The sequence below is a fragment of the Ornithorhynchus anatinus genome, chromosome 3 (assembly GCF_004115215.2).
Source record: "Ornithorhynchus anatinus isolate Pmale09 chromosome 3, mOrnAna1.pri.v4, whole genome shotgun sequence".
Lineage (NCBI taxonomy): Eukaryota > Metazoa > Chordata > Mammalia > Monotremata > Ornithorhynchidae > Ornithorhynchus > Ornithorhynchus anatinus.
Window position 1 is genome coordinate 21,261,344 of NC_041730.1, and position 243,793 is coordinate 21,505,136.

A 243,793-nucleotide genomic window follows, 5' to 3' on the forward strand; every position below is an offset into this window, starting at 1 on the left:
TGCATATTTGCCTATATTATTTATTACTCTCTTTATTTTGTTATGATGTGTATATAGCTATGATTCTATTTATCTTGATGGTATTGATGCCTATCTACTTGCGTGGCTCAGCGGAAAGAGCATGGGTTTGGGAGTCAGAGGTCATGGGTTTTAATCCCGGCTCCACCACTTGTCAGCTGCGTGACTTTGGGCGTCACTTCACTTCTCTGGGCCTCAGTTATCTTATCTGTAAAAGGGGGATTAATAATAACAATAATTTGGTATTTGTTAAGTGCTTACTATGTGCCAAACACTATTCTAAGCGCTAGGTAGAAACAAGGTAATCAGGTTGTCCCACATAGGGCTCACTGTCTTCATCCCCATTTTCCTGTGGTGAAGACTGTGAGTCTCACGTGGGACGACCCGATCACCTTGTATCCCCTCCAGCGCTTAGAACAGTGCTTGGCACATAGTCAGCACTTAATAAATGCCACTATTATTATTATTATTATTATTGTTTTGTTTTGCTGTCTCCCCCTTTTAGACTTTGAGCCCATTGTTGGGATTGCCTCTATCTGTTGCCGAATTGTACATTCCAACTGATCAGTACAGTGCTCTACACATAGTCAGTGCTCAATAAATATGAATGAATGGATGAATGAATGTATGGATGAATGAATGGATGGATGGATTGATGAATGAAAGAATGGATGGGTGGGTGGATGGATGGATAGATGGATGGATGGATGAAATGATGAATGAATGAATGGATGAATGACTGGATGGATGAATGAATGGATGGATGGATGGATGGATGGATGGATGGATGGATGGATGGATGGATGGATGGATGGATGGATGGATGGATGGATGGATGGATGGATGGATGGGTGGATGGGTGGTTGGATGGATGGATGGATGGATGGATGGATGGGTGGTTGGGTGGATGGATGGATGGATGGATGGGTGGGTGGGTGGATGGATGGATGGATGGATGGATGGATGGATGGATGGATGGATGGATGGATGGATGGATGGATGGATGGATGGATGGATGGATGGGTGGTTGGATGGATGGGTGGGTGGGTGGTTGGATGGATGGATGGATGGATGGATGGATGGATGGATGGATGGATGGATGGATGGATGGTTGGATGGATGGGTGGGTGGTTGGCTGGCTGGCTGGATGGATGCGTGTGCCTCAGTTACCTCATCTGTAAAATGGGGATTAACTGTGAGACTCACGTGGGACAACCTAATTACCCTCTATCTACCCCAGCGTTTAGAACAGTGCTCTGCACATAGTAAGTGTTTAACAAATACCAACATCATCATCATCATCATGGATGGATGGATGGATGAATGGATGAATGAATGAATGGATGGATGAATGAATGGATGGATGGATGGAGGGAGGAATGAATAGATGAATGAATGAACGAACGAAGGACCGAACGGCCCGCCCCACCCGCCAATAGCCGCTTCCGGTTCTGTCGAAGGGGGAAAAGACTACAACTCCCAGAGGCCTTCGCGGCCCCCCATGACTAAAAGCCCGGCCGGGGCCCGGCGTCTCGGGGTCACGTGACGGACGCCGAGCCCGAGATTCGAAGCGGCAGATTCGCCGCGGGCAAATCCGGCGGGAAAATGGGGAGGGGAGAGGTCGCTGGCGGAGGAGCGGGAAGGGAAACAATTCCCTTGTGGAGGGAGGGACGTTAGGAGGCGTCGGGATGGGAGGGGGTCCCGAGGGGCCGGGCCCGGCCGGCGGCCGGTGTTGAATCTGCTGCCGGAAGTGGGGGGGGGGCGGCGGGGGAGTGAGTCGGCAGGACAAGATGGCGTCGGTGTGGGATGAGGCGGAGGTGAGGCCCGGGACCCGGGGGGACCCCCAAAAGCCTCACGGACGCGCCCAGGGACCCGAACACGACGCTGCCCAGCTCCCCGTAACTATGATGGCATCGCTTAAGCGCCTGCCGTGTGCCAAGCACTGTTCTAAGCGCTGGGGGGAGGGACACCAGCTCAGGTTGCCCCCCCCCCCCCCGTGGGACAGTCGCCATCCCCATTTTGCAGATGAGGCCACTGAGGCCCAGGGAATAATAGTCATATGATGGTGTTAAGCGCTTATGAGGTGCCAAGCCCTGGTCTGAGCCCTGGGGCGGATGCAGGGCAATCAGGTTGTCCCCCGTGGGACAGTCTCCATCCCCATTTTGCAGATGAGGTCACTGAGGCCCAGGGAATAGTAATAGTATGATGGTGTTTGTTAAGCGTTTACTAGGTGCCAAGCACTGGTCTAAGCGCTGGGGTAGATACAAGCTCATCAGGGTGCCCCCCGTGGGACAGTCTCCATCCCCATTTTGCAGATGAGCTCACTGAGGCCCAGGGAATGATAGTAGTATGATGGTGTTTGTTAAGCGTTTACTAGGTGCCAAGCACTGGTCTAAGCGCTGGGGTAGATACAAGCTCATCAGGGTGCCCCCCGTGGGACAGTCTCCATCCCCATTTTGCAGATGAGGTCACTGAGGCCCAGGGAATAATAATAGTATGATGGTGTTTGTTAAGGGCTTACTAGGTGCCAAGCACTGGTCTAAGATACAAGCTCATCAGGGTGCCCCCCGTGGGACAGTCTCCATCCCCATTTTGCAGACGAGGTCACCGAGGCCCAGGGAATAATAATAGTATGATGGTGTTTGTTAAGGGCTTACTAGGTGCCAAGCACTGGTCTAAGCGCTGGGGGAGATACAAGGTGAACAGGTGGTCCCCCGTGGGGCTCACAGTCTGAATCCCCATTTGACAGATGAGCTCACCGAGGCCCAGAGAAGAATAATAGTAATTGTGGTATTTCTTAAGCACTTACTGTGTGCCAAGCATTGTTCTAAGCGCTGGGGGGGGGATACAAGCTGCTCAGGTTGTCCCCCGTGGGACAGTCTCCATCCCCATTTGACAGATGAGGTCCCTGAGGCCCGAAGAATAATAGTAGTAATTGTTTTTGTTAAGTGCTTACTGTGTGCCAAGCACTGGTCTAAGCCCTGGGGTGGATACAGGCTGCTTAGGATGCCCCCCGTGGGAGAGTCTCCATCCCCCTTTGACAGATGAGGTCACTGAGGCACAGAGAATAATAATAGTAATTGTGGTATTTCTTAAGCTCTTACTATGTGCCAAGCACTGGGGTGGATACAGGCTGCTCAGGTTGTCCCCCGTGGGACAGTCTCCATCCCCGCTTTGCAGATGAGGTCCCCGAGGCCCAGGGAATAATAATAATAGTAATTGCGTTTGTTAACCACCTACTCTGTGCCAAGCACTGGTCTAAGCCCTGGGGTAGCTACAGGGTAATCGGGTATTTATGCATAGTTGCATATGGTGAGGTCACTGAGGCCCAGAGGGTAATAATAGTAATTGTGGTATCTGTTAAGCGCTTACTGTGTGCTAAGCACTGGGGTAGATGCAAGGGAATCAGGTTGTCCCCCGCGAGACAGTCTCCATCTCTGTTTTACAGATGAGGTCACTGAGACCCAGGGAATAATAATAATAATGAAGGTTAAACACATAAGCAGCGTGGCTCAGCGGAAAGAGCCCGGGCTTTGGAGTCAGAGGTAATGGGTTCGAAACCTGGCTCTATAGAGAAGCAGCGTGGCTCAGTGGAAAGAGCACGGGCTTTGGAGTCAGGGCTCATGAGTTCGAATCCCAGCTCTGCCACTTGTCGGCTGTGTGACTGTGGGCGAGTCACTTCACTTCTCTGGGCCTCAGTTCCCTCATCTGTAAAATGGGGATGAAGACTGTGAGCCCCATGTGGGACAACGTGATTCCCCTACGTCTCCCCCAGCGCTTAGAACAGTGCTCGGCACATAGTAAGCGCTTAACAAATACCAACATCTGTCAGCTGTGTGACTGTGGGCAAGTCACTTCACTTCTCTGGGCCTCCGTCACCTCTGTAAAACGGGGATGAAGACCGTGAGCCTCATGTGGGACAACCTGATGATCCTGTACCTGCCCCAGTGCTTAGAACAGTGCTCCGCACATAGTAAACAACAAATACCAACATTATTATAAGTGGAAAGAGAGTTTAGGGAGGGCAGTGGAAAGAGATCGGGGCTGGAGGAGCGGAGGTCCATTTGGGGACAGACTGGGGAGGCCGGAGAGGAGGCCGGACCGTCCCGAGGCTGTCGGGGCCCGCACCGCTGACTTGGGCTTGGGCTTTCTTCACAGCAAGATGGAATCGGGGAGGAGGTACTCAAAATGTCCACAGAGGAAATTATCCAACGGACCCGGCTGCTGGACAGCGAGATTAAGGTGAGGAGAGCTGCTTTCCCATCCCTTCCCCACCGGAGGCAAGGTTCGTTCATTCCGTCGTATTTATGGAGCGCTTCCTGTGTGCAGAGCTCCGTACCGAGCGCTCGGAAAGAACGGTTCGGCAACAGATAGAGGCAGTCCCTACCCACCAGCCGGCTCGCAGTCTGGAAAAAAGTAATCAGGTCGGACACAGTCCATGGTGTCCCATGGGGTGTTTGCAGTCTTAATCCCCATTTTACAGATGAGGGGATTGAGGCCCAGAGAAGTGGAGTGACTGGTCCAAGGTCACACAACAGACAAGTGGCCAAACCTGCCAAGCTGTATGGTTTGAGGGCGCAGAAGAATGAATAGTACTAGTTTCCCTGTAAGGTGATGTTGACACTTTTTCCTCTGCTCCCCCTCCTCTCCCCATCGCCCCGACTCTCTCCCTTTGCTGTGCCCTCCCTCCCCCCGGGCCACAGCACTTGTGTATATGTGTGCGCATTTATACTTAGAATTCTGTTTGTTTTTTATTAATGAATTGTATGTATCTATAATTTATTGATAATGATGCTACTGATGCCTGTTTACTTGTTTTGATGTCTGTCACCCCCCCTTCTCGACTGTGAGCCCGTTGTGGGCGGGGATTGTCTCTATTGCTGAATTGTACTTCCCAAGCGCTTAGTACAGTGCTGTGCACACAGTAAGCGCTCAATGAATATGACTGGGGATTTTTTTATTAATGAATTGTATGTATCTATAATTCTCTTTGTTGATAATGATGCTACTGATGCCTGTTTACTTGCTTTGATGTCTGTCACCCCCCTTCTCGACTGTGAGCCCGTTGTAGGCGGGGATTGTCTCTGTTGCTGAATTGTACTTCCCAAGTGCTTAATACAGTGCTCTGCACACAATAAGCGCTCAATAAATACGACAGTGGATGGACGGTTGAGTGACAGTTGTCTCTCTGTGCAGTGGGCAGGATCCCTTCCAGCCCTGCAAATCGCTCAGCCCTGGGGGGGTGGTGTCTCTTTTTCTTATGGTATTTGTTAGGCATTCATTCAGTCGTGTTTATTGAGCGCTTGCTGTGTGCAGAGCACTGTACTAAGCGCTTGGGAAAGTACGGTACAAGTGCAATACAGCACTCACTACGTGTCACACATTGTTCTAAGCACTAGGGTAGATCCGAGTTAATTGGGTCCCCACTCCGCGTGTAAATAGGAAGGAGAACAGGAGAACCGCGGCACAGAGAAATGACTTGCCCAAGGTCCAACCGCAGCTATTTGGCAGAGCCAGGGGTAGAGCCAGGATCTTAGGCCGTGCTGCTCTTGCCTACTCTTCTGTTAGGAACTCTATTGATCGGTGGTTTCAGACATAATAAACGTTCACTCTGTGTAGGCACGCTAGTGTCAGACCAATTTCGGCTCTCCAGGAGTTTCGGCCATAAAGTCGACCGATCTGCAGTGATTTTTCTACATTGCTGAGGGATAGGAAGGCTGCTGGCACGATGCCACTTGCTCCTCTCCGGTTGCAGAGATCCAGGGGCTTGGGGAAATCTGACTTTTTTGGGCCGGGGGGGACGTGACTCCTCGTTGCCTTTTCTCGCAGATCATGAAGAGCGAAGTGCTTCGAGTCACCCACGAGCTGCAGGCCATGAAGGACAAGATCAAAGAGAACAGCGAGAAGATTAAAGTCAACAAAACCCTGCCCTACCTGGTCTCCAACGTCATCGAGGTGTGTGTATGAGTGGGGGGAAAGATGGGAGCTTCCAGGGGCCCAAAGACGGCTTGGGGTGTTTGGGAACATGTTTCGATGGGATAATTAACCAATCAGTCCAACCGTGGTATTGATTGAGCGCTTACTGTGTGCAGAGCATTGCACTAAGCACTGGGGAGGCTAAGGTATAACAGCGTTTGGAGATGTGCTCTGCCCACGGCGGTCGAACGGGTGGGGACGTCTGCAACCGACTCACGTTGTCGGACTTTTAGCGGTTTTTTATTTTCCTTTGCCATGGTATACTCACGTGGGAGGTGGAATTTGTGTTTCCTTGCGGACGTCAGGCTCCGGCAGATAAAGAACTCCGGCGTAAGTCGGTCACCTCCCCCCCCAGAGAGAATTGGTGGGTTGAGCCCTCGATCCCATCGTGGTGGCCGCTTGGAGAAGCGGAGGTGGAACCCTTCTGCCTAGAGAGCGGAGGGAAGCATCTCCCGCCGTGACTCTCGGGGCCAGGGTGGCTTTGGCGGAAGGGCAGCGAGTGTCACTGCCTGGGAGTCGGCCCCTCACGGAGCCCCCTCCTCTCCCAGCTCCTGGATGTTGACCCCAACGACCAAGAAGAGGATGGGGCGAACATTGACCTCGACTCCCAGCGGAAGGGCAAGTGTGCCGTCATCAAAACTTCCACACGCCAGGTGAGGGGGCCGGGGGATCGCGTCATACCGAGAATCGGAAAGGGAGGACGCCAGGTATCTGGGGAGGCGAGGGGAGGCTTTGGGACAGACGTGGAGCCGTGTCTTCAAACCCCTTTCCTAGACATACTTCCTGCCGGTGATTGGGTTGGTGGATGCAGAGAAACTAAAGCCCGGGGATCTGGTGGTGAGTATTTCTAGTTCTTGCCAGGGGTTCAGTCCTGCTTGAATCCCCCAACGTTCCCCCCCGGGGACTGACGTGATCGACTGTTGCCCATTCGTTGTCGTCATCGTCCCCACCCCAGATGCAGTAAAATGCCTTTTGGTTCAGTGTCCCGACCGCCTCCCTGCAGCCGCACCCCAGGACACCCGGATGGGCTTCCGAGGGTGTCCACGCAGTCCCTTTTAACCGGCTTCATTTCATCCCCCCTCTCCAAATGAATGTCACTCCATCAAATGTCGCCCGGACCGGGTCGTGACCGCTCTCCGTCCAGCCGAGATGTGGGTCTGTGTTCTCGCTGCTTGGTGTCCTTTCCTTGGCCTGCTGCTGCTCCCTGTTCCAAACCTGCTCTGGGTGGAGGCTGAGGATTCAGATCTGTGTGCCCTCAGGGAGTGAACAAGGACTCTTACCTGATCCTGGAGACCCTGCCCACCGAGTACGACTCGCGGGTGAAGGCCATGGAGGTGGACGAGAGGCCCACAGAGCAGTACAGTGACATCGGGGGGCTGGACAAGCAAATCCAGGAGGTGAGTGGGAAGAGGCGGGGTAGGGGGCGGAGGGGCCGGCGGAGGAGCGGGGTCCTAGACTCACTTCGGGAGTGAGTGATAAGGAGAGCAGACCGGCCGGTTGGACTGGTGGGATTTATCGGCGGCGACTCGGCACGGGGGACTGTGGAGAGAGTAAATCCCGGGAAGGTTTGGCGGGGAGCTGGGCCTGAGGAGCACAGAGACGGGCCCCACCCACCTGTTCCTCTCCTTTGGCAGCTGGTGGAAGCTATCGTGCTGCCCATGAACCACAAGGAGAAGTTTGAGAACCTGGGGATCCAACCCCCTAAAGGAGTGCTGATGTACGGCCCCCCCGGCACGGGGAAGACCCTGTTAGCCCGCGCCTGTGCCGCCCAGACCAAGGTGAGCGGCCCGGCGGCCCGGCCCGCGGACGGGGAGGGCCGGTGAAGGGGGAGCCTGGTCCGGGGCAGAGCGGGACGCCGGCCCGCCGACTCCCCCCGCGTTCCCCCTTTTCCCACCAGGCTACGTTCCTGAAGCTGGCCGGTCCCCAGTTGGTTCAGATGTTCATCGGCGACGGAGCCAAGCTAGTTCGAGACGCCTTCGCTCTGGCCAAGGAGAAGGCCCCCTCCATCATCTTCATCGATGAGCTGGACGCCATCGGCACCAAGCGGTGAGCCCCGGGCCGGGATGGGCCAGCGTGGGCCGGGCCGCGGGGCTCTCTCGGAGACCCCGACGGCGGGGGTCCGGCGGGGGCGGGGCCGAAAAATAAACCCCCCGGCCTCCGTCGGCACCGTCTCTCCACCCAGGCGGGCCTGGGGAAGAGCAGGTTTGAGTGGAGGGCTTCGGGTTTTGTTCTTTTTTAAATGGTGCTCGTTGAGCGCTTACTATGCACCAGGTACCGAAGTAAGCGCTGGGGTAGACAGAAGGTAGTCACGTTGGACCCAGTCCGTGTCCCACGTGGGGCAGATGAGGTACCTGAGGCACAGAGAAGTGAAATGACCCGTCCGAGGTCACCGGACGGACCACGGGCGGAGCCGGGATTAGAGCCCAGGTCCTCTCCCTCCCGGGCCCGTGCTCCCTATCCCGGGGTAGGGTTCCTCTCCGGTGCCAAGATGTGGCTCGCTGGAGGACTTCACTCCCGGGGCTTGGCTTCACCCCGGGGGGAAGGTCGAGCAGCGACCCAAGTAAGAGTTGCCGCCTCCCCCTCCCACCCCGTCTCGGGCCGGGAGGGAGAGGAGCCGTGGCCCTGGGCGGCGCCGGCTTTGACCCAAGCCGGGCCCCGGGGCCGTCCGCACGGCAGGTTCGACAGTGAGAAGGCTGGTGACCGAGAGGTGCAGAGGACTATGCTGGAGCTCCTCAACCAGCTGGACGGATTCCAGCCCAACACACAGGTCAAGGTACGGGGCCACCGTCCCCGGCGGCCAGCGGGAGGCCGGGGCAGGGGAACGGCGGCGGGGTCCGGGGGAGGGGCCGTAGCGAGGCCGTAGAGGAGGACCCGGGCGGGCCCGGCACGGGGGCGCGGGGCCCGGAGCATCGGAGGGGGCCCGCTTGTACGGACGAGCCCGGGGCCGAGCGCCAGGGAGAAGGGAGGCGTTGGAAACGGCCTCGGCCGGGCGCGTCGGGCCGGCCCGGAGCCGGTCTCCCGTCGGTCAGAAGAGCGGCTTTCCCCTCTCCCCACTCGTCACCCGGACTCGCCGACGGGGCCCCCTGGCCCCCTGCGGCCCGCCCTCAGGCGGGGGCCGAGTCCGCCCCTCGATGCCGGGGAGGGGGCCGTCCGGCCCCCGCGTTCCAGCAGAGCCCGAGGGAAAAGAGAAGCGTCCGCGCCGAGAGCGTCGAAGCCGGAACGAAGCGGTGCCCCCCTTCCGGGTGGCTTCAGCCGTCCGCCTCTCCCGGCAAGGAGGGAGAGGTGGCGGCCTGGGGCTTCCGCCCGGGGGCCGGGTGGGGAACCGGCAGCCCGCGGGGCCGTCTCGGGGCGGCCCCCGCACGGGCTCAGTCCGGTGATCGTGTCCCCGTCAGGTAATAGCCGCAACGAACAGGGTGGACATCCTGGACCCTGCCCTGTTACGCTCTGGCCGCCTGGACCGCAAAATTGAGTTCCCAATGCCCAACGAGGAGGCCAGGGCTCGGATCATGCAGATTCACTCTCGGAAAATGAACGTCAGGTGAGTGGGGGCCCCCGGAGCCGAATCTATTTCCGCCTGGCCCCCTTTCTGAAGTGGAATTATTTTGTTCCTCTCAACGTTTTGGGGGTGGTGGTTAGTAGTAGTAGTCTATCTGGTAAGCACTTGGTATGTGTCAAGCGCTGTTCTGAGCACTGGGGTAGGTAGGTTGATCAGGTAGCACAGGGATGGAATCCCCATTGTAAGATGAGGAAATTGAGGCACAGAGCAGGCCCAAGGTCATACAGCCATCCGGCGGGGGCGGGATTAGAACCCAGGTCCTCCGACTCCCAGGCGAGAGCCCGGACTTGGGAGTCCGAGGCCGTGGGTTCTAATCCCGGCTCTGCCACCTGTCAGCTGTGACTTTGGGCCAGTCACCTCACTTCTCGGTGCCTCAGTTCTCTCGTCTGTAAAATGGGGATTAAGACTGAGCCTCACTTGGGACAACCTGATGACCCTGCATCTCCCCCAGCGCTCAGAACAGTGCTCTGCACCTAGTAAGCGCTTAACAAATACCAACATTATTATTATTATTATTTCTTTTTCTCCTAGGCCACGATGCTCCCTGTGGGGAGAAAAATACTTTACCCTGTTTTTGTAAAGAACTCATCACCCCATTTTTTCCTCACTGCTTCCAGTGGCAGCCCGATGTAAACATCGATCCCGCTCGGGGCCCTGTTCTGCCTACCTACGGCATTTCATTCACTCAGTCGTATCTATTGAGCACTTACAGTGGGCGGAGCACCGGACTAAGCGCTTGGAAAGTACAGTTGGGTTTCCCGCGTAGAAACTACAGCTCAGGGTGCCCCGGCCAATCCCGAGCACGCGCGTGCGCGCTTTCACACGCGCCGTCTCTCCCTCTTTCCCTCTCCAGAACTACGTCTCGATCCGGACGTCAGCCAGATCTTCCGCTTGGCCCCCGGGGGGTTGTCGGGGGTGGGATTCCACCCCGAGGCCCTGGACCTTTGCTCCAGGGCAGGGACGGTAACGCGGCCCCTCCTCTCTTCTGCTCCTCTCCCCCCCCAGCCCTGACGTAAACTACGAGGAACTGGCCCGCTGCACCGACGACTTCAACGGGGCCCAGTGTAAGGCCGTGTGCGTGGAAGCGGTGAGTCTCCCGGGCCGCCGCGGCCCCCGGGGCTTTAGGGGTCGTTTCCACGTGGGGCCGGGGGCGGGCGGGGGGGCCCGGTCCTAACAGCTGCAACGGGGAAGGGGCGGAGGGAGAAGCCCGGGAGTCCTCCAAGCTTCCCGTCCCTGAGGGGTGCGGTGAGCGGGCCCCCCGGCCCCGCCGGGATGGCGCTCGGCACCCCGGCGCTTCTCCCCGCCCCCAGGGCATGATCGCGCTGCGGAGAGGAGCCACAGAGCTGACCCACGAGGACTACATGGAGGGGATCCTGGAGGTCCAGGCGAAGAAGAAAGCCAACTTACAGTACTACGCCTAGCCCGGGCCGGGCCCCGGGGTCCCTCTCCCCCGGCCCCCGCCCTCCCCCCCCCCCCCCCACGGGCTCTTCCCAATAAAGGTGGTTTGGTTTCTTTCCTCCCTCTCCCCACCTCGGTGGATCTCCTCTTCTCGGTGGGCTGAGCCTGTTATCGAGGCCGGGGTGGGAGGGGTGCCACTGCCCTAGAACCAGCGGGCACGGGGGGGGAGCGGTCGCCCCGAGGGGATTCGGCCCTCCGTGCCCCTCGCTGCCTACGCCACCCGGGCCCCGAGGCTTTCTACCCGTTCCGTCACGCTCCTGCCGGCAGCGGTCACCCCTCAGCGCCCCGCTCCGGGAGAGCGGGCGGGGGGGTGTCGAGGAGATGGGGATTCCGGAGGGGGCGGTGGGGCCCGAGAGACCGGAATTAGGTCGCGTACGTTCAAGCCGCTCTCACCTGCCCGAGAGGGCCTCTCCTTACAGCTCTGCCTCTTAGAGGTGGAACCCGAAAACACGAACAGATGAGCTCTTATCGCAACGGCCTGCTGCGTTAGCGCACCGCCCCCGGCCCCCCCCAGGTTGCCACAGACCGAGCCCCCTTCCCGACACTGGAGGACAGGAGGTTGGGCTACTATTTTCTTTCTCCCATCCTCTCCCCTGTCCTTTGCAGAACTCGGGGTGCTCCTTAGGAGCGGAGAAAGAGCTCCAGCCGTGGCGAAGTGTGAAGGCCAGGGTGTGGGGCCTGAAGAAAGTAGTGTCTGGGGGCGGGGGAGAGATGATAACGAGAGAAGCAGCGTGGCTCAGTGGAAAGAGCCGGGCTTGGGCGTCGGAGGTCACGGGTTTGAATCCTGGCTCTGCCACTTGTCAGCTGTGACTGTGGGCAGGTCACTTCTCTGTGCCTCAGTGACCTCATCTGTAAAAGGCGGATTAAATGTGAGCCTCACGGGGGACAACCGGATCACCCGGTATCTCCCCCAGCGCTTAGCACATAATAAGCGCTTAAATACCAACATTATTATGGCATTTAAATGCTTACTGTGTGCCAAGCACTGTTCTAAGCACTCAGGCAGATACCAGGTTGTCCCCCGTGGGGCTCACGGTCTTAGTCCCCATTTCCCAGACGAGGTGACTGAGGCACATAGAAGTGACTTGCGCACACCTGACAAGTGGCAGAGAGGGAATTCGAACCCACGACCGCCGACTCCCAAGCCCACGGGCCGGGGAGCGAACCAGAAGGAACTGCCTTGCCCTCACCCGGCCCCCCGCCCACCACGGAACGCTGCAAGCCCACAGCGGGCCGTGCCCCGCAGCTGCAGAGGACGCCGATTTCTGGATAAAATTTATTTGCGTCTGGTTTGGAGAACGGGTATTTACGGATCCCGACGGGGCACCGCAGTAGTAAGCTGTAGTAAAACCTAACAGAAAACATCTCCGCCGCCACTCCTCCAACGGGCCGGGCCAACGGGGCCGCCGGCCACCTCTCCCAGACTTCGGAGCCGGACGCCAGCCAACGGAAACAAGCAGGAGCCGGTCTCGCCCCCAGAACATTCTTCGGGGCCGAGCGCGTTCTTCGAGGCGCTGGAACTACTGGAATTTCGCTCCGGGCACCTCTGCCGGGGGCGAGGGGGCCGCCGGGGGAGGGCAGAGAGCGGCGGGGAGGGGGCCGGACCCCACCCGCCCCGCCGCTACCGTGGAGGGGACCCGCTCCGGTCCCTGAGCCGGACCGAGGCGACGTCGTCGGGGACCGGGAATCCCGCCCCGGCTGCCCGTAGCTCGGGCTGCCGTTTGGCCGGCGGCGAGCGAGCCGTGCGCCACGGGGACGGAAGCTGCGCCGCGGCCCGGCTCTCCCCCGGCAGCACCGCGGTCGAGGGAGGTGATTGTCAAGCGGCGAGCGCGAGGTTAAGGGAGGGGGCGGGGGAGCCTCGACCGCGTCACCCCCCTTCCTCTCGCAGCCGTCCTCTCCAAGGCGACTGGGGAGAGGAGCTCGAAGAGCGGAGCTCCCGGTCCCTCGGGAGCCGTTGCCCGCCGGATAGCCTCCGGGTCCCGGCGGTCCCGTGTCACCGGGCGTCGCGCCGGCCCGGGGCCTCCCACGGACCGCGAGGCTCCGCCAGCGAAACCGGTCCCCTCGGCTCCGGACGACGGGGCCCGGCCCGGTGGGGTTGGCGGACCGGAGGCGACGGCGAGGGAGCGGCATCCGGCAGGGGCGGGGGAGGCCGGTGCACGCAGAGGCCCGGGGAGCTCGCTCGCGCGCGCCCGGACGCCACCCCCTCCCAGAGCTCCCCGGGCTCTCGCGCTCACGCACGGCTGCCTGGCGCAGGGTCGAAATGAGTCTCTTATTGCTGGGTAGTCCTGCGGGCAGCGGAGGCAACGTCACTCGAAGAGGAGCGAGAACAGCACCATGACCACGATGCCCAGACAAAGGAGTAGCACTTGCTGCAGAGAGTTCCTGGGAGGAGGAGGAGGAGGAGCCGGGGCTCAGACCGGCAGTCCCGCCCTCGACCCAGGCCTGTCTGGGCCTTGGAGTCATGGAAGGGAGAGGGAAGAAACGGCGCCCGCCCCGGAAGCCCAGGATGGGACCGGCCGCTAACCCACCCCCCCCCCGGCTGCCGGGGCGGTGACGGCCTCCACTCACCAGGGATCCTCCTCCTCCAGGAGGTCGGGCAGCACGTTCACCAGGGCGACGTACAGGAAGCCTCCGGAGGTGAACGGGAGAACCCAGGCCACCGTCTCCCCTGCACAGGGAGAAGGGAGAAGCCCCCGCTGACCGGGACCGGCTGGATGAAGGCGGAGAGCGGGGCCTGCCCCCCGGGGAGGGGAAGATCCTGGGCTACGCTAACGTGTCGCCCGGGGACTCTACCGTTGCCAGAGCCCTCAACTGCCCCCCGAGACCAGCCCTGCCTCGGCCAGGCGGCCGGAGAGGGAGTAAGGGGCGGGCGCTGGGGTGGCCCCATCTTCCTCGGGGCTCGCCCAACCCCGCTCCTTACCTACGCCCTTGGGAGACTGCGTGCAGATGGCGAAGCAGGAGCCCAGGACGCCCCCCAGGGCCGTCGACAGCTGCAGCTTGGCGGCGCTCCGCCGGTCGAAGCCAGCCCGGAGGAGGATGGCGAAGTCGCCCACCTGCGGAGACAACCGGAGGGAGCCTGAGCCCCCGCAGCCCCGCTCTCCTCCCCGACCCCCGCCTGCTGCGGCCCTGGCGCCCGGAGGACTCGGCGAATCCACCGTCGGGCCTCAAGGCCGCACCGGGGTCAGGGCGGCGGCCTGGGTCGAGTGGCCGCTGGGCGCGGGGCGCCGGGCTGGGCCCGGGGAACGGACCCAAGGAGGGGGAGACGCGCACGATCCCTCCCTTCCAACAGCGCTCACAGTCTAAGGCGGGAGGCAAACCCGAAGGGACAGCCCGGAGGGAGAAGAGATGGTGCTTGGAAAAAGACGATTTAGGGGACAGGCGCGGCTGCCTTCATCCAGGGCAGGGAGAACAGGATGATGATGGGGTCCCGGTGGGGGTAACTAGTGGAGCTAGGAAGGGGGCTGTCTCCATAATCCGCTCCCCCATTGCGGGGGGGTTAACTGTAATATTATCATCATCACTGCATTAGGCACCTACTATCTGTCAAGGACTGTTCTGAGCACCGGGGTAGATACAAATCGGTCGGATCGGACCCGGTCCCCGTCCGACGTGGGGCTCCCGGTCCAAGTGGGAGAAAGAACAGGTACTGAATCTCCATTTTACACATGAGAAAACTGAGGCGCAGAAAAGTGAAGTGACTTGCCCAAGGGTACACAGCAGACACCTGGCAGAGCCAGGATTAGAACCCGGGTCCTCTGATTCCCAGGTTGTGCTCTTCCCACTAGGCCAAGCTGCTTCTCAGTAGGCCATGCTGTAAGTAGGGAGAAGAAAAGTACGATCCGTGAAACAGCACAGAGGAAGAACCGGCGGGACACAGACCGAATGCGGGGCGTGACCGAGAGGAGGTGCGGAGGCCACCCCAAGGTGGTGAGCGGGGGGGGACGGGAAGAAGGGTTGGGTCCCGTCGCCAGAGACGGGGAAAGTTAGGAAGGAAGATGAATTCAGGGTCAGACCGTTTTCAGTTTCGGGTGCCACTGGGTCACCCAGAGGGGGCCGTCCCAGAGGCAAAAGGAAATTCAAGGCAGTAAAACAGGAAAGAGGTCAGCAGGAGACGCACATCTGGGAGCGATGGGCAAGCGGATGAGCTCTCCGGGGCTGTTCGGGGAAACCCTCCGTCAGCTGGCTCCCTCTTACCGGTCCGCCCGCCTCTCCCGCTGCTTCCCGCCCCACTTAGCTTCTCCCAAGGCGCCCTCCTAACTGAACCACGTTCTCGACGCTCCCACCTCTGACTCGCTGCTCACCCCTTCCCCTCGCCTAGAATGCCCTCCCGGCTCAGTTCCGGCAAACCGAATCTCCCCTTCCTCAAAGCCCTCCTAAATGGCGTCCTCCTCCAGAAGGCCTTCCTGACAAATCTCCACCGTGTCCCGGTTACGCCATCTCGTTAACCACCCGGGCACACGTGCATCTGTTTTTAATTTCTTGTGTTTACTGCTCACCTCTATCTTTTCTACTCCTGTCTATGGCGTTAGAGGGTAAGCTACTTGAGGGCAGGAATCACCTCTTCTGTACCTCAAGCGCCTCGTACAGCGCCCCGCGGCCAGTACCGACGCTCGGTCGATCCCACGGATACCGATACGTCCCTGCTGCTCATCTGTGAGGGAGTGAACCTCTCCTCTGCACTTACCGTTAATCAGCCCAGCGGGGAAAGGAACACGGGATTTCTTTCAGCCCGGGAACGCCAGGTGCCTGCCGTACGCCCCCCGCCACCCCCCGGAGAAGCAGTGTGCCCTCGTGGATAGAGCCCCGGGCCTGGGAGTCAGAAGCACCTGGGTTCTAATCCCGGCTCTGCCACGTGACCACAGGCAAGTCACTTCACTTCTCTGTGCCTCAGTGACCTCACCTGTAAAATGGGGACTAAGACTGCGAGCCCAGTGCGGGGCAGGGACCGTGTCCGACCCGATCTGCTCGTATCTACCCCGGTGCTCAGTACCGCGCCCGGCACAGAGTCGGTGCTTAAATGCCGTTATTACGATTATGATATTCTTTCCCCAGGGATGCCCCCCGGGGCTCTCTTTCCCGAAACCGCATCCACGTCCCGCTCACCTCATGGGGAATTTCGTGGAGAAGGATGGCTACAGTGGTCAGGAGCCCGATCTGCAGAAAGAGCGGGAGAGAAATTGGAGATGTCAAGTTGCGGAGGGAGGGACACCTGGGCCTGAATGGGCACAGATGCATTGGCCTTCTCCAGGAAAATGGAGCCCAGGACTTCCTGGACAGCAGCCAGCTCTGTCTAGTTAGACCCAGAAATTTGCTGCCCCCGAATTAGATTTCTGCATGGGCTGGACCCGGCCCAGGGGTCCCACGGGCCAGGCCGGTGGGTTTGTTTAACCGGCCCTGGTAATCAGCTGCGTTTCAGAGGTTTGGGGCTGCGGGGTGGCGGCTGAAAAACTAGCACGCCTGAGGAGTCGTTCTGCGGGTGAGCAGCTGTCCTCCGGTCTAGTGAGGCTGCAGTCCTTAAGCCCCCCGTGGAAAAATCCCGCCCTCCACCGAACTGCAGGGCCCACCCGAAACACAGTCCCAAGTCTATCTCCAGCTGGAGCCGGGCTCGCTTCTGGGCCGGGACGGACCCGGGCCCAGCGGGTTTCCTTTCCTGCGTCGGGAACCCACCCACCTGACCCTCGCTCACCTTCTTGCTCACCAGGAAGCTGGCGGCCACCGCCAGCCCGTGGGTGAAGTTGTCGATGGTGTTGGCCAACAGATTGAGATAGCCGCTGACCTGCCGAGGGAGAGGAGAGGCGCTGAGCGAGGGAAGGGGGAGCCGGGGCGCCTGAGGCAGGAGGGCGAGGGGCCCGGGGGCCGGGGGCCGGGCGCGGGCCACTCACTTTGATATTCCGGGCCTCGGCTCTCAGGCCTGGAACTGCAGCCGGCGGGGCCGGGCAAAGGCCTCCATTGCGCACGGCAGCAGCAAGGTCTTTGGTGGGGGCCTGGGTCCAGAAGAGCGAGGGAGAAGTGACGGTTACAATTCCCCCCATCCCGAGAGAGAGAGAGAGAGAAAGAGAGAGGAGAGAGAGCAGAGTACGCCCCCTACTTTAACCCAAGAGGCAGCCCACCTCTTGCCTCCCCGGCTCCTGAGAGACTCCTGAGAGACCCGGGAGTCTACAGGCCAGGGCCGGCCCGGCGGCCCTCCGGAAAAGCCGGCGGAGGTGGCCCAGCGCCCCAGATCGGGGGCCCAGAGATAGAGGGGCTGCCCCTCCTGGACGTGCCACCCCAGCCCCTCCCCTGGCTTCTGAGCTCTGCTGCCAAGTCCCGGGAAAGGAGGAGCTCCGGGGAAGGGGAGGAATTCGGGGTCGGGGAGGAGGAGGGGCCCGCCGCTCCAACCGGCTGATATTCCGGACCTTGGCTCGATGGGTCGATCCGGGCCCCACCTCACCTGGCTGGGCTGCTCCTCCTCCTTGCCATCCAGGAACATCTTCTCCAGGCCCAGGAAGGTAAAGAAGCCAGCAATGACCCACAGCCCCAGGAGCTGCTGCTGCTGCAAGCTCTGTCCCTCACCCCCTGGGAAGTCCAGAGCCAGTCAGCCCCCGGCTCACCGGGGAGGGGGCCCTTGCCCATCCCCACCGCCCGACCCGCGCCGCTCGGCATCCGACACGGTGTCCGCGGCCCCTGGGGACCCACCCGCTCGCCCTCGGGGGCAGGGAGCGGGGCGGCTCTCCCCCGAACCCGCTCCCGGCCCCGGCCAGCCCGCTCCCCGGCGGGACGGTCGGGAGCCGTGCGTGCGGGGGTGTGGGCGGGGAGGAGAGACAGGAAGAGCGGCGAGGGTGGCGCCGCTCGGGGAGAAGCGGGTGGGTCCCGGGGGTCGGCCGGGCCCCGTCCTTACCCTGGGCGGCGCTGCGGGTGTAGGCCCAGGCCTCGGGGAGCAGGTGCAGGAACACGTTCCCCAGGAGCCCCCCCAGGGCAAAGCTCAGCAGCTGCTTCAGGCGGTGAGCCCCGGCTACGAGGCAAAAGGGAGAGGGCACATTAGGGCCGGGAGCCCTTCCGGGGAGGCCCGGGCCTCGGCGTTTATTATCGTTACGCATCCAGCACCGTACTACATGCTGGTGGGGATAAGAAACCTACCCCTCGGCAGGCGGCCCGGCAGGGCCAGCGCGGAGAAGAGGCCCGGACCCACCCCGTCTCCCTAGCGCGGGTCCGAAAGATCCCGAGACCAGACCGGACGACCCCGGCGGACCACTTCGGGCCCGGGCTGGGCCCTGGGTGGCCCTCGCTCAGCCAGACAACGGTATGACAGCTCTGAGCGGAGTGGAAGCTGTGAGGCCCGTCCTCGAGGGGTTTGCAGACCAACGGAGACAGGGCAGACGCGCAGATGTCGTAAACAGAAAACTCAAAAAACAGGATCACGTAAACAGAAGGAAAAAAACAGCCCAGAAGGCAGCACGGTCTGGTGGAAAGACCAAGGAGCGGAGAGCCGGAAAATCCGGGACCTAGTTGCCGCCACGGGCCTGCTAGGTGGCCTTGGGCGGGTCCCTTCGCTTCTCTGGGCTGCTATATCACCTCATCTGGAAAACGGGGAGGATTCCCCGCTCTCCTTATCTCTTAGGCTGAGAACCCAGTGACACAAGGATGGTAACCGGTAGGATTAACCTGTAACTACCCCACCCTTGGTCCGACACACAAGCAGACGCTTAATAATCCGATCGGATTCCTTTGGACCTATCCTAATCCCCCGCCCGGTGCCGGGCACAAAGTAAGTGCTTAAAGAAATCGCCTGATAGAAAAACGCGAGCATGTACACGGTAGAAGAGAGGGCTCTGTCACTGGCGAATGCTTCCATCCGCTACCCAGTCTGGGCCGGCCAGAAATGAAGGGGCTGGCCCCCGGGGCAGCGTGGCCCAGTGGAACGAACACAGGCCTGGGAGTCGGAGGACCCGGGTTCTAATCCCGGCTCCGCCACGTGTCGGCCGGCTGACCTCGGGCAAGTCACGTGGCGTCTCCGGGCCTCAGTTTCCCCATCCACGAAAGGAGGATTATAATCCTACTCCCGCCTACTGGGATTGTGAACCCGGGGTGGGACAGGGACCGTGTCCACCACGATCATCACGTCTCTACACCGGTGCTCAGTACAGTGCTGGGCACACGGCAAGAGTTTAAACACCGTCGTGACTGCTGTTACTATTTGTGTAGAATAAGGTCAGTCTGGGTTGGGCGGGGGGGGGGGTATCCGCCCCTTCCAGTCTGCTCGAGCCGCAGTTTGGGTTTCCTTCACAGGGAAGAAAGAGGCTCTCCGCTCAGATAATAATAATAATGATGATGATATCTGTCAAACGCTTACTCAGATCTCTCGTGATTAAGTTGTCTTGTTTTTTGTCCGTCTCCCCCAGTTAGACTGTAAGCCTGTCACTGGGCAGGGAATGTCTCTATCTGTTGCCCAATTGTTCATTCCAAGCGCTCAGTACAGTGCTCTGCCCACAGTTATTAAGCGCTCAGTGAATACTATTGAATGAATGCATCTCTGCCCAGACCCGCGATCCTCCGCCGGTCCCAGCCCAGAGACGGGAAGGCAAGCACGGTGGGCCGGGGGGCCCGGGGAGGGCCCGGGGAGGGGGCCCGGAGGGCCGGGGACTGGAGCCCACCTTCCGAGCGGAGCGCAGCACCCGTTTCCAGAGGAATGACCAGCAGCGGGAAGACCCCGCTGAGCCCCACCATGAGCGAGCCGAGGAGGGAGCAGATCCAGGCGTCCAGCCGCTCGGCGCTCAGCAGGGACCCCCAGGACTCGCTCTCCTTGTCATCCAGACGACAGGCCGCGGCCACCCCCCGCCGGGCGCCCCCGGCCCCGCCGAGGAGCCCCAGGGCCAGGGGAGCGAGAAGGAGCAGCCTCCGCCCAGCCATGCCGCTGCCGGGGCAGGGGCATCCAGGCGTGCCGGGTGCTGAAAGAGACAGGACGGGAGACTGCTGAGTTCCGCCTCCCTCCAGCCCTGCCCCCCGCCACGACCGGTCACCCCAGAGCAGATGGCCGCAGTCTGCTCCCGGGGATGGGACCGCCGAGATGGGGGTCCACTTCCCCAACCTAGGAGGCTTCAAGGCTCCAAGCACTTAATCTAGTGCTCTGCACCCAGTAAGCGCTCAATAAATGCGACCGGATGAATCTCTGGACCCTCCGGACGGTGCGGTCTCCACTCCCCGCTGCCTTCCCTGCCCTCGCGGCTCAGTTACTCCTTCCTTCCACCCCAGCCCGGGCAGGAACTGCCCGGGGCCAAACTTTCCCTAATGACAGGGTGAGGTCCGGGCGGCGGCTCCTCGCCCAGGCCGCTGCCAAGGGACGGGGAGATCGGATGGCTCCTGGGCAGGGAGAGACCGCTAAGCCCAGACCCAGCCGCCCGCCTAAAGGAGTCTCCGTCCTGAGATGCCCGGGCGGTGCGGCTGCAGGAGGGAGGCTCTGGCTGCGGCCCCAGGGGCAGAGGAGACTCCCTGGGCAGAAAGGCAGCGTGGCTTAGCGGCAAGAGCCCGAGGGCTCTGATCCCGACTCCGCCACTTATCAGCCGTGTGACCCTGGGCGAGCCACTCGGCTTCTCGGCGCCTCCGTGACCTCCTCCGTAAAAACGGGGATGAAGGCTGCGGGCGCCCCGTGGGACCATCCCGTGACCTTGTATCCTCCCCAGCGTTTGGGACACAGTAAGCGCCGAACGAATACGGTTATTATTATTAAAGGCAGGGCGGGGGAGAGGAGAGGCTGAGGCCCAAGCCGAGGCTTTGCGGTCACCAGGGGAGCGGCGGGCCGGGGAAGGGGATGAAGGAAAGGTCTGGGCAGGTCCCGGGAGCGCACGGAAAACGTGAGGTGGCCCGGGGCGGCGGGACCGGCCGCTTCCCAGAGCGTGGAAATGAGTCACCCACGGGAGCGGGGCGAGGAATGGCCTGGAAACTCAAGTTTAAAGCTGGGTGACCTCGGCCGGACCCGCTCTCTTTGGGCGCAAAGACCTCGAGGGCCACCGGTGGGGCGATGGACCCCCAAGAGGGTGATGGGTGGTGACGGACCTCCAAGAGGGGTCCATCTGGGGGGCGATGGACCCCCCCCCAGAGGCCTCCAAATGTGCGGGAGGGAAGGGGGGGGGGGCGAGGACCGTTTTCCAAGGGAGAAAAAGGACCGGTTCCCTAAGCAAACCGGGGACCGTGGTGGAAAACATCTCATCGCAGACACCCGGGCTGTAAACCAGAGGGGCCCCGGCCAAGCCAAGTTGCACGGGAGGGAGGGACCCCCCCCCCCCCAAAGATGGGGGGCGGGGGGGGGCCCAGGCTGGGGGTCAGAGGTCATCCCGGCCATCCCCCGGCCTCCCGTCCAAGATGCCCTATTGGCAAGCCTCCCTTCCCTCACCCCCGAAAGGGCCGGTCCCCCCTAATCTCTGGATCTCCCTGAATGCCCACCCCAGGGGTCAGGGGTCACGGGGGGCACCCGACCCTCTGCGGACGTTGGGGCTGAGGGGAGGCCCCAGTTCACGCGAGAAGTGGGCGGAGGGGGGGGGGTTGCTTTTCCCGGCATCCCCCGGGGGCGGCCGGGGCCACTCACCGTGCGGCGCGGGCGGCGGAGCTCCGGGCGGCCCCTGCCATCCAGCCGCGGCGCCTCCGCGGCCCGCGCCCCGCCCTCCGGCCCGCCGCGCCCCGCCCCCCGGTCCGTCGCGGCCCGCCCCCCGGCCCCGGGCCCCGCCGCCCGGCCACGTCAAACTCCGCCCGGGGCCGGAACCTTCGCGCCCGAGCGCCGCCCAGCCGGGGGACCGGCGGCCCAGGGCACGCTTCCGGTCTGCTCCCCCCCCCCCCCCCGGGCGAGCCGGACCCTGGAGGGCGGCGCACACTTCCGGGCTTCTCCCGGCAGCCCCCGGGGCCTCTCCCTCAGACTCCTAGTATTCATTCATTCATTCATTCATTCATTCATTCATTCATTCGATAGTATCGAGCGCTGACTATGTGCAGAGCGCTGGACTGAGCGCTTGGAATGGACACATGGGTAACAGAGACAGGCCCTGCCCTTTGACGGGCGCACAGTCCCATCGGGGGACAGACGAGAGGGATGGCAATAAATAGACTCGAGGCCATAAATCGAATCAAGAGGGTGGCATCTGTGAAGCGCTTCCTCTGGGCAGAGCAGTGTTCGCAGCGCTGGGGGAGATCCAGGGTCATCAGGGTTGGCCCACGTGAGGCTCACAGTCTTAATCCCCATTTTACACATGAGGGAACTGAGGCCCAGTGAACTGACTTGCCCACGGTCACCCAGCTGACAAGTGGCGGAGCCTGGGTTCGAACCCATGACCTCTGACTCCCAAGCCCAGCCTCTTTTCGCCGAGCCTCGCTGCTTCTGAGACTCAATAATAAATAATGTTGGTGCTTGTTAAGCGCTTACTATGTGCCGAGCACTGTTCTAAGCGCTGGGGGAGATCCAGGGTCATCAGGTTGCCCCACGTGAGGCTCCCAGTTAATCCCCATTTTACAGATGAGGTCACTGAGGCCCGGAGAAGTGAAGCGACTTGCCCACAGTCACACAGCTGACAAGTGGCAGAGCCGGGAGTCGAACCCATGACCTCTGACTCCGAAGCCCAGGCTCTTTCCACTGAGCCACGCTGCTTCCGAGACTAATAATAATGTTGGTATTTGTTAAGCGCTTATTATGTGCAGAGCACTGTTCTAAGCACTGGGGGAGATACAGGGTCATCAGGTTGTCCCACGTGAGGCTCCCGGTCTTCATCCCCATTTTACAGATGAGGGAACTGAGGCCCAGTGAAGTGACTTGCCCACAGTCACCCAGCTGACAAGTGGCAAAGCTGGGGCGCGAACCCATGACCTCTGATTCCCAAGCCCAGGCTCTTTCCACTGAGACACACTGCTTCTGGGACTAATAATAATAATGTTGGTATTTGTTAAGCGCTTACTATGTGCTGAGCACCGTTCTAAAGGCTGGGGGAGATACAGGGTCATCAGGCTGTCCCACGTGAGGCTCCCAGTCTTCACCCCCATTTTACAGATGAGGTCACTGAGGCCCAGAGAAGTGAAGTAGTAATGATGATAATATTTGTCAAGTGCTTACTATGTGCAGAGCACTGTTCTAAGCACTGGGAGAGATACAGGATAATCAGATGGTCCCATGTGGGGCTCACGTTTTTTAATCCCCATTTTTGCAGATGAGGTAACTGAGGCCCAGAGAAGTGAAGTGACCTGCACACAGTCACCCAGCTGACAAGTGGCAGAGCCGGAACTCGAACCCACGACCTCTGACTCCCAAGCCCGGGCTCTTTCCATCGAGCCATGCTGCTTCTGAGACTAATAATAATAATGATGGTGGTATTTGTTAAGCGCTCTGTGCCGAGCACGGTTCTAAGCGCTGGGGGGGGGGGGGGGATCCAAGGTAGTCAGTTGTCCCATGTGGGTCTCACAGTTTTAATCCCCATTTTACAGACGAGGGAACTGAGGCCCAGAGAAGTGAAGTGACTGGCCCCAAGTCACACAGCCGGCAAGCGACGGAGCTGGGATCAGAACCCATGACCTCTGACTCCCAAGCCCGGGCTCTTTCCACTGAGCCACGCTGCTGAATGAGCATCACGGTCTCCGTCAAGTGCTAGGCACTGGGCCCTCATTCGCGGCTGCCAAACTTCCCCTCATTCATTCAGTCGTATCTGTGGAGCGATCACTACGTGCAGAGCACTGGACTAAACGCTGGGGAAGTACAGTTTGGCCACAGACAGAGACAATCCCTGCCCATTAACGGGCTTACAGTCTAAAAGCGGGGGGTGTTCCCCCCACCTGCCCCTTAGAGAGGCATCATTAGCATCAAAATAGATCAACAGAATCATAGATATATATCATTAATAAAATAGAGTAATAAATATGTACAAATATACACCAAGGAGGGGAAGGGGGTAGAGCAGAGGATGGGAGAAGGGAGGATGGGGAGGAGGGGCAGAAGGAAAGGGAGGGCTGGGTCCGGGAAGGCCTCCTGGAGGAGGTGAGCTCTCAGCAGGGCTCTGAAGAGGGAAAGAGAGTTAGTTTGGCGGCTGTGAGGAGGGAGGGCCCGGAGCCTGGCACCTAATAAGCACTTAACAAATGCCATCATTATCATTATTACTCTTAGATAAAAATCATGTTGGTATTTGTTAAGCGCTTACTATGTTACGAGCACCGTTCAATGCGCCAGGGTAGATACAAGGTAATCAGGTTGTCCCACGTAGGGCTCACAGTCTTCATCCCTATTTTACAGATGAGGGAACTGAGGCACCGAGAAGTGAAGTGCCTTGTCCAAAGTCTGACAGGTGGTGGAGTCGGAATTAGAACCCAGGACCCCTGACTCCTAAGCCTCTGCTCTTTCCACTGAGCCACACTGCTTACATTCATTCGATCGTAATTATTGAGCTCAGGTGAAAAGAGACAAGAGACAACTGTTGCTTTGTTGTCGTCTGTCTCCCCCATTAGACTGTAAGCCCATCAGTGGGCAGGGATTGTCTCCATCTGTGGCCGAATTGTCCATTCCGAGCGCTTAGTACAGTGCTCTGCACAGAGTAAGCGCTGAATAAATACGATCGAATGAATGAGTGAATTTGTTACTCTATTTAATTAATGATGTGAATAGAATGTGATTCTACTGATCTTGACGGTATTGACGCCTGGCTTCTTGTTTTGTCGTCCATCTCCCGCTTTTAATAATAATAATAATAATGTTGGTATTTTTTAAGCGCTTACTATGTGCCGAGCACTGTTCTAAGCGCTGGGGTAGACACAGGGGAATCAGGATGTCCCACGTGGGGCTCACAGTCTTCATCCCCATTTTACAGATGAGGTAACTGAGGCACAGAGAGGTTAAGTGACTTGCCCACAGTCACACAGCTGACAAGTGGCCGAGCTGGGATTCGAACTCATGACCTCTGACTCCAAAGCCCATGCTCTTTCCACTGAGCCACGCTGCTCCCTTTGTTGGGCAGGGATGGTCTCTATCAGTTGCCGAGCTGTACATGCCAAGCGCTTAGTCCAGTGCTCTGCACACAGCGCTCAATAAATACGACTGAATGAATGAATAAATGAATGAATGTCCTAAACACTGGAGACGAGCAGGTTGGGTTGGATCCGATCTCCTTGTTGACTGTGAACTCGTTGTGGGCAGGGATTGTCTCTTTCCTCCTGAGTTGTACTCAACAAATATGATGGAATGAATGAATGAAAATACGATTGAATGAATGAATAAAATACGAATGAACGAATGAATGAAAAGACGATTGCTTGAAGGAATGAAAAGACGATTGCTTGAATGAATGAATGAATGAAAATATTGAATGAATGACTGAAAATACGATTGATTGAATGAATGAAAATATGATTGATAGGACGAAAATACGATCGATTGAATGAATGAATGAAAATACGATTGAGTGAATGAAAATATGATTGATAGAACGAAAATACGATCGATTGAATGAATGAATGAAAATACGATTGAGTGAATGAAAATATGATTGATAGAACGAAAATACGATCGATTGAATGAATGAATGAATGAATGAATGAATGAAAATACGATTGATTGAACAAATGAAAATACGATTGAGTGAATGAAAATATGATAGAATGAAAATACGATCTATTGAATGAATGAATGAATAAAAATACGATCGATTGAGTGAATGAAAATACGATTGAGTGAATGAAAATACAAATGATTGAATGAATGAAAATATGATTGAGTGAATGAATGAATAAAAATACTATTGAATGAAACAATAATGAAAATCCGATTGATTGGATGAATGAAAATATTGATTGAATGAATGAATGAATAAAAATACTATTGAATGAATGAACGATTGAATAAAAATACTATTGAATGAGTGAATAATGAAAATCCGATTGATTGATTGATTGAATGAATGAATGAATAAAAATACTATTGAATGAATGAATAATGAAAATCCGATTGATTGGATGAATGAAAATATGATTGATTGAAAATATGATTGAATGAATGAATAAAAATACTATTGAATGAATGAATAATGAAAATCCGATTGGATGCATGAAAATATGATTGAATGAATGAAAATGAATGAATGAATAAAATACTATCGAATGAATGAATAATGAAAATCCGATTGATTGGATGAATGAAAATATGATTGATTGAAAATATGATTGATTGAATGAATGAATAAAAATACTATTGAATGAATGAATAATGAAAATCTGATTGATTGGATGAATGAAAAAATGATTGAATGAATGAAAATATGATTGATTGATTGAATGAATGAATGAATAAAAATACTATCGAATGAATGAATAATGAAAATCCGATGGATTGGATGAATGAAAATATGATTGAATGAATGAAAATTTGAATGAAGGAAGGAAGGAAACGGGGCCGGGGGGGGGGGGGGGGACACGGAGGGGCAGGGTTGCAGTTTCTCCGTCCGCCACGGGGAGGCGCCGTTTGCCTCCCCCCCGACAGGCGCGGCCCGGACCGCAGGAGGCCGGAGAGGCCCCCGGGCCTCCCCCTTTCCTTCCCTCCCTCCCTCCCTCCCTCTCTCTTCTGTCCCTCCCTCCGTCCCTCCGTCCGTCAGGGCGCCCTCAGGGGGACACCGAGGGGGCCCGGAGCCCGGGGGTCCTCAAGACGAGGGGAGGGGAGGGGAGCGGGGCGGCCCTGACCGGTCCTCTCCTGTCCTGACCCGTCCTGTCCCGTCCCTGACCCATCCTGTCCTGAACCATCCTATCCCATCCCTAACCGGTCGTCTCCTGACCCTGACCCGTCCTGTCCTGTCCCGACCGGTCCTCTCCTGTCCCTGACCAGTCCTGTCCCATCCCTGACCAGTCCCGTCCTGACCGGCCCTGTCCTGTCCCTGACCGGTCCTCTCCTGTCCTGACTGGTCCTGTCCCATCCTGACCCGTCCCTGACCGGTCCTGTCCCATCCCTGACCAGTCCTGTCCCATCCTGACCGGTCCTGTCCCATCCCTGATAGGTCCTGTCCCGTCCTGACCCGGGCCGGCCCCACAGTGAGGGAAAGGGGACGTGCCCATCACCCCGGGGAAGGGCCGCTGACCCCCCGGGACCCTCTCAGACAGAATCTTCTTCTTACTCATCCCCTTCTTTTGAGGTTTTGGTTTTTGCCCGGGAACCTCAGGCTTCTGTCCCAGGCCCGCTGACCCCTTCGAAGCCAGACCCGGCCGCCCTCCCCAGGGACCGCCTCGGGGCCCAGCCCGGGGAATGAGAACAACAATCATCATCATAATAATAAATAACGATGGCATTTGTGAAGCGCTTACATGTGCCAAGTACTGTTCTAAGCGCTGGTGAGGATACAAGGTCATCACGTTGTCCCCCGTGGGGCTCACAGTCTTCATCCCCATTTTACAGATGAGGTCACTGAGGCTCAGAAGAGTCAAGTGACTCACCCAAGGTCACACAGCTGCCAAGTGGCGGAGTGAGGATTAGAACCCACGACCTCCGACTCCCAAGCCTGGGATTTTGCCACCAAGCCACGTTGCTTCTCTTCCATGCCTTCCAACTCTGTTATATTGCATTCTCCCAAGCCTACAATAGTTCAGTGCTGTGCACCCATTTAAGCAGTTAATAAATACAATTGATTGATTGATTGATTAATCACACAGAGGAGCTCGGGATCGTTTGGTCAGGAGTTGGAATTTCAAGGCTCCCTCTCCGCGGTCTCAGCAGCCTCCGATCTGATCTAAGAACAATCACTGTGGTCTTTAGGCACTTACTACGCACCCAGCACTGTGGCAGATGTAAGATAACGGAGTCAGCCGCAATCCCTGCCCCACCTGGGCCTCGCTGTCTCCGTAGGAGGGAGAGCGGGTATTGAATCCCCATTTTACAGATGAGGAAAGTGAGGCAGGGGAAGGTTAGGCGACTTGCCCAGTGGCGCACGGAAGGCAAGCGGTGGAGCCAGGATTAGAATCTAGGTCCGCTGCCTCCCGGGTTGATGCTCTTGCCACTAGGCCATGCTGCTTCCCCACCTCCAACCTCTCCTCTGTCCAGTTCAGAATTTAGCCCGCTGACCAGATGGCGTTTCATTCATTCATTCAATCAATCGTGTTTATTGAGCGCTTACTATGTGCAGAGCACTGGACTAAGCGCTTGGAGTGAACAATTCGGCAACAGATAGAGACAATCCCCGCCCAAGGACGGGCTCACAGTCTAAAATGTCCTTCCGCACCTATCTTGCCACTCCTCAAGGGTCGCCCGTTTCTATCTGCGTCAAGGGTAAACTCCTGACTACTGGCTTGAAGGCAGTGGTCTCTCTCCTCACTTCTTATCCACTCTCTCCTCCCACGACACCCCAGCTCGCACTCTTCATCCCTCTCAGATGAAGCTACTCACCTCGCCTTGTCACGCCTCCCACCGCTGACCTCTTCCTCACCCCGCCTCCTCCCACCTGGAACTTCCTCTTCTTTGACGTCCAACAGATGGCTGCGCCGTCCCCATCTTCAAAGGTCTTCTGAAATCCCACCTCCTCCGGGAGGCCTTCCCGGGTGAACGTCTAATCTTCCTGCCTCAACTGCCACTTCTGCCCCTCTGGCACCCTCTAAACGCTTAGGGTTCCACAACCCGCTCCCCACCCCCGGTTCCCTTCAGGCTCGCGTCTCCTCCCGCCTCCGGGACGTCTCCACCTGGATGTCGGCCCGCCACCTAAAACTCGACGTGAGCGAGACCGAGCTCCTCGTCTTTCCTCCCAAACCCGGTCCTCTCCCAGACTTCCCTATCACCGTGGATGGCACGACCATCCTTCCCGTCTCTCGGGCCCGCGATCTCGGTGTCATCCTTGACTCGTCTCTCTCGTTCACCCCACGCGTCCTATCCGTCACCGAGACCTGCCGGTTTCACCTCTACGATATCGCCGAGATCCGCCCTCTCCTCTCCACCCAGACGGCTACCTTACCGCTACGGGCTCTCGTTATATCCCGGCTAGACTACCGTGTCGGCCTTCTCTCCGACCTCCCTTCCTCCTCTCTCGCCCCGCTCCGGTCTATTCTTCACTCCGCCGCCCGGCTCATCTTCCCGCAGAAACGATCTGGGCATGTCACTCCCCTTCTTAAACACTTCCAGTGGTTGTCTATCGACCTCCGCTCCAAACAAAAACTCCTCACTCTAGGCTTCGAGGCTCTCCATCACCTCGCCCCCTCCTACCTCTCCTCCCTTCTCTCTTTCCACCGCCCACCCCGCACGCTCCGCTCCTCCGCCGCCCGCCTCCTCGCCGTCCCTCGGTCTCGCCCGTCCCGCCGTCGACCCCCGGGCCGCGTCCTCCCGCGGTCCCGGAACGCCCTCCCTCCTCACCTCCGCCAAACTGATTCTCTTCCCCTCTTCAAAACCCTACTTAAAACTCACCTCCTCCGAGAGGCCTTCCCAGACCGAGCTCCTCTTCTCCCTCTACTCCCTCTGCCACCCCCCCTTCACCTCTCCGCAGCTAAACCCTCTTTTTCCCCTTTTCCCTCTGCTCCTCCACCTCTCCCGTCCCATCCCCACAGCACCGTACTCGTCCGCTCGACTGTATATATTTTCATCACCCTATTTATTTTGTTAATGAATTGTACATCGCCTCGATTCTATTTAGTCGCCATCGGTTTTTACGAGACGTTCTTCCCCTGGACTCTATTTATCGCCATCGTTCTCGTCGGTCCGTCTCCCCCGATCAGACCGTGAGCCCGTCAGACGGCAGGGACCGTCTCTATCTGTTGCCGACTTGTTCGTTCCAAGCGCTTAGTACAGTGCTCTGCACATAGTAAGCACTCAATAAATAGCACTCAACAAGTGGCTTGGCCACTTGTCAGCTGTGTGACTTTGGGCAAGTCACTTAACTTCTCTGTGCCTCAGTTACCTCATCTGTAAAAGGGGAAGTAAGACTGTGAGCCCACGTGGGACAAGCTGATTCCCCTGTGTCTACCCCAGCGCTTAGAACAGTGCTTGGCACATAGTAAGCACTTAACAAATACCAACATTATTATTAAATACTATTGAATGTACAGAGCTTATCTATTCATCACTTCCACCCATCTGAAATCATTTTAGTGCCTGATTCCCTCGCTAGACTGTAAGCTCCTGGAGGGCAAGAGTCAAGCAGAGTCAAGCTCCTGGAGGGCAGAGAAGCGGCGCGGCTCAGTGGAAAGAGCTCGGGCTTGGGAGTCAGAGGTCATGGGTTCGAATCCCGGCTCCGCCGCTTGTCAGCTGGGTGACTTTGCGCAAGCTTCTCTGGGCCTCATCTGTAAAGAGCCCCACGTGGGACAGACTGATTACCTTGTATTCCCCAGCTCCCCCTTCCCCCCAGCGCTTAGAGCAGTGCTTGGCACATAGTAAGTGCTCAACAAACGCCACCGTTATCGTGATAATGTTGTTTTTGTTTCTTTTTGTTTTGCTCTGCCCTCTGTCTCCGCCGATTAGACTGTGACCCCGTCACTGGGCAGGGATCGTCTCTGTTGCCGAATTGTACATTCCAAGCGCTTAGTACAGTGCTCTGCACACAGCAGTGGCTCAATAAATACTATTGAATGAATCGATGAATGATTTATCATGTCTAGTATTTCTGCTGTGCTCTCTTAGTTCAGTTCCCTCCAACTTGTATCCAACCCCGCTGCTTAGTATAGTGCCTGGCACATAGTAAGTGCTTAACAAATATCATTATTATTATGAGAAGCATTGTGGCTGAGTGGAAAGAGCCCGGGCTTGGGAGTCAGAGGTCATGGGTTCTAATCCCCCTCCGCCGCTTATCAGCGGTGTGACTTGGGGCAAGTCACTTCACTTCTCTCGGTTCCCTCATCTGTCAAATAGGGATAAAGACCGTGAGCCTCACGTGGGACAGCCCGATTACCTTGTATCAACCCCAGCGCTTAGAACGGTGCTTGGCACATAGTAAGCGTTTAACAAATACCATCATTATTATTATTATTAATTCACTGCACAGAGGCGCTCTGCAGCTGCTACTGATGGAACAGAGAACAGTCTTGGAAAGAGGGAGATAATTAATCAGCACACCCTCCGGAATCAGAGAGCCAAGTAAATGAAATTACTGACAATCACACCTGTCCCCTTCAGATTGTGATTTGAGAGAGTAGGTGTGAGGGGCTGTTTCGAAGGCTACTCTATTTAATAGACAGGGTTGGAATGTTGCATTGGTGGGTTTTTGGGTTTTCTTTATTTTTTATTTTTTGATTTCCTTCTCTCCCATCACCTTTCAGCAGGTTCCCTAAAATCTCTCCCTCTGCTGGGTGTTTCCCAAATTTACACTTTTCATAGACTGCCCTGTATTCATTCATTCAGTCAGCCAGTCATTCATTCAATCGTATTTATTGAGGCCTTACTGGGTGCAGACCACTGTACTAAGCGCTTGGGTGAGTACAATATAACAATAAACGGACGAATTCCCTGCCCACAATGAGCCTGCGGTCTAGGAGGGGAGACAGACATGAATACTAAATAATCCTTAATTAATGCATGCATTCATTCATTCATTCAATAGTATTTACTGAGGGCTTACTCTGTGCAGAGCGCTGTACTAAGCACTTAGAATGGACAATTTGGCAACAGACAGAGACAATCCCTGCCCATTGACGGGCTTGAGCGCTTACAGTGTGCAGAGCGCTGTACTAAGCGCTTGGAATGGACAATTCGGCAACAGATAGAGACAATCCCTGCCCATTGACGGGCTCACAGTCTAATCGGGGGAGACAGACGGACAAAAACAAGACAACCTAATGACAATAAATAGAATCGAGGGGATGTACACCTCATTAACACAATAAATAGAGTAATAAAAATATATACAAATGAGCACAGTGCTGAGGGGAGGGGAAGGTGCAGAGGGAAAGGGGGGAAAGGGGGCTTAGCTGAGGGGAGGTGAAGGGGAGGCAGAGAGGGAGCAGAGGGAGCAGAGGGAAAAGGGGAAGCTCAGTCTGGGAAGGCCTCTTGGAGGAGGTGAGCTCTCAATAGGAGAAGAGAAGCAGAGAAGCAGCGTGGCTCAGTGGAAAGAACCCGGGCCTGGGAGTCAGAGGTCACGGCTTGGCAGCTGTGTGACCTTGGGTAAGTCACTTCACTTCTCTGTGCCTCAGTGACCTCATCTGAAAATGGGGATGAAGACCGTGAGCCCTACGTGGGACAACCTGATTACCTTGAATCTACCCCAGCACTTAGAACAGTGCTTGGCAGATAGTAAGTGCTTAACAAATACTAACATTATTATTATTACTTCTGCAGTTCCCGGCCTCCTTAAAAGCTGCTCTGCCACCAGGCTTCAGCTTCTTAATCCTCTCCTTCTGACTCACCCTAAGAGCCCCCGCCTCTTCACCAAACTCCTTCCCACCGCCCCTTCTCTCTGGGACAGCGGGGCTTAGAGCGGACAACACCATTTTGGCCCTCACGAGGTTTTGCTCGGACCGTTGAGCGAGAGGAGGGACCGGAAACCTTCTTCCTCATCCAAATAAAATGCGAATCCCGCCACAGGAGAGAAATGATTTTATTAGAGTCAGCCTTCCCAAATCACTGTTATCGTTTCTGTCTGTAGCCCTGCCCTCTGACGACACCCACCCCTTCTCTCAGATCCTGCAGCGTCCGGGCCCGTAGAGAGGTCTGGGTGACTCCTTCTTTCTCAGCGCCCTCGGTGCCCTCACAGGGAGGGTCCGACACCAGGTCATTGCCGTTCTTGACCGGGTATCCCAAGCGTCTTGTGCCGTACTAAATCCTGGTTTTCTAACGACATCGAGGTGAAAACCAAAAAATCACACCAATGCCAATACAGCGTAGCTCAGTGGAACGATCCCGGGCTTGGGAGTCAGAGGTCATGGGTTCTAATCCCCGCTCAGCCGCTCGGCAGCTGTGTGACTTTGGGCCAGTCACTTAACTCCTCTGGGCCTCTGTTCCCTCATCTACAAAATGGGGATGAAGACCGTGAGCCCCACCTGGGACAACCCGATCACCTTGTTTCCCCCCCCCCCCGCGCTTAGAACAGTGCTTTGCATATAATAAGCTCTTAACAAATACCATCATCATCATCATTATTATTACCAGCCCACTGGCATCCATGTAGTCGGAGAAGGAATGGGGGAGATAGCGATAGTAGAAATACTGATTGATAATCAAAATGATGAGCTTTATTAAGTGCTTATCGTTACCAGGCATCATCTGTGGGCAGAGGAAGACAGGATAATTAATCGATCAGTGGTATTTATGGAGTGTTTCCTGTGCGCAAAGCACTTGGGAGAGTACAACACCACCGAGTTGTTCTCATGGTCCCTGCCCACAACCAGCTTACGGTACAGGCCCTCACTGACTAAGGGGGAGAGAGAAGAGGGGTCGAATCTCCATTTTACCAATGAGGAAACTGAGGCTCAGAGAATAATGATGGTATTTATTAAGCGCTTACTATGTGCCTGGCACTGTTCTAAGAGCTGGGATAGATACAAGATCATCAGGTTAGACCTAGTCCCACGTGAGGTTCACAGCCTTAATCTCCATTTTGCGGGTGAGGTAACCGAGGCCCAGAGAAGTGAAGCGACTTGCCCAAGGTCACACAGCGGACAAGTGGATTAGAACCCACGACCTCTGACTCCCGCGCCCGTCCCCGTATCCTAGGTGACGGTGTCCAAGTGCACACATTAGTAATGGTGTTTATCGGGCAGATCCCGAGAGCAGCGTCCTCTACTAAGATCATGGAATACAGAAGAGAATCACACGACACGGTCCCCGCCTGCCATCAAGGTGCTCCCACTCCAGCTGGAGAATCAATCAGTGGCATCTGTTGAGAGTTTACTATGTGCAGGGCACTGTACTAAGCGCTTGGGAGACTTCAATACAACAGAATTAGCAGACACGTTCCCTGCCGTAATGAGCTCACAGGATTAGAGAAGCAAAGTGAACCTGCTGGGTTGCATTTGTCAACTGCTTACTATGCTCTGCCAAGCACTGTAAGTGCCGGGGTAGACGCAAGATAATGAGACCCTACGTGGGGCTCACAGTCTAAGTAAGAGGAGCCACGGGTATCGAATCCCCATTTTGCAGATGAGGGAACTGAGGTACAGAGACAGTGATCTCCCATCCTCCTGTCTCTCCTCGCTTCAGTCTGTACTTCGCTCCTCTGCCCGGATTATCTTTCTACAGAAACGCTCTGGGCAAGTCACTCCCCTCCTCAAAAACCTCCAGTGGTTGCCTATCAACCTCCGTATCAAACAAAAACTCCTCACTCTTGGCTTCAAAGCTCTCCATCACTTTGCCCCCTCCTACCCTCACCTCCTTTCTCTCCTTCTCCAGCCCAGCCCACACACTCCGCTCCTCTGCCGCTCACCTCCTCACGATGTCTCGTTCTCATCTGTCCCACGTCCTCCCGCTGTCCAAACTAATGCTCTTCCCCCCTTCAGAGCCCTACTGAGAGCTCACCTCCTCCAGGAAGCCTTCCCACACCGAGCCCCCCTTTCCCTCTGTCCCTCCTCCCCTCCCCTTCCCCCCTACTCCCTCCCTCTGCTCTACCCCCTTCCCCTCCCCACAGCACTGGTGTATATTTGTACATATTTATTATTTTATTTTATTAACGTTGTGCATATATCTATGATTCTATTTATCTATTTTGTTGCTATCGATGCCTGTCATTTTGTTTCGTTTTGTGGTCCGTCTCCCCCTTCTAGACTGTGAGCCCGTTGTTGGGTAGGGATTGTCTCTAGCTGTTGCCGAATTGTACTTTCCAAGCACTGTAGTATAGTGCTCTGCACACAGTAAGTGCTCAACAGTGGAAAGAGCACGGGTTTGGGAGTCAGAGGTCACGGGTTCGCATCCCGGCTCTGCCACTTGTCAGCTGTGTGACTGTGGGCAAGTCACTTAACTTCTCTGTCCCTCAGTTACCTCATCTGGAAAAATGGGGATTAAGGCTGTGAGCCTCACGTGGGACAACCCGATTACCCTGTATCTACCCCAGCGCTTAGAACAGTGCTCTGCACATAGTAAGTGCTTAACAGATACCAACATTATTACAATAGAATGAATGAATGCTGGGCACACAGTAGATAAGTGGAGGAGCTGGGATTAGAACCCAGGGCCACGCCCTTTCCCCTAGGCACGCTGCTTCTTGACCGCATATATCCACGGGTGCTGAGGGCGGATAGCATTGCGGACATGAGGGTAGAGGGTGGGTAGAATCAGGGTCCGGGGACTTCGTTGGGGAAGCCTTGCTAAGGAAGTGGGATTTTGTTCATTCATTCACTCGGTCGTATTTATTGAGAGCTTACCGGGTGCAAAGTACTGTGCTAAGTGCTCGGGAGAGCGTATTATAACATCAGACAGACACATTCCCTGCCCACAATGACTTAGGAGGGCTTGGAGGAGGGGAAAGCTGAGATCTGGAGGATTTGTGGGGATGGCGGTTCCAGGCTCTGGAGACGACGCGAGCAACGGATCGGAGGGGAATAACAGCGTAAACCGGGGGACCTGCGTTCTAATCCCAGGTCAGTCATTAGCCTGCTTTGTGACCTTGGCTGGGCAAGTCACTTCCCTTCCCTGGACTTCAGCTTCCTCAACTTGTAAAATGGGAATTCGATACCTGTTCTCTCTCCTACCTAGACCGCGAGCCCCTTGTGGGACAGGGACTGCGTCCAGCCTGATGATCTTGTATCTACCCCAGCGCTGAGTCCAGCGCTTGGCACGTAGTAAGCGCTTAACCGTTATTGCTATTATCAGGCGGACAAGACGAGAGCGGGGCCGGCCGGGAGGTGGGCTTGGGAGGAGCAAAGAGCGCCAGCAGGGAAGAAGGGGGTGAGAAGAGTCGATACGTCTGGCGGAGAGCCCCGAAAGATAGTCTGCGTGAGATGTGGAGGAAGGTGGGCAGCCATTGCAGTGGTCGGAGGGTGTAGAGGAGAGGGGATTCGGGTGCAGAGCGACGTTTTGGGAGGTTAAACTGGGCAGCGGCAAGGACGAAGGGGCGGAATGGGGAGAGGCGGGAGGCCGGGAGGCCAGCGAGGAGGCCGCTACGACCACCCGGTAAACAGAGTTACGCCGAGCAAAGGAAGAGGAGCAGCATGGTCTTCTGGAAAGACCCCAGGACTTGGAGTCAGAAGCACCTGGATCCTAACCCAGCTCCGCCACTTGTCTGCTGTGTGACCTTGGGTGAGTCACTTCACTTCTCTGCGCCTCAGTTTCCTCAACTGTAGAAGGGAGATTAAATACCCATTCTCCCTCCTACTTAGACTGGGAACCCCGTGTGGAACAGGGACTGGGTCCGAACTAATTAACCTTTACCTTCCTCAGCACTCAGAACAGTGTTTGACACAGAGGAGGCGCTTAACAAACACCACGAAATAAATAAATAAATGGCCTCGGGCAAATCGCTCAACTTCTCTAGGCCTCAACCACCTCATTTGTAAAATGGAGATGAAGACTGTGAGCCCCATGGGGGACGGGGACTGGGTCCAACCTGATCAGCTTGTATTTACCCCAGTGCTTAGGGCAGTGCCCGATACATGGTAAGCATTTTAACACACACCGTACAAAAAGCAAACAAAAAAAAACCCAGAGGAGGGGCTGTGTGGGTGGAGAGGAAGGGCCAGGCCTGCAGCCGGTGATGCCAGTTTGCCGGGGTCTGAGCGGGGCACGGCTGCTCTCGGTGGCGGAGGGGGGCCCGGTGGGCCTTCGTAGCCTAGGAGCGGACGTTCCCAAGAGAAAGGATCTTGCCTTCTTCGTACATCCTCTAGCGCTAGGCCTCCCTCCGCCCAACGTTAGTGAAAATCCCTGTTGAATGCTGCCCCACCCCTCACCCCGTGTCTTCCTGATGGTTATTTGTGGCCCTCCTCTGACGCACTCCTTAGACTGGAAGCTCACTGTGGGCAGAGATTGTGTGAGAGGTGGCGTGGCCTAGTGGGTAGGGCACGGGCCTGAGAGTCACAAGGTAGTGGGTTCTAATCCCAGCTCTGCCACTTGCCTGCTGGATGATCTTGGGCAAGTCACATAACTTCTCCCGGCTTCATTTCCCTCATCCGTAACACGGGGATTAAGATCGTGAGCCCTAGGTGGGACAGGGCACTGTGTCCTACCGGACTCTCTTGTATCTATCCCAGTATTTAGAACAGAGCCTGACACATAGTATGTGCTTAACAAATACCATTATTATTATTATTACTCTCCCAAGTGCTTAGTCCAATGCCCTGCAAACGGTAAGCGATCGATTAGATGTCAGTGATGGGCCGATTTTTTAATTCCCCATCCCTGCTCCGCCTAATCTTCCCCTCTTTCGGCCTCGGCCTTGGGTTTCCACGTGCTTCCATTTTTAATGGCTCAGTTTACCTGGCCAAGGACAGTGGCCTTCCCGCTGGCCGGTTCCTCCCCCGATTACGCACTGTGGTGTAGTGGGAGAGGAGACAGATTAGGTAGGAGAGATTAAGTGGGTGAGAAACCAAGATTTTGATTGACTCAGACCCCTCGCTGCTCACTTTAGACCCCTCACCGCCAACCCCTCATGGCCTCCCCTCACCCTCCCGATCCTCCCCGCCCCTCCACGATTCCCCATCCTCCATCTCGCTCTTGGCGGATGCCCTCGCCCTCCCTGTGAGCCCCATGTGAGACATGGACTGTGTCCAACCTTTTACCTATTCCCGCACAGCACGGCGGGAACTGGACGTCCCCTCCCAAGGGAACAGAGAGGGCTGAGGGTCTGTGGGGGGGCTTGGGGTGTCCTGAAAATCCCTCCTATCTAGAGAGTGAGAGGGCAAAGGGGGTCCTGAGGCCCGAGCGATGGTATTGGAGGCAGTGAGGCCAGCCCACAGCAGAGAGAAGTTATTTATCACATCCGGACCCTCCACCTGGGGGGCTGGGCCCCCTGTTCGCTTCACTGGGCAGCAACTCCGGCTCCCCAGGGAGAGGAGGATGGGGCGGGGGCGGGGGGAGGGGAGTCTCCAGCCCAGCGCCCTGCACCGTGGGGGCCAGGAGGCTGAGCTGGGGACTGCGGTGAGGGGCGGAAACTGCTGCAAGCGATAAGGGCCGCAGTGGAGCCGTGCGGTGAGACGATGCGGGGATGGCTCTGCCCCCCTCCTCCCTCTTCTTCTGCCCTCCTCCCCTTCTCCACCCTCCTCCTTTCCCTCCTCCCACCTCCGTCACTTCCTCTCCTTTCTCCACACAACTCCTCGTCCTCCTCCTTCCCCTTTTTCCCTCCTCCTCCACCTATTCTTCTTCCTCCTCCCTCTCCTCGTTCATAAAAACGTACTTATTGAGCGCTTACCGTGTGCGGAGCACTGTACTCACTCATCCCCATCCTCCTCCCTCTCTCTTCCCTCCTCCTCCCTCCTCTTCCTGGTCCTCATCCTCCCTACACCACCGCTTCTTCTTCTTCCTCCTCCCCTTCCTTCACCTCTGTCCTCGTCTCTTGTTTTAAGGCATTAGTTAAGTGCTTGCTACATGCCAGGCGCCGTGCTGTGCGGGAATAGGTAAAAGGTTGGACACAGTCCGTGTCTCACATGGGGCTCACAGTCTTAAACCCCATATTTCACAGGTGAGGTGACTGAGGCACAAAGAAGTGAAGCGTCTTGCCCAAGGTCACCCAGCAGACAAAGGGCGGAGCCAGAATTAGAACCCGGATCCCCTGACTCCCAGGCCCATGCTCTTTTCGCTAGGCCCCGCTGCTTCTCGTCCTCGTCCTCGTCCTTCTTCTCCTCCTCCTCCGCCCTGCACCAACAGCCAGGGCCCAGTGAATCGCTCTCCCAGATTCCCACCTCAGCCACCCCCATCCATCCTCCCCCATCCAGGATGGGTCCCCACCCAACCCACCCTCATCCCATTCCCGCTTGCTTTCCCCCAAACAGGCACGGGATGGTCTGGGCTGGGCATGCTCAGGAGAGATCTTAGAGATCCCTTTTTTTCGTGTATGCGCTTTTTATGGGTCAGGCACTGTACTGAATGCTGGGGTAGATACAAGCTAATCAGGTTGGACCCAGTCCCCGTCGCAAATAAGGCTTGCAGCCTTAACCCCCTGTGGAAAGGTGCTACATAAAGGGTGGGAGGATGGGAGGGAGAGGATACAGTCTCCCCAAGGAAGCCTGGGCCCCACTGGCATTAGTGCCCAGATCTCCCCCCTACCCCTGTAACCCGGGCTGGTCAATAGAATAATGGTTTGGCCGGGTTAGGTTGAACAGTCAGTCGATAAATCAGTCAATCATATTTATTGAGCGCTTACTGTGTGCAGAGTACTGTACTCAGGAGAGTAATAATAACAATGCTGATGGTATTTTTTAGGCGCTTACTACGTGCCAAGCACTCTTCTAAGCGCTGGGGGAGATGCAAGGTTATCGGGTTGTCCCAGGTGGGGCTCACAGTCTTCATTCTCCATTTTACAGATGAGGTACTTGAGGCACAGAGAAGTGAAGTGACATGCCCAAAGTCACCCAGCTGACAAGCGGCAGAGCCGGGTTTAGAACCCACGACCTCTGACTCCCAAGCCCAGGGTCTTTCCACTAGGCCACGCTGCTTCTCAATACAGTACAACAACGCGATATAGTACAATACAACAATAACACATTCCCTGCCCGTGATGAGCTTACAGTACACATTCACATACCATACACATTCCCCGCTCCTGATGACCTAACAGTCTTGAGGGAGAGACAGACACTAATTACAAATGCCATGGGTCTGGGGAGGGATTTAAGACAGAGGGAGCAGGGGATGGAAGGGGCAACTGTCTAACGTAGCGAGAAATCATCCCTGAGTTAGCGTAGGGCCCCTCTCTGCCTCAAATCACCTCCACCGACCCGGCATAATAATGATAATAATAATAATAGCTCAGGTGCCAGCCCGGCAGGGTGATGCATTCGATCGTACTCACTGAGCGCTTACCGTGTGGATAATAGTGCAACTCTAGAAAGGCTCCGGGGAGCAGCTGAGGAGCTGGCCTGGGGAGAGGCCCGGCTGAGGGAACCGAGCCCAGGAAGGGCCGACGGGCGAGGGACTGAGAGAGGCTCCCCACCTCACCCAGGGGAGTAGCCAAGCAGGGGGCTGGGGGGACTAGAGACTTGGGGCGAAGCCAGCTGGGACGGTGAGAACCGGGGTCCCCTTCTCACAGTCGGAGGAGAGCGAGGCCCTGAAAGCCGGGGATGGGACGGGCTGACTCCTGACCCTCCCCCACAGACTCAAGGCCCCACTGGGGTCAGAGCAGGGCCTGGAGTTCATTCCTTTCTCAGGAACCCCATGACCAACTGGGGAGGAAGCAGAGGGATGCAGCAACGGGGTGATGTGAGCCGAGGGGAGCGGGGACTGGAGACTCCCTCCCGGCCTGTGACTTCGGGGGGGTCGGGAGAGGGCGGACGGAAACGCGAGGGGACGAGGCGGGGAGGGGCTGGCTGCTGGGAGGGTCAGTCTGGGACGACTGCCGCTCTAGGGAGGGATAAGGAGCCTAAGGCCTCCCCCCACCCTGGGAGAGTCAGCTTTGGGGGTGCCGGCTGGGGCCCCGTCCCCTCTGGGTCACTTGCTCCAGGAAACTCCCCCACCCCCAGACTTCACCACAGGGAAGATAGTGAAAGAGAAAAACCCCAAGGAATTTCCACACCAGGGGCCGAGGCACCCGAAGCCAAGTCGTCCTCTTTCCAGAGCACGAGGAGGGGCCGGGGCTCGGGAGGGTCCGGGGAGGAGGTGAGGAGGGCGGGCGGCCCCGATCCTCGGGGTGATCTCAGGGCTCTCCCAGAGAGCCAGCGTGCCCTGGGGTGGCCGAGCGGGCCGGGCCTCACCGAGGCAGGAAGTCTGGAGCCACGGGGTCGGGGGAAACGTCCTCTCTGGTCCCGCCTGGTGCTTCCCCCCGAGTGAACTGGGACAAAATTGTGTCACCCCGGCCAGGGCTTCCTGCCTGTCCCTCTCGCTCCCAAGGGAGCTCCCCACCGGGGGTCTGGCCAGGTTACCCTTCCCTCCTTGGGTTTCTCCTCTTTCCCTCGCCGACATCCCGAATTTTCCCTTGCGTCAGCCCAGTCGGTCCCATTGGGAATTCTTCTCCGGGAGCCTGTGGCCCTCCGCCCCAAGTGCCGGAACCCCCTCCGGTGACTGGCACTGTCCTCAGCCCCGATGGGGAAGAGGGTGGCCTGCCGTGAGGGGGAAGAGCGGCGGGGACCGGCGGGTGGCGGGGCGGGGGGGGGGGGGGGGTGGGGGTTAGGGCAGTGATGGTCTGGGCTCCCACCCCTCCAGCTGGCAGGTCCCAGTGCCCGGGGGCAGGAGGGAAGTTTCTTTTCTCCTGCTGCTCCGACTTCCCTCTTTGATTTATAACGGCCATGAAATGCTCTGTCCTCTTCTTCTTTCCTCACTGCCTCTCCGGGCCCTCGGAGAGCACGGGGGCTGCCTCTCGGGGCCCGTGTGTCCCCCCACCCGCCCCCCAGCCCCCACCGTCGCCCCCGAGGCTGCAGCAGGGCCCAGCTCAGCCCCCCGGGGAGCCATTTCCGCTGAGCACCGGCACCAGGGGCACCAGGCAGGAAATGGACGGTGAGTATGGTGGGGGAGGGGGAGAGGGCCGGACCCCTCTGATGCCCAGAGTGTGCCCGGGACCCCGAGTCCAGCCAGCGGCCTGCCATTCCGGGCTGGCGAGAGGGCCATGTGGGCCGCGGGGGGAGCAGGCCGGAGCCTCTTGCTTCGGCCCTGGCCCGGGAGAGCCCGGCTCAGAGGCGGAGCTGAGCTCAGGAGGAGGTGGAAGGAGACTGGGCCCGTTGTGGCCCTGAGCCCGCTCCCTCTGGACCGAGGCGAGGGGAGGCCCGGCCCTGGCTGGGCGAGCCGGGTCTCCGCCGGGAGTCAGGGCCGGGCGAAAAGGGCGGCCACGGGGTCGATGCCGAGCCCCGAGGCCCAGCCAGGCCTCTCTCTCTCCAGCCTCGGGGCTGGAAGGAGCAGTGGGTGCTGCTCCAAACTCTCCACCTCCTAGAAGGGAGAGGCGTGGGAGGGAGAGCGGGGCTTGGGATGGGGGGTAGGTGGGTGGCTCGGGCGCCCTGCAGGCCTCCGGGGCCTTGAGCGTTTTCCCTGGCCACAGTCGGCAGCCTGTAGCAATGTTCTGTTGGCGTTTTGCAATGGGCCGGGCCGGGCTGGGTGGGGGAGGGGGAACGCACACTTCCTGTGGTAACTGCGCGCTTCCTGTTTTCTCAGGCTGCAGGGGGTGGCCGGCGGGCTCTCTGTTTGGAAACGGGGCAGCTGCGGGGGTGACTGCTGAGAGCTGGACTGAATCGGCCATCCCCGGGCCCCCAGTGCCCGCTCGCGGCCCCGCCGCCAAACCCCTCTTTCCTCTGGCTCGGCCGAAGGACGGAAGGGCCGGGCCTTTGGCCGGTGGACGGGCCGAGGACCCCTGGACGATGCGCGGGGAAGCCTAGAGCCGTCCCCCCCACCGACGTTGAGCGGGAAGCCCCATTATTCCCGTGAGCCCCAGGGCATCCTGGGAAGACCTGAGAGAGCAAAGGCTGAATGACTGTCTCACACCCGACCCCCGGCTTCTGTCCCAGGCCCCTGGCCCCAGCCCTCGGCCCCAACCGGGGCCTCCAGACCTAGGCCTCTGGGGCTCTAACTCTCACTAGGCCCCACCTGGTCCGTGGAAGCTGAGGAATGGCCCTGCCGTTCATTCATGCCGTTCCTGTGGGCAAACAGCGGGTCCTCCCGCCAAAAGTTGAGGAGGAAATGCCCCCTGGCGAGCAAGGAGGAAGAAAGCCCAGGCGGGGCTCCTTGGAGTGGTGGGGCGGGGAAAGGGGACAACTGCTGGAGGACTCGAGGGTGGGCTGAGCCTCAGGGAGCATCTTTTCTGGGGTAGGGGTCTCTGCTGGCTTGTGACTGTACGTGAGTCACAAACCGGCAGGATGTGTGGGGGAGGAATGAAGCCTTCACCCGACTAGATACGGGTGGCCACCGGGTCCCCGTCAGACTGCCCCGTCGCCGCCCTCCCGCCCCCCAGCCACCCCCTCCCAGCGGACAGCGGCCGCCGGCCCGCCGGACTCGGCCGAGGGGCTGCTCTGGCTCCGTCATCCTTTCCCTGGTTCCCCGCAGCACCGGGAGCACCCCCGGCCCTCGGGGGGGCGGCCCGGACCGTGCTGCGGGGATGGAAAGGCAGACCGCGCACGATGTAGGTTGCGGGGATGGACTGACGGACGGCGTGCGCTGCAGGCCATGGGGATGGATGGACAGACAGACCACGGGAGATGCAGGCCACGGGGATGAAGAGACACACTGCATATGCTGTGGACCCTCGGGATGGATGCACAGACCACGCCTGCTGCAGGCTCCCGGATTGGATGGACAGACTGAGCGCGCCGTGGGACCTGCGGATGGATGGACAGACCATGCACGCTGTGGGCCCCAGGGTTGAATGGACAGACCGAATAATAATAATAGTAATAATAATAATAACGATTGCGGTATTTGTTTAAGGGCTTACTCTGTGCCAGGCACTTCACTAAGCTCTAGGGTGGATACAAGCAGATTGGGTTGGACACAGAACCTGTCCCTCATGAGGGTCACAGTCTTAATCCCCATCTAACAGAGGAGGGAACCGAGGCACAGAGAAGTGAAGTGACTTGCCCAAGGCCACACAGCAGGCAAGTCTTGGAGCTGGGGTTAGAAGCCGGGTCCTTCCGGCTCCCAGGCCCGGGCTCTATCCGCTGGTCCGTGCTGTGCTGCGGGCCCCGGGGATGGATGGACAGACCACGCACGCGGCGGGTCCCAGGGTTGGATGGACAGATCTCACACGCTGCGGTCCATGGGGATGGATGGGCAGACTGTGAGTTCTACAGGCCACAGAGATAAATGGACAGGCCGCACATGCTGTGGGCCAGAGAGATGGATGGACAGACCAAGTGTGCTGTGAGCCTCAAGGTTGGATGGACAGACCACACTTGCTGCATGGGCCACAGGGATGGACAGACAGACCACGCACGTGGCAGACCCCAGAGATGGACAGACCTCACATGCTGTGGACCCCAGGGATGGACGGACAGATCTCGCACGCTGTGGGTCACGGGGATGGACGAACAGGCCGCGCGTGCGCTGCTGCCCGTTGGGATGGATGGCTAGACCATTGTGCTGTGGACTGTGGGGATGGATGGACAGACAGACCCCATGTGCTGTGGGTCCTGGGGATGGACGGACAGACCGCATTAGCTACAGTCCCTGGGGTGGACAGACAGGACACACTCTCTCTGGGCCCTGGGGATGAACAGATAGACGCGCTCGCTGCGGGCCCTCGGGACGGACAGACAGACCGCACTCGCTGCAGGGACCGGGGGTGGACGGACAGACCGCACTGGCTGCGGGCCCCGGGGTGCTGAGTCGGCGACCGCGCAGCTGCACTCGGGCCCGCAGGGCGTTTATAAATAAGCTGCTGATGTAGAGAGTCATCAAGTTTTTCATCTTCCCTGGGCCCAGCTGCAGCTCCCGGTGACCGCAGGACCCCGCACGGCCCGGGGCCCACCGAGCCGGGGCCCACGATCTGTCCGACTCCGCCCGCTCGGAAGCCGGGGGTCGGGTTGAAGCCCGACCCCAACGGGCCGACGGCGGGGAGACGGCGGGATCCCGCCCGGACCCCGCGGCCGCTCCTCGAGGCCGGGGCTGGTCCGGCTGGGATCGCCCGGGCTCTGCCAGAAATAGGGGTTCGAGATTCCCCCTCCTCCCGGTCCCCCACCTCCCGGGGTGGGGAGGCCGATGGGGGACAGAGCGGGGGAGGAGGGGGGGGGGCTGTGGTCCAGAGGAGTCGTCATTCCGCCCAGCCTGGAGCGGAGCAGCTATTTAAAAACCGAAACCGGGAGAAGTGAAGTGACTGTGGCCGGCCCTGCTCCCCTAACCCCCTCCGCCATCCCACACTGCTTCCTCTTTCCCTTCCCAGCACAGCCCCCCGCCCAGAGCGGTTTCTGCACCGTGAACCCTCCGCTTGACGGGGCCTTTGGGAATGCAGAGAGTGGCTTTCGTCACGTGGCCTGGAGGCGGCCCTCAGGGCAGGGTGGCGGGGTGACAGGGTGGGACCTTCCTCCCGTCCCCCCCGGAACGCTCCTGCCGGGGTCCGCTCTCTTCCCCGGGCTCCTCGGAGCCTGCCTCCCCTCTGACGGAGGCAACGGGCCAGAGATCCAGCTGGCCGGGCACCCAGAGAAAGGCAGACTGGAGTGAGGAGCTTCATCGTGCCGCTGATCCGGGCCCTCTCTCGGCATAGGGTTGGGGCCTCGGCCTCCTTGGCTAAGGGCCTGTGGGTGGGAACCGGCCACGGAGATGCTAAATTCTGCCCAGGTGAAGTGGGAGGAGCAAAATAATAACAACGAGACTTTAACGTTTCGTAACTCCCTCTTGGATTTCCACAGCACCGTTCTTCATTAAAACTTGGAAGTTATGTACTCTTTCCTATGGTATTTGTTAAACGCTTTCTACGTGCCGGGCACTGTACTAAACGCCCGGGTAGATACAAACAAATCAGGTTGGACGCAGTCTATGTCTCACATAGTGCTCACAGCCTTCATCCCCATTTTACAGATGAGGTAACGGAGGCAGAGAGAAGCGAAATGACTTGCCCAAGGCCACACAGCAGAAAGGCGACCGAGCCGGGATCAGAACCTAGACCCTTCTGACTCCCAGGCCCGTGCTGCCCGGAAGGCAGCCCACGACCCTCCTCCTCGGTCTTCCAGGGTCTTGCCGCCTCAGCGGACGGTCCCCGGCCACCAGTTATCCCCTGCGTCATCGCCCACACCGTCTCAGATCGCCTTCCTGGTCGCCCCTCCCTCTCATCTTGATTCGGCCACAGACGCGGCCTGATACCGGGAGCTTTCCTGGTCTCCGGAAAGTGCTTGCCTTCTACAGTGGGAACATCACCCTGCCAGCTTCCAGGGCAGCTGCGTGGGGTAAGCGGGAGAAAAAAAAAAACAACCCGACAAAATTAATGGAGAGAAGACCTGGAACTGTGGGGCCACTGGATGGCTCAGACACAGGAAGTGAAAAGGCCCTTGACCCAGGAGCCTGGGGTGGGCATGCAGGCCCCCTCTGTATCAGTGGGACAGAGAGGAGGCCACGGGGAGACCCTGCCCCGTGCTCGGCTTTGAGCAGGTTTCCTCCCCGATGAAGGACACACCCTGGTTCGGCCCCTCGCTGCCAACCACAGGCTCAGGTCTCCACAAACAATTTCTCCCAGCCCCCATCCTCTTCCACCTCCTCCTCCTCCTCCTCCTCCTCCTCCTATTTCTCCCCCTGCTCCTCCCCACCCCTCCTCCTCGGACCAGGTCTGCGGCCTGACCAGCAGACCCTTGGGTATGACCGGCCTGACTGGGAGGGAATCGGTCGCTTATAAATACCCGCTGAGGTCCAGGGCCGGGGTGTCTGCTCCTCTCCGGCCCCCACCAGTCCCACTCCAAAAGCACCATTTCCCTTTTCTCAGTGACCACACGCCGAGCACAGGGAATTTCCAGTGCTTCGTGGAGCTTCTGATTCACTCTAGCCCCAGAGATGGTTAACTCCTTCTGGGAATGGGACCTGGTCCCGGATCCTCACCCACACCAGGCCGCCCCGACCTGCTAGGCCTCTCGGCCCCGTTCTGCTCCCATTAGAGTGGAAACCCCTCTTGAGCAGGAGATGTCAGAGGCTGGTGTTGTACTCGCCAAGCTGCTGGGACAGAATACCGTACCCACTGGGTGTTCAACAAATACTATTACGAACACTCAGCCAAGCCGAGACTCCGTCCCTGAAGGAGGCCCCACTGCTCTCCGTCCTCCAGCTGCCCTGGACTCCTCTGGCCTTTCAGGGGTCTCCACCTCCCTTCAAGGCTTCACCTTGCCCCCCAGCTTCCCCATCCAGGCCGGCTGAGGCCGGGGAGGCAGAGCGAAGGGAGGAGGCTGAGGGGAGGAGATTAGCAGAGGTGGGGGAGGTGGCGGAGGCTGGCTGAGATGGGGGAGGCCGGCCGAGGCAGAGGAAGTTAGCTGAGGCGGGGGAGGCTGGCTGAGGCGGGGGAGGCGGCTGGCTGAGTCCAGGGAAGCTTGAGGAAAGTTGGGAAAGGCTCAGACTGGAAGGCTCGTTAGAGCTCTGGAGGTTTAGGACTGGGGAGAAGGGGAGAAAAGATGGCTGGGGAATGAATAAGGACACTCTGCCCTAAAGGAGAATCTCTTCCGGAAGGGTTTGATTGCCTGGAGAGCTGAACCAAGGTCAACAGCCAATCCAGTCCCTGACACCACCTCTAACCCTCCTCTAACTTTTCAGTGCTGGGATGATGGGGAGGGGAGGGAGAGGGGAAGGAGATAAACCTTACCCCGGGCAGGGTTGTCAGAGGCTGAGAAGGATGGCAGAGACCATCCACAGCTGTGAAACGGAGGCGAGGCTGACGGGAGCAGCTTCTCTTCCTGGTTCAGGAGAGACCCAACCTTGTTACGGCCAGATTTCAGTTCTGTGACTCCAAGTCTCTGCTGCAGTTACTTTCACCCAGAAACAGCAGCACAATCAATCAGTCGGTCACTTCATCCATAAATTAGTGGTGCCTAGTGAGCGCTTGTGCCGAACACCCAGCTCTCCTGGAGAAGTGGGGCTTGGGCCACTCAAAAAAGGGGGAAAACCTGAGCCCCCCTCTTAACGGACCTTTCCAGGAAAATGGGACTGGCAAGTGAAGTCAGGGATAAACCCGTGAGGGTGGGTGCCAGGCGAGGTGGGTGCCAGGCGATCACCCCAGGGACCCCCGTTTTACACCATTCCCTGTTCCTCCTTTTTCCTTCTTTCCCCATTTCACTTGGTGAGATGAACTAGGTTGTTTCCCCTCATCACTCTGCTTGTAGTGAGCTCAGAGGTAGTAAAATAATAATAATAATAATGATGATGATGATGATGGTACCTGTTAAGTGCTTACTTGTATCAAGCACCCTGCTAAACCCTGGAGTAGATTTGAGATCATCAGATTGGACACAGTCCAGGCCCCCATGGGGCTTACAGTCAAGGAGTAAGGCCATTTGAGAGATGAGGACACCGAGGCCCAGTGAAGTGACTTGCCCAAGGTCACACAGAGGCAAGTGGTGGAGCAGAGACTACGACCCCGGGCTCTTGACTCCCAGTGCCGCGCTCTTTCCATTAGGCTAGACTCTGAGCCCGTTGTTGGGTAGGGATTGTCTCTATGTGTTGCCCAACTGTACTTTCCAAGCTCACAGTACAGCGCTCTGCACACAGTAAGCGCTCAACAAATAGGAATGAATGATTGAATTAGGCTATGATGCCTCCCCGAGGGAGGAGGGAGGGGAGAGAGAGGGTTCGAGGCAAAATTTTATTTGAGGGGGGCTGTTGGGGAGGCAGTGGCCTGGGCTGAGCCCCTGAGGGAGCAGCTCTCAGTACAGCTCAAGGTGAGCGCTGGTTGCTGGGATGCTGCCCGTGGTGAGAGGGGAGGAGGAAGTCACCATGGGTGTTGGGTGGGTTTGAGGTGAAGGCTCCTCTGTGATGTGGTGAGGAGGTGAGCTCACCGGCTACAGAGGCTCTGGTCTGGCCGGGGCGGAAGGCTACGGGGGAACCCCAGTTGAGGACTCCCGCTCTAGACCGTAAGCTCACTGTGGGCAGGGTACCTGTCTACCAAGTCCCTTCCGTTGCCCTCTCCCAAGCGCTTAGTACAGTGCTCTGCCCACAGTGAGCACTCCATAATAAGAAGAAGAACGGTATTATGTGCAAAGCACTGTTCTAAGCTCTGGGAGGGAAGCAAGGTGATCAGGTTGTCCCACTTGGGGCTCACAGTCTTAATCTCCATTTTACAGATGAGGTAACTGGGGCACAGAGAAGTTAAGTGACTTGCCAAAGTCAAAGAGGTGCCCAGCGGTGGAGCCGGGATTAGAACCCATGACCTCTGACTCCCAAGCCCGTGCTCTTTCCACTGAGCCACGCCGCTTCCCCTAATGGTAGTATTTGTTAAGTGCTTACTATGTGCCAAGGACTGTTCTAAGCGCTAGGGGGGATACAAGGTGATCAGGCTGTCCCTCGTGGGGCTCACAGTCTTAATCCCCATTTTACAGATGAGGGAATTGAGGCCCAAAGAAGTGAAGAGACTTACCCCAAGTCACCCAGCTGACAAGCGGCGGAGCCGGGATTAAAACCCATGACTTCTGACTCCCAAGACCGGCTCTTTCCACTGAGCCACGCTGCTTCTTTAAATAAATATCATCGATTAATTGACTGACTGCCTGGGGAAAAGAAAAGGAGCTCAGGCTGGAAGAGGGCGGAGGCCAAGATGAATGAGAGACAGACGGGAGCAGGTCCGGGCAGGTCTGGGAGGGGGCTCGGGCTTAGGGGGCTGCACTTAGAGGTCGTGGGCCGGGGTTACGGGAATGGAGGCTGGGGCCGCAGAGTGTGAGTCGGTGAGGCAGAGAGACCGGCCTCTTGGGGAGAAAAGAACTCTAACCCTAACCCTGGTCCCAGCCCCGGGAGCTTCTGAAGTGTTTCAACAGCGAGAGGAAGTTGCATGAAGGACAAGCTCTGTCGTTTGGCTCATTTCTAGGGTAAACTTTTCCAGCTTTCAAGTCGGGGCACGAGTTTCCCCTCAGGCTCCACCCGCCCTCCAGAGCTGCAGGCTGCCAGCAGTCAGTCCTCGGGGTGAAGCGGGCCCGGAGGCCGGGGTGGAGGGGGGGAGTCGGTTGCTGCAGCCGGGCCCGGCCCTCTCTCGCTCTCCCCAGCCCAGATAGGTCTTGACGAAAAGGGGACGGGGAGCATCCGCCACGGCCTCCCCCCTTCCTCCCCGGCGGCTGTGGACGGGGCCCCAGCTGCGAAAGAGCACCCACGTTTCCTGTGGCCAGCAGAACCCCAGATTGCATTAGAGCCGCTTACTGGCCCGCCCCAGAGCTGGCAGCTGGGCCGGAGTGGGCTGGGGATGGGTGGGGTAGGGAAGGCCGGGGTTGTGTGCGTGCATGTGTGTGTGGGGGGGAGCTGCCTCCCCTCATCTTGGGGTGAGAGGCAGGGGGTCAAAGAGAAGCCACCTCCAAGCAGCCAACACCGCCAACCCAGTTCCCAAATCTGGTGCTGCAGGAAGCCCAAGAAGAGGTCACCCAGCCCAGCTTAAGCCTCGGGGCTGGTGAAACCTGGACCGGCCGAGGCCGCTGGGGACCTCACCATCCGCCACAGGAGAGGCTGAGGTCTACGAGCTGCAGAACTCCGTACAAAGGGGACACACAGAAGACGCAAAAACAAGCCCCGTCCTCAGGAGCTTAAAATCTGGCTCCTCCTCTGCCCCCTGCCCCCTAACTTTGGGGTTCGCTAAATTTCTGGATCCCCTTCTATTCTTCATCTTCAACCACCTCCCCCCACCCCCGCAGAACTCACTGGCTCCCATGGCTTCATCTACCATCTCTAGGAGGAGGATTCCCAAATCTACCCCTCCCAGCCCTGATCTCTCTCCCTCTCTGCAGTCTTGTACTTCCCCCTGCCTTCAGAACACCTCTACTTGGACGTCGTGCCGACGCCTCAAACTTAACATGTCTAAAAAAGAACTCCTCATCTTCCTATCCAAACCCTGTCCTTCCCTAACTTCCCCATTACTGTAGACGCCATCATTCACCCTGTCTCACAAACAAGTAACCCTGTCTCTCATTCAACTCACATATTCAGTCTGTCACCAAAACCTGTGGGTTCTACCTTCACATCATCTCCAGAATCCACCCCTTCCTCTCCATGCAAATTACTAGCCCGCCGATCCAAGCAATTATCATAACCCACCCTGACTACTTTATCAGCCTAGTAGATCTCCCTGCCTCCTGTCCATAGTTCACTCTGTCGCCCGGATCATTTTTCTTCAAAAACCACTCAGTCTACCTCACTCCATTCCTCAAAGGACTTTGATAATAATAATAATGTTGGTATTTGTTAAGCGCTTACTATGTGCCGAGCACTGTTCTAAGCGCTGGGGTAGACACAGGGGAATCAGGTTGTCCCACGTGGGGCTCACAGTCTTAATCCCCATTTTACAGATGAGGGAACTGAGGCACCGAGAAGTTAAGTGACTTGCCCAAAGTCACACAGCTGGCAAGTGGCAGAGCCGGGGCTTGAACCCATGACCTCTGACTCCAAAGCCCGTGCTCTTTCCACTGAGCCACGCTGCTTCTCGATGTGTACTTATGTACATATCCTTAACTTCTAGGATATCCATATCCTTAAACTTGGCCATTTTTCTTATCTATAATTAATTGTAATGTCTGTCTCGCCCTCTAAACCGTAAGCTCCTTGTGGGAGCTGCACTGTACTCTCCCAAGCACTCAGGACAGTGCTCGGCACACATTAAGCACTCAATAAATACCATTGTCTGATTGCTTAAAGTCAGACGGGGCAGACAAGCCAGGACAGTTTGACAAATACTGTGATCCAGCTCCTAGAGGCCTCCAAGCTGGAGATTCCCCATCCTTCCCCTACAGGGTTCTCAACACCTCTTTCTTTATGTAGCACAGTGCTCCGCACGTCGTCCGCACTCAATAAACACCACTGATGATTGACGGTGGTGTGTCCAGCTGAATCTGTCCGGCTGCAGGAAAAGCCATTTCTGTTGATTCTTCTCTCTGGGGCGGGAGACCATTCGCCTATGAAATGGATCGAGACTGGAGAGTTTGGGCTAGTCCTGGTCAAGGCCACCGCCTCTGGGAGCCCTTCCAGCGCTGATCACCCGATCAGCCGAGGAGGAGGAGGTTGTAGTCAGCAACGGTGCTGTCTCATCTGTTCTAGGTCATTAGTAATCTTATGGTTTGGTGACTCTCTGCCAGGCGTGAGACTGTATCCAAGAACAGATGGCTCTCCGCGGACTGTATTGTGAGCCAGGGGACTCCAGGCCTCTGTCCCCTCTATGATAATAATAATAAGGTGTCAAGTGCTTACTATGTGCTGAGCATTGTACCAAGCACTTGACTAGGTACAAGGTCATTCACTCATTCAGCAGTCTTTATTGAGTGCTTACTGTGTGCAGAATACTGTTTTAAGTGCTTGGGAGAGTACAATACAGCAGTGAGCACACACATTCCCTGCCCATGACGAGCTTACAGTCTAAAGGTTCCATATGAGGTTCACGGTCCTAAGTAGGAGGAAGACCAGGTTTAGAATCCCCATTTTGTAGATGGGGGGACCGAGGCACAGAGAAGTTAAGTAGCTTGCCCAAGGTCACCCAGCAGGTAAGTGGAGGAGCCAGGATTAATAATAACAATAATAATAATAATGCTGGTATTTGTTAAATGCTTACTATGTGCAGAGCACTGTTCTAAGCGCTGGGGGAGATACAGCGTAATCAGGTTGTCCCACGTGGGGCTCACAGTTAATCCCCATTTTACAGATGAGGTAACTGAGGCACAGAGAAGTGAAGTGACTTGCCCACAGTCCCACAGCTGACAAGTGGCAGAGCCGGGATTCGAACTCATGACCTCTGACTCCCAAGCCCAGACTCTTTCCACTGATCCACGCTGCTCCTGGATTAGAATCCAGGGGCTCTGACTCCCAGCTCCAGGTTCTTTCCACTAGGCCACGCTGCTTCTCTCTGAGCCCATGTGAGGATTCCAGAGAAAGACCACTTGTAACAAGAAGTCTAAGGGGGAGAGAAGACAGACCGTAAGCTCCCTGTGGGCAGGGATTATGTCTGCCAACTCTGTTGTTTCATGTTTTCCCAAGAGCTTAATAACAGTGCTCTGCACACGGTAAGTGCTCGGTAAATGCCATTTTGTGATTTATCCTCATTTAAAGACAGGGAAACTGAGATACGGAGAAGTTAAGTTATTCACCCGAGGTCACAGAGCAGGCAAGCTGGCATTAGGATAATAATAATAATAACTCCTGCATTTGTTAAATACTTACTACGTGCCAGGCACTGTACTAAGCACTGGGTTGGATACAAACATCCACAAGAGATAAACATCTTCATAAGAGAAGCAGCGTGGCTTAGTGGAAAGAGCACGGGCTGGGGAGTCAGAGTACTGTGTGTACTCTGCACGTAGTAAGCACTCAAGGAATACGATTGACTGATTGATTGACTGATGGATGGAAGGGTTTCCGATGAATTCAGCCCAGGGTGGAATTGTCCTCACACCAGATTCAAGGATTTTGGTCCTCTTTCCCTTCTTCCCCTCCTTCTTCCTTCTTCCCTCTTCTTCTCGTTTCCTCTCCTTTCCTCCCTCCTCCTTTCCTTCCCTTCTCGACTTCCCATTCTTTCCCTTCCCAAGCCCCGTTGTGGCCCCGGAGCCAAAGTCCAGTTTGGGGCTGCCAAGTCAGAAGCCTCCCACAGACTCAGACTTTTGCCCTTCTTTCTGCTTTTCCTTTCCCCTCCCTCTTCTCCTCTCCTTTCTTCTTTCCCCTCATAGGTTCTCCTTTCTCCCTATCTCATCTTGTCCAAACGTCGATTCTGTTCAGAAGCCATAGGAACCCAGGCTGTTGATCAATTATTCCTCATTGTTCCTCCCAGAAATGAAATTTGGCCCCTCTCTAACCCAGCACAGCCTCGTGAAAAGTGCACAGGCCTGTGACTCAGGAGATCCACATTCTAGTAATAATAATCATGATGATGATGATATTTGTTAAGAGCTTACTATGAGCCAAGCACTGTTCTAAACGGTGAGGTGAGGCAAGAGAAGTTAAGTGACTTGCCCAAAGTCAGCTGACAAGTGGCCGGAATTAGAACCCACGACCCCTGACTCCCAAGCCCAAGCTCTTTCCACTAAGCCACACTCCCGGCCACTTTCCTGTGGTGTGACTTTGGGCAAATCCCTAAACTTCTCTGTGCCTGTGCCTCAGTTTCCTTCTCTGTCAAATAGGAATAAAATATCTGTCCTCCCTCCCTCTTAGATCGCGAACCTCCTGGCCAGCAGGGACGGTGTCCAATCTGATTATCTAGTTTCTACCTCAGGGACTTGCAGAGTGCTTGACATGTAGTAAGTGCTTAATAAATTATTCTCATTAACATTACTGTTGTCCAGGTGGCTTCATATGATCTCTGTGACCCCTGGGCCTTTGATCAATCTCCTGTGCTCCATGTCTCACAGGAAATTCTCTGAGGATAGAGAAGCAAACGTGTAGGTTAAGATGAGGGCAAGCAAGGCAGAGAACAATCTGAGGGGTCATAGTGGACCATAATCTCAATAAATCAGTCAAGCGATGGTATCTGTTGAGCTCTTACTGTGTGTGGAGTGCGTACTAAGAAGCAGTGTGGCGTAGTGGAAAGAGCACGGGCTTAGGAGTCAGAGGACCTGGGTTCTAATCCCAGCTCTGCCACTTGTCTGCTGTGTGACCTTGGACAAGCCACTTACTTTCTCTCTGCCTCAGTTCCCTCATCAGTAAAATGGGGATTAAGACTGTGAACCCCACGTGGGATAACCTGATTACCATGTATCTACCATAATAATAATAGTTATTATTATTACTAAGCTCTAAGGAGAGATTAATACTAGTAATAATTGTTAAGCACTTACTATGTGCCAGGCACTGGGGTAGATACAAGATAATCAGGTTGGGAACAGAACCTGTCCTACTCAGGGCTCACAGTCTTAATCCTCATGCTACAGATGAGGTAACTGGGGCACAGAGAAGTTAAGTGACTTACCCAAGGTCACCCAGCAGACGAGTGGCAGAGCCCGGGATTGGAACCCAGCTCTTTGGACTCCCAGGTCCCTGCTCTTTCCACTAGGCCAAGCTGCTAGAGGTGGGATCCCTGCCCCACCTATAAGGAGCTCACCCTCTAGGATCTTATTCATCCACCCACCTTAGCTGCCTGTCAGGGTCCCAGCTGGGCAGTCCCAAAGCCCCGGGACATCGGAGACACGCTATTGGGATAAATAAGATTACCAAAGTGTGTTCTGGTAGAGAACTTGAAGTTCTGGAAGAGAGCAAAACAATGATTAAAAGCTGGGAAATAATTTCTAAGAAGAATCTGGCCTAGGAAGCTAATGAAACCGTCCTTTTTAATAACTGCAGATGAAGAGGCCAAAGAGAGGCTTGATACCAGCAGTGCTCGATACAGGAGGGGAGAGAAGAAGTGACCCGGAGCAGTGCTTCTTTGTCTCACCTAAGGGCAGAAACAAGAGGTAATTGACTTTAATTGCCCGCCAGCAGCGAGGCTTTTCATTAGAGAAGAAGAACTTCCCGCTTATAAGGATTGTGAAATCCAGGACTGCGGTTTCAAGAAAGAAGTGTGGATTCCTCTGGAGGCAGTTAGGAAAAGTCAAAGGATTCCGGGACAGCCTTAGATGACCGTTTTGTCCAGTTTTAGGATCCCAGGACTCGAAAGGCCTTCGTAACTCTCTCTGCTCATTTCCTTCATTTATTCTGACTGCTCTAGATGTAAATATTTTCATGTCTGTCTCCCGTTACAGCATATGTTCTTTGTGGACAGGGAGTGGGTCACTTGGCAGTTGGGTATTTCAGGTGGCTTCATATGAACTCTGTGACCCCCTGGGCCTTTGATCAACCTCCTGTGCCCCATGTCTCACAGGAAATTCTCTGAGGGTAGAGAAGCAAATGTGTAGGTTAAGATGAGGGCAAGCAAGGCAGAGAACAATCTGAGGGGTCATAGTGGACCGTAATCTCAATAAGTCAGTCAAGCGATCGTATTTGTTGAGCTCTTACCGAGTGTGGGTGTTGCATTAATATGACTGTGGGGTTGGAGTTCTTCTAGACTGCAGGTTTCTGGTGTTTTGGGCTGACCCAGAGAAGCTATTTTCTTGTTGATCTGTCTTCTCTCTCTCCCCAGTAATAATGAAAGGTTGGTATTTGTTAAGCGCTTACTATGTGCAGAGCACTGTTCTAAGCGCTGGGGTAGATACAGGGTAATCAGGTTGTCCCAAGTGAGGCTCACAGTTAATCCCCATTTTACAGATGAGCTAACTGAGGCACAGAGAAGTGAAGTGACTTGCCCAGAGTCACACAGTTGACAAGTGGCAGAGCCAGGATTCGAACCCATGACCTCCGACTCCCAAGCCCAGGCTCTTTCCACTGAGCCACGCTGCTTCCCCAAGCCCCTCAACCCCACAAAGACATCCTATTTCTTCATGGACTTTCACCAGAAGTTCCCAAATGGAAGATCCAGAGTCCCTGGGGGGGAAGGGAAGGGAAAGGAAGGGAGAGGGAGAAGGAAGGGAACGGAGAAGCATCACGACCTAGTGGATAGAACACGGGCCTGGGAGTCGGAAGGACCTGGGTTCTAATCCTGGCTCTCCCACTTGTCTGCCAAGTGACCTCGGGCAAGTTATTTTACTTCTCTGTGCCTCAGTGACCTCATCTGTAAAATCCGGATTAAGACTATAAACTCCGTGGGGACAGGGACCGTGTCCAACCTGATTATCTTGTATGTTCCCCAGCGCTCAGTACAGTGCCTGGCACATACTAAGCACGTAATTGTGATTATTATTGGCATGGTGGGAATGATGTGGGGAGGCGGGGTTGGTGTATGTGTGTGTGTGTATGAGTGTGTAGACTGTGAACTCATTTTGGGGAGGGATTATGCTTATTGTTTTACTGTCCTCTCCCAAGTGCTCTACCCTCAGCGCTCAATAAATACGATTGAAAGACTGACTGGATGGGGACCCCGTGGTGGTCTGGGGTGAAACGTGCGGTCTCTGTTGCCCAGTTTCCCCCACCTGGGGGAGAGGAACTTGCAGGAGGCCTTGGGTTCGAGCTGGGAGTGAGGGAGGAAGTTGGCTCTGATGCTGTGATTCCCCTAACACCTGTGAGCCCCCAGCCCAGGTGAGAACCTCTACTAGAGGGAAGAGCCTGCAGCATTTGGGCCAGGAGCCAGTGGGAAGAGGTCGTGGCCAGAGCTCTCCGGACTAAAATCCCCACTGTGCCATTTAACCGGGGGCCCGAGGCCGGGGCGGGACCCACCGCCGGGGCAGAACCCACCTCCTCACTCTTCCCAGCCTCCTCCCCGCCCTCTGCTGCCCCTGCCCTTGGCCCTGTTCTAGTGCCAGAGGAAGGGCCTTCTCCTGGTCAGGCAGCATCTGTAGGCTATTAGCCCGTTGGGGGCAGGGGACGTGTCTACCAACTCTGTTGTACTCTCCCAAGCGCTCATTACAGTCCTCTGCACGCCGTAATTGCTCGAAAAATGCCTCTGATGACGATGCAGGGCAGGAGTAGGCCAACAGGAGACCTTGACTTCTTAGGGAGCGGGCGCACTCTACCTCAGGCCTCTTAGGATCCGGCTAGGCCTCGGAAGGCCCCTGCCTGAAGCCCCACGCTGCCCTAACCCTCGCCTCCTCCCCCCAGGTCGGGCCCTCCTCTCCCTCCGGCTCCCCCCAGTCCCTCGCCAGCTTCCTCTGGGCTGGGAGGCCCCGGGCCGGTGGCCCTCGCTGGCTGGCCTCCAGTGCCGCCACCTGCCTATGGGGTCGGCGAGTGACTTCCTGTAGCACAAGAGATTTATGCAAACGGGCTGGGGCTGTGATGTCACCCGAGGGACTATCTCCCAGCTACAGGCTCTTCGATAAAATCAGGAACTTGAGCGCTGCAATGTCAAGGGAGGGGGCTCACCTCGGGATCCTCTGGGCCAAGGGGCAGGACTGAGCCACCCAGCGCCCGCCCTGCCCAGCTCGGTGCCCGCCCCGGCCCCGACCGGCGGCCCTCGATGCCCCGGGGCTCCGGAGCTGCCCTGGCCGAAGTTGGGGAGCTGACGGGCTGCGAAGTTGGCTGGATGTTGCAGGCGTGCAAAATGGAAGGGTTTCCCCTCATCTCCCCTGTGAGTACTAGGGCTCGGCCGCAGGTCTCCAGGCCCCCCGCGCCCTCGGGCCGGCCACCCTCCCGGCCCCGTCGTCGTCGTCTCCGCCGTCGTCGCCACCGCTCTCTAATCAGTGGGAAGTCGGTGTTTCCTCTCAGAGCCACAGGATTGGGATCTCCAGTTGTTTCCACTGATTAAGCCCCCCCGGGGGCCATGGGGTTCTGCCGTCGGGAAGGAGCGGGGGGCAGTGGGGCCGTGAGGGAGCCGGAGCCGGAGCCGGGGGTTATTTATAGACGGTCGCCGGGCAGGGGTCTGGCCGGCGGAGGGGCCTCGGGGCACCAGGGAAGGGGACTGTGCGGGGTCGGGGTGCCGGAGGACGGGGCGGTTGGGGGAGGCCCATTAGAGGCAGACCGGAGCGAGGACGGGAGGCAGTAGGAGGTGAAGGCAAGAAGGCGGAGGAGGGAACAGCTGGGAGAGAGTGGAGGAGCCGGAGAGGGCGGGGTTGGCGGGGCTGTAAGGACCAGAGGTGGCAGGGGTGGGAAGCGGGGGCTGCAGCTGGAGGTGGCAGGGGCTGGGGCACTAAGACCCTGGAGGGCAAGGCCGGGCAGTGGCATGATGGGGTAGAGCCCGGTGATGGGAACCGGGTGACCGGAGGAAGGGACCGGTCCTGGAGTCACGGAAGTTGGGGGAAACCCTCGGGAAAGAGGAGTCGGGGGTCACTGGGGGCCAAGGTGGGGCTGGGGCATGGTGGGGGTCGGGGGGCCGGCCCCGCGCCATCGGTTCGCTCTACCGCCGCCTCCGACCCCAAAGCTCGGCTCAGAAGGGCCCCGGCCGCCGCCCTGCCTTTAGAGCCAGGGTAGGAGTGGGAGGGGGTGCGGGCGCCCGGCCGTGGGACCCGGCTATGGAGTCTCCCGGACCTTCCGACCGCTCGGGCCCCTCCCCTGCGACCCGTCCCCGGCCGGGCCTTGGTAGAACCCCAGGAACGCCAGCCTCCCCTCCCTTTGCCAGAGCGCAGGCCCCAGAGGATGAACCAGGCTGAGTCCTCGGGCCCCCAGGGCCGAGGGCAGCCAGACAGGGACTGCAGCTTTACAGGAGCGGGGGAGGGCGCTGGTTCGACTCCTTCCCTGATAGCCTTTGGTCTGGGTCAGGTTCATCTCTCCAGAACTTTGTCCCGAGACTAAGGAGGCAAAACGGGATGCAGACAGCCCCCAAGCCCCAGTCTCAATCGCTTCCCACGGCAGAGAGCTCACGGTTGGGGGCCTAGGCCTCCCCTTGACCCCCTCACCTCTCCCTGGGGCTCTCCACTCCCCAAGATCTCCGGAATGGGTGGGGGAGAGAAGCGGGGCCAGAAACCGCCTCACGATGCCCTCACTGTGTCCCTTGAGGCTGGGGGTGCGAGGCCAGTGTCTCTGGAGGTAACCAGAGGTTCAACTAAGAGGCAGGAGACCTCTCAGAGTATCGCTCTCTGCCGGGATCGCTGGGAATAGAGGTGTGTCCTTCGGAAGGCTCTCGGCCAAGCGCGGACCTTTTCCCCCACCCCGCCTCCATGATTCCCAGGCCCTTGGCCTCCCAGCTGCTTCCCATGGGAGGGGAGTTTCCCTTTGGTGGGGGAGGAAGGCAGGGCCTTCTGGGCGCTCTCCTCTGGGGGGCGTATTTGACCACCGGGTCCCCCCCCTCCCTTGGCTGTTTTCTCGGCAAGCGCGTGATCCTCTGGGGCTGCAATGCTGCCAATTGCATAATTCGTGGGTATACACAGGCCGAGTGGGGGTGGGAGTGAGCTTTGGCTTCCAGGGGAGGTGAGTGCGAATCCCTGATGATGGTGAAGTGTGTGTGTGCTGGACCTGAGAGCATCTGGAGAGAGAATGGTTGAAGGTGGGGGTGGGCGAGGAGGGCGCCAGAGTGGGTCCAGGTGGGTGTGAGTGTCGGGGGGGGTACGAGAGGGAGTAAGAAGGAGCATGGCAATATGGGAAGGAGTGAAAGGGTCTGTGGGGGTAATTGAGACTGAAAGTCTAGGTGAGGGTGAGTGAATGTGGGGGGGTGGTGGGGAGGGAGAATACTAACAAGAATAATGATGGTAATTATGGTGTTTGTTAAGCGCTTGCTATGTACCGAGCGCTGAGGCGGTTACAAGCAAATCGGGTTGGACACGGTCCCCGTCCCTCTTGGGGCTCACAATCTCAATCCCCATTTTACAGATGAGGCAAATGAGACCCCGAGAAGTGAAGTGACTTGCTCCAGGTCACCCAGCAGACAAGTGATGGAGCCGGGATTAGAACCCATGACCTTCTGACTCCCAGACCCGTGCTCTAGCCACTGCGCCAGAGAAGGGGCCAATAGGGGGTTGGCACTGTCCCCCAGGGGACAGATCTGCCTATGACCGGCCTCCCCTTCCTCCACCCCCCTCCCCTGGCCCAAGGCAGAGCCTCCCCTGGGGTTGGGCCACCTGTCTTCTCACCTCCCTCGGCGGTGTCACTTGCCCACGAGGGTGTCACCAGCCCACAAGGGTGTCACCTGCCCGAAGCGGGGCACTCTGCCCTGCTGTCACCACCAGTTTGATGATCTGTAGGCACCCGGTCTGTGGGTGAGGGTGGGTAGGTGGGTGTGTCGGGGAGGGGTGTGAGGAGGAAATGGGTAGCCATTTATCTGAAAAAGAAGAGGAAGAAATGGACTTTGAAATGGCCAGCTAAGGACCCTGAAACTGAAAACACAACAGCCAGTGTTCGCTGTTAACACCCGGGGGAGCTCAGCATCAGGGGAGGGATGGGGGAGTCATGGAGACCAGGATCGTTGAAGAGTTGCGGGGGGGCGGGTGGTCATCAGAAGCCGATGACTTGATCGTCTCTGAAAGGTGCTGCAAGAACGAGTATAAGAGCTCCCTCCCCTCAGCTTCCAGGCCCCTGGGGAAAAGCCCAGGGGCAGGGGAGAGACAAAGTGTGAGGGTCCGGGGGCTTGCGTTCACCAGGAGAAAGATGTGGGATCCCATACGCCGGCTGGAGATGCGAGGGACCGAGTCTGGGGGCTTGGGCTCATCGGAATCTTAGGGGTGACCAGGGCGGCCGGGGTGTGGGTGCGGGCGAGTCGAGGGGCCACTGTCCCCTTGCTGTTTGGGGTGGCAGGGTGTTGGGGGACACTTCACTAGGGAAGCCTGCATGTCCCTAAAGCGCTAATCTCAACGGGATGGAGAATGAACCTGACCGAACCCTCCTCTGACACCTGCCTGCCAAACTTCAGGGTGGGGATTGCCGCTGGTCAGGGAGTCCTTCTCGGACACTTGCTTCCTATTTCAACCCAGTTTACCCTCTCATCATCATCATCGACATCCTCAGTAGTTGCTGGTGCTCACCTCTCTGATCCAGGGCACAAGTCTGAGGAGGGGAAGGGTAACAATAGTATTCATTGAGTGCTTACTGTGCGCAGAGCTCTGTCCGTTATTATTATTATTTCTGCTAAGTGTTTGGGAAGAGTACGATTCAACAGAGTCGGTAGACGCGTTCCCTGCCCACAATTTGCTTGCAGTCTAGAGGGAGAGACAGACATTAATATAAACCAATCAGTAAATAATTTATTATTAATCACCATCTTAAATCTCCCTTGAACCCCCACCCCCTCCCCAATTCTTCCCCTCTCGAAACAGCTTAAAGACTGGGATTCAGGGTCCCCACAGGTTAAGCTGGGGGGAATCCAGGCCAGTTCAGGGGATCCGTGTTTCTCCTTTTCAGGGTCTAACGTGCTTCCTTTGTCTTCAGCCAACAGAAGATATGGTGCCCTATGACCCCGACCTCTACCGCCAAACCCATGACTATTACCCTTATCTCAGCGATGGAGAGAGCCACAGTGGTAAGTGGAAACCAGGCCTCTGCCCGGGGCAACGGATTCTGGGTCTGTCCCACAGCATCTATTGATCCGGGAGTTTCAGGACCAGGTGTGCCTGGACCCACCCTCCAGGTCTGAGCTTCTCAGCTGGGGATTGGTGCTGTTCCCCCACTTCAGGGAGACCCCCCCCGGATATATCCTGTAGCTCCAACAACCAGGACCCCACCCCCCACCCCCGTTCCCCACCACCACCTCACGCCACCCTTCTCTGATCTCTCCCCTCTGTCCCCCATTCCCCAGCCCTCATTCCCAGCCCACACCTTCCATCCTCGCCGATCCTGACTCTGGCACTGGGGTCTCCAGGGTTCAGTCAAAATAATCAGGGAACTACCTTTTTATGGTATTTGTTAAGCACTTACTATGTGCCAGGAACCGCTCTAAGTGCTGGGGTACATACAGAGTAATCAGGTTTGTCACAATCCGTGTCCCACGTGGGGCTCACAGTCCTAATCCTCATTTTTCAGATGAGGTAACTGAGGCACAGAGAAGTTCAAGGTCACACAGCAGACAAATGGCAGGGCAGGGATTAGAACCCAGGTCCTTGTGCCTCCTGGGCCTATGTTTTGGCCATGCTGTTTCCTTGGCCCCCTTGTTCCACCCCACTCAGCTGCGCTGCCGAGCCGGGCGGGGAGGGGAGAGCGGTGGGAAGCGGAAGAAAGAAAAGAGTGTGAGGTTTTCATGTCACCCCTGGATACCTGGATTAAATCATCCATCCAGAAGAAGGGAGTGGAGCCTCCTGACCCCCCAATATCATCATCCTCACCAGCACCATCAGCGGACCCTAGAGAAAGTGCCCACTGGATGTCCGGGAGCCCGTGGATCGTTAGCAGATTCAGAGAAGACCCTCCTCGGGCCCCTAGAACCCCTCGGCCTAGGGCTAGCTCTCTCCTATACCTCCCCGGGGCCCTTCCTCCTGGGTTGCCAGATTCAGATTTCCCCTAAGAGGAAAGGGGAGCAAGGAGTCGCTAAGCCAGTCAACAAACAGTATTTTCGAAGGAGAGAACCATTTGATCCCCAAGGTGACTGGAACAAGCCCCTTTCCTCATAGAAGGGGGATTTCCAACCGGAGGGAAACAGAGGCCGCTGCGTGAGCCGTCTTCAGGAAATCTGCCAGCCACACTTCAGGGCCAGAGTCAGCTCACCCGACCCAGCTGGGGCTTCGAACCCAGCCAGTGAAGATAGTGGGGTAAAAGCCTTCTCGGCCGACCAGGCACCGGGGCACGCAAGGGTGCTCCTTCCAGAAAGACGGCAGGAAGATCCGCTGCCGCCGCCTCCTGAGGAAAACAGCCTGGCTCTGGCAAGACCCACCCGCTTCCAACCAGCGGGCCCCGAGGGGAATCCTGGATCCGCCTGACAGAAAGGCCCCTCCCAGGAGGGACATGAGAAAAATCAGAGTCTGACTCCTGAGAAGGGTCTATATCCTGCCCCTCAAGCTGATCAAGGGCAGAAACAGCCTGGAAACTGGCTTCCTGGGTCTGCCTCTGCCGTCCCCGGCCCTTTCTCCTTCGGCGGGGAGGAGAGGAGCCCCCGGCCTAGGGAGGAGTTGCTTCCTCCGGTCTGCGTCACGGCTGTACAACTCTGGAAGTGACCCCCTTTGAGGTGGGGCCAGAGGGATCATTCTCGTTCCTGGCCCCGGAGCCTCGCCCTGCCTCGTTTCCGATCCTCCCGATGTGCCGCTCTAGTCTGGGTCTCAGTTTCCTCAACTGCAAAATGGGGATAAAATTCCTGACCCTTTCTTCCTCCCTCCCGGAGATTCTAGGAAGTGGTTGTAAAAGGTTCAATCCAAGGAAGTACTGCCATCAGCAGTAGCCCAGTACACAGAGTTCCGGTGCTCTGCCCTCCCAAGCTGCCTTAAGGGAGCTCACCCCTTCAGCTGACGTTTGATTTTGGGGGCAGGAGCTTCAGGGAAGGGAGAGGGAGAGAGGTCCGTGCTCCAGAAACTGCCGTTGGCAGCTCAGTCTCATCACCGTCAACACCAGCGACTGTTTCCTAAAGGCTCACAGGGTGGTGAACACGGACCTCCCTCCTTCCCTCCCCATCTCTCTTCATCCCTTCCTCCTTCCCCCATCCTTTCCTCCCACCTTCTCTCTAGTCCCTCTCCCCGACTCCAGAACCACTCTGTTCTTGGTCTGAAGCCAGGGTGAGTGCTCAGAAGCAGTTGTGGCTTAGTAGATAGAGCACGGGCCTACGTGTCAGAACGACCCGAGTTGTCATTCCCGCTCTGCACCTTGTCTGCTGTGTCACCTAGGGTAACTCACTTTTAACTTCTCTATGCCTCAGTTCCCTCATCTGTAAAATGGGGATAAGACCGTGAGCCCCACTTGGGACATGGACTGCGATCAATCTGATTAGCCTGTATCCACCCCAGTGCTTAGTAGAGTGCCTGGCACCTAGTAACTGCTCAACCAATACCATAAAAAAGATCGACAGGGAGAGAAATAATTCGAGGACTAATAACTCAGGGGTGATTTATGCCCTTCCTCCTCCTCTCATAAACTGGATTTCACCTGGATCTGCTGATTCCACTATGACCGCCTCAGCTGCGGGGCCCGACGAGTGACCCTGGGGGACCGCAAGAGAGTAGTTTGAAAAGCGGTCCCTCAGGGCCTCCCGCCAGCCTCTCTCAGCCCACTGCAAGAGACCTGGACTAAAGGGAAGTGGGAAACGAAAGCAGAGTGTTGAATGACCAGTGAGCCCACACCTCATCCCCGCCCAGTCTCCGAGGTCCGGGCAGAGGGGATGGGGTCGGATTTCGCCTGAAAGTTCTGGGGACCCAGGGTGGTTCTGAGGCCAATTTAGTGCTCGGATGCCTTGTAGGATCCGCCACGGAGGCCTGATTCCCACTAGGGCCATCTTGGAGGAGGGTCCTGGGCTGCCCCTCACGGACATCCCCGCCTCTCGGCGGACTCTGGGGAACGGTCAGTGAGGACCGTGTTCCCGAGGGGCTCCATGGCCATACTCCAAATGGAGCTGTGTCTCCAGGCCGGCCCCAGAACAAGATCGGTTTCTTGCCAGTGAGGAGGGGGAGGCCAGAGGAGGCCAGAGGAGGCCCTCAGTGAAAGAAAGGCCAGTGGTCGCACCGATTTTCTTCCTGCCCACCTGCAGGCCCGAGGTGTTGGCGCCCCCTGGTGTTCATATAGAGAAGCAGCGAGGCTCAGTGGCAAGAACCCGGGCTTGGGAGTCAGAGGTCATGGGTTCGAATCCCGCCTCTGCCACCTGTCCGCCGCGTGACTGTGGGCGAGTCACTTCACTTCTCTGGGCCTCGGTTACCTCATCTGTAAAATGGGGATTAAAACTGTGAGCCCCACGTGGGACAACCTGATCACCCTGAATCTACCCCGGCTCTTAGAACAGTGCTCTGCACATAATAAGCGCTTAACAGATAGCAACGTTATTATTATTATCATCCCGCCTCCACCACTTGTCAGCTGGGTCCCTTTGGGCGAGTCACTTCACTTGACCTCATCTGTAAAATGGGGATTAGGAAGGTGAGCTCCACCTGGGACAACCTGATGACCTTGTATTTCCCCCATGCTAAGAACAGTGCTTGGCACATAGTAAGCGCTTGAGAAATGCCATCATTCATTCATTCTCGTAGGGAAGTGCCTCTCTGAGCAGCCCTTTTCCCAGACGTCCCCTCCGCCTCTATTTCTTACTTCTCTCCCTGCATCGTTCGGGCACAGTCAGTCGGTCGTATTTACTGGGTCCTTACTGGGTGCAGAACACTGTGCTAAGCACTTGGGAGAGTATACTATAACAATATTATATTGTTCCAAACTGGGACCTTTCTAGACCCTTCTGGACTGTGAGCCCGTTGTTGGATAGGGATTGTCTCTATCTGTTGCTGATTGTACTTTCCAAACACTTGGTACAGTGCTCTGTACACAGTAAGCGCTCAATAAATTCGACTGAATAAATGAATGAACAATAAAACAGACATGATACTGCTGTCCTGGCTGCTGCTCCTTTGGGAGATGCACCCCTTCCAGAGGAGCGCTCTTCAATTCAGGCGACAAGTCGGATTTCTTTAGGGCTCTGGAGATTTCTGGTTCCAGAGTCCTGCCTCTTCCAGGACCTTAATTCCAGCTTTAGTCCCGAGGCTCAGCTTTCCCCAACCTGGCCTGCCCACCAGCACAATGAATGTGATTTTCGGCAAGTCACTCGCCTCTCTGGATCCCAGTTTCCTCATCTGCAAAACAGGATAAAATTTCCTGACCCTTTCCTCCTCCCTCCCAGGGATTGTAGGAAGTAGCTGCGAAAGGCCGGGTCCGAGCAGGTATTGGCCTTAGCAGCAGCCCAGTGCCCGGTGTTTGGCTCCTCTGCTTTCCCAAGCTGACTCGAGGGAGCTCATCTCTTCAGCTGACTTTCACTGTTGGAGGAGGCAGGTGGGAGCCGCCGGGGAAGGGAGAGTGAGAGAGGTCTGGGCTCCTGAAACTGCTGATGGTGGCTCAGCCTCATCACTGTCGGCACCACTGCCTGTTTCCCAGAGGCTCTTAGTGCAGCAGGCAAGTGAATACAGACATCTCTCCCTCCCTCCCTCCCTTCCCCCTTCCTCCCCCAACTCCCTCCCTCTCCTCCCTTCCTCTCTCCCCCTCCCCTTCTTCTCCCTCTCTCCCTCCTTCTTCTCCCTTCCTCTCTTCCTCTCTCCCCTCTTCCTTCTTTCTTCTCACTCTTCCCCTCCTTCCTCTCCCTTCCTCTCGTCCTCTCTCCCCCCTCCCTCCTTTCTTCTCCCTCCTTCCTCTCCCTTTCTCTCTTCCTCTCTCCCCCCTCCCTCCTTCCTTCTCCCTCTCTCCCTCCTTCCTCTCCCTTCCTCTCTCCTCTCTAGTACTCTCTCCCTCCTTCCCCCTCTCTGCATCCCTCCTCCTTGTCTCCCCCCCTCCATTCCCTTCAGTACAGAGACCCAGCCCTTCATCCTGAGAGGCAGTGTAGCCTACTAGAAAAAGTACGGGCTTGAAAGTTAGAGAACCTGAGTTCTAATCCCAGCTCCGCCATTTGCCTCCTCTGTGACCTTGGACAAGTCACTGAACTCCTCTTGGCCTCAGTTTCCTCATCTGTAAAATGGGGATTCGATACCTGGTCCCCTTCCCCTTTAGACTGTGAACATTCCGTGGGACAGAGATGGTGTCTAACCTATCTTGTATCTTCCCCAGTGCTTGGCACGTAGTAAGCACCTAACAAATGCCACAGTGATTATTATTGCCCTCTTCCCAAAGAGGAGGTTGATGAAACCGACCCTGGAACGATCCCCGTGGGCCCCTCATTCGGTTTTCAGGGATTTGCCTTCAGTGCGTATCGGTTCAGGACCGGACTGGGGCAACAAAGAAAAGATGGGCTCCCTGCCTCTCACCCACCCTTCCCTGGGCCAACGCCCCCAGACCCCTCACCAGGGTCTTACCTCCTTTTGGGGTGAGCACTGCTGCCAGATCCGCAGGGCAAGGGCCCTGCATTGGCACCGGGAAGTGACTCAAGGGGCGGTGGTGGCTAGATGCCCACAGAGCCTGGGAGTTTTTTGTTCTTGTTTTTATGGTATTCGTCAAACGCTTATTATGTGCCAGGCAATGTACGAAACACAGGGATAGATACAAACTAATCAGGTCGGAACAGTTGGAACAGTTCATGTTCCACATGGGGTTCATGGTCTCAATCCCCGTTTTCCAGATGAGGCACAGAGAAGCGGAAGTGACTTGCCCAAGGTCACACAGCAGACAAGTGGCGGAGCCGGGATGAGAAGCCACGTCCTATCGACTCCCCGGCCCGGGCTCTCCCCAGTAGGGCACGCTGCTTCTCCGGCATTTGGACGGCTCTGGGCCATCCCGGGCCCAAGGGCGCCTTATCCGGCTGCTGGGACCACCTGGCTCCCGCGTCCACCTCTGTCGCTTCGTGGGGTGGCGGCGAAAGGGGTGTCGAGGCCTCGTGGGGGCAAGAGGAGAGGTGGCCCGGTGAACCCCGCTAGGACAGCCCGCGGCAGTCGCTGCTCTTCTGGTGCACCTGGGCTTGAAGTGATTCATTCTCTCTAAAGTGCTTATCTCTTCATTTTCCCCGCTGTCTGTCAGACCGTTCTTCTCCGCTTTCCTCTCAACTTCTCTCCCCTGCCCACTGGGGCCCAGCCCTCCCCTCCCAGCCTCTCTATTCCCCACAGAGAGCGCGTCTGTTGAAGCTGCAGAGCCCCGAGGTCTCGGGCCCGGAGTGGAAGGTCACACTGACATTTCTCTTGTAGGGGGTTTCTATTTGGGGATTTTGGACTTGCTGATGTCTTTTCTTTTCCTTGGCCCGTGGCATGTGACGGGGACTCTGTTGGCGTGGGGGGAGGGAGGATGGGTTGCGGGGGACCGAGTGGGACGCCCGCGCCTGGGGTCGGGGCGGAAGGGTGGGGGGAGTATGCGGTTTGGGCGGGTGCGATGGGGCCAGGACCACGTGGGGATCTAAGGACCGAGGGCAGGGGGCGGCTGGCGGAGGCCGTCCTGAGGTGGGTGTGGGTATGACTGAGGGAGGCTGATTGTGTCTTTGTGCGTCTATATGTGTGTGACCGTGTGTACGTGTGGGTATATGGGGATGGGAGGGTGTCTCTAGCCGAATACGTAAGAAAGTAGCAGAGCGGGTGCAGTGGGTTGTCTGCGTGGGTGTGGGTGGTCTCTGTAACTAGGATGGGGTCATTCGATCATTCATTCAGTCATATTGAGCACTTTCAGTGTGCAGAGCACTGTACAGAACACTTGGGAGAGTAGAATATAACAGTAAACAGACACACTCCCTGCCCACAGCGGCTGCGGGTCCAGGGAAATAATAATTATTATTCATTGTTAATAAAGATAATATTCTTTTGGTAGTTAAGCATTTCATTCATTCTTTCAATAGTATTTATTGAGCGCTTACTCTGTGCAGAGCACTGTTTTGAGAGCTTGGAATGTAGCACGATTTGGCAACAGATAGAGACAATCCCTGCCCAACAACGGGCTCACAGTCTATGCGCCAAACACTGTAGTACCATGGCTCAGTGGAAAGAATCCGGGCTTGGGAGTCAGAGGTCATGGGTTCGAATCCTGGCTCTGCCACTTGTCAGCTGTGTGACTGTGGGCAAGTCACTTCACTTCTCTGTGCCTCAGTTCCCTCATCTGCAAAATGGGGATTAAGACTGTGAGCCTCACGTGGGACAACCTGATTACCCTGAATCTACCCCAGCGCTTAGAACAGCTGCGCTGTACATAGTAAGCGCTTAACAAATGCCAACATTATTAGTAGTAGTAGTAGTAAGTAGGAAAATCAGGTCCCACTTGAGGTTCACAGTTTAAATAGGAGGGAGAAGAGATATTGAATCCCCACTGTGCCAGTGAGGGAACTGGGGCCCGGAGAACTGAAGTGACTTGTCCAAGGTCCCACAGTAGAAAAGTGGCAGAGCCAGAATTAGAATCCAGATCCTCTGACTCCCAGGCCTCTGCTCTTTCCACTAGGCCTCGCTGCTTCTCAGGAACGTGGGAGCGGGTGTGGGAGACGGAGAGCGTGGGAGCGCATGTGATTAGGTGAACGCGACCCCGTTTGTAAGCGTCCATCTCCGGGAGAGACCCTCGGGTTGGGCCCAGTGGAGGACGGCTAGATGGCCACCTCAAAGGCCGACCCTGGGAGCCCATTGAAAATCGGGCGTTCAGCGGTTTCTTAGATGAGGAGAATTCATTCATAAAAAATAAAGACGCGCATGGCCAAATCCGTCCAAGAGCTCATTCATGCAATCCTCTTCCGAGCAAGGCAATGATACGAGGAGCAGAACTGTATTCACAGGGTGTTTGGCAACTCCAAAGGTGTGAGGGTTTGGGGGTGACTCAGAGAGACCATGTCTGTCACTTTTGGAGTGTCTCTCCTATGTTTGTGTGGGTGGAGGTTATGTCTGAACACACGTGCATTTTTGTGGAATGGTGTGTGTACGTGTGTGTGTGTTTGTGGAGTGGTGGTGTATGTGCACAGATGTGTGTGTGTGTGTGTGTGTAAGGTGATGATGAGTGTACATGCATGTATATATTTGTGGGGCTTTGAGGGGGTGTTTCTACTTAAGGGTGGTGTGATTGTGTGGTGGTGGTTTGTGTGCACATGTGCACATTTGGGTGTCCGTGTCAACTGTAGGCATTGTCTCTATCTGTTGCCGAATTGTACTTTCCAAGCGCTTAGTACAGTGCTGTGCACACAGCGCTCAATCAATACGATTGAATGAATGAGTTGTGTAGGATTGTGGGGAGTGGTTCGTTTGCGTACGCCCGTATTTGTTTGTGTGGGGGTAGTGAGAGATGATGATGGTATTTGTTAAGCGCTTACTATGCGCCAAGCACTGTTCTAAGCGCTGGGGTAGATACAAGATAATCAGGTGGTCCCAAGTGGGGCTCACGGCCTTAATCCCCATTTTACAGATGAGGGAACTGAGGCACAGAGAAGTGAAGTGACTTGCCCAAAGTCACACAGCTGACAAGTGACGCAGCCGGGATTAGAACTCGTGACCGCTGACTCCCAAGCCGGGCTCTCGCCACTGAGCCACGCTGTTTCCGAGTGGGCGCTTATGTGTGTGTTTGTGCGTGTGGATGTGTGCACCTACATATATTTGGGAATATATATGTTTGCTCCCCTATATATATTCGGAGAAGCAGCGTGGCTCAGTGGAAAGAGCCCAGGCTTGGAAGTCGGAGGTCATGGGTTCGAATCCCGGCTCCGCCACTTGTCAGCTGTGTGACTGTGGGCAAGTCACTTCACTTCTCCGAGCCTCAGTTCCCTCATCTGTAAAGTGGGGATTAAGACTGTGAGCCCCACGTGGGACCACCTGCTCACCCTGTATCTACCCCAGCGCTTAGAACAGTGCTCTGCACATAGTAAGCGTTTAACAAATACCAACATTGTTATTATTATTATTTGTCGAGGGATGGGGCGTGCGCACACGAGTGTTTGTGTGTGTAGTGGTGTGTGTCAGCGTATGTGGAGAGGGGTGTGTCTGTCAACTCCATCTGGGTGATGTTCCCCTAACGAAGGCGGAGAAGGCCGGGGCAGAATGCGTAGCAGAAGGTGCCGAGGGACGACAGGAGAGGAAAGTGCCCTCCCCACCCCGACCCGGCCTTTGGAGGTCAGCTGTCCCCCCCCATCTCTGTGCCTCAGTGACCTCATCTGTAAAATGGGGATGAAGACTGTAAGCCTCACGTGGGACAACCTGATGACCCTGTATCTCCCCCAGCGCTTAGAACAGTGCTCTGCACAAAGCAAGCGCTCGACAGATACCGACATGATTATTATTATCCGGTTTTGGCTGTCTGCTGCCCGACCCTTGCCCTCTCCCAGCCGAGGTCGGGCAGCCGCGCTCCCCCACAGGCTGGCAGCGGGGGGGGGGGGGGGGGGGGGGGGTGGTCCGAGGCCCCGGCCCCGAAGGCTAGAAGGGTCCGGGCTCCCCGGCACCCCCCTGAGCGCCATCCCCCTGCCTCCGCACAGACAATTACTGGGATTTCCACCCGCACCACGGGCACAGCGAGTTCGAGGGCTTCGGGGAGAATCACTTCACGGAGCTTCAGAGCGTGCAGCCTCCCCAGCTGCAGCAGCTGTACCGCCACATGGAGCTGGAGCAGATGCACGTGCTGGATGCCGCCATGCCACCCCCACACAGCGGCCTCAACCACCAGGTACCGCCCACCCGCCCTCCCTCCCGCCAGGCCGAGGAGGCCCCGGCACTCCGGGACCGTTCCCGCCGGGCCTCCCGCCCGGCCCTCTAGGACTGCCTCCGCCTGCCCCCCACCCAACTCGCTCCCCCGGGACTCCCTCCGTCCGTCCCTCCCACCTGCCTTCCACCTGGTCCCCCCGATACTGCCTCCTCCTCTCCCTCTGCCCGGCGCCCCGGGACGCCTTCTGCCCGGCCCTCCCCGCCGCCCTCCTCGTGGCTCCTCTGCCGGGCCGCCTGCCTCGTCCCCCAGAACGCCTTCTCCCCCCGGCCTGGTCCTAGGGGACTGGCTCCTCCTGTCCCCCCTGCCTCATCCCCCCGGGACTCCTTCTGCCTGGCCCCCCAGGACTGCCTCCGCCCGGCCTCCCGTCCGATCCCCGAGGATTCCTTCCGCCCGGCCCGGGGCCCGGTCCTCCGGGACCGCCTTTCTCGGCTCCCTGCCTGGTCCCCGGGGACTCCTTCTGCCCGGCCCTCCCCCCGGCCTTCCTCCCGGCCCATCCTCCCGGATCCCTGTGTCCCCGGGGCGGCCACCTGGCCTCCCCGGTGCGGGGGCAGCTCGGAGCCGGGAGGCTGTGGTGAAGCTGGTTGGAGTTTCACAGGAAACTGACACCAGCTCTTACCCAATGTGGAGCTTCCTGCCGCTCAGCCCCAACGGCCAGAGCCTCAACCGCCACCCCCTTCGACCCCTTCACTGACCCCTCGCCGCCCCCCGCCCCCCTGCGCTGACCATTCGGCGGCCTTTCGGTGAACCGTCACTCCGTGGATTTCCAGCCTACACCTACAGCCCCCCAACTTCCTCCTGGCCCTCTCACCCCGCTACTTACTGCCCCCTCGATGACCAACGTCCTGGCTACTCCACCATCCCCTCCCCCCCGACCCCTCATCCGATCTCTCACCAAGTCCCTCTTTCCCCAGTGAACTGCGGTGCCTTCCCTCCCCTCCGACCCCAGAGTCCTCTGTGAGTGAAGTAGGCCAGACCAGCCCCGCTCCCTCTGGCCAACGGCCGTCGGGAAACGAGGCCGGGGCAATTCCGAGTCGTGCCCCCCTCGACCTCTCTCTCTCTCCCTCCCTCTTCCCCTCACCTGGGTCTTTCTTCCCCCATCCAGGTCCCCTACCTGCCTCGCATGTGCCTGCAGTACTCATCCCCCGCCCAGCCCAGCTCAGACGAAGAGGAGGGGGAGCGGCAGAGCCCCCCGTTGGAAGTGTCTGACGGGGAGGCCGAAGGCCTGGAGCCCGTCCCGGGACTCCTGCATGGAGAGCCAGGTCAGCGTCCGGATCTCGCCGGCCTCGCCCCTCCCCTGCTCCCCCGCGTCTTCCCGGCGGCCTTCCCGCTCCACGCCCCAGCCCTAAGATCGGAACCCCGGAGAGTCCCCGCCCCAGGGTGGCATTTCCAAGGTCAGGGGGCCCAGGGGGCCAGAAGGGTCACCCCATTCCCAATTCTCAATCGTCCGGTGGCCGTACAAAGGGAGAGCGCGACCCAGCCACCCCTGAGATCGGACTGGTCCACAACCGAACTGTGTGAAGGTCTAGGCAGCCCAGGGCTCTTGGACGAGGTGGTGGGGTGCGCAAGTGGGGTGGGGTGCTCTGCCCTGTGAACCACTGGCCCTTGGAGAGGCCAGGCAGCACCCCCAGGGAAAGAGGGATGTGCCCCAAGGTGTGTGGGTACGGGACGCCTGGCCTCCGGAGAGCCAGTGCGGGTATTCCATCGGTAGGATTTACTGGGCACTTACTGCGTGCGGAACACCGTACTGAGTGCTCGGGAGAGTACAGTCGAGTTAGTAGACACAATCTCTGCCCTTCAAGAGGTTGCAGCCCAGCTGAGGAGATTGAACACTAAAATCATTGAAGGCTAGGAGGAAGCAATAGAGTATAAAGGTATTTACAGTTCCTTTCCCACATAGGAGTAGGGGGAGGTGAGGACCCAAGCATTCAAGTGACATAGAAGTGACAGTTAGCCGGGGGGCGGGAATAGGCTCGGGGGGTGAGAAATTAATCAGGGAAGACCTCCTGGAGGAGATGGGTTTTTCAGGTGGGTCTCGAAGATGAGGAGAGGAGTGACGCTCTCCCCCCGCCCCCAGATGATGTGAAGGGACAGGGAGTTTGAGCAAGGGGCTGGAAGCCAGAGAGAGTCGAAAGAGTGAGGCGCAGTGAGTGGGTTGACTTGACAGAAACGAAGAGTGTGAGCTGGGGTGTTGTGGGAAGGGACCCAGGATAGATAGTGGGGAGAGAGTTGATTCAGTGCCTTAAAGCCAGTGGTCAGAAGGGGGTAAGTGCCCAAGGAGACCTCCCCTACCCCTGCCCCTCTTATTCAATCAATAGATTTAATAATAATGCTATTTGTTAAGTGCTTATTATATGCCAGGCACTGTACTAAGCGCTGGGGTACTAAGCGTACTAAGCGATCAGGTTGGACACAGTCGCTGTCCCACAAGGGGCTCACAGTGTTCATCCCCATTGTACTGTTGCAAGAACTGAGGCACAGAGAAGTGAAGTAGCTTGCACAGCAGACAAGTGGTGGAGCCGGGATTAGAACCCATAACCTTCTGATTCCCAGACCCACACTCCACTACGCCGTGCTGTTCCAGTCGAGAATGAACAATGTGTGCAGAACATTGTACTGAGCACTTGGGAGAGTACAATGCGAAGATGTGGTAGGCACCTTCCCTGCCCACAAGAAGGGCAGTGTGGCCTAGTGAAAAGAACTCGGGCCTGGGAGTCAGAGGACCTGGGTTCTAATCCCAGCTCAGCCAATTTCTCGTTGATTGTCCTTGGGCAAGTCGCTTAACTTCTCTGGGCCTCAGTTTCATTCATTCATTCATTCATTCACGCGTATTTATCGAGCGCCTACTATGTGCCGAGCACCGTCCTAAGCGCTTGGAATGTACAATTCGGCGACAGAGGGAGACGATCCCTGCCCAACGACGGAACTGCGGAGTGGGGATTCATTCATTCATTCATTCAATAGTATTTATTGAGCGCTTACTATGTGCTGAGCACTGTTCTAAACGCTTGGAATGGACAAATTACATACCCGCTCTTGTCCTACTTAGACTGTGAGCCCCGTGTGGGACAGGGACGATGTCCCATTTAATTAACTTGTATCTAACCCAGAGCTTAGAAGGGTGGTTGACGCAGAGTAAGCACTTAAAAAATGCCATAAAGAAAAAAAGGAGCTTACGGGGCAGTGGGGTAGACCGACAGGGAGAGGGGCAGAGGATGTGGATGCGTCGATAAAGTCCGTGGGGCTGAGGACCCCGCCTGCAAAAAGCCCCCCTCCCCACCTCGGCCAAGCCCTAGTCACGATCATCTGTGGGGGGACGGAAGGGAAGAGGAGGGAGGCTTGATGGTGCCGCCCTCCCCTCACGTCCTAGGCCCCCAAATGTCGACCTCCTATGAGGCATTTGATATAGATATCCGTTCTACGTATCACAGGTGGATAGAACACGGACCTGGGAGTCAGAAGGACCTGGGTCCTAATCCCCCTCTGCAGCTAGAGTGCTATGTGACCTTGGGCAAGTCGCTTAACTTCTCTGTGCCTCGGTTTCCTCGCCTATAAAATGGGGATTGAGACCGTGAGCCCTCCGTGAGACAGGGACTCTGTCCAACCCAATTCCCTTGTACCTACTCCGCCGCTTAGAACTGTGCCTGGCACGCAGGAAGTACTTACCGAATGCCACAATTATCGTGCAGCGTGGCTCAGTGGCGAGAGCCCGGGTTTGGGAGTCAGAGGTCATGGGATCGAATCGCGACTCTGCCACTTGTCAGCTGGGTGACTGTGGGCAAGCACTTCGCTTCTCTGGGCCTCAGTTCCCTCATCTGTAAAATGGGGATTAACTCTGAGCCTCACGTGGGACGACCTGACGGCCCTGTATCTACCCCAGATCTTAGAACAGTGCTCTGCACAGAGTAAGCGCCTAACGATTACATCATTATTATCAACCCCCCGTCCCGGGTCTTCCAGGGAGCAAGAAGAAAATCCGTCTTTACCAATTCCTGCTGGACCTGCTGCGGAGCGGGGACATGAAGGACAGCATCTGGTGGGTGGACAAGGACAAGGGCACCTTCCAGTTCTCCTCCAAGCACAAGGAGGCCCTGGCCCACCGCTGGGGCATCCAGAAGGGCAACCGCAAGAAGATGACCTATCAGAAAATGGCCCGGGCCCTGCGCAACTACGGCAAGACGGGCGAGGTCAAGAAGGTGAAGAAGAAGCTGACGTACCAGTTCAGCGGTGAGGTGCTGGGGCGGGGGAACATGGCCGAGAGGCGGCACCACCCGCACTGAGGGCCCGCGCTGGGGGTCCGCGCCCGCCCACACCCTCCGCCCCCTGCCCCGGGCCCGGGGCTCCGGCCCAACCGTCTCCTCGACGAGAGACCCAGCCCAAGGGGCAGGTCGCTTGGCTGCCCTGGGACCAGCCGGCCTGCGTCGGCGCCGGGGACAGGACTGGAGGCTGGGCCCCCCAAGCCCACCTGCTGCATTAGCTTTTCCGCTGCCCGTAGCATTAACCCCTCGCCCGGGCCCGTGTACAGATGGAATAAAGTTAGAATGAACTGTAAGGGGTGTGTCGGTGTCTGTGGGGGGGGCCGAGGCGGGGAGGAAGAGGAGGAGGAGGAAGGAGGAGAGTGTCGGGGGCCGCTCGCCCAGGCCCCGGCTTCCCTCTTCCCTTCGGTTCCTCCTCCTGTCCCTCCTCCAGCTCTCAAGCGTGTGTGTATTTGGGGGAGGGGGAGGACAGGAAGTCTTCGTCGCCGTCATCATCATCGTCATCGCCATCAACAAGTACCGAATTCAATCAGTGCCAGTCAGGTACACGGTCTTGAATTGGATCTTGGGAAACACTAAAAGCAGAGTTTCGTAACGTTCCCTTTTAGAGTCTCACTTGAGCCGATCTCGGGCCAGTCCGGAACAACCGGCCCTCTGGTCACTGGCGTGGGTGAGAACTCCAGAATCCCCAACTGAAAAAGCACTTTCAGGGACACGGCCGGTTTCGACAGATGGCTCCCCCGGTCCGCGAGAAAAGCACCCGGTGGCTCATCCCAATACCCCTAAGTGTGTTTGGGGCCGAGTGCCAAGGGTGACGTCCGTCGTCTCCCCCTCCGCTCAGAGCGGGCCATGCCAATCAGGACCGAGAAGTCTCTCATTCCTCCTTCGGTAGTCCGGCCTCTATCTAATCCGTGGTAATAATAATGATGACGGTGTTCGTTAAGCACTTAATATATGCCAAGCACTGTTCTGCATTTATTGAACGCTTCCCCTATGCAGAACACCCTACTAACTGTTGGGGGAAAGCACGATAGAGTGAATAGACATAATCCCTACTCTCGAAGGCAGGGGAGCTCAGTCTGGCCTCGAGTCCCTACTCAGTGGGGTGAAATAGCTTAAAAAAAATCAATCCATCAATTGTATTTATTAATAGTAACGTTGGTATCCGTTAAGCGCTTACTACGTGCCGAGCGCTGTTCTAAGCGCTGGGGTGGATACAGGGTGATCAGGTCGTCCCACGTGAGGCTCGCGGTCTGAATCCCCATTTTACAGATGAGGTCACTGAGGCGCGGAGAAGTTAAAGTGACTTGCTCAGAGTCACACAGCTGACAGGTGGTGGAGCCGGAATTAGAACCCATGACCTCCGACTCTTAAGCCCGGCCTCTTTCCACTGTGCCACGCTGAACGTCTACTGTGCGTAGAGGATTGTACTAAACACTTGGGAGAGTACAACAGAGTTGGTAGGCAGGTTCCCTGCCCACAATGAGCTTACGGTCTAGAGGGACAGACATTAACATAATCAATCGATTGCATTTATTGAGCACTTACTTTGTGCAGAGCACTGTACTAAGCACTTGGGTGAGTATGTTGGAGTTGTAGACACATTCCTCCCTGCCCACAGCGAGCTTACAATCTGGAGGGAGCCCTGAGTGGGTTGGATTTGCAGGGCCCGGCCCGGTGACAGACCTGGAAATTTTCAAAGATTTCGCCGGTGGCGGGGCTGATGTGGCGGAGGGGATGGGGCTGGGGAAGCAGCGTGGCCTAGTGGGTAGAACACAGGGCTGGGGGCCTGGGTTCCAGTCCTGGCTCTGCCACTTGTTTTTAGGTGCTCGCTCCGTGGCGGGCACTGTACTAAGCGCTGGGGTAGATACAAGATATAATCGGGTTGGACACAGTCCGCGTCCCACATGGGGTTCACAGTCTTAGCCTTCGTTTTACAGATGAGCTAACCGAGACCCAGAGAAGTGAAGTGACTTACCCAAGGTCACTCACAGAAATGTGGTGGAAGGAGCCTTTTAATGGCTGTGGCGGTGCTAGCTGGGAGTCAGAGGTCAAGGGTTCGAATCCCGGCTCTGCCACTTGGCAGCTGTGTGACTGTGGGCAAGTCACTTCACTTCTCTGTGCCTCAGTTCCCTCATCTGTAAAACGGGGATTAACTGTGAGCCTCACGTGGGACAACCTGATGACCCTGTATCTGCCCCAGTGAATAGAACAGTGCTCTGCACGTAGTAAGCGCTTAACAGATACCAACATTATTATTATTATTATTAGCTGTGGTGAATGCCCAATTCCCGTGCTCCTCTCCTCCTCTGCTGGTCTGAAGCCTAGGTCATTGAGGGCCAGCTCAGCCCTGGATAGAAACCCCGAAGGGGCACGGGGAGGAGGACACCCCTCCCCCCTTTTTAATGGCATTTGTCAAGTGTTTACTATGCGCCGAGCACTGTTCTAAGTTCTGGGGGAGATACAAGTTAATCGGACACAGTTCCTGTCCCACGTGGGGCTCACGGTCTAAGTAGGAGGGAGAACAGGTATTGAATCCCTATTTTACAGATGAGGAAACTGAGGCACAGAAAAGTTAAGTGACTTGTCCAAGGTCACACGGCAAGCAAGGCACAAACAAGCAATTCTGTGGCCGAATTGTACATTCCAAATGCTTAGTACAGTGCTCTGCAAATAGTGAGCGCTCAATAAACACGATTGAATGAATGAAGCGAGTGGGAAGCAAAATGGTGTGGATAGAGGATGGGCCTTGTTTCCGTGTGTGACCTTGGGCAAGTCGCTTCACTTCTCTGGGTCTCGGTTACCTCATCTGTAAAATGAGGATTAAGACTGTGAACCGCATGTGGGACAGGGACTGCGTTCAACCCGATTATCCTGTATCTACCCCAGCGCTTAGTAGAGTGCCCGGCACGGAGCGAGCACCGAAAAACAAGTGGCAGAGCCAGGACTGGAACCCAGGTCCCCTGACCCCCAGGCCTGTGTTCTATCCACCGGGCCATGCTGCTTCTCTGGCTTCTGGCCTTCCAGAGCCATAATGACCGCTGGGTCCCTATAGACCACCCCCAACCTCCTTCTCCTTTGGCCTGCTGAAGTCTATTTGCCACAGCGGAACTGGTGAGGCGGACCAGGCCTTAACTCTCCCTCCCCTGAAGCCTTTCCCCTCAGGACCCACCTCCTCATTCCCCACTCCCATTCACCGCTGGTTCTGGCCTCCTCCTCCTCATCCCAGAAGACCCGCCCCGGCGAGTGGTGGACCAGCCTGGGCCACGGACGGTCACCTGTGGGACCGAGGAGGAATCCCCAGATCCAGACCTGCCTCCCCTCCTTGCCCCTTTCCCTGCCTCTCTCTCTTTCTCTCATTTTCTTACCCTCGTCTCTCCCCTCCCTACCAGTGGTCCAGCCTCTGTCCCGGCTGGCCAAGGGCTCAGTCTCCTCTCTCGTCACCCCGCCGCCCTTGGCCGGACCTGCCTCTGGTAAGTGCCGGGGGAGGAGGGGAATTCTCCGATCCCTGGAATTTGGCTATATTTATCCTCGCTGTGGACCTGAGAGGCGATAAGGAGCCACTGACGATAAGGGAGGGGAGGGCGGGGGGGGGGGGGGGCGCCTCTTTTATAGACAACCGGGACCCACTGCCCGCTCATTCTTCCCGGACTCTCTGCGCCACCGAGGCTCGGCCCGAGACTCCTGTGAAAATGCCCGAGCCGGTGAAGAAACCAGGTATGGACCTATTCGGGGAGGGGGGTCGGGAGGATTCTGAGGGAGGGGGAGAGGCAGGGGCCGACCTGAAAAAGGGGAAATAGTGAGGGGTTGAGGCCCGGGGCTCAGAGGGAAGATTGGAGTTAGAGTCCCCGCGGATCTGGTCCTGTCTGGGGACGACGGAGAAGGAGAAAGCAGAAATCAGGACCGGGAGCTTGTGGTGAGATGGATCCCGCGGGCAGTGCCCCGGGAAGGCCGGCCCAGAGAGGGTAGAATGATCTCACCCGCAGCCGTCCCACACTCCTCCCTGGGCTTCTTGCCCTCTCCCTTGGCCGGTGGAACCCTGCTCCCGCCGGCCGGGGCCCCGGGGACTCGGGGCTGGGAAGAGCGGGAGTCCCTGCCCGGATGAGGGGCGGGATTGGGACCGAGAGTGGAGCGATGGAATTTTGAACGGACTGGTCCCCGCTCCTGCCCGCCCCAGGCTTTGGGCAGCCCCCATCTTTCATACTGTGGGCCCCCCCCGAGGGGCAGAGACCATCTCATTCCCACCTGGGTACTTTTCCCCAACACTTAATACGGTGCTCTGCACAAAGTAGGGGCTTAATAGATGCTATTACTATATTATCCATCCCGTTCCCAAGGGCCTTGACCTACCAAGACAGCTGCTTCTCCATGAGACCCAGGAAAAACTGAGGCGGGCCTAGAGCAAACTCTTGTCCCTGGCCTGAACTGCTCCCCATCAGGCGGGCACAGTTCTTGGGGATGGAGAGAGACTCTAGCCACACACTCTATTCCCTCCATTCCTCCCTCCCCCTTTACCTCCTTCCCTCCCTCCCTCTCTCCCTCCCTCCAGCCCTCAATTCTCTTATCGCACTCTGCTCCTAATCAGCATGGGCCTCTGGAGGGGATAAATTTAGCCAAGTTCCAGTCAACTGAGCGATCTTCTCCCCTCCCTTCCCCTCCCCTCTTTCTTTCCCTTCCGTCTAGACAATAAGCTCTTTGTGGTCAGGGACTGTGTTGATCGACTCTAGACTGTAAGCCTAGGGTGGGCAGGGATTGTCTCTATTGCCTAATTGTACTTTCCAGCGCTTAGTACGGTGTTCTGCACACAGTGAGCGCTCAATAAATACAACTGAATGAAGGAACTCTATTGTATTGTGCTCTCCCCAAAGTTTGGTAGAGTGCACTCCATAAATACGCCTGATCGATTCTCCCTTCCATCTTTTTTCCTACCTCATTACCCCGCTTTACTAACCCTCTTCCCTTTGTTTTCCTCTTCTTCCTCTCCACCTTCCACGTTTCCCCACTCTCCCTCCCCCGTACAGCCCTAGGAGTAAGTACAGGGCCAGGCCCCCCCCCAAAATCGGGGAAACTGAGCGAGGAGTTCTGGGGGTGGTGAGACCATTTCTCCAAATGGTTCTATGGTTTCCGGAGCCCCACCTTGGGGGACCCTGTGGGATGGGGATACCATCTGGGGGGGGGGTCTGGTGGAGCAGGGGTACCGTTCTGGGGGGCCCAATGGGATGCAGATGCCGTTCCAGGGGTCGAGGTGGGGTGGGGGTGCCATTCGGGGGGGTCCGTGGGATGGTGGCGTTATTCTGGGGGGTCTGGTGGGACGGGGTGCCATTCTGGGGTGTCTGGTGGGATGGGGGTGCTGTTCTGGGGCCCTGGTGAGGAGGAAGAGCCATTCTGGGGGACCTGGTGAGGCAGGGGTGCGATTCTGTTGAGGTGGGGGTGTCATGGTGTGGATTAGTGGAAAGAGCCCAGGCCTGGGAGTCAGAGGTCACGGGTTCTGATCCCGGCCCCGCCACTTATCAGCTTTGCGACTTCGGGCAAGTCACCTCACTTCTCTGTGCCTCAGTTCCCTCATCTGCAAAATGGGGATTAAGACTGGGACCCCCACTTGGGACAACTTGATTACTCTGTATCTCCCCCAGGGCTTAGAACGGTACTTGGCAAATAGTAAGTGCTTAATAAATACCATTATTATCAGTGCTTAGAACAGTGCCTGGCGCTTAGTAAGCACTTAACAAATGCCATCGTCATTATTATTATTATTCCAGAGAGGCCAGTCGGACCGGGGTGCCATCGTGGGGGGTCCGGCGGGGCAGGGGTGCGGTTCCGGGGGGGTTCCCGGGAGGGCCGGGCTGAGGCCGGGCCTCCTCTCAGCTTCAGCGTTCAGCAAGAAACCCAAGACGACAGAGGTGGTGGCGGGAGACGCGGCGGTTTTCGAGGCCGAGACGGAGCGGGCCGGCGTGAGGCTGCGCTGGCAGCGCGGGGGAGCCGACATCGCCGCCAGCGACAAGTACGTGCTGACCTCCGAGGGCGCTCGGCACGTCCTGACCATCAGGGACGTGGGGCCGGCCGACCAGGGGCCCTACGCCGTCATCGCCGGCACCTCCAAGGTCAAATTCGAGCTGAAGGTCAAAGAGGCAGGTCAGTAAGGCCGCCTTCCCTCCCGCGGCGTTCGCCTCCCCGGCCTTCCGTGCGGCGGCCGTTTCGCCAGGTCTAATGCCCGGCTACGGGTCCCCGGGACGCCCCTCGTCCCCGTCCCCTCTTCCCTGGGATCGATCGATCGATCATTCGTAATTTTTGAGCCCTTACTGTGCGCAGAACGCTGTACTAAGGGCTTGGTAAAACTTAACAGACACATCCCCTACCCACAAAGAGCTTACAGAGCTGGCCCCTGCTCTCTCCCAGCTCCCCCTCAGCTGAGGCTGGGCCGGGCCTGAAGATACACTGCTTCACGAGCCCTCCGACAGGTCCTTTCCGGTTCACTTCATTTAGCGGTTTCAGGGGCGCCCGGCCCGGAGGCGTCGGCCTCGGGGGCCCCGTCACCCCCCAGACCGGCTGGGTTCCTGGATGCTCTCTGGGTCCCTCCGCCAGGGAGTCACGGGCTCCCGGGGGGCTGGTTCTGGGGCATCTCCGGAGGGGCCCGGTTCTCTAGTGGGGCGGGTTGGGGCTGGACAAGGCCCTCTCGCCCCCTGAGGTTCCGAGGAGGAGAATAAAGAGGAGTCCCGGGAGACTCCTCTCTTCTCTTGCAGCGGCTGTCCCGGGACCGCTGTCCCCTGGAGACGGTGGGGAGGGGGTCCCGGTCTCCCACCCTCCCCTCCCTTCTCGGCCCCCAGGATTCCGGGGCTTCGGTGACCTCCGGGAGCCGGAATCCGGACTTTGACTCTCAACCAGGCCGGGGAGTCGGGGACAGGGTAAACCGAGTCTCCTGATCCCGTCTCCCCTTGTTCTGGGCCCGTGCAGAGACGGCGGAGCCCACCCCGGCCCCTCCCTCCAGTGACACGCCCGTGCCACCAGCAGACCCCACCGCGCCGTCAGCAGACGCCGCAGGGGCCCCGGGCCGCGATCCGGAAGGAGGTTCCTGGAGCTCCGCGGGTGAAAGTGAGCTAGGGGTAGGAGCCAGGGAGTGGGAAAAAGGTGAGGGGACGGAGAGGGACTGACGGGACTCCTCTGTGGGGGGGCCGCCTGCTTCAGCCCCCCCAGAAGCCGCCCCCGCTGACCCCATCGGACTCTTCGTGACCCGACCCCGGGACGGCGAGGTGACCGTAGGTGAGCGGAGGTCTCTGGGGGAGGGGGGGCCCGGATATCAGGGCCAAGGAGATCCCGATGGAGACCGGGCCCACCCGCCCGCTTCCCTCCTCCCAACCCCCCTCTCCCCCTCTACCAGGGGGCGGCATCGTTTTTTCGGCCCGGGTGGCGGGCGCCAGCCTCCTCAAACCCCCCACGGTGAAGTGGTTCAAGGGGAAGTGGATGGACCTGAGCAGCAAAGTGGGGAAGCATCTGCAGCTGCACGACAGCTACGACCGGAGCAGCAAGGTGGGGCTGGACCACCGGCCGCCCCCTCCAGGGCGCTGTTGGACCCCCTGCCCCCTCTTCCTCTTTCTTCCTCCACCTTCCTCTGCCTCAGGGCAGCGCCGGAAGGCCTCGGCGCCCACCCGGGCCTCTCAAACAGAGGGGCAGGGGGTGGGAAGGGGGGAGGGGGGAGATCCGGGAGATGATGGGAGGAAAACTGAGGGAGGGAAGGAGAAGCAGATGCTAGAGGCGTGAGGAGAACCAAGCGGTCCCACCGGCCAGGCTCCCTCCCTTGCCAAACCCTTCTCCCTGCCATGCCATCCGATCTGCCCGCTTCCCCGTCCTGCCGCGCCCTCTGATTTCCCTTGCCCTCTCACCTGCCGTGTCCCCACACCCCATCCGAGATGGTTCGGAGGGCTCCGGGGCCTCTCCCCTCTCAGGTTTACCTTTTTGAGCTGCACATCACGGAGGCTCAGCTGGCCTTCTCCGGCGGCTACCGCTGTGAGGTCTCCACCAAGGACAAGTTCGACAGCTGCAACTTCAACCTCGTCGTCCACGGTGAGAGCCGGGAGCCGGGCTCCTCGGTCTCCTCGCTGGCCCCTGCCCCGGTGGCGGAGCTAAGACTCTGACTCTGCCCCCGACTCCCGTCGGGGCCCCAATCTCTCCACCTGGGAATGCTCGTCCTCACCACTTCCGGAATCAGGGATCGTGCGGGGGAGGGAAGAGGAGCGGGCAGGCCGGGAGAGTGCTTTGAGATCCCCAGGGAGGGGCAAAGGGAGGGCTAGAGGTTTGCATTCCCATTATTGTAGCAGAAGATGATGGGTGGGGGGGGTGACGCTTGATATTGCAACACCTGGGTGAAATCAATCAATCAGCCGATGGTATTTACACTTACTGTGTGCAGAGCACTGTACTAAGCACTTGGGAAAGTACAATAGAGGAGGTAGACATGATCCGAGGCTCTGCCTCTTGTCAGCTGTGTGACTGTGGGCAAGTCACTTAACTTCTCTGAGCCTCGGTTCCCTCATCTGTAAAATGGGGATTAAGACTGCGAGCCTCACGTGGGACAACCTGATTATCCTGTATCTCCCCCAGCGCTTAGAAGAGTGCTCTGAACATAGGAAAAGCTTAACAAATACCATCATTATTATTATTATTATTATGATCCCTGCCGCTAGTAGACTAGAGGGGGAGACAGACATGCGAATGAATTACAGATAGGGCTGGGGGACTAGGGTGAGTGGGGAGAATATCAACGTGCTTAAGACCCAAAGGCAGAGGCGAAGTAGAAGGGGGAGCCCAAACGGGGAAAATAAGGGCTTAGTTGGGGAAGTCCTCTCGGAGATGTGCTCTTAGTAAGGCTTTGAGGGTGGGGAGGGTGGTGGTCGGCCGTATATGAAGTGGGAGGGAGTTCCAGGCCCGAGGAGGACATGGGCAAGGCAGAGGAGAGAGAGAGAGCGAAGGGTGCGGATTAGGTTGTAATAGTTGGGTTGTATTAGGCCATGAGAAGCAGTGTGGTCTAATGGCTAGAGCACGGGCCCGGGAGTCAGAAGGACCAGCGTTCTCATCCCAGCGCTGCCACTTGTCTGCTGTGTGACCTTGGGCTAGTCACTTCTGTGCCTCAGTCACCTCATCTGTAAAATGGGGGGGGGGGGTAAGACTGTGAGCGCCATGTGGGACACAGGCTGCGTTCAACCTGATTAGCTTATATCTACTGGGGTGCTTAGTACAGGGCCTGTCCATAGTAAGCGCTTAGCAAACACCATTAAAAAAAATCCGTGCGGTAAGTCAGGTAAGGAGGGGGAAGAGCCGACTGAGTGCCTTAAAGCCGAGGGTAAGGAGTTTCTGTTTGATGTGGAGATGGATGGGCAACCACTGGAAGTTTGAGGAGCGGGAAGAGGTGGATTGAGTGGCTTTTTCTTAGAAAAATGATCCAGGAAACAGAGTGACTGGAGTGGGGAGAGACAGGAGGCAGGGAAGTCAGAGAAGAGGCTGCTGCTTTAGCCAAGCGGTAATTGGTAAGGGCTTGGATCAGCTGGTAACACTTTAGACGGAAAAGAAGGGGCAGGTTCTAGAGGTGTCGGGAAAGCAGAACCTTCAGGATTTGGAGACAGACTGACTACGTGGGTTGGACAGATGAGTTGAGGATACCGCCGAGGCTACGGGCCTGTGAGATCGGGAGGATAGCGGTATTGTCCACAGCCGTGGGAAAGTCTGGGCTTTCTCATCCCTCTCCCTGTCCCCCACAGAGGCTATTAGTGCTGGAGATCTGGACATTCGCTCAGCCTTCCGACGTGCGTGAGTATCTGTTGGGCAAACCTCGGCGTCTACGTGCCGGTTCCCCTTCCACTTCCTTGTGAGTGTGTGTTTGTCGGGGAGGGGGGATGGGGAGCATGTATGTAGGACCTGGGTTCAGGAATCCCTTGGGGAGCCCGAAGTAAAGGAGACAAGGGTGAGTCGAACATGTACGTGGCTTAGGAGGGGGTACAACTACTCGTTATTGTCCCTTTACAGGAACTGGTTGGTAGTGCCCCGTGGACTAGCCATCCCCCAGGCAGGTTTCTACCTTCCCCTACTTGTCACCTGCCACGGGGCCGATCCCCTGCCCCCCACTCAAGCTCGGTGGGAGAAAAGCGAAGCCTGGTGGCCTAGTGGAAAGAACACGGGCGTGGGGGTCGGAGGAACCCGGCTCAAATTCCACGTATCCATTCAGTCGTATTTATTGAGCGTTTACTGTGTGCAGAGCGCTGTACCAAGAGGTTGGGAGAGTATGAGAAGCAGCGTGGCTTAGTGGAAAGAGCCCGGGCTTGGGAATCAGAGGTCATGGGTTCGAATCCTGGTGCTGCCGCTTGTCAGCTGTGTGACTGTGGGCAAGTCACTTAACTTCTCTGTGCCTCAGTTCTCTCATCTGTAAAATGAGGATTAAGACTGTGAGCCGCCCGTGGGACAACCTGATGACCCTGTATCTCCCCCAGCGCTTAGAACAGTGCTCTGCACATAGAAAGCGCTTAACAAATACCAGCATTACAATACAATAATGAGCAGACACATTCCCTGCCCACAACGAGCTTACAGTCTAGAGACGAGCTGACAGTCTAGCTCTGCCACTTGTCTGCTGCGCGACCTTGGAGAAGTCGCTTCGCTTCTCTGCGCCTCGGTTACCTCATCTGTAAAATGGAGATTGAATCCTACTCAGATTGTGAGCCCCGGGTGGGTCAGGGGCTGAGTTCAACCTGAATAACTTGCATCTACCCCAGGGCTTAGTAGAGTGTTTGGCACTTAGTATACACTTGAGAAATCTCATTTAAAAAAAAAAAGAAAGCTCCAGTCTCATGGGCTCCCACCACAGACCCAGGCAGCCTCCAGGTTGCCAAAGGGCAGGAAGGCACGGGGCCCTCTCAGATAGATAGCCCGCGCCCCTCAGGAATAACCCTGGGGGCTGTCACTTTTCCCCTCACAGTCCCTTCCTCAGTCTAAGCTTTGCTTCTCCAAGCCTGTCCGTGCCTCCCTGCCCCTCCCTCCCATTTCCCCCTATTTCTCAACCCCTTGGGGGCTTCTCTCTCTAGGGGCGAAGGCCACGAGGACGGTGGGGAGCTGGACTTCAGTTCTTTGCTGAAAAAGAGGTGAGAGCTTGAGGTTGATCAACCACTCCCCCCTCTTTTCCCAGCCCCCATCCCGCACCCCTAAGGACTGTTGGGGGAGGCCTGATCTTCGTGGCTGAGGAGCTGGGGGAGAGGGTGGGATGCCAGGGGAGAGCCGGGGGGGTCTCACTAAGGAGGTCCGACACCCCTGACTCTCTTCCTTTCTCCTCTCTCCCCTCCGGCCCCTCGCCGCCTTCGGTGACCAGAGAGTAAGGATGGATCATCTCGGCTGTTCGGGGCGTGGGGTGGAGTGGGCAGAGCTGCCCGTCCGGGTCTGAACTGGTCTGATCTGGTCCCAACTTGCTGCCGGGACTGGGCCGGCCACCTGGCTGAGCTGCTACCAGGCCTCCCCTCTCGGGTGGGCAGGCGGGTGTCTGGGTGGGGACGAGGCCCAGGTCCTGGGGGAGGGCTGCCAGGGGGAGGGCAGAAGCCGGTTGGGAGGAGGGAGGACCCCAAGAGGAGGGCATTTGGGCACTCTGACGTGTCCTGCTGCTCTCTCCACCCGCCCCACCGCTGCCTCGGAGCTCAGCAGCTTCCTGCGCACCGCCCGGTGAGTCCCTCCGTCCACCCGCGCTCTGCCAGGCCCTGCGGCCGTCGGGAGAGCGCTCCTCCTCCCAGGGGTCCCCCCGACGGCTCCAGGGACCACCCCCCACCCCCCGGACAGCCTGGGCACCCCTCTGCACCCCTCAGGGCCCTCTCGTCCCTCTACCCTCCTCTCCCAGAGGGACCGACTTATGGCCGCCCTCCAGAAATGCGCTAACGCTGTTGATGTCTGTCTCCCCCCCCTTTAGGCTGTAAGCCCACTGTGGGCAGGGAACGCGACCGTTTATTGCTGAATCGTACTCTCCCAGGCGCTTAGTAGAGTGCTCTGAATCCAGTAAGCGCTCAATAAATATGACTGAATGAAGAACGAATGAACGCTTTCCCAGACTGAGCCCCGCTTTTCCTCCGCTCCTCCTTCCCTCCCCATCGCCCTGATTCACTCCCACTGCTCTACCCCACTCCCCGCCCCACGGCACTTGTTCGTTCATTCATTCATTCATTAAATCGTATTTATTCAGTGCTTAAATAAATAAATACTAAGCGCTCAGAATGTGCGATTCGGCAACAGATAGAGACTAGCCCTGCCCCACGACGGGCTCACAGTCTAAAAGGGGGAGACAGACAACAGAACAAACAGTCAGGCATCAATACCATCAAAATAGATCAATAAAATAGATATATCCACATCATTAATAAAATAGAGTAATAAATATGTACACATAGATCCAGGTGCTGTTGGGGAGCGGAAGGGGGTAGAGCAGAGGGGAGAGTAGGGGAAATGGGGAGGGGAGGAGGAGCAGAGGGAAAGGGGGCTCAGAGTGGGACGGCCTCCTGGAGGAGGTGAGCGTTCAGAAGGGCTTTGAAGAGGGGAAGAGAGCTAGTTTGGCGGAGGTGAGGAGGGAGGGCGTTCCAGGTCAGAGGGAGGACGTGGGCCGGGGGTCGACGGCGGGACGGGCGAGAACGAGGCACGGGGAGGAGGTTAGTGGAGGCAGAGGAGCGGAGCATGCGGGCTGGAGAAGGAGAGAAGGGAGGTGAGGTAGGAGGGGGCCGGGGGATGGAGAGCTTTGAAGCCAAGAGTGAGGAGTGTCTATATATACATACTTATTCTGTTTATTTTATTAATGATGCGTAGAGAAGCAGCGTGGCTTAGTGGGAAGAGCTCGGGCTTGGGAGTCAGAGGTCATGGGTTCTAATCCCTGCTCCGCCACTTGTCAGCTATGTGACTTTAGGCAAGTCACCTCACTTCTCTAGGCCTCAGTTACCTCATCTGTCAAAGGGGATGAAGACTGGGAGGCCCAGGTGGGACAACGTGATGATCCCAATGCTTAGAACAGTGCTTGGCACATAGTAAGCGCTTAACAAATTCCAACGTTATTATCTATAATTCTATCAGAACGATGCCTGTTCACTTGTTTTGATGCCCGTCTCCCCCCGGCTAGACTGCGAGCCCATTGTTGGGCAGGGATTGTCTCTATCTGTTGCTGAACTGTAGTTTCCAAGTGCTTAGTCCAGTGCTCTGCACACAGTAACCACTCTATAAATAAGGTTGAATGAAGGAATGAAGGAAGGATGAAGGAATGAAGGATGAATGAATGAAGGATGAGTGAATGAAGGATGGATGAATGAATAAATGAATGACACATGAATGAATGAAGGAGGAATGAAGAATGAATGAATGAAGATTGAATGAATGACACATGAATGAATTAATGAGGAATGACATACGAATGAATGAAGAATGATTGCGCGAATGAAGAATGCTTGATTGAATGAAGAATGAATGATTGAAGAATGAACGAAGGTTGAATGAATGAATGAAGAATGAGAGAATGAATGAACGAAGAATGAATGAAGATTGAATGAATGAATGAATGAAGAATGAGGGAATGAATGAAGAATGAGGGAATGAATGAAGAATGAGTGAATGAAGAATGAGTGAACGAAGATGGATTGAATGAATGAAGAATGAATGAATGAATGAAGACTGAGTGAATGAAGACTGAGTGAATGAAGAATGATTGAATGAATGAAGAATGAGTGAATGAATAAAGAATGAATGAATGAAGAATGAGTGAATGAACGGGTGGATGGATGGATGGATGAAGACCGAATGAATGAGGGAAGGAAAGGGCGCCCCCTCGTGTCCGGCGGGGTCTCGGGGGGGGGGGGTGGCAGGGGTGGTAGGGCCGGGTTCTCTCGTGCGCGGGGCTGGGGCGCCCCCAGGCGGCCGGGCTCAGCCTCTCTCCCTCTCTGCCCCCCGCCCCCCCCGCCTGTCTGTCCTTGTGTCTGTGCGTCTGTCTCCTTCCGTCCCCTCGTCCCCTCGTGCCCTCCCCGGGGCCGGGACGCCAGGGACCCGAAGCCGGAGGCCCCGGCGGAGGAGGACGTGTGGAACATCCTGCGCTCCGCTCCCCCGTCCGAGTACGAGCGCATCGCCTTCCAGCATGGCATCACCGACCTGCGGGGCATGCTCAAGCGCCTCAAGGCCATGCGCAAGGAGGACAAGAAAAGCACAGGTTCGGGGCCCAGCTTGGCAGGGGCGGCCGGCTCCTCAAACGGTCCCCCCACCCCCCCACCCCGCCTCGGGTGCCGGCCCGGCCCACGGCGGCGGTCCACCCTCCCCGGCCTCGGGGCCGGGCCCGGGAAGGGACTGAGGCGCAGCGTGTCCGGCCGCAGCCTTTCAGAAGAAGCTGGATCCGGCCTACCAGGTGCCCAAGGGGCAGAAGATCAAGCTGGCGGCGGAGGTGGCCGACCCGGACGCCGAGGTCAAGTGGCTGAAGAACGGGCAGGAGATCCAGATGAGCGGCAGGTGGAAGAGGGGGACGGAGGCGGGAGGGCGGTGGGGAGCGGCCCGCTGGCGGCCCGGGAGACCGGCGGTTGGGAAAAGCCGGAGGGGTGAGGGGTGAGGGGCGGAGGAGGAAAGGAGGGAGGAGAGGGGGCTCGGGGGCCTCCGGCCTCTCTCCTCACCGCCACGTCTCCGTCCCCGCTTCTCCGGCCGCCCGCGGACCGTCCTCGTCCTCCGACGTCTGCCCCGCAGCAAGTGAGTCCGTCGCGGGCCCGGCCGCCGGGTCCCCTGGGCCGTGGGAGTCGGGTCGCGTCGAGGCCCTGCGGCCCGCCGGCTTCGGCCCGGCCGGGAGGTCGCCGAAGGGAGACCACCCCCCCCCCCCCGGGGGTCCCCCGGGTGACCGCCGGGAAGAGAGCCGCCCGGCCGCCGTTTTAATGGGAGCCGCCGAAAGCTCCCCCTGAATCTCTCGCTGTGAACTGGCGGCCGGGGCTCCGCCGGGGAACCCCCGGGCCCGTCGCCGAGCGGGAATGGCCCACCCGTCTACCTCTTGCCCTCGTGGGACGCCCTGCCCCCGTTTCCCGGCCCGTCCGTGTCCTCCCATCTCCCGCCGTGTCCCCGGAAGGGAGAGAGAGACCGATTTCTTACCCCCCGCCCCGGGCTTCTGTGGGATAGGCTAAGCCCGGATGGCCCTCCCCACCGGTTTCTTGGAGTGAGATGGCCTGGTCTGCCCCTTCCACGTGTGCGTACGCACGCACGCGCAAACACCCCCGCCCCAGGCCCGACGCCTCGACCCGGGGGCCGGTCCGGACTCTCCCGTCTCGGTGGCGGCTGCCCTCCGCAGGTACATCTTCGAGGCTGTGGGGAACAAGCGTTTCCTGACCATCAGCCAGTGCTCCCTGGCGGACGATGCCGCGTACCAGTGTGTGGTGGGCGGGGAGAAGAGCAGCACGGAACTCTTCGTCAAAGGTGAGGCCGCGGATGGCCGACTGCTGCCCTTCCCTGGCTTCGGGTCCTCCTGGATCTCCCCCCCGGCCCCCCGGATCCCACCCAGAGAGCCCTCGGGGGGCGACCGGTAGACCGCAAGCTCCCCGAGGGCGGGCACCGCGCCCACCGGCTGCCTCTCCCAAGCAGACGGTACGGCGCTCGGGGCGCTGAGCCGGGGCCGCTGTGCTTTGGCAGAGCCCCCGGTGCTGATCGCCCGGGCCCTGGAGGACCAGCTGGTGACGGTGGGCGAGAGGGTGGAGTTCGAGTGTGAAGTGTCGGAGGAGGGGGCCCCCGTAAAATGGTAAGGGCCGGCTCGGGCGGGGTGGGCGCCCGGCGCCCGGGGAGAGAGGGAGACGCGTCCCTCGCGTGCGGCCCGCCCGTCCGTCGGATTGGGGAGAGCTCTCCCGGAGTTCTGCCTTCCCCCCGGCGGCGCCGCCGCCGCGAGGGCCCCGGGGAGGGGGAGGGGCGGGTGCCCGGCTGAGCCGGCTGGTTGGCCCAGGTTGAAGGATGGGGTGGAACTGACCCGGGAGGAGACCTTCAAGTACCGATTCAAGAAAGACGGGAAGAAGCACCACTTGATCATCAACGAGGCCACGGCCGAGGACGGCGGACACTATGCCATTCGCGCCAGCGGCGGGCAGTCCCTGGCGGAGCTCATCGTACAGGGTGAGGGCCAGAGGGGGGCCGGAGGCCGGGGGGCCCGAGGGGGACCCTCGGCTCCAGACTCGGGACCCGGCATCTGCTCCCCCTGCTCCCCACCGCCCCGCCCTAACGCGCCGCAACCCGCACGGAGTCTCTCCGCCGTGCCCCAGTTCGGTCACCCCAGTCCCACCCCCGCTCTCTGGAGCCGGTGCGCCCGGTCCTTATCCGACCGGCTGCCTCCCCTCTCGCCGCCACGTATCCTCGCCCTGGGTCTCGTGCCCTGTTGCCACTAACGAGTGCCGGCGCCGCCTCCCCCGACTCCCAGAGAAGAAACTGGAGGTGTACCAGAGCATCGCGGACTTGACCGTGGGGGCGCGGGACCAGGCGGTGTTCAAGTGCGAGGTCTCCGATGAGAACGTGCGGGGCGTCTGGCTGAAGAACGGGCAGGAGCTGGTGCCCGACAGCCGGGTGAAAATCTCCCACATTGGCAGGTGAGAGGGCAGGGAGAGGCCCGGCCCGTGGGCGGGATGCCGCGGAACCCGTTCGCCCCGGGCCCCACGCCGGTCTCGACCCCTGGCCGCGGCCCGCGCGGCGTCGCTTCGTCTGGAACTCGGGAGCGGGGGGGGCGAGGAGCCGGGCGGGTCAGGCGAGGGGGTCCCTGGGTCATTCCGCCCCATTGGCTTGCCGGGGCGCCCCCCCCCCCCCCGCCCCCGACCGCCCTCGCCCTCCACCCCCGCCGAGTGACGGTACGGTGACCGGCAGGGTCCACAAGCTGACCATCGATGACGTCACGCCGGCGGATGAGGCCGATTACACCTTCGTGCCCGAGGGCTTTGCCTGCAACCTCTCTGCCAAGCTGCATTTCATGGGTGAGCCCGGCACGGAAGGCCCCGGGACAGCCCGTGACCAACCCGAGGGTCCTCGGGGCATTTAGTGGGGGACGTGCCGACTTCCTCCCGAAGAGAACCCCTCCCCGGGCCCCTTCCTCACATACCAGATGGTCAAACTGGGATTCGCGGGGCCCAGAGGGGAGGAGAAGGCCACTGTCCTTCCGCTCCTGCCTTTCCAAATAATAAGAGTAATTGTGGCATTTGCTTTTTTTTTTTTATGGTATTTGTTAAGCGCTTACTATGTGCCAGGCACCGTACTAAGCGCCGGGGTAGACACAAGCCAATCAGATTGGACACAGTCCACGTCCCGCGTGGGGCTCGCGGTCTTCACCCCCATTTTACAGATGAGGGAACTGAGGCACAGAGAAGCGAAGTGTCTTGCCCAAGGTCACACAACAGACAAGGGGTGGAGCTGGGATCCAGGTCCGTCTGACTCCTAGGCCCAAACTCTACGTACTAGGCCACGCTGCTTCTCCGTTAAGCACTCGGTACGCGTTAAGCCCTGTTCTAAGCACTGGGGTAGATAGAAAACAATCTGGTCGGACACGATCCTTGTCCCAGAGGGGGCTCTCAGTCTAAATAGGCGGGAGAACGCCTACTGAAACCCCCGTTTTTCAGACGAGGAAACCGAGGCACGGAAAAGTGAAGGATTTACCCCAAGTCACAGAGCGGACAGGTGGCCCAGCTGGGATTAGAACTCAGGTCCTCCGATTCCCAGGCCCGTGCTCTTCCCGCTAGGCCGCACGGTTTCTCTCTTGCTCCCTTTATCCCTGAGGGTCTTTGTGATTCTGTGATTCTCTTCCAGAGGTCAAGATCGATTTCGTGCCTAGACAAGGTGAGTGTCCCAGGACCGCCCCCCATCTAACCCGGAGCTCCCCTGTCCCCGTTCCCTCCGGGACTCCTCCTGGCCGCTGTCCCCGTCCCGCCACCCCGCTCCCCCGCCTCGTCACCGGCAGCCCGCGTCCCCGACTCAGGACTCCGGGGCCGTGGGACCGGACGTCGAGGGCCCCGAGGGGCCGCGGGCCTGGGTCTGCCTACCTGGCATTCATTCGATCGTAGTTTATTGAGCGCTCACTGGGTAAGCCCTTGGTAAGTACAGTTCAGCAATAGAGAGAGAGAGATGATCCCTGCCCACACCGGGTTTACAGTCTAGAAGGGGGGAGACAGACATAGGAACGAGTCAACAGGCATCAGTACCATCAGTATAAATAAATCAAATCATAGCTATAGCCTCCTCTGCCCCTCTCTCCCTCCCACAGCTGAGGGAAATGGCAGAACGGGGCAGACAGAGGTGGAGGTGGGGGCCCAGGCAAGGATTCAGTCGAAGGAGCTCTCCGCTTCTTCCTCTTTCCACACCCGCGACTTCTGAATCTCCCTGGGAAACATTTGAACCGAACAGGGCAGAGAGGCAGGAACAGGATCCGAGTCAAAGCCCGACTGGCTCTGTCTCTTTGAAGGCTGCAGAAGTAAAAAGCCCTTAGGTCGAAATGCATGAGAAGCGGTCGGCCAGGGGCTTTTTTAAAAAAATGGTATTCGTTAAGCGCTTACTGGGTGCCGGGCACCGTACTAAGCGCTGGGCAAGATACAAGCTAATCTGGGTGGGACACGGTCCGTGTCCCAGACGGGGCTCACGGTCTGAATCCCCATTTCACAGATGAGGTAACTGAGGCACAGAGCAGTGAAGCGACTTGCCCGAGGTCTCCCAGCACGCACGCGACTGACGGGGGATTAGAACCCAGGTCCTTCTTCTGTCTTCCGGGCCCGCGATCTCTCCGCCAGGCCACGCTAGACGAGTAATTCAGTGCAGATCTCGCTCCCGCCCCCATATCCTCTTCCTACAAAAACCAACCCTTCCCCTCAGCCTCCGCCCCAACTCTCTCCCCACCCCCTACCAGCCGCGCTGCCAACCCGCTGCCATCTCTGCCTCCTCCCTCAGAGCCTCCCAAGATCCACCTGGACTGCCCGGGCCGGCTGCCCGACACCATCGTGGTCGTGGCCGGGAACAAACTGCGGCTGGACGTCCCCATCTCCGGGGACCCCGCGCCCACTGTCATCTGGCAGAAAGCCAAAAAGGTACCGGCACCTTAGCCCGTCCCAACCCTGGCGCCTGAGAAGGGAGGCCGGGAGGGTCCGGAGTCTTGCGTGGAGTAGACACGGCGACTCGGGGAGGAAATAGCGCGCAGGGAACGGGGAGGGAATCGGAAAGGATTCCGGGCTGCATCCGGAGGCCGCTGTCGAGAGCCCCGGGGACCCTCCGGGTCATCCCGCCGCGAAGCAGGTCAGGACCCCCCCCACGCGCAAACGCTTGGCCGCCCTCTTGCCCGCCCGTCCCTCCCTCCCTCCTTCCGTCCCGCCCTGACCAGCCTTTGCGCTACTTCAGGGGAGCGACCCTTCACCCGGGGCCGCCGGCAACGCCGAGGACGCCGGGGCCAGTGAGGAGTGGGTGTTCGATAAGAAGGTGAGCGGGTCTGAACCCTGGGCCCCGGGCCGGGGCCTGACCTTCGTAATGCTAATGATAATCATGTCGGTATTTGTTAAGCGCTTACTACGTGCCGGGCGCTGAACTAAGCACCGGCTTGGGTACAGGCGAACGGAGTTGGAAACGGTCTCTGTCCCGCGAGGGGCTCACGGTTTCAATCCCCGTTTTACGGACGAGGTGACCGAGGTACGGAGAAGTGAAGTCACAGAGCAGACAAGTGGCCGAGCCGGGATTGGAACCCATGACTCTCTGACTCCCAGGCCCGTGGTCCGGCTTCTACGCCACCTTGTCTCCCCCTCTTCCTTCCCTTGTCCGGGAGCACTCCTCGCCCTCCCAGTCTCCAACCTGGGCTGGCCCGGGAGATGGCCATTTCCAGCCGGAGCTCCCCGGACCAAACTGGCCGAGGTCCGTCGGCCCCGTAAATGCCCCGGGAGGTGGAGGGCGGAGCTGGCCGGGTGGAGGCCCGAGACCTGGGCGCCGAGGATTCCTGGGTTCCGACTGCAAGCTTGACTTCTCCGGGGGCCCGAGGGCAGAGCCCAAGTGCGTCCCGGGGGAGGGGCGGGACAGGCCCCGGGACGACAAGAGCTTCCTCCTGGGCGCGGGCTCAGTTCCCGCGCCTTTGGCCGCCGCCGATCCCATCGGCACGGTCGCCCCCCCAGTTACTGTGCGAGTCGGAGGGCCGCGTCCGCGTGGAGACGCACAGAGATCGCTGCGTCTTCACCGTCGAGGGGGCTGAGAAGGAGGATGAGGGCGTCTACACTGTGACGGTGAAGAACCCGGCCGGCGAGGACCAGGTCAACATCACGGTCAGAGTCATCGGTGAGGCCGAGGGGGAGACGGGGGGGGGGGGCCACGGGGGCGCACCACCCGGGCCCCAACGAGGCCCCGGATCCTGCCCGTCGGTCGAGCCGACCTAGGGAGCTCACCCTGGGGCCTTCGGTGGATTAACCGGGCGAGTGGCGGGGCCTTCGCCTCCCAGGGGCGGTGTGCATTCGGCCGTGTTTATCGAGCGCTCACCGTGCGCGGAGCGCTGTACGAAGCGCTTGTCACCAGGCACTTGGCGGGGGCGAAGGCTCGACCCTGGACCGACCCCTGCTGCTTTCCTCCCAGATGTCCCCGACCCCCCTGCCGCTCCGAAGATCAGCGACGTCGGGGAGGACTCCTGTACCGTGCAGTGGCAGCCGCCCCCCTATGATGGTGGGCAGCCCATCCTGGGTAAGATGCGCCATCCCGCCCCGGGCAACAGAATCCCCTCCATCTCGACACATCCCGCACCACCTCCGGGAGGTGGATGGACTCCTCCTTCAGGGCAAATCTGGCTAAAGACTTCCCCCCCCCCCCCCCCCCCGCCCAGAAAGCCAATTCCCAGGCCACACGTGGCCAACAGCGTGGCCTCGTGGCAAGAGCCCAGGTTTGGGAGTCAGAGGACGTGGGTTCTAATCTCCGCTCCGCCACTTGTCTGCCGTGTGACCTTGGGCGAGTCATTTAACTTCTCTGTGCCCCAGTTACTTCATGAGAAGCGGCGTGGCTCAGTGGAAAGAGCCCGGGCTTGGGAGTCAGAGGTCATGGGTTTGAATCCCGGCTCTGCCGTTTGTCAGCTGGGTGACTGTGGGCGAGTCACGTCACTTCTCTGGGCCTCAGTTCCCTCATCTGGAAAATGGGGATTAACGGTGAGCCCCACGTGGGACACCCTGATGACCCTGTATCTCCCCCAGCGCTTAGAACGGCGCTCTGCACATAGTAAGCGCTGAACAAATACCAACGTTATTATTATCTGTAAAATGGAGATTAAAAACGGTGAGCCCCCTGTGGGACAACCTGATCACCTTGTACGCCCCCCCCAGCGCTTAGAACGGTGCTCGGTACATAGTAAGCGCTTAACAGATACCATTATTATTATTATTACTGTTATTAACAGGACAGGGGACGAAGGGTGCCATAGCAATCCCTCCAGGACGCCTCATCCCCTCTACACCACCCCACCCGCCCTCGCCCCCCGGGGTCCCACTCCCCCGGCCCCGGTCCAGGAACACCAGTCTCGTCTCCTCCAAGCTGTCCTTTCCCAGACGTCCCCCCCCCCCTCCCACCGGCTCCCCGACGGGGCCCGTCTCTCCCTTGGCAGCCGACTTCCCCCCGGACCCTTGGGACGCCCCGTTGCCCTGCCCGCCGGACCCCTTCCCCATCTCCCGTTCTCCACAGGCTACATCCTAGAGCGGAAGAAGAAGAAGAGCTACCGCTGGATGCGGTTGAACTTCGACCTCCTGCGGGACCTGAGCCACGAAGCCCGGCGCATGATCGAGGGGGTGGTGTATGAGATGCGGGTCTACGCCGTCAACGCCATCGGCATGTCACGGCCCAGCCCCGCCTCCCAGCCCTTCATGCCCGTCGGTGAGTTCTCGACGTGGCCTCCGGGCTCGGGGCAGACCCGCTCCCGGAGACGGAGCCCGCCGCTGGCCACAGTGGCGCCTTCCCCTCCCCTTCCTCGATCGATCGATCGTATTGATTTATTATAGTAATAATGTGGGTATCTGTTAAGCGCTTACTACGTGCAGAGCACCGTTCTAAGCGCTGGGGGAGATACGGGGTCATCAGGTTGTCCCGCGTGAGGCTCACGGTCTTCATCCCCATTTTACAGATGAGGGAACTGAGGCACGGAGGAGTGAAGTGACTTGCCCACGGTCACACAGCTGACAAGGGGCGGAGCCGGGATTCGAACCCCTGACCTCCGACTCCCAAGCCCGGGCTCTTTCCGCTGAGCCACGGGAAAATACGGAGCCGGTAGGCGCGGTCCCGCCCCACAGGGAGCTCACGGTCTACGGGGGAGTGAGGTATTAAGAGAGATCACGATAGGAAAAATAGAGCATAGGAATACTTACAAAAAATACTATGGGCCTGGGGTGAGCAACAGGGTGCTTAAGGCTCAATGGAAAGAGCCCGGGCTTGGGAGTCAGCGGTCATGGGTTCGAATGCCGGCTCCGCCACTCGTCAGCTGTGCGACCGTGGGCGAGTCACTTCACTTCTCTGGGCCTCGGTGACCTCATCTGGAAAAAGGGGATGAAGACTGTGAGCCTCACGTGGGACGACCTGATGACCCCGTATCTACCCCAGCGCTTAGAACGGTGCTCTGCACGTAGTAAGCGCTTAACAGATACCAACATTATTATTATTATGATTATTAAGGCATACACGGCCAACTGCAAACTCAAAGCAGAAGGGAAGGCAGATGGCGGAAATAAAGACTTAGCCCGGGAAGGCCTCTTGGAGGAGACGTGATTTTAAGAGGGTTGGGAAGGTCGTTGGCTATGCAACGGGAGAGAGTTCCCCCGGGAACGTGGACAAGGGTTGGTAGACTCCCGGTACTTATCTTTACGTTATATATTATAAATTTCTTATTCCTATTGTTCATTCATTCAGTAGTATTTATTGAGCGCTTACTATGTGCAGAGCACTGTACTAAGCGCTGGGAATGTACAAATCCGTAACAGATAGAGACAGTCCCTGCCCTTTGACGGGCTTACAGTTATTTATCCCTATTAATGCCTCTTTCCTCCTCTCGATCGCAAGCTCGTTAGGGGCAGGGAATGCGTCTGCTAATCCCGTTATCATCGCGCTCTCCCGAGCGCTTGATACAGTGCTCTGCACATAGTAAATGCTCAATAAATACCATTGATTGATTCGTGGGGAGGTATGGAAAATGGAGGTAGAGAGAGTGGGTTGGCATTAGAGGAGCAGAGTGAGGGTTGGGTCGTAGTAAGAGATCAGCAAAGCGAGGTAGGAGGAGCTGCAGTTGAGCGCCTTAAAGGTGAAGGTAAGAAGTTTCTGTGGATGGGAAACCACTAGAGGTTCTTGAGGAACGGGAAGATGTGAACTGAGGAGTTTTTTGGGTTTTTTTAGAGAGATGATTCGGGCAGCAGTGAAGTATGAACCGGAGAGGGGAGAGACAGAAAGCAGGGAAGGCAGAAAAGAGGCCGACGGGGCAGGATGTGATAAGCGCTTGGATGACTGTGAAAGCAGCTTGGGTGGAGAGGAAGGAGCAGACTCTACAGATGATGTTGTGAAGGTCAAATAATATTGATAATAATGGCATTTGTTAAGTGCTTACTATGGGCCAAGCACTGTTCTAAGCACTAGGGGGGATTCCAGGTCATCAGGTTGTCCCACGGCGGGGCTCCCAGTCTTCATCCCCGTTTTCCAGATGAGGTCACTGAGCCCCAGAGAAGTGAAGTGTGACTTGCCCAGAGTCACCCAGCCGACGAGTGGCGGAGCCGGCATTCGAACCCACGGACCTCTGACTCCCAAGCCCGGGCTCTTTCCGCCGCTTCTCGGAACCGACGGGATCCGGGGGCGGACTGATTACGCGGGTTGCGTGAGAGAGATGAGTCTTTCCCCAAACGGACGCTTTCCCTGCCCGGGAAGAATCGACTTAAATCACCCCTCTTTGGACGGAGGGGAAGCCAGGTGTTCTGGCTCCCAGACAGGCTCCCAGCTACTAACGTCTTTCAAGTGAGCAGCGTTGCTAGATCAGAGGGATTCGGTCCTGGCATCCGGGCCCAGTTGCAACATGAGAAGCACTGTGGCCCACTGGATAGGACCTGGCTTCTAATCCCAGCTCCGCCACTTGTCTGCCGTTGGACCTCGGGCAAGTCGCTCATCTTCTCTGTGCCTCAGTTACCTCGTCTGTAAAAGGGGAATTAAGATCGTGAGCCCAGTCGGGGACCGCGTCCACCCCGATCAGCTTGCATCCACCCCAGCGCTTTGTACAGGGCCTGGCACATAGCGAGTGCTTCACGAGCAGCGTGGCGTAGTGGAGAGAGCTCGGTCCCGGGAGTCAGGAGGTCCTGGGTTCTAAGCCCGGCTCCGACAATTATCTGCTGAGCGACCCGGGGCAAGTCGCTTTACTTCTCTGTGCCTCAGTTACCTCGTGGGTAAAATGGGAATTGAGACTGTGAGCCCCTCGTGGGACAGGAACTGTGTCCAACCCGATTTGCTTGTGTCTACCACGGCGCTTCGTACAGTTCCTTGCACATAGTAAGCGCTGAACGACTACCATTGTTATTATCAATAAATACCACGATTATTATTATTCTGGAAGAGGAGGTGGGGTGGGAAGCGTGACCGGGGAGAAGGGTCTGTTTGCCCGGGGAATGCGTCCCGACCCCGAGCGGGAAGAGCGAGCGGGGCCCTGCCGCGGCCTGGCCGGCTCCTGCTCAGCTTTGTGGTGGAGGGACCGGAATAGCGGGAATTGCCGATCCCGGCCCGCGGAGTCCGTCCCCGTGTCCGTGGCCTCGTCCCTCCGCCTCCGGTGTCTGGGCCCGGGCCCCGGGCCCCACCGCGAGCCCACTCGGGGCTCTCCGCCTCTCGCCCCCCCCCCCCCCAGGCCCTCCCGGCGAGCCCACCCACCTGGCCGTGGAGGACGTCTCGGACACGACCGTCTCCCTCAAGTGGAGGCCCCCCGAGCGGCTGGGGGCGGGAGGGCTGGACGGCTACAGCGTGGAGTACTGCAAGGAAGGCTGTGAGTCACGCTGCCTGTGCCCCCGTGGAAGTCCCGGGGCAACCGTCCCTCCCTTTGGGCCACTCCCCACCTTGGCCTTCTTCCTTCCTCCCCCTCCGACCCCAGCCTCGGGGGCGGGCCGTCCCTCTCGCCCTCTCTTGCTGCCCCAGCGCCCGGAGCGGATGCGGGACCCACTGCGGTGGGTACCACTTGCCCTGGCCTCTCCCCGCAGCGTCGGAGTGGGTGCCCGCCGTGCAGGGCCTGATCGAGCGCACTACGCTGGTGGTGAGGGAGCTGCCCACGGGGGCGAGGCTGCTCTTCCGGGTGCGGGCCCACAACCTGGCCGGGCCCAGCCGTCCCACCGGCACCAAGGAGCTCGTCACCGTCCAGGAGATTTTACGTGAGTGCCCCGGGGAGGCCGTCCACCTTAGCACCTGGCCGCAGGCTGAGAACTGGTCCCGGCTCCCAGCCCAGGCTGGGGGTGGGGTGGAGCACGGAGCTCGGACCACCTCCCCGCCCGGCCGGACCCGGGTTTCTCTGACGGGGGGCTCCGCCTTGCGTCCGCAGAGCGGCCCCGGCTCCGGCTGCCACGGCAACTGCGCCAGACAGTGCAGAGAAAGGTCGGGGAGCCTGTTAATCTCCTCATCCCCTTCCAGGTACCGGCCCCCCCCAACTCCCACCTTCCCCTCCCCCAAGAACAGACACCTGGCGAGGGCAGAGGGAGGGGGGATCGGCTACAGCGGCAGCACCCTCTGCTCCGCAGTCTTCAGTGCTGCACTGGGGAGAATGTTAAGGGAGGAGGGCGAATGCGTAGGCCACCAGGGTTTGGGTCCAGGCAGGCCGAAGGGCTCGTCACCCCCTCCAGGACCGACATAGCTCTCGCCCGAGCCGAGGAATCCCGGGGCAAGTCACTTTACTTCTGTGTGCCTCAGTTACCTCGTGTAAAAGGGGAATTGAGACTGCGAGTCCCACGTGGGACGGGAATCCCATGGGAATCCTTAGCCAAAGGAGCCGACAGGCCGCCGTCCCCGAGAGGACCGAGGCCTCTATCGGGAACGGGGAGGGGTCTTTCTCCTCCCTTCCCTTCTGTGGGGCCGGACAGGACGGTCTGTGGATTGAGACCTGTCCTTGCCCCCAGGGGAAGCCTCGGCCCCAAGTCACCTGGAGCAAAGATGGGCAACCGTTGGCCAGCGACGAGGTGAGCGTCCGCAATAGCGCCACGGACACCATCCTCTTCATCCGTGCCGCCCGCCGGGAACACTCGGGCACCTACCAGGTGGCCGTACGGATCGAAAACATGGAGGACAAAGCCACGCTGGTCCTGCAGGTCATCGGTTAGTAAGGTTTATGGGGCGGGGGGGGGGGACCCAGGAGAGAGGAGGGCCCAGAGAGTCCCACCGGTTCTCGGATCTGTCGTCTCTTCCCTCGTCTGCTTCTGGAGCTGAGCGCCGGTAGCCCCCCCAGCCACCCTCCCTGTCCCTCACCCCCCCCCCCCCAACCATCCAGCTTCAAGGGTCCGGCTCCTTCAGGCCGGTCCTCGGGTCTTCTCAGGCTCTCAGACATAACAGGCATCTTTCTCCAGGCTTTTGCTGTGTTGTTGGTTTTTTGGGTTTTTTTAAGTAGGGTATTCATTAAGCGCTTACTAGGTGTCACGCAATGTCCTAAGCACTGGGTAGACACAAGCTAATCAGGCCAAAGTCCCCGTCCCACATGGGACTCACAGTCAAGTAGGAGGGAGAACAGGGATCGAATCCCCAGGAAACCGAGCCACGGAGAAGTTGAGTGACCAAGGTCACACAGCAAGGGAGTGGTGGAGCCGGGATTAGAACCCAGGTCCTCTGACTCCCAAACCCGTGCTCCATCCACTTGGTCACGCTGCTTCCGGGCGCCCGTCGAACCCCGCCATCCCAAAGAGCCCCGAGCGGCCCGGTAGGGTTGTGTTGTAGGTTGGAGCCGGGGGCGAGGGAGGGGGTTGGGTGACCGGGCTCTGAGCCGAGCCTCCTCCTGCCAGACAAGCCCAGCCCCCCGCAGGAAGTGCGGGTGGTCGAGGCCTGGGGCTTCAACGTGGCTCTGGAGTGGAAGCCGCCCCTGGACGACGGCAACACAGAGATCTGGGGGTACACGGTGCAGAAGGCTGACAAGAAAACCATGGTGAGCCAGGCACCCTCCTGCCCTCCCCGGCTCCGACCCCTCGAGAACCGGCCGAGCGAAACCCCTAGATCCGGCCACGCTTCCCCCACCTAGCCGGCGTTGGCGGGAGGGGACGGTCCTCTGGGCAGCCCCAGGAGGGAGAGGAGCGGGGCCGGGATCAATCAGTCAGTCAGTCAAGCGCTTACTATGCGTAGACTTCCGGGAAAATACGACAGAACTAGTAGAGACGGTCCCCGCCCCCCCTGAGCTTACACTAGAGGGACGGGGAGGTGGGCTAAGCCCAGCAAGGAGCATCAGCCCAGGCAGGCAGCCAGCCAGCCGTGCCTGCCTCCCTAGGAGTGGTTCACGGTCCTGGAACACTACCACCGAACTCACTGCGTGGTGGCCGAGCTCATCTTAGGCAACGGCTACTACTTCCGGATCTTCAGCCAAAACATGGTGGGAGCCAGCGAGACGGCCGCCGCCACGAAGGAACCCGTCCTCATCCCCAAAACGGGTCAGACCCTGGCCTGGGCCAGCTCTCCCCGCGACGGAGGCGGGAACGAGGCTCCCCCGGGCACGAGAGGGAAGGCGGCCGAGGCCAGGGCCCGGGGAGGAGACCGGAGGGAGGGGAAGGGCCTCCGGAGGAGGAAGGGGTGGACCTCGGGGCCCGTTCAGGAGGGAGGTCGGGCTGTCGTTCACAGGCACCGCCTATCAGCCCCCCATCTACAAGGAATTAGATTTCAGCGAGGCCCCGAGTTTCACTCACCCCCTGGTGAACCGCTCGGTCATCGCCGGCTACGACGCCGTCCTCTGCTGTGCCGTGCGCGGTAGCCCCAAGGTACGTGGTCACCGAACCCCGCCTTCGACGTGCCGGGGGCCCCCGGGGCAGCGCGGTCAAGCCCGGGCCGTCCTTACTTCGGCTGGCTCTTACCGGGGCCGAGGGCGAGGCGGGCCTGGGTCTCGGGCACTCCCGAACTCAAGGCTCCCAACCTCGGCCTCGGGGCGGGGGGCGAGATGCGGCCTCGCCCCCGTCCCCCGAATAAGGCCCCGGGGCCTGAGGGCTCTGCGAGGCCGGTGGCCCTCCCGCCTCTTGCCACCTGGTGCCGACCGGGGCTTTCCCTCCTCTCCCGTTGGCTCGCAGCCCAAGATCTCCTGGTTCAAGAACGGGCTGGATCTGGGTCAAGATGCCCGCTTCCGTACGTTCAGTAAACAAGGCGTGCTGACCCTGGAGATCCGCAAGCCGTGCCCCTTCGACGGGGGTGCCTACGTCTGCCGGGCCACCAACCCCCAGGGCGAGGCCCAGTGTGAGTGCCGCCTCGAGGTGCGAGGTGAGGAGCCGCGGGGCTCGATCGCGGAGGCGCGCGGCCGGCGGGGTGCAGGCCGCTTAGCGGGCAGGATCAGCCGAAGGGGTCGGGGGGCCTGGTGCTCCCCGGCCTTGGCCTGGAGGAAGGAGCTGCTCTGACATCACAAGATTAAACCTGCACGAAACTAATCCCAGAGGCTAGTGGGATATCAACTCTCACCCCACCCTTCCCCAAGGCCTGAGATTTCCTCTCCGGTTAGAAATGCTGCTGGAGGTTGATCAGAGAAAGGGACGCCCCCCTAACTGATGACCATTTTCCTTTCCTCAGTGCCTCAGTGAGAGGGTCAGCAGCAGCCCCTGGAGGCTCAGGTATGTCCCCCCGGGGCCCCTTGGTGTAGAGAGAGCAAATCCGGGCCTTCCCTCTGACAACACGGAGGGGAGAGCCCAACCAGACCCTTTATCATCCAACAATCGTATTTAGTGAGTCCTTACTACACGCGAAGCACGGGACTAAGCACCTGGGAGAGGACGGCAGCTCATCCAGCGGTATCACTGAAGGCTCACTGTGTGCGGAGCACTGGGCTAAGCACGTGGGGAAGTTCGATACAACGGAGTTGGTAGACGCCATCCCCACACACCGGGGCTTGGGCTACAGGAGAAGCTTACGTTGAGAATTTTGGGCCTCTCGAGGCCCTTGGGTAGCCGTTTCGCAAAGGTCTTTGGGCGAAAGCAAGACCTCGGGGAGCCTTGGGAAAAATGATCCCCGCCCGGCCACGGCTGACCCTTGTCTTCGGATGTCACCAGGGTCCCAGGCCCATTGGGGATAAGGTGACAATTAGGCTTCCCGCTCTGCGGTGGAGGTGTGAAGAGACTAGCCGGGTGCTTGGTTTACAGGGAGCACCGACTGGGGACGGACGGGCCTCCGGCTGAGCCCTCGGAAGAGAAGAGGTGGACAGGAGCAGTGACCTGGGATGGTGACTTTCTAGGTTTCATTCTTCCTAAAATTAAAAAAAAAAAAACCTCTCTCACCAACAATTTAAGCGTTCTCTCTGCTGGGTCTGTGGGTGACTTTCAAAAACTGGCAAGAGGCAGCTGCCCTCCAGCTCTCCAATCTCCCCGCCTCTTAAGAGTGCAGCAGTTCTGGGTTTAGAATAGGGAATATCTGCACACGGGCGGGAGGGTAGGGCCCGGCTTTGAAGCCTGGGGACCACCCTGTCCTAGGAGTCTGACGGCCTGAGTGCACGAGGCTGGGGCAACGAACGAGAACGGGAATCGCGTGGTGTCATATACTTATCTACTAAGAGGATCTGTGTCACTCTACCGCTCCGGCCTTCCAGCTTTCTCCGGTCCAGGCCGGGAGGGAAGCTCTCTTGAACGGGAGTGAAGGAGTGAAGCCAGAAGGCCTCCTCTACCTGCATTGGGGGAGGAGGGAGCTGAATCCCTGGCTCCCAAATGCCCTCTTAGGCTTCGCTCCTTGCAAGGCTTCGTCCCTTTAGTAGAGTGACTTAGTAGAAGTCACGTGGCTTAGTGGTTAGAACCCGGGCCTGGGAGTCAGAAGGTCCCGGGTTCTCATCCCGCCTCTGCCACTCGTCTGCCGCGTGTCCTCGGACAAGTCGCTTAACTTCTCCGTGCCTCAGTTACCTTATCTATAAAATGGGGATTAAGACCGCGAGCCCCACGTGGGAGAGGGACTGTGTCCGACCTGATTAACTCGTCTCCACCTCGGCGCTTGGCCCACGGTAAGCGCTTAGTAAGTACCATTATAACGACTGTTGTTATTACGATTATCATTTAGGCCTTGCTCACCCACTGGCTGTGCTCCTGGAGGAAGCTGTGGGAATGAGGCTCCCCAGGAGTGGGAGGAAAGGCCCCCTCTAGGGTTCTTGGCAAAGCTTCGGCGGAAAGACACCCTAGAGTGGCTTTGACAGAGATCGGCCCCTCCTCAGTAACTGAAAGAAAGTGGCCTGACGACCGGCCGTGCCGAGCCGAGGGAGCCAGTCGGTGACTGCGGGGGGCAGACGGGCCCGGGGCCCCGGCTGCTCCTTGGCCCACTAGCTCCGGCTGCCTTGACTTACGCCTGGCTCAGCGCCAGTCTGCTGGGGGTAAGGGAACGTCCCTCACCCCAGCTGGAGGACTACCCCTGGTTGTCCCTGCCGCGGTAGGGCACCCGTTTCCTCCGGGAAATCGCTGGCAGCCGGGGAACCTGCTCTAGTCCGAACATCAGGGCGTGGACCTCCCGGGGCCCTCGATTCCGGTATTGCATGCTCACCGGCTGCTGGGTGGCAGGGTGGAAGGTGGGGGCTGGTGCTGGAAACCAGGGCAGAGTCCATGCCCGGGCCAGCCAGACTCCCTTTTACCGGCTCCAGGCCCACGGGGCACCCCGCCAACTCAGATTCCTGCTGGGAAATTCAGCTGGAAAGCCCAGGGATGACCTTCCGGCTACGAACAGTAGAGAGCGGGAAACGGGGTTCGCTGCTGGAAATTCAGGCCCTCTCTAGGACACCCCTTCCTCTCTCCACCCCCACCTTCCCCTCCCGGACTCTTCGCCGGGGAACCAAACTGCCCCAAGAAACAGCCTCCCTCCGGGAAAACCAAATGCACCCCAGAAGGGCAGGAGGCGGCTGCTTCTGGGGTGCCCGGGGCCCCAGTCGAGGCGACAGCCTGGAGCGAAGGACATTTATTTCACATTCACACGGCTGTACAGTTTCTATAAATAACGTGGAGCCGAAATATTTACATCCTTTCCCTGCCCCTCCCCGGCCTTTTCCTCCCCCTCCCCCATCCGACTCCCGGAGGTAGGGGGGACCCCCACACCCGGAGGAATATTTACAATCAACTTCGCCTCCTCTCACCCTCTCCGCTTCCAGGGCGGAGCAGCCAACGGGGACCTAGGCCCCTGCATCTCCCCAACCTTCCTCGGTCCGGGGGGGGGGGGCCCGGACCCATCTCTGCCCACAGGGAAGGCAGCCCTTTAGTGCCGACGAAGGCTAATGGCGGCAGGAAAAGAAAAAAATGGGGAGGCGGCCCCACTCCAGTCCGGGACTGGCTGCCTTCCCCCCGGCCTCTCCCCGCCGCCCGCCCCCCGGCCGGACGGCAGCGCCCCCGGCCCGCCCCGCGTTCCACCCTGGCTCTCGCGCGCGCGCGGCCGCTCTGGGAGGTTGAAGGCCCGGACCGTCCCCCGGCAGGGCTTAAAGTGCCAAGAACGCAGAGGGGAAGATACGCACCACACAGATGTCACAAGAATACAAGACGACGTGAGAAGGGCCAGCCCACTCCCTGGAAGCCACCGGGCCCACGGACGGGCAGACGGACGGCTGTCGTCCCTGGGAGGAACCGGCCGGGGCTCCTCCCGGGAGCCGAAGGAGGGGAGGAAGGGACGTGGGCGGAGTCCGCCCGGTCCCGTGAGAGCCAGGCAGACACGCGCACGCGCACTCATGCACACGCACGCGTACGCAGCCGGGGGCCCACGATGAGTCGGGGGGAAGGACTTGCAGAGACTACACAAAATATCCACTTCTCGGCGAGGGCGGCAACACGTGCGCTCCGGGAGCGGCCCGCGGCCGAGGGGCCGGGGAGCCGCCCGCTCATCTCTCTTCCGTCAGCTGGAGACGGGCCGGGGGGGTTTGCTTCTGTTTTCCGCCTCCTTGCCACGCACTGCAGCCACGTAAGAGAAGAGACACAACACGGAGTAGCAGATCTCGTGGGCCTGAAGGGGAAAGAGAGAAGCGGATAGGTCGCCCGGGCGCTGGAGGAGGCCGGTGGGGGCGGACCAGGGGTTGGGCCAGGGGTGGACCTACCGGGTAGGGAAGGAGACGACCGAATCTCCGGGTTCGAACTCTCACCTGAGCGGCAGAGGGGACGGAACCTCAAGGGAGTGGAGGATAAACTCCTTTCCCTCGGGAGCGGCCTCGGGGACAGAAGGGATGGGTGGGCCGGCCCCTCTCCCTGCCGGCCCCAGTCCCCGGGACTGGGCGGGGTGGGGGGGTGGGGGGGGGGTGTTTCTCTCTCGGCCCAGTTGGGTCCTCGCACGAGAATTAAATCCGCCTTGCGACTGGGCCGCGCCTCCCTCCGGCACCAAGGCCTCCCTACCCACGCCCGCCTCCGAGGCCCCGAGGAGGAGCCCCGGGCAGGTTCCTGCCTGTGGGATGAGGGGAGAGCCACTCACCATCGGTGTCTTGTACTTGTGGCTCACCACTTCTTTAGTTTCAGGAACTAAAACCGGACGAGTAAGAGACAAAACAGAGAGTTCAAAACCAAGAGGAACGGGACCACTGCAGTAGAAGCAGCAGCAGCAGCAGCAGCAGCAGCAGCAGCAGAACACTCCCCCGGCAGCCGTGGCGCCGGGCACCGGGGGCCCCGCCACCCCCGGGGCCCCTCACGGTAGCTCCGACGGCTTGGGCCGCCGCCTCGGGGCGCCGGCTCCTGCCCCGACGCCGTCCGGGCCCCAGCGAGGGCGGAGGGGAGGCGGCGGGGAAGGCCGGACCGGGCCCAGACCCTCCCGTGGGTCTCCGAGCCCCGCGGCCGGCACGTAACGGTCGGCAAGCCGGGGGCCGGAGAGAAACCGGGGGAAGGAGCGGCTTTTCTGACCGAGAGCCATTCGCCCGGCACCTCCGGTCCCCCCGCCGGCCCCTCGCGACTCCCGATCCTTCGGATCTCCACGGGACCCTCGCCCCCCGCCCGGCACTTGGCTGAGAGAATTCAACTAAGAGGGGGAGCCGCTGCTACGATCCAGGCCCCGAACCACCCCCAGGGGCCGATGCCTAATTCGGCACCAGGCCGAGGTCCCGAGATGCCCCGGCACAGCCCGCCCGAGACGGCCGCAGCGGCCGCCGGGGAGGGCCAGAGGACAACTCACGCGAGATCAAACCCACGGGACCTGGGACGCTCTCTCCCCCCGGGGGGTGGAAATGGCCCCAGGCCCGCCTAGGCGAGGGAGAGCGTCAGAGAGCGCGTCCAACGGGGGAGACGGGACGGCGCGGCACGCCGGGGAGAAGAGGAGGCGACGGGCGAGATACACGTGTGCGCACACACAAACGGGCACCCACACGTACGCACACATAACCGCCACGCACACGAGCACAGCTTGAAATCCCAAACCCGGAGTAGCCTCCGCCCCGGCCACGCAGGGGACTCTGCCCAGCCAGAGGAAGCAAGGCAGAGCCGGGTTCGGCCGGATTACCACGGCCTCTTGGGCCCGGGGAGGACAGGGCACCTAACGGGCGCTCCCTACGGCAAGCCTGGGGGAGGTAGGAAGACGCGTGCCTTCATCGCCTCCTCGCCCCGGGGGGAAGCAGGGGGCGTTCGGCACCCGCCCGGGGGGTGGAGAAGACCACGAGGCCCCGGGGCCTTTCCCCACGGTGGAAGAAGGTGCCCCAGGGCATCCGGAGGAAAGAGGAGAGGACGGCAAGACAGGCTTGGGGAGAAAAGGTACATAACCGAAGAACCGGCGGGGGCCGGGGAGAAGGTCAGGGTCGGGGGGGGGGGGGGGAACGGGACGACAAGGACGACAGGGAGAGAGAGGAAGAGAGTCAGAGCCGTGTGAGCGGCCGGTTCCGCCGCGGGGAGCTCCCCGCCCATCGGCCAGAGGGCCGGCGCGAACCGAGATCACTTTACCTGCTGGAGAACGAAGGTTTTCATAGCAGCGGTGAAGGGGCCACAAGAGAGTGAAGCAGACACAGCAGGAACTCAAAGCCCCAGGGTGAGAGCCCCCAGGCGCACCCGCTCCTGGCCTCAAGTGGGAAAGCTTGCACCCCGGGTGAAAACATCGGTCTCAACCCTTCCTTGAGATGCGCGTGCCTCATCTCGGCTCTGCTCTCGGGGCTTCGGGTCCCCGTCGGCTTGAGGACCTGCCTAGCGCGCTCCGCGCCCTTGGGGACCCTCTGAGCCTGAAGGCGGGGCGGGGGTCTCGGTCTGGAGGGGAGGGCGAGGAAGGGCGTCAGCCTGTAGGCCGGAGGGACCGCCCGGCGGGTCACGCCCCGCGGCAGAGGTGCCGGAGGCTCGCTCCAGGGGACCGAATCCCCACCCGCGACTTGACCTCTGCCGGGCAGGGGAGGGGCCGGGGGTTTTCGGAGGTGCCTCTCCTCAGCGCCCCGTCCGGACTGGTGCCGAGCCCTCTCCCTTCTTCCCCGGACTCCTCCTCCTACGCTCCCCGTCCTTCCCCGAGAGCCGCTTCTCTCCTCCTTCGACGGCTCCCGCCGTCGCTTTCCTTCTGGCCCTCGGCAGCCCCTCCCCGGGGCTCGGAGGTTTGAGTTACTGCCATGTGAGTCCAGCCCCCAAGAGCAAAATAGGGTAATTACCAAATTCCTCCAGGACAAAGACGCCTCGCACCGTATTGCACTTTTTAATGTGATTCAGCTCTATGAAAACCTGAAAGAGAGGGAGAGGAAGGGGACGGTGAGACCGAGAGACTCCACCCCGATCCCACGAAACCCAGCCCGGCCCGCTGCAGCCCCGCCCCCGGACGAGGAGCACACGTCTGAAGGGAGAACGGGGGTGGGGGGGGGGGGGGGAGATCCGGTCACACACAACTCAAAAGCGCTAAGCGGCAAAGACGGCAGAGAGGGCATGTACCTTCCGCTCCTGGCCGGAGGAGAAAGCATGGGAGAGAAACGAAGGCGTTAGTGATCGCACACACCCCGACCCTGAGATCCTCTGCTGGCCCGGGCTGCCTGCCCATCGCCCCCGCCCGGGGCGGTACTAGCGGGAGGCTCGATTCCAGCGGCCCCCACTCCGGCCCCCTAAGTCTCTACCCCTCCATGCATCCTCTTCCTCCTCCGGCGCAGAGGGCTGGCACGGGTGCAAGGTTCCCCGGGAGTTGCCCCGGGGTGGGGGGTGAGGGGGCTTGGCAAAGTGCCCAATCTTCTCGGGGCGGGATTCCAAAAATCACGAGAAGGAGCGAGGCCGTTATCCCTGCGGGGTCGAACGAGTACCGCTTGCGGCTTCGATCGGCGTGCCGGCGTCAGACCCGAGATTCACCGAGACTAAACGGGGGCCCCTGGCCCGAGGCGGGACGGAAGAGTAGGGCCTGGATGCCTCCTCCTGCAGAAACCATTTCAGCTAGGGGAAATGCTCCAAAATGCTCCACGACTGACGGATCACTGGATGAGCCCTGGGGGTGAGGATACTGAGGGCAGGGCAGGGCATCTGTATGTTCTAACCAGGACCCTTCAGGCTGGAGACCGTGTTCTGCCCCCCTCTCTCTCTCTCTCTCTCTGGGAAGGACTGGGACCCCGGTGGGCCCAGGGCAGATTCGAGACAGCCACTTCCCGCTCCCCAGGGCGAATCCGTAGACTGCCGGAGCCTCCGCCCCGACCTCCACCCTCCGGGCCTCGGACTGCAAAGGATTCCGGGGGGGGGACGGGGCAGGATGGGCGGCTGTTTCCGGCGACACCGGCGCTAGAGGTGTTTCCCCGGAGAGAAGCAGAGCTGCCGGGGGCCCAGTCCCGTCACCGGTCCCCGAACGGCGGGGGCCGGAGGTGGCTGGGCGGGGGGGGGGCACTCGGAATCTCAGTGAGAGCCATCAGATCGGCAGGGCGAGGCGGGGAGGGGGAAAGAGGTCCGCTGGGCACAAGGAAGGCGTGACGGGGCCCGGGACGACCCACCGGTCTCAGGGGGGAGTCTGCTCAAGGAGCTCCCAGGGGGAGGAACCCACGCTGAGCTTCAAGACCGAAAGCACTAATATCAGAGCCTCCTTATCCCCCCGGGGCAGCCCCCGAGGAGGCGGGGTCGCAGGACGGGCGGGCCGGCACAGTCCGGTGACTCTCCAGGCAGGGAGAGGGGTGCGGGACCTGTGACGTCAAAGAGGGTCAGCCCGGGTGGGGACCATCCGGGGAAGAACCAGCAGGAGAACAGGCAGAAGAAGCCAACACGCTCCGGCGAGGAGAGACGGCGGATGCACGTGCACACACACGTACACACACACGCGCACAGACGCACGCTCACGTATACGCGCACAAGTGCTAGGGTGCCGGGTCCCAACCTGGACCGACAAAACCAACGGACGATATGGAGCCGAAGAAGTCCCCGGTATAGAAGCAAGCCAGAGAGACGGCAAGGAAGGGCCACGGGGAAGCTCTCACTCACACCGCGCTGACCCCTCCGAGCCCGGCGGGCAGGCCGAACCACGGCGTCCCGCCCCCTCCCCCCGCGCCCGGGCCGCCGCCCCCACGGGGCGCGGGGCCCGGGTACTCGCTCGCTCGGGTGTCCGCGCTCTCCCCCCGCGGCCCCGCTCGGGCTGCTCCGACACCTCTGAGGGTCCTGGCTCCTCCCTACCTGGACAGCGAGGCCCTAGAGCGGTTCCAGATGGGAAAGAGGAGACCCGGAGAGCCCGGCATTGCCGAGCCTACCCACCTGGTTGTGCATGAACTTGAGGTTAATCCCCTCCAGGGTGACCTGCAGCAGGCCCCCCTCGCCCGTCCTCATGTCCTGGACTGGGAACTCGCCACCCAGCTCGGGGCCTGGAGCGGGGAAGGGAGCGGTCAGTAACCCTCGGGGCGGGGGGGTGGAGGGGTCGGGACAGGGCGTCCCCCCCCCCCACAGCCCGCTCGTTCCCGGGTGGCTCGGCCCGGATCGGAGGCGCCGGGACCCTCCGGGGTAAGAGGCGATCTCCGGCCGAGGGGCGGCGGTCCTCACCGGGCTTGATGCTCTGCTGACGCGCGGCGGCCCGCTCCATGCTATCCTTCACGCAGTAGTACAGCTCTCGGCACTGCAAGCGACAAGGGGAGGCGGCCGCCCCGTCGTGCAAAACCTCGAGCCCGGAGGACCCTCCCCCCCGGCCTCAGAAGCGGGGCCCCGCCGCCGCCCGCCGGGCCGTCTCAACCGCGGGTACCTTCTTCGTGTAGAACTTGTTGAGCTGGGTCTCCGGCCCGTTCCTACGCCACAGGCAGAGCACCTTAGTCTTGGGGCAGTAGGTCATGTTGATGAGCTTCTCGTACCACCAACGCTCGTACACCGTCCCGATGCTGCTGCGGAGGACCACGCAGTCGTCGCAGACCTGCGGGGGTGGACAGGGCAGCTGCCGCGGGCCCGCCGCCCCGCCCGCGGCGGGGAGAGGCTCGCGGGATCTGACCCGCTCCCTCGGTCCGGGTCCCCCTGCCCGATCCTCAGAGCATCTCCCGCTAAGAGAAGCGGATCCCAGGCGGGTCTCGGATGATCCCCGTTCAAGAACGCCGGGTAGAAAGAACCGGAGAAGAGGGAGGCGGCGTGGGGGGGTGGGGAAACCATTCTCGCTTCCGCTCTGCCCGTCGCCTGCCGGGCGACCTCAGGCAAGCCACTTGAACCGCTCCGGGCCTCAGTCTCCTCGTCTATAAAATGGGGGTGATTTCGCCTGCCTCCTTTTAACCCACAGGAATGTTCTGAGGTGAAAACGCCCCAGGTGACGTAAAAGTCCTTTCCCAAGGTAAAGTTGAGGCTATAGATGAGTTCGTTCCCTCTCGCCCGCAGCCTCTTCCTCCTCCTCCTCCTCCTCCTTTTTATCCCACTCCCATTCCTCCAGAGGAATCACCTACCCAGGAGCGGGGCAATCTAGGCTCAACTGGGTTCGAATCCCGACTCCACTTCCTGCTCTGAATGAATCTGGTTAGGTCTCGAGGCCTCGGTTTGCTCAACGGTAAGAAGGTGATCCTCAAGCAGTAAGCTCGTTGTGGGCAAGGAATGATAATGTCGGTATCCGTTAAGCGCTTACTATGTGCAGAGCACCGTTCTAAGCGCTGGGGGAGACACAGGGGAATCGGGTTGTCCCACGTGGGGCTCACGGTCTTCATCCCCATTTTACGGATGAGGGAACTGAGGCACGGAGAAGCGACTCGCCCACAGTCACACGGCCGACGAGTGGCGGAGCTGGCATTCGAACCCATGACCTCTGACTCCAAAGCCCGTGCTCTTTCCACGGAGCCACGCATACTGCACTCTCCCAAGCTCTCAGAGCTCAATAAATACGACCGACTCAACGGCATTTATTGAGCACGTACTCCGTGCGGAGCACTGGACCGAGCACTTCTTTAACGGCATCTGTTAAGCACTGTGTGTCGGGCACAGTACTGGGCACGGGGGTATTTGAAAACGGCCATTTTATTTACATGTCTGTAAATAACGAGGCTGGGCACAGACACGAGGCTCGCAGTCTTAATCCCCACTGTACAGATGAGACGACTGAGGCGAAGGGAGGCGAAGTGATTCGCCCCCGGGGCAGACAGGCGGCCGACCTGGGATCAGAACTCGGGTCTCTGAGTCCCAGGCCCTTGCTCTATCCATCAGACCACCCTGCCTGGGCGAGGACAATACGACGGAGTCGGCGGACACGTTCCCTAGCCGCCGGGAGCTTGCAGTCTACGGGAGGAGACAGACATCCAAATAAATCGTGGATCATAATAACGATACTGGTATTTGTTAAGCGCTCACTACGCGCACAGCACCGTTCTAAGCGCCGGGGTTGATACGGGGGAATCAGGTTGTCCCGTGTGGGGCTCACGGTCTTCATCCCCGTTTTACAGATGAGGCAACCGAGGCCCAGAGAAGTGAAGTGACTCGCCCACAGTCACCCAGCTGCCGAGCGGCGGAGTGGGGGTTCGAACCCACGACCTCCGACTCCCGGGCCCGGGCTCTTTCCACCGAGCCACGCCGCTTCTCTGCAGCCACGCTGCTTCCCTGGATGCGGACGTAAGAGTCGAGGGGCTGAGGGTGGACCGACTCCATTCCTCATCCAATTAGAGAAGCAGCGTGGCTCAGTGGAAAGAGCAGGGGCTTTGGAGTCAGGGCTCATGAGTTCGAATCCCGGCTCGGCCGCTTGTCGGCTGTGTGACCGTGGGCGAGTCACTTCACTTCTCTGGGCCTCAGTTCCCTCATCTGTAAAACGGGAATGAAGACCGTGAGCCCCACGTGGGACCGCCTGATTCCCCTGTGTCTACCCCAGCGCTTAGAACGGTGCTCGGCACATAGTAAGGGCTTGACAAATACCAACATCATCATCATCATCATCATTATTATTATTATGACTACCTCACGTTTAACGGGGGAAGCGGCACGGCCTAGTGGAAAGAGCACGGTCCTGGGAGTCGGAGGACCCGGGTTCTAAGCCCAACTCTGCCACCTGCCGGCTGGGTGGTCTTGGGCGAGTCACGTTGCTGTGCCTCAGTTTCCTCCGCCGTAAAATGAGAACTTAATATCTCTTCTCTGTCCTACTCAGACTACGTGTCCCACTTGGGACAGGGACTGTGTCCAACCTAATTGACTTTTCTCTACCCCAGTGCTTGACAGCAAGCGCTTCATTCCATTAAAGAACCCAAAAGCATTCCAAACTTTTCATTTTTAAGCAGACTTTTCAAAAAAAAAAAAAATGCGTTCGGACTCTGAGTTGAGCATAGCCGATTTCAGGATGCCACGTTTTCAGTCTCACCCCACACAATTCCACCACCGAGACCCAATCGAGAATTAACTCCACAACTTGCACCAGTCTCTGGAAAGCTCAGGACATTTTAGAGACAGCTGTCCACCACAAAGAGCGTTGGTATTCGTTAAGCGCTTCCTACGTGCAGAGCACCGTTCTAAGCGCCGGGGTAATTACAGGGTCGTCAGGTTGTCCCCCGTGAGGCTCACAGTCTTCATCCCCATTTTGCAGATGAGGTCACTGAGGCCCAGAGAAGTGAAGTGACTCGCCCACGGTCACACGGCTGACAAGGGGCAGAGCCGGGATTCGGACCCCTGCCCTCGGTCTCCCAAGCCCGGGCTCTTGCCACTGAGCCACGCCGCTTCTCTGGACGCTGCTCTTCTCCAAGAGCAACAGGGAGAGTTGTAAGGCAGGCTTATAATCAGAGACCCGAGTTCTAGTCCCAGTTCCACCATTTGCCTGTGGGTAAGTCACTTCACTTCTCGGTGCCTCGGTTCCCTCCTCTGTAAAATGGGGAGGAAGACTGGGAGCCTCACGTGGGACACCCTGATTCCCCTGTATCTCCCCCAGTGCTTAGAACAGTGCTCTGCACGTAGTAAGCGCTTAACAGATGCCAACGTTATTATTTGCCTGCTGGGTGACCTTGGGCATGTCATTTAACCTTTCTGTTCCTCGGGGGCCTCATCTGTAAAATGGGGATAAAATACATGTTTTCTCTCCCCCCTTCTCAGACCGAGAGCCTTATGTGGGACCAGGACCGTGTCCGATCGGATGCCATTTCACCTACCCCAAGGCACAGCACAGTGCTTGGCACATAGTAGGGGCTTAATATCCAAAACGACTGTGGTATTTTTGATGATTAATAATCATAATCAAAATCAGATAACACCTGATCAGAATTGGTTTACAATTCCAGGGAGTTTAACAACCTAGCGGCTAGAGAAGCAGCGTGGCTCAGTGGGAGGAGCCCGGGCTGGGGAGTCGGAGGTCATGGGTTCGAATCCCGGCTCCGCCGCTTGCCAGCTGGGTGACTCTGGGCAACTGACTTCACTTCTCTGGGCCTCAGTGACCTCATCTGGAAAACGGGGATGAAAACCGTGAGCCCCGAGTGGGACGACCCGATCACCTTGTATCCCCCCAGCGCTTAGAACAGTGCTTGGGCACATAGTAAGCGCTTAAATACCACCATTATTATTAGAGTTACCGAAGAAGGTGGAAGCATTAGACGGGCTGAGCCGCCTCCTTAAGAATTAGGAACTCCTCAGCGCTGGTTCAGTCTGGACCGCGTGACCCTGGCCAAGCCTCATCTCTGTTCCTTCCTTCCATTTTCCCTTTTGGGACTTGGAAAACGTCACACAATTCCGCCTCCCACCACAGCCTGGGGAAGGAGCGTGGCCTAGCGGAAAAAATCACGGCCCCGGGAATCCGAGGACCCGCGTGCTAACCCCAGTTGGGCCACTTGCCTGCTGGGAGGCCTTGGGCAAGTCGCTTAATAATAATAATAATGATAATGATAACGACAATGCTATCTGTTAAGTGCTCACTACGTATCGAGCACTCTAAGCGCCGAAATGAATTCAGCAGAGGAAGGTTTCGATCCTCCAACCTCCGGGTTATGGGGCCAGCACGCTTCCACTCTCTGCCTCAGTTTCCTCCCCCGTAAAACGGGGATCCGAGACCCGTCCTCTCACGTCTTCGGACTGCGAGGCCCACGTGGGAGACGGACTGCGTCTGACCCGATCATCTTGTTTCTACCTCGGCACCCAGTGAGGTGCTCGGCACGGAGTAAGTGCTTAATAAATACCCTCACTGCCATCAGCGGCGGCGTGAAAGGACTGGTGAAAGGACTGGGAGAGAAGGGAGCGACGACTCAGTTACCGACTAACCCCAGGGACAGGGGCCCGGGGACGCGGACCGGGTAGCTCAGAGGCAGAAGTGCACCTGGCTAGTCAGACGGACGGCGGGCTCCCGACTCTGTTCCAAGAAGAGGGTCGAGAACAGTGACCGGAAAGCTGACGCCGTTAGCCTGGTGCACGGGGCGACGGCAGGGTGGAGCGCCCGACCGTCTTCGGGGTGGGTTTAGGGGAGGATGCCCCCACCGCTTCTTCGGCGGGGCGGGAGCTCTGAGCTGCCGGAAGATGTGCCGGGGGAGCATCCGGCGGAGAGGGCGGGACAGCGGTTTTGCTCCAGTGACTCGGTTTCCTTGTCACGCTCCCGACTTTTGCCCGGGGTTCAGCGAGCCTGCCGCTTACCTCCATGAAGAAGATGTCTCCACTTGTGTCCGTTCCCGCGTGAACGACGAACGTCTGCTTCTTGATGTGCCGGCTGCCACTGGGCCGGATAGCCAGCTCCCGCCCATTCTGCGGAGACGGAAGGGATTTAGGCACCCACGGCCACTGTCAGAGGGCAGGGACCGTCTCTATCTCTTAACGGTTTGTATATTCCAAGCGCTCAGTCCAGTGCTCTGCACGTAGTAAGCGCTCAATAAATACCATTGAATGAATGAAAGAGCGGAGGTCTCAGATTCGGACCAATCTTGATTTCTCAGTCCTCCACCCTCTAAACCATCAATCAGCGGTACTTCTTAATAATAATAATGACGATGGCCCTTGTTAAGCGCTTCCTACGTGCCAAGCACTGCTCTAAGCGCTGGCGTGGATAGAAGGCCATCGGGTTGTCCCACACGGGGGGCTCACAGTCTCGATCCCCACTTTGCAGGTGAGGTAACTGAGGCCCAGAGAAGTGAGGCGACTCGCCCAAAGTCACACGGCTGACAGGTGGCGGAGCCGGGATTAGAACCCGTGACCTCTGACTCCCAAGCCCCCGCTCTCTCCACCGAGCCACGCGGCTATGAGTGCTTACCGTGAGCAGAGCCCCGTACTAAGCAGTCGGGAGAGTACATTATAACAGAGCTGATCCACAAGGATCTTAAAGTCCAGAGGAGGAGCTCATTATCATTACTAACAATAATAATCATTACTAAAAATGCTAATAATCATAATCACGGCATTTTCTAAGTGCTTAGTACGTGCCAAGCACCGTTCTAAGCACCGGGGCAGATAAAAGTCCACCGGGCTGGACACGGTCCCTCGTTCCACGTGGGGCTCGGGGTCTAAGTGGGAGGGAGAACGGATGTTGGATCCCCATTTTGCGGCGGAGGAAACTGAGGCCCGGAGACGTTAAGTGACTTGCACGAGACCACACGGGAGGCAGGCGGCGGAGCCGTGCTCTTTCCACCACACCACACCGCTTCCCTCACGGTCCAGCCCATCTTACACGCGGTTTCCGGAGAGGGAGCCGTACCCGCTGACCGGCTGCCGTCCCACCTTCGGAGCCCCGGGCCCCCGGAGCTCGGCGTTTCTAGCGTAGCCTCTGAACCAGAACGGCCACCGGCGGAGTTGCTCGAACCCCCCAGGGGAGTACCAGCTTCAGGAGAGGCAAGCTCGGCTCCCCTTATCACGGGGAACGTTGGAGAGGCCCCCCCCCCCCCCCCCCCCCGGAGGGTGGGGGACGACTCAGGGCTACTCACCAGGTCGGCCAGCTGGTCGAGCACCTCGTTAATTTGCTGGCTGTGCACCAGCCCGATGTGTGACTTCCCCATCAGGCGCCGCACCTTCTTCCGGATGTCATTCTTGTTAACCTACCAAGGCGGGAGGAGGCTCAACTCCTAAGACTCACGCGGAGCGAGGAGAGTTGGAAAGGTGAGCTCTCTCCTTTCGGGGAGGAACGGGGAGACGGCGTGCTCCGTGATCCTCAGAGGAGCGGCAGGGGTAAAACTCACGCTGAGAAGGGCCATTCTACCGGGTTGGGGAGGAAGGGGATTCTGGAGGAAGACCTTGCACTGAAATAGGCCGCTCCCACGGTCGAGGTTATCCTAAAGCACCTACTGGACGTCGCTTGAGCGCAGTCAGGACTGACCCAGCGTGTCCCCTTCGCCCATTCTACTGCCCTTTTTGAAAATGCCTCCGGTAACGATAACGACGTTGGTATTTGTTAAGCGCTTACTATAGCACCGTTCTAAGCGCTGGGGTAGACACAGGGTCATCAGGTTTTCATCCCCATTTTACACACGAGGTCACCGAGGCCCAGAGAAGTGGACTTGCCCACAGTCGACAAGCGAGAGCCGGGATTCGAACCCGTGACCCCCGCCTCCCAAGCCCGGGCTCTTTCCGCCGAGCCCCGCCGCTTCTCTCCCCCTTAGCCTGCAGGCGCTGGAAACAGATTTCTCTTTCTAACCCTCCCCGGGGGCGGGAAACGAGCAGTACCTTCATCAGAAGCATGAAAGAGATAAGGTTGTGCAGAAGCGTGGCCAGCAAGCGATCTTCGTCGTCTTCCAGGCGTTTCCGGTCACGCTCCCCCAGGGACAGGTACCTAGTCGCGCGACCAGAGACCGGTGGTCAGAACTCGGAGGGGGGACGCCCAGAAATCAGGGCAGGGAGTAGGGCCCAGCTGGAGGGCACGTGGCCCGTACCTGTCGATCATTTCCTGCGGGCCCTGGTCCATGCCCATCCCTTCCCTCTCCAGCATCACGGCATCCAGGAAGGCATCTTCCCAGAACTGCATCTGATCCCACAGAGTGGAGCGCTCTTTACCTGTTCCGAGGAGAGGTGGTTGACGGGGATCAGGTGTGGAACGTAGACACACACACGTATGTAATATTTAATCAGATATACACATCCCCAGTCTCGGCGAGAAGCAGGCTCCACAGCTCAGGGGCCAGCCCACGCGCCAGGAACGAAACAGAAAACGAAACCAAGAGGTCCTCTGACGCAAACGGACAACGCCCTCGCAATCCACCCTAGCTGGGGAGATAATGCGGCCAGCCCCTCCCAGAAAGGCGGAAGGGGCTCGGCACACGGGGAAGGTTTTTACTCATAGAGAAGGTCTCCATTGCCGCGTCCTCTAACTGGTCCCACATGGATCCTTTGTCCCTTCCTGCCGATTTGCGGGCAGGAAGGGCCACGGCAGCAAGGAAGGAAAGGAGGGAAGAGAGAAAGAGAGAGGCTGTTGATTAACACCCAAGTCCGGAGAGAGAGAGAGAGACTACTCTTCCGTCCCCGGCAAGCCGAACGATTCCGAACGGGCTAACGCGGACCGACACCAGCTAGAGATAGGACGTGAGATCCGGACAGTCACCGGCTCGCTGCGACAGCTTTTCCAGATTTTCCCAACTTAGCCCCGGAGATCTGAGGGGCCCCCTCCCCTCGCCCACCGCCCCGGACACCGTCTGAGGCCGGACACTTTCCAGCCGGGGGCCTTGGTTCCCGGGCACTCACCCAGGAGCCCCTCATAGAGGTAGACACGTTGGCTCACATCCTCGGGAGCTCGGCCGGGGCTGCTCACTGGCTTCTCCTTCGCATTTGGCTTCAGGTTGTGAGCTTTGCCCTGCAGAGGGGAGAGCGGGTCAGACATTCAGAGGAACAGAGGCCCGGGGGGGGGGGAGGTGAGACGGCTTAGAAAGAGCCACCGAGGGGCCCCGGGGCTAAACTCCTCTATAATTCTACTCCAACTCTCCTGCGACAATCGAAGGCAGGCCGACAGTTCTTCCTCCTGGTAAGATACTGTCTTTCACACTCCTTACTGTCTCTAGAACTTTATATGGCTCGAGGATGGTCTGTTACAAAGCTCAAGGGGATCTTTAGCAATTCTTAGAGTATTCTCGTGGCTTAGTGGAGAGCGGGTATAATCATCCTCTTTGCGAAGATGAGGCAACTGAGGCACAGAAAAGGAAAGCAAGTGACTCGCCCAAGGTCATTCGGAAAGAATGAAAGCAAAACTGCCGTCTCCTGACGCATTTATTCACGGGACCGCGTTCGTTCGGAACGCTACGTAACCAGTTGAGACTCTTCCTAGCCAAGGTTTCTGGGATAACTTAGACCTGACTGACAGCCTTCACTTACCTGCCACGGGAGAGTAAATATTTTTGCCAGACGTACGCTGGAGTAGGTGGCCAGGAACCCCATTCTGAGGCCTGGGCCGGCAGGCCACTGGATTTTGTAAGACCGTTACAAGATAATCGCTTACACGATGGCTTAGTGGAAAGAACACTGGCCCGGGAGTCAGATGACTTCTCTGTGCCTCAGTTCTCCCGTTCTCCCTCCTCTTTAGACCGTGAGCACCACGCGGCACAGGGACTGGGTCCAACCTAATTTACCTGTATCTATCCCGATGCTTAGAACAGCGTTTGACACATAGTAAGCGTTTAAATACCATTAAAAAAAATGGTTTTCACACTGGAAAGCCAGAAGGACATAAATGTCCGGTAAGACCAGTCTGCTCCAGTTTCGGGAGAGGGTGAGCTCCAACCTTGGGCACTGTCTTTCCGGCTCCCAGTCAGTCACTAATATTTACTGAACGCCCTCGAGTCCAGAGCAATATACTTGACGTCGCTCCCTACCCGGAGGTCCGAGAGAAAGCCCTACGCGCTTTGTGATCGAAACGATTTGCAGAGAAACTAGTCGGGGGGGGGGGGGCGCGTTCGCTGTGGCTAACGACTGACTTCCATGAAACTCTGTGTTCCACTATCCCCATCGGCTCAACAGGCTGTGACCTCGGGTAAGTCACTTCCCTCCCCCCGTGCCTCAGTTCTTTGATCCGTAAAACGGGGATGAAGACCGTGAGCCCCAGGTGAGACACGGACCGTGTCCGACGCGATTAGCAGGGGTCTAGCCCGGCGTCTGGTAGAGTGGATGGCACATAGTAAGGGTTTAATAAATAACGTTAAAAAGCCAGCGAAGGAGACGATCCTTTCTGATCCAACTGATCACGAGGCACGTCTACCGCACGCTTAACTCTGAACGTTCATTCGGAAGAGAACCGGAAAGGACTCAAGGCCGGGCTGAGGACCAGAAAACTCAGAGAGCTGCACCAAACCCTCTCGTCTTCCCAGCCCTTGGTTTCCACACCTCTCGAACGACAGTTACAAAACAGTATCTCACGTGGGGGTCGTGATGAGCAACGGATCCTGGGAATTGCTCGGACGGAACTCGCCGGTCCCAATTCAACGAATACACCGTCGCAAGCGTCTAGACCCGGCCCCGATGTTTCTTCGCGGTTATCGTCCCGATTGTTCTGTGACCCCGGGGCCGCCGCTCCCGAAAGCCTTAATCGAACTTGGGAACGGGAGATCACGTTGAGCAGTGACCCATCTTGGGCCGTCGGGTTTCAGATAATGGCGTCCAAGAGGCTTTATCTGACTCAAGCTCAAGGTCGGGGGAGGAGGGGCGGCAACAAAAGAGCCCTCATTCCAGTCAAGCGCAGCAGCGTGGCTTAATGGGAGTCGGAGGGGTCTAATCCCGGCTCCGCCACGTGTTTGCCGTGTGACCGCGGACAAGTCACCTAACGTCTCTGGGCCTCAGTTACCTCATCTGTAAAATGGGCATTAAGAGCGGGAGCCCCACGTGGGACAGGGACTGTGTCCGACCTGACTAACTTGTATCTACTTAGAAAAGTGCCTGGCACACAGTAAGCGCTTATCGAGTACCCTATTTATTATTAATTCTCAATTATCCCGAAGGGGACCATCCGTGCTCCCGGTTTTACTCCCTCTGTCTGCCTGCCTCCTAACTTTTCGCTCCTCGCTGGCACCTTGCGGTCTCCTTCCTCCCGCCGCCCCCGGGACCCCGCCCCGCCCCAGGAAGCGAGCGCAACCCGTCTTCCCTGAGCAGCTTACAAAGATGGCGCCCGAGGCTGAGTTGGTCTCAATCTCGCTGTCAGACACGGTGCCCCGCCAGCCCGCCAAACAGGCGCCGCCCTCGCCTCCGGGGCCGTCGCCCGCATTGCTGCTCAGGTCGCTGTCCGCGCCCAGGGTCTCTCCAGAGCTATTACTCACCTGGGCGAGGAAACGGGCGGTTAGGGGTCCTTCCCGAGGCAACAGCCGGCGCACAAACTCTCCGCCCGGGGCCCCGAAATTCCCTCCACCCAGAGGGAAGAAAAAGTCCGTAGCGCTTCCAGCAGAAGGCCCCCAGGGCCTTGGGATACGGGACCCCGAGAGCCGAGGACGGGGGTCCCACGGTCTGCTCCCCTGAGCCCAGACCCACGTCATCCAGCCGGCCCCGCGGCGGGGAAGACGCCTGCCCGTCCTCCGACGGGAACGGCGCCCACCCGACCGTACCGTCCTCTCTGAGGCGCGCGGCACGGTCCTCCGCACGTCAGGAGTGCCCCACCGACCCCACTGCTGAATCGACCGCCCCTCCCCGACGCGCCACCCCGAGACGCCGGCGTGGCGTTCCCCTACCACGGTGCTGACTTCGGAATCCTGGCTCGTGCTTCGGATCATAACCGCCGGCCCCACGCTGACGACCGAGTCCAGGTCGCTCCTCTGCAATGAGACACGGGGGACGGCGGAAGGGACTCGGTGGAGGTAGCCGCCTCCTCGGCCTCCCGGAGGGGCACCTGACTCCTCGTTCCCTCCTCCCCCCGCCCACTAAAGGCTAGATGAGAGTGGAGGGCGGCGACAGCCCCGCTCTCCCCGGCGACCGGAGCCTCACCCCAGCGGCGCCTCAGGGACCCGAGAAGCTCCCGGCCGGCTCCGTCACCAACCTGGGAGCCGGACGTCAGACTCACGCCACTGTCTGCACTGATCTGGGACTTCTTCTCCTCCGTCTCACCGAGGTCGAAGACGGGTTTGATTCCCTCGGGCCCTGAGCGGAGCGGGAGGGTGGTCGGTCACCCCGGCTCAAGGGAGGGGAGCCGGCTGTCACGGGGAGAGGGACGGCGACCCGGTCCCAGGCCCGTTCGGCACGTCCCGGTCGCTCTTCCGGCACCTGCCCCCCTCAGAGTATCCCGCTGGAAGCGGCCTCGCGGGCCCCGAAAGCCCGGTGAGGAGCATCGGACCTGGTCCCCGGGGGGCCAGCTCCCCGTTGGGCAAAAGCTGGCCGCGACCGGCCGATGACAAAGCCCCGGAGTAAGCGCTCTGAACTAGGCCCCACTGCACTCCTGGACCAGGCCCCGCTCCCGACTGACGGGTCAAAGTCGTCCACGGGCTCTGAAACAACGGTCTCCTCCCGAGGGCCCGGAGAAGAGCTGCCCCTGAAGAGAAGCACCAGGCACCGTCAGCCCCCGACCAAACCTCCGGAGCGAAGGCAGAGGCCCCTTACTCGTTCCCGCCCGCCTTCCCTCCCCCGCCCGCAATGGGATGGCAGAAGGACAGAATGACAGAAAGCAAGAGAGCGCGCCTAGGGAAGGCACCAGGGAGGGAGGGGCAGCGACAGGCTCAGCACCCAGCAGGGACCACCCCCATCTCTGCCAACTATGTCCACAAACCCTCCAAAGTCTACGGGAGACGTGGGAGCGGGCGAAGCTTCTCCACCTGGGAACCCTTGGGCCGCGGCGCCAGGGTCCTCGGGCCTCTCCTCCACAGGCACTCCGTCAGAGAGGTACGGCTCCGGGGGTCACCACGGCCTCTCCCCCTGCTAACCCTCAGTCCTAACGTCGTCGAGGGCGAGACGTGGGCCGGGGCTGACCCGGGGAGCCGGCCCCAGCTGGACCCGGGGAGTCGACGGGTTTGGGGGACTGGGAGGTAGGGGGGGACATTGGTTCCTTACTCGGTTTTTCCAAAGCTTTTTGTTTTTTCACTTCCTGGTGCTTGTTCCACAATTCTACCCCCGATGCATTGCAAGCAGGAGAGAAAGACAGAGAGTCAGAGGCTGGTCAGACGGGCGAAATGGAAACCCACCCCTCCGGCCGCCCCGGCCCCACCACCAGACCCGGTCCGGCATGCACGATCGAGAGGCCGGACGCCTTCCCCGCCCCATCCCGGGGGCGTCCCGCTTCGTCCCGGCCCCACAGGAGACGGGGAGGCGAAGGACGGGTGGTTTCAGGTGGCAGCCGACAGCCGACCGAGGTCGGAGACCAGAGCCCGAAGTCCTCGCTGGCCCGGGCACGTGGACGCGCTGCCGGCTCGAAGGCGGAGGCCAATCTGTGCCACCGGATCCTCTCTCCTCTTACCGTTGGCCAAAGGTAAGTCGCCCCTCACGACGGGGCCCCGCTCACACAAGGAAGGTCTGCGACCTGTCCGCTCGGCTCTGCGCTTTTCTATTTTAGCCGTTGTCGGGGAGGTTTGGGGTGGTCCGAGCCCCGGGACGGACAAGGTTTCGGCCTCGTCGTTCGGCAGGGAGCCGGGTTGTCTGAGGCTTCCCTTAAACAACCCCAGCAGAGGCTAAAGGAGCTTAGCTCATCGGGCCCGTATCTCCGTCTCCGGAGCTAAAGTCCTATCTCGATTTCTCCTACTCTTGCACATTCCGTTTCTCTCGCCGCCTCCCGTCCACTGAATGCCAGAAAATTAACGGTTGTGATAAGTGGCCACTGTCGTCGGAAGGGCCCGGGCCAGAGACGCCCCCGGAGAGATGGAGATGGTCAACACGGTCGTGGTCCGGGGATGGTTAGCTAGATTGGTGGCAGGGGGCTTGGGGGAGGAGAAGACACTCGGGCAGCTTACGGTCCGAGGGTTGACGGCTCTTTGGGGGATGCGGAAAAAGTTAGCTCTAAGTTGAGCCCGGATCGGAGAGGCCGGCCGGAAAACAATATTAACAGGGAGAAAGGGAGTGGTCAGACGGGCTCAGGGAATGAGCGCTGAATGTAATGGCAGGAGAAGCGCGGTTCGGGAAAAGAGAGGACCGCAGAGACGCACGAGGCCGCGTTGCCTTTGCGGAACTAACTGCCCATCGATAAATTCTGGAGAAATTCCAGTGGGACCTTCCAAAGATGCAAATTAAGTGGGGGTAGGGAGCCAAGTTTCAAAACCTTGAGACCTTGAGCTGAGTCTCCTAAGCCCTTCTTTCATCCTCTCTTTCAGAAAATTTCTCCCTACCAGAATGGGGGGGGGGGGGGGGGAATCAAAGGGTACATGGAATTCCCCCAGAAACTTTCTCCCTGCTAGAATGGGGGAAATCAAAGAGTATGTGGGAATCAATCGACCAACGGTATTTACTGAGTGTTTTCTGTGTGTATACAGGGCAGCTGGGAGAGTACAACGCAACAGAATCGGTAGACGATCCCTGCCCACAAGGAGAGCCCGGTTCCCGGGGGGGGGGAGATGAAATAAATAAACTACGCATACGTCGTAAGTGCTGTACACTTTCGGGAAGACACCTGAGTCACTGTGAATGACGGGACTGGGAACCTCAAGGCCTGGAAGGGGCAGGAAGTTGCACTGATTATCATTTCTGTCCGAAAGGCCAAGTGAGGAAGGGGGGAGAGGGTCAAGGCTCCAAATGGGGACAAGGGATCGAGGGAGACGGAAGTGGCGGCACCCCTCTCCGGCTTGCCGAGCCGACGGATACACACCAATAGACGCGACAAAATTCTCCTCCTTTAGGCTTCGGGTGTCCAGCTCCTTAGGCCCCTTCCCCGTTGCGCTCGGTGCTCGGGGTCCCAGCTGAGGAACCAGCAGTTGGGCCGAGGCCTTCGGATCCCCTCGCCCGCCCGGGCCCTGGTCCTTGCCCACCGGGGCGCTGACGCTGTCTGTGGGGCTTCTCTTCCTCTTGTCCGGCTCTGAGGAAGAGGACGGATACCAGAAGAGGGCAAGGGAGCGGGGGGTGGGAAGGACGGAGCAGGGTCCCAAGACCCCAGGGGGGAACAAGGAGTACCAGAAAGAAGGGAGGTGAAGGGGAGGGCAGAGGAGTGGGGCAAGGAGGGAGATGGAACAGGCGGAAGAGAAAAAAGCTCACCGACCATAAAGCAACAACAACATAATAATAATAGTGGCATCCGTTAAGCACTGGCTACGTGCCAAGCGCCGTCGTAAGCGCTGGGGAGACTGCAAGGTGAACGGGTGGTCCCGCGTGGGGCTCACAGTCTCAATCCCCATTTTACAGAGGAGGGAACCGAGGCCCGCAGAAGTTAGGTGACCAAGGTCACAGAGCTGACAAGCGGCGGAGCTGGGATTTGAACCCACGACCTCCGACTCCCAAGTCCGTGCCCTTTCCACTGAGCCACACTGCTTCTCTCAAAAAAAAAACTGATATCTGTTAAGCGCTTACTTCGTGCCAAGCACTGGTCTAAGCGCTGGGGTGGACACAAGGTCATCAGGTTGTCTCCCGTGGGGCTCACCGTCTGAATCCCTGTTTTCCAGAGAAGCCCAGAGAAGCTGACTTGCCCAAAGTCACACAGTTGACAAGTGGCGGAAGTGGGATTAGAACCCACGACCTCTGACTCCCAAGCCCGCGCTCTCGCCGCTCTCGCCGCGCCGCTTCATCCCCTGGCTGATCAGACCCGAGAACAGCCGGGCGTGTCCAGGAGTAAACGGATGGATCGCCGGGAATATCTGGTCTGGGGGCAATCAATCCATCAGCGGTATGTGCCGAGTGCTTACTGGAGGGCGACTGTGCCCTGGGCTACGACCTCGGGAGGGTCCAGTACTACGGCGGAGTTGGCAGCTATTCATTCGGTCGTATTTACTGAGCGCTTACCGTGCGCAGAGCACTGAACTGAGAGCTCGGCCCTCCGGGGGCTTACAATCTAGAGGAGGAGGCAAGACGGGAAGTCGGCTCCGCAACGAGAGCAGCGGAGCGGAGGCGGGCCGGCCCGGCGGAAGGCGCACGGGCCTGGGAATCGGAAGGACCCGGGTGCCGATCCCGGCTCCGCCGACCGACCGCCGAGCGACCCCGGGCGAGTCACTTGGCTTTCCCGGGCCTCGGTCCCCTCGCCCGGGAAAGGGGGATCGAGCCCGTGAACCCCAAGTGGGACGCGGACCGTGTCCGACCTGACCGGTCTGCGTCTTCCCCGGCGCCTGGCGCGCGAGGGCAGGCGAGGGCTTAACGTATGCCACGGACTCCCAGGCAGACTCACCCAACACCGACAGCCCAGAGCCCCCCGGGGGGGGGGGGGGTGAGGGGGTGGAGCGTGGCGGCCCGGTAACCCCGGCCTTACCTTTGCTGTAATAATGGGTCTGGGCTATCTCCAGCAGTCCGAAGATGCTGGCCATGCCCCCGAGGCCCGCGTTGGCGTAAGACTGCTCCAGGCTCAGCACGGTGCACTTGAGCAAGTCCAGCATCCCCTTGTACACCTTGCGGCTGATCTCCTGCGACAACCGGCCGGGGCCCGGGTCAGCCCGGCGGCCCCCGGGGTCGGCTCCGGCCCGCCCCGCCCCGGAGCGGCCGGCCCCCTCCCGTCCCCCGGCGCTCACCACGTCCGGGACGCCGTCCTGCCGGGCGTCCTCCTCCGTCCGCACGGTGCGGTTCAGCTTGCTCAGGACGAAGACCCGCAGCTGCTCGCTCTCCAGCAGGCGCCGCACCTTCTTCATGTTCAGCCAGCCCACCCCCTGGCCATCCAGCACGCTGTGCACCACTTCCTTCAGGAACTGCTGGTTCTCACTGCGGGGGCCACACACCACCCCGCCCCATGGAGCCCAGTTCCCGGAGCAGAACCTCCAGCCCACCCCACCGCCAAGGAACCCGCCGGGGCCGCTCCGTAAGGCGGGGCCTCGGTCCGGCGCTCCCAACGCGCGCGCCTAAGGACCCCGCGGTCCCCCCGCTCCCGGTTTCCTCGACCGGCACGCCCCCGCCCTCTCACGACCCCCTCTTCCCTGGCGGTAAACGGCCCCCCGGGGTTGCCAGCGGGGCGGAACCGGCCCCGGAGGCGAGTCGTTCCGCTCCCCCGGGAGGTCCCATCAGTCGCATTTATCGAGCGCTCGCTGTGTGCGGGGCGCTGTACTGAGCGTGTGGGAAAGTACAATACGAAAGAGGCGGTAAACACGACCCCCGCCCACAGGGAGCTCAGAGTCTAGGGGAAGCGGTTCCAGCTCCCCATCAGGGCGAGAGGGAGGAAGCCCTCGCTACGGCGAAAGTTCCGGAGGGCAGGGAACGCGTGCCTTGGTCATTCGGCGCTTCCCAACGAGAGGGCGCCCAATAAATGTCACTCTTCCTCCCCCTCCTCCCCCGTTACCTGGAATTGCCGGCCCGGCCCTGCGGGGAGGGGGACTCCCTCTTCACCGTCGGGCTGTGCTTAATGACCGAAGACTTCTGATCCACCAGGGCCCGCCGGTTTCCTACAGCCGGGCGGGGAGGAGCGAGTGAAGCCGCCAGGCCGCGCGCCGGCCACTCCTACTCGGCGCTCGCACGGCCCCGGGGGGCGGCTCCCTCCGTTCGGAGGCCCGCACACGGGTGGCGGCGGGGCGCGGCCGACGGGCAAGAGGCCAGGCGGGGGGGAGGCGGAGGAGCCGGGGGAGGAGGCGGAGGCCGATCCCCATGCAGCGACTGCCCCGGGGCCGGCGGCACGCCCCTCGGCCAAGCGCGAGGTGACGACGACGACGGGTGGGACGAGGCGGGTCGCTCATGCGATGCTCCTTGCCCCCCGGGAGGAAGGTGGCCCCCGCCCAGGCCCAGGAGATGCCGGGAAGGGAAGGTCATGCAAGCTCGCGGGCGAGACCCACCTTCGCCGCTCCCAGGGCCGGCTTCGGTAACAATCTCCATTAGAGTATTTAGCCCAAATACTGGGACACAAAATACACGATTAGTCGATGCACCGCAACGGCCCAGCCCGAAACACCCCGGCGACGCCGGAGCCGGAGCCGCTCCAGGCGGGCGGTTTGAGTGACGGCCCCCCCCGCCCCCCCCGGCTCTCCGACACTTCACCGCACCCGACGGCCTCGCCTGCAGAGATCGAGAGGCGGGCGAGAGGTCGTCTGTTCGCGACCCGGGGCCCCCCGGGGCCGCCACCGGGAAGGCCGACAGCACGGCGCGGGGGCCTGACGGCTTCGGTCGCCAAACGGCCAGAAGCGTGCGAAGAGGGATTGCCCGCTGGAATGAAACACCCAGCACGGGGAGCCCTAAGGGGGCGCGGGCGGGCCAGGTACCTAACGGTCCCGCACGGTTGCCCCGGCGGGTGGGGGAGGAGAGTGGGGGGTAAGGGGAGGCGATAAGCGCGGCGGATGAGAGGCGAAGCGTCGGCATGCAGGGCGGGAGCCATCGGTCCCCGTCGATCGATGACATCGTCGAGCGCTCACTGGGTGCGGAGCACTGTACGAAGCGCTCGGGAGGGTACGCTACAACAGACTCGGTAGAGATGCTCCCCGCCCACGAGGAGCTTACAGTACAGACAGGGCGACAGACGTGAAAATCGATTCCGGATACGGACAGAAGTGCCGCGGGGCCGAGGGCGGGGTGGATAGCGAGTGATTAAAAGGGACGGATCCGAGACGGAGAGGCGAGAGGGAAACGCGGGCTGCGTCGGGGAGGGCCTCCTGGAGGAGATGTGTTCCTAATAAACTTTTGAAGGTGGGAAGGGTGGTGGTCTGTCAGGAGGAAGGAGTCCCAGGGCAGAGGGAGGACGTGGGCGAGGGGTCGGCGGCAAGATAAGCGAGATCGAGGTGCCGTGAGTAGGTTGGCGTTAGAGGAGTGAAGTGAGAGGGCAGGGTTGCAATAGGAAATCAGCAAGGTGAGACAGGAGGGGCAAGGCGACGGAGCGCTTTAAAGCCAACGGTGAGGGGTTCGGGGGGAGTGGGGAAATGTGGACTGAGCTTTTTTTTTTTTTTTTTTTATAGAAACGACCCGGGCAGCCAAGTATGAACTGGAGGAGGGAGAGCCAGGAGCCAGAAAGGTCAGCGAGGAGGCCGACGCACCGGTCGAGGCACGAAAAGCGCCTGGATCGACGCAGTAGCAGTTCGGATGGAACGGAAAGGGCCGATCGCAGCGATTTTGTGAAGGTAGACCTGACGGGATTTGGTGACGGATTGAAACGTGGGTTAAATGAGAGATGAGTGGAGGATAAAACCAAGGCCACAGGCTGGTGAGATGCAGAGAATGGTGGTGCTGTCTACAGTGATGGAAAAGCTGTGGCAGGGAACGGGGTTTGGGGGGGGAAGATGAGGAGTTCTGTTTTGGATATCCTGAGTGTGAGGCGTTGGTGGGACAACCGAGCAGAGGTGTTCTGAAGGCAGGAGGAAATGCGAGACTTCAGAGAAGGAAGAAAGGTCAAAGCTACAGAAGCGGCGTGGCCTAGTCGACGGGGTGTGGGTCTGGGTTCTAGTGCCGGCTCTGCTAATGGACTGCTGTGTGACCTTGGGCACGTCGCTTCAGTTCTCTGTGCCTCAGTCGCCTCGTCCGTAAAATGGGGATTAAGACTATGAGCCCCGTGTGGGACGTGGACTGTGTCCATCCTGATTAACTTGCAACTATCCCAGTGATTAGTACAGTGCCTGGCACGTAGTAAGTGCTTAACAAATACCATATATATGCACACACACACACACATATATATGCATATGCACATCTATGCACACACACACACACATATATATACCATTTACATATATATATATATACCATTTATATTTATATGCATATATACCATTGATTTATATATATATATACCATTTATATGTATATGCATATATACCATTGATTTATCTAGATATTTAGATAATCTACCTCTAGCTAAATATATATAGATATATTTATATCTATATATAAATACATATACACAAAAGCTGGAGATAAGGATTTGGGAACCATCTACCTAGAAATGGTAGTTGAAGTCACGGGAGAAAATTAGTTCTCTGAAGGAGTGGGTGTAGATAGAGACCAGAAGGGGACCCAGGACCGAGCCCGGAGGAGCACATGAAAGAAACTGAGAATGAGCGGCCAGAGAGATAGGAAAAGAACTAGGAGGGGACATTGGGAGTGAAGACGACGTTAGGTAATGTTTCCAGGACAGAGGGACAGTTGACAGCGTTCAAGGCAGCTGAGAGGTCGAGGGGGACTAGGAGGGAGCGGAGGCCGTTGGATTTGGCAAGGAGATCATCCGTGACCCTCACGAGGGCGGTTTCTGCAGAGCGAAGGGGACGGAAGCCAGATTGGAGGGGCTCTGGAAGAGAGCCGGAGGGAAGGAAGTGGAGGCAGCGGACGCAGACAACTCGTTGGAGGGGTTAGGTTAGGAAAGGTAGGAGGGAGATGGAGAGAGCTGTGAGAAATGAGAGGAATGGAGAGAGGGAGAAACGAGCACGTCTGAGGGCGGTGGGGAAGAAGCCGGCGGAGAGGGAACGGTTGAAAATGGTGGTCGTGGAGGAGACAAGTGAGGGGGCAAGTGTTCCGACGAGGTGTGAAGGGATGGGGTTGGAGGCGCAGATGGAAGTCTTCTTCGCATGTCCGGAAGGGAAGGCTAGCGACCGTCAGTCCCTCCCCGCGGCGCACCCGGCCACTGCACTCCTGTGCTCGGCCCTCCCAGGCCTCAGTCCACCCACCGCTCCACCCTGTCCCACCTGGGGCACCCCCGCAGATGCCTTCCCTAGTCATCCTGCGCCCTCTCTCTCCGCCAGAAAGGAGAATAGAAGAACAGCGTCTTGCCATTGTTGAAAGAAAGCGAAGCGACCTCACAGAAATTCCTTTTTCCTCTCCCTCCTCCCCCGGTTCAAGGGCCGCAGTCCAATATCCGGAGAAGAGAAAACCCGAATCCCACAAAGCCCGCCCCTCCGGGGGCCGAAGGATTTAGGCAAGGGACAGCAGGGCCGATCGCCACGACAAGACCCGCCGAGGGGTGAACCCGCACAGCCCCCGAACTGGCAGAAAGCCAAAGCAACGGGTCATCTGACCCGACCCTGGAAGGATCCCACAACCCCTTCCTTCCCCCCCGGGGCAACAGTTGTCCTCTCTTTCCAAGACAACGCCTCCAATCGGAGATCTAGCGAGGCCCTCTCTACTTCCCTCCCGACCACACGCCTCGCCGGAGGTCGAGTCCGCGGCTGCCGCGAGCTCGGAAAGGAAGCGCGGTCGGTGGCCAGTGGGGGCCCGTGAGGGAGTGACCGCCTCCTCCCGGGATCCCGGGCTATCCCCGCACCGGGGAGCCCCCGACGGCCCGCCCGCGACGTACGGCGAAAGGGACCGCCGAGCAGCGAAGGGCAGGGGAACGGTAACCTCCACCCGACAGCGCCCAGGCCGTTCAGGCGGTCCCCGGGATGGCCCGGCCTGGCCGGCGCAGAGGCCGAAGTTACCTTTCAGGCTGGGGAAGGGAGTGGTCTTGTCTCTGGCGGCTTTGGTTGGCAGTGCCAGGTTGGAGAGGCTGAAGCTGGTGCTGTGATTTCTATACAGGCTGCCTGCGGTGGAAAGAAAAGCCGGGAGTCCCACAGTGGCCCTCTTGGGATCCGAAACGGGCAACCACCTCGTCACGCCTGGCCTCCACACCGCGAGCACGCCGTGAGTAGGGAATGTGTCTACCAGGTCTGTTGTACTGTACTCTCCCAAGTGCTCGGTACAGCGTTCTGCCCGCAGTAGGCGCTCAATAAATACCACTGACTGACCGACTGGTCTCCGCCGGGCCTCGACCTTCTTCTCCGTCTCAAAGGCGAAGCTCTCCAAGCCCCGTTGCATTCCCCACTCGACACCGGTCCCCCGCCGAAGACTTTATACTAATAATAATAATAACCTTGGTATTTGTTGAGCGCTTACTACGTGCAGAGCACCGTTCTAAGCGCTGGGGGGGATATAGCCACTTGTCAGCTGTGTGACTTTGGGCAAGTCACTTGACTTCTCTGCGCCTCTGTTGCCTCATCTGTAAAATGGGGATTGAGACCGTGAGCCCCACGTGGGACAACCTGAATCCCCTGTGTCTACCCCAGCGCTGAGAACGGTGCTCGGCACATAGTAAGCGCTTAACAAATGCCAACGTTATTACCCTATAGGGTAATCAGGTTGTTCCACGTGAGGCTCACAGTTAATCCCCATTTTACAGATGAGGTAACTGAGGCACAGAGGGGTGAAGTGACTTGCCCGCGGTCACCCAGCTGACAAGCGGCAGAGCCGGGAGTCGAACCCATGACCTCTGACTCCGAAGCCCGGGCTCTTTCCACTGAGCCACGTTGCTTCCCCGTTCATTCGACAGTATTTACTGAGCGCTTACTGTGTGCGGAGCACTGTTACCGAGCGCTTGGAATGTGCGATTCGGCAACAGATAGAGACGATCCCTGCCCGCTGACGGGCTCACGGTCTAATCGGGGGAGACGGACGGACGAAAACAGGACAACTTAATGCTTTAAGCTAACTACGGTCACATCGCCCTAGGTCAGGACAAGCGATACAGTTACTCTAGGCTCTGCGCGGCGCTATCCCGAGGGAATCCCGCGGTCGCGTGAGGATGCTCCCGAAGGAGCGAGCGTCAGCGTAAATCCCGGTTGCCTTCGGCCCCCACCGTCCCCTCCCTGGGGAATGCTGCCGCCGGGCAGTGCCATTATAAGTCAGTCGACGGTATTTATTCGGCGCTTACCGAGTGCCGCGCGTTTGTACTAAGCACCTGGGAGGGTACGACATAACAGCCGGTCGACACGTTCCCCACCGCCGGGATCGGAGGGGGATTCCCTCCAAGATCGACTCCCGCCTCCGGGTCCCCCAGAGGAGACCGAGGCAGGGGGGGACAGGCCCAGTCGACTCCTAGGTTCGGCTCTCCCTCCGTACGGCCTGGCGGCTCGCCTCCTCGTCGCTTTCTACGAGGACCGGTCCTAACTCGGCAGGTGCTTCCCCCCGATGCCAGGACACAGGACCACGAGACCGGACCCCCTTCCGCTGGTCCCGGAGCATCTCCGGGGGGCCCCGAAGGAAGTTGGGAGGCCCCGATCCTCATCGACGAGGGCCCCCCGGAGCTTCTGACGAAAATCCGAACAGGAGGCATCCCCCGCAGGACCCTCTCCGGCGGTCCCCGTCAGCCTGCGGTCATCAACCCACTCTATCCGCCGCCCCCGCCCCCAGCTGAAATAAAGTCTCTTTCTTCCAAACGATATCCCTCCTACTTGTCCGAGCACAATTCGGAGCCCATAAATACGCAAACGGGGTTCTGAACTTGGGAATTAACTATACCCGTTCCTTCGTTAGACCTGCCCGGCACACTGGCGTCATTAAGGGAACAGCTCTCTCGGAGCAGCAGAAGCTTTACGAGGAGCAGAGAGAAAACAGCACCGGGTGCCATAAACGTTAAGTACAATAATAACGTTGGCATCTGTGAAGCGCTTACTATGTGCAGAGCACCGTTCTAAGCGCCGGGGTAGATACGGGGTCATCGGGTTGTCCCACGGGAGGCTCACAGTCTTCATCCCCATTTTACAGATGAGGTAACTGGGCCCTGAGAAGCTAAGTGACTTGCCCACAGTCACCCAGCTGACAAGAGGCAGAGCCGGCATTCGAACCCATGACCTCTGACTCCCAAGCCCGGGCTCTTTCCACCGAGCCGCTCGGAACGTACCATTCGGTAACAGATAACCAGGCACGGTGGCGTGCGGGACGGTCCCAAAAAATCCGTGTTCTACCGGAGGAGGGAACGTGTCTTTCTTTCGACGGCCCCCAGGGTTCTTTCTTAAGTGCCTATCTAAATCTCCTGAAGATCGATACGACACGACCACGAGGGACGACGTTTTGCGTATCCAACGTGGCCGGATGCCACATCAGCCCTTTCGGTCACACGGGAGCTCAGACGAATTTAGAGAAACGGTGTGGCCCGACGGATAGCGCAAGGGCCTGGAAGTCAGAAGGGCCTGGGTCCTTATCCCGGCCACGCCACTTTTCTGCCGTGTGACCTCGGGCGGGTCGCTTTAACTTTTCCGTCCCTCAGTCACTTCATCTGTAAAATGGGGATTAAGACCGAGCCACGTGGGTCACGGACTGTGTTCGATCTGATTGGCTTGCATCGACCCCAGCGCTCAGTACAGCGCCCGATACACAGTTACCGCTTAACAAATGCCAGTTAGGAAAAACGAAACTTCACTGTCAGTCACGTCTTCTTTAATTACAAAGAACCATATAAATCCATCTTGCCTTCCTGCCCACGAATCACAGACCATACATAAAAAGTTACATTTTGTATGCAACTTTCTGTATATTTCTGGTCGTGGACCTACGGGGGGCTCGTATCAACTAAATAACCAATACTATGTAATGATGTCGGTATCTGTTAAGCGCTTACTGTGTGCAGAGCACTGTTCTAAGCGCTGGGGTAGATACAGGGTCATCAGGTTGTCCCACGTGAGGCTCACGGTTAATCCCCATTTTCCAGATGAGGTAACTGAGGCACAGAAAAGTTAAGTGACTTGCCCGCAGTCACCCAGCTGACAAGTGGCAGAGCTGGGAGTCGAACTCATGACCTCTGACTCCCGAGCCCGGGTTCTTTCCACTGAGCCACTATTTGAATTTTTTTTTTTTTTTAAAGGTCAGAGGGCAGGGATCACGTCCACTCCGTTCTCTACCTCCTATCTCATCCAGCACACGGGCAATATACGAAACGCATTATAGGTCAGCGGTGACGTCCCGTATCCCGCCTCTGGGACCGCGTCACCCTGACACCAGAAAGGGGCCCGGCCTTCCCACCACCCGCCCTCCGCGGGAGGTGCTCGCTCAGTCGGGTCCCGATCCCCGTCCCAGCGGAGAGGCTGAGGACCTCCGGGGGTCGGGGGAACGTCCCGCCGAGCCCCCGGGCACTTACTGGCAAAGGACATGATGCCTCCGAAGCCCTCCGTGCTGTTGTTTGAAACGGTGGAGTTGGGAGAGCTGGCCCGGGAATCCGACTCGGCATCCGAATCGCTGGCCAGCTTCAGGCTGTTAGGTCGCGGGAGCTTCTGGGCCCTAGGCAGACACCGTGCCGGCTGTCAAGTTGGAGAGGGCCGCCTCCGGGCTCTGGCAGAGCTCCCTCGCCGCGGCCCCGACCCCCGCTTCCCTCGCGGGCCCCGAAGTCCCGGGCCCGACAGCCCCCCGAGACCCGCATTGGCGGTTCTCGTTCCCTCCGTTCAACCCCTTCCCCCCTCGCGTGCTTTCACGAGGGTCCCGGGCCGCTGCCCCCGGAGGCCTCAGCCCCCGGGGCGGACCCAGTCCTAGCTTCTCACCTACTGCTACTGAGGTTCTGGTTGAATCGGGGGGTGTAGCTCTCCTCCTGCTCGTCTTCATCTTCCTCGGCGGGGAAGCCATACTGAGGCTCGAAATAGGGGTTGTCATAGTCTCGCCGGCGGCCCAGCCCTTCGGGGACCCCACTCTCTCCCTCACGCTTCTCTAGGCTCAACTTGCCAAAGCCGGGGGGCAGGGTGGGAAGGGGGTTGGGGAAGCCAGCCACTGTCCTCTCGTCCATCTCCGTCGAGTCGGCAGACTCCTGAGGGCCAAATCACGTAACGAGCGCTCGGCAAAGCGCTCCGCACACGGTAAGCGCTCAATGGACACGACCCAACGGACCGCCGCCGGTCACGGTGACCCTCCTCCGTCCCCAGATCGGGTCGCCCCAGGCTCCCCTCCCCAGAGGCCGAGCCGGGGACCCCGCAGAGGAGGAAGAGCCGTGAAGCGCCTTCCCTGACGGCGACCGGTTCCCCGGGTCTCGAAACGGAACCTCGACCCCCACTCAAATCACGGTCCCGGTGTTTACACAGTGAGGGGAATTTCAGGCACTGAACGACTCAGGGGTTTGCTCCTACGGTCAGAGGGCGAGAGGAGGGAAAGGAAGGAGTCTTTCGCGTAAACCTCTGAGGGATGAGAGGGCGCACCTTCCCTAAAGAAGAGGCCCAGATGCTAATCTTTCATTTGCCCCCGCCCGCCACGCCTTTCGGAGCCCAATCCCCCCACCGGCCCCCCCGACACGCTGTCACAGCCCGACCCCCGACTCACAGGGTTGGCTCCGTGGATGATGGTGCTGGGGCTGCTGCTGGCTGTGGTGCTGGAACTGGAGCGGGGCTGAAGGTTGTCCTGGGAATTCTCGCCCCCGGGGCCGGGCTCATCCTGCTCCCCGCGGAGCTCATCGAACTCCACCTCGCTCGCGTCCCCCAGGGCGGCATGCGTCAGAGGGTCCACATCTGTGGGTTTCCCGGGGGGTTCGGGTGTCAGAGCGGAGATCCCGCCGGGCCCGCCGGCCCCGCCCAGACTGACCCACCCCAACCCCCCCGTTTATCAGTATCTCTGGCCAAAGGTCACTCCGGCGGTGGTCCCTTCACCCTTCCCACAGCGCACTCACTCCAAGCCCGGGCGCTTACTGGGGGTGTCGCCGTTGATGTCGCATTTCATCATCTCACTGACAAAGTCCCCAAGGGAGGAGTAAGAAGAGCTCGAGTCGTCGTACTCCACGCTGTCGCTGCCGCTGCCAAGGAGAGGGAGGAGATGAACCGGGGAGAGGCGGGGGGGAAAGAAAGAGTGGGGTGACACCCCAGGCAAGGGAGAGGGAAGCGCTACCCAAGCGCTCAGTACGGTGCTCTGCACACGTAAACGCTCGATTCATTCAACAGTATTCACTGAGCACTTACTACGTGCAGAGCACCGTACTGAGCGCTTGGAACGGACAATCCGGGAACAGAGAGAGACCATCCCTGCTCACTGACGGGCTTACGGTCCAATCGGGGGAGACAGACAGAAACAACAGCGATAAACAGAATCGGGGGGACGTACGTCTCATGGACAAAACAAACAGGGTAATAAAAATATATACAAATGAGCACAGTGCTGAGGGGAGGGGAAGGGAGAGGGGGAGGAGCTCAGTAAATACGACCGAATGAACGAAAGGAAAGAGAGCGAGAGGGGAACCTGGTTTCGGCGGTCAGGCCACCGGCGGGCGGAGGGAAGCACACGAAAAACCACAATGGGGCCCGGAGGGGGAGGGCACCCTGCCCCGACCCCCGCCGGGGCTCCCCGCTTCCTCCCGGAGGCCGCCCACCTGTCATCGGTGGGGTCGGAATCCGTGTCCCGCTCGGGAGGGACGCTCAGCGCCTCGGCCAGCTGGGAGTTGCCGTCGTAGACTCGGTAGTAGACGGGCTGCAGTTGGTGCGCGTACCACTTGGGCTTGTCCCCGATCAGGGCCGGATCGAACACGTCTGTCCGAGGGAAACCAGAACCGTCACCGGGAAGCGGGCAGGCCGCGGTCGGGGAGGCTCAACTCAAGGTGGGACGGGTGGGTCGGGCAGGCAGGGCGGAAGTAGAGGCGGGGGGGAGAACAGAGAAAGGGGGAAAAGGAAAGCTGGGCTATTTGTTAAGCGCTTACTTTACTGAGCACTGGGGTAGATCGGGTGGACACAATCCTCGTCCCACACGGGGCCCTCGGTCTGATCAATTCGTTCATTCATTCATTCAGAAGTACTTCTTGAGTGCTTACTATGTGCAGAACACTGTACTAAGCACTTAGAACGTATAATTCGGCAACAGATAGAGACAATCCCCGCCCACTGACGGGCTCACGGTCTAATCAACAGCAATACACAGAACCGAGGGGATGTGCATCTCGTTACCAAAATAAATAGGGTAATGAAAATATATACAGATGAGCAGATGAGCACAGTGCTGAGGGGAAGGGAGAGGGGGAGGAGCAGAGGGTATTGACGAGAGAGCGATGCGAAAGGCAAGAGCAGGAGCAAGCGCCAAAGGGCCGGGGGAGCTGAAACTCACTATTGTGGATCCTCTGGAAAGCGTAGTTGGCGGGATTGAGGGCCCACTCTCCGAAGTACTCCACCGCCTGGGTCCGGGACAGCTTCTCGGCAAATGCGGTCTGCCGGGGCCGCGAGGCTAGGAAGGAGCCGGCCTGAAAGGCCACCACGGGCCGCGGAAAGAGGCGCAGGGTGCGGGTGTGCATCTGGAAGCCCTGCAGGACGTTCGGGGAGTTGAAGAAGCGCACCATGGCCACCCTGGGGAGGAAAGTCACACGGAGCTGGTCTGGGACCCCCCCCGACACGGTCCCTCCAGAAAAGCCCCCCTGGACTTCACGGCCCGACACACGCACACACGTTCACGGACAATCCCAGAGCCTCCGGGAAAGAGACCGGTTAACGGAGCACAAGTGATTGACTGACGACGCCATCCTTCTCCCTCCTCTTCCCAGAAGAGGGGACGAGCTACCCGCCGCCTCGCGTTCCAACCCCTCCTCTTCGCCTCAACCTTGCGGCCACTTGGCGAAGAGACCGTCTAAAACGGCCCCGGGATGAGATCGAGCCGACAGAGACGATCTCACTTTGTAGACGGACAGATAGAAGGAAGAGGCGAGGGAAGCGCCTCCCTAACCAAGATCGGAGAGAGCGCGGAAAGCAACCGAGAGGCCAGAGCCCGGGCCCACTTGGCCTCACCTGGTGGCCACGTCCACCGAGTCCACGTCATTGCCGTAGATGAGGGGGTTGAACTCGGTAGACGGGGTGGATTGCAGGTCGTGGGATGGTCTTCCCAAAGGGAGAGGGATCTCCTGGCCCTCGTGGAACTTCTCCAGGTTGAGGATGGGTTGGGTATTCAGGCTCATGCTGGCCAAGGCCTGTGGAGGATCAGGATTTTGGTCGGGCAGGCGAAGGGCATGCATGATCGCTGAGTGGTCTTGACTCTATTTTCCCCTCCTCTAACCTACTAGCAAACGCCATCTCTTTCATCTCTCACAGTCCACCCCTTCCCCGGCCGATCCCGATCCCACGCTTCCTAGAGGGAAAGGTAGGGACGTGGAATTGAAGATCTGAGGTCGCTCGTTATATCCCAGTTAGACTACTTTTAGAAAAGCAGCGTGGCTCAGTGGAAAGAGCAGGGGCTCAGGAGTCCGAGGTCACGGGTTCGAATCCCTGCTCCGTCACCTGTCAGCTGTGTGGCCTCGGGCAAGTCACTTGACTTCTCCGTGCCTCAGTTACTTCATCTGCAAAATGGGGACTGAGACTGTGAGCCTCACGTGGGACAACCTGATCACCCCGTACCTACCCCAGCGCTTCGAACAGTGCTCGGCACATGGTAGGCACGTAACAAATACCAACATTATTATTACTTTATCCCCGGCCTCCCTGCCTCCAGCTACTTCCCTCTCCAGTCCGCGTTCCACCCTGCTGCCTGGATCGTTCTTCTAAAACACCATTCCGCACCCATCTCTCCATTCCTCAAAAGCCTTCGACGGTTATTCACCCCTCAGCTCCTCAAGCAGGAACGCCATCGGCTTTCTCCCTCCTACCTACGCCCTCCCCTTCTACCGCACCCCAGCTTACAATTTTCGTTCCTCTTACTCTACCCCGTCCCTCGTTCTCAACCCTACTGCTTCCAACCCCTTGCCCGCTCCCTTTCTCTTTCCTGAAACTCTCTCCCTCTTCAAATCAATTCTCCTTATTTTCCGGGCCTTTCTGAAATCCCACCTCCTCCAGGAGACCGTCCCCGATTCATTTTTCATCTTCCCAAACCACAGCCTCAAAATTACCTCCTCAGCATTTTCGTGCCATCTCCTCTAGACTCTAAGCTCACTGTGGGCAGGGAACATGTCTGACAACTCTGCTGGACTGCACTCTCCCAAGCACTTAGTACAGCGCTCCGTACATAGTGAACACTCAATGAACACCACCGATGACGATCTCCACTCACAAAGTAGCACTTCTGTAACCAGATCTACGTTCTCCACTACTTCAGCCCTAATTCAGTCAACACATCCATCTGTTCGTCCTCTCTTCCCCTCTGTTAATTACCTGGTGTCTGTCCCACCCCTAGATTGTAAATTTCACAGGGGAATTCACAGATCATGTCTTCTAACTCAAGTATACCCTCCCAAACCGCTTAGGACAGTGCTCTGCCTATCTTAAGTGCACAATAAATATGATCGGTCGATTGATCGGTTGGAAGATGAATAGTTCAAGAAGGATGACCGCTGTCGGAGACATATTCCTGGGATGGACGGACTACCGCTCTGGCCTGATAACTTATGGGCAGGGATCGTATCTACCAATGCTACTGTCCCCACCCAGTTGTGTAGTACAGTGCCTGCACAGAGTGAATGCTCAATAAATACCATCGATTGCTTATGTTCTTATGAAAAACTAATCGCTTGAGTATTTGGAGAATGACGGGTGCTCATCCTGAAGGACCGTGGGTCCCAAGGGTAGGAGAGCTGGTCGCCAAAACACTTATAATATCAATTATCATCATCACGGTAAACAGTAAGTTAAACACTTACTGTGTGTCAAGCACTGTACTAATCACCGGGATAAATACAAGATAATCAGGTTGGACACGGTCCCTGTCCCGCATGGGGCTCAGAGTCTACTTAGGAGGGCGAACGGGTAATAATAATAATGTTGGTATTTGTTAAACGCTTACTGTGTCCCGAGCACTGTTCTAGCGCTGGGGTAGATACAGGGTAATCAGGTTGTCCCACGTGAGCCTCACGGTCTTAATCCCCATTTTACAGATGAGGGAACCGAGGCACCGAGCAGTTAAGTGACTTGCCCAAAGTCACACAGCTGACAGATGCAGGTGGCGGAGCCGGGATTAGAACCCATGACCTCTGACTCCTAAGCCCGTGTTTTTTCCACTGGGCGACACAGCTTCTCATTTTACAGAGGAGGAAACTGAGGCACCGAGAAGTTCAGCGACTTGCCCAAGGTCACACAGCGGAGAAGCGTCCTCCGACCCACAGGGCCACGCTCGGTTCACTAAACCATGCCGCTTCCCACGCTGCGGGTAAAATCGAGAGTTCGTCAACCCCAGGTTAGAACGAGTCCCGGTTCCCGCTGTTTGAAGGAATCCTCTTCTCGTCGGCCGCCGCCGTCCCGTCCGGCTCCCTAATCTCACTCCAGATGATTCTTGCTAGAGCAGGAAAGGGGAACACACGTAGGCAAGGTCTCTGGAGAGGTCCCCGTGCTCCCTCAGGGGAATATATCACCCGACCCCACTAGCAGTGAGGCAGGGGAGCCAGACGTGTGCCCGAAGACAGACGGACAGAGGAGCGTCCCATTTGATATCAATGAGTTCATTCATTCAATAGTATTTATTGAGCGCTTACTATATGCAGAGCACTGTACTAAGCGCTTGGTCTCTCCTAGACCCCCTCCAATCTGGCTTCCGTCCCCTCCACTCTACCGAGACTGCCCTCTCTAAGGTCACCCGTGACCTCCTTCTTGCCAAATCCAATGGCTCCTACTCCATTCTGATCCTCCTCGAACCTCTCTGCTGCCTTTGACACCGTCGACCATCCCCTCCTCCTCCTCCATACCTTATCTCACCTTGGCTTCACGGACTCCGTCCTCTCCCGGTTCTCCTCTCACCTCTCTGGCCGGTCATTCTGGGTCTCCTTCGCCGGCGCCTCCTCCCCCTCCCATCCTTTAACCGTCGGAGTTCCTCGAGGGTCAGTTCTCGGCCCTCTTCCGTTCTCCATATACACTCACTCCCTCGGTGAACTCATCCGCTCTCACGGCTTCGACTACCATCTCTACGCGGATGACACGCAGATCTACATCTCCGCCCCCGTCCTCTCCCCCTCCCTTCGGGCTCGCGTCTCCTCCCGCCTCCGGGACGTCTCCACCTGGATGTCGGCCCGCCACCTAAAACTCGACGCGAGCGAGACCGAGCTCCTCATCTTCCCTCCCAAACCCGGTCCTCTCCCCGACTTCTCTATCACCGTGGATGGCACGACCGTCCCTCCCGTCTCTCGGGCCCGCGATCTCGGTGTCATCCTCCTCCCAAACCCGGTCCTCTCCCCGACTTCTCTATCACCGTGGATGGCACGACCGTCCCTCCCGTCTCTCGGGCCCGCGATCTCGGTGTCATCCTCGACTCGTCTCTCTCGTTCACCCCACGCGTCCTATCCGTCACCGAGACCTGCCGGTTTCACCTCTACGATATCGCCGAGATCCGCCCTCTCCTCTCCACCCAGACGGCTATCTTACCGCTACGGGCTCTCGTTATATCCCGGCTAGACTACCGTGTCGGCCTTCTCTCCGACCTCCCTTCCTCCTCTCTCGCCCCGCTCCGGTCTATTCTTCACTCCGCCGCCCGGCTCATCTTCCCGCAGAAACGATCTGGGCCTGGCACTCCCCTTCTTAAACAACTCCAGTGGTTGCCTATCGACCTCCGCTCCAAACAGAAACTCCTCACTCTAGGCTTCGAGGCTCTCCATCACCTCGCCCCCTCCTACCTCTCCTCCCTTCTCTCTTTCCACCGCCCACCCCGCACGCTCCGCTCCTCCGCCGCCCGCCTCCTCGCCGTCCCTCGGTCTCGCCCGTCCCGCCGTCGACCCCCGGGCCTTTGGCAACAGATAGAGACGGTCCCTGCCGTTTGACGGGCTCACGGTCTGATCGGGGGAGACGGACGGACGAGAACGATGGCGATAAATAGAGTCGAGGGGAAGAACGTCTCGTAAAAACCGATGGCGACTAAATAGAATCGGGGCGATGTACATTTCATTAACGAAATAAATAGGGTGATGAAAATATATACAGTCGAGCGGACGAGTACGGTGCCGAGGGGATGGGAAGGGAGAGGGGGAGGAGCGGAGGGAGATGGGGGGAAAAGAGGGCTAAGCTGCAGAGAGGGGAAGGGGGGGGCGGTAGAGGGAGAAGGGGAGCTCGGTCCGGGAAGGCCTCTCGGAGGAGGTGAGTTTTAAGTAGGGTTTTGAAGAGGGGAAGAGAATGAGTTTGGCGGAGGTGAGGAGGGAGGGCGTTCCGGGACCGCGGGAGGACGCGGCCCGGGGGTCGACGGCGGGATGGGCGAGACCGAGGGAGTTACCGCCGAGTAACTCAAAGGACATAAAAGAGGGAGGTCCATCAGACTCTCCACGAGAAAGGGACACGCTTGGGGTGGGGCTTGAGCGGGAGCCAATTTAACCCTTTCCAGATGAAAGACCCCCACGGAGAAGACCCGAAGATGGGGCTCTCCCACGTTACCTTCAGATACTGCACGCAGCGGGCAGGGGGAGAAAGAACAGAAACCATAAAAGGAGACTCAGATGGACTGGTCGAAAAGGACAACGGAGAAGGGCGAACACTACCTGGATCGGGGAAAGGATCGAGGAAGACGGACAACGGGGACGGTGTTTCCTAGCAGGCGGGCCCCAACTCACAGGCCCGGGGGATGTGCGTTTCACTGTGCTACGCGAATGCGTGCGACCATTCTGGAGCAGAGCTCTGTTTCCAGTAGGGGCTCGGATAATGCCGCTGACTTCCTACCCGTGTAAAAGAGACCACTGCCTCAGAAGCCACACAGGGAAGGGCAGAAACCAGAGAGACGGAAAGGTTCTGCGGAGGCAGGAGCCTGGCCTGGCGGGGGGGGACAGGGCACGCTAGAGGGACGCTTTGACGAGCTGGTACTTACGGAGTAGCCCGACCGAGTCCACAGCTCTCCCGGCGTTCCTCCAGGACGGAAAGCTGTTCCCTAAGCGCTTGGTCTTTGATAACCCTAAAAACCCTAACCCCAGCTCTCTCCCCACACCCTGCCAACCCCATCGACTACTTCAAGCCTCCTGCCCTCCGCCGCGCCCTTACCTGCTTCAGGTGCTTCTTCAGCTCCACAGACTCGGGTTCCGGCAGGACGGGCAGCACCTCGGCATTGGTAGGGGCGATCACCTACACCGGGAAGAGCAGAACGGCTGCCGTCCGTCAGAGAGACGGCACCCCACGGCGCAGGGCGGGGAGGGGCTGACTCCGGCGTCAACAAGGAGTCCACCCTCACGCTGCAGGGCGAGGCCACGGGGGTCCAGCCTGCCATACCGGGGGCCCCCCTTGCTGCACACCCTACCTAGGGGAGCCGGCCCCCAGGCCCAAGGAGCGTTACGGGGGGTCGGGTGAGGGGAGGGGAGGGGAAGAGAGACGGGGCCGCCACCCAGGAGCGAGTCTCATCGTTCCCGGCCAAGCGAAACAAAGCGGCAACGGCTGTTCCTCCAGATCACTGGCACTCCTCCCCCCGGAACCCCGCCCTGGACAGGGAGATTATCTGGGGCCCAATGTTCAGCGGCAGAGAGCGCCCGTCCGCCCCCCCCAGCTCGGCATCGCGTGCCCCGTCGAGGTTCCCACCCTGCTGCAGTCCAGATCCACCAGCCACACGTCATCTGGCATTCTGAAGTCCAGTTTGTAGAGGAAGAAGCTGGCCGGAACCCCAATGATGTAGGGAGTCGGAGCTAGCAGTAGCTGTGAACGAAACGGAGAGGATGAGGCACAGAGACGGTTCGCCCTGCCCTGGCTGTGCCCCCGTGGGTCTCGGGCAGGACTCCGCCAGATGGGGCGGGAATCACTAGGCATCCAAGGACGGCGATGGGTTCGGTTCCGGCTTTTCGGCTCAGACCGGGGAAAAGTACCAACTTCCCAGGAGACTGCCCTTCCCCTCCCGAGGAACACGGTGAGAGGACCGCTTTGTAATCTGGGGAAGCAGCGTGGGGAAGCAGCGTGGCTTAGTGGAAAGAGCCTGGGCTTTGGAGTCAGAGGTCATGAGTTCGACTCCCGGCTCGGCCACTTGTCAGCTCTGTGACTGCGGGCAAGTCACTTGATTTCTCTGTGCCTCAGTTACCTCATCTGTAAAATGGGGATTAACCGTGAGCCTCACGTAGGACAACCCGATTACCCTGTATCTCCCCCAGCGCTCAGAACAGTGCTCTGCACATAGTAAGCGCTTAACAAATACCAGCATTATTATAATTTATCTACTCATATTACTGTCTGTCTCCCCCTCTAGATTGTCAGCTCACCGTGGGCAGGGAATATATCTGTTTATTCATTGTGGGCAGGGAATGTATCCGTTTATTGTTACAGTGTGCTCTCTCGGGCACTTAGTACAGAGCTGTGCACACGGTAAGCGCTCGATAAATACGACTGAGCGAATGAATGAGAGGAAGAGAGTCCAGGTTCCACAGCTGACTTGGATTTCAGTCCTTTCCCTACGGCGACCCAGGCCTCCGGTTGCTAGAAGTGATTCTTTCATTCCGCGGTAGCTGGTGAGGGCCGACTGGTCGGGAAGAGCTACTCTGGGTGCTGTAGGATGGCCTGAGGGGGGTGGGTTCAGTTCTCCTGGAAACTGAGAATTCTCTCTCACCAGATCCACTCTGGAGCAGACTGATCGTATGCCCACCCTTCAGGGTTCGTAGCTTAGCATCTAGTACACTCTGTGCGCGTTCCAAAAATACGTACTCGTTCGTTCAATTTCCTGACCTAACAGCACGCTCACAGACTGCCTGTGGGCAGCGAGCATGTCTACCAACTCGATCATATGGTACTCGCCCCAGCACACGGTACCGTCCTCCGGGACGGAGTGAGGGTTCGATAAATACCGTCGATCGAATGCATTCCCACACCCAATAAGTGACGTTATCAGCAGCACCAGAGAGCTGGACAGAGAGAATGAAGGTCCTCTAGACCGTCAGCTCATTACGGGCAGGGAACAGGTCTGCTAATTCTGCTGCACTGTACGCTCCCAGGCGCTCGGTACAGAGCTCTGCACAGGGTAAGTATTATTCCGACCGACTGATTAGTCGAGACTGGCGGAGAGAGAACCACAAAGGAGCGGGTGCTCGCATCGACAACGGCAAGGCCAAATAGAGGTGACAGGGAAAGTGGGTCACCGCCACACCGATGTTGGGTCACGGGGTCCTCGGAGCGGGAAGGCGCGGCGACGGAAGGGCCCCGACCGGAGGTCGCCCAGCGACCTACCTGCTCTGCAGACGCCATGCAGGTGGGAAGCAGGGGGATGACCGGGAACATGTACTCCAGGGGGTAGATCATCGCTACGAAGGCCATCACCGACATGGACAGGGCGTTGTAGTCTCGGGACTGCAGCACCACCTGATCGAGCCCGCAGGGATCACTCTCGGCCCAGAATAAGATCTCAAAAGTCCCCCGGCCCCTTTCCTTCCGCCCCCCTCATCCGAGGTCCCGGTCTCACCCCCCCCCCCCATTACACCGTCCGCTCCCTGAGGGGAGCGATCACGTCTACCCCCTCTACCGTACCGTGTCTCCCCCAGCGCTTAGTACAGCGCTCGGCACACAGCAGGCGCTCGATAAACACCCCTGAATGATTGATTCCACTCTCTAAGCTTCCCCGGTCCTTTTCCTCCTACTCCAGCCTCACCCCTGAAAGGAGACGTGCCGCTCCACCAGAGGCGACAGGGAACGCCGTCCCGGCCGGAGCCGAGGCCGGAGGGGAAGGGCTCTCTCACCTTGTGCTCCAGCAGGATGCAGGATAACACCTGCAGGCAGGCATCCACGCCCAACAGCTCCAAGGGCAGATGCAGAGGGAAGTCCACCAAGGAAAAGCGAGAGGGGTCAGGAAGGGCGAAGGTCAGGGCCGGCTGCAGTTCCTGGGGCAGGACCTCAATGTCCACCCGCTTCTGGCCGGAGACGGGCACCGGGGAGCGCAGCAACCGGTAGATCCAGGCCTCGATCTCCCGCAGGTCGTGCAGCGGCGCGCTGGGCTTCTCCTCCAGCAGCAGGGAGCCCGTGAAGATGCGCCACATCGTGTCCCTGGGGCACAGCCGACACGGGTCGGGGGCCCGGGACTCGGAGGCCAATTCCCGTTCCAACCCCGGTTGCCCAGAGCGAGGGCCACGCCGGAACACGGGGCCGGACGCGGGGCAAATCGAGAGACCGCGCCGCTCGGAGCGCCGCTCTCCCGCCCGTCGAGAACGTGAAATCCCCAGGTTTCGTCTCCCCAGCGGGGTTTGGTTTAGGTGGAGGGAGGTGGCAAAAATCTCCCAGCTCCCTCCCGCTCAGCGAGCGATGAATAACTCCAGGCCCCGCGGCGTTCCCTGCGTCTCAACCACAGGATCCCAGCTCTCAGAGGATGGCAGATCCCCTCCCCGCTCCATCCCGTTCTTTCCCTTCGAGTCCGCCCCCCCCCCCCCGGCCCCGCCCCCACCATCCGGGGACCCGACCCCGGGGGAGGACGATCCCCTACCTCTGCACGCCCCGAGGGACGGACAGCCTCTTGCCCAGGAGTCGCTCACTACAGCAGTCCACTAGACGCTTGAGGGTGTAGAGACACTCCCGGAAGGTGGTGAAGAAGGGGTAGTGGCTGAGCACGCACAAGGAGGTCAAGGTGCTGTTGCGGCATCGGCTGGCCGCTCTGGCCCGGCGCTTGGCCCGCAGGGACTGATTGAGGTCGGGGGTGGAGTCGGTGCTGCGGGGCCGCAGGGACGAGCCGCTCTCCGAGCTCTCGGTGCTCGTCTCCTCCGGGACCTCCCGCCCGCGGTGGCCCGCCCCGCCCTCCGAGCCCTTCTCCTTGGGCACCCGCTTCTGGAAGGAGCGGTAGAAGTTGACGCAGATGCCGTAGCGGGTGACGCCCGTGTCCTTGTCGGTGAGGGTGAAGACGAAGGAGGTGTCGTCCCGCAGGCTCATCCGCCGCTGCCGCACGCTCAGGCATCCCTCCGGCTGGCAGAAGAACACCACGTCCGGGGGCAGCGGGAACTCCGGGTAATCCTCCAACGGGTAGCGCCGCAGCAGTTCGGGGGTCTGGGCCACGCTGTCGCTGCTCGGTTGCCTGAGAGACGTAAGACCGACCCGGTTACCCCAGGGCGGGGGGCCCGACCGAATTTCAGTCAGCGAGATCGCAGGCACGGCCGCGACGTAAAGCTCAAGTTACTGTTTTCTTTAAGACCCGAGACCTTGAAGAGCTCGGGTACCGTGTGCCCGGAGCTGCCGACTGACTCAGTTAGGCCCCCGAGGTCCCCGAGACACTCGTGCCCAAGCCACGGGAGAAAGGAGAGGAAAAAGGAAAATCGAACTCGGCTGGCTCCGGTTTCGGGCACGACCGCAAAAATCACCGAGCCGGGCGGGGGGGGCGAGGATCGCTAGCCCCGTTTCACAGCCGGGAATACTGAGGTACACAGCCATTCGGGGATTGGCTCAAATTCCCACGGTGGCAATCGGAGCGAAACGGAATTTTTCTCCCCCCAAATAAATGCAGTTCTCTGGGCTAGTCTCCTCTCGGGAAGGCGGCGAGGAGCACAGCGCTGAACAGAGAAGCAGCGAGGCTCCGCGGAAAGAGCCCGGGCTTGGGAGTCAGAGGTCACGGGTTCGTATCCCGACTCTGCCACTCGTCAGCTGTGCGACCGTGGGCAAGTCACTTCACTTCTCTGTGCCTCAGTTCCCTCATCCGTAAAATGGGGATGAAGACCGTGAGCCTCGCGGGGGACCACCTCATTCCTCCGTATCTCCCCCGGCGCTCAGAACAGTGCTCTGCACGTAGTAAGCGCTTAACAAATACCAACGTTATTATTACGTCACCTCCGACGGAAGGGGATAGCTGTCTCTCTAACTACATCGAGGCGAGACGCTCGGTGGGGGAGAGGGAGGGCTCCTCTCCTCCTCGGTGGGGAGGAGAATTCTAGACCCGGAGGTCATCCCTGGAAGAGGAAGAAAGTTCAGACCTGGGCTTCGGACCCCTAAGGTACCTGGCTCCGATGATCACGAGGTAGTCAAGTAACCGGGGACAACTCTTCTTCTTCTGCACCATGGCGCCGACCCAAGTCACCAGCTCATCTCAGGGAACCTTCAGGGCATCAGGCCAGGAATGGCTGTCCCGGCCGGGCCCGGAAAATGCTGGAGATGTCTGTGACGCCAATCTGGGAGGACAAAAAGTATTGGTAAGTCGCCGTTACCTTGCCCGGACGGCTTACACTTCACTTCTCCATCACCCAGTCCGGGATCCTCAGATGGGGCTGTGAGAGCTCAGGTGATATTGTACTCTCCCCACTGCTTATTAGAGTACTTTGTACATAGTAAATGTTCAATAAATGCGATTGAATGAATGTATTAATCAATCAAAGTCAGAAATCAGCCAAAGAGTAGTCAGTCCCGCTCTTAAGTGAAGAGACTAGAGAGCTTCCGCGGCCCCCAGGGTCCTGAATAAGCTGGTATGCCAATAACACGCCGAACCCAACAAGGTGGCACAAACCTTTTTCCCTCTGCCCACAAGTGGTCGATTCAGTCCCAGTTCACGTCCGGGGAACTCGGTGACAAATTTAGTTTTCGTGGAGGACTCCCTGGACTAGAGGTGAGAAGCAACGTGGCCAAGTGGATAGGCACGGGGCTGGATCAGAAGGACCTGGGCTCTAATTCCGGGTCCGCCACGTGCCTGCTGTGTGACCCCGGGCAAGTCGCTTAACCTCTCTGGGCCTCAGTGACCTCATCTGTAAAACGGGGATTGAGACTGTGAGCCCCAAGTGGGACCGGGATTGTGTCCAACCTGATTCACTTGTGTCTACCCCACCGCTGAGAACGGTGCTCGGCACATAGTAAGAGCTTAACAGGTACCATCATTTTGATTACAGAGAGGCTGGGCCAGTTTAGAGGGGCAGAACTGGCCTCTGGGGGAGGATGCGGGCTATCGATTCCCACGCGCTCCACTTGATGCTACGCTAGCCGGCTCTGGGCTACCGTATTTATCCGTACGACGGCCTCCACCACCGAATTTACCCACTCCGATTTGGGAGGAGGAAAGAAAATCATAATTTGGGGACCACTGAACTGTAAGCGGTGATGGTGATACGTGCCAGCGTAGGAAGGGGAAATGGGTCAGATCAAGATAACCCAGCAGAGGCAGGCCCATGACGGGGTTGGTCGGTTTCTTCTCTGAGGAAAAAACAAGGGTGGGGGAGGGAGGGAGCGGTGAATCATGGGTTGCCCGTTATAAAGTGCCCTTGTGAGAGTGCAACGGAAATAAGAGATACGGTCTCAAATGTACTCTTACCTTTCTCTTCCTTCTCTCCTCTTTTCCTTTTTTTTTTTTACCCCCGCTCTCAACTGTTAGACTTCATTCTCACAGAGTCCCAGCATCCGCCCCACCACCATTTTAATGCTTAAAAAAATAAAAGAATTCCAAGCGCTTAGTACGGTGCTCTGCACATAGTAAGTGCTCAATAAATACTACCGAATGAATGGAAAAACTGTGGAAAAAATCTGTGGGAATTATCAGTGGCATTCACTGACCGCCTACTGCGCGCACGGCACTGTACGAAGCGCTAGGGAAAGTTCAACACAGTGGAGTCGGCAGATGCGATCCCTGCCCACCAAGACCTTCCAGGCTACGGGAATAAGTACATTCATTCAATCGTATTTATTGAGCGCTTACCACGTGCAGAGCACTGTACTAAGCGCTTGGAATGGACAATTCGGCAACAGATAGAGACGATCCCTGCCCACCGACGGGCTCACAGTCTAATCGGGGGAGACGGACGGACAAAAACAATAGCGATAAATAGAATCGAGGGGATGTACACCTCATTAACAAAATAAATAGGGTAATAAAGATATATACAAGTGAGCAGATGAGCACAGTGCTGAGGGGAGGGGAAGGGAGAGGGGGAGGAGCAGAGCAGAGCAATATAGAGCTCCTCCTCTTCCCACCCAACGCTTGTCCTCCCCGTGACATTCCCATCCCTGTAGACGGCACCACCGGCCTTCCCGTCCCACGGGGATCTACCATCGTCTGCGGGGAGATGGATCCTGCGCATCGCTTAGTACAGTGCCCTGCGCACAGTACATAAGGTATGTGTAAGCAGCGTGGCTTAGTGGAAAGAGCCTGGGATTGGGAGTCAGAGGTCGTGGGTTCGAATCCCGGCTCTGCCACTTGTCTGCTGTGTGACCTTGGGCGAGTCACTTAACTTCTCTGTGCCTCAGTTACCTCATCTGTAAAAATGGGGATTAAAAAACGTGAGCCCCACACGGGACAATCTGATTATCCTGTATCCACCCCGGCGCTTAGAACAGTGCTCTGCACATAGTAAGCGCTTAACGAATACCAGAATGATTATTATTACTAAAAGGCATTTGGGTTTACAGCTCAAGGTTATCGCATTTTAACACAGGAGCGTCCAACATGCAGTCCACACGGGCTGAAGGCGGTCCTCTCGGGGAATGTGCCCTGTCTGAGATTTTTAGTCAAATTTTTCGCCCCATTAGCACGTGACTCTGTGCACACCTTGTCCAGGAGGACGCAGTCAGAATCGAGATGTACCCCGACCGAACGCACTCCTCCCTTTACGAGGAGAGTTCAGTCTGCTAAACACCAGTTTCTCATTGATTTGATCGGAACTGATCAGGGGTTGGAGCCGGGCTTGTAACGATCCACTTCTGGACTATTAGAGGGGATTACTCGTATTTTTCCCAACTGCTAGAAAAATCCATAGTTTAAAATCTAAAATATTTTGGAATGACTAACAGGCTATACTCTACTGTTGTTAGCGATACACAATTCATGCAGAAATATGGATTGCTGGTCATGTGGTCCACTACTGAAAAAATCTGGATGCTCTTGTCCTAACACAAGAGCTGGTTCTGAATCGCATATAATAATAGTAACAGTAATGTTGGCATCTGTTAAGCGCTTACTATATGCAGAGCACTGTTCTAAGCGCTGGGGTAGATACAGGGTCATCAGGTCGTCCCACGTGAGGCTCACAGTTAATCCCCATTTTCCAGATGAGGTCACTGAGGCACAGAGAAGTTAAGTGACTCGCCCACAGTCACACAGCTGACAAGTGGCAGAGCTGGGAGTCGAACCCACGACCTCTAACTCCCAAGCCCAGGCTCTTTCCATTGAGCCACGTGTATATAAATATATATATATATGTGCGTGTGTGTGTGTGTTAGAGAGCCTTGTGATATGCGTAGACAGAGCAATAATCATAATTAATGATAACAGTAACTGTGGCATTGCAGGATACTCTGTGCCAAGGACTGTACTAAGCGCTGGGATAGATGCAAGAAAATCAAGTCCCTGTCTCCCACGGGGCTCACAATCTAGAAAGGGAGAACAGGTATTCGGTCCCCATTTTACAGATGAGGTAAGCGAGGCACAGAGAAGTGAAGTGGCTCGCCCTCGATCGCACAAGAGACAAGGGATGGAGTCGAGATTAGAACCCAGGTCCCCCGATTCCCAGGCTCGTGCTCTTTCTACTAGGCATATACTCTATGACTCCATCCGCTCGCCCCCTCCTACCTCACCTCCCTTCTCTCTTTCCACCGCCCACCCCGCACGCTCCGCTCCTCCGCCGCCCGCCTCCTCGCCGTCCCCCCGTTAGCGCCCGTCCCGCCGCCGTCGACCCCCCGGGGCCGCGTCCTCCCGCGGTCCCGGAACGCCACCTCCGCCAAACTCACTCTCTGCCCCTCTTCAGAGCCCTACTGAGCGCTCACCTCCTCCAAGAGGCCTTCCCAGACTGAGCCCCCCTTTCCCTCTGCTCCTCCCCTTTCCCCTCCCCTCAGCACTTGGCTCACCTGTATATATTATTTATTACCCTATTTATTTTGTTCATGAGGTGTACATCCCCTTGATTCTATTCGTCTTGATGATGTTGTCTCGTTTTTGTTTTGTTCTGTTTTGCCTTGCCATCTGCCTCCCCCGTTTAGACTGCGAGCCCGTCACTGGGCAGGGATGGTCTCTACCTGTTGCCGAATTGTCCATTCCAAGCGCTTAGTACAGTGCTCTGCACATGGTAAGCGCTCAATAAATACTACTGAATGAATATATATCTGGCACGTCTGTACCCCAAAAATAAAGGGGACCCAGTAGCTGCTGCAGCGTGGCTCAGTGGAAAGAACCCGGGCTTGGGAATCACGGGTCGTGGGTTCGAATCCCAGCTCCGCCACCTGTCGGCTGTGTGACTGTGGGCAAGTCACTTAACTTCTCTGTACCTCAGTTACCTCATCTGGAAAATGGGGATGAAGACCGTGAGCCTCACGTGGGACAACCTGAATTACCCTATATCTTCCCCAGCGCTTGGAACAGTGCTCTGCACATAGAAAGCGCTTAACAAATACCGACATTATTATCATCATCACCGCCGCCAGCTGTGCCCTCGGTGCCGAATTAGAAGCCCGACCCCTTTTCCGAGAAGAGCAACTCCCAACTTTGACCTCGGGTGGAAATCCAATCTGAAATCGAGGCAGGGAGATGGGTTCGCCGGGTTCACGGGAAATAAGGAAATAATATTAATAAAGGGGAAGAGGATCTCAGGTGGAAAAAAGAGTTGGGCTCTTCAGTCTCCCTAAATCCCTAGGCCCCATCGGTCAATCGATCGAGTGTATTTATTGCGTGTCTACTAGGCGCAGAGCACTGTACTGAGCATTTGGGAGGTACAATCCAAAAGCTGGACCTCGAGGCTTACTGCCCGGTGTTGTCAATTTCCACCTCAACCATCATCACACAAGACCTGTTCACTTCACCCGGTGAGAACCTTATTCAACACACACAGACCCTGTATCGCCTTATACATATAAACACCCTTTATCCTTTTACACGTACACACATATCCTTTGTCCTTTCACACACTCACACCCTTTATCACTTGACACACACACGCAGAATGCTCTCCTGAAAATATTTACGGCCCCGCCTGTCGTACACCGGGAGCAGCCCCTGAATTCTCTTCTCCTTCCCTACCCCCTAACCCGAAAGACCCACTCGCAGGCCTCCCCCAGCCTCCGAGCGGGGCGTATTGAGCCCCCGTCCCTCTGCACACGCGGGATAATAGGATCCGCAGGTAATACGGGATTCAGCTGCGTCTCCATAGCGACCCCGGCTCCCGGCGCTATTAATAGCGCAGCCGTCGCCCCTCCCCGGCTCAGCGACAACGGCCCGGGCAGCCGCCGGCCACCTAGACGCGGACCGGAGCTCGCGACGATATACGCCTTCCCGGGGCCTAGAGGCAGCTCCCCTACGGATGGCCGGATGGACGGACGGAGGGCCCCCGAGAGCCAGCCGGCCGTTCCGGCCCCCGTCCGCTCCGGCGGCCCCGTCCTAACGACACCGGCGGGTTCTCCGGGACTAGGAATTCAGGCCCCCACATTCACCCCCAACTTCCTGAGGGTCCAGATGCTCCCCCCGGCCTCCCACCCTCGAACTGTGGGAGTCCCCCGGCGTTCGGTCTTGGGTCCCCTCTCTCCTCCACACACACCCACTCCCACGGCTTCGACGGCCATCTCTACGCGGATTCCGACATCTACGTCTCCAGCCCTGCCTTCTCTCCTCCGCGGTCTCGCATTTCCTCCTGCCCTTCGGGACACCTCTTCCTGGACGTCATCCCCACGTCTCAAACTAAACACGTCCGAGACAGAACTCCTCATCATCCCACCCAGACCCTGTCGTCCCTGCTGCTTTCCCATCATCGGAGACGCCACCGCCATCTTCCCCGCCTCACGTGCCCGCGACCTGGGCGTCATCCTCTATTCCTCCCTTCATTCGACCCACATATGCAATCTGTCACTGATCCTGTAGTTCCTTCTTTTACAACACCTCTAGAATCTGCCCCTCCCTCTCTTTCCAAACTCTACCATGCTGATCCGAGTCCTCAGCTTATCCCGTCTTGACTCCTGCGTGATCCTCCCCGTCTCCTCTCTGTCTCCCCCGACTCCGGTCCAGACTTCCCTCTGCCGCCTGGATCATTTTCCTAAAAAAAACATTTAGTCCACATCTCCCCATGCCTCATAAACCTTTAATGGCTTCCCCCCACCTCCACATCAAACAGAAACTCCCCGCCAGCAGCTTGAAGACACTTAACCAATGCCCCCTCCTTTCTTACCTCACCGACCTTCCATTATAACCCTGCCTGTACATTTCCTCCTCTGTGGCCAATCTACCTAGATCTCATTTATCTTGTGGCCGACCCCTTGACCGGGTCCAGCCTCTGTCATGCCCACGGACCCCTGACCTCACTCTCCCCACCTCCAAAACCCTAATAAAATCACACCACTTTCCCTGACTTGGGCCCTCGTTTCTACCATTCACCCTCCCTTCTTCAGTGCACTACGATCTGAAATAATCACAAAATTCTGCTATTTGTTAAGCACTTACTATGTGCCAGGCACCGTACTGAGCGCCGGGGAGGATACAAGCAAATCAGGTTGGAAACAGTCCCTGTCCCACGTGGGGCTCACCGTCTCGATCCCCATTTTACGATGATTTTAACGGAGGCACAGAGAAGTGAAGTGACTTGCCTAAGGTCACGCGGCAGACAAGTGGCGGAGCCGGGATTGGAACCCATCACCTTCTGACTCCTAGGCCCATGCTCTATCCATTGCTCCATGCTGCTTCTCCTCTGTACCCCTTAAGAACTTGCTATCCACCACACCCCATCCCACGCTCTCCCATTCGTCTCTCAGTAATTTATTTTAACGGTTGTCTCCCCTTCTAGACTGTGAGCTCCTTGTGGGCAGGGAACACGTCTACCAACTCTACTGTAGAGTTCTTCCTAGCACAGTGCTCGGCAAATAGTAAAGCGCTCCATAAATACCATTGATTGACTGAGTTAGAAGGCCTTTAATGTCCCATAGAAGGTGAGCAATAACTCAAATTCAGTACTAAAATCTGGTCCTCAGTCTCCAAACCACCAAAATATGAAGACGTTGGGGGTGAGGGGTAAAAGGGCATGAAATCACAGAACGCTGGCTCCGCCGCTTGTCAGCTGTGTGACTTTGGGCAAATCACTTTACTTCTCTGTGCCTCAGTTACCTCAGCTGTAAAATGGAGATTAAGACTGTGAGCCCCACGTGGGACAACCTGATCAATGTGGATCCTCCCAGTGTTCAGAACAGTGCTTTGCCCATAGCAAACACTTAAACGCCATCATCATCATCATCATTATTATTATTATTATTATTATTAAATGAGGATTTCAAGAAGAGGTACGAGCTTAGGTTAGGGATCTGAGTGTCAGCGGACTGTGTCCAACCCAATTTGCTTGTATCCACCCCAGAACACAGAATAATGCCTGACACATAGTAAGCGCTTGACGAATACTACAATTATCATCATCATTTTACAGGATAAGAGAAGCCTCAGCAGGGAGAAGAATCTCCAGAGGGAGAGCCCCGAGGTTTGTGTTTATGTTGAAAATCAGCAGTCCTTCCCCGGAGAAACCCCGGGGTCCTCGCTTGCAGAATCCAACAGGGTAATACGCTACTGACTAGAGCACGGTCCCAGCCCTCCAACCCCCGTCCCCATATATCATTTCGTAATACCCAGATCACAGATAACCCCTGCCACAGCCCCCCAAATGCTCCGACATCAATCCTTTCAATCTGAAGCTAGTTTCCACGGCCGGCACTTGAGTCTTTGGCCAGATCTCGGCCCACAGCTCAAGCCCCAATAGCAGACATTAGGTCTGCGGACCTTAGTCGGGGAGAAAGAGCATCTCTCGGTTCTCCTACAGGACTCCAAACCCAAGGCCCCGTCTGCAACACGCAATTCCTCCGTCGATCAGTCCATCGTATTTACTGAGCACTTTCTGCGTGCAGAACAGTGTGTATTCTCTGATCCCTGCTCCGGCCCCTCAAATCTCTAGCTCCCATTCTCACCTCCTCCCAGGGTACCAAGGACACCAGACTTTCCCCCAAGACCCCCGGGGAGGGAGAGCGGGGAAAAAGGGGAAAGAAAAAGAGAACTGGCAAATGGGTCAGAATCAGATATTCAGATTCCGAGTTCTAAATTCTTTCTCTTCCCAAAACGAGCAGGCTGCCCCTCAGAGGGTCAGGGCACATTCCCCTCGCTCTCACTTCCTCCAGGGCTACCAAGGACACCAGAGGGAAAGCCTGGGGAGGGAAGGCGGGAAATAGGAGAACTGGTAAATGGGTCGGAATCACCTGAGTAGATCTTTCACGTTCCCAACTTCTAAATTTTCTCTTCCTTAAAATGAGCAGGCTGCCCCTCAGAGGGCCGGGGCACACTCCCCTCGCTCTCACCTCCTCCAGGGCTACCAAGGACACCAGGCTTTCCCCCACAGCCCCGGGAGTGGGACGAAGGAGAAGAACGGGTCGGAATCACCCGAGTAGATCTTTCAGATCTCCCAGTTCTAAATCCCTTCTCTCCCTTAAAACGAGCAGGTTGCCCCTCAGAGGGTCGGGGCACACTGCCCTCGCTCTCACCTCCTCCAGGGCCACCAAGGACACCAGGCTTTCCCCCACAGCCCCGGGAATGGGAGCGGGGAGGAGGAGGAGGAGGACTGGCAGATGGGTCGGAATCACCCGAGCAGATCATTCAGATCCCCCAGTTCTAAATCCCTTCTCTTCCTTAAAACGAGCAGGCTGCCCCTCAGAGGGCCAGGGCACCTTCTCTGGGCAGACGCAGCAGGAGTCCCGGGCCGCCGTCGCAGAGGACGGAGGGAAACGTGACATCTGAGCTGACGCGAGGACGACGTGAGGCCTTGTGCCTCTCCTGCCTCCCCCACGCAGTGACCTTGCAAGTCCACGGGCACCATCCGGCCGTTCAATAGGACTTACAGGGCGTTGCGCGGGGCACTGGACCAAGCGCTTGGAACGGGGCGGGAGGATGGGGAGGATGGGGAGGATGTGCGGGTCGAGGGGGGACGCGAAGGATGCCGGGAGATGAGCAAGGCCTCCAGACGATGCCTGGGCCGCACCAGGTGAGCAAAGCAGGTCCGGCGGGGGCCGTCCTCTCCAAATCCCCGAACCCGGCCCTCCCTCTCCTCGAGCTGGACAGCTCTTCCTCATCCCCTCCCCGGCTGGCCAGCTCTGCGCTGACCGCAGGGGACCGGAGGCCTCCCCAGCCACACTGACAGCGGCAGCATCGAAAGCCTTGACCGACCTTGGCCCGGAGGCCCTCCAGAACGCCCCCCTCGGCGGGCCCGTTGCCCTCCTCCACTGTTAGGGCTCCTTTCACCCCCACCCTCCAAAAAAAAAACCAGGTCTGAGCTCCATTGGGCAAAAAAACAAACCCCAGGTCTGAGCTCCATTTGGCAAAAAAAAAAAAAAACAGGGTTGAGCTCTATTTGGCCAAAAAAACCCAAATTTGAGCTCCATTTGGCAAAATAAAAACAGGTTTGAGCTCCATTTAGCCAAAAAAACCCAGGTCTGAGCTCTCTTTGGCCAAAAAAAAACCAAGTTTGAGCTCCATTTGGCAAAAAAAAAAAACAGGTTTGAGCTCTATTTGGCCAAAAAGAACCAAGTTTGAGCTCCATTTGGCAAAATAAAAACAGGTTTGAGCTCCACTTGGCCAAAAAACCTCCAAGTTTGAGCTCCATTTGGGCCAAAAAAAAACCCCCCAAAAAAGGTTTGAGCTCTATTTGGCCAAAAATAACCATGTTTGAGCTCCATTTGGGAAAATAAAACCAGGTTTGAGCTCCATTTGGCCGAAAAAAAACCAAGTTTGAGCTCCATTTGGCAAAATAAAACCAGGTCTGAGCTCCATTTCTCCAAAAAAAACCAGGTCTGAGCTCCATTTCTCCAAAAATAACCCATTTCTCCTTCTCTGGCCCCTGGGAGCCCCCATCCTCCTTGAGGCCGTGGCCTGTCCTCACGCCCCCATTTTTGCCCAGGACTCCCCTCCTGCCCCCCAGTTGCCTCCCCCCTCCCTCAGAGACGATCCCCCACCTCGGCCATCCTTCTCCCCCCAGTCCTAAGTCCATCCTCCGCCCCCCCCCCCCCCGCCCCCCAAACGGCTTGGGATCACTTCCTTCTCGCGGTTCGGTTCGGTTCGGGGCCTCTCACCTGGTCGTCAAGGAAACGGGGATGGGGGGAGGGGCGCCCCCGGCCGCGAGGCGACGCTGCTCTCCCCGCCGCGCGCCAGTTCCGCATCGGAGCGGGGGGCGCGTACCATTCCCGCCGCCGGGGGGGGAAACGGCGGCACGGGACGTACCATCACCGGCGGGGGGAAGGGGGAATGCACCAAGCCGCCACCGTGGGGGTAGGGGGGAGGGAGCGGGCCATACCACCCGCGGGGGACGCACTCACCTGCCGCTTCCCCGGCGGGGCCGTCGGGACTCTCCGTCGGCCGGGTCCTTAGGACGTACCATCTCGCCGGGCGGGGGACGCCGAGGTCGACCTCGGGATTTTTTCTTTTTTTTACCTTATCGGTATCCTTTGAATTAAGTACCTCTACATCGTACGTCTCAGGGTGTGTGAAGTGCAGAGGCTGATTCTCAGGCTCAGCCCGCAGGGGTGGTTTATTTCTCTTTTTTGAGCCTTCTCTATCCCCCCTCCCCCTCCATTTGGAACGTGCCCAGGTGCGGCCGGCGATAGCGGCAGATGGACGGGAGAAGGCATTATTCCTCTTTCTGCGGGGGGGGGGGGGACGGGGGACGGGGCGTACCACTACTAAAATAGAGGGGTGTCTTGCGTGTCTACACAGTTTGGAGTTGGGGGTCGTTTAACGGGGGTGACAAAATGAGGGTGGGCCACCTTCTCGTCCCCTCTTCCAAGCCCTCCTGAGAGCTCACCTCCTCCAGGAGGCCTTCCCAGACTGAGCCCTCCCTTTCCCTCTGCTCCTCCTCCCCTCCCCACAGCCCTTGTGCATATTTGTATATATTATTTATTACTCTATTTATTTGGTTATGATGTGTAGCTAGCTATGAGTCTGTTTCTCAAGATGGCATTGATGCCTGACTACTTGATTTGCAGTCTGTCTCCCCCTTTTAAATAATAATGGTTTCTGTTAAGCGCTTCCTATGTGCCAACCACTGTTCTAAGCGCTGGGGGAGATACAGGGGAATCAGGTTGTCCCGTATGGGGCTCACATTTTTAATCCCCATTTTACAGATGAGGTAACTGAGGCACAGAGGAGTTAAGGGACTCGCCCAAAGTCACACAGCTGACAAATGGCAGAGCCGGGAGTAGAATTTATGACCTCTGACTCCCAAGCCCGGGCTCTTTCCACCGAGCCTCGCTGCTTCTTTTAGACTGTGAGCCCGTTGTTGGGCAGGGATGGTCTCTGTTGCCAAACTGTACATTCTTAGCGCTTAGGACAGTGCTCTGCACCCAGAAAGCGCTCGATAAATACGATCGAATGAGTGAGTGAATGAATGAATGAAGAGTGGTCAGACTTCCCTTCCACCCCCCACCCCACCTCCACCATTAGTGGAAATTTAGTTCACTCCGCCAGCCGAGATGCCCACCTGGCGACCCCGGAGCCCGTGGGTCTGTCAAGACCGACCCTCTCTGTTGAGACCTTGGGACCCGAGTGGGGCGATGACCCATTAAAGCACGCTGAGAAGCAACGTGGCTTAGTGGAAAGGGGAGCCCGGCCTTGGGAGTCAGAAGGTCAATGGGTTCGAATCCCGCCTCCGCCACCTGTCATCTGTGTGACTTTGGGCCGGTCACTTCACTTCTCTGTGCCTCAGTTCCCTCGTCTGGAAAATGGGGATGATGACCGTGCCCCACGTGGGACAACCCGTTAAACTTGTATCTACCCCAGCGCTTAGAACGGCGCTCGGCCCACAGTAAGCGCTTAACAAATACCATCGTTAGTATTATTATTAGGGTTTTTAAAGTGTCAGTGCGCTTTCTCGGACAAGAGAGACAGGGTTAGAGGGTGGACTTAAAAGTGGAGCTTCCAAGAGATAATAATAATAATAATAATAATGATGATGATGATGGCATTTGTTAAGCGCTTCCTATGTGCCGAGTACTGTTGTAAGCGCTCGGCACTCTTCTAAGCTCTGGGCACTATTCTAAGCACTGGGCACTGTTCTAAGCGCTGGGCACTGTTTTATGCGCCGGATGCAGAAAGCAGACTGGCCTCAGACCGAGATGAAGTGGTTCGGGGCACCGTCGCCTCCTTTCCCTCCCCTGACCCCATTTCGAGCCCCCAGTGGGTTCGAAGCGATGAACTGCCGCTCCTGGCAGGCTTAGAGATGGTGGCACTTGCATTGACTTTCCAAGCACTCAGTACAGTGCTCTGCACATAGTAAGCGCTCAATAAATCCGATCGAATGAACGAATGAATACTGTATCGTACTTTCCCAAGCACTCAGTACAGCGTTCCGCACAAAAGCTCAGTAAATTCCGTCGATTGATTGACGATGCCAGCAGTGTACAAGGGCAACCACCCACGCCCTCCCTCCCAGCTGGCTGGGTGCCAGGCTTGTTCTTGGGCCGGATCCCTGAATTTCAGCCCCTGCAGGATTCTACTGCCCAGGCAATTTAGATTTGTCTTCCTCCTGTATCTCTGGAGAAACTTCTCCTCCATCTCCCTCCTTTATCCCCAACTCCAAAGGGAGACGGCCAGTCATCTTTTCTTCCACGCCATAGAAGAAATGAGAGTTATTCGTCTCAAGGTTATATTCGGTTTTGGCTTCCTGTCCTGGAGGCGTCAGGACGCTTAGCGTTCCCGCTATGACACTAGGGCCTTGGCCAGGGTGGTTGTCACTGAATCAGCCGGTGCCAAAGCAGACGTTCTTGAAGTGCAGGGTTGGTGCAGGGAGCTGCAGGCTCGGTGGGGAGGGCAGGAAGGGGAAGTGGGAGGGCTCAGCCCGCTAGCTGACCACAGCTAGGCCAGACCCCGAGAAACCAAGCCCCGTGCAGAATGATTGCGCTAGGGCCGATCGGGAACCTCAACAGAGCTGCTGCTATTTCAATTCCCCATTAGGACGTTTCCCTCACAGGACGATCCGCCCTCCCCTTTGCGGACCGCAGTCCTAATCTAGAACATTCCCTCGCCCCCGGTCAGCGGCCCCCCGCTAGTCCCACGCCCCAGGGAGCAGGAGGTAGTGGGCGGGAGGAGGAGGAAGGGGCGAACGGCACCATCGGCTGTTCAGTCGTGCACGTCCCAGATCTCAGACAGCAGGGGAGGCAGCTTCTTGTCCTGCAGGCGGAGGGCGAACACCTGCTCCGAGTGGACGCTGCTCAGGGTCCGCAAGCTGACCAGCTTCATCAGCATCCGGGGGAACATCAGCGGGTCCTGAGGGAAGGGTTCAACCTTGAGCCGTGTCCCCAGGGGGTGCGTGGGTGCCAGGGGAAAAGGGGAAGTGATGGGTAGAGCTATCGCCCACTTGGCCGGGGAAGGACCGGTATAGAGGACGGGTCGGGGCCGGGGTGGCCGAGAGGATGAGCCACCCCGAGGAGACACTCACCTGGGGGTGGTGGATAGAGACGTAAGCATGAAGGGCTTCCACATATGTGTGCTGCAACTGTTCTACCTGGGGCTGGTCCTGGACATTGGGACGATCTGAAATCATAATAATAACCGTGGTATTTGTTGAGCGCTCGCTGCCTGCCGGGCACTCTTCTAAGCATCGGGGTAGGTACCAACTAATCAGATTGGACACAGTTCCTGTCCCAAGCAGGGCTCACGGTCTTAATCTCCATTTTACAGATGAGGGAACGGAGGCACAGAGAAGTAAAGTGACCTGCCCCTGGCAAGTGGCGGAGCCGGGATTAGAACCCAGGTGCTTCTGACTCCAAGGCCTGGGCTTTCTCCACTCAGTCACGCTGCTTCTCTAAAAGAAACATCAGAGTTGAGGGGTCCCAAGCCCATCCAGTAAGTATGGACAGCCCACTGAACTAGCCTTATCTTGAAACAGACCTACAGGAAAAATCTCCACCCTTTACAGTTACTCCCCTCTAAGCCGCACCTCTTTCCTGATGCCCTGTTGGATTACATAAACCCTCCTGACCTTCTCCAGCTTCTCATTCAGACAGCCCGCCCCCCCCCCCCCACACCCTCCTAACTCTTCTTCTTCATCTGGCCTCGAGCACCTGCAGAAAAGATGCTGATGGCAATGAGCAGAGCAAACTCAGCATCATTGAGGTGTAGTTCATTCATGCTCCGGGAGAACTCGAAGATTGGGTTAATGAACTCCACTTGCAGGCCTGGAAAAGAAGGGGACAGAACAAGGGGTGGGGGGTGAGCCAGATCCCCCCACCCCTCCTAAATGATGCTCAGGCTACCTCATCGAGGAGAAACCAAGAATTCCCTGGGCTCTGGCAGTAGTCTCTATTATGCTAGCCGATGATTTTCCCGGTCTTTCTCCCCTTTGCGGCTTTTGGAGATGCCTCAGGGATCCAACCCCTTCAGTGGGTCTTTCTGCAGTGACGTGAGCCTGAGGTGGATCACGGGGTCAACTGGAATCATAAGCATCTGGAGACCTCTCCCCCCGGAACCCCGGCCTAGGCGCGGCCCCTCCCCTCCCATTTCGCAACCAAGCTGGCTTTTAGGAATCATCTGTCAATTTCTCTCACTCGCTATTTGTTGATATATCACTTCCTGTACCTTTGCCCTTAGGTTCGTCAGCTCCATATGTCAGTGGCAACAGGGCTGGTTAGCCTGGAGCCATTCGCTGGCAGGGGAGTCCTAGTTCTGCCTTGGAAACAGTAGGCCTCAACCTGGGGCCACGAGCCACTTTTTGGAAGTTCAAAATACACCCTGAACTATGCCCATTGAGTTAGATCTTCAACTTGAAAGGAGATCTGCCTGAAGGCAGGCAACTGGGAAGAATGGGCAGGTAGGCCCCTATCTGAGCTGGAATAGTCACCATCAAGTAGAACTTACTTACTGAGCTCCTACACGCTCAAGGAGCCGTTCTGGGTCCTATAAGAACTAAGTTAAACAAGCCCAGCCCCTGTAAAAAGAGATCTCACTGGGTGCTCCCGGGGCCCCGGGAGGAGAATTAAAGGGAAGGAAGAGAAGAGCAGTCTCGATTCACCCGATTTCAGCTTTGCGAACACTTCCATTGCTCACGAGCTACACTGCCTAATGACAGTGACCTCAGGAAGTTGGTCAGTATCCCTGTCCCCATTTTACAGATAAGAAACTGAGGTAATAATAATAATGTTGGTATTTGTTAAGCGCTTACTATGTGCAGAGCACTGTTCTAAGCGCTGGGGTAGACACAGGGGAATCAGGTTGTCCCACGTGGGGCTCACGGTCTTAATCCCCATTTTACAGATAAGGTAACTGAGGCGCAGAGAAGTTAGGTGACTTGCCCACAGTCACACAGCTGACAAGTGGAGGTCCAAGCAGTCACCTAGAGAGACTGATCTGGGGAGCAAAATTCCCCAGTAACCAGTTGAGCCTCAGTCTCCCTAGTCCCATCCTCGATTGGCCAGTGAGATCTCAACCTTCCCTCCTCCAGAAGCCTGGAACGGCAATCATCCTCCAGCTCGTTCTATCTATCGGGCTCTCCCACAGATCCCATGCTTTGCTGGTGGTTGGGGGAATCACCGAAGCAAAAGATGGCCTGTTTCTTCCATAAGCGGAAGCAGCCCCCTGTTTACAGGATGCTAACTGGGTTTTGGAGGAGGGCCAGTTGGAAGACAGCATCGGAGAAAAGGGGGAGACGAATTCTGAACCCTAAAAGGCTGTGAAGGGGAACAGTCTCGGGAAAAGCAAAAGCCAGAATGGTAAACAGAAAGGCCCGGGGAGGTCAGGAGTCTCTCTGAGTGCAGCCGTGGGCCCCAGAGTCTCGGAGTGTGAGCCCAGTTGAGTCTCTCGGGGACCGACCTGGAGGAAGAAAGTCTAGGTCCTGGTTCGAGCCTGGAACCAAACGCCTGGGAGGGCCCCAGGACCCCAGCCCAACTCCGCTTTGATCTCTTGTCCCCAGACAAGAAATGGGGCCTTCTCTACCTTTGGAACCCCTAGATGGATTACGCCCTTCCTCCCGGAACTCTGTCGAGCCTGGTTGCACTTCAGGGGTTGTCTCATTCATTCTTTCACTCGTCTAGACTGAGCACTTACGGTGTGCAGAGCACTGTACCGAGTGCTCTCCTATCCTCTAGCTGGTCGTGGGCAGGGACCGTGTCTATCAACGCCGTGATATTGTACTCTGCTTGGTTTTACAGTGCTCTGAACACAGTAAGCCCTCAATAAATACAACTGCTTGAGCGTCCCCTCCGGTACCCGACCTGCTGAACCCAGGGACCTGACCTGCTTTGGCAAAGTCATCCCGGTTGTAACTGAAATCCTTGAGAAAGGTGATGCTCTCGCTGCCGGGATTGTACCTCCGAGATGTCTCCAGGAGCATCACCTGCCACGACAGCCCCCGACGTCCGGCTCGTCCTCGCCTCCCCCGACCTCCCGGGGCCCCCCCGCCTCTGCCTCCGGAGCCCCCGAAGGGAAATCCATCCCACCCCGAATCGGCTCTAACCTTCGGTCGGGACCCCTCCCCCGGGAATCCCCATCCCAGGCGGCGCCCTGGCCCCTCTCCACCTCTCCGCTTATCCCGCACCTCGATGGCCGAGGTCTTGAGCAGCGCAATCTGGTCCTCCCGACTGAGCTGCAGGAAGCCAGGCAGCTGTTTAGCAAAGTCCACAATCTCCTGCACGGAGACGATCGCCAGTTCCGTGAAGTGGGCAAAACGCTGCTGCCTCGCCTCCCGGCTCTGGGGGTCTGGGGCCATGGGCCAGGGCTGCTCGCAAGTCCGGGGAGAGGAAAGAGTCGCCTTGAAACGGGCCAGCGAGCTGGCCGTGGTTCCCCAACCGGTCCGGCACCGAGCCCCGGGCCCCCGTGGCCCGCCCTCTCCCCGCCTGGGTACCGTGACGCGGAGCTGGTCGGAGAAGGAGCGCCGGTTACACAGCTGCTGAGCGGCCACCAGCTTCTCAATCATTCCCAGCTGCTCGGGGCTGAGCTGAGGCAGGGCCGGGCCGGGCAAGGAGGCCTGTGGGGGCGGCGGCGCCGCCTGGGCCTGCTCCTCCTCTTGCCGCTTCAGTTTCTTCAGGCGGATCTGCTCCTCAGACAGCACGCCTGGGAGCACGGCCGGGGGTGAGGCTTGGAGAGGTGGGGTCGGGAGAAGAAGCCAGGCTCGGGGCGGGGGGCGAGTTGGGGAAGGGGAAGTGGCGGGAAGTTTGATGAGGAGGTTTGGGACGGAGGCTCAGGACGAAGACGAGCAGGAGCTCTATCGGAACTCAGGAACGGACGCCGGGCTCCCGCTAACCTCCCACCAAGCGCTAGACCTCCTCCCCAAGCAGCGGGCGTCCCTCCGGCCTCCTCCCCCAGGCCCGACCCCACCCTCTGCCCGCCTCCCTTCCAGGCGGCCCCCTCCGTGTCGGACCCGGCCCTCTCCCTTCCTGCCTTCCTCCCGCCCCCGTCACCCCTCGACCCAGGGGCCTGGCTCCCCGTGGGCCCGGGCACTCACACTGCTCTCTCATGCCCGCCTGGCGACACTTGCGCAGACGACACTCCTGGCATTTGCGGCGCATGTAGGTGTCCATGGGGCAGTGCCCGCCGCTGTGGCACGTGTAGCGGGCACCTTTGATGACACTGCGGCGGAAGAAGCCCTTGCAGCCCTCGCAGCTCAGCACGTTGTAGTGGAAGCCGGAAGCCTTGTCCCCACACACGCTGCACAGCTCGTTGCCCAGCATCTTGGGGGCCGGGCCCTTCTTGCGCTTGGGCGGCCGCAGCTCTGCGGGGCACGAGGTGGGCGTGAGCGCAGAGGAGGGGAGGGGGCGCTGGGCCGCCCTCCGCCCTGGAGCCGGAGGGCCGCCCCACTCCCTCCCTCAGGGGGCCAGCACTTCCCGCTCCCCCTCGTCCCCAGCTCCCCGTTGGCCTCCGCTCACTGCTCACTCCCCCCTTGGGAACCCGGCACTTCCCTACGGAGGAAGCCCCGGACTTCTCTCTCCGTTCATTCGTTCATTCATCGAATGGTATTTATTGAGAGCCTACTTTCTGCAAATCACTGTACTGTGCACTTGGGAGAGTACGGTACAACGACAGACACATTCCTGTCCGCCCAGATAGCCTCCCACTCCCAAGAGCCCTCACCTGGGAGCTCCGGAGGAGCTTCCGAGACCTGGAACAGGGAGACGGATTCCTCCCCCTCCGGCCCCGCGGCCGAGCCGCCCGGGTCAGGGAGGGAAGAGCCGGGGCCCTCCCCGAGGGTTTCGCGAGCCAGGCAGCGGGCGTCCTGGGCCTCAGCCTTCCACGGCCATTTGGGCCCCAGCAGCCAGTCCCCAGCGCAGCCTGAGGGTGGAGAGAAGAGGACCGGGACTGGGGCCCGGGGACCGGCCGAGCCAGCTCAGCCCCACCGCCCACAGAGATGCCTACCGGTACGGTTCCCAACTCCGGCTTTAGGGAGCAAAGGTCAGGAATGTGGGAATCCTGACCCGCCAGCACAGCTCAGACCCCAGCTCGGTGCCTCGCTCCACACACACGCACCCCCATTCCGAGGCGAGATCAGCTTTTGACCTTTTTCCCAGGGATTGGCATGACCTCATTTTAGAAGTCTTCCTCTTGAACTCTATCTGATCTGCTTGTGAACTACCTCAGTGCTTAGAACGGCCCTTGGTAGACAGTAAACACTTAACAAATACCACAGTTCTTCTTCTCATTACCGGTATTATTACTGAATCTTGGGAATTGGCTCCGGGTAAGCATCGGCCTGTTAACTTTCGATTCAATTCAGTTGAGCGCTTACTATGTGCAGAGCACTGTACTAAGCGCTTGGAATGAACAAGTTAACGCTTCCCCCTCCCCGCGGGGACTCCTAGAGCTGGGTGGGGAGATCAAGGCAGATGCCAGGGATGCGGGAAGACCCGGGGCGAGAGGAGAACCACATCCCCAGAACCCTACTCTCCACCTGTTTCTAGGTGGAGGAGGCGGAGAGGAGGAGGAGGAGGAGGAGGAGAAGGGCTCGGGCAGGAGACCAGAGGCTGGTTTCAGCATGAGGGTTGGGCAGGGCTCATTTCTGGAAAGAGGGAAAGGATCAGGGGAAGGAGATCAAGGGGCAGGGCCCGAGCCGCTCAGAGGTCACTCACCGGCAGTGGCGTCGGGAGTGGAGGCCGCCAGCCAGGCCGACATCTCCTGGGGCCCCGGTCATTCCCGAGATGGTCGCCCTGCCGGGAGGACACGTTAGGCTCCCCGGAGAATCCGTCCCGCCCCGTCCCAGGCTAGGCAGGGTCCCCATCTCTTTCAGAAGCTGCCCTCTCCGAGGTCCCTGCTTTCCTCCGTCCTGCCCTCCGGTCCGGCAGCTACTCTGCAGACTTTTGGGGGCTTGGAAAGAGATAGAGATGAACTGCCGTTGGGGGCTGGGGGACCCCCCCCCCCCCGCCCCCGACACACACACACACACACACACACACAGAACAGAGCAGCAGCAGGCCACTCCAGCACCTCTCAGGAGGGAGCTGCCTCCCAACCCCCACCTGTCCTAACTTGCCCCAGCCCCAAACGGGACTCTGAACTTTTTCTCAGTGCCAGAAGCCGACAGCTTTCCCTCTTCCCACGACAGGCCTCCCGCTCCTCATCCACAAGCTGGACGGAGATCTTGCCCCCTCGGGTCGCCTGTCTAGAACCGGGTGCCTGCACACCCCCGGACTCCCCTCTACCGACAGTCCTCTTCACTCCACCCTCTCTCCTGTGCCCCCCTCCCCCCCGGTGCCCACCCGCCCCCCCCTCCAAGGCCCACCACACTCAGACAACCCGAGGACACCGTGCAGCGGGGTCCTCCGGCCCCCAGGCCGACACCCACCCGATCGGAAGGCCGGTGTCCTCGCTGGCAAGTCTCTGGAGGCCCTCGCCGAGAGTGGGGGTCCGGCCGGCAGGGCCCCTGGTCCCCAAGAGGAAGCCCCTGATGGCAGAGCTGGGAAGGACAGTGGGGACGGAGCTGGAGCTGACCAGGGAAGTGAATGCCGGGGGTGGGGACTTGGACAACGCCCCCCTGCTCCCACCGGGGACCTCCGCTCAGCCTGCCCAGGGCTTCGGCCTCCGCCGGCCCCCGCCTCCCCCCAGCCCACCCCCGGGGCGGTGTCTCCCCGGGATGGCTCCTCCTCGGGGACCCGGCTCCCCAGTGGCGCCACCTCCCCTTCTCCCCCCCCTTCCTCTTCCCTCCCACCGAGACGGTTCCTCTTCCCCCACGGCCCGAGTGGCTCCCCACCTCCTCCCACCCCAGAGCAGCCCCCCGCCCCACTCTCCTCACCACAGAAGCTTCTGAGGGCCCTCCTCGGGCTCTGCCCGCCTCTCCTCACTGCCCCTTTCGAAGCTGGCTCTGCCCTCTCCTCCCCCGGAGACGCCACTCCACAGGCACCTCGCTGAGCAAAGGTCTTTATGCAGGCCAGGGATTGCAACACGCAGCCACCCTCTTTCCCAGCCTCTTTCTCGCTCCCTGCTCTTTCGGGCCCGGGCGGCTCCCCGGCCTCCTAGCCCTACCTCCACCGGTCCTCCCCGGAGCCCTCCGCCGAAGCTACGATCTGAATGGTCTCCGCCACACTCCTCACCCCCGAGAGTCGCTCAGTCTAGGACTCCGCCGCTACCGTCGGGGCGCAGGGGTTGCGCTGAGAAAAAGCTCACACCCAAGGGCCCGAAGGACGAAGGCCCAGTCTCCCCCCGCTCTCCTTTGACCGAGCCCTCCCTCCTCCGCGCCCCCCTCATTGTCCAGACTGAGAGACCGGGGGTCAGGAAGAAGCAGGTGAATGAGGTTAGGCAAGACACTTGGCTTCTCCGTGCCTCAGTTTCCTCACCCGCGTGACTCGGTGGAAAGATCACGGGCTTGGGAGTCAGAGGTCATGGGTTCTAATCCCAGCTCCGCCACTTGGGCAAGTCACTTCACTTCTCAGGGCCTCAATTACCTCATCTGTAAAATGGGGATTAAGACTGTGAGCCCCAAGTGGGACAACCTGATTACCTTGTATCCCCCCCAGCGCTCAGAACAGTGCTCGGCGCAAAGTAAGCGCTTAACAAATGCCGTCATCATCATTATTATTATTGTTATTTGGAAAGTGAGGATGAAGACCGTGAGGCCCTCGTGGGACAATCTGATTACCTTGTCTCTACCCCGGCGCTGAGAACAGTGCTTGGCACATAGTAAGCGCTTAACAAATGCCATTATTAACTTCTAGATTGCAAGGGATTATCTCTCTTTATTGATGAATTGTACTTTCCAAACACTTGAACACTGTACACGGGAAGCGCTCAATAAATACGAATGAATGAATGGAAGGAGGTTTGGGATGTCGGAACCTGAGGCAGGGGCTCTCGAAGGAACTCTCAGAGTAGTGGATGGGGGTGCAGCGAGAAGGGGAGGGTCTCTGCAGCAGCGTCTGGGACCGGGGGTCCTACGGGAGAGCAGGAGGGAGAGAGAAGTGGTCGAATTGCTGCCTCATCCTGTGCCCACTCCCTGGGAAGTCCCGGAGAAGATGAGCGGGGAGCAGACCTGTGGATAGACACAGAGGCTCCAGCTAGGCCGACTCCCTTCTCCCTGAATTTCTAAATGTTCCCGGGCAGGTGGCAAGCTCCTCCGAGGACGGGGATTGTGTCTACCGGCTGCGTGCTACTCCCCCGAGCCCTCTGACCTGTGTTCTGCACCAAGTCAGAGGCGCAATCGATTCCATCGAATGAATGATTGGCTGACCCTCAGATTGACGACATAGGCTGCCTCTTATCCGAGAGGTCAAGTCCCAGCCCGCCAAGCCCTTTGCAGGGGCCGAATCTGCCCAGGATCCCGCGGGTCTGCGGCCCCTTCCGACCGGGATGAGTCTAACGGGGAGAAACCGGAGCAGAAACACTGAACCGTCTGCCCAGAGACTTCCCTCTCCGCGGGATCGCCCTTCCCGAGCTGGGCAGCGGTCTCCCGGACCCCCTGCCCTCAAGGACCTGGTTTCCACTCTCCAGCTCCCCACGCCGGGGGCTTGTCGGCCTCTCGGGGAGCTCAGCTCCTCTCTCCGCAACTTCAGAACCCCAACCCCACTTTCAGTCCCCGTGTGGCAAGGACCCCCCCCCCCCCAGCTCACCTCTCCGAGTAGCTCAGAGTCTCCCGCCCGCTGCCTATCGGGCCCGGTGGAGCGGGGAGCGAGGGACCGGAGCGGGGAACGAGGAGGGAGGGGAGCCAGGGCTGGAAGCGGAGGGACTCGGCGGCCGGCCGGACGCCTCGGTCCGGCTGTGGGAGGAGAGGAGCCGGGAGCCAAGGTTACTGTCGGTCGTTCACCCCTACGCTCCCCTCTCGCCCCCCCACCCTCCTCGTCGCCGGCTCTGCTTGGCCTTCTTCCCGTTTTGGCCGTGAACTCAAGTTCCCATGGGTCCCACTGAAAACGGGAGGGGACGGGAAGGCAGGAACGGTAGCGGGGGAGAAGGCAGAGGAGGGAGGACGTGATGGGGCGACTGGGGGAGGAGAGGGCCAGAGAAGGAACAGGATGGGAAGGGGAGAAATGGAAACAGAGGACCTGAGGAGGAGGAAAGGACGAGAGAAGAACCGAGGAGGGGAGAAAGAGAGATGGGGGAGGGATGAAGGAGCCAGGAGGAACAATGCAGGAAGAGAAGGAGAAATAGGAGAGAGGAAGGGCGTTGATGTTGCAAAATCTGCTGGGAGATGAGTTTTCGCATTTGATAATGCGGACGGTCCCTTCAGTCCCCTCACCCTGAGTCCCCCCAGCTCTCCGTCTCACCCCCAACCTCCCTCAAGACAGTCACGAGATCCACACACTCCGCTTCCGAGGCTCCTTCTGGTCTCGGGCCCCCCTGACTCACCCACACAACTTCCCTCGTCTCACTCTCACTCTCTTTCCCCTTCTAGTATCTTCTCAAGCCCGTGAGTAAAAGGAAACCTCTCCGAGCTCCACGGGACAGCAACCGCTGGGCCCCAGACCCCGGGGCGGCCTCTCTTTTTTTTAATGGTGCTTGTTAACCTCTCCCTCTGTGCCGGGCACTGTACTAAGCGCTGGGGAGATCCAGGCTAATCAGGTCGGGCAGAGTCCGGGTCCCTCGCGGGGCTCACGGTCTTAATCAGTTGAGGGATCCGAGACTCACAGAAACGAGGCGCCTTGACCCAGGTCACGCAGCAGACGCGTGGGGGAGCCGGGTTTGGAACCCGGGTCCTCGGCCTCCCAGGCCTGCGCTCTACCCACTAGGCTACGCTGCTTCTCCCTCTTGGCCCCTGTGCTCCTAGAGCCGTCCTTCCGTGGCTCCGAGCGTTCTTCCCGACAGCTCGGCTCTGGCTCCCTCATCCATGATCACCCCCTGCCCTAAGCCATTCATTCACCCATTCAATCGTATTTATTGAGCGCTTACTATGCGCAGAGCACTGTACTAAGCGCTTGGACTGTACAAATCGGCAACAGATAGAGACAGTCCCCGCCCACTGACGGGCTTACGGTCTGATCGGGGGAGACACATTGCTTTCATCCCTCATCTCCCTCCAGACCGAAAGCTCCTTGCGGGCAGGGAACCCCTCTACCGACTCGGTTGTAATGTACTCTCCTAAGTGCTCAGTAGAGTGCTCTGCACACAGTAGGCGCTCAGAAAATACCACTGATTGAGGAACAGTATGGTCTAACGGAAAGAGCACTGGCCTGGGAGTCAAAGGACCTGGGTTCTAATCCTGACTCTGCCACTTACCGGCCCTGTGAACTTAGGCAAGTCACTTCTCTGGGCCTCAGTTCCCTCATCTGCAAAATGGGGATTCAGTACCCGATCTCCCTCCTACTTGGACTGTGAGCCCCATGTGCGGTCTGACTGTCTTGTAACTATCCCAGTTGATTAGTACAGTTCTTGGTGCGAAGTAAGCACCTAACAAATACCACAGAAATTATTGTTATTACTGATTAATCTAGTGTCAGGACAGCACAGTGGCCCAGCTTGTGGTGGGGAAGCCCCTACGCGTGGCTCAGTGGCGAGACCCCGGGCTTGGGAGTCGGAGGTCATGGGTTCGAATCCCGGCTCTGCCACTTGGCAGCTGTGTGACTGTGGGCGAGTCACTTCACTTCTCTGTGCCTCAGTTATCTCATCTGTCAAATGGGGATTAACTGTGAGCCTCACGTGGGACAACCTGATTACCCTGTATCTACCCCAGCGCTTAGAACGGTGCTCTGCACATAGTAAACGCTTAACAAATACCAACGTTATTATTATTATTATTATTACCCCCAACAGCCGGCCGTGTTCTGACACAGGAGTCCTGTGGGCCCCCGTTTTTTTTTCTTCAGTGGCATCCGTTACGGGCTTACTACACTGTTCAAAGCGTTGGGGTAGATAGAAGTGAACTAGGTTTGGACACGGTCCCCGTCCCTCACGGGGCTCACGGTCTAATTCTCCCAACCTCTTCTCTCCTCCCCCCCGAGCAAACTCCCCTTCCGCACAGCGTCCCCCGGCCCCGGCCCCAGCACGTCCCTCCTCGAGCTCCGACACCTCCCACGTGGCCCCTGCCGCCCCCGCCAAGCCCGGGATTGCGAACTCCCCGCATTCCGAGCCCGGCCCGGTTGCACCAGGGGAGGAGGACGGGCTCTCCCTCCCCAGAACAAGGGCACCGGCAGCCCAGGGGCGCCAGGGGAGGAGGAAGAGTTACCAGAGCTGGCCAGGCTTTAGGAGAGGGAGAACCCCGGAGGGCCGGGAAGGCTCTCGGGCCGAGCGGGAGAGCAGCCGGGAGGCCCGAGCCGCGACTCCTCTCCCGCACGCCGCGGCCGGGCCGGGCGACGAGGTGGGCAGCAGCTGGGACCGCAGGTCCCGGCTCGCCCACTCCACCTCTCGGGGTCAGGCCCCGCCAGCTCCCGGGTTGGGGAACCAATCACGATCAGCCCCAGACCGGCTCGCTCCCCAAGACGGCGTCCCCCGGCCCACGAAGAAGAGATTCCTTTGTCCTACTGAGACCGGACTGTTCGTCGCTGATGATGGTGGTTTCTGTCGAGCGCTCACTCTGGGCCAAGCTCTTTATTAAGCACTGGGGAAGGTACAAGATCTTCGGGTTGGACGCGGTCCCTAACTCACGGCCTCAATAGGAGGGAGAGCAGGTATCGGATCCCCATTTTTCAAGTGAGGAAACTATCGCCCGGGCGACTTGGCCGAGGTCAAACGGCCGGCGAGCGGCCGAGGAGGGATTAGAACCCAGATCCTCTGATTCCCAGGCCCGTACGCTATCCACCAGGCCACGCTGCTTCTCGTCTCTCGTCACCGACGCTACCTCTCTGACACCGAGGAACGCAAGAGCCCTCTTTCCATGAGAAGGGGGAAACTGAGGCGGCGAGCAAGAGGGAGCCAAAAAGGAGCACGGGCCTAAGCTCGGTCTCTAGGGTCCATGGCTTTGAGTCCTATCCTTGATTCAGGAGATGGGAGAGGACGAGAGGGAAATGGGAAGCCAGTTTACGCCAGTCTCCCCTCTGCCAACGGTGTCTTCTTCGGCTAGCGGGAGGCGTGGAAACCATTTCGGAATCTGTCACTGATTTTCTGTGTGGGCTTGGGCCCGTCACTAATACTCTCTGTGCTTCGATTTTCTATCTGGAAAAGTAGGACAATTGTTCCGTTGCTATCCTCTCTCCGCCTGACGGGGTCTACTGGGTGTCCAGCACCGTGCTAAGCTCTGGGTTACGTCAGTCAGATCAGACAGTCTCTGCACCATATCGGGTTCACAGTCTTTATCCCCATTTTACAGCTGAGGAAACTGAGAAACAGAGAGGTTAAGCGACTTGCCCAAGGTCACGCAGCAGGTCAGGGGCAGAGCTGGGATTAGAACCCAAGTCTCCTGATTCCCATTCCCAGACTCTGTCCGTGCACAACTGAGACAATCCACGGGAAGGACTTGGAGCTCCTTGGGAAGAGATCGCTAGTCGCACGTAAGGGAATTCTGCGATCTAGCCTCCGGCTCCAACTTGCAACCTCGAACCCGCCCTCCCCTCCTGGGGAAATGCTGTGTGACCTCGGGTAAGTCACTTGACCGTTCTGAGAAAAAGAGATAACTACATAGGAGTCCAAGAAAAGGAGAAGACAAAGGAAGAGCTTGCAATCTAGTAGAGGACAGACTGGCGGAGAGCGCAAACAAATATTGGAATCGCCTTACTATAACGGAATAGTAAACACGGAATCGCTAGGACAGCCAACGATACGTCCAGGGTCGGCAGGGTGAGAACTGTTAAACTTTATCACTCAGTCGGTCAGTGGTATTTATTGAGCGCTTACCCTGTGCACAGCACTGTACTAGGCGTTTGGGAAAGTACAGTGGAGAAAGTAAAAAGTAATAAGAAAATAGAGTTGGGTCAGAAGCGGGGAGGTACAGAGAAACACAGTGACCTAGTAGAAAGACCAGGGCCCGGGAGTCAGAAGACTTGGTTTCTAATCCCGGCTCTGCCAATTGCTCGTTGGGTGACCTTGGGGAAGTCACTTAACTTCTCTGTTCCTCCTCATCTATAAAATAAGGATTAAATTCTCCGATTTAGATTGCGAGCCTCATGTGTCGGACTGTGCCCGACCCGATGAACTTGTAGCGCTGGGCTAGCGAAGAGCGAAGGAAGCGGCGTGGCCTAATGGATAGATTACGGGCCTGGGAGTCAGAAGGACTCGGGTTCTAATCCCAGCTCTGCCACGTATCTGCTACGTGACCTTGGATAAGTCCCGTGCCTCCGTTACCTCCTCTTTAAAACGGGAATTAAGACTGGGAGCCCCACGAGGGATATGGATGTGTCCAAACTGAATGATGGTATCTGTGAAGCGCTTACTTTGTGCCAAACACCGTTCTAAGCACTGGGGTAGTTACAAGGTTATCAGGATGTGGTGAGAAGCAATGTGGTTTAATGGAAAGAGCCCGGGCTTGGGCGTCAGAGGTTGTGGGTTCTAATCTGCCACTTGTTTGCTGTGTGACCTTGGGTAAGTCATTTCTCTGCACCTCAGTTACCTCATCTGGAAAAGGGGGATTAAGACTGTGGGCCCCACGTGGGACGACCTGATCACCTTGTATCTACCCCAGCGTTTAATACAGTGCTTGGCACAGAGTAAGCATTTAAAAAACACCACCATCATCATCAGGTTGTCCCAGATGGGGTTCACAATCTTAATCCCCATTTGACAGATGAGGTAACTGAGGCACCGTGAAGTGAAGTGACTTGCCCAAAGTCACACAGCCGACAAGTGGTGGAGCCGGGATTCGAACCCACGACCTCTGACGCCCCAAGCCCGGGCTCTTTCCATTAAGCCTCGCTGCTTTGCCACTTCTTGTCGGGGAGGCCTGTTCCTCACAGGTTTTCAGTGAACCCATCTCCTGACTGCTACTGAATGGAAATAGACCCTTTTGGATCAATTTCTCTTTTTAATTTTCAACACTGAGCCTCCCTCTGGCTTCCGAACCCGTGCTCTTCCCACTAGGCCGCGTTGCTTCTCCTCTACCCCGGTGCTTCGTACCCAGCGCTTAGAACAGTGCTCGGCACAGAGGAAGCGCTTAATAAATACCGCCGTTAGAATAGTAATAATAATGATGGTATCTCCCGATTCTCCCCACTCCAGTCTATTCTTCGTTGCGCTGCCCGGATCATTTTCCAGCAGAAACGCTCCGGGCACGTCACTCTCCTCCTCAAAAACCTCCAGTGGTTGCCTATCAACCTTGGCACGAAACAAAAGCTTCTCACTCTAGGCTACAAGGCCCCCTTGCCCCCTCCTACCTCTCCTCCCTTCTCTCTTTCTACTGCCCACCCCTCCCGCTCCGCTCCTCGATTATCGTTTTCATCCCAATAATGTTGGCATTTGTTAAGCGCTTACTATGTGCGGAGCACTGTTCTAAGCATTGGAGGAGATACAGGATCATCAGGTTGTCCCACGTGAGGCTCCCAGTCTTCATCCCCATGTTGCAGATGAGGTCACTGGGGTGGAGAGAAGTGACTGGCCCCCTGGCCCCCAGCTGACAAGTGGCCGAGTTGGGATTCGAACCCACGACCTCGGCCTGCCCAGCCCGGCCTCTTCCCCCCCCCCACCCCGAGCGCTTAAGGCCCGGAGGGAGGGAGGGAGCGTCGACCACACGGTGCGGCCTTGGCAGGCGGCGGGGTTTGAAAAAAGGCGCGAAGGGGCCACTGCGCCTGCGCCTAGAGGGCGAGGCCGCCCCTCCCCCCGCACCCCCCCAGCACGTGTCCAGGCGCCGGTCACGCGCCGCCTCCTTCCGGTCCCCTTCCCTTCCCTTCCCCTTCCGCCGCCTTCTTCCGGGTTGTGCTCCCAGCGGCGGGTCCGGGCGGCCCCCGAGGCCCCGGCCCTCCGGGTTCCGGCCGGCAGAGGCGGCCAGGGCGGCCATGGCGGCGGGCGGGGACCGTCCCCCGGCGCTCCGGCTCCTCGTCGGCCTGAGCCTCAGCCTGCTGGCGTCTCCGCCCGTGCAGAGCCGGACCCTCCGCTTCGTGACCTTGGTGACCCCGGCGGCGGGGAGAGGCGGGGGCTGCGGAGGGAGGCTGGAGGCTGCAGGCCGCCCGCTCTCTCTCTCTTTGGGGTCTCTCTGGGGTCTCCTTGGAGTCTCTGGGGTCCCTCCCTGGGGTCTCTGGAGTCTCTCAGGGGTCTCTCTCCGGGGGGGGGGGGTGTCGGGGTCTCTCTGAAGTCTCTGGGGTCCCTCTCTGGGGTCTTCCTGAAGTCTCTGGGGTCTCTCTCTGGGGTCTCTGGAGTCTCTCAGGGGTGTCTCTCTGGAGGGTCTCTGGAGTCTCTCTGGGATTTCTCTCTGAAGTCTCTGGGGTCTTTCTCTGGGGGGGGGTCTCCCTGGAGTCTCTGGGGTCCCTCTCTGGGGTCTTTGGAGTCTCTCTGGGGGGTCTCCGGGGTCTCTCTGGAGTCTGGGGTCTCAGGAGTCTCTCTGGGGTTTCTCTCTGAGGTCTCCCTGAAGTCTCTGGGGCTCCCTCTCTGGAGTCTCTCAGGGGTCTTCCTGGACTCTGGGGTCCCCTCTGGGGTCTCTGGAGTCTCTCTGGGGTCTCCCTGGAGTCTCTGGGGTCTCTCTCAGGGGGGTCTCCAGGGTCTCTCTGGAGTTTGGGGTCTCTGGAGTCTCTCTGCGGGGTATCTGGCATCTCTCTGGGCTCTCCCTGAAATCTCTGGGTTCCCTCTCTGGGGTCTCTGGAGTCTCTCTCAGGGGTCTCCTAGAGTCTCTGGGGTCCCTCTCTGGGGCCTCTGGAGTCTCTGGGGTCTCTCTCTGGGGTCTCCCTGGACTCTCTGGGGTGTCTCTCTGGGGGGTCTTCGGGGTCGTGCTGGAGTCTGGGGTCTCTGGAGTCTCTCTGGGGTTCTCTTTGAGGTCTCCCTGAAGTCTCTGGGGTCCCTCTCTGGGGTCTCCGGAGTCTCTCTGGGGTCTCCTTGGACTCTCTGGAGTCCCCTCTGGGGTCTCTGGATCTCTCTCTGGGAGGGGTCTCGGGGTCTCTCTGGAGTCTGGGGTCTCTGGATTCTCTCTGGGGTCTCCCTGAAGTCTCTGGGGTCCCTCTCTGGGGTCTCTGGAGTCTCTCCGGGGTTCCTCTCTGGGGTCTCCAGAGTCTCTCTTTAGGGTCTCTGGGGTCTCTCTCTGGGATCTCTGGGGTTGATCCTTGGTCTCCGGGGTCTCTCTCTGGGATCCCCGGGGTTTCCCTCTTGGTCTCTCTCTTTGGGATCTCTAGGGTCTTCAGGGTCTCTCTCTGGGGTCCCCAGGGTCGAGAGACCCCAGGTCGGGGAAAGGGAGAAGGTCGATCCTGGGGAAGAAGGCAGTCGTGGGCAGTACGGTCTCTGGCCAAGAGGGCCAGAGGAGGCTTGGAGTCAGGGGCGGAGCCTCCCCGAAAAGGGGGTCTTTGCCCCAAAGGGATGGAGGGGGCCGCGGGATCCAAGAGGGAGGGATGGAGGAATCCCTCTTTGCTCCCTCAGCTGTACCGCCACGGAGACCGCTCCCCGGTGAAACCCTACCCCAAGGATCCTTATCAGGAGCGGGACTGGCCCCAAGGCTTCGGCCAGCTCACCAAGGTGTGTACCACCGTCCGAGCAGGTGGGGACCCGGGCAACCTTGGCCAATCAATCATCAGTCGTAGTTATCGAGTGCCTACAGTGTGCAGAGGGTTGTACTTAGCCCTTGGGAGAGTCCAACACAACAGTATAACAGACACATCCCCGGCCCACAACCAGCAGAAGTCCAGAGAGAGCATTTTTCAGACTAAATCGTCCAACCCTAGCAGCCCGCTCACACCAATCCCCGGCTTCCATACTGGATCGGTCGTCGGGTCAGATCTGTTTAATCTTCTACGGACCTTATGTGCAGATCACGCAATTAATGGCGTGTGTTGAGTGCCTGCTGGGTGCGGAACACTGTACTAAGCCTGTAGGGGAGAACGGCAGAATCGGTAGTCATGACCCCTGCCCTCCAGTTTACAATCCAGTGGTGGGGACACACCGTAAACTCCAGTACAGGCAAGAGAAAGCAATAAGAATATAAAGATATATGCATAAATAGCTATTTATGCCCGTTTACTCGTTTTGATGTCTGTCTCCCCCCTTCTAAACTGTCAGACCCGTCGTTGGGTAGGGATTGCGTCTATCTGTTGCCAAATTGGACTTTCCAAGCGCTTAGTACAGTGCTGTGGCACACGGTAAACGCTCAATAAATACGACCGAATGAATGCCAAGGGCGCCGGTTGGGGGTCGGGGGAAAGTACCCAAGGGTTTAAATACTGTCCATAACGGCCAAATGAACATTTTGCTCCCTCCCTGGGGACAGTTAAGTCTGGGTGGCCCTCCCGGCACTTTCTTTGTCATTCATTCGTTCATTCAGTCGTATTTATTGAACGCTTACCGTGTGCAGAGCACTGTACTAAGCGCTTGGAATGTACAATTCGGCAACAGATAGAGACGATCCCTGCCCGACGACGGGCTCGCAGCCCAAGCCCAGTCGGGGAGAGGAGTTGTGTTATCCCCTTGGCGGCTGCCGAGGGGCCCTGGGGGCCGCGTCGTCACCTGGGTCTGGTCCGCAGGAAGGGATGCTTCAGCACTGGGAGCTGGGCTGGGCCCTCCGGCAACGTTACGGCGATTTCCTCGGTGCTTCCTACCACCGGCAAGAGGTGAGGATGTGGCCGGGTCCCTCCTGGACCAAGGGGATTGGGAATCTAACGTCCGCCCGCCCGCCCAAGACGGTTTCTGCGGGGTGGGGCCGTGTTGGGGAAATCTCTGGTCGTGCTAATCTAAGGACAACTTCGGGGCAGCGTGAGGATGAAGAACTATCCAGCAGGAGGCCCTGTTGTACTTAAGACCTGGGAAGATTGTCGTTTCCCTGCAGCGCTAATGAGACAGCAGTTTTATCGAAACCCAGTCCAATTCTTGGGAGGGAATCTGGCCAAACGGCTTAATCCCTTTCAAGATTGGTTGGACGAAGACCGGGCTGTGCCGGGTCTGCGGTGCTCCTCCACTTCACCGGGAGCGGACAGGTTAGATTAGGCCCATCCCTTCCCCGCCGGTGGCTGCCGCGGTTTCGAGACCTCGGACGTTGCTGCCGAGAGCCCGGGACGGGCCCTCTCCTGCTCTGGCCGTTCCCCGCCGCGGCCCCCTCCCCCGTCCCAAGCAGTGAGCCGTCTGCCAGAACCACATCTCCGCATCTCGTCTTCCCACCGGTCTGGGTCCCAAAGCCTCTCCGACTGCAGCCGAGCGGCTCCATCCTCCCGTGGCCGCCGCTTCTAAAACCCCAGTACCCCGGACCACCGTCCCCACCCGCCCCGAGTCGTCGGGGGAAGTGGGTTTTCTGTCCTGTGGATAGCCCGCCTTGGGGACTCCCCCGCCGGCCGTAGGGTCCAGAGCCTATTCCCGGTGAGCCCTCGCCGAGGCCAGCGACCCTCTCGTCCCCGGCAGGTTTACGTTCGCAGCACCGATTTCGACCGCACCCTGATGAGCGCCGAAGTCAACTTAGCCGGGCTCTTCCCCCCCGGTGGGTCGCAACTCTTCAACCCCAACATCACGTGGCAGCCCATCCCCGTACACACGGTGCCCGAGGCCCAGGACAAGGTGAGACCGGTTGCCCGTTAACCCCAGGGGCCGGGGGAGCTCTCTCCCCCGGGGTCCTGCCGGCCTCTGACCTCCTTCCCCTCCTTCTCTGGCTTCAGCTGCTGAAGTTCCCGCTGGGCCCGTGTCCCCGCTTTGAGCAGCTGCAGGATGAGACCCGCCGGACACCCGAGTACCAAAACCAGTCCCAACAGAGTGCCGTGAGGAGGACCGGGGCGTTGGGGGGGGGGAGAGGGGGATGGGGGAGGGGGAGCAAAGGTCCCCCCCCGCCCCCCCAGAAGCTTTTCGGGAGAGTCTGCTTACGCCCTCCGCTGTCTCTCTCCAGGCCTTCCTGGACATGTTGGCCAACGAGACCGGGGTCACAGACTTGTCCCTGGAGACAGCCTGGAGCGTTTATGACACCCTATTCTGTGAGGTGAGCAGATCTTTGACTCCCCGGGCTGTTCGCGGCTCCCCACGAGTTCCGCGCTCAACCCCAGGATGCCAGTCCCGCGGTTCCCTCCCCGAGAGGGCGTCCCGAGGGGGCCTGAGACGAGAAACTCCCCGCTTACGAAACAGCAACATGCGCCTCGCTTTCCCCACAAGCGGAAGCGGAACCTCCAAATGGGAACTGCGAACTGCTTTATAAACTCTCAGCGGTTCCCATCCATCTCGTTGGGAGGACCCCTCTGCTGAGTCAGACGGAATAGCCGTCGCTTCTCCCCTGATGCCCCGCGGCCCTCCGAGGCTTCCTCCGGCCCGTACTCTTTGCCCTCCCCCCGTCCCCAGCCACGGTCCGGGCTGCCCTAGGGCCTCGTCTGGGGAGTCCCGGGGTGGGAGAAGAGGCTCGCACCCGGGCCCTCCGGCCTCTGACCCGCCCTTGTATCTCGTAGCAAACGCACGGCCTGATCCTGCCCCCGTGGGCCTCGCCCGAAACCATGCAGCGCCTGCGCCAGCTCAAGGACTTCAGCTTCCGCTTCCTCTTTGGGATCCACCAGCAGGCACAGAAGGCCCGGCTCCAGGGGGGTGAGCGATGGGCCACGATAGGAACGCTTCGCTCCTCTTCTCCGCCCCTCGCGTCGGTCCCCGGTCGGCTCCGGAGTCGTGACCGGAGGACCCTGTGCTCTCTTCTCCTGCCTGGAATCACTCTACCAGTCGGTAGTATTTACTGAGCGCTCACTGGGTGCAGAGCACTGGACTGAGCGCTTGGGAAAGTACAGTGCTGGTAGGCGTGACCCCCCCGCCCGCGAGAAGCTTAGAGTCTGCAAGGGGAGACGGACAGTAAAGGACAGGGGAAATAGAGTGAGACACCCCACGGTTTGCTGGTCAGCCCCCATTCCAGTGCTGCTGTCTCCAGAAGCGGCGTTGCCCAGTGAGAAGGGCATGGGCCTGGGAGTCAGAGGACCTGGGTTCTGCCAACTGCTGGCCGTGTGCCCTCGGACAAATCACTTGACTTTTCTGCGCCTGTTTCCTCAACTGTAAAATGGGGATTCAATCCTAGTCCCTCCTACTTAGACTGTGCGCTCCAAGGGGAACAGGGACCGTGTGTCCAACCTGATTAACTTGTATCTACCCGCCCCGTGCTCAGGACACCTACCGCTTAACAAATATCCTAACGGCGGTATTTAATTATTATTGTCATTATGACTGTGACTTCGGCCTCGAGGGGCCCCCGAGTGTCACTTCCGGGTTGGCGCTCACACGGCTTCAGGCTCTTTTCACGCAGGTGCCGTCGTCCCAGCGGGCAACCCGGCGGGTAGTTTCGTAGCCCAGCCCAACCCATATATGTGGGAGCTCTTAGGGCACCTGCCCCCGTCGGGTTCCACCCCTTTCAATCCCGCTCGGGTTTCCACCACCTCTTTGAAAAGCGGTCAGACTCAGCCCCACGTCCCGGCCGTCTAGTTCACCCTTTCCCATTGACCCGTGTTCTCCTCCTTACCCCGAACCTGGTCAGACGGCAGTAGTTGGAATCCAGATGTGTCGCTTTTGTCCTCACCGAAATTTTTAAAAATAATAGTAAATGTATTCGGTAAGTGCCTATCACGTGCCAGACGCCCTACCGAGTGCTGGGGTAGATTGAAGCTAATCGGGTTGGTCACAGGGTCTGTCCCACGTGCGGCTCACAGTCTCAATCCCCGCTTTACAGGTGAGGTAACTGGGGTGCAGAGAAGTGAAGTGACTCGCCCAGGGTCAAAGAAGCAGACAAGCAGCGGAGCCAGGATTAGAACCCAGGTCCTTCTGTCAGGCCTGTGTTCTAACCAGTAGCCCCCACTGCTTCTCCCTGCCCTAAATGAAAGACTAAGGGCTGGGACTTCCTCCTCTCACGCTCCCTGACGTTCAGGACTCAGTGGTATTTACTGAGCCCTTACTGTGTGCAGAGCACTGTACTAAGCACTTGGGAGAGTACCGACGCCCGACTGGAACCGCTCGGCTTCTGCTGCCCAACTGTCCCTTCCGAGCGCTTAGGACAGTGCTCTGCACATAGGGAGCGCTCGATAAATACTACCGCGTGAATGAATGAGCCGGGAAGAGAGAGATCACCCTAGCTCGGGTCAGCCTGCGGATCACGGGCCCGCCAGCCCATCTTGGGCCTGCCGGGGGAGAGCCGGGCCGGTCGCTGGCGGACACCCTCCCTCTCGTGCAGGGGTCCTGCTGGCTCAGATCCGGGAGAACCTGACCACGGCCGCTAGCCCGGCTGCGCCCCAGCACCCTAAGCTGCTGGTCTACTCTGCCGTAAGTGTGCTCGGTCCCGCCGGCTTCTGCGCCCCGGGTTGGATTCCCACTGGATTCTCCCCCCATCCCTGCCCCGGAGTGTAGCCGGGGCGCCGCAGCCGGGCCGGGGGATCCACCGAAACTCCTCCTGCCCCCCGGGAAAGGGGTGGTTGTGGCTGGGAGGGGCCTCGCCTTGACCGAACACCTCCTCCCCCTCAGCACGACACAACCCTGGTGGCCCTGCATATGGCTTTGGATATCTACAACGGAGAGCAGGCCCCCTACGCCGCTTGCCACATGTTTGAGCTCTACCAGGAGGACGAGGGGTGAGCGAGCAGCCCTCCGAATCCCCGGGGCGCCAGGGAGAGGGGTGGGTTCCCCGAAAGTCACGAGCCCAGGCCGTCTCGGTAGGCGGAGGTGTAAATCCGGCTGCGGGAAGGGCGGAGGGAGGCCAGCGGCCCACGGCCCGCCTCCTGCTCTTCCTCAGTAACTTCTCCGTGGAGATGTACTTCCGCAACCAGAGCGACAAAGACCCCTGGCCCCTGGCTTTGCCCGGCTGCCCTCAACGCTGTCCCCTGCCAGACTTTCTGCGCCTCACGGCCCCGGTGGTACCAGCGGACTGGGCCCGGGAATGCCGGCTGGCGAACACTGCCCCGGACACAGGTGAGCCAGCCCAGAACCCCACCCCGCGCCGCTCCCGGGACCCCCACCTTAGCGCCGTCGCTCCGCTGACCAGCTCTCCTCTCCCTCCTCCGCAGAGGTGATCGTGGCCTTGGCCGTGTGCGGCTCCATCCTCTTCCTGCTCATCGTGCTGCTCCTCACCGTCCTCTTCCGCACGCAGGCTCAGCCTCCAGGCTACCGCCACGTGGCCGACGGGGAAGACCACGCCTGACCGCCCCTCAGCCCCCTTCCCGCCGGCTCCCGCGTCCCGCCGCCGCCCCCCCCCCTCCCCCGACCCGCGGGCCGGGCCTCCCGCCGAGAGTCCCCGCTCGGAGCAGCCGGGGCCCGGCCTGGTGCCACCGCACTAGCCCCGGCCGGCCGCCTCCGCCCCGGCGCTCGCCGAACTGAACCGCACGGGCAGGGCCCGTTTCCTCCACGGTCCGCAGGGGCGCTTAGACGGAAACACCGACTCGGACGTATTCCGCTCTCCCGCGGAGCGACGGCCCCGGGGACTCTCCAGGTGGAAGGGTCTCCGTCCCCTCTGCCGGACACGAGGCCCCGGCCCGGGGCGGGAGGACCCTCTCACCTCCCAGTGCCTCTCTTAGAAGGTGGAAGTGCCTTCGGCCTCTGAGGAAGCGGGCCCGAGCGTGGATCGCAGTCAGAGCTAGGAGAGCAAACCAGTCCGGGCCAGGATTCCCGCTTCCCCGTGAAGCCGGCGGCTCAGCGCGACCCGCCGCCGGCCTTTCCGGTCCAAGTCTCGGGCTGGGCCCTCGTGCGGCCGCCGCCCTCTTGAAGGGCTGAGCTGGCCTGAAGAGACTGGGGTCGGAAACGCCCCGGGCAGCTGGAAGCTGGGTTGGAGCAGCCAGGGACCTTGGGCAAACTGGACACCTGTAACCCGGGACCCAAAGTGGGGCTGGCTCAGCCTTAAGGGAAATGAAAGAGTTGGAATTTCCCCCGGTGCCTGTGCCTTTTCTTCAGCGGGAGCGAGAGGCTTCTGCTCCGGCCCGGCTGGAGCCACACAAGTCCACACCGAGAAGGTCACGAGGCCCAATTTTATTGAACGTGACAAAAGTCAAAAAAAAAAAAGTGAACATCAATCTAGCCCCGCTCCTCCCCTAGGGAGAGGAGAGGCAGCTCAAGTCCAGATGCGTAACTGCCGCTAACTGCCCCGGCCTCTAGCCGCGCTAAGACGAGGAAGCGGAGACACACTCAACGCCCAACCCTAGCTCCTTAGTCTTTCCTTTTGGTCTTCGTTTTCTTCCCTTCCAGAGACGGCTGCTTCCTTCTCGGTTGACCGGGTGCCGGGTCTGACCTGTTGGGTCTCTCCCACCTGACCGAGTACCCTCCGCCCAGCCCCTGCTCAGTCATCACTTTCAACAGCCTCTCCTGCTTCCTTGCCACGGCTTCCTCTCGGCTCCAGATGAGAATGTTATAACCTGGGGAGAGAAGAAAGGAGTCCAGCTCCAGCCCGTTGGGTCCTTACAGGCTCAGAGCAGAGACATCTGGCAAATCTTGCGGGGTGGAGGGAGCGGGGAGGCGACAGAGAAGACCCCGTCGTAAGGGCCCGACAGCCCCCGACCCGCCGGCCCAATGAAGGGAACCACGGCAGCCTGGGAGGGAGGAAGGAACGCGGGGTTCTTGCTTCCTTCGGCCGCAGCTTCGGGGAGAGCAGAGGTTCAGCCCAAGGGGCGGGTCCCTCACCCCACGGCAGTTAGTCACTCTTCGGTCAGGCGGAGGCTGAGCTGCTTACTCACCCATTGTGGAGGCCAGTGTATCTCCCATGGGGTTAAACGCATTGAGCTAAAAAACAAAAAGGTTGATCAAGAAAGGCCTTGGGGAACTAGGCTCCAGAGTAAAGGTCGGAGAGGTCGAAGAGGATTCCTTATGAATCCGCTCAGGAAATAATTCTGGGTGACAGAAGGTAGGTAGGTGAGGGGGTGGGAAGGGATGGTGTGCTTTTCGCCCTGGCAGCCTCACTTCCTCTGGCTTTTATCAATTCACCACTTTTTTCGCCTTTGAAGGCTCCCACAGTCAGTCAAATCGTATTTATTAAGCTCTTATTGTGTGCAAAGCACTATAATAAGCACTTGGGACAGTACAACACAACCTCAAGAGACCTCGCTCCCAAGGCGGAGAGGTCAAGCTGCCAGGGACTAACCTAAATCTCCTCCCTTCTCCCTACCCATTCGATCCAGGTCTCACCGAGATGATGCCAGATGAGTTGGGGTCATAGAGCTGACACACCATCTCCCCTGAGCTCCCGTCAAACACGTCGATCGTTCTGAGCTCGAAGGGGGTGAAGCCTTCGAACTTGGGATCCGGGTAGCGGCCGGCCACGATAAGGTCATATCGAGGGTGCCACGTCGCCTGTGGAAGATAGAAGAGGGTAGGGAAGTCCCAGGGGTGCGGAAAGGCCAAGGCCGAGGGCCGCCTCGCCCGCCTCCGCCGGTCACCTCTTCCCCGACGAGGCCGCCCCTCACCTTGATGGGCGTGAGGTGTTGGAAATGGCGGTGGGGGTGGCGGATGACCTGCTGGGGGCAGGTCCAGTTAGAGGCCGAGTACACGCGGATCTCACTGTGCTGATCCGTGGTCAGAAGCCGGGCTCCGTCCGGACTGAAACACGCTGCGGAAATAGAGGGAGGGAGAGAGAACCTGGGCTCCCGGTTGGTCCCGCTGCCTCGTCCTCCCCGATCCTACCAACCTTCTCTCCCTTGGCCCTCACACACTCTCCCTCCTATTCCACCCACCTCGCCTCTCCCCCGAGATCGGGAATGTGAGCCAAAAGGGGCTATAGTCAGCTTTCCAGGCTGGACCGTTCTACTTGAACGGGCCAGAAAGCGGGGAAAAAAGTAGCCAGGACAACCCCCTCTGGCAGGTTACTAGTTAGGGACCCGAGTGAAAATCTCCACTCGGCTCGGGGTAACCGTCCCGGGACGGACACAGGCTTGCCCCGGTCCAGCCCTCGGCGCTGCACCTGCGCTGACGGCCCGTGCGTGAGGCAGGTTGTGGAGGAAGCCGGACTTCCCCTTGACTTGGCGCACGTCCCAGATTTTCACTGTCTGGTCCACGGAGGCTGTGGCCAGCAGCCAATCGCAGTGCGGATTCAAGGCCACGTGGGTCACTTTCTTCTTGTGCAGCTTCCAGTTCCAGATCTGCAGCAGAGGGGATTAACTCAGCCCACGGGGAAGTCGGGAGGGGAGACGGGGAAGCTCGAGAGGAGAGGCCGCTTACCGTGTCACCGTCCGTGCTCAGCAGGACCACGTTGCCCATGGTATCCCCCGTCACTACCACACGGCCGTCGGTGGACACATCCACCCCGCAGTACCAGTTGCTGGAGGGGCAGAAGGAATCGGGTCACGCGCCACGGGTGCCACCCTAGGCCCCCGGAGGACTTTTTAATCGGTTTAGTTTGAGGCAGCCCCCTGGTCGAACGCCCCCGCCAGCCCCGCCAGCCCTTGCCCTCAGGCTGGGATAGTCACTCAGATGATCCGAGGGAGAGCGTCACCATTAACTGGGAAGTCCCCTCGACTGTGGGTCCGCCCGCGGTTGGGGGAGGAACAATAAGTCCCCCAGCCCGCCACACTACGCCACAGGGGCTACTCAGGCTCAGCTGCCCCACTCCTCGACTTCAGCTCCCTCCTCTGCTCTTGGACCTCTCGAGCCCCAGCCCTGCCTAGCTCCCCCGACGTGACCTCCCCGCGTCCTCAAGTCTCTGGGAGGGATGCCAGATTGACCGCAGCGAACCTTCCCGTTGGAAGGGGTTGACGGTCTGCAATTCGGGGCAGCCGGCCGTTAGCCCCGGACTGCCCTGCGGCTCCCTCATCCACCCGGCCCGGCCCGCAGCCGCGTCCCAAGCCCAGGGATCACGGAGGCCACCTCTGGAACCGACCGCCGCGCCTTCCCCGACCTCCTCTCGGGGTCTGAGAGAGCCGGTGGCTACCAGAAGCTTCTCCGGTAACCAGGATCTACTTCACAGCCCACCCCTTACCCAGTTCCCGCGGCTTCAACGGGGACAAGGGCGGGGGGGAGGGGGTGGCACGAGGGATGACGACCATCAGACGGCAAATACGTTTTCATTTCTCGGCCTCCTTCCTCCTGGGAAGCTCAGAGTTCTTCACAAGCGTAATCCTGGTCCTCAGGCCTACCGAGAGGCAGACCGAGATCACCCCAAATGACCGGGAGACGTCGAGGCCAGTGACTTCACGGTGGTGGGCCAGGAACCGAACCCGGCCCAGGCCTCAAGACACCGTCTAGACCAAGCCGGTCGGCTCTTCCCTTACCGAAAGGGGCGAGGCCCCGGCCGCAGTAAGAGAGCTAGGGAAAGAAGACGTAAACCTGCCTTTCCCACCTCCCTCCAACCAATCGACTCAGAAAGCCCTCTTCCTAGTTGCAATCCCCAAGACAGCCGGCAAGACCGTCATGACGGGGGACAGCGGGGCCGGCAGACTGAGGCAGGATAGCAGAGCGCGCGGCCCCGCCTCTCCTCCCCCACCAAGTCAGCGGAGTCGGAACAACGGCAGCGGCCCTCCTCCCCCCGAGGTGTTCTCCCCGACCCCCGCGACGATCTGGAAACCTCCGTGTCGGCCAGTTTGCTTACTCCCAGGTGTCCGCCTTGGTGAAAACCTGGAAGGTGTTGCCGGTAAAGTCCTGCAGGCTGGTGGTGCCCGCCATGGAGGAGGTGTACAGCTGGTTGGGGTTCAGAGGGTTAAACTTCATTCCAGTGATGCTCCCTCCGGCTCCTATCTATAAGGAGAAAAGCCACCGCGTGAGGAAGGGAAACAGGGCAGGGGGGCAGGCGGTGGGGCGGGGCTGGGGGCAGGGAGGGGCAAAAGAGGTTCAGCAGCCCGAGGATCTAACAAGCCAGCTCAAGTTATCCTGAGCCGGGGCGGTTAGGATCCATCAGCGGTCTGTACTGTGTGCAGAGCACTGTACTAAGTGCTCGGGAGAGAACGATCTCGACTGGGGCGAGGGAGATGGTGATCGGAAGAATGAGTGATGGGGGTCCCGGGGCTTTAGAGATGCTCTAGCCCGACATCTAAATGGTTGCTGCCCAGGCCCGCTGCTCCTTCACTTCTCCCTTCGTGCCCGATCCTGCCCGGGGGACCCCGGGGGTCTCCCCGGATCTCCGTCGGACCCTCATCCCGGCAGCCTCTTAGCGAGAGTGGCCGTCAGCCGTTGGAATTCCGACCTAGCCCCCAAGAGCCCGACCCAAGGGATCCTCTGCTAACCTAGGACCAGCCCACACGGCGGGATCTAGCTTTCCTTCTGAAAGGAATTCACCTTGGGTGTTCAGGAGAGGCACCAGTCCCGCCCCGGAGAAGATCACTAGCACCCTGAAGGGATAATGGCAGAGGGTGCTGCCTCCTCCATTAACAAGAGAGATGGCCCCATCCTTCTAATAATAATAATGATGTTGGTTTTTGTTAAGCGCTATATGCCGAGCACTGTTCTAAGCGCTGGGGTAGATACAGGGTAATCAGGTTGTCCCACATGACGCTCACAGACTTAATCCCCATTCGACAGATGAGGTGAGGCACAGAGAAGTTAAGGGACTTGCCCAGAGTCATACAGCGGACAAGTGCAGAGCCGGAATTCGAACCCATGACCCCTGACTCCCAAGCCCGGGTTCTCTCCACTGAGCCACGCTGTAATAAGCCCCATCGGGCAGAGTTGGGGCCCCAAGTGGGCCAGGCCGGGCACCTCTTGCCAGCAGATGCGTGGCTGGCACGAAGCGCATTTCTGTCTTGGGCAGCGTGGCCTGGTGGAATGAGCACGGGCCTGGGAGTTAGAGGACCTGGGTTCTAATCCCATCTGCCACTTGTCTGCTGGGTGACCTCGGGCAAGGTATTTAACTTCTCTGTGCCTCTGTTTCCTCATCTGTAAAACGGCGATTAAGACTGTGAGCCCCATGTGAGGCAGGGACTGTGTCCAACCTGATCAAGTATCTACCCGAGCGCTTAGAACAGTGCTCGACACACAGCAGGCGCTTAGCCAATGGAATAAGGATGACGATGTCAACCAGAGCCCCTCGGATGTATTGTCCAAGTCATAGGAGTGTGACGAGCAGGTGGGGTCGGGGGGAGGGGGGACCGTCCGAGGTCACGGGGTACTAGAACTCACCCCTTTAATGAAGCAGGTTTTGTCCAGCACTTCATAATCCCAGAGGATGATATCTCCCCCCTTGGAGCCCACGGTCAAAGTGCTGGGATGTGTTGGGTGCCACTCCAGGCACGTGGCCCTCCTGTCAAAGGGGCTGCTGGTTCGGAAGAGCCGATACGAGGCCAGAGAACACTCGAATGACCGTTGGAGATGCTGGTGCAGACAGAAGATGGACACCAAGGTTAGACTCCATCTCCCAACCAGGGCCAACGTGTACAACCTATCCCTGATACTTTCTAGGCAGCTCCAGAGAGGGGGAGAAAGAAAGGGCTGCACGCGTGGAAGTCGGAAACTGGTTCTCCGCTCAGGTGAGTAAGGACAGTGACAGGAGAGGGGATTGTAGAGAAGGTTCTCCCCTGATTAGACTGTAAGCCCGTCAATGGGCAGGGACTGTCTCTATCTGTTACCGATTTGTATATTCCAAGCGCTTAGTACAGTGCTCTGCACATGGTAAGCGCTCAATAAATACCATTGAATGAATGAATAATGAGGAGTGGAAACGTAGGCACCGGAATTATCACTTCTCCCCCACCAAGGGTTCAGTAAACTGTGCCACACCATCAGCTCTCTACATAGGTCCCCACAGTGCTCCACAACTCAAAGGCCAAGACTCTCCCTCTGTGGCTTGACAACAGCTAAGCGGTCTGCCACGTCCCCCGGTCCAGAGCGGCTGCCCGGGCTCATAACCCGGAAGGCTCCATCGACCCCCAAAGTTTACCACCAGTCTGGCTAATGTATGTACTCCAAAAAAAAAAAATAACTGCAGTTGAACATCGCCTGGTTGCTCCTGCACTCTCTATAGCCCCTTCCGCTGCAATTTCCTAGCTATCCCTGCTTCTACCCTGTTTGGTGCTAGTCACTACTACAGTGAAGAGCACTCTTTTCCTTCCCCTACCTCTGCTAAACTGCATAAGTGTACAGGGAGAGAGGGGGTGGAGGGAAGAGGTGAAAGGTGATGCTGGCTGCAGGGACCCATTCCCCAACCAGCCCAGGCACATACTCTCCCAATCTCGGAGGCACGGAGACTTGAGTCGGCCGGGGGTCCTGGATAAGACCAGGCAGGCCTCAGTGGGTCCTCTGGTGATGCCAGCCCATGTTTGGAAGCAAGGAAGCCAGGGCATGTGACAACTGGGCCACAGCTGCATTTCTTGGGTGGTTTGGAGCCAGTGCTTCCTCCTGATTCTACTTGGATCGAAGTTGGACCCGGACCAGTCGTCACAGGGCTCTACCAAGCGGCTCGTGATCCAAGCAGGCTTTCTCTTCCCGTTTCTAAAGAACTAGGATCAGAGCATTCGACCCCAGGCCCTCACAAGTGAACACCTGCGAAGAAAGCTACAGTGATCGTGCTCTCAGTATGGCCTTGGGAGGCAGCAGAGCTTATTCCTGCTGGGATCAAGTCTCCTTTTCCTCCCTGCCTTTCACACAGGGCACCATCTCTTCCCACCCAGTGACTTCCGTAGGAACTCTCAGGTCAATTGTTCAGGTCAACTGCCCATTGAGTCAAGGATTAGAAAATATCCAATTATCCCCAGCGGCTTAAAGCCGGTCCAATCCGGATTTTTGGGAGAATGAATATGCACGAGCTCCCCGATTCCTTCATTCCAACTGCACTCAGGTGAGAGGGACGGATATAGTGAGGGGCCAATGACAGGTCACGGTAGAAAGGGCAGCAGGTAAGTGGGTCCAGAGGCTCAGTCGCCCCGCCTGTATGGCCACTCCGAGTTTGTGCCTGGGACTTACAAGGCTGCTCGTAAACAGTCAATTCCAAAACGACGGCTGAAAAACTCACTCTCATGGCTTGCCTTTTAAAAACCACTGGTTCACCTCACTTCCAGAGAACTTGGACTGACACTGGCATTATTTCTCAATTCCCTTCTCTCTGTGCTCGGTGCTTTGCAAAACAGGACCGAGGAAGCAGTAGTCATCAGCATGGGGTGCCCGGCCCCGCCCAGCGGAATAAACCCTATGGAGCCCATCCTTGGTGGAGTGACCTCACCTGCCAGAGAGGTGCCTGGGAAGCCCTGCCCAGGATGTGCCGGTGGATGGCCTGGACGATGGGGCACGGCTGATCCCTCTGACTAGCCGGCCCAAGAGAGCTCCGGACTGAGCCTGACAAGGAGCAGAATGGAAAAACCTGCTCTCACCCACCACCCTTGATTCCCTCCCCCCTCCCTATCCCCATCGTTCCCACATGGAGTGGGAAAGGTAGCTGGTGTAGCTACTGAAGCGTGAGAGGCCAGGGGGGCCCAAGAGAGATGACCCGGGGTACTCCGGTCAACGAGAACTGGCGGGCGGCCGGGCCAACGTTTCCGCTTTCACAGCCATCTCTCGGGGTCTCTCTGGCCCTCGCTTGGCCTCATTCTAGTACAAAGGGAAACAGGTGCTGAAAGCAGGAACTCCCCATCTAAGAAAGCACGTTCTGCCCTGAAACAGAATCATAATCCGCTTGTGACCACCTTGCTATGAGATGAAGGAAACAGACCGGTGGGCCTCGGTGAATGAACACACTGCGTTGGGAAACTCCCCATGGTGAAGGGTTTCAGTTTTCATGTTACAAAACCCTGAAAGGGACCAAATGGCATGGACCACTGACCACTTCACCAAGAGCAGTCCAGATCGGAAGACAATTTACCAAGGTCAGTGGCCCGTTCTTCCACCCCAGATGTCATTCCAGCTGTGGCTAACCCCCGGGATACCCAGCCCTATTCCAGATTACCTCCAATCAGAGGATTTGGGGTCGGTCAATCTTGGGGCCTCCCTGAGCCCTTGAACCTGACCTAGGGTAGGTCCGGAAGACTACGGGTCAAAACAAACTCCGGGAAAAGTTTAAAACTTGCTGGCTTAGTCTTCCTAGAGTCCTTCAAAATGGAGATGACCCAAGACCTTCTAGAGATGCTCTAGATTAGAGCAGATCCTTTCTGCATCCTTAGGGTGGGCTCCAAACAGGGCAGCCTCCAGAGAGGGAGAAGGGATGAGGTGACCAGTCATTTGCCTCCCTTCTTCCTCTTCCCCCTTCATGCATATCATCCCTCTTAGACAGAGCCCCGGGGTTTGTGCAGATACAGATAGAAGTCCATCTGTAGTAGGGGGACACTCAAAAGCCCATCGCACTCTTTCCTTCTCCCACCCAGCACCAGTTGTGAGCCATAGCAAACCACATCGAGAAGCAGCGTGGCTCAGTGGAAAGAGCCCGCGCTTGGAAGTCAGAGGTCAGGGGTTCGAATCCCGGCTCCGCCACTTGTCAGCTGTGTGACTGTAGGCAAGTCACTTAACTTCTCTAAGCCTCAGTTCCCTCATCTGTAAAATGGGGATTAAAACTGTGAGCCCCACGTGGGACACTCTGATCACCCTTTATCTACCCCAGACCTTAGAACAGTGCTCTGCACATAGTAAGCGCTTAACAAATACCAACATACATCAGTGAACGATTAGATGAGGAAGCACCGTATCATGACAAACCAGGCCAGGGAATAAATCGTATCACTGTATGAAACGGGGGCTGAGGGCAAGCATATAGCTTCACCACCCCAGCCACCTAAGGGTCTATGTAATGGAGGCCTCTGGGGGCAATAAGGGGGTTGGAGGGGTTTTTTTTTTTAATGGTACCTAAGCACTTAGGGAAATAGTGTGGCTCAGTGGAAAGAGCCCAGGCTTGGGAGTCAGAGGTCATGGGTTTGAATCCTCGGCTCTGCCACCTGTCAGCTGTGTGACTGTAGGCGAGTCACTTCTCTGTGCTTCAGTTCCTTCATCTTTAAAATGGGGATGAAGACTGAGCGCCTCATGTGGGACAAGCTGATTACCCTGTATCTACCCCAGTGCTTAGAAGAGTGCTCTGCACATAGTAAGCACTTAACAAATACCAACATTATTATTATTATTATTACTTAGTTTGTGCCAGGCAATGGAGGCCTCTGGGGCAATAAAGGGGGTTGGAGGGTTGTTTTTTAAATGGGGTTTTTTAAGCGCTCAGTTTGTGCCAGGCAATGGAGGTCTCTGGGGGCAATAAAGGGGTTGAAGGGTTGTTTTTTTAAAAATGGCGTTTTTCTAAGCAGTTTGTGCCAGACAATGGAGGCTTCTGGGGGCAATAAGGGGGCTGGAGAGTTGTTTTTTAAATTTTTTTTTAAGCGCTTAGTTAGTGCCAGGCAATGGAGGCCTTTGGGGGCAAAAAGGGGGTTGGAGGGTGTTTTGTTTTTTTTTAAATGGGGTTTTTCTAAGCACTCAGTTTGTGTCAGGCAACGGAGGCCTCTGGGGGCAATAAGGGGGTTGGAGGGTTGTTTTTTAAATGTTTTTTTTTTTAAAATGGGGTTTTTTTAAGTGCTTAGTTTGTGCCAGGCAATGGAGGCCTCTGGGGGCAATCAAGGGGTTAGAGGGTTGTTTTAAATGGGTTTTTTTTAAGCGCTTAGTTTGTGCCAGGCAACGGAGGCCTCTGGGGGCAATAAGGGGGTTGGAGGGTTGTATTTTAAATGGTTTTTTTAAAGTGCTTAGCTTGTGCCAGGCACCGTACTAAGCGCCGGGGTAGATCAGGCTGGACGCCACCCACATCCCTCACCGTCCTAACCCTCGCTTTTCAACCGAGGCGAAGGGGAAAACGAAGCCACCGGGCCCAGGTCACACGGCGGACAAGTGCAACCGCCGGGATTAATAACGTTGGTATTTGTTAAGCGCTTACTATGTGCCGAGCACTGTTCTAAGCGCTGGGCGCCCGGGGCCTCCGGACTCCCAGGCCCGGGCTCTTAACGTTGACCCTAAAACGGGTGGAGGGGCTGGGGGGGGGGAGGGTCACCCCTGAAATTTAGCACTTTCTAGGGTGTGGAGGAAGGGGGTTTTTGGCGGCTGGTGGTGGTGGTTTTTTCTTGAACGAACGGTATCTCGGAGGACTGGCCCTAGGGACGGCGGGGCTCGAGCATCTCCGAAACGAAAAGGGAAGGGCGGCGATTGCCCTGCCTGTCTGTGCTGGCCGGCAGGGGCTCGTCCCACACTGTCTTTTGGCCTCCGGCTCCGGGTCCTGGGGGCTGGGCCGGCCGTTCTTCTTGTTCGGAGGCCTCTTGTCCGGTGGCCCCTTCCCCTCGGGGGGCTTAGAGGCCGCGGGCCGCTTGACGGGGGCCATCCCGGCGGCGGAGGCCTGAGGACACCTGGGCGGGGAGCGGGAGAAGAGAGGGCTTTTACGGGAGGGGAAGGGACGGGCGAAGGGGGCTCGGGGGAAGGAGGCAGGGCGCCCTTATTCCGGGCGGATGGCGACGAGCTGCTGAGGCAGGAATGTCGGGGGGGAGGGAGGGAGAAGCGGGCGGGGAGGAGCGGGTCGGAGTCGGGAATGGCCCAGGCCAATCTCACCTCCGACGGGCCCGCCTGGCTCCCGGGGCAAACTCCCGCGCAGCTCCAACTACCTTCCCCTTCCGGCCCTGGAAACCTAAGCTCTTCCCGGAAGGGGGGAGACACCTGACGGCCGGCGGGGAAGGGGAGGGGAGGAGGGAGAGCGGCCAAGGACACGTCCGCAGCGAGGCCCGGCCTGCCCGCTGCGAATGGGGGCGGCCGCCGCCGCCAACACGCAGGCGCCACAGGCTCAGCCCATCGCTGACCACGAATCAAAATGGCCGACGGCGCCTTGAGCGACGTCTTGGGCGCCACCAGTCACGGTGCTGGACTACTGACCCTCCCGCCCTCCGCCTCCCCCCTCCCCTGGCCCCGGCCTCTCGGTGACTCTCGTCTAGTTGGGCCCGCCTGAGGTGATCTGACAGGCCTGTCAGATAGTTGGCCTCTCCTGAGGTCATCTGACAATCTGACAGGCCTCTCAGGTAGTCGGCCCCTCCTGAGGTGATCTGTTAGTCCTCTCGGCTAGTCGGCCCTTCCTGAGGTCATCTGTCAGGCCTCTCGGCTAGTTGGCCCCTCCTGAGGTCATCTGTTAGTCCTCTCAGTTAGTCGGCCCCTCCTGAGGTGATCTGTTAGTCCTCTCGGCTAGTCGGCCCTTCCTGAGGTGATCTGTCAGGCCCTCGGCTAGTCGGCCCTTCCTGAGGTGATCTGTCAGGCCTCTCGGCTAGTCGGCCCCTCCTGAGGTCATCTGTTAGTCCTCTCAGTTAGTCGGCCCTTCCTGAGGTGATCTCTCAGGCCTCTTGGCTAGTTGGCCCCTCCTGAGGTCATCTGTTAGTCCTCTCAGTTAGTCGGCCCTTCCTGAGGTGATCTCTCAGGCCTCTCGGCTAGTTGGCCCCTCCTGAGGTCATCTGTTAGTCCTCTCAGTTAGTCGGCCCTTCCTGAGGTCATCTGTCAGGCCTCTCGGCTAGTCGGCCCCTCCTGAGGTCATCTGTTAGTCCTCTCAGTTAGTTAGCCCTTCCTGAGGTCATCTGTCAGGCCTCTCGGCTAGTTGGCCCCTCCTGAGGTGATCTGTCAGGCCTCTCGGCTAGAATTGTATATTCCATGCACTTAGTACAGTCCTCTGCATATAGTAAGCGCTCGATAAATACTATTGAATGAATGAATGAATGAATCTGTTAGCCCTCTCGGCTACTTGGCCCCTCCTGAGGTGATCCGTCAGGTCTCTCAGATAGTTGGCCCCTCCTGAGGTAATCTGACAGGCCTCTCGGCTAGTTGGCCCCTTCTGGAGTGATCTGTCAGGCCTCTCAGGTAGTGGGCCCCTCCTGAGGTGATCTGTCAGGCCTCTCGGCTAGAATTGTATATTCCAAGCACTTAGTACAGTGCTCTGCATATAGTAAGCGCTCAATAAATACTATTGAATGAATGAATCTGTTAGGCCTCTCGGCTTTTTGGCCCTTCCTGAGGTGATCTCCCAGGCCTCTCGGCTGGTTGCCCCCGCCTGAGGTGATCTGACAGGTCTCTCGGCTAGTTGGCCCCTCCTGAGGTGATCTGTCAGGCCTCTCGGCTAGAATTGTATATTCCAAGCACTTAGTACAGTGCTCTGCATATAGTAAGCGCTCAATAAATACTATTGAATGAATGAATCTGTTAGGCCTCTCGGCTTTTTGGCCCTTCCTGAGGTGATCTCCCAGGCCTCTCAGCTGGTTGCCCCCTCCTGAGGTGATCTGTCAGGCCCCTCGGCTAGTTGACCCCTCCTAAGGTGATCTGTCAGGTCTCTCGGCTAGTTGGCCCCTCCTGAGGTAATCTGATAGGCCTCTCGGCTGGTTGGCTCTTCCTGAGGAGCAGCATGGCCTAGTGGCCAGAGCAGCAGCTGGAGAGTCAGAGGTCGTGGGTTCTAATCCCGACTCCACCACGTGTCAACTGTGTGACTTTGGACAAGTCACTTCACTTCTCTGGGCCTCAGTCACCTCATCTGTAAAATAGGGATCAAGACTGCGAGCCGCAAGTGGGACAACCTGATAACCTTGTATTTACCCCAGTGTTTAGAACAGTGCTTGGCACATAGTAAGCGCTTAACAGATACCATCATTACTATTATTATTATTAATCTGACAGACCTTTCACCTAGTTGGCCCTTCCTGAGGTGATCTGTTAGGGAGCAGGGTTTAGGGACAGATCCTGCTTCTCAGACCGCACCCCTGCCCAGGTCCCAGCCCTGTCAGGTCCCCGAGTTTGGCCCGTGCATCGACTCTTCAAAGCTCAGTATTCCTGAGATCTGATTCCAACGCCACAGCAGCAGAATTTATTTAGCACCTACTGGGAGCAGATCACTGAATCAGGCCCTGGATTATACAATAGAAGTGACAGACTCCGTCTCTATCCTTGTGGAATTTACAGTCTACTAGGGGAGGAAGGGGAAACAAGCCTAGTGGTTAGAGCCCTGGCCTGGCTTCTAATTCTGGGCTCTATTCCCAGCTCTGCCACTCGTCTGCTGTGTGACCTTGGCCAGGTCACTTAACTTCTCTGTGCCTCTGATACCTCATCTGTAAAATGGGGATTGAGACTGTGAGCCCCATTTGGGATGGGGACTGTGGCCAACTCGATTCGCTCGTGTCCATCCCAGCATTAAGTGCAGTGCCTGGTACCCGGCAAGCACTTGACAAGCACCACAATTATTACACTCAATAGGTAGTTGTAGTAATAAAGGTATTTACTGAGTGTCTATTGAATTCGAGGCACTGTACTAAGGGTTTAGGAACTGTACGTGACACACTCCCTGATTTCACTAGCGGGGAAACATCAATCAATCAAACAATCGAATTATTGAGCACTTACTAGGCGCTTGGGCGAGTACAATATAAGAGAGTTGGTAGACATGTTCCCTGCCCACAGTGAGCTTACAGTCTAGACGGTGAGACATATAGGGAGTTCCAGGCTCTGGGAATAATGTGATGAATATGAGGTCAGAGACAGGAGGGGAGAGTGAGAGGCAAGAGGTAGGTTGGGGAGAAGTGAAAAGTGCAAGCAGGAAGAAGAGAGCAAGAAGGAAGCCTTGAAGTGGAGGGTTGAGAGGAGAGAGGAGACGTGGACGGAGTGATGTTTCCAGGAAGGTGATCCAGTCGGGACCTCAGAGTATGGACTGAAGAGGGGAGAGGCTGGAGGCAGGGGGGTCAACAAGAAGGCTGATACAATAGTCCAGTTGTGAGATTATGAGTGTCTGAACCAGAGTTGTACGGATGGAGAGGAAGGGCTGGATCTAATAACGGTTTTTGAGGAAACAGGACTTAGTAGTAGAGTGGTTGTGAGAGCAGAATGGTGAGGAGACAAGGATGATCCAAGGTTGTGGGCTTCAGTGACAGGGAGGATGGTGGTGTTGTTATCAAAAATGGGGAAGTTGGGAGAAGAGGAGGGTTTGTGATGAAACACGTGAGGTTCAGTTTGGGACACATACAAAAGCTAAAGAATAAATACCAGTGTAAAAGCATAATACACAATTAAATAACACAAATAAATAGGAATACCATCAAATGTTAAGTTGGGGAATGCCTTCTGGAGGTGACCTGTTGGAGAGCTTTGAAGAAAGGGAGGGATGCTATTAGGCAGAGGGGAAGGAGATTCATACTGCATAGCTCAGTGGAAAGAGCACAAGCTTAGGAGTCAGAGGTTGTAGGTTCTAATCCCGGCCCTGCCACTTGTCAGCTGCATGACTTTGGGCAAGTCACTTCACTTCTCTGGGCCTGAGTGACCTCATCTGGAAAATAGGGATTAAAACTGTGAGCTCCTCATGGGACAACCTGATGACCTTGTATCTACCCCAGCGCTTAGAACAGTGCTGGGCACATAGTAAGTGCTTAACAAAAACCATAATAATAATAATACAGACCCCATGCAGGTCTCTGGCCTCCCAGGGACAGAAGTCAAGAACAAGACAACGGAAGGTGGCTTGGGAAGAAGGATGAGCACAAACTGGGGGGAGCTGAAGAAAAGAGCTGAAAAAGGAGAGTCAGCTGGTGGAGAATTTTGAAGCCAGTAGTCAGGAGTTTTAGTTCCATGCAGGAAAAAATAGAACACTCATTGTAGGCTTTGGGAAGAGAGCTAGTTCGTTCCAAACAACATTTTAAAAAGAGAATATATTCAGCTACATATAGCCCAGATTGAAGAGGGGAGAGAATTGAGGTTGGGAGTTACAGCAAGAGCCCTGTTAAAGCAGGCCAGCTGATAAGTGATGAAGTCTTGAAACAGAGTGGTGACTGTGAGGGGGAAGAGGAAGAGGCAGATCCATGTAATACTGTATAATAAGAACTAGCAGAATTTAGAGCAGACTGAATATGGAAACAACATGGCCTACTGGATAGAGCAAGGGCCTTGGGGTCAGAAGGACCTGGGTTCTAATCCCGGCTCCTCCACTTGTCTGCTGTGGGACCCTGGGCCAGTCACTTCACTTCTCTAAGCCTCAGTTACCTCATCTGTAACATGAGGATTAAGACTGAGATCCCTGTGTGGGACAGAGACTGGGTCCAACTTGATAAACTTGTAGCTACCCCAGTGCTTAGTACAGTGCCTGGCACATAATAAGTGCTTAATAAAAGCCATAAAAAAAAGAAAGAAAGAGAACCCTTGGGCAACTCCAGTCACCACTCTGTGCTTCAGTTTCCCCCTTTGTAAAATGGGATCAAGCCCCCTTGCTTAATCACCAGGCAGGATAAGTGTGAAGTTAGGGCTTGATAAAAACACTCAGACTTTATTTTAATGAACTCAGTGATGAGTGAGCCTCGTCATCTTCAGCCATGTTTTAAAAGACCCAAAGTAAACGCTTGTCAAGCAGGCAGGAAAGTGGAGCTGGCAAGAGACCAAAATAATAATAATATTGGTATTTGTTAAGCACTTACTATGGGCCAAGCACTGTGTTAAGTGCTGGGGGAGATAGAAGGTCATCAGGTTGTCCCACGTGGGGCTCACTGTCTTGATCCTTATTTTCCAGATGAGGTCACTGAGGCCCAGAGAAGTTAAGTGACTTGCCCAAAGACAAGTGGCAGAGCCGGAATTAGAACCCAGGTCTTCTGACTCTCATACAGGACTTATGGGACTGATACTGTTGGCCTAATCAATCGAACAGAGATGTTTATTGAGCACCTACTGAATTTAGGCATTCATTCATTCAATAGTATTTATTGAGCGCTTACTATGTGCAGAGCACTGTACTAAGCACTATTACTAAGCGCTTGGGAGAGTACGACAGTAGCAAGACACATTTCTTGCCTTGAAGGAACTTACAATTTAATGGGGGAGGCAGGCACAAATTGATTTACAGGTATCGAGAGTTGAAGGACAAACAAGATTAAAGCAGGAAGCAACACAGACACACCGTGATGAAAACGATAATCGAATATATAGAGAAATCAAAATACATAACAGACGATAGATAGGCAGGAGACTTAGAGGTAGGAATAAAGAACATATGGGTTAGAGGCGAGTGTCAGGCTGATGAGGCTAGGGTGGTGCGGCATGATTCACACCATCATCTGGGAGGAGATAGGATTTAGGAGGACTTCCAAGAAGGGCAAATGTAGTCTGGCGGATTTGACTGGGGACGGAGTTCTGGAACGCTACACGGTTAGAAGGTGAGTTAGCAAAGAGTGAAGGAGCTGAGTGAAGAGAGCTGATACGTAGGATGGTGAGAGCTGGCGGAGGGTCTTGAAGCCGGTGGAAAGGAGTTTCTGCTCGCTGCAGAGGGAGACGGGTGGAGGTTTTCAAGGAGCAGAGAGATGAATGTCAACAGCCGTGGCAAGGAGACGATTCGGTGCGACGTAACCCTGGGCTTACGGGCTCAGGTTGGTTTTTTTCAGAGAAATGCTGAACAGAGATTTGCCAAGCCGTGGGTTTGTAAATCACATACCCCGCTGTGGTTATCTTAATAATGCTGGTATTTGTTAAGCGCTTACTATGTGCAGAGCACCGTTCTAAGCGCTGGGGTAGATACAGGGTAATCAGGTTGCCCACGTGAGGCTCACAGTCCTAATCCCCATTTTTCAGATGAGGTGACTGAGGCCCACAGAAGTTAAGTGACTTGCCCACAATCACACAGCTGACAAGTGGCAGAGCGGGGATTCGAACCCATGACCTCTGACTCCCAAGCCCAGGCTCTTTCCACTGAGCCCCACTGCTTCACTTGCCCTGGTTGCCTAGAAATGGTATTGCCCCCTTGGCCAAAGCACGAAATGAGGTTCTTCTCGGCTGACTTGCACCCTTCCTGACATTTAGGGATAAACACAGTCTCTACCTGAAAGGCCTGACCCTTTATTTATTTATTTATTTATTTATGGTATTTGCTAAGTGCTTATGGTGTGTCAAGGCCAGGACTAAATGCTGGGGTACAAGTTAATCAGGTCGGACCCAGTCCCTGGGCTACATAGGGCTCACAGTCTAAGTAGGCAGGAGAACGGGTTTTGAATTCACATTTTGCAGTCGAGGAAACTGAGGCCCAGAGAAGTGAAGTGACTTGCCCGAGGTCACAGAGCAGGCAGCTGGTTAGAACCCAGGCCCTCTGATTTCCACCCCGCTTCCCTGCCCCTAAACCTTGAGCCTGGGCTCACTTCTGCCTTTCCCCAGCCCTATCTGCCTACACCTGTCATCCCCCAGCATTTGAAATGTTGCTGTGCTACTTTCATTTGCAGGCTGGGGCCTTGCTGCAGGGACCCTCACCCGCTTTGTAATCTTTACCTCTCTTCATCCCACGGCAAAGCTGCTGGGGTGGAAACGATTCACCATTCCTATCCCGTGAGCCTCGGGGTTCCAGGCACACGGGGGAGTTTAATAAGTTTCTTCCTTGCTGCTGATGCTGTGATGCGGCTGATGCCTCTCGGTTGCACCGTGTGGGCTCACAGCAAGCACTCGGGGTGACTCTTCCCTGAAATCTTTATTGGAGCTCTGGTCCTGCCATGTGATACGACGCCTGGCGTGGAAGTATCACAAAAAGGACTCACCCAAAAGTCACAGTTTCTTGCCCCTCCAGTAGGTTGATATACTTCAAGTAATAATAGATATTATAATGATAATAATCTGTGGAGCGGTTACCGCCTGCCAGGCAACGGAATAGATAGAATGTAAACAGTGCGGATACAAGAGGCATTCCTTTGTATTTATTGAGTGCTTACTGTGTGCAGAGCACTGTACTAAGTGCTGGGGCGAGTACAGTATAACAATAAACAGACACACTGCCTGCCCGCAGTGAGCTTAGAGTCTAGAGATACAATACGATACAGTATGAGGTACAGTGTGAGAAAATACAAGATTCAATAGTACTTACTGACCGCTTACTCTGTGCAGAGCACTGTACTAAGCGCTTGGAATGGACAATTCGGCAACAGATAGAGACAATCCTTGCCCATTGACGGGTTTACTGTCTAAACGGGGGAGACAGACAGACAAAAACAGTAGCAATAAATAGAATCAAGGGGATGTACCTCTCATTAACAAAATAATATACATACATAGATGCAATACGAGAAGCAGTCTGCCTAGTGGAAAGAGCACGGGCCTGGGAGTCAGAGGACCCGGATTCAAATCCTGTTTCCACCACTTGTCTGCTGTGTGACCTTGGGGAAGTCGCTTCACTTTTCTGTGCCTCAGTTACCTCATCTGTAAAACGGGGATTAAGACGGTGAGCCCTACGTGGGGCAGGGGCTACGTCCAACCAAACTGTATTAACCTAGCGCTTAAAACCGTGCCTGGAAAATAATAAATGTTTAACAAATTCTATAGTTAAAATAAAGTTAAGTAATTTGACCCAGTCTCCGTATCACAGGGGCTCACATTCCAAGGGAGAGGGAGAACTGGTATTTTAACTCCATTTTTACTGATAGGGAAATTGAGGCACAGAGAAATGAAATGACTTGTCCAGGGTCATACCCGGTTCTATTCATTCATTCATTCAATAGCATTTTTTGAGCACTTACTATGTGCAGAGCACTGTACTAAGCGCTTGGAATGAACAAGTCGGCAACAGATAGAGACAGTCCCTGCCCTTTGACGGGCTTACGGTCTAATCGGGGGAGACGGGCAGACGAGAACGATGGCGATAAATAGAGTCGAGGGGAAGAACGTCTCGTAAAAACAATGGCAACTAAATAGAATCGAGGCGATGTACAATTCATTAACAAAATAAATAGGGTAAAGAAAATATATACAGTCGAGCAGATGAGTACAGTGCTGAGGGGATGGCAAGGGAGAGGGGGAGGAGCAGAGGGAAATAGGGGGAAAAGAGGGTTAAGCTGCGGAGAGGTGAGGGGGGGTGGTAGAGGGAGTAGAGGGAGAAGGGGAGCTCAGTCTAGGAAGGCCTCTTGGAGGAGGTGAGTTTTAAGTAGGGTTTTGAAGAGGGGAAGAGAATTAGTTCGGTTCTAGAGCCGAGGTCCTCTGACTCTCGGCCCGTTCTCTTTCCACAGAGCCATGCTCTTTCTCTGTCCGGAGGGATAGCTCGACACTCGCAATTCATAAAACCAGACTCCTGCAAGTGGAAGAGGGTAATTAGGGTGCAGCTCTGAGCAGGAGAAATCCTAAATCGTGCCGAATTCCTCCAAAAGGAGTTGGGTTTTTTGGTGCGATTTCCTCATCCATAAATACCGCTCTTACAGAATGCTGCTAAAGCAGCAGAAACCAGGACTTGGTTTTTCAACTCTAGCCGGCACGAGAAGATTTTTTGGCTGAGGGGGGGAATTTGTTTGGGGCAGGCTGATACATGACTCCACTCTTCTTCAAAGTGATCTGTGACCCATCATGCCCCGCTCTGCTGACTCCGCAAAGCCATCCATAATCCACGGCACGGCTCCTCGAGTGAACATCGCCAGGGCGCAATCGATAGCATTCAGGTGGTTTCTGCCTGCCTGCCTGGAGGACTTTTAGGAAGACTGGTTGAGATGGAAAAGCTTCCCATAGGATTAGAAAGCTATCCTGCCATGAGAGTCTTGGGATTAGGTCCCACAGCGCATTGGAATGGGTAGGGAATAATGATTATTAGAAGTGTGAATGTGAGGACAGAAGACTCAGCATTATAATAGTAATAATCATAATGTTGGTATTTGGTAAGCGCTTCCTATGTGCAGAGCACTGTTCTAAGCGCTGGGGTAGATACAGGTCAGGGTGTCCCACGTGAGGCTCCCAGTCTTCATCCCCAGTTTACAGATGAGATCACTGAGGCCCAGAGAAGTGAAGGGACTTGCCCACAGTCACCCAGCTGACTAGTGGCAGAGCTGGGATTCAAAACCATGACCTCTGACTCCCAAGCCCGGGCTCTTTCCACTGAGCCACGCTGCCCAAATAGACATACACCCCACCCCCCCGCCCTTTAGTAGTTCCCTTGCCCAAACAAGTAATATTAGACAGCGTGAGCTGTCGACAGCTGTGTGAGGCTTATTAATGGGGAAAAAGCTCAAACTCTGGTGTCCTTTGTGAGGAGAAGGAGGTGCTAGCTCCCTTAAATCGAAGGAGTTGGCCACGGAATTCGGCAGGCTTGCGAAGCCAGGAAACTTTAGTGGGAAAAGTTAGATTTACAGAGTCGCTGCCAGTATACCGATCTCCTGGAGGGGAGGACGTGCTTCCGCCAAAGGGATTAAGGGACTGAGGAGGTTTTCTACTGTTTGCCAGGTTTCTCCGGTCCCCGATGCATTGTAAAAAATCTCTTCAGCGGTACCTGACCCCGGCTTACAGTGCGAATGCCGGCTATGGTCCTGTTGTAATGGGTGATGGGGATTTTGCTGAGAACTGGTCCCTGAGCACACATTTCCCTGCATTCCCTTCTCCCGCTCCCCTTTCCACTGCCTTGCTTTCCTTGGTATCCCAGAGATGACACCACGACTCCAGTAGCATGTGACCCAAATCGGTCTAAGGGAATGCGGGCCAAGCTCCCGCCTGCAGTAGAAATCAGTCAGTCCCCTCTGGGCTTGTGTTTTTCCCTTATTGATGAGAGGAAGCATTGAAAGCACTTTCCAAATGGGGTGGTGAGAGACGAGATCCCTCACAGTCGTCTCTGCGCTTGGATGATCCCCGGGCAGTTTGCCATCGGGTCCTGATCAGGTTTCTTGGCCGGCCTAGACCAAGTAAGTCTCTGTTGTCAAATCTCTGTTGAAGGAAAGCAGTGTGGCCTAGCGGATTGAGCGTGGGCCTGGGAGTCAGCAGGGTAAGGTTGCATCTACCCCAGCGCTTAGTACAGTGCCTGGCACAGAAGGACTTAACAAAGAGCTTCCCCCTCTAGATTCTGAGCTCACTGTGGGCAGGGAATGTATCTGTTTGTTGCCATAGTGCACTCTCCCAAGCGCTTAGTACATGTTTTGCCCAGTAAGTGCTCCATAAATATGATTGAAAGAATACCGTAAATAAAAAAATAATCACAGCCAACACATTGGTCGGCCGAGGGCCAGATCTGTGTTATTGTACTAAGAAGATGACCGAAATGGCGCTTGTAATTGCAGGGCAGAAAAATGTTGAAGATTAAATCTGCCCTTCAGACTTGCAGAAATAACAGACGTTGCCACTGTCCCTGCTGCTTTTGGTGGCTCAGAATCACTAGGGCTCATTTCTCCTCACATCAAGTTTCACATACGCCTCCTGAGCTCCCTTTTTGGATCCCGACACATAGAAGGACAGCAGGGTGGAGTGGTTCTGACTCCGAAGGCGTCTGGGAATCTACAAATAACGTCTGGTGACAACATAGCCTGTTCCCGATGGAGACGCCGACCCATCAAGAGTTAGTTTTGCTTCTCCTCCACTCTAAATAGTCCCTAGGGAATCAGTGCTTGCTTTATGGGAATTTCTCAAACAAGGACCAGCAAAACAGGGAAGTCAGTCAGACCCCCGATTCCAGCTGCCTTCGCAGCCAATCCTTGGGGGCTTTGATTACAGCAACAGCCGGCTCTCCTGGTGCCCCTAAAACAAACAGAGAAGCAGCGTGGCCTAGTGGCTAGAGCGCGGGGCTGGGAGCCGAGAGGACCTGGGTTCTAATCCCAGCTCTGCTACTTGTCTGCTGTGTGACTCTGGGCAGGTCACTTAAATTCTCTGTGCCACATTTTCCTCGTCTGTAAAATGAAGATTAAGACTGGGAGCCCCATGGGGACAGGGACTGTGTTCAACTTGATTAGCTTGTATCTACCCCAATGCTTGGTATAGTGGTTGGCACATAGCAAGGGCTTGATAAATGCCATTTTATATATATATATATATATATATATATATGTGTGTGTATAAATATATATATGTATGTTGAGAGAAAGAGCAGTAAGGTCTCAACTAGCTCTCTCTGCCAGACCTTCCAAATGACACCCGTCAGCTACATTCCTAGCTCAAGACAAATATTCCCCATAAGCAGCATTCAGAAACCTGCTCCCAATTTCCTCTCTAATTTCATCCATCTGATGTTCTTTTCGCGGCTCTAACCCAGAGGCAGGCTCGCTCCACCGAGCCTAACCTGCTTCAGCGACTGTTTCCACCGGGTGTGCCTGGTGGGTTTAAAAGTTTAGCTCCCACGGGAAAATGAAGGTACTCATTTTTATGCTGGCTCAATCCAGCAAAAGGAGGGTAAGGGCCAGGGATTACTCCCCCACTTGATCTCAGAGGGGAAAATTGAAGCGAGTAATAGCGGAGTTGGGATTAGGATTCAGTCTGGGGTTCGGTCTGAGAAGCAATAGTGCCTCTGCAGTTCCTTTCTTTCCCATCCTCGTCACCACAATGAATCTACCTGAACGGCTCCAGTTTAGACTGTTGTCACACAGTCTCTTCGAGTCTATCGCTTCAATTCATTGCTAAATACAGCAGCTGGTTGTCCACAAAGCCCAGAAGTCCTGGACTCTGTCGTCAGAACTACCCCGAGCATAATTTTGCTTCCCGAGTGTGTTTCTAGTTGTTGACTTTCACCCTCGCAGCAGCTCTGGGTGCTCTGGGCCCTCATTACCTCTCTCCCCATCCATCTCCAGAGTAATTAAGATCGGAAGGAACGTCTCTGTGCCTGAGCCCCAGATTTAAATCCCAGGGAAGGGATGTATTTTCCACACAGGGTCCTTAGACCTCTTTCTCACCCATCTTCCTCGTCTTCCAAAGTCCTGAGTCCCTGATGAATTTCAGGGACCTCCCTGTTAGACCTGACATCCCTAGAAAGATAGAACAAACCCTCTTGGCTTTCTCAAGGATATTTTAATGGAGAGTTGGGCTGCTTTCCTAATTAAATTTTTGTATTTTTATATATATTCTATTTAGGTGCCTCAAGGCCCTGAGGTAATTGGGTGCATTATTAAATAATTTTTAAAAACCCCAAATCTTAACCTTTATTAGTAACACTTGGCCACTTTCCATTTTAGCAGTTTTATGATTACTAATTAGCAGAACCACAAAAACCTTTGGGAGGACAGTGGAGAAACCGAGGCACAAAGAAAAGAGATTCGTTATAAGTTCCCCAGGGAGTACTGAAAGCTGTAAAACCAAAATGTCCTACTGGGACCATTTTTATTTTAATTTTAATGGTATCTGTTATGTGCTTACCATATGCCAAACACTGTTCTAAGCTCCGGGACAGGTACAAGTTAATTAGATCGGACACTCTTCCGGCCCCTCAAGGGGCTCACAGTCTAAGTAGAAGGCAGACCAGGTGTTGAATTCCCATTTTACAGTTGAGGGAAACTGAGGCACAGTGAAGTTAAGTGACTTCCCAAGGTCTCACAGCAAGCAGTTGGCAGAGCTAGGATTAGAACCCAGCTCCTTCTGACTTCCAGGATGTGCTCTTTCTACTAGGCCATGCCATTCTGTTTTCTTACCTGGCCTGTATTCATTTATTCACTCATTCAGTCATATTTATTGAGTGCTTACTGTGTGCGGAGCACTGTACTGAGCGCTTGGAAAGTACAAGAGACAATAGAGACAATCTTACATTCTAGAAGGAGGAAGACATCAAAACAAGTAAACAGGCATCAATATAGGAATATATACATACATATGTAAGTGCCGTGGGGCGGGGAAAGGAGAGGAAGGGCAAACGGGGCGAATCGAGGTGACGCAGAAGGGAGGGGGAGCTGAGGAAAAGGGGGGCTTAGTCTGGGAAGGCCTCTGGGAGGAGATGAGCTTTCAGTAGGCTTTGAAGGAGGAAACGGGGGAAGCCTGTATCTTGGATTGAGCCAAGAACCCCCTAAAAAAGGGAAAATTTCCCATATTTTGACGGAGTCCTAATGCTTCCTGCAACCTAGCAGTGGGATGATCCTCAGTCTTTCCAGACAGAGAGTTTTCAGTCTGTTCCTGGGACTCAGCACTTCGATCAATCAAGCAATGCTATTTTTGGCGCACTCACTCTATGCGGAGCACCGTACTGGGAGCCCGTGAATTGGAAGAAACGTTCCCTGCCCACAGCAAGCTTAAAGTCTGGTGTTTACAGTCCACGCTTACTGAGTAAAGCCTTAGTAGCGCTCTATCATTAGCAAACATCTTCCATCCCTCGCCTGCTCTTTTTTTTTGTTATGGGAAAAAACATTTGAGCAGCACTAACCTAAAGCACGCGTTAGTCTTTACTCAAGTATTTCGAAACACGTAATCCAGTTATTTTTAAGGCTGCCATTTTTAAATCCATACATACTTGACAGAGAGGAAAGGGAGAATGCACGTTTCTCTTGTCCCCCTTCTTTCCTAATCTCCAATTGACTCCTGTTGAACTGCAGTTTTCTGCACCGTGCCTGTTAAATACCGTTCAGAGATGTTCAATCGATCAGTGGCATTTATTGAGCACTTACTAGAGCGCTGTACTAAGCATTTGGAGGAGTACAGTGCAACAGAGTTGATAGATCCGTTTCCCCTCCCCCTAAAAAGACTGATATCCCTAATAGGATGAGAATTCCCATTCTGGGGAATCAGCCTTCAGAACCTCTGGAAGGGAATTAGAGCTGGAAGCTGTGGTTGAGGAGGTTGCTATCGGGTGCCCAACTCACCCTTTGGGTATTCCATTAATAGTCACCGTCCCCCAGTGACAGAAATGGCAGTCAGAAGTCACCCTACCCACCATCGGAACTAAATAATTGGGCCGGGGTTACTGCAACGCCTCTGAAACCTCTGGAAACCGTGGAAGGGGGACGGGATCGGGAATCAGTGGTTTTTATCGAGCTCTTATTGTGTGCAGAGCGCTGTACGAAGCACTTGGAAGAGTACACAATAACAGAGTAGGTAGACGCGCTCCCCTGCCCACAGTGAGTTTACAGTCTAGAAACAGCCTGGAAAGCAGTGTGGCTCAGTGGAAAGAGCCCGGGCTTGGGAGTCAGAGGTCATGGGTTCTAATCCCGGCTCTGCCACTTGTCAGCTGGTATGACTTTGAGCAGCGTGGCTCAATGGAGAGAGTACGGGCTTGGGAGTCAGAGATCGTGGGTTCTAATCCTGGCTCCGCCACTTGTCTGCTGTGTGACCTTGGGCAAGTCACAACTTCTCTGTGCCTCAGTTACTTCATCTGTAAAAATGGGGATTAAAAAAAATGTGAGCCCCACGTGCGACAATCTGATTACCCTATATCTACCCCAGCGCTTAGAACAGTGCTCTGCACATAGTAAGCGCTTAACAAATAGCATAATTGTTATTATTATTATTATTAACTTCTCTGTGCCTCACCTCAGTGACCTCATCTGTAAAATGGGGATTAAGACTGTGAGCCCCACGGGGGACAACCTGATCACCTTGTATACCCCCCCCCCAGCGCTTGGAACAGTGCTTGGCACATAGTAAGCGCTTAATAAGTGCCATTATTATGATGATTATTAGAGGGAGCTTAAGCCTAGAGGGGAACTGCAGGTCCCCCCTGGCACCAGAGCATGTCCAGCGCAAGCACGCTGTGTCTGGGCTCGGGAGGGGGGTGGTCCGGCCAGGGGGCCGGGGAGGGAGGCCGAGAGCAGGTGGAGATTATCTCAGCCTCGGAATATGCCCGGACAGCCTCAGTGACTATAAATAGTAGGAGGAGCGGCTCCGAGAGACCTATCTCGGAGGAGAAGAGGTGCCAGGGTGGGGGTGGGAGGTTTGGAACGTGCAGCTAAACAAAATGATTGACCTAGTGGAGTCCGGGGGTGGGGTCGGGGAATGAAATCAGCGGGGGAGGACACCGAAAGCAAACTCCTTGAAGGCCCAAGAGCCGCCGTTTTTATTGGAAGTTTCCCACAGTGCTCTCGGTGTGAGAAGATGTCCACTCACTGCCCCTGAGGGCCTCCAAGTTGTAAGAGCTAGTAGGACCCACCCTCCCGGTGCCCCCCCGACTGTATCGCTTACAGTCTCTGGGCACGTCACTCCTCTCCTCCAAAACCTCCAGTGGTTGCCTATCAACCTTCTCATGAAACAAACACTCCTCACTCTGGGCTTCAAAGCTCTCTGACACCTTGCCCTCCTCCTACCTCACCTCCCTTCTTTCTCCTGCCAACCCCGCACGCTCCGCTCCTCCGCCGCTCGCCTCCTCACCGTCCCCCGTTCGCCCCTGTCCCGCCGTCGACTCCGGGCCCACGTCCTCCCGCTGTCCTGGAACGCCCTCCCTCCTCACCTCCGCCAAACTCACTCTCTTCCCCTCTTCGAAGCCCTCCTGAGCGCTCCCCTCCTCCAGGAGGCCTTCCCAGACTGAGCTCCCCTTTCCCTCTGCTCCTTCTCCCCTCCCCATTCCCCCCTCTCCCGCCTTCTGCTCTTCCCCTTTCATTCATTCATTCAATAGTATTTATTGAGCGCTTACTATGTGCAGAGCACTGTACTCAGCGCTTGGGATGAACAAGTCGGCAACAGATAGAGACGGTCCCTGCCGTCTGACGGGCTCACGGTCTGATCGGGGGAGACGGACGGACGAGAACGATGGCGATGAATAGAGTCGAGGGGAAGAACGTCTCGTAAAAACCGATGGCGACTAAATAGAATCGAGGCGATGTACAATTCATTAACAAAATAAATAGGGTGATGGAAATATATACAGTCGAGCGGACGAGTACGGTGCTGTGGGGATGGGACGGGAGAGTTGGAGGAGCAGAGGGAAAAGGGGAAAAAGAGGGTTTAGCTGCGGAGAGGTGAAGGGGGGGTGGCAGAGGGAGTAGAGGGAGAAGAGGAGCTCGGTCCGGGAAGGCCTCTCGGAGGAGGTGAGTTTTAAGTAGGGTTTTGAAGAGGGGAAGAGAATCAGTTTGGCGGAGGTGAGGAGGGAGGGCGTTCCGGGACCGCGGGAGGACGCGGCCCGGGGGTCGACGGCGGGACGGGCGAGACCGAGGGACGGCGAGGAGGCGGGCGGCGGAGGAGCGGAGCGTGCGGGGTGGGCGGTGGAAAGAGAGAAGGGAGGAGAGGTAGGAAGGGGCGAGGGGATGGACAGCCTCGAAGCCTAGAGTGAGGAGTTTCTGTTTGGAGCGGAGGTCGATAGGCAACCACTGGAGTTGTTTAAGAAGGGGAGAGACAGGCCCAGATGGTTTCTGCGGGAAGATGAGCCGGGCGGCGGAGTGAAGAATAGACCGGAGCGGGGCGAGAGAGGAGGAAGGGAGGTCAGAGAGAAGGCCGACACGGTAGTCTAGCCGGGATATAACGAGAGCCTGTAACGGTAAGGTCCCCTTCCCCTTCCCTTTCCCCTTCCCCTTCCCCTTCCCCTTCCCCTCAGCACTGTGCACATTTGTATATATTATTTATTACCCTATTTTTGGCTCAGGGGAAAGAGCACGGGCTTTGGAGTCAGAGGTCATGGGTTCGAATCCCGGCTCGGCCACTTGTCAGCCGTGTGACTTTGGGCGAGTCACTTCACTTCTCGGTGCCTCAGTTACCTCATCTGTAAAATGGGGATTAAGATTGTGAGCCCCAAGTGGGACAACCTGATTCCCCTGTGTCTATCCCAGCGCTTAGAACAGTGCTCGGCACATAGTAAGCGCTTAACAAATACCGACATTATTATTATTATTTATTTTGTTAATGAGGTGTACATCCTCATGATTCTATTTATCTTGATGATGTTGTCTTGTTTTGCTGTCTCCCCCGTTTAGACAGCGAGCCCCGTCGTTGGGCAGGGATTATCTCTATCTGTTGCCCGACTGTAATAACGTTGGCGCTTACTATATGCAGAGCACCGTTCTAAGCGCTGGGATAGATACGGGGTAATCAGGTCGTCCCACGTGAGGCTTGCATTCTTAATCCCCATTTTTCAGATGAGATTACTGAGGCACAGAGAAGTGAAGTGACTCGCCCACAGTCACACGGCTGACGAGTAGCAGAGGCGGGATTCGAACCCATGACCTCTGACTCCCAAGCCCGGGCTCTTTCCACTGAGCCATGCTGCTTCTCTAATTGTACATTTTAAGCGCTTAGTCCAATGCTCTGCACATGGTAAGCGCTCAATAAATACTACTGAACGAATTGAATGAATGACTACTCAGTGCTCGGCCCAGTGCTTGACCCATTCACTTGCTAATACTTAGCAAGTTATTACGATAGTAATTATTGTTAATTATTATTTACTTGGTGCTGGATTTCCCCCCAGCAGAGATGAAGTAGGAGGCCCCTCAGGGCTCATATTCTTAATCTGTTAAGGTGCGGGGGTGGTTCAGAGAAAGAGAGAGGGAGAGGGGAAAAAGAAGGGCACGGGCTTGGGAGTCAGAAGGTCATGGGTTCTAATCCCGGCTCTGCCACTTGTCTCTGTGTGACCTTGGGCAGGTCAGTTCACTTCTCTGGGCCTCAGTTACCACATCTGGAAAATGGGGGTGAAGACCGGGAGCCCCACGTGGGACAGTCTGATGACCTTGTATCTACCCCAGCGCTTAGAACAGTGCTCGGCACATTGTAAGCGCTTAATGTCATCATTATGATTATTCGCTCAAGCGGCAACTAACCCTGATCTGTTACGTGTAAGCCTCCCCTAGCCCTATACTTCACATGAGCGCTTAGTACAGTGCCCGGCACATAGTAAGCACTTACCAAATACCATTATTATGATTATTCACTCAATAATAATAATAATAATGATGATGATGGTATTTATTAAGTGCTTTCTATGTGCCAAGCACTGTTCTAAGCACTGGGGCAGTTACAAGGTCATCAGGTTGGACACAATCCCCGTCCCACATGGGGCTCACAGTCTTCATCCCCATTTTACAGATGAGGGAACTGAGACCCAGAGAAGTGAAGTGACTTGCCCAAAGTCACCCAGCTGACAGGTGGCGGAGCCGGGATTAGAACCCACGACCTCTGACTCCCAAACCCGGGCTCTTTCCACTAAACCACGGCACAGTGCGTGGCACGTAGTAAGTGCTTGAGAAGCAGCATAGCTTAGTGGAAGGAGCCCGCGCTTGGGAGTCGGAGGTCATGGGTTCGAATCCCGGCTCCGCCACCTGTCAGCTGGGTGACTTTGGGCAAGTCACTTCACTTCTCTGTACCTCAGTTACCTCATCTGGAAAATAGGGATGAAGACTGTGAGCCTCACGTGGGACAACAGGCTGACTTTGTGTCTACCCCAGCGCCTAGAACACTGTCTGGCACATAGTAAGTGCTTATGATAAATTATAATTAACAAATTATAAATTGATACATTAATAAATGAATAACTTTATTATTAATAATAATAATGGTGGTATTTATTAAGCACGTACTATGTGCCAGGCACTGTTCTAAGCGCTGGGGGAGATACAAGGTCATCTGGGTGTCCCAAGTGGGGCTCACCGTCTTCATTCCCATTTTACAGATGAGGTAACTGAGGCGTAGAGAAGTGAAGTGACTTGCCCAAGGTCACACAGCTGATAAGTGGTGGAGCCGGGATTAGAACTCACAACCTCTGACTGCCAAGCCTGGGCTCTTTCCACTAAGCCACGCTGCTTCTCTATTATTACTAATAATAATGGTATTTGCTTATTAGTATATTATTAAATTATAACAATCAAATTATAAATGATAATAAATGAATAAAAGAACAAATCGTCATTATTACGAATCATTACTAACGATATTTGTCTATCATTACATTATTAGATTATAATAAATGAATTATACATTATAATAATTTAATCAACAAATACAACCATCATGATTATTAAACTTACTACGAATGATGGTATATATTTATTAATATATTGTTGTTATGATAAACGAATTGTAAATTATAATAAATTAATACACAAATGCAATCATTACCATTACTAATCATTACTAATAATAACAATAGTCATAATAAGAGAAGCAGCGTGGCTCAGTGGCAAGAGCCCGGGCTCGGGAGTCCGAGGTCGTGGGTTCTAATCCCCACCCCGCCACCTGTCAGCTGGGTGACTTTGGGCCAGTCGCTTCACTTCTCTGGGCCTCAGTTGCCTCAGCTGGAAAATGGGGATGAAGTCTGTGAACCCCAGGTGGGGCAACCTGATCACCTTGCATCCTCCCCAGCGCTTAGAGCAGCGCTTCGCACCTAGGAAGCGCTTAAGAAATGCCGTCATTATTAATGAGAGCCATCCTTGTTTATTAATGTATTATAACTTGTGTTTGATTATTTAGAGAAGCAGCGGGGCTCAGTGGAAAGAGCCCGGGCTGGGGAGTCCGAGGTCCTGGGTTCGAATCCCGCCTCTGCCACTTGACAGCTGGGGGACTGTGGGCAAGTCCCTTCTCTGGGCCTCGGTGACCTCATCTGGAAAATGGGGATGAAGACTCAGGTGGGACAACCTGATCACCCTGTAATGATGATCATAATAATGTTGGCATTGGTTAAGCGCTTACTATGTGCCCAGCACTGTTCTAAGCGCTGGGGGAGATACGGGGTCATCAGATTGCTCCACGTGGGGCTCCCGTTTTTTTCATCCCCATTTTCCAGATGAGGTCGCTGAGGCCCAGAGTGAAGTGACTCGCCCAAGGTCACCCAGCAGACCAGCGGCGGAGCCGGGATTAGAACCCACGACCTCTGACTCCCAAGCCCGGGCTGTCTGTACTGCAGCGCTTAGAACAGTGCTCAGCACATAGTCAGCGCTTAACAAATACTCAGTGGAAAGAGCACGGGCTTGGGAGTCAGGGCTCATGAGTTCGAATCCCAGCTCTGCCACTTGTCGGCTGTGTGACTGTGGGCGAGTCACTTCACTTCTCTGGGCCTCAGTTCCCTCCTCTGTAAAATGGGGATGAAGACTGTGAGCCCCACGTGGGACCACCTGATTCCCCTATGTCTACCCCAGCGCTTAGAACAGTGCTCGGCACATAGTAAGCGCTTAACAAATACCAACATTATTATTATTAAATACCAACGTCCTTCTTATTATTAGCGTCGGTGGTTTGTTTATTAATTAATAGGGGGAAGAATCAGGGGGAACCGGGGCCGAGGGCGATGGGGGCGGGGAAGGGGGCGGGCCTGGGGGCGGGGCGGGCCCGGGGGAGGGAGGGAGGGAGGGAGGGTCCCGCACTCCGCCCCGCAGCGGCTCCGGTGCCCGGCAGCGGCGGCGGGAGCAGCAGGACGCGGGCCCGGCCTCGTCCTCCACCCGGGAGCGCAGGGGCGAACGGTCAGGGCGCTCGCCGAACGCTCACGGAGCGCGCGGAACGGTCAGGGAGCGCGCGGGACGCTCGCGGAGCGCGCGGGACGCTCAGGGGCGCGAGGGCGGGGGGGGGGGGGACGGTCAGCGCGCGCGAGGGGCGAACGGCCAGCGCGCGCGCGGGCGGGGGAGGGAACGGCCAGCGCGCGCGGGGAACGGTCAGCGCGCGCGCGGAACGGTCAGGGCAAGCGCGGGCGGGACCCAGCGGGGCGAAGGCCACCCGGCCTCCGGGGAATCGCTTCGAACGGCCGATCCGGGTCGTCCCCCCCCCCCCCCCCCCCCCGGAGGGACCGGCGGGCGGGGGAGTTGGAAGAGACCCCCTTCCTTCCCTCCCTCCCTCCCGGGAACGGGTAAGACCGGCCGCCCTCCCCGGGCCTTTTGGGGGGAGCCAGGTGAGGGTCCCGGACCCGGCCCGTCCCCCCCCCCGCCGGCTCCTCCGTGACCTCTCCCCCTTCTCCGTTCCCGCCCGCTTTCCTTCGCCAAAAAGGAGTTGGGCAAGTTTGTCGGGGAAGGCCCCGGGTCCCAATCCCCAGCCCACCGTGGGCGGGGCAGGTGGCCCTTCCCCGGGCCGCCCCGACCAGTTGTCACCCCGGCCCCGGGCCCCCGGCGGGCGGAGGGAGCAGGCGGCCGTTTCTGGGCCGCGGAATGCGTCACCCGGCGGCCCTTTCCGTCGGACAGGTTGGGTTTCCTGAAATGCCCCTTTGTCTTGCCCCTCCCCGCCTCCTCCTCCTCCTCCTCTTCCTCTCTCTACTCGCCTCCACCCCCTCACCTCGAAGCCTTCTCTCCTCACAGCTCCCGGGAGCGGCCTCGTCCCAGCGCCTCTGCGGCTTGTCAGTGCTCGTCTCGGACTCCCCGGCCCCGGTCGGGCCCACCCGGTTGCCCGCCGGACCGGGGAACCCGCGGCGGAGCCTCCGCCCCGGCCGGGCCGGACGACCCACGGGGCGCAGGGGTGGAGAAGCCCTCGGGGTGGCTTCTGTGACTCAGGACCGCAGAATGAGCCGACGGTTTCCGGACCGCCGGGGCCTTGCGTTCGGAGGGACCGTCCGCTCCCTCCCCGACCGACGGGCCGGGACTGGCGTTCGGGGCCGGCGAAGCCCCGCGGTCGCCGCCTCGACCCGTCTTCCCGGAGCGCCAGCGCTGGGGGCGGACGAGGACCGGCTTGGGCTTCCGTGGGTACGGAGCTCTTAGCCCGTGGGGCCCCGCCGCCGACCCCACCCGCCAACGGGGTGGTGCGATGTCGTGTCGCGCCGCCCCGAAGGTTCCCCGGCCCGACGGTGCGGGTCTCCGTCCGCGGGGCGGACGGCCTCCGACGTCGGGCGAGGGGCGTCTCCGACCCCCCGAACCGGCTTCGAGAGCGGCCGGCCCGGGCGATCCTCGATCGCGCTGACCGCGGGGGTCCCAGGGCGAGGGGGGAATCTCCCGGGATCCGGGGGAGCCGCGGGGCCCGGCGCTCTCCGCGCCGACCGCTCCCTTTGCCGCCGTCGGGGAGAGCGGAGGGGCCGCGGCCGAAGTCGGGGCCCGGCAGCGCCCCGGGCCCGGATGTTTGCTCCGGGAGGCCGAAGGAGCCGTGCCAACCCCGGAGCACACGGCCCGCTCTGTTCCTGGGGACGGGGGGGGGGGGGGGGGAGGAGAAGCCGGGGGTGGCTCTCTCGAGAGGCCTCTCCGGGCACCCTCTGTCCTCTGCTAGAGGAGGAGGAGAGGGAGGCAGCTGGGGGGCAAGAGGGAGTGAGCATGGGGGCCTGGGGGGACGAGCTGGGCTCCCCTACTTAAAAGCCATAGAGAAAAGGCTGCTTTGCTTCCGGGAGGGTAAAATGATTATAGAAACTCTGGCATTTAAACGCTTCCTAGGTGCCGAGCGCTGTTCTGAGCGCTGATGAGTGGGTTGGAGGCACTCCTCCCACTCCCTCGGAGGACTCGTTCGCTACTGTGACTTCAACCACCACCTCTATATAGGTGGTTCCCCTATCTCTATCTCCGTGTCTGGTCTCTCTCCCTCTCCGCAGACTGGCATTTCCTCCTGCTGTCTGCCCCCCCGGACCGTAAGCCGGTTGTGGGCAGGGAATGTGTCTGTTTTATTGTTACATTGCACTCTCCCAAGCGCTTAGTACAGTGCTCTGCACACAGCAGACGCTCAATAGATAGCGGGTTGAATATGCTGGCGTGGTCCCCGCTAGCCGAGTGCTTGAGGGTGCCCAGGCCCTCGGGTTCTGACTGGGGCCGATGCCGGTTCCTCTTATCCCGGCCCATCTTGGGCACGGTCTGCCCTCTCTCTTCGTTGTGCCCGGGGCAGGGAGGCTGAATCCAGAGGCAGCTGGGCAGGGACCGGTTGGTCTCTGGCCTGCCCTGCTCGGTCCTGGGCCAGTTCTCAGGGACTGACAGCTACTGACCTTCCTTGTTTCCTTTCTTGGAGGCCCCAGGGGCAATAATGATAATAATGTCTTAAGTACTTATGAAGTACCAAAGAAGTGTGCTAAGTGCTGGAGGAGATAAAAGATAATCAGGTCTGTTAGAGTCCCTGTCCCACACAGGGCTCACAATCTAACAGGTGGGGAGAGGTGTCTTATCCCCACTTTACAGAGGAGGAAACTGAGGCTCGCCCGAGGTCTCCCGGCAGGTTAAGGGGAGAGCCGGGTCTAGAACCTGGGTCTCCCGGCTCTCGGACCTGGGTCCTCTCCCCTAGGCCGTGCTGCCTCCGTTCAGAGAACGACTGGCCATTTTGGGGTGTTTGGGGTGGGGCGTCTCTATCTCCTGCTCCGTCTCTGGGCTCAGGGGCGAGCTCCTCGAGCCTTACTCTCCCCTCCTGGCTGTAGGGTCCGTGGGGGCGGCCGCACGCGGGGCGTCCCGTCCTCCGTTCCCCTGGCTCGGCACCTGGACGGGTCATTTTGAGCTCCCGGTCTGCTGGAATGGATTCCCCCACTCCGAGGGAATAATGATAATACTAATGTTGGTATCTGTTAAGCGCTTGCTATGTGCAGAGCACCGTTCTAAGCGCCGGGGTAGATACAGGGTCATCAGGTTGTCCCACGCGAGGCTCACGGTTATCCCCATTTTCCAGATGAGGCCACTGAGGCCCAGAGACTTGCCCACAGCCCCACAGCTAACACGTGGCAGAGCAGGGATTCGAACCCAGGCTCTTTCCACTGAGCCACGCTGCTTCTCTGTTCCCTCCTAGTTCCCTCCTCCCTCCTAGGTTCCCTCCTAGTTTCTACCGGGGGCGGGGAGGTAGTCGATGTCACCAAAGGGGCAGGTGTCACCCGGCCCATTCTTCCTGGCCAGAGGCAGTGGGTCTGACCTCCACTTCCTAGCTTGCTGCCCTGCTGTGTGATCTTTGGACTGTGCCTCAGAGGCAAGCACACACAGGGGGGCCTCCGGGAACAACACCGTGACCTGACCTGAAGAAAGAGGTTAGTCCCGGCGGGGCAGAGGCCCCCACGGCGTCCCGGCACCCTGAGGTTCCCCCACAGCCTCTGTGAGCTACTGAGAGGCAGCAAGGCATAGTGGATAGAGCACGGGCCTGGGAGTCAGAAGGTCCCGGGTTCCGATCCCGGCGCCGCCACTTGTCTGCCGTGTGGCCTGGTCAAGTCACTTCTGTGCCTCAGTTACCTCATCTGCAAAAGGGGGATTGAGGCTGTGAGCCCCCCGTGGGACAGGGACCGTGTGCAACCCGATTGGCTCGTATCCCCCACCGCGCTTAGAAAAGTGCCCGGTACCTAGTAAGCGCTTAACAAATACAGTAATCGTTAGTAGTAGTAGTAGTATCGTTTACCAAAATGATGGCTCTGGAAGCACATAGTAAGCGCTTAACAAATACAGTAATTATTATTATTAGTAGTATTATTATCGTTTACCAAAATGATGGCTCTGGATGGCTCCGCGCTATGGGGCTCGGGCTGAGCCCGGCTGCAGACACGTGGGTTCGGGCCAGGCCGGGACGGTCCCTATCTCTTCTATCAATTCCACCCCCCCCCCCCCCGTTTGGGATTTTCACCGGCCGGTCCTGGCCCGACCGTGGCCCCGACAAACACCGCTGGCCGGGAGGGGTGAAGCAGAACTGGGGAGACTAGCAGAACTGGGGAGGAGTGGCCTGGAACCGGGGCCACGGCTGGAGAAGGGGAGAAGAGGCAGTGGGGGTCTTCCGGCTCCGGGAGAAGTCCCTCCCTCTGTATGGGGCGTGGGGGCTTCTTCTCAGCCTCTGCCATCTAATCCCCAGTCGGATCGTGTGACCCGCCTGGCATTCCCTGGGCCGGAATCTGGCACCTCTGAGAGCGGCTACTATATTGGGGTAGCTGGGTATCTCCTCCAACTCACTGCTTCCCGCCCCTTCCCTTCCTTTCCCCCTGACTTTTTCGGGCCGAAAGAGACGTCATAGGAGCTCGGGGCCTCAGACTGGTCCTTGGGATCTTCAGGCCCCAGATGTGAGTGGCTGGAAAGCCGGGGAGCAGGGGCCGCGGGAGTTCGGGGGGGCTGCACGTTGGCTTTAGGACCTGGGCTGGTTCCACCCCGAGCCTGCGAAGTTGGGGAGATCAGGGTAGGGGCTCTTGGCCGGCCCCCAGTCTTCCCCGAAGCCCTCGAGGATCGGGCTCCCCAGCCGAGGGTTGGGCGGTGGGGGGGGAGAGGAGATGGACTTTTTTTATAACTGGGAATGCGTGTTGACGGCCAAAGCGGCTCCCTCACTGGTCTCTCACTCCGTCCCTCCGCAGCCGCCCGGGACTCGGCCACCATTCCGTGCTGCAGGGACAAAATGGCCCCGGAGGACGACACCGGAGGGGAGGCCCCCGGGGGCAGCTTCTGGGAGGTGAGGAGTGGCGGAGAGGACGGCGGGGAGGACGGGGGTGGCGGGGAGGGTTCCAGCCTCTGGCCCTGATCTGCTCCAGGCCGGGCACTACAGGCGGACGGTCCAGCGTGTGGAGGATGGGCACCGGCTCTGTGGGGACCTGGTCAACTGCTTCCAGGAACGCGCCCGCATCGAAAAGGCCTATGCCCAACAGCTGGCTGACTGGGCTCGCAAGTGGAGAAGCGCCGTGGAGAAGGGTGAGAGGCCCGGGGGACCGTCAAGGGCCCGACCGAGGGAGCCTGCACCGGGCGCGGGCCCAGGACGGAAGCGAGGGGGAGTTCGGTTAGGCTTAAGGAAGAACTTTGCGCCAGGAGAGGTAAACCTGGTAGACGAACACCCACCTGGCCTGGACGGTTCGGGTGGCCGCCCCTCTGGAGGCCGGGGGCTGGACAGGATGATTTCTCAAGGCCCCTTCGAGCGCTAGGATTCTGGGGAGGAAGGGGAAGAGAAAGCGGGGAGAAGCCGCTCTCTCCAGGCCCGCGGGGGACGTATCCTGCCGGGGCCGGGCACTGACCTGCCCTCTCTGGCTCTTTCCCCTGGTCCCCGCCCTCCCCCCCCCCCCCCCGTGGCTTCCCCTTCTTTCAGGCCCCCAGTATGGCACGCTGGAGAAGGCCTGGCACGCCTTCCTCACGGCGGCCGAGCGGCTGAGCGCGCTGCACCTGGAAGTGCGGGAGCGGCTGCAGGGCGAGGACAGCGAGCGCGTGCGGGCCTGGCAGCGGGAGGCCTTCCACCGGCCTGTGCTGGGGGGCTTCCGGGAGACCCGGGCCGCCGAAGATGGCTTCCGCAAAGCCCAGAAGCCCTGGGTCAAGCGGTTAAAGGAGGTAAAGGCAGGGGCTGGGGCCGAGGGGGGCTCTGGGCGGAGATTCGGGGAGCGGGATTCAGACGCAGATCCCAGCGTGGAGCTGCCTGGCCCTCGGGGAGTGGGGTCCGGTGGGGGAGCTGGGGCTGGGGGAGGGCTCCGGAGCAGGGCCCAGGGGGAGCTGGGCCTGGGGGTCAGGAGGAGCTCGGGAGTGAGGCCCAGGGGCAGCTGGGTCTAGGGGTCAGGCAGATCTAGGGAGTGGAGTCCTGGGGGAGCTGGATTTGGGGTCAAGGAAAGCCCAAAGCTTGAGGGCCCAGGGCGAGCTAGGGCGGGCGGTCGGGGAGAGCTCAGGTGTGACCGCCTGTGCGCCAGGTGGAGGCCACGAAGAAGAGCTACCACTCGGCCCGGAAGGAGGAGAAGACGGCGCAGACGCGGGAGAGCCACGCCCGGGCCGACGCCGCCGTGTCCCAGGAGCAGCTGCGCAAGCTGCAGGAGCGCGTGGAACGCTGCTGCAAGGAGGCCGAGAAGGTGCCGCGGAGGGGAGACCCGGTGGGGGGGCGAGGGGAGGCCCCGGGGATGGCCGGGGGGATGGAGCGAGGGCGAGAGCCCGACGGGCCGGCGTTCTCCTCCTCCGGGCGCTGCCAGGCGAAAGCCCAGTACGAGCAGACGCTGGCGGAGCTGCACCGTTACACGCCGCGCTACATGGAGGACATGGAGCAGGTGTTCGAGAACTGCCAGGCCGCCGAGCGCCAGCGCCTTCTCTTCTTCAAGGACATGCTGCTCACCCTGCACCAGCACCTGGACCTCTCCACCAACGACAGGTGGGCTGACCTTACCGCTCGAGGGTCTGGACGGGGGTCAGGGGTCAGGGGTCAGGGGTCGGGTCTGTTTTTTCCCTCCTTTGTCCCACGTACCCTCCCTCCCCCCGCCCCGGGTCGAGGAGCAGCGGACAGAGGGGGCGGAGGGCGAGGCCGCGACCCCCGAGGCTTCGGGGTCTGAGGGCCGTGGCTTGGATCCCCAGGTTCATCGCGCTGCACCGGGATTTACACCAGGGCATCGAGGCGGCCAGCGACCAGGAGGACCTGCGCTGGTGGCGGAGCACCCACGGGCCGGGCATGGCCATGAACTGGCCGCAGTTCGAGGTGAGGGCGTCGGGCATCGTAGCCGGCCTGGGCCCCCTCCTCTCTTTCCTCAACCTTTGGTCGGGCTGCTGGGGACGGGGGAGGAGGAAACGGGGAGAAGACTAGACTCTGAGCTCATGGTGGGCGAGGAATGTTACGTTGTACTCTCCTAAGTGCATAGAACAGTGGTCGATGTGCTGTAAGTGCTCAGCAAATACGATTGATCGATTTCTCAGTACATTGGCTCCTGGACCACCCACGTCCGGGCAAATGTCCCCCGAACCCCGCCTGACCTCCCGTTGTCCCCCGGCAGGAGTGGTCCCTGGACACACAGCGGACCATCAGCCGCAAAGAGAAGAACAGCCGGAACCCGGATGAGGTGACCCTAACCAGCATCGTGCCCACGCGGGATGGCACGGAGCCCCCTTCCCAGCCGGGGTCACCGGGGTCTCCTCGGTAAGGGGTGAGGGGCCCCGGCGGGATTATTAACGGGAGCAGGGCGGGCGCAGGGGCCAAGGCGCCATCTGACGGGATGCGAACAACATTAAGAAGCATCTGTCCTCTTCCCCCTGCCGCCTCCCTCGGCCTTCTCCCTCCAGATTCGGAGAGGAGGGGGAAGAGGGGTGGGGAGCTGGGATTCCAGGCGGGGAACCTGGGGTCTCTGTCGGCCTCTAGGGTTTTCCACTGAGGTCCCACTGAGGTCATGACCGAGTTCCAGGTTTGCTGCGCTCCACCGGGTCTCCCGGGTTGGAGAGTCCTCCCTGTTCTAGGCAGGATAACTGCAGTTCCTTCTCCCCGGTGTCCGTCCCCCCCCCCGCCCACCGTCTCTCCTGGGGTCGGGTGGGTGATGGCCCCCGTCCCCGGGGCCCCCCCCAGACAGAGCTGCTCTTCCCGCTCCAGGAGCCAGCAGGAAGAGGAATGGTCGGATGAGGAAAGCCCTCGGAAGGGGACCGCTGGCGTGCGAGTGCGAGCGTTATATGACTATTCGGGCCAGGAGGCTGATGAGCTCAGCTTCCGAGCAGGTACCGGACTCCCTCTCTCCGCTCACACCCGCATCCTCTGCTGTCTACGTGCGGGGAACTCTTCCCTTCTTGAGCCTTCTCTCTTCACCAGAGCTGAGCTGCAAAACTTGGGGCAGAAGGGCGGGAGAAGGAAAGGTGGATTCGGGAAGTGAGATTCCTGCTTCCCCAGAGCCAGTTTTCCAATCTGCCCATTCACCTTAGGGACTTAGTTCTTCTCTTTTAAGTTTTCCACCATGTTGCCGTTGCTCTTATCGTTATTGTCATTGTCATTACTGTTGTATTTAAGTGCTGACTATGTGCCCCTCACCGTTGTAAGCGCTGGGGTAGATCCAAGTTGATCGGTCCCGTGCGGGGCTCGCAGTCAAGTAGGAGGGAGAGCAAATATTGAATCCCCGTTTTACGGTTGAGGAAACTGAGGCACGGAGAAGTTAAGTGACTTGCCCAAGCTCACACAGCAGGCGAGTGGTGGAGCTGGGGTTGGAATCCTAGCTCCTGGGCCCAGGCTCTTTCCACTAGGCCAAGCTGCTCCCCGCTATGCCACGCTGCCAACACAACATTGGTTTCCCTGGACCCGCATCCCTTGACCGCCTCCACGCCTGACTCTCCCTGGACTCCACCCACCCCTGACCCCTTCCCCGCACCCATCTGCAGTGCTGCATTGCTTTGGGTGGAGTTAAGGGCCCCGTGGCCCAGTTCTTTTTTACTTTATTTATTTTAAAGGGATTCGATAAGACCCTGACTATGTACCAGGCACTGTAGTCAGCTCTGAGGTAGATACAGATAATCAGGTCGGCCTCGGTCCCTGTCCCACGTGGGGCTCATAGTTTTAATCCCCGTTTTACAGATGAGGTAACCGAGGGACAGAGAAGTGAAGTGACTTGCTTCCCCCTCCCCGCCCCACAGCACTTGTATATAGATGTACATATCTATAATTCTATTTATATTAATACCTGCGTACTTGTTTTGATGTATGTACATCTATAATTCTATTTATATTGATGCTACTGATGCCTCTTTGCTTGTTTCGACGTCTGTCTCCCCCGCTTTTAGACCCTAAGCCCACTGTGGGCAGGAATCGTCTCTATGGCTGAGTTGTACTTTCCAAACGCTTAGTACAGCGCTCTGCACACACGATCAGTATGATTGAGTGAACGAATGAACTTGCCCAAGGTCACACAGCAGACCCGTGGCAGAGCCGGGATCAGAACCCGGGTTCTTCCGACTCTCAGTCCTGCCTGGGACCTGTCGGCCACCTCCGCCGTTCCAGCGTCCACCTGGGGACCGGCCCTGCCTCTCGTCCCCCGGTGAGGTGGGCCGGGCCGGACCGTGGCCGCGTGCCCCCGAGGGTCTTGGCCGGTCATGGGCCGTACCCGGAGCCGAAGGGAGACCAGTTCTCCCGGCCCCCACCGCTTGCCTTATGCGTGACCTTGGACAAGTCCCTTCACGTCTCCAGTGCCTCCCCTGGCAACTGGGGATTAAATACCCGTTCTTCGTCCCTCCTTAGACTGTTAGCCCCGTGTGGGACAGGGATGGCGTCTGCCAGCTCGTTGTGGGGAGGAATTGTATCTGTTATATTGTTGTGTTCATTCATTCAGTCGGTCGTATTTATTGAGCACTCACTGTGCGCAGAGCACTGTACTAAGCGCTTGGGAAAGCGCGATACTGCAATGAACGGTGACATTCCGTGCCCGCAACGAGCTCACAGTCTACCGTGGGGGAGACGGACATCAAGACAAGTAAATGAAATGACAGATATGTTATTTATTTGTTTGTTAAGCGCTTACTATGGGCCGAGCACTGTTCTAAGCGCTGGGGTAGACACAGGGTAATCAGGTTGTCCCACGTGGGGCTCGCAGTCTTAGTCCCCATTTTCCAGATGAGGTCACTGAGGCACCGAGAAGTGAAGCGACTTGCCCAAAGTCACACAGCTGACAAGCGGCCGAGCCGGGATTCGAACCCATGACCTCGGACTCCAGAGCCCGTGCTCTTTCCACTGAGCCACACTGCTTCTCTGTATACATGAGTGCTCTGGGGCTGGGAGGAGGGAAGAGCAAAGGGATGAATGAAATTAGAGATATGTACGTAAGTCCTTCGGGGCTCTCCCAAGCGCTCAGTACAGTGTCCTGCACACAGTAAGCACTCGGTAAATAACGAATGATTGATTAACCTGTAGCTGTCCTGACGCCTTGCACAGGGCTTGGCACTTAGACTTAACAAAAAACACGATTATCGTTACCGATAACGGTTCAGGTTAATACTAATCATAATGCCGGTGTTTGTTAAGCGCTTGCTATGTGCCGAGCGCTGTTCTAAGCGCTGGGGGAGATACAAGGTCATCAGGTTGTCCCACGTGGGGCTCAGAGTCCTCATCCCCGTCTTACGGATGAGGGAACCGAGGCACAGAGAAGTGAAACGATTTACCCAAAACCACACAGCTGATAAGTGGCGGAGTCGGGATTAGAAGCCTCGAGCTCTAACTCCCGAGCCCGTCCTCTTTCCACCGAGTCCGAACGACGTTGCTCCTTTTTCTCCTTTAGGCGAAGAGCTGCTGAAGATGAGCGAAGAGGACGAGCAGGGCTGGTGCCAGGGCCAACTTCAGAGCGGGCGCGTCGGCCTCTACCCCGCCAACTACGTTGAGTGTGTGGCGGCCTGATTCGCGCCGCCTCTGGGACCTCTCTCCACCCCCACCTCCCACTCCCACCTCTTCCAACCCTCTCCTCTTTTCGTCCCAGGGTCAGCGTTGGAGTGACCTTCCCACCGCGGCCAGCCCCGGTGGCGGGTCTCCAGAAGACCCTCTGTCACCCCCTTACTGCTCCCCTGCGGGGCTAGGGCCGTGCCACCTCTGCCCCGATGACAGGGAGGGGATTCTCGTCACGCCCTGGAAAACGCCCGGCCAAGGGAGAGACTGGTACGGGGAACGGCCGTCCCGGCTCCGGGGCAGGGAGGGTGGTTGGGTTTGAGGAGGCCCATGGGCGAGTGTGCCCGTTCTGCCCCGCGGACCCGACCGGACCCACCGATCCCCGCCCCCCCCCCCCCCCCCAAGGGCCGGCTTGGGGACTAACTCACTTGGCCTTCTCTGGGAGGTTGGGGAAGGGTGGTTCTCTCTCTGCAGGTCCCCTTTTAGGCACCACTTTGTCCTAAATATGCATTAAACTTGTAAAGAAACTCAGCGGAGGAGCGTGCGTTATTGGTGTCGGAGCTGAACTTAATCATAATAATCGCCGTATTTGTTAAACGCTTATTAGGTGCCGGGCGCCGTACCGACTGCCGGGGTGGATACAAGGCAAACCGCGTTGGATACAGTCCCTGTCCCCAATGGGGTTCCTAGACCCTTATTTTACAGATGAGGTAACTGAGGTCCAGGGAAGTGAAGTGAGTTGCCCGAGGTCACGCAGCAGACAAGTGGCAGAGCTGGGATTAGAGCCCGTGACCTTTTGTCTCCCAGGCCCGGGCTGTATCCGCCGCGCCGTACCGCTTCTCTAAAAACATCTCCCGGGTCCGGCGTCGCCAGGGCTGGGGCCAGGTGGGGCTGATTGGGCGAGTCGTTCTGTAAAACGTTACTATTTTGACTCCTGATGTCCGCTCCACGCCACATCCTTGTGTCTTCCCCTGGCTCAGCTCTAGTGTAGCCAAGATATTGGGCCTACTTAGCTCCCTTTCTCTCCAGCTGGGTGAGGGACCCCGCGGGGTGGGCGATAGACTGGCTCGGTTCATCCCCGAGCCTCGCGTCCTAGGGTGCCGTTGGGCCTCACGTGGGACAACCTGATGACCCTCTATCTACCCCGGCGCTCGGAACAGTGCTCACAGTAAGCGCTGAACAAATACCAACATTGTTATTATTGGGCTGGGTTTCCGAAAGGGCCCCGGGCCAGGGCAGGAGCGGCCGGATCGGTCCTGCAGCGTCGGGAAGGGGCGCGGCAAACACAGGGCTGCCCTCGAGACTCGGGCGCTACTAAAAGAAGACCCAGACGGCCCTCCTGCTCGCTTTCCGGTCCACCCAGTCCTCCTTCAGCCCATCCTAGATGTTTTGCTTTGCCACGGTGCCTTGTTCCCCACCCTTGGCTTTGCTGGGGAACAGGGCCGCCCCTCACTAAAGACAGATGATTTTTCAGAGCCGTTCAGGGACACCAGCTGCCCTCCGCCCTCCCCCGGCCTGGAGGTCGGAAGGGTGCGGGGATCGGGGGCAGAGACTGCAAACTCACTGTGGGCAGGGAACGGACCTACTCTGTGGGATTGTTCGTTCATTCAGTCGTATTTATTGAGCGCTTACTGTGCGCAGAGCACTGTGCCAAGCGATTGGAAAGTACAGTTCGGCGACGAATAGAGACCATCCCTACCCAACGGGCTCACAGTCTCTCAAGTGCTTAGTACGGGGCTCCGTACATACCACTGATGATAACTGTGGCATTTGTTAAGCGCTTACCACGTGCCTGGCACTGTTGTAAGCGCTGGGGTAGCTACGAGGTTATCGGGTTAGACACAGTCCCTGCCCCGCGTGGGCTCGCAGTCTTGGTGGAGGTAGGATTTCATCCCACTTTACAGATGAAGACACTGAAGTGCTGAGAAGAAGAAGAAGAACATTAATGGCATTTAAGAGTTTAGTATGTGCCAGGAACCGTATTAAGCGTTGGGGCGGATACAAGCAAATCGCGTTGGACACAGTCCCTCTCCCACGTGGGGGCTCACGGTCTCAATCCCCACTGTACAGATGAGGAATCTGAGGCCCAGAGAAGTGAAGTGAGTTGCCCAAGGTCACACAGCGGTCAAGCGGCGGAGTCGGGATTAGAACTCAGGACGTTGTGACTCGCAGACTCTTGCTCTGTCCGCTCCGCCAAGCTGCTTCCAAGTGACGTGCCCGAGGTCACCCAGGTGACAAGTGGCAGAGTAGGGATTAGAATTTAGACCTCCCGACTCAGAGGTCCGTGCTCTTTCCACTGGGCCACACCGCCCGTCCGGGGCTCAGCTTTCTCCCTGGCGGACTCTGGCTTCTCAAGGGCAGTTACAAGGGCTTTGAGAGCGCTGGGGTAGACACAAGGTATTCAGTTTGTCGCTTGTTGGGTTCACGGTCTTAATCCCCATTTTACAGATGAGGTCACTGAGGCCCAGGGAATAATAAATGGAAAAAGCCCGGGCTTGGGAATCAGAGGTCATGGGTTCTAATCTCGGCTCCGCCGCTCGTCAGCTGGGTGACTTTGGGTAAGTCGCTTCACTTCTCTGTGCCTCGGTCACCTCCTCTGTAAAATGGGGGTTAAGACTGTGAGCCCCACGTGGGACAACCTGATGACCTTGTATCCCCCCCCAGCGCTTAGAACAGTGTTTGGCCCATAGTAGGCGCTTAACAAATGCCATCGTTATTATTAATGATGGTATTTGTTAAGTGCTATCTAGAACAGTGCTCCTAGACTGTGAGCCCATTGATGGGTAGGGATTGTCTCTATCTGTTGCTAAATCGTACTTTCTAAACTCTGGGGGGGGATTCAAGGTAATGAGGTTGTCCCACGTGGAGCTCACAGTCTTAATCCCCATTTTACAGATGAGGTAACCGAGGCCCAGGGAAGTTAAATGACTTGCCCAAAGTCACTCGGCTGACAGGTGGCGGAGCCGGAGTTCGAACCCATGACCTCTGACTCCCAAGCCTGGGTTCTTTCCACTGAGCCACGACAAAGTATTGAGGTTGTCACCTGTTGGGCTCACAGTCTTAATGCCCATTTTACAGATGAGGTCACTGAGGCCCGGAGAATAAAAATAATAACGATGGCTTTTGTTAAGCTTATCTAGAGAAGCAGGGGGGCTTAGCGGAAAGAGCCCGGGCTTGGGAGTCAGAGGTCATGGGTTCTAATCCCCGTTCTGCCACTTGTCAGCTGTGTGACTGTAGGCAAGTCACTTCACTTCCCTGGGCCTCAGTTACCTCATCTGGAAAATGGGGATGAAGACTGTGAGCCCCACGTGGGACACCCTGATTCCCCTGTGTCTACCCCAGCGCTTAGAACAGTGCTCGGCACATAGTAAGCGCTTAACAAATATCAACATTATTATTATCCCGCTCCGCCACTTGTCTGCTGTGTCACCTTGGGCAAGTCACTTCACTTTTCTGGGCCTCAGTGACCTCATCTGTAAAAATGGGGATTAAAACCTGTGAGCCCCACGTGGGACAACCTGATGACCCTGTCTCTCCCCCAGCGCTTAGGACAGTGTTCTGCACATAGTAAGCGCTTAACGAACACCATAATTATTATTATTACAGTGCTTATAGACCGCGAGCCCATTGGTGAGTAGAGATTGCCTCTATCTGTCGCCAAATTGTACTTCCCAAGCGCTTAGTGCAGTGCCCTGCACACAGTAAAAGGGCTTTAACGACGTCCCCGCTCTTCCCTCCCCCCCCTCCACGTGACGTCCGCCGGGTCCGGCCGCGGTTTGGGCCTCATCGGGCCCCGTCGTCCCCACGGCGGCCGCCGATTGGCTCCCAGCCGGGAAAAAAAAAAATCCTCTCCCTTTGGCCGCTGATTGGTCCAGAGCGGGAAGCCCGCCCCTCGGTCCCGAGCGGCGATTGGCCCGGAGGCGGAGCCCGGCTCCCGCCTCCCCGGCCGTTGATTGGTCGCGGCGGGCCGGCTCGCTCGCCGTCGTAGGAGGAGGAAGGAGACAAGATGGCGGCGGAGCCCAGCAAGGCCGACATCCAGTCCTTATTCAAGAGGCTCCGCGCCGTGCCCACCAACAAGGTGCGGGGCCTGGGGGGCAAGGGGGAGGGAAGTGGGGGTGGGAGAGGGGGAGTGGGGAGCAAAGGCACACGCTGGAAACTCCCTGTGGGCAGCCAATGGCCCCGACTGTTGGATTGTGGGTAGGGAATGGGCCTCACCCTGTTGGATTGTGGGTAGGGAATGGGCCTACTCACTCCCAGGGAGTGTTCATTCAGTCAGTCGGAGGGACTGAGCGCTCACTCTGTGCAAAACGCCCCTTTATTCATTCACTCGTAGGGACTGAGCTCTGACTGTGTGCAGAGCGTTCATTTATTCATTCAGTCCCATGGCTTGAGCGCTGACTGCACAGCGTTCATTCAGTCGTATGGCCTGAGCGCTGACTAGGTGCAGAGCGTTCATTCCTTCAGTCGTAGGGCCTGAGCGCTATGTGCAGAGCGTTCATTCATTCAGTCAGTCTTATGGATTGAGCGCTGACTAGGTGCAGAACGTACATTCATGCATTCAGTCCAATGGCTTGAGCGCTGACTGTGTGCAGAGCGTTCATTTATTCATTCAGTCCCATGGCTTGAGCGCCGACCGTGTGCACAGCGTTCATTCATTCAGTCAGGCCTATGGCTTGAGCGCCGACTAGGTGCAGAGCGTTCATTCATGCAGTCAGGCCTATGGTTTGAGCGCCGACTAGGTGCAGAACGTTCAATTCATGCATTCAGTCCTATGGCTTGAGCGCTGACTGTGTGCACAGCGTTCATTCATTCAGTCAGTCCTATGGCTTGAGCGCTGACTGTGTGCAGAGCGTTCATTTATTCATTCAGTCCTATGGATTGAGCGCTGACTAGGTGCAGAGAGTTCATTCATGCATTCAGTCCTATGGCTTGAGCGCTGACTGTGTGCAGAGCGTTCATTCATTCATTCAGTCCTATGGCTTGAGCGCTGACTAGGTGCAGAACGTTCATTCATTCAGTCAGGCCTATGGCTTGAGCGCCGACTAGGTGCAGAACGTTCATTCATTCAGTCAGGCCTATGGCTTGAGCGCTGACTAGGTGCAGAGCGTTCATTCATTCATTCAGTCCTATGGCTTGAGCGCTGACTAGGTGCAGAACGTTCATTCATTCATTCAGGCCTATGGCTTGAGCGCTGAGTAGGTGCAGAACGTTTATTCATTCAGTCAGTCCTATGGCTTGAGCGCTGACTAGGTGCAGAGCGTTCATTCATGCATTCAGTCCTATGACTTGAGCGCTGACTGTGTGCAGAGCGTTCAGTTCATGCATTCAGTCCTATGGATTGAGCGCTGACTGTGTGCAGAGCGTTCATTTATTCAGTCCTATGGCTTGAGCGCTGACTGTATGCACAGCTTTCATTCATGCATTCAGTCCTATGGCTTGAGCGCTGACCGTGTGCACAGCGTTCATTCAGTCGTATGGCCTGAGCGCTGACTATGTGCAGAGCGTTCATTCCTTCAGTCGTAGGGCCTGAGCGCTATGTGCAGAGCGTTCAGTCATTCAGTCAGTCTTATGGATTGAGCGCTGACTAGGTGCAGAACGTACATTCATGCATTCAGTCCAGTGGCTTGAGCGCTGACTGTGTGCAGAGCGTTCATTTATTCATTCAGTCCTATGGCTTGAGCGCTGACTGTGTGCAGAGCGTTCATTCATGCATTCAGTCCTATGGCTTGAGCGCTGACTGTGTGCACAGCGTTCATTCAGTCGTATGGCTTGAGCGCTGACTGTGTGCAGAGCGTTCATTCATTCAGTCGTATGGCCTGAGCGCTGTGTGCAGAGTGTTCATTTATTCAGTCCTATGGATTGAGCGCTGACTAGGTGCAGAGCGTTCATTCATGCAGTCAGTCCTATGGATTGAGCGCTGACTGTGTGCACAGCGTTCATTCATTCATTCAGTCCTATGGCTTGAGCGCTGACTGTGTGCAGAGCGTTCATTCATTCAGTCCTATGGCTTGAGCGCTGACTGTGTGCACAGCGTTCATTTATTCATTCAGTCCTATGGATTGAGCGCTGACTAGGTGCAGAGAGTTCATTCATGCAGTCAGTCCTATGGCTTGAGCGCTGACTGTGTGCAGAGCGTTCATTCATTCATTCAGTCCTATGGCTTGAGCGCTGACCGTGTGCACAGCGTTCATTCATTCAGTCAGGCCTATGGCTTGAGCGCTGACTAGGTGCAGAGCGTTCATTCATGCAGTCAGTCCTGTGGCTTGAGCGTTGACTGTGTGCAGAGCGTTCATTCAGTTGTATGGCCTGAGCGCTTACTGTGTACAGAGCGTTCATTCATTCAGTCGTATGGGTGGAGCGCTGACTGTGTGCAGAGCGTTCATTTATTCGTTCAGTCGTACAGAAGCAGCGTGGCTCAGTGGAAAGAGCACGGGCTTGGGAGTCATAGGTCATGGGTTCGAATGCCGGCTCTGCCGCTTGTCATCTGTGTGACTTTGGGCAAGTCACTTAACTTCTCTGTGCCTCAGTTACCGCATCTGTAAAATGGGGATTGAGACTGTGAGCCTAATGTGGGACAACCTGATTACCCAGCGCTTAGAACAGTGCTCTGCACATAGTAAGCGCTTAACAAATACCAACATTATTATTATTATTGAGCGCTGACTGTGTGCACAGCGTTCATTCATTCAGTCCTATGGCTTGAGCGCTTACTGAGTCCAGAACGTTCATTCATTCAGTCGTATGGCTTGAGCGCTTACTGAGTCCAGAACGTTCATTCATTCAGTCGTATGGCTTGAGCGCTTACTATGTGCAGAGCGTTCATTCATTCAATCAGTCGTATTGATTGAGCGTTGACTGTGTGCAGAGCGTTCAGTCGTATTGATTGAGCGCTGACTGTGTGCAGAGCGTTCATTCGTTCAGTCAGTCATGTTGATTGAGCGCTTACTGGTTTAGAGCGTTCGGTCGTATTGCTTGATCGCTTACTTTGTGCACAGCGTTCATTCCTTTAGCCAGTCGTCTCGACTGAGCATTAACTGTGTGCAGAGCGTTCGTTCAGTCGTATTGATTGAGCGCTTACTGTGTGCAGAGCGTTCATTCAGTCGTATCGCTTGAGCTCATACCGTGTGCACCGCGCTCCTTGGTTCAGTCGTATTGACCGAGCGCTTACTGTGTGCAGGGCATTAATTCAGTCATATTTATTGAGCACTTAACTGTGTGCAAAGCACTGTACTGAGCGCTTGGTAAGTGCAGTTCGGCAATAGAGAGAGACCATCCCTGCCCAACAGGGTTCGCGGTCTCCCAAGTGCTCAGCACAGGGCTCCGTACATACCCCTGACTCGCAAATAGTGCCAGCGGGCCCACTCAGCGTGGCTTAATGGCAAGAGCCCGGGCCTAGGAGCCAGAGATCATGGGTTAATAATAATGATGATGGCATTTATTCAGCGCTTACTATGTGCCAAGCCCTGTTCTGAGCAGCGGAGGGGATACAGGGTCATCAGGTCGTCCCCCGTGGGGCTCCGAGTCAGCCAACTGACAAGTGGCGGAGCCTGGATTCGCACCCACCACCTCCCAAGCCCGGGCTCTTTCCACTGAGTCATGCTGCGTCTCATAAGCTAAGTGCTCTGTGCACAGTAAGCGTTCAATAAATGTGATTAAATGAAATGAAAAATAATCCCGCCTCTGCCACTTGTCAGCTGGGTGACTTTGGGCAAGTGGCTTCACTTAGCGCTTAGAACAGCGCTTGGCACATAGTAAGCGCCTGACAAATACCATCATTATTATTATTCTCTGGGCCTCAGTGACCTCATCTGTAAAATGGGGATTAAGACTGGGAGCCCAACATGGGGCCACCTCAATACCTTGTATCTACCCCAGTGCTTCTAGACCGTGAGCCCGTTGGTGGGTAGGGATCGTCTCTATTTGTTGCCAAATTGTACTTTCCAAGCGTTTAATACAGTGCTCTGCACACCGTAAACGCTCAATAAACACGATTGAATGGATGAATGCTTGGCACGCAGTAAGCACTTAAATCCCATCGTCCTTATTATTATTCTCTGTGCCGCAGTTCCCTCGTCTGTAAAACGGGGATGAAGACGGCCCAACGTGGGTTAACCTGAATACCTTGTGTCTATCCCAGCGCTTCGAACAACAGTGCTTGGCACGTAGTAAGGGCTTAACAAATACCATAGTTATTGCTACCCACTCTTCCCCCTCCCCCAGACCTGTTTTGACTGCGGAGCCAAGAACCCAAGCTGGGCCAGCATCACGTATGGCGTCTTCCTGTGCATCGACTGCTCCGGGGTGCACCGCTCCCTGGGGGTGCATCTGAGCTTTATCAGGTGAGGCCTTCCGCCACGGTGCACAATCCCTTCTCCCTTTCGTCCTCCTAGCTCCTCCCCAATCCCTCTCTCCCTCTCTTTCCTCCTCCTCCCCCCCCCACCCTCTTCTCCCTTCCTCTCTTCTCCCCTCCCCACCACCTCCCCTCCCTTTCCTCTCCCCAGCACTGAGGAGCCCGAGTGACGGAGGGGTTGCCGAGGGTGTCCTCGGAGAGATTTCTTTTCGCCAGATAATGACACGGTCAACCAGGCGAGCTTGGTCGAGCTCGCTCGAGAGCGTCTTGTTTGGCTACGTGCGGCCCGCGGCGTACGACTGGCCTCCACCTGCAGCTGCTTTCTCTTTCCCTCGTCATCTAGATGACGGGCCTCGAGATAAACTTCCCACTGGGGAGACCGGGTTGGGGAGATTGGCTCGGGTAGGGCGTCCCGCCGTCATCCCGGGGCCCCACGGGTCGTCAGACCGAGGGCCCGAGCGGTGACCCTCTCGGGAACCGTCGAGGAACGGGACCCCGGCGGCTCGTCGGTTGGAGTGGCGCGGTGGCCCCGGGGGCTCGGTGCTGATTATCGCTGCTTGCCAGACCCTGCGCCTGGTAACTTGCCCTCCCTGGCTCTCCGAGTCAGTGACGTGAATTTCTGCGCAGGTCCACGGAACTGGATTCAAACTGGAGCTGGTTCCAGCTGAGGTGCATGCAGGTCGGGGGCAATGCCAACGCGGTAAGGTTCCTCCCGCCCGCCTCCTCTCCCGCCCAGAGTGCCGCTTCCGGCAGGGCTCCCCTTTCTGTCGGGGCCCCGGTGGCCCGCCCCGTTGTCCAACCCTCCGTACCCCAACGGAGAAGCTTAATTTTTGGTGTGGAGCCGTAAGCGCAGCACACGACGAGACTTCCAGCTCCAGATTATAGTGGATCCCACTGCAAGGAGAAACTGGCCCAGTGGGGTCAGAGGCCTGGGAGGGCCCGGAGCACCGAGGTCGGGCACAGATGGGGAATCCGTGTCGGCGAGCGGCGTGGCCAGTGTGCCGTCGGTGGGTGGGACGGAGAGTGGGAGGAACCTCTTCCCGGAAGATCGAGGTCCCTGAACGGCGGAGTCAACCTTTTGAGGCGATGAAGGGGTCGTTGCCCTGGTTCCTTGAGGGTGCTAGCCAAGGGCAGGGTGCTCAGAATCCCGAGTATCAACACAGAGGTCTGACCTCGGTGCATCTAGACAGTGTCCGGCCGTAGTCGGCTCCTGGGAGTCGGGAGACCCGGCTGCGCCGCTTACCCGTTCGGTCGGTCAGCTCCCCCGTGCCTCAGTTTACTCCTCTGTAAAGCGGGGATTCGTTATTGTTCTCGCTCCCCCTCGGGGAACCGGACAGGGTCAGGGATTGCGTCCGATCCGTCGGTACGGCATCTGTCCCCGGACCCGGCGTGGCGCGCGGTGCGCAGCCCTCAGCCGGCACCAGTTATTATTACCCGAAAGGAAATCGCTCGGGGCTGACGAACGAGGACGTGCCTTCGGCACCCTTCCCTTCTTTCCCCAGACAGCTTTCTTTCGCCAGCACGGCTGCACCGCAAACGACGCCAACTCCAAGTACAACAGTCGGGCGGCCCAGACCTACAGGGAGAAGATCCGGCAGCTGGGCAACGCTGCCCTGGCCAGACACGGCACCGACGTGAGCGTGCGCTCCGGGCCCGAGAGGCGGGCCCCGGTCGGGGAGGCGGGCGGGAGGGGGAAGCGACGGGTGGGCCGACCCCGACCTTCCTCACGCGTCGTCGTCTTTCCAGCCGTGGATAGAGAGCGTGAGCGCCGTCCCCGGCCACTCCCCGGAGAAGAAGGATTCGGACTTCTTCACGGAGCATACCCAGGTGAGACTGGTTTTTCTTCTTCCTTCTGCGTGGGTGAGTCCCAGCAGCGGAAAGAAGAGTGATAGGCTGCAATTAAGGAAGCCGAGTCTGCTTCCCGAAACCTCTCTCTTCTTTTGTCATGGATGGGTTTTGAGCTTGGGGATGCCCCCAGAATCGTGTCTCCTGCCCTCCTCCTTTCTAGAAGTTGGGGATGCCGTTATTCGGTAACCCCTCCCGGGTCATTTTTCTCAAGCAGGGGGCTCAATCGAAAGCCTCCTGGCAGGGCCCAGCAGAACCAGCGTGACAGGGTTGCTCTCTCTCTCTCTCTCTCTCTCTCTCTCTCTCTCTGTGTGTCTGTCTCAGCTGCCGTCTGCCTGGGACGTACCTGCTGCCGAGCCCCCCCAGGCAGCCGAGCCACAGCAGCCAGCAGAGAACAGCACCCCAGGACGTAAGTCTAGGACGTCCCCCGGGACCGGTAGGACCCGAGCTCTCAGCTGGCACAGGCGGGAGGCAGGCTGGGCCCGGGGAGGGAGAGGTGAAGAGAAGTCCTGGCGGTCGCGCCCCCTCTCACTGACAGAGAGCTTGTGGTTCTGCCGAGGGGGCCCGACTTCTTAAAGCCCCGGGGAGACGGTCGTGGGGGCGGTGCCCCGGAAGCCGGGACTCTGGACAGTGAGTAGCCTTTCCGCTGGCTTGGAAGGTGGGATGAAGGTAAGGGTTCTGACCCGCCTCCCGCTCTTGTCCCCACAGAGCCCGAGCCAGGCCCCAACATTGACCTCCTCGGCACATCTCCCAAAGCCCCGTTGGGTGAGTCTGGTCGGCGGGTTGAGGGCTGGGAGCCTCCCTCCTCCGCCTCGCTCCCGTGGGTGGGCCTTTGGGTATCGTGTTCTCCCACGCGCTTAGTACGGTACTCTACGCACCGTAAGCGCTCAATAAATCCGACCGACCGGAAGGGACCTCTGTCCCCCGGGGCGGGCCGGGGGGCCGGGCCCACACGCAGACTTGCGTCACGCGTCCCCGAGGGCCGGCTCAGTGCGCTCTGATGTCCCCGATGACAGGCGGGGCGGCGACAGCCCTTCCCGGTCCGTAGTCCTCTCGGGGTTGTCGAAAGCGAGCCTGCCACCGGGCGAGCGGAGACGGGGGGGTCCTGGGGCTCCCTGGGGACCCCCAGGAGGAAGACCTGCTTGGCACAGCCACTAGAAAGTGCCGGGCGGGAGGCTCCTTGAGGATCCCGGGCAGAACCTCGGGCCTGCCGGTTTAGACCGTCGCTTCCCTTCTCCGAGGCCAGGGCACCGTCCGGTCCGCAGCGACTGTGGGACCCGATTGGCGAGATTTGGCTCGGGAATCCTGACCCCTTCTTCTGTCCCCACCCCCTCATTTCCTACGGCCCCTCCCCTAGGTGACCCCCAGGGTGGCCCCGGTTCCGCCCCGCACCGAAAGTCCCTCTGGCCCGGGGAAAGGGCGCTGAGGCGCAGGTGGGTCGAGGGGTCCCCGGGACAACCGAACGAGTCGGCGCCCCCAGTCACCGGGGCCTCGTTTCAGGGGGGTCGCTCTCCCGCTGACCTGAGTCCGTCTCTTGACTAGTTTAGGTGTGCTAGGGTGAGCCCTCCGGCAGCCCCAGTATCTATCTCTCCCTCAGAGTCCGTGCGTCTGTCATCACGAGGGTCAGCTCCCGTCAGAGGTAACGGCTGCTGGAGGAGCTGCCCCCCGCCCCGCGGCTCGATGCCCGCGGCCCAGGGCCGCGAGGGGTTCCGGCGCCGTCCCCTGCCTCGCTGTCTCCCGGGGTCCGGGGACCGAGCCCGGCCCTAGAATTGTAGCTTGGCTTTGAGCGGCGGCCCCGGCTCGGTTTCCCGGCACCTGCCTGAAGCTGGCGAGATCCGTCCTCCCCCCCACCTCCCCGCATGCCCCGGCCCGGATCGTTTTCCCCTCCCACCCCCAGCCCCGGCTCGGGCCGGCTCCGGGGGGCAGCCGCGTCGCCTCCCCCTTGCCACCCTCGGCTGCTCGGGCTGGAACGGGCTGGCGATGCTGAGTTGCATGGCGTGGCCTGAGCCCGGGGCTGTCAGCTTCTCACTCGCCGCGTCTACTGACCCTCTTCTTCCCCTCCCGTTGCAGAGTTGAAGTCCACTATCATCGGCAAGAAGAAGCCCCCGACGACCAAGAAAGGGGTAGGTCCCGCGGGCTGTACCGACGCCTCCCTGGCCCGGGGCCTCCGGGGGCCCGGTGATCGGTGCCAGGGCCAGACCCGGTTCTGGGAGTTGGGCTGACTTGCCGGGAGCTTCCCTCCTTAAAGAGCAGCCGTTCCCCGCGGGGGCGGATCTGGGGGACCGTCCCGGGCAGGGTTGGGTCGGTGGACACCTGATTCTCTGTCTCAGCTGGGAGCCAAGAGAGGCCTGGGGGCGCAGAAGGTGAGCGGCCAGAGCTTCAGCGAGATTGAGCGACAAGCCCAGGTGGCGGAGAAGCTCCGGGAACAGCAGGCGGCCGAAGCCAAGAAGCAAGCGGAGGAGTCCATGTGAGTGCCGACAAGCGTCCCGGCTCCCCTTCCGACCACCCCCTCCGTCCTGGTCGCCCGGGTCACGGAAACGGCCCGTGGCCCTGAAGGGAGCCCGGGGAACAGGGATCGCTCGCCCGCTTCCCACCTTTCCCCCCTTTGCCGTCTGTGAGCCGGAGGGCTAGCCGGGAGGGTCAGACCCAGGGTCGGAAGCGGGGCCACTGGTGGGCTGCTTTGTGTCTCCAGAGTCAGTTCCATGCGGCTCGCCTACCAGGAGCTGCAGATCGACCGCAAGAAGGAGGAGAAGAAGTTGCAGAACCTGGAAGGGAAGAAGCGGGAGCAAGCAGAGAGGCTGGGCATGGGCCTCGTGTCTAGGAGGTAGGGTTCGGGCCCGAGGCGGACGGGACCTCACCCGCTCTTGCCCCAGGAGGCCTCCGTACCTCCTGGTGGCCCTTGCCGCCCTCTCCCTTCCCCCGCCGAGGTCAGGCACCTTCTCCGAGGCCTGAAGAGAGTGGTCGAGAGTGGAGCCACTCGGGGGACTAGTTTGTGGACCATAAGATCTCGGTTCCCGTACGTTCAGTGCCGACCTGGCCTTGGAGTTGGTAGGCCTGGCAGGCGGGGGGGAGGGAGGGAGGGAGGGAGGCAGGGGTTCCGAAACCCCGTTGGGCCCTGACTTGGACTTCGTCGGCAGCTCCGTCTCCCACTCGGTGCTGTCCGAGATGCAGGTGATCGAGCAGGAGACCCCGTTGAGCGCCAAGCCCTCCCGCTCCCAGCTGGACCTGTTCGACGACGCGGGCGGCTTCGCTTCCGGTCCCCCTAAGTAGGTCCCACTGGGGGTGCGGGTCAAAGCCTCCGGACCTTTCTCCGGTCTCTGTCCCGATCGCTCCCTCTCCCCACTACCCGCTCTCTCCCCAGGTACAAGGATAACCCGTTCTCCCTGGGGGACAGCTTTGGCTCCCGCTGGGACACAGACTCCTGGGGAGCGGACAGGGCGGACGAGAAGGAAGCGGAGGTGACCGTCTCCAGCATCCGCCCCGTTGCCGAAAGGTAGGGAGAGAGGGGGTCTCGGAGCGCCCTCTAAACCTCTCCGCCTGTGGGAAGTTCCCGGAGAGCCCGTTGGCGAAGCTTGACCGCCGTCCGTGTGGTGACAGAGCTTCGTCTGTGGCTTTTGCCCGAGGCTTTCGGTGACTTAAAGCTTTGGCTGTCGAGCAGTAAGTCCAGGGTCTGAGGGAGTGACCTGTGGGGATCCCCTGCCGGGCCAGCTGGAGGACCTTGTTCCCGGGGTGAAGAGTGGCAGAGAGCCCCACAGATTGTGGCGGGAAGCGCGGCGATAGGGCTCTCGGCCCCTCTCCCGCCCTGGGCCTGCTCTGGATTCGTCGGGTCAGCGAGTCCCGCCCTCCGCCGCCCTCGGGGCCGGGCCGCGTGACGGCGGTCGCCGGTTGCGTCCGTAGCTCTGAGTTCTGTTGGGGACGGGGACGCCGACGAAAGGCCCTCGGATCTTCTCTGTCTTCCCGAGAAGGCACGGGCAGCGCGGGGGGATCGCCTGCCACCCGGCGAGGGGAGGGCGGAGTCGGAGCGATACTTTGGACTCCGGTCGTGGAAATGAGGGGGCGGGGGCTCCCCTTGCGCCTCCAGCTGGGGCTCGGGCATCCGCCCCGGGAGAGGCCGGCGTTTGTTTACTTTTCTGGAACCCTGGGACCGAACGGGTGCCGAGGCCTGCCGGGGGCTTCCCTTTCCCCGCCGTGGATCGCCCCCTCTCTGAGCTCCGTCCCCGGGGCCGACGGTGACAGAGCGCCGAGTGGGGGATCCGCGGTCGCCACTGCCCTCCGCGACGGCCCTGGCGGTTCCCTCAGCCGGACCGGGGCGCCGCGGCCCCGTCAGGGGAGCCTGCGTTGCGTTTCCCCAGCAGACCCACAAACCGCAGAGAGGCAGAGAGCCGGGCCGCGGCCCCGGAATCGAATGAAGCCCGGCAGAAATTTGCGGGAGCCAAAGCCATCTCCTCAGACATGTTCTTCGGCCGGGAGGCGGATGCCGAGGTGAGTGGAGGAGGCCTCTGCCCCCCGGCCGGGTCTCCGCGGGGCGGGACCGAGCGGGAGCCGGGGAGTCCTTCCCTCCCGGTCCCCCGGTGGCTCTCGGCACGTCCCGGAGCTCCCCGGTCCGGCGGCGGAACGGCCCCTCCCGCCCCTCCGGGGGCCGGGACCGGCCGGTCCTCAGGCTGGCTCTCTCTCGGCCGCAGTACGAAGCCAGGTCGCGGCTGCAGCAGCTCTCGGGCAGCAGCGCCATCAGCTCCGCAGACCTCTTCGGGGAGAGCGACGGGCCCCACGCGGCAGGTGAGGCCTCGGATCGGGAGGAGCGGGGGCGGGGAGCGCCGGCCGGGAGAGACCGTGCAAGCGGGCTCCGCCCTCTCCCCGTAGGGAGCGTGTCCCTGGGGAACGTGCTCCCGGCCGCCGACATCGCGCAGTTCAAGCAAGGGGTGAAGTCGGTGGCCGGAAAGATGGCCGTCCTGGCCAACGGTGTGATGAATTCTCTGCAGGTGAGGGCCGGGGACCCTGGGTGAGGTGGGGGACGCCTGTTTAAGCCCACCTGAGAGGCACTGTCAAGCGGGCACGCTCTCTTGGCCCCGAAGGGAGATGGCGTCCACTTTCTCCCGAGGCTTTGGGTGGCACTGGAGGTCGAGAGCCGGGTGCGTCGTGACCGACCCCCGCGCTTTCCCCCATTTCGGTCGCGGGTTAGGCTGGATCCCCAGCTGCCCCTCACCCTAGACCCCAATGGTTGGGCTTCGCCCCAGCTCCTGTGACCCTTCTTTCTCCCTTTTCCCTCCCTTCGGCTCCCTCCCCGACGGCCCCTAGCTCCGGCCCCTGTTGGGGGCCTCTGGCGGGGGTTGCAGGCTCTCTGAATGTGTGGCTTTCCCCCCGCCAGGATCGCTACGGCTCCTACTGATGATGCGGGATCCGCGGCTCGGCCACGCGGACACGCGGCAAGAGCCTCATGTCCCCAGGGCCGGCGACGCTCGCTCCATAGCGGGGCTGGGGGTGTGGGGGAGAGAGAAAGAGAGTAGGTGTGTGTGTGTGTGTGTGTGTGTGTGTGTGTGAGGGTGGGTGGGTGGGTGTCGGGGGGGGTGTGAGAGAGAGAGACTGGGGCAGGGAAGAGGTTTTGGGAATCTTGGGGGTTGAGAGTTGCCTCGGGCCCCTCCGTTTCCTTTGAATGCCTGTGGATCGGAGTCCCCTCCGCTGTCGCCGCCTCCTCCCCTCCCTCCAGCTCCTGTGTGGTTGAGCGGCCTCTCTCTCCTCCCACACCCCCCGGGCTCAGCTCCCCTCGGCGGGTGG

At 58.1% G+C, this 243,793-nt stretch overlaps 11 protein-coding genes and 1 long non-coding RNA gene across 49 annotated transcripts; 8 read left to right on the forward strand and 4 right to left on the reverse strand.

The window, feature by feature from the left end:
• Positions 1-1,763: 1,763 nt before the first annotated feature.
• PSMC3 (proteasome 26S subunit, ATPase 3) lies at positions 1,764-11,069 on the forward strand. The gene is made up of 12 exons (XM_029061744.2): positions 1,764-1,835; positions 4,177-4,260; positions 5,848-5,973; positions 6,543-6,647; positions 6,769-6,831; positions 7,254-7,391; positions 7,629-7,772; positions 7,892-8,040; positions 8,671-8,767; positions 9,387-9,532; positions 10,556-10,637; positions 10,861-11,069. The coding sequence occupies exons 1-12, from the start codon at positions 1,809-1,811 to the stop codon at positions 10,969-10,971; spliced, it is 1,272 nt and encodes a 423-aa protein (XP_028917577.1). The 5' UTR covers positions 1,764-1,808; the 3' UTR covers positions 10,972-11,069.
• A 1,201-nt stretch (positions 11,070-12,270) lies between these two features.
• SLC39A13 (solute carrier family 39 member 13) lies at positions 12,271-21,624 on the reverse strand. Its single transcript, XM_029061518.1, has 10 exons — positions 21,567-21,624; positions 19,639-19,932; positions 17,886-17,999; positions 17,439-17,563; positions 16,891-16,992; positions 16,695-16,784; positions 16,112-16,162; positions 13,929-14,061; positions 13,577-13,676; positions 12,271-13,390 (listed from the first exon to the last, which is right to left on the reverse strand). The coding sequence occupies exons 2-10, from the start codon at positions 19,892-19,894 to the stop codon at positions 13,315-13,317; spliced, it is 1,047 nt and encodes a 348-aa protein (XP_028917351.1). The 5' UTR covers positions 19,895-19,932; positions 21,567-21,624; the 3' UTR covers positions 12,271-13,314.
• A 19,560-nt stretch (positions 21,625-41,184) lies between these two features.
• On the forward strand, positions 41,185-42,892 carry LOC120638245 (basic salivary proline-rich protein 1-like). Its single transcript, XM_039911302.1, has 2 exons — positions 41,185-41,459; positions 42,108-42,892. Exons 1-2 carry the CDS (start codon positions 41,252-41,254, stop codon positions 42,326-42,328), a joined length of 429 nt encoding a protein of 142 aa, XP_039767236.1. The 5' UTR covers positions 41,185-41,251; the 3' UTR covers positions 42,329-42,892.
• A 12,004-nt stretch (positions 42,893-54,896) lies between these two features.
• SPI1 (Spi-1 proto-oncogene) lies at positions 54,897-75,690 on the forward strand. 3 transcript variants are annotated; one of them, XM_029059237.2, is made up of 5 exons: positions 54,897-54,967; positions 61,335-61,425; positions 70,915-71,102; positions 72,244-72,400; positions 75,099-75,690. In XM_029059237.2, exons 2-5 carry the CDS (start codon positions 61,347-61,349, stop codon positions 75,416-75,418), a joined length of 744 nt encoding a protein of 247 aa, XP_028915070.1. In that variant the 5' UTR covers positions 54,897-54,967; positions 61,335-61,346; the 3' UTR covers positions 75,419-75,690. The 3 variants fall into 3 exon arrangements, with proteins under 3 accessions (XP_028915070.1, XP_039767346.1, XP_028915069.1); XM_039911412.1 differs by lacking the exon at positions 54,897-54,967 and adding an exon at positions 55,105-55,223; XM_029059236.2 differs by lacking the exon at positions 54,897-54,967 and adding an exon at positions 57,338-57,609.
• Positions 75,691-79,039: 3,349 nt separating this feature from the next.
• Positions 79,040-104,817, forward strand: MYBPC3 (myosin binding protein C3). The gene is made up of 34 exons (XM_029060887.1): positions 79,040-79,111; positions 81,260-81,526; positions 82,346-82,483; positions 82,577-82,651; positions 82,770-82,918; positions 83,335-83,452; positions 85,144-85,192; positions 86,461-86,517; positions 86,742-86,744; positions 87,065-87,085; positions 89,428-89,591; positions 89,752-89,884; positions 90,113-90,115; positions 90,702-90,826; positions 91,040-91,145; positions 91,344-91,510; positions 91,812-91,977; positions 92,249-92,355; positions 93,182-93,211; positions 94,313-94,449; positions 94,757-94,834; positions 95,515-95,674; positions 95,966-96,070; positions 97,055-97,243; positions 100,233-100,367; positions 100,579-100,746; positions 100,914-101,002; positions 101,485-101,680; positions 102,358-102,497; positions 102,834-102,993; positions 103,181-103,317; positions 103,621-103,807; positions 104,111-104,151; positions 104,677-104,817. The coding sequence occupies exons 1-33, from the start codon at positions 79,087-79,089 to the stop codon at positions 104,119-104,121; spliced, it is 3,795 nt and encodes a 1,264-aa protein (XP_028916720.1). The 5' UTR covers positions 79,040-79,086; the 3' UTR covers positions 104,122-104,151; positions 104,677-104,817.
• A 2,054-nt stretch (positions 104,818-106,871) lies between these two features.
• MADD (MAP kinase activating death domain) lies at positions 106,872-160,346 on the reverse strand. Of its 25 annotated transcripts, none has more exons than XM_029059509.2 (37): positions 160,239-160,346; positions 150,191-150,361; positions 148,696-149,277; positions 147,959-148,262; positions 147,453-147,584; positions 145,827-145,940; positions 145,299-145,379; positions 140,157-140,335; positions 139,486-139,721; positions 138,761-138,917; positions 138,087-138,190; positions 137,725-137,909; positions 136,959-137,218; positions 136,562-136,701; positions 133,092-133,193; positions 129,537-129,596; positions 129,050-129,152; positions 128,292-128,478; positions 128,036-128,186; positions 126,452-126,658; positions 124,711-124,764; positions 123,707-123,807; positions 123,402-123,485; positions 122,838-122,996; positions 120,442-120,550; positions 120,038-120,100; positions 119,637-119,757; positions 119,431-119,536; positions 118,695-118,805; positions 117,418-117,525; positions 112,610-112,774; positions 112,414-112,486; positions 112,132-112,238; positions 110,353-110,361; positions 110,079-110,148; positions 107,948-107,994; positions 106,872-107,436 (listed from the first exon to the last, which is right to left on the reverse strand). In XM_029059509.2, exons 2-37 carry the CDS (start codon positions 150,250-150,252, stop codon positions 107,215-107,217), a joined length of 5,055 nt encoding a protein of 1,684 aa, XP_028915342.1. In that variant the 5' UTR covers positions 150,253-150,361; positions 160,239-160,346; the 3' UTR covers positions 106,872-107,214. The 25 variants fall into 25 exon arrangements, with proteins under 25 accessions (XP_028915342.1, XP_028915346.1, XP_028915345.1 ...); XM_029059515.2 differs by having other exon boundaries at positions 107,286-107,488; XM_029059513.2 differs by lacking the exon at positions 129,537-129,596.
• On the forward strand, positions 121,690-126,232 carry LOC114810061. The gene is made up of 3 exons (XR_003757789.2): positions 121,690-121,720; positions 124,789-125,125; positions 126,120-126,232. It is a non-coding gene; the product is annotated as an uncharacterized LOC114810061 (long non-coding RNA).
• A 2,173-nt stretch (positions 160,347-162,519) lies between the features above and the next one.
• Positions 162,520-177,931, reverse strand: NR1H3 (nuclear receptor subfamily 1 group H member 3). Of its 5 annotated transcripts, none has more exons than XM_029061251.2 (11): positions 177,904-177,931; positions 169,928-170,038; positions 169,215-169,292; positions 168,223-168,447; positions 167,597-167,863; positions 166,997-167,205; positions 166,691-166,870; positions 166,390-166,489; positions 164,223-164,336; positions 163,598-163,692; positions 162,520-163,425 (listed from the first exon to the last, which is right to left on the reverse strand). In XM_029061251.2, the coding sequence occupies exons 3-11, from the start codon at positions 169,255-169,257 to the stop codon at positions 163,279-163,281; spliced, it is 1,380 nt and encodes a 459-aa protein (XP_028917084.1). In that variant the 5' UTR covers positions 169,258-169,292; positions 169,928-170,038; positions 177,904-177,931; the 3' UTR covers positions 162,520-163,278. The 5 variants fall into 5 exon arrangements, with proteins under 5 accessions (XP_028917084.1, XP_028917083.1, XP_028917082.1 ...); XM_029061250.2 differs by lacking the exon at positions 177,904-177,931 and adding an exon at positions 172,185-172,318; XM_029061249.2 differs by lacking the exon at positions 177,904-177,931 and adding an exon at positions 170,375-170,482.
• A 458-nt stretch (positions 177,932-178,389) lies between these two features.
• ACP2 (acid phosphatase 2, lysosomal) lies at positions 178,390-186,406 on the forward strand. The gene is made up of 11 exons (XM_029060188.2): positions 178,390-178,535; positions 179,989-180,084; positions 181,086-181,172; positions 181,954-182,106; positions 182,205-182,303; positions 182,429-182,518; positions 182,976-183,108; positions 184,727-184,815; positions 185,014-185,120; positions 185,282-185,457; positions 185,553-186,406. Exons 1-11 carry the CDS (start codon positions 178,425-178,427, stop codon positions 185,684-185,686), a joined length of 1,275 nt encoding a protein of 424 aa, XP_028916021.1. The 5' UTR covers positions 178,390-178,424; the 3' UTR covers positions 185,687-186,406.
• Positions 186,407-186,487: 81 nt separating this feature from the next.
• DDB2 (damage specific DNA binding protein 2) lies at positions 186,488-197,191 on the reverse strand. Its single transcript, XM_029060190.2, has 11 exons — positions 196,945-197,191; positions 196,558-196,745; positions 193,610-193,722; positions 191,575-191,766; positions 190,052-190,197; positions 188,686-188,785; positions 188,429-188,606; positions 187,935-188,077; positions 187,657-187,821; positions 187,209-187,254; positions 186,488-186,890 (listed from the first exon to the last, which is right to left on the reverse strand). The coding sequence occupies exons 2-11, from the start codon at positions 196,718-196,720 to the stop codon at positions 186,685-186,687; spliced, it is 1,452 nt and encodes a 483-aa protein (XP_028916023.1). The 5' UTR covers positions 196,721-196,745; positions 196,945-197,191; the 3' UTR covers positions 186,488-186,684.
• Positions 197,192-217,282: 20,091 nt separating this feature from the next.
• Positions 217,283-228,357, forward strand: PACSIN3 (protein kinase C and casein kinase substrate in neurons 3). Of its 5 annotated transcripts, none has more exons than XM_029061135.1 (10): positions 217,283-217,382; positions 222,113-222,207; positions 222,287-222,443; positions 222,832-223,067; positions 223,418-223,573; positions 223,691-223,866; positions 224,067-224,187; positions 224,480-224,622; positions 225,067-225,188; positions 227,726-228,357. In XM_029061135.1, the coding sequence occupies exons 2-10, from the start codon at positions 222,154-222,156 to the stop codon at positions 227,839-227,841; spliced, it is 1,281 nt and encodes a 426-aa protein (XP_028916968.1). In that variant the 5' UTR covers positions 217,283-217,382; positions 222,113-222,153; the 3' UTR covers positions 227,842-228,357. The 5 variants fall into 5 exon arrangements, with proteins under 5 accessions (XP_028916968.1, XP_028916969.1, XP_028916970.1 ...); XM_029061136.2 differs by having other exon boundaries at positions 217,316-217,422; XM_029061137.2 differs by lacking the exon at positions 217,283-217,382 and adding an exon at positions 217,697-217,762.
• A 3,423-nt stretch (positions 228,358-231,780) lies between these two features.
• On the forward strand, positions 231,781-243,552 carry ARFGAP2 (ADP ribosylation factor GTPase activating protein 2). 4 transcript variants are annotated; one of them, XM_001513717.5, is made up of 17 exons: positions 231,781-231,904; positions 236,047-236,165; positions 236,804-236,876; positions 237,679-237,810; positions 237,923-238,003; positions 238,346-238,430; positions 238,730-238,786; positions 239,619-239,660; positions 240,092-240,144; positions 240,352-240,488; positions 240,714-240,845; positions 241,159-241,287; positions 241,383-241,514; positions 242,377-242,503; positions 242,704-242,797; positions 242,882-243,000; positions 243,387-243,552. In XM_001513717.5, exons 1-17 carry the CDS (start codon positions 231,833-231,835, stop codon positions 243,405-243,407), a joined length of 1,605 nt encoding a protein of 534 aa, XP_001513767.2. In that variant the 5' UTR covers positions 231,781-231,832; the 3' UTR covers positions 243,408-243,552. The 4 variants fall into 4 exon arrangements, with proteins under 4 accessions (XP_001513767.2, XP_007660107.1, XP_007660104.1 ...); XM_007661914.3 differs by having other exon boundaries at positions 231,782-231,904; positions 242,374-242,503; XM_007661917.3 differs by lacking the exon at positions 239,619-239,660.
• The last annotated feature ends 241 nt before the right edge of the window (positions 243,553-243,793 follow it).

Excerpts from the sequence above, each read along its gene's own strand:
- ARFGAP2 (XM_007661914.3), top strand. The coding sequence starts at position 231,833 with ATGGCGGCGGAGCCCAGCAAGGCCGACATCCAGTCCTTATTCAAGAGG. Across the intron at positions 238,004-238,345 it reads TCTTCACGGAGCATACCCAG|CTGCCGTCTGCCTGGGACGT; the intron begins GTGAGACTGGTT and ends TGTCTGTCTCAG. Across the intron at positions 243,001-243,386 it reads GTGTGATGAATTCTCTGCAG|GATCGCTACGGCTCCTACTG; the intron begins GTGAGGGCCGGG and ends TCCCCCCGCCAG.
- LOC120638245 (XM_039911302.1), top strand. The coding sequence starts at position 41,252 with ATGAAATGCTCTGTCCTCTTCTTCTTTCCTCACTGCCTCTCCGGGCCC. Across the intron at positions 41,460-42,107 it reads CACCAGGCAGGAAATGGACG|GCTGCAGGGGGTGGCCGGCG; the intron begins GTGAGTATGGTG and ends CTGTTTTCTCAG.
- SLC39A13 (XM_029061518.1), bottom strand. The coding sequence starts at position 19,894 with ATGGCTGGGCGGAGGCTGCTCCTTCTCGCTCCCCTGGCCCTGGGGCTC. Across the intron at positions 17,564-17,885 it reads CACCCGCAGCGCCGCCCAGG|GGGGTGAGGGACAGAGCTTG; the intron begins GTAAGGACGGGG and ends TGGACTTCCCAG. Across the intron at positions 14,062-16,111 it reads TCCACGAAATTCCCCATGAG|GTGGGCGACTTCGCCATCCT; the intron begins GTGAGCGGGACG and ends TTGTCTCCGCAG.
- NR1H3 (XM_029061251.2), bottom strand. The coding sequence starts at position 169,257 with ATGTCGGCCTGGCTGGCGGCCTCCACTCCCGACGCCACTGCCG. Across the intron at positions 166,871-166,996 it reads CCGACCAGCTCCGCGTCACG|CCCTGGCCCATGGCCCCAGA; the intron begins GTACCCAGGCGG and ends ACTTGCGAGCAG. Across the intron at positions 164,337-166,389 it reads GGATGACTTTGCCAAAGCAG|GCCTGCAAGTGGAGTTCATT; the intron begins GTCAGGTCCCTG and ends CTTCTTTTCCAG.
- MYBPC3 (XM_029060887.1), top strand. The coding sequence starts at position 79,087 with ATGCCCGAGCCGGTGAAGAAACCAG. Across the intron at positions 100,747-100,913 it reads CACCGTCCAGGAGATTTTAC|AGCGGCCCCGGCTCCGGCTG; the intron begins GTGAGTGCCCCG and ends TTGCGTCCGCAG. Across the intron at positions 102,994-103,180 it reads CGTCCTCATCCCCAAAACGG|GCACCGCCTATCAGCCCCCC; the intron begins GTCAGACCCTGG and ends TGTCGTTCACAG.
- PSMC3 (XM_029061744.2), top strand. The coding sequence starts at position 1,809 with ATGGCGTCGGTGTGGGATGAGGCGGAG. Across the intron at positions 4,261-5,847 it reads TGCTGGACAGCGAGATTAAG|ATCATGAAGAGCGAAGTGCT; the intron begins GTGAGGAGAGCT and ends CTTTTCTCGCAG. Across the intron at positions 6,832-7,253 it reads TAAAGCCCGGGGATCTGGTG|GGAGTGAACAAGGACTCTTA; the intron begins GTGAGTATTTCT and ends GTGTGCCCTCAG.
- ACP2 (XM_029060188.2), top strand. The coding sequence starts at position 178,425 with ATGGCGGCGGGCGGGGACCGTCCCCCGGCGCTCCGGCTCCTCGTCGGC. Across the intron at positions 185,121-185,281 it reads CTCTACCAGGAGGACGAGGG|TAACTTCTCCGTGGAGATGT; the intron begins GTGAGCGAGCAG and ends GCTCTTCCTCAG. Across the intron at positions 185,458-185,552 it reads GAACACTGCCCCGGACACAG|AGGTGATCGTGGCCTTGGCC; the intron begins GTGAGCCAGCCC and ends CCTCCTCCGCAG.
- PACSIN3 (XM_029061135.1), top strand. The coding sequence starts at position 222,154 with ATGGCCCCGGAGGACGACACCGGAGGGGAGGCCCCCGGGGGCAGCTTC. Across the intron at positions 223,068-223,417 it reads GGGTCAAGCGGTTAAAGGAG|GTGGAGGCCACGAAGAAGAG; the intron begins GTAAAGGCAGGG and ends CCTGTGCGCCAG. Across the intron at positions 224,188-224,479 it reads TGAACTGGCCGCAGTTCGAG|GAGTGGTCCCTGGACACACA; the intron begins GTGAGGGCGTCG and ends GTCCCCCGGCAG.
- SPI1 (XM_029059236.2), top strand. The coding sequence starts at position 57,499 with ATGCCCCGGGGCTCCGGAGCTGCCCTGGCCGAAGTTGGGGAGCTGACG. Across the intron at positions 61,426-70,914 it reads CGATGGAGAGAGCCACAGTG|ACAATTACTGGGATTTCCAC; the intron begins GTAAGTGGAAAC and ends GCCTCCGCACAG. Across the intron at positions 72,401-75,098 it reads ACTCCTGCATGGAGAGCCAG|GGAGCAAGAAGAAAATCCGT; the intron begins GTCAGCGTCCGG and ends CGGGTCTTCCAG.
- MADD (XM_029059509.2), bottom strand. The coding sequence starts at position 150,252 with ATGGTGCAGAAGAAGAAGAGTTGTCCCCGGTTACTTGACTACCTCGTG. Across the intron at positions 136,702-136,958 it reads CAGAACCTCAGTAGCAGTAG|GGCCCAGAAGCTCCCGCGAC; the intron begins GTGAGAAGCTAG and ends GTGTCTGCCTAG. Across the intron at positions 112,487-112,609 it reads ACAAGTTCTACACGAAGAAG|TGCCGAGAGCTGTACTACTG; the intron begins GTACCCGCGGTT and ends TGTCGCTTGCAG.
- DDB2 (XM_029060190.2), bottom strand. The coding sequence starts at position 196,720 with ATGGCCCCCGTCAAGCGGCCCGCGGCCTCTAAGCCCCCCGAGGGGAAG. Across the intron at positions 188,078-188,428 it reads CGCACGGGCCGTCAGCGCAG|CGTGTTTCAGTCCGGACGGA; the intron begins GTGCAGCGCCGA and ends CTATTTCCGCAG. Across the intron at positions 187,822-187,934 it reads AACACCTCACGCCCATCAAG|GCGACGTGGCACCCTCGATA; the intron begins GTGAGGGGCGGC and ends TATCTTCCACAG.